The sequence below is a fragment of the Martes martes genome (assembly GCF_963455335.1).
Source record: "Martes martes genome assembly, chromosome: 5".
In the NCBI taxonomy this organism is placed as follows: Eukaryota; Metazoa; Chordata; class Mammalia; order Carnivora; family Mustelidae; genus Martes; species Martes martes.
This window is the reverse complement of record NC_137892.1, coordinates 117,892,327-118,180,684: the sequence shown is the minus strand read 5'-3', so window position 1 is coordinate 118,180,684 and position 288,358 is coordinate 117,892,327. Positions and strand designations below refer to the sequence as shown.

Genomic DNA, 288,358 nt, shown 5'->3' with positions numbered 1-288,358 from the left:
AGAGGAGAAATTGCTGACTCAGAGGGAAAGCAGCATCTTCCAGCTTTTGCTGTATTTTGTCAAAGTGGTCACATTGGTTTCAGCAGTTTACAAGTTTCATTTTTAAATTATCAAGTAATATTTATTGTAGAAAATTGGGAATATATGGAAAAGCACAGAAAATTTTTCTCCCTCACAGTCTTTCCATCCAGAGGTAACATTTTTAGCATTCTGATGTATTTTCCTGTACTTTTTCTGTGCTTACAAACGTTTTCAGCATATGCCATATGCATAAATTATGTGTGTAATTTTTATCGCATTTGATTAAACGTAGCGGGAGTGTTATGCTGCCACTAAGTGATGCAGTATGGATACCCTTGCATTTCTTACCCATTCCTCCACCTCTGGCTGCTTGGGTTGTTCCTGATCTCTCTCCCCAGCGGTAGCACAGAGGCGAGCGGCCTTCTGCATGTTCTTCTGACATGCCGCCTGCCCCTTTTGAGTCTTTCTTCCCCAAAGCCTCCCCTTTTGATGTTCTCCTGGTATTTTATTTTTCCTCCTCTCCTTCGTGCCACCCCCTCTACCCTAGGAATCCCAGCCCTCTTGGGTTCCCTTCTTTCTATGCCCATCGCACCTTGACAGTGTTTGCAGGACAGGGTAGCTCAGTGACTTGTTCACTTCAGCTTCCTCCGCACCATCAGAAATCCAGAGTGCCTCAGAGCCTAGTGGTCTCTCTCAGCCCCTTGCTGTGCCTCCCGGAATGGCTGCTGCCACACACCAGCTCACTAAATTCCAGCCCAGCAAGCACTCTGAGATGCTGCCAGCAGATTTTCTCTCGCCGGCTTTGACCGTCTCCGCACCTCTCCTTTCTAGCCCTGAGCTCTCCACCTCTCCCAGCCCAGGCTCTGGGTCTCGACGCTGGCTGTTCCCCCATTTTGCAGTTAGTGTTCGTGAACTCAGATGCCACCAGGGAGCCTCTCATCTAAGGTGGGAGAGTCTGGCACACACCCTGCAGAGCATGGGACTGAATGGGACAAAGAAGGGGGTGTGACCTTCACGGTCCTCTGGTCCAGGCCCTTACATGTCAAGGGTGACTTCCCCACAGTCACAGCAGCTGCAAGCCAGGAGAAGCTGCTTCTAGCCTAGCCGTTCAGGCCCTGCTCAGCTTTGCTGTGCATTTGATAAAAGGAGCAAAACATGGCAGCTTTCAAGAAGCTATTAAATGGACCGGTGTATCAAGAGTCAGCCTGGTGACCTGTTTATAGAGCGTTGTCAGGCAACAATGAAATGTGTTCTGAATGAAGTCACCAGCAGCTCCTTGGGAATCCGTGCATTGTTTTAGCTTCCTTGGGGAAAGAAGTGAATAGTTTTCACATTCATACAACACCGGGCAGGTATTCCCAAGTCCCTCTGATGGGCTAGCCCCCAACAAGCAGCGCTCAGTCCTGTCTTGCAGGAAGCCTCTACTTGAATAGAAGTTGTGGTCAGATCTGGCTTCAGACCCTGTCTCTGCAACCTATGAGCTGTGTGACCTTAGCAGGCTGGCCAACCTCTCTGTGTCTCTAATTCCTCGTCTGTAGAATAAGGTCACTGTGTAAACTTGACTCCTAAGGTGGCTGTGAGAATTGAGGAAAATATCCAGGGAAGCCCTACACACAGACTCCGGCCCCTAGTAAGGACTCAGCAAATGACCACAGTGATAACCTACTACAGGGTGGTCTGGATCTCTACACAGAAGTCCAAGTTTAGTTGAAATGAGATTTATGTCTCCTTTCTTCAGTTGAAGACACGTGGGTTTTGAAAGAGAAGGTATCCCTACAGGATGTGCATGTGTGCATGCACAGTCCTTTTTTTTTTTTTTTTTAAGCTTTTCCAATGGTCGTGATGGGCTTCTGTGCTCTGCCCCTTCTCACTCTAGGTAATGGGTTTTGGTCTCTACCTGATGGATGGAAACGTCAGTAACATTTACAAACTGGATGCCAAGAAGAGAATCAACCTCAGCAAAATTGATAAGTTCTTTAAGGTCAGCACCTGAGGGTGGGGCCGGGCCGCAGGGTGATCTCTCTGGGGAAAGGGAAGAAATCAGCTCCAAGCAGTGGGGCTTGTTGGTGGAGCAGGTAAAGGCCCCCAGGAGGAGGAGGAGGAGGATGGAATGAGAGGGCTTCCCGCTGCCCTCCATGTAGAAGCTCCTACACTATCCAAGTCTGCTCAGGGCTTGGCTGAGAGGCCTTACAGTTTTTCTGCTTATTGCCTTTGCTCTTTCCTGAAATCCCTTGCCAGCTAAAGAGGTGCCTCCAGAAGATAGCGCCTGCCTTAATTTCCCACATAAATCAGAGCTCACAGAAGCAGGAGGATTAAAAACTGGATTTTAAATTGATTCACATTTGCAAAGTCACAGCCTCTCCTGGTCCACGGGGGGCTCCCTTGGCTCGCCCCTGCCTCTGGGCACTAGGCCTCATTACCGTCCCTTATACACTCTCTCAGACCTTTGCAGTGCCTCAGATGTGTGATCTTATGGCCCCAAATTTCTAAAAATAAAACCTTGGGATTAAATGAAGCCTTTGAGGCTTTCATGAAGGGATTTCCTGCTTTGGAATTGAATTCCATGGTGTCAGTTGTACTGGCGTTGGGCACACCAGGTGGAGTGGAGCCTCAGAGGTCAGACATGGAAAAACCAGGCTTAACATTCAGAGTGGAACCCCTCAAAAGTGTGGCATGGGGGAATTTGGGCTGGGCCTGGGTCTCACTGACTCTTCCAGGTTAAGGGGGGAAATAAATCACCAAAAGGTATCCTATGGCTTTGCATCTTTTCAAGGCAGGAAATTTCACTTTTCTCTGGAGCTGCCCCAAATGAAAACAGGGCTCATCTCAGGAGACCTTGCAAAATCCGCCCCTGCCCTCAGTCAGCATGAATGAGGAATACAACTTTGCCACAGTCGGGCGTGGGTTTTAGTCTGGCTCTGCCATTCGATAGCTGGATAACTCCGGGGAAATCACTAAACCTTTCTGAAATGGAGTTCCCCAGTCTGGAAAATGTGAACACTAAGGGTATCTACTTTCTAGGGTTCCCTTGAAGATTCTGGAGGAAGGACATAAGTGGGTCAGAGCCCTGGATTATAGTCCTGGGTCCTTTGTGTAAAAATCACTCGAGTTACCTAAACCTGTTTTTTTCATCTGTGAATGGGGGATGATAATAGTACTGACCTCACAAAGTGTTTGTATGGATTGAAATACTGTTTTTTGTTTAATAGGCTATTTTTTAGAGCAGTTTATGTTCACAGCAAAATCGAGCAGAAAGGGCAGAGTTTTCCCATTTCCCCAGAGTCCCCCGCCATGAGCAGCCTCGCCCACTATCAAAATTCCCCACCAAAGTGTTGTGTTCTCTACAATCTGCAAACCTCCACTGACACATCATTATCACCCAGAGACCATAGCTTACATTAAGGATCGCTCTTGGCGTTTTACATTCTATGTGTTTTGACAAACACAGAATGATGTGTATCCACCACTATCCTAAGGATCTTAGGGTTTTGAAGAACTTGACAGGGTGCCTACCACCTAGAAGCCTGCAGTCCGCACCGGCCTCCTCTCCATTTGGGCTGGTCTTCATTTAGGACCCGTCTGCCTCACCCAGCTAGTGGCATCCAGGTACCCACTCCAGCATTCACAGCGGCAAGGACCCACTAATCCCAGGGAAGTTAGAGCAGAGAGAACCCTGCCCTGGGAGGCAGGGTCCTGGTCCTTTTCCTTCATCCATTCTGCCTGCTGTGTCACTTTGGACAAATCGCTATGCGCCTCTGAGCTCAGTTGCTGGAACATGGGTTGGCTGGAGGCAGAGGAGGCCCTGTATACTGTCTGGTGACCCAGGAGCATGATCAGAAGCAGAGCCTAGGGGTCGGCCCAGAGGTCCGTGGAGGAGGCCTGCTTTCCCCAGTGGAAGGCAGCCACCCGGCCCCTCCCTCAGCATCTCATGCCTTGTGTTTGCTTCCTTTGCAGCAGCTGCAAGTGGTGCCCCTTTTCGGCGACATGCAGATAGAGCTGGCCAGATACATTAAGACCAGTGCTCACTATGAAGAGAACAAGTCCAAGTGAGTGCCTGCCATAATGTCTCTCGGCTCCCGTGAGGACGCCCGGCCCGGGCAGGGGGCCGAGGGGCCACTTCAGCCCCTCCCCCCTCCCCAGAGCCCTGGGCAGGTGGATTCCATCGCCACACTGGCACCCAGCCGGCCGGAAGGGAACAGCGGAGGGTGCTCTGAGCCCTTTTGTATCTGCCCTTTGCCGCCAGGGTTCAAAAGCTCTCAGAGCACAGCCACGCCCCTTCTGTGTCCTGCCGTTGACCCATGCTGCCCGCAGTGGGACAGCAGGAGCCCCCCTTCCCTGGAGAAGGGGGAGGACTGGCTGGCCCTCAGTGGCCGGGCGGAGCAAGATGGCGTTCTTCAGCACGTTCATTCTCTCCTCCGATTTGTGTCCGTGCAGTAAGTATGTCATTGAGAATATGGTTTAGATGGTTCCACCTGTGAAGTGAGTCGATAGCTTCTCCTTGGATTGTTTTATAAGCCACTGTTCTAGGTCATCTGTGCTAGAACCCGGGGTGTCAGGGACTCATGGCAGGTGGGTGACACCCAGCTTTAGTCTCTTCATAACCTGCTTGCTGCTAGCGTGTGAGCAGGTTTTCTAGGAAGAGCACGGAACCGAGAAGGCTCAACTCCTTTCCTCGCATTTCCTGCGTGTATTGTGGGCCACCTGAAGTTGGGTGGGAGTGCTGATGTGGCCACAGAGGGGTGTCAGAGGTGTAAGTGATCGTGTCCCCATTCCTGTACAAGTAAGCAAAATAAAAGTCAAGCCAAAGTATAAGCATGAGAAAGTCTTTCCCCAGTCCAGGCACTCTTGTGGGAACCACTTCCGCTTCGAGGAGATCCTTTTGAGATACTAAATTTTTTCCAGAATGTTTATCTGTCTTGTTTGGTGCCCGTGCTTAGTCTGTCTCCTGGGTCACCCAGCACCAGATAACAGATAACAGTCTTTTTTTGGGGGTGGGGAGGAAGTAAAGTCTTTCATTTATTTCCTCTCCATTTTAGGATGGTTTTCCCAATGATATCTTTCCAAAGGAGAAAGGGGAGAGGCAAGGGGAGCAAGAAGGTGGTGGGGAGAGAGAGAGAAGGAAGGAGGGAGAGCATGCCAGCAATACCTCTCAGAACACATGTTATCCATCACCATGGAGTCCTTTTATGTTGCCCAATCACTGTTGAAACAAGAGGCAGGATCCCAGTGAGCCTCCCCAGTCCCATCCTAACGGCCCCAACAAAGCTAGCTTCAGTCTCAGGATGTCAGTGCTGACAGTCGGCAGGCAGGCCTGGGGAGGTTGCCTACCTTGCCTTTTCTTTGCTCGGTTTCCAGCTCTCTGTAGCCCTAGAGAGGCTCCTCATTCGTATAACTGGTAAGTACTGTGGACGCAAGTTACTTGGGAAACCTGTGACTGGGTTTTAGAGGAGGAAGATTATTCTGCTCAGCCTGTGGCAGGCTGTCTTCTGGTGACTGGGACACTTGCTAGGTCCACCCAGGGCAGCCAGCCACATCTGGCTGAGCACCAAGAACAACTAGTGAGTGCAAGGAGCCTATCCCACTGTGGCACGTCAGGCCAGGACCTTCTCCAACCGTGTGATTTTCTGCCCAGGTGGACGTGTACCCAGAGCAGCATCAGCCCCCAGTACAACATCTGTGAGCAGATGGTTCAGATCCGGGACGACCACATCCGCTTCATCTCCGAACTTGCTCGCTACAGCAACAGTGAGGTAAGCTCACCCTGCCTGCTGAGAGGGAGCCCAGTGGGGGCTCAGGGTGTGAAGGGGCAATGACTGGCCAGAAAGGAAATGATCCCAAGGATGAAGGAGAGCAGGAGTGAGGCCATACATATTGGAGGCAAGAGGGCAAAGGGGCCAAGGGCATGGGTTTTAGAGCTAGACAGAACTGGTTCCCACTGACCTCCACAAGTTATTCACAATCTCTGAACCTCAGTTTCCTTATCTGTAAAATGGGGTAATAGTGTCTGGAAAGGTTCACTGAGAGGCTAAAACAGTAGGATGCATGGAAAACACATCCTGCGCAGCAGATAACAGTGGCCCAGTAATGCGGTTCATCTGCACATGATCCCAGCCATTTCCACCCTGCATGGCAAGAGAAACAGCTCTGAACACTTGCTCAAAGCACGGAGTATTTTAAAACTACATAATAATTATGCTTGTAACACATCAGAAAATGCAATTAGGGACAGAAGAAGCCCGTAAAATCTCTTGTAATCCCACCAATTACATTTTTACTGGTGTTACGTTTTTCTTTCTTTTTTTTTTTTTTAATATGGAAATATAGTCAATGCACAAACCTCAGAAAAATTACAGATATGCAAAGAAGGGAAATCAACCATGTAAAATTTGACCAGCCAGAACCTACTGTGATTAATATTTGGGTTTATCTATCCTCCTAGACTCTTCCCATATATACGTTTCTATTAAATGTGTATGTTGGTTTGATAAACACGGTCCCTGATTTGAACCTGGATGACTGTGTACTATCCCATGTTTGCTCACTGCTTCCACCATGTGGCTGGCAGCCGTAGTGCGCATGCTTTCCAAACCCAAACTCTGAAAAGGTCTTTGATCAAAGGGCAGCGTATTTGAAATGAGGACAGTCAGACAAGTGCACACGGTGTGGTCATTAGACAGGTGGCCCATATTCTTATGAGGGCTCCTGGAAGACCGAGGTCAAGCCCCACCCTTCGGCTTTCTTGACCGTATGCCACAATCATCTGAATTAAAGCAATGGGAATAATTTCAAAGCCAGGCCTCCTTCATCCTTGTCAAGTATTGGTGTGATGTAAGAGCGAAGCTGACTTCAAGGTTATTTTTAAGTTGTACATTTTATACATGCGTATCCATAAACAAGTCTCGTTATTTGCAGTAATAATATTCTGAAAAGTGGGCATGAAGCCTGGATCAGCAAATACTGAAAAATTCCTCCCAAAGGAAGTACGGAGTTAAGTTCCTCTGGTCACGACATTTTCAGAGGCTGATGAATATATAACCTTGTTTTCTGTGCGTTTCTATTTAAAGGCGCCATATGTAATATATATTGTTGATTTATGGACATTAACTCACATGCAACAACACTATAATTTAACGTCCAAACAAAGTGTATCTGAAAGAGGTGCTTTTCCCCTAAGGCACGTCATAGCCTTCTTTGCAGTTAGGATTACTACACTGAACTTTAGTATTACACTTGGGGCCATTTTAAATAGTGAAATGACCAGTAAAAAGTACAACGTGGAAAACATGGCATTAAATGAACCATATATATACAGTAGTGTCACTGAAACGAGAAAGCACAGAGTTGCCGTGTTCAGCCTCCACTGTACATGACTCAGAATTGTCACCACTCTGCACATACCTGCAAATGACCAGTAAAGGGACTGCAAGTACTGACTTGGAGATTACAAATACATTTTAGGGAGTAGGCAAATTCACAACTACAGAGCTCAGCAATAACGAGGACTGACTCGATACGTGTATACAGATGTGCACGTACTTACACATACGCACCTGCATACATCCATATTGCCTTACGGAATAGTGCACAGCCAGATAGATGTTAGTCTTCAGCGCTTTTCAGCTGGTGGGTCGTATCTAATTAAGGAGTTGTGCAATTAATTCAGTGACTTATGATGGGCATTTTGTATGACATGGACTAGCCCATCAGAGGAATTCTCATGTGTTAAGAATAAAGTAGCTATATGAAAAGAGTTGGTATATTTATATTTATATTTATATTTAAGATCTCTAGGCGGGTATGTGTTCCTGAGTCACTATGTGGTGTGCACTTCCTACTGTATTTGCAGTTGAAAGAATTTGAAAGCTGCAGGCCTGCAGGGTAGTTTTGAGTGGGGCTGTGGTGTCACACCATCTGAGTTTAAGCCCTCAACCATGGACAAGCCATGTGGCCTTCAACAAAGAACTTGTCTGAACCTCAGTTTGTCTCTCCGGGGGGTATAACAATAGCACCTCCCTTATATCATTCTTGGGGGAATAACGTCTAAAAGGGCCAGGCGTGTCCATGGTGAGGGTGACGGCCCATGTTCCCAGGTGGTGACGGGCTCCGGACTGGACAGCCAGAAGTCAGACGAGGAATACCGCGAGCTCTTCGACCTGGCCCTGCGGGGCCTGCAGCTTTTATCCAAGTGGAGCGCCCATGTCATGGAGGTGGTAGGTGTCCTGCAGGCAGAGGGCCTGCCTTCCCCTAACCCCTCCAGCCTGACTTCTGTTCACAAGGACCCTTGTCTGCCCCTGCCTCATCCCAGCACTCTTCTTTTAACAGCCTTATTGAGATACAATTTGCACACCATACCATTCACTCATTGAAAATGTAGATTCATTGGTTTTTAGTATATTTGCAGAATTGTGCAACCATAGTCAAATTTAGAATCTTTTTATCAGTTCCAAAAGAAACCCTGTGCAATCAGCCCCCATTCCCAATCCCCACAGCCCTGAGCAATCTGTCTCTGTCTCTAAAGATTTCCGTCTTCTGGATGTTTCCCATAAGTAGGATTATATACTATGTGGCTATTTGCGTCTGGTTTCTTTCACTTCATGCCTTCAACCAGGATCCGTGTTAGAGCATGAATCAGAACTTCATTCCCTTTTATGACCGAGTTGTATTCCCCTGCATGGACACACCACGTTTGGTTTTTCCCTTCATCCGCTGAGGGAGTTTGTGTTTTCCTTCTCTCCCCAGTACTCCTGGAAGCTGGTTCACCCCACAGACAAGTTCTGCAACAAGGATTGCCCTGGCACGGCGGAAGAGTATGAGAGAGCCACACGCTACAACTATACCAGCGAGGAGAAGTTCGCCTTCGTCGAGGTGGGTCCCAACTCCCTGCCTTCCCCCCACCCCCTGCGTTCCCCCCACCCCTGCCCCCACCCTGAGGCTGCTGCTTGGTATCGATCCTGGTGGCTCCAGGAGTGCTTCTGAGCAGGGTGGCAGCCATGGTCCTCCCGTGTGCATACGCTTCCCTGTCCTCCCCCTCCCACCTGAATTCATCTCTTCAAAAGTGACCCTTCAGGGGTGCCTGAGTGTTGCAGTCGCTTGAGCAACCCGCTCTTGGTGTCGGCACAGGTCGTGACCTCTGGGTGGTGGGATGGAGCCCCACGTTGGGCTCCACGCTTAGGGCAGAGTCTGCTTGAGAGTCTCTCTCCCTCCCGCTCTCCTGCTCCTGCTTGTGCTCTCTTTCTCTTTAAAATAAATCAATTCTTTAAAAAAAAAACAAAAACTTCCATTCAAAAATGACTAGAAACTCATTCTGTTCCTAAGAATCCCAGGGAAAGCACTCATTCCACTAGAAAAATGGGCAAAAGGAAACCAACAGCAGAAAACAAGGACAAACCAATGGCTAAAAGAGATAAGAAAAATGCCCAGACTGATGAATGATCAAAGAACTACAGGTGGAAACCAAGACGAGATGAGCTATCACATGTTGGACCCCCAGGATTTAGAGTCTCATTTTCTTATCTTTTCTGTCTTATTGTCCATCGCTTATTTTTGTTCTGCTTTATGGGACGTTTCCTGAAGTTCCACTCTCTATTAGTATTTTCTATTGTGCCTATTATATTTTTAATGTCCAGAAGCTCTGTCTTGTTCTCTGAATGTTCCTTTTAGAAGACCTCATTCTTGTGCCATGTGTGCGAAAACTTCATGAGGATAGTATGGTATTTTTATTTTCTTTATTAGGGTATAATTTATGGTCAATAAATGTATCCACTTAAAGCGTATAATGCCAAGAGTTTTGACTGTTGTAGATGCACCTGTGAAACCACAAAGATTAGAGGCAGACCCTTCTGTGCTTGCTTTGACAGTATGGGTATTAAAATGGGAACAGCACAGAGAAGGCTAACGTGACCCCTCTGCAAGGATGACACACAAATTCACAGAGCATTCCCTTTAAAAAAAAAAAAAAAAAAAAGATGCAGAACATTTCCATCTCCCCTTAAAGACTTTGTGTCACTTACAGTCTATCCTCCCACCCTCCCTGGGCCTGATCACTTTCTTTTATTACCATATTTCTTATCCTTTTGTTTGGTTGGTATTTTTTTGTGTTTGGCTTCTTTTACTCACCACCATAATTTTGAGTTTTATCCTCGTTGTTCTGTGTATCAACAGTTTGTTTCTTTTTCTTGTTGAGTAGTATTCTGTTGTATGGATACATATTGTGATTTGCTTACCCATTCAGCTGTTGATAAACATCAGGTCATTTCCACCTTTGGGCCAGTATGACTGAAGTCACTTTAAGGATTTGAGCCGAAGTCTTTGTGTAGATGTAGGTTTTTCTTTCTCTCAGAATGGTCGTGTGGTTGGTGAATGCTTAACTTTTTAAGGAACTGCCAAATGGTTTTCCAAAACGCATGTGCCATTTTATGTTTCTGCCAACTGTATCTGAGAGCTCTTTTGCTCCACACCCTCCCAGTCCTTGACACGGTTAATTTGATTAACTTTAGTCATTGGAATGGCTGTTTAGTTGAGGCAAGTTGAACTTGCCTTTCCCTGAAGACCGATGCCATTGGGCATCTTTGCATGTGCTTATTGGCCACTCACCTGTCTTCCCTGTGAAATCCTGTCTTCTGAAATCTTTTGCCCATTTTTAAAATCAGGTTTCTGTCTTCTTTGTATTGAATTATGAGAATTCTTTGTTGTAGATACAAGTCTCTAGTCATATATATGTTGTAAATATTTTTTCTAATTGGTGACTTTGTCTTTTCATTTTCTTAGGGGTACCTTTTGAAGAACAGTTGTTTTTAATTTTGATAAAGTCCAACTTATCAGTTATTTTATGGTTCGTGATTTTTGTGTTCTAGCTAGGAAATCTCTGCCTAGCCCAGAGTTGCAAAGATTTTCCCTTAGGTGTAACAGATCTGCACACTCTGCTGTGTCTGGAATTATTCTGAAACATCTCCATTATCTCTTCCTTCCTTTGTCTCATTATTTCCTAGTTATGTCTCTAGCCAGAAACCCAGATGCTTTTGTGATGTAATGTTCCCTTAAGGCTTCTGTCCCATTATCTCTCTGCACTAAAGCTTCTTTCCAGCAAAACCACTATACTTGTTGTTCTAATGAAAATCCTCACCACCTGAACTTTGTTCTCACCCTTTCCTCTGACTCAGTTATATGTTCTATTATTCCTTTAAGGTTTAGAGGAAGAAAACTTCTTAGCATGTAAATTCATTCATTGCCTTATTCATTCCTTTTCAAAAAAATATTCAGATGGCTCACTACAGGCCCAAGTGGTGGGCGTAGGGCATGGAGAGCATCTCTGGGCCATGCTCCTGTGCACTTAGAGCCCAGAGCAGAGCCTGGGAGTCTGGGACATCATCATGAGGACATGCTGTCATGTCATCAGACCTGACCCATCACGTCAGGAGGCTGACGTGGCTTGCGCTATCCCCTCTGAATTCTGAATCACCCTAGATATTAACACTTGTGGCTGATAGGGGCCAAAGGCTCAGGCTTGTTGCTGGGGAAGCTAGACTAGGGATGTGGCTTGCACCCAAGGCCACCCAAGATTGTTATTCCTCCTCCACCCCATTAAACTTACCTACTGGGAAACTGATAAAGCAACAGCAGAAACACATGCCTCTCTTCTTCGGGACAGGGACGGAGGGGTAATTGCTCGAAGAAGAGAGGAACCCAGGAGAGAAGGTACATACCTCCAAGGCGGGCCAGGATACACTCATCCCAAATACGTGTCTCCCCGTGTCTGCAGCCAGGGGAGCGGGTGAAGGGACTAGGGAAGTGGCAAACAGAAGGGCAGAGGCTTCCCCTCACCCGAGACTTCTGTAGAGATTTTATGTCACAGGAGGAAGCTCTCTGGACTCAAGGAGCAAATTGCCAAGTTATTTCAAAGGCAAAGATTGTAAAAATTCTATAGAAAATGTTATGGTCAAACAAAGGTCTATTTGACACAGTCTGTGGGTGCATGGTAGGTAGAGAGGTCTCTGGAAATCAGAGAACTGCAAACTGGCTGCTGTTGGTCAGCCGTCGGCACTAAGATGGGGAGCTGGTACCAGAGTGGACATCAGCCGCATCGTGAAGGTCACGGTTCCATTTAGCTGACATCTCTGCTTGCAGCAGGACTTGCCTGATGCAGGAAGCAGAGCGCTCCTCTCCATTCTGGCACACGTCTCTCACCTCTCTGTGAACTGGCACTTTGAATGGCGCCGGCCTCTTGCTTCTGGGCATCTCATGCAGCACCCTTCCTGCACTGTGGTGGGGGGTGCTGGACGGATAGGTAAGCTGAGGCCCGGTGAGCCTGACCTTGATCTGTGCCCGGCCAGGTGATTGCCATGATCAAAGGCCTCCAGGTCCTCATGGGCAGGATGGAGAGCGTCTTCAACCAGGCCATCAGGAACACCATCTACGCGGCCCTGCAGGACTTTGCCCAGGTGACTCTGCGCGAGCCCCTGAGACAGGCGGTGCGGAAGAAGAAGAACGTCCTTATCAGGTGGGTCTTCAGATGGCCCTTTCCAGGGGTCACATCAAAAATCAGAGGTGCTAGGTCCAGACCACAGGGGAAGTTCCTGGCTGAGTTAGCTTGAGCACCACCTCTGCACACACACAGACCTTTCTAGCAAGTTCCAGCAAGTTCTAGGAGGCCTCCTTAGGAGATCAGACATTTGAAATGAATCAAGCCTCAATCTCTGGGGTTGAAGCCTGTACCCATCACTAGCTGTGTGCACTTAGTCAAGTAACATACTTCCTCTGAACTTCAGTTTTTCTCATTTGTGAAATGTGGAATATAATAGTACTTACTTCATTGGCTGTTGGGATGATAAATTGAGGTAATCATTGTGTTGACCTAAGCACACGGCAGCACGGAGTAAGTATGCAACAAATGTAAGCTATTATTAAAACTTCAAACATACGGAGATGTAATTGGACTAATGAAACTCCCCTGTAATGAGAAGGAAAAATAGCCAGTGGGCATCAGAGTCCCCTGTGGTGCTTATTGAAGAGCAGACTTGTGGACTGTGGCTCAAGCCTGGGAAACCACAACCTCTTGGGGGTGGGGTGGGGGGGCAGGAATGAGCGTACTTCCACAGTGCCCAGGATTTCTAAGATAGGGTATCCTGGGCCATCACAGACTCCAGAAACAGGCTTGCAGGGCCTCCTTCCAATGCTAAATCCAGGTCTGAGTATCGGTTCTTCCTTCTCAGTGTCCTGCAGGCAATTCGAAAAACCATCTGTGACTGGGAGGGGGGCCGAGAGCCCCCCAATGACCCGTGCTTGAGAGGGGAGAAGGATCCCAAGGGGGGATTTGACATCAAGGTGCCCCGGCGTGCTGTGGGGCCCTCCAGCACACAGGTAAGTGGCTCTGAGGCCAGCCAGGTTATGGTAGCTCAGGGGCAGGGGGGGCTTCAGGCAGGAGGGCAGGGTCCCCAGCAGCGCTAGTCTTACTCTGCCATCTTGTTTTAATACAGGAGGGAGGACTACCAGCTTAAGATTCAGGAGACCTGGATTCTAGTCCTAGAAACCCGTGTGACCTCAGGCACGCTGTACAGTCTCTTTGTGCCTCAGTTGTCTAATCTGGCAAATGGGGGTCATACCAGGACTGGCTATCTCCTAGCCCTGTGAAGTATAGTCTTCAAAGCATAGGAGGAGTTTGCAGTAGAATCTGTATGCTTCTATGCTGTCCCTCTTCAGTGAACCCGGGCCCCCTCACCCTGCATTGACATCCTAGCTTGGGAACTCAGGAGCTCAGCCTCTGACGTGCTGTGTGATCTTGGGCAAGCACCATGATCTCTCTGTACTGTGATTATCATCTCCATTTGGTGAAAAATTTGAAGGAGATCATGTTCCCGACCAAACACTATTACTATTATCCCCTCAAATGCACAAGTATCAGAACCCTGACCCCTTAGAGAAAGCCTGATAATCGGAGATATTCAGAGTGGCTAAGCAAAGCTTCTTTACACACACACACACACACACACACACACACACACACACACACACAGTAAAAAAGAATCTGGGCATCTTGGTTGAATCCTTGTCACTTCCCTAAGGATAAGCAATTCCTGGTAGGCTTTTTGAGGTATTAGAAAAAAAGCGTAAGGGTCCGTCAAACGTTCAGGGGTCTTACAGGAGCTCCCCCTTGACGTGACCTTTCAGCTGGCCTCAGCTCTGCAGCTGTGAATCTGAACCATCTGAGATGAGCTGTCTGAGCCCACCCCCCCTTTCTATGTGTGTGTGTGTGTGTGTGTGTGTGTGTGTCTGTGTCTGTGTCTGGGGAGGAGGGATGGGGCAGGACGGCTTCTCAGCACCGTAACTTCCCTTGGCTTCAGAGCCTGTGGGCCAGTGTGCACTAATCTTGCTGGTCTTGGAAATCCCAAGGAAGCTTCTATAAACACTTCTGTGTAATGTCCAGGACCAGAGGCCTTTCCAGCCTAGAATATCCTGGAGGGGCTAAGCTGGGCTTTTGGGTGTGTCTATAAGTCCCAGGACTTGAGTGAGGGAGACACGGACAAGGCAGAAGGGAAACAGGAAAGGAGGATGAGGCGAAGGGCCAAACAGGCAGAGAGGGAGGGAGAGAAGCAGAGGAGTGGAAGGAGTGTCTATACAGGTGGTCTGAGAGGGGAGTGTGACCAGGAGTTAACCCCCCACCACCGCCGAATCCTGTGAGGTGGCACGGGTGCATCGGGTAGACCCCAACAGTTGGAGTTGGAAGAGCCCTTAGATACAAGCGAGTCCCAGTGTCCTCCCTGTTTTACAGATGGGGAAACTGAGGTCCAGAGAGGGGAAGTGACTTGTCTAAGTCACAAGGCAAGTCACAGGTGGAGGTGGGACAAGAACCCAGGTCTCCTGACTCCCACCGCAGGTCTCTGTGAGGGCCTTCCGAGCACAGTAGACAGGGGCACCTAACCCTGCTGGGATGTTGGCTGACGCCCTGTTCAGTAGAAGTAGGTGGGGAGAGGATGGATTTTTCAAATAGAATTCGATACAAATCCATCAATCCCACATGGATTGTACTTGAGGAATCCTTTTCTGGATAACTCCCAAGGCCATCACAAGAACGGTGCTTCTCAGTGCTGAGGGATGATCAGGCCCACCCCTCCGTGGGGCTGGCGAGGGTGGACCGGCCACCGTGCTAGCTCGAGGACCGTCACGGGAAGTGCTGCTGTCGGGGCACTGCGCCCCTCCCCTCTGTGGCTGCACTGCCCAGCCAGGGGCCAGGCGCATGGTGGGGACGATTCTGGAGGAGATCCAGAGACAGCCAGGGCGGATGTGGTGGCAGAGGGAGGTTGGAGCTTCTGAGAGGTGGTCGTCAAGTGGCCCCTAGCACTCGCGGCGGCTTTCCCACCGTATACAATACCTCTTGCTTTTCTCTCTCTCTCTCTCTCTCTTCTCTCTCTCCCTCTTCCCTGTCTCTCCTGCCCTCCCATCCCCTCCTCCTTTCTCCTATCTATGTCTTAGGCCTGCCAGTGGTCCCCGCGGGCTTTGTTTCACCCCACTGGTGGCACACAGGGCCGAAGAGGCTGCCGATCCCTGGTATAACACCGCCTGGCTGGGTTGGTTGGGGTATACTTCTCCAGGAGGCAGCAGGAATGGACTAGCCTGGCTCCTCAAGGCCCCTTCCAGCCCTAAGATTCAAAGGCATATGATGTGGAAAGATCTAGATTAGCACTTGCACCCTTTGCACTTAAGGCCCTCTGTAAGTGGGAGTTGGTTGTCTAGTAGACCTCCTGTGTAAGTACCTGTCTTCACCCGCTTTCCACCCAGGATTTTGGTTGGCTGTGCGACGCAGCTGGCGCCACCAGAGGGCGCCATCCTCAGCAATGGATTCAAAGTGCTAAGGATCAGGAGCTTGAGGTGGTGGGGTGGGGGGCTTGCTCTGATCAAATGGCATTTCGCAGTTCCTCAAAATATTAGAGCTGGAAGGGACTGGTTTGAGAAAGCATCTGGTGCAACCCCTCATGTTAGCAGATAAGAAAACTGAGGCCCAAATTGGGACTTTGTTGCCCAAGATCACACAGCAAGACAGTAGCAGTGCCTGGCCCTAGACCCAAGTCCAGGGCTCTTCTCATGGTGCCACCCAGCCAACCAGTAACGCAGAGACTGACTCCAGAGTGATGTGAACTGGGGTTCTCCTCTGATGCCCATGCCCTTGGCCAAGCAGAACGGGCAAAAACCTGGGCCTTGAATGACTTAGTATCAGGCCCTGGGCAGACCTTCCTTCCTGGGCTGGCCAGTCTCCCTCCTGAGGGTTTACATGTTCCACATTCACTTCTCCAACCCTAAACTGGTGCTTCCTTAAGACAGTGCTTTTTAAGAGCAGACATCTGCAGAAAAAAAAGGAAAACATAAATACAGCACAGAGACCTTTACCCCAGGGTGGAGGGCCAGCCCCGGACCTTCTCGTCTTACTTTCTTTTTCAAGCTGTACATGGTGCGGACCATGCTCGAATCGCTCATCGCAGACAAAAGCGGCTCCAAGAAGACGCTGAGAAGCAGCCTTGATGGGCCCATTGTCCTCGCCATAGAGGACTTCCACAAGCAGTCCTTCTTCTTCACGCACCTGCTCAATATCAGTGGTGAGTCACCGTGTTCAGGCAGTGGGGAGAGGATGAGGGTCCCAGGTCCCAGACTCACTAAGGCTTTGGACCAAAAGTTGCAAAAGAAAACAAACAAACAACAACAACAACAACAAACCCAAAAAACGTGGTCATTGATCCAAGGAGGCACATTTTGCTACCGAGATAAAAAAAAAATGCACCCTTTCTGGTGGGCTTGGAAAGGCCAGACTCAGTCCAGCTCTTCTCACTCTGTTACATTTGTCTGGTCTTAGTCCCCTCTACTAAGGACTTTATTAAAATCAGCAGCACACCTACAGACATGACCAGGCATTCGGTCAGTCTTTTGTTTCTAAGCAGTAGCTTTGAGCTGATTAGTCTTGCTGCTTGTAGCAAAGGAGGCTTCTGGCTACACCCAGCCCTGTGTCCCCGTTTCCTGTGTCCCTGTTAGCAGGACGACTGTGCAGGTGGGACAGGGCAAGGGGGAGGGAGAGCGGCATCCAGGGACGTGGGAGGGATAATGCGTCTGTCGCTACTGAGAACTTCTCCATCAGAACGCAGACCAGGGCCCTCCAAGGCTCCTAAGCGGATAGAAGCCAGAATTACCGCGTACAAGGAGGCCTGACTGTGGGTTTTTAGGATGGCCTTGTAGGGGGATCATGGAGATTGCGGGCGCCTCTACATTTCTAAAACATCACTGCTCTCCTCCTGCCTGGGGCTGCTACCATGAGCTTAACAAATGCTGTTTTCTAAATAGATATTAGACTGACCTTCGGGTACAAGCGAGTGGGACCTACTGATCAAGTCGTACTTATGAGCACCTGCTCTGTAGTAGTATAGGGGTAAGAGCAAAAAAGCAGTAAGAACAAGTTAATAACAATAAGAGCAAAGATCTTCTGGTGCTTCTCATGTATAAGCCACGACTCTCTCCTTTATGCTTTCAGAAGCCCTGCAGCAGTGTTGTGACCTCTCTCAGCTCTGGTTCCGAGAATTCTTCCTGGAGTTAACCATGGGCCGGCGAATCCAGTTCCCAATTGAGATGTCCATGCCCTGGATTCTAACAGACCATATCCTGGAAACCAAAGAACCTTCCATGATGGAGTAAGAGGCAGGCTTGGGTCAGCAAGGAGGTTCCCAGGGTGACAATGGAGAGTAGTTTGCTACAGAGCTCTGTTCTTTCCAGAACTTTCCAGATCAGGCAGTGTGCCCTCCTAGGGAGAACGCTCGTCCCAAGGATCTGGTCACACCAGATTTGACTCAGCCTTGCAGATAGGCTCAGGATTCTACCAGCCCAGCTGCCCTTCCTGGGTTCTGTCAGTCTCAAAGCAGCTGTGCTTGGAAGATAGTCATCTCTGGGGACGAGGAAGCTAATGTCCTTAACTGCCACCTCATTTCTTTCGGTCCCAGACTCATTTTTTCAGGCCTTGGATTTATTAGCATCATAAATGTTCAGTTTCTACAGACAGACTGTAAAGTAAGGCATTCCTGAGGCAGCCTGGAAACATCTGAATGCTGGGAGGCTCTCTCTTCCCGAACCCGAGCTTGTTCCCGTGTTCACCCAACCCTTTGTGTTTCCCAAGCTGCATCAGTTGGCTTGCCTTTGGAGAGATTAGTAAGCTGCCGGCCTCTGCTTTTCTCTCTTCAGGTACGTCCTCTACCCCTTGGACCTGTACAATGACAGCGCCTACTATGCTCTGACCAAGTTTAAAAAGCAGTTCCTGTACGATGAGATTGAAGCTGAGGCAAGTGATATGCTTCTTTTGTTCCTGTAATCTTATTCCGAGAGTCCGGACTTTTAAAATCTGTAGCTATCAGCACAAAGTGGGCTGTCTTAGTCCACTCGAATGCTGCTGTTCCAAATTACCCCAGACCGAGTGGTTTATAAACAGCAGAAATGTGTTTCTCACTGTTGTGGAGGCTGGAAGTCTAGATCAGAGAGCCAGCACTGTTGGGTGAGGGCACCTTTCTGGGTCAGAGACTTCTCATAGTCCTTGCATAGTGGAAGGGAAGCAGGAGCAGGTGGTCTCACTCTCATTCTTCTTTTTTTTTTTTTTTTTAAAGATTTTTATTTATTTATTTGTTTATTTGACAGACAGAGATCACAAGTAGGCAGAGAGGCAGGCAGAGAGAGAGGAAGGGAAGCAGGCTCCCTGCTGAGCAGAGCCCAATGCAGGGCTCAATCCCAGGACCCTGGGATCATGACCTGAGCTGAAGGCAGAGGCTTTAACCCACTGAGCCACCCAGGCACCCTCACTCTCATTCTTTTTTTTTTTTTTTTTCATTCTTTTTTTAAATATTAGAGAGAGAGAAAGAGCGCATGCACACAACTGGAGGGAGGGGCCGAGGGAGAACATCTCGAGCAGACTCCACGCCAAGCGTAGAGCACAGTGTGGGGCTTGTTCTCACCACACCCGATCTCTTGGACACTTAACCGATGGAGCCACCCAGGTGCCCCCGGTCTCTCTCTTATAAAGCACTAATCCCATTCATGAAGGCTCTACCCTCATGACCTAATCACTTCGCAAAGGCTCCACCATCTAATACCCTCACTTTTGGGGATTAGAACCTCAACATATGAATTTGGGGGGAACACAGACATTCACACTGCAGCAGTGCGGGATCAGTGACTGGTTCTGGAGAGTGATCTCTTTTTATGACTTTTTTTTAAAGATTGCGGTACAGTTGACACCAAATGTTACATTAGTCTCAGGTGTACAATGCAGTGATTCTACAACTCTGTATTGTGCTGTGCTCACCACAGATGAGCTCCCGCCTGTCCCCACACAGAGCTATTATAAGATCACTCACTACATGGAGGGTGGTCTTTGCAAATCATGATCATCAAAAAGGACCCAGACCAGGAGGATGGTCTTTCTTTTTTCAAACGTATTAAGAGACAGCAGATGATGGAACTGCATGAGTAAAATTAATTTTCTAATAGGTCTTTTGTGGTTGAATTATTTGGCTACTACTAATAATAATTGCAGCAATATCATGTATCAGTTTTCATACATTTACAACTTGCCAGGCTCAGGGCTAACCATGGTAGAGAGAGACTTTTTCAATAACCTTTACAGCAATTTAAGGAGGTGTGTGCTATTATCTGTTTTACAGGTAATAAGTCTTAGACTTGAAGTGGTCAGTTATTGTTATGCCAAGGTCACACAGCTTAGGGTGTCAATTGTTAGTACTACTAGGACTGAAGAAACCATCCTTCCATCTATAAGCTGTTTATTAGAGAGTCACTCAGTGGCTCTATTTCTCTGACGGTCAGGATAAGCTAGGTTATGCTGCAGTAGCAAGTAATCACAAATTCTTGGTACCTTGAAATCAAAGTCTTATTTCTCCATTATGGGCTGGTTGGGGACTCTGGTCCACACAGTCTTCAAGTTGGGACTCTCGTGGAACATTCACTAATTGCCGTGGCAGGGGGAGGTGTTCGTGGTACTTCAAGCTTCCACCTGTAAATGACACGTGTCATTGGTCAAAGCGAGTCTCATGACCGTACCTCCTTTTCAGAGAGGAGCAAGGAAGTACAAACCTGCCACATGCACGGACCAGAAGCACAAGACCAATGGTAGTGATGGCTACCGAATTTTCTCTGTTTTGCCTTCTGGGAACTGGGATGGTTGTCTCAGTTCGGCTTAACTGCACGGGACTATATAAACACAGACTGAGGCCCATTAGGTGAAAATGTCATAGAAATATGACATTCTTTCTTTCTTTTTTTTTTTTAAATGAAGATTATTTATTTATTTGACAGACAGAGATCAGAAGTAGGCAGAGAGGCAGGCAGAGAGGGGGGGAAGCAGGCTCCTCACTGAGCAGAGAGCCCGATGTGGGGCTCGATCCCAGGACCCTGAGATCGTGACCTGAGCTGAAGGCAGAGTCTTAACCCACTGAGCCACCCAGGCACCCAACATTCTTATTTATAAAGGAAAGACATGAACGTTTCGCCACCAACTTAGTCTGACAGTTTATGTATCTCAAAGGAGATCTAGTAGAGAAGCTGCTTGCTTTCTCTAGCCTCCGATTTCTATGGGAGTTGAAGATCTTCATGGGCCCTGATATAGATCTCTTCGCCCAAGCACAGACTTGGGAAGAGAGATTCCAGACTAGTGAACGGGTTGCATCTCAGCTCTGACAACTCCATGTTCTGACACGATCTTATATACTTGTGTTCTCCAGCAGGTGAAAAACAAAACAGATCTAGAGTGTCATGTGGCCAAGTGAGATTTTTAAAATAAATGGAAAGAAAGCACACAACCAGGCCGTGGGTAATATTTCGAGGGCATGCGGCCAAAGTACACATTGAGACCCCCAACTTGTGGCCTGCCTCCTTTCTCTTTCTATCCCCCAACTCTGTTCTGCACGACAAAGGGCCTCGTGTGCATGTGTGTGGATAGTCAACCTGTGGCTGCCACCACTGCCCACAAACCGCGGCCCCTGAGCTAATTCCCGACACCTGCTGTGGGGTCCACCCTCACGGATGATCCCACGGAGAATAGCACACAGGCCTGGAAGGGGCTTGGGCTTCTGGGGCAAGGACACTCAAGGCTTAGGGTATGAATGGGCACCCCCACCTTGACTCTGTGGGCTCTTCAACTGGAGGATGGCCCAGTGGGGACCCTTGAAGCACAAAGTCCAGAGCAGAGGCCTTGGTTCCCTGCAGACGAGGGCAGAGCTGCACACAGCTCTGGGTTGCATGTTCAGAATAACATCTGGGGTATAAAATCAGAGATACGGGAGCTCCTCAGATCAAGAATTAACCTTCCGGAGCTGAGAATTTGGAAGACCAGTCACCTAAATAGGCTTCATTGGGCAGTCCCATGGTGCCCCGCCACACGCAGCCCTGGCTCATCGAAGCCCCACCCTTGGCTGCTTCTTGCCCTCTGTGGACGGTTTGGTTTTGATCCTGTGTCCGACATGAACGTCTCACCCAAGCCTCACGGTCTGCCACCGATGTGACGAGTTGGTGAAATGGCACAAGAATCCCATATTCATTAAGAACCAAAGGTTTTTAATGAAACTTTAAGTTTGGAAAAAAGAGATTTTTCAGTTTCCAAGGACCATCTGATTCTTCCTTGGTCAAGCAAGGGCAAATGGAGTGAAAGGGAAAGGCGAGGAAGTCCACAGGAGAGAGGATGCGTGCAACGATGTGAGCGATTACAGGGTATGAGGAGCTATCTTGCCTTCCCCGGGGAGGGCTGTTCCCCAACAGCTCTTTGAACTTTGCCTTCTCTGCCTAAGGGCCTTAAAAGTGAGGGACCAAACCTCTTAACTTACTTAACTCCAGAATCTTTTTTTTTTTTGCTATTCAAAGTGTCTTGCCTCACAGCACACAATACCACCCAGCTATCCCCTTGCGTCTCACGTATAATGTAAGTTGGACACACACAGCTGACGTTCCTGCTTCCCTGTCCCCAGGTGAACCTGTGCTTTGATCAGTTTGTCTACAAGCTGGCGGACCAGATCTTCGCCTACTACAAAGCCATGGCTGGCAGGTACGAGGGTCCCGGGTCTGTGAGCAACAAACGTTCTCAGCCGGCCACCCGTGAGACATGGTTTCCTGTCTTAAATCCTCTCTTCTTCTTTAGCCTTTGAGCAATCCTGTGGGCCTGGACTGGGTGCTAAAATATAGGCGAAAGGAAAATAGGCAGGTTTGGTGCTGCCCCTCATGGAGCTTACAGTCTAGGAGGGATATCAGACATTAATACAAACCAATGAGAGCACAAGGAAAGTGAGGTTGCGTGCTTCCCACGAAGGAAACATTCATGGCAATCCACAAATCTATGACAGTTAAACCAGAACTAGTCTTTGGGGTGAGGAACTGGAAAGGCTGTCCTGAGAAAGTAACACTTGAGTTCTTATCTGAAGTTATAGGCATTAAATAAAACTAAGGATGGGACAGGAAGTTGCAGGCAGAGGAACTGCTTGTGCAAAGTCCCTGTGGCAGAAATATTGTACTGACAGCATGCCCACTCCATAGGGCAGTTGAGACCATTACTGTGAGTTAGTTCCTGTAAATGTCTTGTCCACAGGCCACAAGAGGAGGCAAGCTGCACAATAAAGCTGTAGAGATAGGCCAGGCCTCTCGTGCTGAGGCTTGTAGGCATTTCTCTAGGAGGAATGGAATCTCCCAGGATGATTTCAAAAGAATGACAGGGACCAAACTCAATTTTTATTTTTAAAAATTTGCCCTTGAAAAAAACAAAAATGTGGAGAATGGATTGGTGGTGAGCAAGAATGGGTATATAAAGGCCAGATAGGAGACTGGTAAAGAAGGGGTAAGATGCTTTTCATGGGTTGGGAGGCTCGTTGGTAGTGCCAGTATGTGTGGATTGAGTGAATTCCTGGGTTTCAAGAACCCATAACTGTACCGGTCAAGAAGAACCTCAAAATAGGTATCTCCCTTCTTACTGGAAATCCAATGTACAAACCAGCTGCGTCGAGAGTAGTTCTCAACTGTCAAAAATTATTTTTCTTTCTACATGGGGCATTTGCTTCCTTTTGCTTTGACAGCTAGAGTTGGTCTGACATACTTCAGATAGGAGTTGATGTCAGAATACACCAGTTTCTGTTAACACAGACGTGCATTGAGTGAAGTGAACGGATCTTGACGATGGAAAGTACACAAAGCATGTACTTCCAGGGAAGACACAGGTTACACAGCCTCCTGAGAAGTAGTCACTTAGCACGTATCTGGGTTGAATGGGATGCAGTTACAACAGGGAGCTGGACTTCCAGTGTCTCTAAGATGATTCTCCTTTCAAATATGCTGTATACACAAACTCAGACTTGCCAAACCCTGGGTCTTTGCATACTGAGTTTACAGAATATTCTAATCTGAAAAATGCCCCTGAATCTGTACTATTCCCTGTAAGATCAATGGTTTCCAAAATTATGGGGGGCTGGGCGAGATTGAGAGAGGTGAGGAGAGTCCCAGAAAGCACGGCAGGGAAAGAATGATCCAGGTCAGTGCTGCCCATTAGAAATACAGTGGAACCACAAATGTGAGCCACAAGTGTCATTTTACATTTTTTAGTAGCTGTATTTTTAAAAGGAAAGAATAATAGGTGAAATTAATTTGAGTAATATATTTTATATAATCCAGTATATCTAAAATACAGGTTCAACATGAAATCAATATACAAATTATTAAAGAGCTAGTTTTCTTATTTTTTCCTAAGTCTTCAAAATCTAGTGTGTGCTTTATACTGCTAGCACATCTCCACCTGGACCCATCACATCGCAGGTGCCCGGTAAGCTCCCGTAGCTGGTGGCTGCTGTCTGTGCCTGATGGTGTAGACTCAGATGATGTCACTCTCCTACCTAAAGCCCTTCAATGGCTGCCAGTGACATCTAGAAAAATCTAACTTCTTTACTGTGGTTGACGTCCCATGTGATCCGGCCCCCAGGTTAACTTCATTTTTTTTTAAAGATTTTATTTATTTATTTGAGAGAGTGAGGGAGTGAAAAAGAGCACAAGCCAGGGAAGGGGCAGAGGGAGAGGAGGAGCAGACTCCCCACTGAGCAGGGAGCCCAATAAAGGGCTTGATCCCAGGACCCCAGGATCATGGCCTGAGCTGAAGGCAGATGCTTAATGATCAGAGCCACCTAGATGCCCCCCCAGGTTAATTTTATCAATTCATATTTGCATCATGGTCTCCAGCATGCCTGGTCCTTTATGCATGCTGACCAGCTTTTCTTTTCTCTGCCAGAAGCACTCTGCCCCCCAGATCTTAATATTTTTAGCATTCAGGAGTCCGTCCAGCCAGACTGCTTTAGAGAGACTTTCCCTGACCTCCAAATACCGAATGATCCTGTTTTATTAGTTTCAGGGCACTATTACTCTGCAGTCTGTATCTTGGTATGAAAAGTGATAATAGTACGTCTACAGAAAATTGTCATGAGATTAAAAATGACTGTGTACACACTGGTGTGCACCTGATAAGTCCTAAATGCCGTGCAGTTATTTCCTCTTCCCTGAAATTATTTTATTCCTCTTTTATCCAGTTACCAGTTTCTCTTCACTAGACATAAGCTCCGTGAGGACAGGAACTTTGTGTCCCTGGTACCAGAATGTTCCCTGGGATATGACAAGCATGCACTCGATTGCTTTTTTGGTAAATGAATAAAAGAGGGAAGTGGTTCCACTTCTGTGTTGCTTATCTTCAACTTAGAAATTGCGCTTCATGTTGAGCTTTTGTGGCTAAAAAGAAATCTGCATTTTGCTCTAAAGCAAAAAACAGTTGTAATTAAAATACATAAGCTAGTGCTTCCTAGAGTAGACCCTCTGATCGGAAATAGATGTGGCTGGGTGTCTGAAAACCATCCACGGTCATGTTTACTGGCCTTACGTAACTTTTCTCCCTTGCAGTGTCCTGTTGGATAAACGTTTTAGGGCCGAATGTAAGAATTATGGAGTCATCATTCCGTACCCACCGTCCAACCGCTACGAAACACTGCTAAAACAGAGACACGTGCAGGTACGGTGAAGGAAGCCAGAGGGCAAGTGGGACAGGCTAGAGAGTAGCCATGAAGTTAGTGGGGAGATTGGAGATCAGGACTGCATACTCTCCACCCTGCATGCCGCCTGTGTGGACTTCTGAGCATGGGTGTGGCACAGCCTCAGTCTTACAAGCGATGAAGAGGCGTTGACAACCTGTGGTTTAAGTTCTAGGCTTCTCAGTTCTGCAGCTCACCTCTGGGGAGTCGTGGCCACCAAAGCCTTTGTCTTCTTGTCATAAGCCATGGCTCACTTCTTTCCATGGGAGCTGCCGCTCAAAAACGGGTAAATCTCTTCCTGAGCAGGGCCCGCACGCTGGTCCAAGCGAAGGCAGGCTGCTTCAGGCTTTGAACTGAAGCTTGTCCACCAAACCCACGCTAGAAATCATTTTGTTTTTGTGGAGTTGCTTTCTGTTCACATTTGACCCCAGATGTAGAGGCAATAAATGCTGCCAGGAGCTCAGACATATATCCCTGCTTAAAAATGTTCACGTGAGGCAGGCAGGCAAAATACAAGATGTTCCCGCTGTCATCCACGTGGAGCTGGTAGGGCCTTGATGCCGTGACCACCGCGCTCAGGATGTGGGCCACGGTGTTTGTGGGGCAGACCCAGGTGAAGGGCCACAGCTGAGAAGTGCCCCAGGTACAGAGGAAGGGGTTACCCTGGAAACCCTGGGCATTTTCATTGCCGTAAGAAATCAAAGGGAAGTGGAGAATAATGAGAGAGAAAAGCACATCTTCACCTCTGTCAGCAGCAGGAGCTCAGTGCTTTCCCTCTGGCCTCTCAGGAAATTACAGCCATCAGTTACTGATTGCCAGAATTAGCCACAGAACACTAAGTACTGAGGGCTTCAGGTGTGCACAAGGTGCCTGCTGGGGGTCTTAGTCAGTTGGTAGAAAATCTCCCAAAAGGGAAATGGAAAAAAAAAAAGTAAAACAGTTAAGAATAAACCTTGGGCACCTAGCAAAGCGCAGTGCACACAGCGGGTACCGAGTAGATGTTTACTGCTATTTGCACAGCATCTGTGATGATGCCTACATGTGTGTGCCCTGGTGGGAATTAGCATAAGTTCCGTTTTCCATCCAGCCCTGCATTCTCATGCTTACTCATCCCCATAAAGGCCAGCAATAGGCCCTTGCTGAGGGAGCTGCTACTCTACGGTGATTGGGGAGGGGTACAGGACCGTTGTGGGAAGGACCTCATGGCTAAATTTAGGATGTCAACATTGCATGGGGTGCCGGAGCTTGTCCTGAGCCTTTTCCAACAGTCTGGAGGCACCCTATTTTTCCTCAACTTCTTATATTTCAAACTTACAGGAGTTGAAGGAAAAACACAATGAACATATATATATACACTCTACAGGCAGATTTGTGATCATTAATATTTTACCCAATTGGTTTACTTTCTCTTATGTACATATTTTTTTCTTTCTCGTGAATACAGTACAAAAAATAAAATAGTTAGGAATAATCCTTGGACACCTAGCCAAGAGCAGTATATGAATATGCATGTGTGTGTGTGTCTAAAATATAGGTAAATAGTATATAAATATATAAGCAGTATATAATATATATTATAAATATGACATATAATGAAATAGCATATAAATAGTAAATAAATATATAAGTAGTAAATATATGTAGTATATAAAGATATAATATATATAAGTAATTTAAAAGAATACATATATATGTAACATTAAATTATGTTTATGTCTTAAATATATGTACTCTATTTCTTAGCCATTTGAGAGTAAGTTGCAGATGACACTTTACCCATGAATACCTCAGCATGTATCTCCTAAGAAGGAGGGCATTATCTCATAACCAAGATAGAATGATCATACCCAGGAAATTTAACAATACTGTTTTCCGCATAGAGTCCCCATTTGTCCTAGTAATGTTCTTTATGCTTTTAATCCAGTTTCTTATGTTGCATTGCATTTAGTTGTCATGTGCCTGTGAGAACCTTAAGTAACTTCTCTCTCCGTCACTTCCATGCAGCTATTGGGTAGATCAATTGACTTGAACAGACTCATTACCCAGCGCATCTCTGCCGCCATGTATAAATCCTTGGACCAGGCCATCAGCCGCTTCGAGAGTGAGGACCTGACTTCCATCGTGGTAAGAGACCGGGGGCCCGTGGGAGTTCTGCTCTGGGATTCCTTAGACTTGAAGACTAGTTGGAGGTGTTGCTAGCCTAATGCTGAGCTAGTTAAAGAGAAGCAGTGAGTCTCTTTCCCAGCTGAATGGAACGGGGGCGGGGAGGCGGGGGTGGTGAGGGGGGAGACTTAAAAAGAATGAACGTGATCTTACCCTCCTGATTGCCTTGAGATCTCTGGCATGGCTAGCCCTGGGGCACAGTTGTTGTCCTTTGGATTTCTACAGAGCTGAACCTGTGCAGGGACGGTCCTGAGAAGCTAGGGAAGGTTGCACACAGGGTGGGCATCGTGGGTGTGCAGTATAGGGTCAGAAGGGCTCTCTACTGGGCTTACTGCTCTGCCATTGCCGTCTTGAAGTCCTTAATTTTTTAACAAGGGTCCCCACGTTTCCAGTTTGCACTGGGATCTGGAAACCTTGTCATTGATCCTGATGCACAAACAAGGAGCAGGCTCCCTTCATTGAGCCACTCTCTGCTCATTCTTCCTCTCCAAGAATTAGAATAAACTTGATCAGCCAGTCCGCATCAACAGAAGATTTTAATGCTTTCAAAAGCAGTTGAGTAGGAGGAATGAGAGAAACAGAAAATCACCATGAGAATGCTACAGTGACAGTTGTGGGCAAAATCCAGCAATGGATGCTAAAATTAGTAGGTGGGACTTTGAAAAGCACATTTTATGGTTCCTCTTGTTACGAGGTCCTTAGAGTCATCATATGCATAGAGACAGAAAGTGGGATGGTGATTACCGAGGACAAGGGTATTAGTGTAAGGAGTTTTGGTTGATGGAAATTAAGTTCTAGAGCTCAATGGTGGTATGGTGGCACAGTCATGTGAGTGAACTGAATGCCGCAGAACTATACACTCAAAAATGGTGTCAGTGGTAAGTTTTCTGTTACATATATTGTAGATATAAAGATATAAATATTTTTAAAAAATAAAAAATATAAAATAAAAATGGAATTTATATAAAACTAAAAAATAAAAATATAAATGTAAAACTGACCACAATTTTAAAAATTACTCAATTTAAAAATAAACAAACAAACAAAAACAAGAAGAAGCAGGATTCTTGCAGTCTCAAACTATCTCCTTCAAGATATTTATGAACTCCAAAAGGAAGATTAGTAATTTTACCGTGGAAACACCATCTTAACCAAGCATCAAAAGTCAACAACACTGGCAATAATCTACATTCATGTAACCCCTGCTGTGTATTCTTCTGTGGTATTCTTGCTGAAAGGCATCTTCTCAACCTAATCATGAGAAAATAACAGGTAAACCCCAATTAAATGGCATTTAAAAAATGAACAGCACTCTTCAAAAGCATCCAGATCATAAAAAGATGAAGACTGAAAAATGTCAGTGATTGAAAAAAGTCTAAGAAGACATGACAACCAGAAGCAGTGTGGGATTCCAAATTGAATCATAGAAAAAGGGACCCTCGTGGAGAATCTGGTGAAATCTGAGTAAGTTGTGTCATTTAGTTAATAGAATGGGACCAATGTCAATTTCCGACTTTAAATAATTATGCCAAGGTTATGTAAGCTGTTAACATTGGGGAAATTGGGTCAAGAATATGCAGGAACTCTGCTTTTTCATTCACAGAAAAGTGAGTCTAAAATTATTTCAAAATTTAGAAAGTTTTGTTTTTTAAATGGGCAAAGTGGTTTTAAAAAATAAAAAAGTGACTAGGGACTAGGGCTCTAGAGTCAAAAAGACCTGGGGTCCCAGTCCTGGACCTGCCACTTACTAGCTGGCAATTTTGGCCCGTTACTTAACCTCTACAGGCTCATTTCCCCATCTACATGATAACGAAATATTAAAATTCATCATATAGTTTTTATATGTAGTTTTTTATATATATAGTTTTTATATATAGTTTTTTTTTTAAGATTTTATTTATTTGCCATAGAGAGAGAGAGAGTACACACAAATAGGCAGAGACGCAGGCAGAGGCAGTGAGAGAAGCAGGCTCCCTGCCGAGCAAGGAACCCGATGTGGGACTCGATCCCAGGACCCTGGGATCATGACCTGAGCCGAAGGCAGCAGCTTAACCAACTGAGCCACCCAGGCATCCCATATATAGTTTTTTTAATAAGTTTTTTTTTATAGTTTTTTTAATAAGGACCCTTATAAGGATAAAGATAAGGGTTTTTTTATTTTTTATTTTATTTTTTTTTGTATTTTTTATTTTCTCTTTTCGTTGCATTTAATAAATAACAGCTTCTGAAAAAAAAGTGAGAAAAAGAAAAGGGGGAAAAAGATAGGAGCATAGAAAGTTGGGGCTACAATGAGACATTCTCAGGGTGAATTTTCAGCAGCATTTCCTACGAGGACTTGCCCCCATCTACCCACCTAAGTCCTGGGTCAGTTACTTTAGGAAACTTCCATACAACGCATGTTCTTCTGGGAGATTTATTTTAAGAAGTATATTTTTCTTGAAAGGAAGGAAGAAATGGGTTTTTCTTTGTTGATGCCAGAACGTCAGCAGTGATCATCTCCAAGGGATGGGATTTTTTGTTTTCATCTTTGTTGTTTATCTGTATCTTCTAGCTGTCCAGTAATGAATGGGCATATCTCATGAAAAAACTGGTTTGGGGTGTGTGTGGGTGTTCACGGCCTCTTCCCATCCCTTGAAAGGCACTGAATGTTCTTTTAGCTAAGAACAAAATCAAAACAAGCAGTGAAAGCCGTTGTTTATCAGGTGAGGGCATCAGCGCCCGGGGAGCAGCCACTCCCTGGGAAGACCAGGAAGAGGAGACCCCAGGGAGATGCTCTCTCCTGTGGGTTCGGGAGGCCCCTATTGGCCTTGGCTGAGAAGCTTCTGCCTCTTCTGAGAAACGGCCTGCGGAATCTGCTCCCTCAGCCCTTCCCTCCACCTTGGAAACTCCGTTCTGAGTTGGGAAGGCAGCTTGATGAGGCCAAGCTGGGCGGGTGACAGAGATTTCTTCAGTCACCGGTCCTCATCCCACGCAGTCGAGCAAATAGATTCCCGGAGAGATACGACGCTGAATCTGAGGGCTGGCAGCTTGCAGGCTGTGTTTTGTTTCGGCTGCAGAGCACATGTGAAATTTTGAGCCAACATTTAACATTTGGAAGAATCTGAATAAAAGTGCAGAAGCTTTGGCAACCTCACACCAGCCTTTCCAGATGGCAGCGATCATCTAGAAATGACTAGACGATCTCGTCAGCCGGGCTATGCTCTCTTCAGCTTGCGGCCAGCCCCGCGGGCGCGCCTCATTCCTGTGTAGGACCTTCCATGCCCTGCTGTACCTGACTTCGAGACCCCTGTTCTTCTCGCCTGCCTAGGGCCGCAGAGCTGGTCAGCGGTCCGGTGTGGCTGACACAGCTTTTCTGGTTCCTGTCCAAGAGCTCTCTCCAGCCTTCACAGAAGTTGCCCCAGTAGGTGTTTTATGTCCCCAGTTCTGCTTCTCTGTGTTGCCCCCAGTAAACCAGCTCTACTGCAGAAAACTGAGACCCTCTCAGAAGGCGGCTGAACCACTCATGAGGCCTTTTCAACCTTCTGCGCCAAGCTTGATGCCCTGAGCTCCACATCCCAGAGGCAAGTGCCCTCTTATGATTTAAAGGCCAGAAGAACACGGGTGAGGCCAACACAAGGCTTGGATGACCTACCAGAAACCTCGATAGGATCACTTATCAGAAACTGTTGTGTGGTGGGAGAAGTGGACCCGGGTTTCAAGCAGCCCCACATCAGCAGTGTTGAGAATTCCGTCCTACGGTCTCCCGTGTACATGCTGACAGGCATTTGTGAGACTTAAAATCACAGAACATTAGAGCAGAAACTGTTCCCTGGTTCTTCATTGGCAGTTATCTTCCTGGTAACACGGCCCCTCAGTGTGCACGGGACTCTGTAAAGTCACTGACGTTTACTCCATTTATTTTATATATTTCATTTTTTTACCCATCCAAAGCAAATGGGCACAAAGGGTCTGGCTGGGTAGGGCCCAAGAGACCGAAGCTGAGAGGTGATTCTGTGTCTCTGCCCTTCATCGACTTCACGGTGCACAAGGACTGGGAGCTTGCTCTTCTAGCTGCCATTCCAGAATTTTGAAATCTAGATTTTGACCTTCTTTTCAAAGACCGTGAGCACTGGCCTCACTGAGCCCATTCTGAGGAGGCAACAGCTCTGTGGAGTTAAGTAGCAGCTGCACACTTGTCTGGCCAGACATTTTGCCACAGACAGCAGCCCAGACCCTAGGAATCCCACCTGCCCCTGCCCGTCTCCCTTCTCTGAACTGGCTGGTTTCCACAGCTGTCGAAGTTTGCCAGCTTCTGTCCACTTCTACACCCCCCGTTTAGAGCCATAGCATCTGACTTTCAGAAGGACAAAGCTCCAAGGTTGGAAGCGTGTCTTGGGGCCTCCACCTGGCCACACTCGGGACCCCAGCCAGCATGGGGGTGCCTTGGGGCCGATGAGAACAAAACTGATTCCCTGGTGTGGGGCTGTGTCCTATAACCGACTGTAGGCACCTGAGCTCCTTATCCCAGCAACTGAAGCTGGCCCTGTGGCTGTCCCACCTCCTGGCCGCCCTCTGGTCCACTGCCCTTGCCAGTGTTCATGGAGTTTTTTTTTTTTTTTTTATTGTCAGACCATCTTTACTGTAATCATCATTACTTTTCCAAGGGCTTTCTTAGCAAATGGCTTCTTTATTCCAGGCAGCTCTGTCCTAGGGGCCCAGACACATGTGATCTGAAGGCAGAACACCCGGGATCACACACTAAACCATGGTCTGTGTTCTTTGTGTGACTTTGGGCAACTTACTTCACCCTCTGGGCCTCGTGTCCCCTCTATGAAACAGGAGCTGTGGTACCCGTCTCAAAAGAGGGCTTGACCACAACAATGTGGGGGTGTCCTAGAGCCTCACAAAGAGGGACGGCTTCTCTCTCTGCACAAGACTGTGCTTTGATTCTTTTTCATAGCAGCATGACAGGGGACTAAAGCCAGCCCAGAGGGTTTCACCCTCCTTATACTTGGCCAATGAATGCGGTGACCTGTTGTGTCTGCATATTGTCTGCTTTGCTCCCATTCTCTGCCTGAAGGCAGGGTTCCAAGCAGTCAGCCCACAGCTCGCGTGAGACCTCGGCCCACAGCTTTCAGCTGTACCTTTGCCAGCTCATAACCCACCCTGTGACCGGCAGACCCAGGAGGAATCCAAAGGAGGGGGCATTTTGCCCCCAGCTAGTTTTAAGAGTCCTGTAGTGTACAGTGTTTAAGGATATGGACTTCGGAGCCCAGCTTCCTGGATTTGGAGTCAAGTTTTTCAACTTCTCCAAGCCTCAGTTTCTCTAATGCATTAAGTAAGGGTTTTTTTTTAAGCATTAAATGAGTTAAGACACATTAAGTGCCAAGGATACTGTTCGGTGTATATAAAATTGGACCACACAAAACTACTCCTATTCGACGGTATTTAACCTAAAAAAACAGTAATTTCATGTGGTCTAACCAAGTAGTAAGAACGTAAGAGGTGGCAACTCTTCCAGTGGCTTTCTGCACAGCAGACATACAGCCCCTGGTGAATGCCAGGCCCACCTTCTTTTTGTTTCCTTGCAACGCTGAGAAGCAAGCTTTTTCCTCACCAGTGTGGAGACTGGAAGGCAAGTGGGCATGTCTCTACCCAAGGGGGTACAGACGGGAATCGTGCGTGGTCTGTGGCTCCCTTCCCAGGCCAGGCGGGCAGCTTTCCTGCGCACAGTCTGGGGATCCCTCCTCCGAAGAGGGGCACATGGTCGCATGTGGTCTCCCCGTCAGCCGTGGGGAGCTTGCCTGAGGGGCTCTCCCCTGTGGGAGAGGAAGCCGTGAGATGAAGCGGGCCGCGTGGGGAACATGTAGGGTGTGTGTGTACATCCTCAGCAGCCGTGGGCTCTCTCCCGTAGGAGCTGGAGTGGCTGCTGGAGATCAACCGGCTCACGCACCGGCTGCTCTGTAAGCACATGACCCTGGACAGCTTCGACGCCATGTTCCGGGAGGCCAACCACAACGTGTCTGCCCCCTACGGCCGCATCACCCTCCACGTCTTCTGGGAGCTGAACTTCGACTTCCTCCCCAACTATTGCTACAACGGGTCCACCAACCGGTAAGGGAGTCCCTGTGCACAGGGGGCCGGGGTGGGCTGGGGGGCGTGGAAGCAGTCCCTTCCTAGAACAGGCGTCTCGGGGAGTCCCTGTGTCCGCACAGTCTCTGTGCTGGGGGTGGGGAGGCCACAGGGAACAAGCCTGCCTCCGAGGGCCTTCAGGCAAGGAGGATGCAGGGAAAAAATGGGAAGAGTGAATCAAGAAATGGAGGAAAGCCCCAGTCATGAGAGAGAAAACACCGCCACCTGATCTGGCCTGGGAAGTGATGGGAACCCCAAGAGAAGCTTCCTCCTCTGACGAGTAATGCTTGAGTAGAGATGTGAAGCATAAGTAGGAGTAAATAAGGTGAAAAGACAGGAGAAGACTATTCCAGGCAAAGTCTCCAAGGAGCCAAGAGTGTGTGGTGGGAGTGGCGCCAGGGGGATGAGGCGGTGCCGCGGAAGTTAGCGCAGGACCCGGGAGGAAGCAGGAGCCGGGCCGTGCCTTACTCCACAACCCAGCCTAGGAGCAGGGATGGCGCTTTCTGAGCCGATGGTGCTTCGATGACGATATCCACATACGTGAATACGCTCGTGCAAAGTAGGCACACACAGCCCTGCGTCAGGCACCGAGGGGAGGACATGACCTAATCCCTTATCCTCACAGAGGTTCAAATCCTACCTGAAGCGGAGAGACGTGTTCACCCGCAGAACAAGTCCACGAGGCCCCACAAACATGTGTGTGTTTATAGGTCCTCTCGGTACCCTCAGGGCCTGGTTCACGGCCAGGATTCAATAAGTCTGTGCTGAGTGAAGAGGAGGTGCTGGGAGGGAACCCACAGATGAGCCTGAGCCCACACACTTAGCAAGCCAGACCTGTGGTTCTGTAACGATTTGGGACTTTGAATCCTCTCAAGCAGAGGTCTGCAAGCGATCGCCCACAAGCCACATCTTGCTGCCAACTGTTTCTGTACAACCTAGGAGCAAAGAATGTTATTGACATTTTTGAACAGTTGGGGAAAAGAATCCAAAGAATTATAGTTTGATGACAAGTGAAAAATCATTTGAAATTCATAAAGTTTGACTGGAACCCCGCCATGCTCATTCATCTATAGTTGTTTCTGGGTGCTTCACGCTACGAGCCACACTTGAGTAATGGTGACAGAGACCATCTGGCTTGCAAAGCTGAGAACACTTCCTATCTGGGCCTTTCCAGAAAGAGTTTGTGGAACCCTGCCCTGAGGAAGCCAACCCGGGGGTGGGGGGGAGGGATCAGAGCCCCAGAGAAGGCCATTTCCAGGCCCAGCCAGTTGTCCCTTTCTTGCCCGCTGTCCCTATGAGCAGCCATAGCCCAGAGGCTAGCCTGGGAGTCTGGACCACGATTTTCCCACCTATGCGAAGGAGACAGCAGGTGAATGAATGGGAGTGTGTCATAAGAATTTAGTCATTTCATAGACAGCCACCTAGAAACGCTGTGGTTGCACCCGGTCAGGAAGGGCTCTGGCTGGGTTGTGTCCCATGAAGAATACTCTCAGGACCCAGTTAACTCCCACCCCCTCTCTTTTCCTCTACTAGTTTTGTTCGAACTGCCATTCCTTTTACCCAAGAACCGCAAAGAGATAAACCCGCCAACGTCCAGCCTTATTACCTCTATGGATCCAAGGTGAGTAATCTTGCCTGTGTCCTCCTCCTCAGAAGACTAGTGAGCTTAAGCAAACACAAAAGTGTTCCCCAAATCAGAAAAAGTAGAAAGGTACAGAGCTAGAGAGGCAGAACCAACTGTAAGTATCCTCGTCTTTATTTGTGCACAGCTAGCAAGGCTGGGGGTAAAGCAGACTTGGCAGGGTGGTTGCTGGGTGAGAGTTATTTGGGGGGATTTCACGGAGGCGAGCAGGGAAGTAGGTGTGTGGGGCTTCTCGTCTTCATCCTGTGTCCTTCTGTTGCTCCGCTGATTCATTGCAGTGTGGTCGTGTGATTCTGGGATTTCATGCTCCAGAAAGGCAAGGGTTTTGCTGACAGGTAGCAATTGGGAAGGTAGAGTTTTGAAGAAAATCCCAGAGGGCTGGAGCTAGAGCCGGGAGACAGGTCTTCTCCCATCTCTCTGCTGCTTTGTTCACAATACACATCCTGACATTAACCAGGCCTCCCGAATGGTGCCCTGTTCTAGACCTTCAGTTCTTTGCCATTCATGAAGCAAACGTTTATTAAGCGCCCACAATAAGCCAGACATTGGACTAGATTCTGCATGCTGGGGATATATCAGAGATTAAAACAAACCTCATCTCTACCCTCCTCAAATTTCTACACCCGTGGTGGGGACAGGGGGCAGTGTTCACAGAGTCTCACCAACACTATGATAGAGGTAGGAGATCTGTTTCTTACCCTGTGGGCTTGAAGGGGAAGAATGCCACTGCAAGGGTGAAACATGTCCATGAAAACAAAGCCAACGTTTTCCTCTGTGATGGAATAGAAATGGCCACCTTTGACCCCATTTTCAAAAAGTAAGCCCAGATGGACCCAGAAGAACTGAATACATATACGACAAGGTCTCCTCTAGGTCAGGGAGCCCTTGATTGGGAAGTGTGGTGAACCCGAGTGCTCCCACCACTTAGGCCTACAGGCGGGCTTAGGCGTCTTGGGATGATGCTGGGACAGTGCATATGTCCTCTCCAGGACAACCAGTCTGGTCAAGGCAGCTTTCTCTAAATAAGGGACACTTTGAACCAGCATTTTGGATAGTTCACAGACATGTCATTGAATGACCCTGACTCACAAAGTAAGAACACCTCCCTTTCCAAATCTCTTTCCAACCTTGTGATTATAACAAGGAGAAAGACACATTTATGTTGATGCTTATATGTCTTTAATACTTTCTGCTTTCCAATTTCCCTTTATGTCGAAGCTAAGAGAGCAGACCTTAAGCTCAGAATCTTTAGTAGGCCATAGAATCTAAGTCAAACTTAATGTTATTTTGTTTCCATTATATTTATTCTTATAGCAGGAGGGTAGTGGTTTTTCGTTTATGGAGTCATATAAGTCTATCTTTTAAAATCAGTTTAAGTTTTAAAAATGAGTTGATTTAAAGAAAAATGTTGTTAATAATAGTAAAGATAGCCTATGGTTTAAACAAAATGGAGATGGGGTATGAGATGATATATGATTGCCTGAAAGCTGGAAAACACTGTAGAGCAAGGCTTCCCAGTCTTTCCAAAATCATCCCCCCAACAGCAGAGGGGACAGGATGTCTGTCTGCCTCCGCTGACTGAGAACATACCCCAAAGAGCCCATCTTCAACTCAAAAGTGTCCTCAAAGTACTGTGTCTTATCAAGTCATGCAAATTTTGCTTTCTGTGCCATAATGTATTCATGTCTGTTTAAGCGTTAAAATGCTGTTTTCCATTCCTAACGGGGGTCCCCTAAACGGACACTCCTGAGAGACGCCATGTTCTCCTTTGGCATACTCTGGGGGTATATGCTTTCCAGCTGAGAAGCTTTGTCATAGGGCATTCGTCCAACCCGCATGACCCACAAAAGCACTGACCCTGGACAGCTTTGACAAGAACGTTGAGGGGAGGCGGAAGGGTGGTCTAGGAACACCTGTTTACAAAAGATCTACTGTATGGAGGGCTTTAAGCTACAGGACGTGGGCTGCCTCCTCCCTAACCCTCACTCCCTAAAATGAGGCAGCATGGCAGGATGATCGCCCCCACCACCCTGCAGTAAGGCCCCCACGTCGGGGACATCCTGACTGGCGGCATCCTCATCAACCCCATCTTCCTGGTTGGCTTCCCCTTCGGCTTCTGGTTCTGCTTCTGCTCCGGAGTTCTTGCGCGGCATTTCCACCAGGGGGAGCCCCTGCAGGTCTTCCTCTCTCTGCCCAAGGGCGGGGGCCTCCTCTGGCCATCTCACCAGCCCATTGGCTTCCTCCATGTGGCCGGCTCTGTAAGACCATCGAGGCTCATGGCAACGGATGCACCAGAACTGGAGGCAGATGAAAGCTAAGACGGCTGTGAAGCAGGCCAGCAGAATGGCCATCAACACCCACAGGGAGATCTGGGGGTCCACCAGCGAGCTCCCAGCCGCCAGCGGACTCTTATCCAGGGTATGGAACATGGTGCAGTAGTGCCTATAGGGGAAGGCAGCCTTCTTGCAGCTGATGCAGAGGAAATAGAGAGTGGAAGGGGCGAGGTGTTCAAGCACCACGGAGCTGATGGTTCGAGGCACCTTCTCCTCGTGGTGGAAGCTGTAGCGAAGATAGCCGGAGAAGATGCTGTTCCAATTGGGCCTATACATAATATGGTAATAGTCCTCCAGGCAGGGCTCCGAGGATGACCAGGAAATGATGGCTCCTGTGTGAGAAACGTTCCCAACCTCGATGTTCATCCTGATTCTAGAACCAGAATCAAAGTGAAAAATGACATCCCCTCATTGAAGTATTTATGTATGATATTCATAACCACCATAGGTTGAGCATTCACGATGGGAACTAAGATTGTCCCTGTTTTACAAAGAAATGGGGATCAGGAGGTTACTTTACTCAGCGAAGGCGTAGCTAATAAATAAGAGATCAGAAGTTCACATTGGGGCTGTCTCATGTCAAAGCCCTGGCCTATAGGCCTGAAAAAGAGGCACCCACATCCCCCAGCCTCATCCCGCCCTGGCTCAGGTCCTTTAGATACAACATAGTTTCCAACCCTTTAAAAAACGAAGAAAGGCAACAAAAGAAATCAGACAACCCGATTAACGTGCCCTTGTTAGTCACCATGGCTCTGCGGCCTCCAAGTCAGACCATTCTATCACCTGCAATATCCCTTCTGGACCTTCTGCTTCTGCCTCCAGTGCTGTGAGGTCAGTCATCTAGAACATTCTGCCCACTGCTATTTTGGCCTCTCAATTCTGTTGCCCATGAGAGAGGAGATTTGCGTCATCACTCCTTGCCAGCTGATTTCTCCCCAAAGCCTCTGCTCATATTTTGTTTCTTTGTTTGTTTGTTCAAGGCCGGAGGTACCCAGGAAATTTGTTGTGTAGGTCAAGGCAGTCAGCTCCTAAGACTAGCATCAATGCTGCTGTTTCATACCTCTGGTCCTGTGAGTGTTAATAATGATAGTCATCACCAACAGTTAGTGAGTGATTGCTGGGTCACATCTAGCATGTGTCACGCTCGATGCTCACTTACTGTAATAAATTTCCCTTAATCTTCGTCACACCCTCTGGGCATTTCCAGAGGCAGGGCTGCTGGGTTTAGTTACAGATCGTCATTGCAAATTGAGGTGCTGGTACTAACACCCACTTGCTGTTTTTCCACAAATCAAAGGAGCCCTCTTCAGATCATCAGCCCTCCCGCTTTGGTAAGAGAGCACCATCTTCAAGCTTTTTAGTTTCTCTTAAATACTACCTCTTTGAGAGCGAGAGTGTCCCCTCCACTGAATTTCCCCTGATCGAAAATTCAGGGGCAGCCATATTCCTTCAGCCTGTGTGTGCTCACGTAAGGTCTCCCCCAGCCCTGTTCTCTCCCCTTCCTGTCTCACGTGAAAGTGAAATGCAGAAGCCTGCGGTTTAGATCTTAACGACCTAGTAAAAACCCATCAACCAGATTTTAACCTGAATTGGATGTAAAGCCAAACTGATTTCCGTGACAAGCTGTGCTCTCACCTCCCTGCCTCCCTCAGACCTTTTATTTCCATGCCCCTTTTACCTAGAGGAGGTGGGTTGCAGAAAAGCACAGCACTGAGTGATTTTTCAATCCTCGTTTTTCTTCTCTAAGGATGACAGTGAGCTGAAACGCTCGGGAAGGGAAAGAGTTCCCTTCTGTTTGGTTGGAAATTTCTTCCCAGAAACACCGGTAATGAAAAGGACAAGACAGGTGTGCTCAGATCCCTCCCGGGAAGGTCATTGCGAAGGAGACTGTTTGCGCTCTCTTCATCAGTCTCCCTTCTGGTGACCTCCCCCATCCTCTCCGCCCCACACATCCCTGTAAACACACTTCTGACCACAATGAAAAGATCTTAATTCATTGCTTATAATACAGAGGCAATGGCCTTTGTAAACCCCTTCCATCAGGGGTGATCAGGAATCCCGTGTTTTGTCATGAATCTTTTCGCCTGTTTGCTTCGCATCTGCTGCTGGCTGTCTTTACAGACTGAGTTCTCTACAGCAGACATTTTTAAGAGCTTTCTGGCAAGACACTGTAGCAGCATCTTCAGCTTTGGGGACCAGATGAGTCTCCCTTATTTGCTTTTCCTTTTCTGCTTCTGTTTCTAAATTCCCCCTATTTTTAGCTGTTCGTATTGCCATCGCCTGGCCCTCCGCCAAGCAGAGTGTGAAAGGAAAAACCATTTCCATTTCCAAGAAGAGCCATTTATGTCCCTTACCTGATGCTCGCGGTGGATCTGGTTAGAACGCAGCCTGCAGAGGCAGGGACAGAGTGGACCAAAGCTGAAGGGTTGGAGCCTTCTCCCCTCCTCTGCTCTGGGCTCTCCTTGATGCCTCTCTCGCCACTGTCTGAGTAATCCCACTGTCGCCCCCAACGCTCACATTATTCATTTCTTCGGATCAGCATCATTCACCATGGCAACCAGCAGGCATCTGTACGCACGATGCTTTCAGGGACCAGTCTGGAAAGGCTTTTGCCCACTGAGCGGAGCTCTCATTCCTTTGGCCAGAAAAAAAAAAAAGAAAGAAAAAGAAAAAAAAGGCAAACAGTCTCCTGCAAACTGATCCTCAGAATGGTACTAATTCTTCCAGGACTGCCAAATTTTCTCTCTAATTGGCTGGTGATCGTTTTTTGCCCCATCTAGACCCTCTTTGGACAATGGCTCAGTGTAAAGATGCCTGTCTCAGTTATCCAACAATTAAAATAGTAATTTTATCCCAAGCACTCCCACCTTTACCCTCCCTCTATATCACCTTCTTTCTTCATTCTTGTCTCCTGTGGCATTCTCCAATTATATGACCCTGGTCAAGAGTCTTTTATTCTCTGGGCCTCGATTCCATCCTCTGTAAAGCTCTGGGTTTGGGCTCGAGGGGGATGGCAGAGGGAAAGCAGGAGCACTACCCCTGCCCGGTCCGGAACCCTTGTCGGGCTTGCTGAACCATCCCAGCACTGGCACTGGGTTGATCTGAGTGTCCCATCCAAAATCTGGTCTACCCAGAACCCCAGAGTGTGACCTTATTTGGAAATAGGGTCTTTATCAATTGAATAAGTTAAAGATCTTGAAATGATATCATCCTAGATTTAAGGGGAGCCCTAAATCCAATGACTGGTGCCTTTATAAGAGAAAGGAGAAGGTGGTTTCCATGCAGAGGGACACAAAGGGAAGAAGCCACGTAGACACAGAGGCAGAGGTTGGAATAATGCTGTTGTAACTAACAAGCGCCAGCAGCACCTGGAGCTGGACAATGAAAAGAAGGGGTCTGCCCCAGGGCCTTCAGAGGGGGCCATGGCCCCACCAGCACCTGGAGCTGAGGCTTCGGCCTCCGGAACTGTGAGATACTCGGTGTTAAGACCGTAGTTTGTGGTGATTTGTTACAACGGCTTGGGGAAACTACTACAGCCCTCCTTCCAGTTGGGCTCAGAAACAGAAGCATCCCAAGAAACTGCCCACCAGCCAGTCACCTGGGGTTGACCCCGGAAATGGAAACTGCTTTCTATTCCTGGATTGGATGGTCCTCCAAGTTCCTCTTCCTTGAAGAATCCTGACTCTGCTTCCATTTCCCATGAAGGTGTGCCTGCCTCTGAGATTCCGTCCCTTCCTGGTCCCCTCAGCCTTGAAAGAATTTGTTGCCATCACTATTGGGGCAATCACAGAGCATGTCAGAAATACAGAGAGAATAAAGTTCTGTTATCTTCAGCCGCCAAATTTGTGGAAATTTGTCATAGCAGCTCCAGCCAGATTTAGACCTGAATTATTTTACACAAATTATGTGCTTTTAAAAGTCGGGTTTGGTTTCTTTTTTTTTTCCCTCTTCTTGGTTCTTGGCCAAAGTATCCAAGTGAACCCATGAAAGTCTCCTTGTGATTCACAGGAGTGATAATCAAAAAGTTAAGAAGAGTTTCCTGGGGAGCTGCAGACCCTCCCCTGGCCAAGGGTCTCTGTGAGGCCTGGCGTCTTGGGATGTGCCTTGATTAGACACTTGCTCTGTGGCTTCCCCATGGCATTAGGTCCTCCCGGGGGCCTGTCTAAACTCTGCTGTAATGTGTGCTAATGGCGACTCCCTGCAGAACATCAAAGTGTCCTCGCCACAGAAAGGCCAGTGTGGAAGTTTGCAGGTACCTTTTGAAAAGGTTATTTTGAGGGAAATAAAAATACCAGACTTAGGAGGCCTGTAGAGTGACGAGACAGAGCTCAAACCTTTGCCACAGAAAATGGAGATTTATTTTTAATGCTCCTGGATGCCATTTTTAACACTAAGCTCTTCGTTTGAGAAGTTGAGACACAGAGAATGGGAGTGAGGCCTTGAAGCCTCCCTGTTTCCCAGATCCCGAGAGAAGGATGGCATTCCTCGGGCCATACGACTGACTAGTGGCAAAGCCACAGGTGGAAACCAGGTCCCTGACTCGCAGTCCTGGGTGCGTCCTGCCCACTGTCCACCGGCAGCAGAGGAGCCAGGGCAGCCCTCAGGGTGTGAGATAAATCTTCCAGGGCACTTGCCTCAGGAGCTCACATCCCAGTCAGACCCCCTTTCTCTCCCCCTTCACAGAGGACCCGCCTGTAGTGTGTCCAAGTTGGAGCCTCTTGGGCAGGCAGCCTGGGAGGGCCCTGATTGACTCACACCTCTAGTAAATAACTGCCAGAGATCAGCCCTACAGGTGTCCCCGTGCCCTTCCTGGAGCTGGCAGCAAAGGGATGATGAGAGGGCATTCCTGGGCCAATCCCAAAGCCGAACGGCACCCAGGAGAAAGTAGTTGTTTAGAGTGCAGGCCCCAAAACCCCAAGGCTGGTAGCAAATCCTACCTATGTAGACTTGGCAGGTCCCCTCACTTTTCTATACCTTGGTTAACTCTTCTGTAAGATGGGCATATCAAGAATCTCTGTGTTAAGTGCTGGGCCACGAGATGAGCCTCTCCCCGTAAGTGCTGGGCCTAGGAACAGCCGTTACTCTCAGGAGATCAGCTCGTGGGCCAGAGCCATCTCCCGAGTTGACTGTAGCTTCATTCAGGAGTTGTCAAGGGCAACTACGCGATGCTTCCCTCCTTCCTTTTTTTTTTTTGCTTTCATAAAACAGCTTTATTATTTAGAAAAAAAAAAAAAAAGCTCATTGTATATAAATTACAGAATACAGAAAGCCCAAAGACAGCAGTCAAACCTGTACAACTCAGAAATAATCAGTGAGAACATTCTGGTACATCTTACCTGGGCTTTGTCACTTTACCCAGGAAACAACTCTTTGAGGTAGGCTTCTTCTTTTTTTTTTTTTTTTTTAAGATTTTATTTATTTATTTGACAGAGAGAGACAGTGAGAGAGGGAAGACAAGCAGGGGGAGTGGAAGAGGGAGAAGCAGGTTTCCTGCAAAGCAGGGAGCCTGATGCGGGGTTCGATCCCAGGACTCCAGGATCATGACCTGAGCCAAAGGCAGATGCTTAACACAACTGAGCCATCCAGGCGTCCCTGAGGAAGGCTTCTTATCACCGTTATGCAAAGGGAGAAACTGAGGCTCACGGCGGTTCATTACCTTGACCATCATCACTAAGTGGCGTTTGGCAGAGCCGTGCCACCTTCTGGTCTGTGGTCCCTAGAGCCGGAGCTCCTGGCCAGCCTCCCTGACACGCTGCTCCTCTCCACTGCCATTCTTCCGTCAACGGCTGTCCACAGGAACACTCACCTTCACTCAGCTTCTCTGGAGAAGTAGAGACAGGACTTCACAGTTTAGTGGATTCCGGAATGATGGGCGCAGACAAGGAACTAAAAGACCTCAGAGAGAACATCCAACCACCTGAATGCAGCCAGCAGAAGCAGGGAAACCATCGAATACACCTGGAGAAACGCATTCGGCGACTGTTTCTGCTCCCTGCTTTGGAGCCTAGAGTCCACGTACTCCTGACCAAGAGCTCTGTCACTTAGGGTGAGGGGGTGATCCTCAATGTCAAAAAACCTTTCACAACTGGTCCAGGAATGGAAAATAGTATAGGAGCCTAAGTTTTAAACATATAATTCTCTAAGTAAAGTGAATTATATAGAGTCTATCAAAATACAGCCTTCCAGGTGACATAGAGTGTCACATAAGGCAGCCCTTAAATGATACCAATAATTTCCCAACACTTTTTCAGTCTTTCGAAATTGTTGGTGTGACCTTGTGTTTGGCGTGGTCGTCACCCGCTAAATGATCCCTTCCTCCCCCCCCCCCCCCACCCCCGTCTAAGCCATGATTTGACCTCAGGGAAATTCATCCCACTCTTGGAGTGCGTTCTCCATGAAGTCATGGTCCTAGGACCTAAGGCCCAGTGCTTTGCTGCAGACAACTGAGTTCATCCCTTCTGGGTCCATGCCTTGCCACCGGCACTTCCCACCATTGCCTGCCCCAGGGAGTCTGCATCAGCCCCACTGACAAGACCAGCAGCCCCACCACTGGCTCTGCTGTGCGCCACCCCCTCCCCACTCTCATGTCTGCATGGCACCTCTCCCCAGCTACACAGCATCATTGATCCACCAGTCCAGAAGGCTTTTATTTTGGCATTTGGCATGCATGACAAAACAGCATTTTGTGTTTTTCTTCCCTTAGATTCTGCCTCTGCTAAATGGGGGTGACTGTACCTTGCCTTACCTGGTGTAGGAGGCTGGTAATGCCCCCAAAGATATCAGGTCCTGATCCTGTAACCTGGAAATACTACTTTATTTGAAATAGGGGCTTTGTCGATGTGAGTGAAGGACCATGATGAGATGGGAAGATTATCCTAATTATCAGGATGGGTCCTTAATGCTATCAGGGAGGCAGAGGGAGGTCACCCATGTACTGAGGAGGAGCCCACCTCTCAGGAGATCAGAGGGAGGTGGCCACAACCCAGCCACCAGGAGCTGGAAGAGGCAAGGGTTGGGTTCTCCCCTTCCAGCCTCTGGAGGGGGTGTGGCCCTGCTGACACCTGGATCTTAGCTCAGTCATACTGATTTTGGCCTATGGCTTCCAGAACTATGAGAGAATGTATTTCTGCTGTTTTACCAGATTTGTGATCATTTGTTAATAGCTGCCACAGAAAACAATACACCTGGGTGGTGATGACGGAATTATTCACAAGCCGAGACGCATTATACACTTATGTATGGGTACAGGTTATTTAAAAAGCGATGACATCGGTTTCTTCCAAAACTTTTAGCATCTCTAAGTATCATAGCACTGGTATGACACTGCTGAACAGATCTCCAGCTCCTGTTCTCCGTCTTTATTCATGAGACAAGAAAGGGAGGAGCATTAACACTTGAGGTCTCTAGAGCAGTTCCCTTGGATTTTTTAACCTCTGAGCTGAGAAGCCCAAGGAGGAACCCAGATGTTGGAGACCAAGCCTACGGCTCACTACATATCAAGAAGAGACAGACAGAAACATCAGCAAGCTGTCCTGATGCACTTGAACCTGTAACTCAGGGTGTATCAGTCCTTCAACCCATCTTAGCCTCTGGGGTCTCCCAACAAGGACGGCCTTGCAGTTTTACTCATCTCTCAGTCTTCTTGCCCTGCGGGTTTCAGAGAGCGGAGCTGCAGCCTGAATTCAGCCTGAATTGGGGGGCGGTGTTTGTGTCCCTGGGCTACTGGGATTCAGATTACTCAAGGAACATTGGAGACATTGTAACTAATGTAGGAAATTAGAAACAGTTTTAACTCCTCTTGGGATCTCGGAAAACAGGGATTGTGATTCCAGAAAGCAGAGATACAAGCTGCTTGCAGATTCAGTTTGCCAAGTCCATAGGCCTCACTGTCTGGAGGGGCTGGCTGTGCTTACTGTCAGTGAGCGGTAGAGGCCTTAGGACTTAAAAGCCCGTGTTCAACACTTAACAAATGACAAAGCTGGTAACTTTCATGTGATACATACATTACCACAGGTGTGTTTTTTTCTAATCCATATAATAATATATCACAGGGCCCAGGATCTGCCAGATCAAACTCACCTCATTGTCTCTCCTTAAAAGACTGTCCTGCCTTTTAAAAAAAAGTAACAAAATGAAAAGGCACATCGATGGCACGTTTTAAAAATATGGTTCTAGTTTCTGAATCAGGATTATTTCTTGAGATCTCACAAAGGTAGCTCTTTTGTGCCGTATGGATTCCAACAAGGTTGATTTGAAGTGAGACATCCTAACTCGGGGACATGATGAGTTCGTAAGGCAGGCCGTGGGTTGTTACCTGAGTCAGCGAAATTGGTTCAGTGTTAAGAGATGTGTGGCAAGTTTCCAATGTCTCAAGTCCTGTTGCCTTCCTGTTTTTCTCTGCCAAACCTCAGAAAATGGCCAGGCTCCCATATTCCCACATTTTCTCAATAGGGCCCAGCCTCCTACTGAGCCAGCAGGTCAGACGGGTGCCCTGTGGGGGTGTGGGTGTGTGTGTGTGTGTGTGCATGCACTTTGCAGCATGTGTGTGTGCTTCCTCTTGCATGGCTCAGGGGTTTGGAGGGCTGGGGGGGTCCGGTGAACTTATTCACTTAGGGGGACTTGGATTCTGCTCATTTCGTGCTGATCCTTCCTGAGCGTGGGCCATCAACGGAGGCCTAAATTTCTGGTCTCAACCAGAATCCAAGCCTGATGTCAGCTTCTCTACAAGAGGCCTCTTCTGTGCCCTGAGCGGGTCTGTAAGAGGAATTCTTTACACCCCTGTGTGTCGTAAAACGATCCCAAAATTATTCTCCTTCTCAGCCCAGAACTGGGGAAGCTGCCGAACAGTTTCCATCTACCGCAATGTTTTTATTTGCACTTGCCATGCGTGTTAAGGGAGACTTGGTCCTGGAAGCTCCTTGGGTGGGAGTGAAGATTAGGACTGCTAAGGACGGGCACTGGGGAAGCCAGCCCCACAGCCGGGAACTCTGATGGGGGAGCAACACATCTATCCAGCCCTGAGTGCAGGCCTGCGTCCCTTCTAGCAACAGCTTCTCAGCCTCCCTGAGACCCTGGCAGCCGTGAGAGCCTCTGCCCAACACAGTCTGTGCTTGGACACCTCCCACTTTTAGAGTATTGTCAGTATGGAGCTAATCCGTATCTCTGATGTCCCATCATCTAGTCCCAGCCCTTATGACCTCTGCCCCATCCCCACGGGGGATATACCATGTGTTGTGTAAAATTGTACCCCAGGTATGCACTCCCCTCTCCACGTTCAGGGGATTGTGACTATAGCTAACGCTGCTGGGGGCCATGTGACCAAGAATCTGTATTTTCTTCATCTTCACTTACCAAATTATCAGACGAAGGAATATTAACAGCAGTACTTGCCATGAGTGGGCCCAGTGTGTCAGGCACCACGCGTAGGGTGAAGTTTCTATGTGTTCTCTCATCTAAACTTCCAACACCCAGGGGCACCTGGGTGACTCAGCTAGTTATGCAGCCAACCCTTGAGCTCTGCTCAGGTCTTGATCTCAGGGTCATGAATTCAGGCCCCTCCTGGGGCTCCACACCGGACATGGAGCCTACTTAAAAAATAATAATAAATAAAAATAAACTTTCAACAACCCCACTGGAGTTCAAATTAGTATCTTTACTTAGGGAAAACCACGGCTTACACAGTTTAAGTAATTTGCTCAGAATCATCTAACTAGTAAATATGTGGACCTAGGATTCAAACTCAGGTATACCCACCCTAGAGTCGATCCTTAGAATCAGACAAAGCAAGACAAAAAAGAGAATCCAAAAAAAAAAAAGTAGTAGTTGATTATTTTTGTGCCCTTCAGGGGTATCCATTGGAAAGCTCCCTGCTGCTCAGAAATCCCTTTCGTAGGATATTTGAGAAGGGATGAAGGAGAAATGCTCTGAGCAGAGGTCCAGAGGGCCTGGTACATGTGGGAGGATGAGAAGATGGTTCTAGAAGTCAGTGAGCTCTGGCACATGCCCTTAGCACAGCCGAGTCATCATTCCCTTGTTGCAGCCCTTTTCAGGAGGAAATTCAAATCATGGTTTTGGTTTTTTTTAATCTTTGAAAACAAATGTTGGGAAGTAAATTAGACTATGGTATGGTCCAGTGGGTTTTATTCAGTTTACTTCTACACTGAGTTAGAATCATATACAGGAAGTTACACAGTCTTAATGATTTGAGGCTGCTCTAATAAGACTCTCATAGACTGGGTAACTTCCCCAACATTTATTTATTGCCTAGAGGCTGGGAAGTCTGAGACCATGCATTAGCAGATCAGGTGTCTGGCACAGACCCACTAGATGGTCTGCACATGCCTTCTCACTGGATCCCACGTGATGGAGAGCAGAAGGAGAACAAGCCCTTGCTTGTTTTCTTATAGGGCACTAATCCCATTCAGGAGGTCGCCACCCTCAAGGCTTAATTACCTCCCAAGGGTCCCACTCTTAATCCCATCACAGCAGGGGTTAGGATTTCAACACATGAATTTTGAGGGGATCCAACCATTCAGTCCCTACCGTACACAGTCATAAGTGCACATACAGTTTCATGAGTTTTGACAAGGGTATACATCTGTGTAGTCAACAACCCCCACACCAGGTGAGGCATTTCCATCCCCTAGACAATTCTCTCCTGCCCCTTTCTCCTCAGTCTCCTTCCCCAACCAGAAGTCGGCCACAGTGTTTGCTGTATACTCCTCATCCCTAGTGCTGGAAGCAGGAGAAGACAGAACAGGACTTTGATAATAGGGACAGAGCTAGGATGCACTCAGTTAGGAGAATGAGCATCTCACCACATGGTGTCCCAGCCCTGTTTGCTATGTGGCCTCTTACAGAGACACTGAAATTGTTTATTTTCATACACAGAGAGTGCCCAGCCTGGTTCCATGATTGGCTGAATCAAACTCAACAACTCATTCATATATTTCCAGGGTTTGTTGAACATGGACTTCAGTGAACTTTGTGCATTTCAATCCGTTATATTTCCCTCCCTACGTAAACCTGCCCTGCCTCACAACATTTAGAAATCTCTAGTAACTACGTAGAAGATATCCTCCTCCAAGTTCAAGTAGAATTCACTGTGATGGTACATCAGTGTCAAGTGCAGAATTCTGCCCCTTCTCATATCCAAGCCTTACCAGATGTAGGCATTCCCTTACCAAATGAGCTATTATTCAACCTGCTGGATGCAGGCATGTTCTGATTCCTCACAAGTTCTTATTATTAGTGGGTCCTCGAATTGTATTCTTCATGCATCCTTGTTATTAAAGAGTACTATGAATGTGATGCTTATGTTGTAAAGTTTAGAATTCATATATACTAGAACAGACTTACTACAAAGCCTAGACTGAACATAATTACATTTTCCTTCAATAGCTCCAAAGGGAATTGAGAATCTTATGTCCTCCAAAAGCATCATTACAGTTCGTATTTAATTCATGTAGAATTTCTAATTAGCCAACTAATAGAAAATTTCCCACTAATAAAACATCATATGTGGTCTTTACATATTTGCATGCTCCATGTATGAGATTTTTACAATTCCAGGTAGGAAACTACACTCAGAACTAAGCTTTGAAGTGACGCCTTATCTAAAAAACAGGGTATGGTCTCTAATAGAATTCAGCCTCCAAAGTCCACCATTATATATAGAGGTGAAGAATGTGGGCTTTGGAATCAGACTGCTCTGGATTCAAGTCAGGGCTCAAGTACCTAAGGACCGTGACCTTGAACAAGCTCTTTACCACCCTGAACCTCAGTCCCTTCATCTGTGAAATGGGGCGAAGAGGTGTCTGTGTGCATGTGTGTGTTGTGAGGATTGAACAAGAATGCACATGGAGGGCTTCACGAAGCCTGACATGAAGTGGTTCATAAGTAGTAGCATTTCAAAAATCAAGTCAACTGTAAGTCACCCACCAAGCGAGACCAACTCGGGGCCCTATGTTTTAGTCACATATTCCCAGACAGAAAAATCTTAAACAAATTCCACGAATTCGGTGAAGGTGTGTCATGGAGTCTAGAGGACAATGGAGGTGGCCGGTCAGTGGCCAGGGCCCTGGGCCCCCAAAGCCACCCTGCTTTGGTCTCTTTCACATCCCAGCTACATGATACATTTCATTGGACTACTTCTTGAAAAGTGATGAAAGCCCCTGATTTAACCCAACACCCTCATCTCATAGAAGGCTCGGAAGAGCGTTGGTGATTCGCAGGCACTCGGCACAGGTCTCCTGACTCCCAGTCCTATACGGGCCCGGGCCCCCACCCCGTTACAAATGGAGACAAGGAAAAGTAGAAGGAGACAGTGCTGAGTCAGCTACTGAGTTTCCACACGGTTCTTCCAGTCAGTTTCTGGTACCAAAGATGTCTCTAGAAAGACAGAATCATCTGTTTTACCTCCACCCTTGCCTCAATTTGTCAGAGTCCTGGTTTGTGGGGGGCAGGGGTGCTTGTAAAAAAGATACTTGCCTGGAGACCAGTCCTCCTCTTCTGCTGGGGACCGCTCTTCATGGAGTAGCCTTCACGCTACCCTGCGGTCACGGACCACACCTCTCTCCGTGACCATTTTCTTGCAAACGTAATTGTGGGGGTCCCCAGTGAGAGATTGCAGATGATGTCAGGTTTTCGTCCCTTTTAGCAGCCAAAAATCTCCCTCCAGGACTCGTGCCAGCATTCACTTCCCAGCCTCTTACTTTGCCGCAACCTTTGTCTTCCAGCCTCTCAACATTGCCTACAGCCACATCTACAGCTCATACAGGAACTTTGTGGGCCCCCCTCACTTCAAGACCATCTGCAGACTCCTGGGTTACCAGGGCATCGCGGTGGTCATGGAGGAACTCCTAAAGATCGTCAAGAGCCTGGTAAGGAAAAGCCCTCTCCATGAGGCCTGGGACATTCCTTCAGCTCTGTCCATAGGAATCAGCCTGGGAATCCTGTGTCCTTATCCCCGGGTTCCTCTTACCTAGCATTCTGTGACACTTCTGCGTACCTTCAGACCTTGTGGCTTTGCCTCTCCTTTTCTGACCCAGAGCTCACTCATTGTGCTTGATAACTGAACTCAGCAATCCTGATTTGGACCTTTAGGGCCTACTAATTACTGCTTATACTGTCCTCCTATGTAGTGTTTTCTAATTTGAGCATGGCAAATCCATGACACGCGTGCCACCATTTCCCCCCAACCCGTGCTCATGGCAGACATCTCTAATCAATCACCATGCCTCTCTCTCTTGGGATCTCTTGCTAAACACTTGCAGTACTGCACTGGCCTCAAGAGAGCTCTGTGTCCACCCCAAATATGATCATCAGAACCTTCATTTAGTTCCCTATGACACTCCGGAGTTTCCCAAAATTTGGAGATGACAAAACAAAAGTAAACAAAGTAATGAATAGCCATGCCGGAGGTGGGAAGGAGCATTCACCTGCTAACTCCCGCCCTCTGGGGACAGCTGTGTAGAGCCATGAGTTGTTACAGATTGTGGAGCTAAAGCCAGAGTAAAGCCCGAAAACGTAACGGATTAAAGGCGTATGCCTTGGACAGACCTATGGATTGTCTGTGTTTAAATTACCTAACGTGCCTCAGGCTCCACAGTTCCCCGGCCCATGACATTTTAGATCTTAGTATGGATCCTATGTAAGCACCTCGATGCCCAGGAAAGACCCTCTGCCCAGAAATTGCCCTCCTAGAAGTCTCTATGCCTAAGGGACTGAGACAGCTATCTCTTCTGTCTCATAAGGGCCCATTTTTCTGTATAAAGGAGGATAGGGCCCCAGCTGTGCCCCAGCTTTAGGAGGGAACCTCTTCCCCCCTCCCAAGGAGCAGTGCCTTCCTGTCTTTTGCAGCTCAGGCTGCTAGAACAGAATACCACAGACTGGGTGGCTTCACCAACAAATACTGATTTTTCACAGTGCTGGAGACTGGCTCTCCAAGATCAAGGTGTCAGTCTCAGGGGAGGTCTCCAGTGCAGACCCTCCTCCTGCTGTACAGATGCCTGCCTTCTCACCGTGTCCTCCCCTCTCTCTAATCTCTTCTCTCAAGGGTGCAAATTCCATCATGAGGCTTCATTCCTGTGTCTTAATTACCTCCCAAAGGCTTGGTCTCCACATGCCACCCCATTGGGGGTTGGAGTTTCAGTAAATGAATTTGGGGGGGGACACAAACATTATGTCCTTAGCACTGGCCCCCAGGCCGCAGCAGAACCCCGTACACCCCAGTAGCCCTGCCTTCAGTCCAGAGATGCACCTGTACAGGAACAGTGGTTACTCACACACATGGCCCTCTTCTCTTGTCAGCTCCAAGGAACCATTCTCCAGTACGTGAAAACACTGATCGAGGTGATGCCCAAGATTTGCCGCTTGCCCCGGCACGAGTATGGCTCCCCAGGTGGGTGAGGGGGCTCTGGGGGCAGAGGGTAGTGACAGGGAATCCTGCAGGTCCATCCCACGTTGGGGGCGAGGCGGGGGGAGGGCAGGGGGCCTGGTCCTCTCCCTGGGAATGTTCACCTCTCTAACATGCAGACAAGTTGGGCCCGCCCTGGGTTTGTGTCCTGCCCCTGCCACTAGCTACATAGCCTTGACCTACTTCTAACCCCTCTGGTCAGTCCTAACCACCTTCCCCGATGAATGTAAATGATGTGTCTGGACCCGCCTCACTGCTTCAGGGCTGGAGAGGACAGCAGGGGCAGGAGCGTTTACAGTCTGCTCATTAAGGTCTTTCCTAGCTCAGCCCCTCTAGGGTCCCTTTTCCGTTTGCCCACTTGTGGGAGGCAGGAGTTGCACAAGTGACATTTCCAAGGTGAGTCAGGAAACAGGAGTTTTTGCCACCCTGCCTCTGGGCAGGGGAATCATTCTTTCCTTCCTTAAGAATGAATGGCACAGGGACTGAATCTGGGGCCTGGGCGATGAGGAAAGATTGAGGCTGTGAGTTTGGCACCTGGTGTTTTTTTCCTAAAAACCAAGCTGTCTGTTGCTGAGTGGGTGTGATTCAGAAGAGAAAGGGGCTTGCACTCGAAAGCTCTGGTTTTTCAATCCCAGCTGCCCCACTTACTAGCTGTGTGACTGTGGGCATGCCACCTACCCTCTCTGAGCCTCATCTGAAAATGAATAAAAGTGCCCAGTTCATGTTATTCTTGTGAGTATTAAATGAGAGCTTGTAGAAAAGTGCTTAGCACAATACCTAACATTTATAAATAAATGTTCATTCATGCCATTATCAGGATCATTATCAGTGTTTGGAGGGACTGGGAGAGATCTAGGGATGCTTTATTTGTGTATGTCTCTTTTGCCCCAAAAAAGATTTGAGCCAGCCTCCTGAGCTTTCTTTAGTCCTGAGCCCTGAAAGAAATCTCACCCCTGGCCCAGATACGGAGAGACATGGGTTTGGTTTTCCGCTTTCCCACTCAGGCCTGGGACTGCTGCTCAGTCAGCACTTCCCATAATCCTGGCTGAGCAGGGATGGTTTCCCGCTAACCAGCTGCCTTTGTCCCCCAGGGATCCTGGAGTTCTTCCACCACCAGCTGAAGGACATCATTGAGTACGCAGAGCTCAAGACAGACGTGTTCCAGAGCCTGAGGGAGGTGGGCAATGCCATCCTCTTCTGCCTGCTCATAGAGCAAGCTCTGGTGAGTCCTGAGCCCAAAGGCACTGGGGACCCCCACCCACCAGCCAGATACTTGAGGCCCCTCTAGCACACCCTGCCTAGGAGGCCTGCAACATAGACTCGTGCTCTTCCCGTGCGGGGCACACCCAACATCTCGGTTCTGCCTTTACACAGCTCCGACCACTTGAACCCTGGGAGGAGGGCAGGCACGGGTGCTAGGCAGACCTGGGTTCCTGTCCCGGCCCCACCTTGGCCAGCTGCAGAATCTTGGCCACCCAGCCAGGCTTAGTTTTCCATCTTCTCATTAAATAATAACCACTTGGACGCCACAGGCCAGGCACTGCCCTGGGGGATGTAGTGGTGGCCGGTCCCTGCCCCGTGTCCTGGACAGTAGCAGGGAGACTCATGCTGAGCAAGTATTTACGCAGAGATGCTGTGTTCATGTTACCACAAGTGCTCGGAGGGAGGAGTGCAGGGTTTCATGGGAATATAAGCTAGAACCTGGTGTGGTCCTGGGGGAGAAGGAGGACTTCCCTGAGGAGGTGACCAGGAGAATGACCAGGAATTGGCCTGGTGAGGAACCAGGGGTGAAGGTCCAGGCTGAGGGAAGAGCTCGGAGCGCTTTCTTCATTGGTCGTGATGGGAGGTGGCCATTCTCACCCACAGGGTAGCTCAGAGGCCAAAGGAAAGAAAGCATGCAAAGTGCATACAGTAAGAACTAAATAACTGGTCGTAGTTATCACACTACACAGAGACTTGCCTCGCCATTCCCCAACCTCACAGGCCCACACAGAGTCCCCGACCTCACAGGCCCACACAGAACCAGCACACCCCTTCCCGCCTGACGGCTCATCTGCTCCCACCAGCCCTCATGGCTCGGGCACAGAGGCTGTCTTCCTCTCGTTCTCCCTAGTGCTCTGCGCTGCTTGCTCCCCTCCGTGTTGTGGGGTCCACAGCCCTCCAGCCCTGGGGGCACAGGTGCAGTGGAGCAGAGCATTGGAAGGAAAGGGAGAGGCCTAATCCCCAGGAGGCAGCGGGACCCTCTTTCAGCGCAAGGGGACCGAGAGCCCCCTCATTGCTAGTGCGGCGCTAGTTTGTGGGTGAACGTCTTCAGGTGAGGGAGACAAATTACACCGTTCTTAAGCTCCCGAGAGGAGCACGACTGGAGAAGTCAACAGCCGAACACTGGGAAGGCAGAGGGTGGGACGTGCTGTTGAAGAATGAAAAGCAAAGCAGGATAGTGAGTGCTGGGTGTTGGGAGGGATGTGCTGCTTTTGCAAAGGGTGGAGCCTGATGTCTTCAAGAAAGGAGGAACCGTGGAATGGCTGGAGTGGGGAGGCAAAGGGGATAAGATAGTCGCTGAGGAGGGAGAGGCAGGTAGCCGCGGGCCTGGGCGGGAAACCACTGGAGTCTCGGGAGATGAAGAATGAAGGGGTCGGTTTCTGTTGGTGAAAGGCCCTTTCGGCCTCTGGAGAAGCACTGACCATAAGCAGACCGAGGTTGTTTGCAGCCACCCAGGCCAGTATTCTGGAAGCAGGAGGTGCATGGAGAGGGCAGGAGGGAAGGAAGGAGCTGGGGAGGAGGCAGAACCCAGGTAGAGCCAGAGAAGGAAGCTCAGAATGAGAACCGAAGACTCCTGCTTCTCGTCCTCACCATCCTTCTCGTTGTCCTCACCGTCCGTGTGGGTGAGCCGGCTCACTCCACCCTGGGGTCCCCGCCTCTACAGGGGACGCGTCCCATCTGCTCCTGCAGACCCTTCCCCGCAGAAAGGCTCAGAGACGCACACGGTTTTGCTCCCCCTCCGTAAGGGGTAATTGCCTCTCTGTTCCCCTTTAAATAGACTCTTGAGACGGTTAAGTGTTCCTTTTACGGGAACAGGTTTTGAACACGGTTCAGTGGCCCGAGTTGCCATGGCAACTTAGCCTTCGGAAGTCACAGGGACAAGATGAGGAGGAAACATTGCTCTGTTCAAGGCTTCAGGAAGATGGGGAGAGGCTCCCGGGGCACCAGGAGGAAGGGAGCTGGGGGCGGGCTGGCCCCCGGAAACCCAGGGCCTATGTGTCTCCTGTTAGCACCTTCTCTCACGAGGAGCTGTGACCCGGGGAGCACCAATTAAGCCTCCCCTGTACAAGCCCCCAGAGGCAGACTATTTATTGATGGGGATGTGAGGAAAGGAAAATTTTTTCTCAGGCATCCCTGTCGGGGTGGTCACTTGCATGTATCACTGAAGACAAGAGGATACTCAGGATAAAAGTCCTGTAGAGCCGAGAGAGGCCCCAGCCTGTGGTCCCATCCCCTCCACTCATACATAAGGCAGTGGGAACCAGAGAGGGGAGCGCTCTCCTGGGGTCCCAGGCGCGTCAGCGGCAGGGGTGGAGGAAGGAAAGCCCCAGTTTCCAGGAATGATTCCAGGCCTGACAGAGGCCACATAGCAAGGGCTAGGGCTCCCCAGAGCTGTGCCCGTGCTTTCTACCTGACAACTGGGGGACCCCACAAACCAGACAGTGTTTCCTGAGATGAGAATGAGGCATGACATATGCACTGTTATAATTCAAGAGGGGTACTACCAGCACTCAAGGAAAGGGAGGGAGGGGCCTTCATGACCATCCTCAGAGGAGGGACTGTTTACACTGTGGAACATCTATTCATATGGAGGACTTGGAAGCAGTTAAAAAGAGTAAGGTGCCCAAGTAGCTTTGTGTATGCCCACATAGAAGATGCTGAAAGACATGGTACTGAGTGAAAAAAAACAAATCACAGGACAAAACACACTTTATGATGCCATACATACAAGATAAACAAGAAATAAAACCCACAAAATACCACTGCCTTGCAAAACAAAAATCTAGGGGGAAAAGTATACCAAATAGTTCATCTTTTTCTCTAGGTATCAGGGAGAAAACTGGGATTAGGGGTCGACAGGGACTTTAATTTTATCTGGAATGTCTAATATTTTACAAGGAAAGTATTTTCATGTATTATTATTGGACTAAAAGTTAATTCAAAAAATAGTAGTACCTAACATAAATTAATAATAACAGAAAAACTGGAAGAATACTGAAAAGTACAAACAGGAAGTTTTTTTTTTTCTTTTTTTTAAGATTTTATTTATTTTATTTATTTGAGAGAGAGAGAACACAAGCAGGTGGTGGGGGGCAGAGGGAGAGGGAGAAGCAGACTCCCCACTGAGCAGGGAGCCGGATGTGGAACTTGATCCCAGGACCCTGATATCACAACCTGAGCTGAAGGCAGTAGCTTAACAGCTGAGCCACCCAGGCGCCCCAAAATATGAAGTTTTTTGCTCATTCATCTCACATTGTCTTTTTCTAATAGATTTGTAGGATTTCTGATTGGGGATTCCATATTGGAATTTTTGCTGCAAATACCTTCTCTCGTTCTGTGGCTTGCCTTTTTTTTTTAACCAAGATGTTATTATATCATTAATTTGTAGGTAGGCAAAATATAAATTGAAAAGATTGATTACGTACACAATGGTATATTTTTTTCTCTTTAAGTTGGGTGCTTGTGAATATTTCTCAAAATCCAGGGGGTAGTATTAGTATGGAATCCTCTATACCTGTGAACAGGTTGTTTGCTTGGCGTATTTAATTATGGTCTATAACATACATAAATATATGGAATATGCAGTATTCTCACTGCATAGAGTAATCGAGTCATCCATGTTACTGTGGGTGGGCATTTGGGTTGTTTGCAGAGTGAATAGTGATGCTATTATGAACGAAGATGCCTTGAATGTTCTTGTCCGTTTCTTTTGGTAGATCTACGCTCTCATTTTTATTAGGTGAATTTACCGTGTCATAGAATGGCTAGGTCAGTGTGTGACTAGACACTGCCAAACAGTTTTACAAAGTATTTGTGCCAGTGTATTCGCTCATTCAGCAACGTGGGAGAGTTTTCATTTCTTCACATTCTCATGAACACTGGCTCTGTCTGTCTTTTCCGTCATCGCCATTCTGGTGGGTGTGTTGTGATATCTCATCATGGCTTTGATTTCCCTGATCACCATGGATACCGGGCCTCTTTTCATAGGGCACTGCTGTTGGGACAGCCTCTTTTGTGAAAGCCTGTTCAATATTTTTGCCTGTTTTTTTTTCTTAAAGATTTTATTATTCATTTGATGGAAATCACAAGTAGGCAGAGAGGCAGGCAGAGAGAGGAGGAAGCAGGCTCCCCGCTGAGCAGAGAGCCCAACGTAGGGCTTGATCCCAGGACCCCAGGAGCATGACCCAAGCCAAAGGCAGAGGCTTTAACCCACTGATCCACCCAGGCACCCCTTTTTGCCTGTTTTTAAATCAGGTCATCTTTTCCTTGTTGATTTATATGTATTCCTGATATATTGTGGGTACCTGAATTGTAAATATATTTCTGTGGCGTGTCTTTTGATAAACAGAAGCTCTTAACACTTGGTATAGTTATCATTTTCCCCCTATGTGGTTGGTGCTTTTGTGACTTGTTTTAAAAAAAATCTTTCCTACTCTAAAGTCATGAAGATGTGTTATCTTCTAAAAGTTTTAGAGTTTAACCTTTTGAGGCTTAAAAGACCTTTAAGTCTGTTATCCACTTGGAATTGATGTGTGTGTTTCATGGGAGGTAGAAACGCATTTTCCTTCCTTCCCCAGTTGTCCCAGCACAGGCGACTGGAAAGACCTCCTTCTCCCTGCCCCACGGTGGTGGTGGCCTATACGTCAATAATCAGGGGCCCACAAAGGGTCTAGCCGCTCTAACCTCTTAAATATTTGTTGGGTCTAGCCTGAAATGAATCAGCATTTGTTAGGTATCTATTTATAAGTCCTATTATGTTTTTAAAGGAAATTCAGTTATTAGCAACTTGTATTTCCTGTAGTATCCCCCAGCCTGAGAGATCGTAATGGTCAACAGGGAAATACTGCACAGTCACCGAGTCTTTGCTCAAATTTTGTGTGCTTTTTGAGCCACCGGTCCATTGTTCATTGTGCGGACACACACCAGAAGAGGGCCCTGTTTGTCTGCGTGAGCGAGGGAGGGCCCAGCCCTGGGAGGAAGACAGCCTGTCGGAGGGCCTGTCTGCCTTTGATGGCAGGACTTCCCCGGCAGGCCTCGAGATCGTGTTCCCTGCCTTGGGCCCTGTTGTTCATTCCTTCTCTCCTGTCGAGTGGGCCACAGCCAGAGCTGTGGCTGAGCTTGAGCGCACGGCTTCTCTTACAGGAGGCTCCAGGACAGGCTGGGCCCAAACTCACAGAACCGAGCGCGGTGGAAGCCAGGTTTCTCAACGTTGGCACCGCTCACAGTGTGGGCCAGATAACCCTTTGTTGTAGGGATCTGTCCTGTGCTTCATAGGATGTTGAGCAGCATCTCTGGGCTCCATCCTCTCTCTAGATGCTGGTAGCACCCTCCCCCATTGTGACAACCAGAAAAAGTCTCCAGATACTGCCTATTATTCCTCTAGAGGACAAAACAAACCTCCCCCTGTTGAGAACCACTGATCTAGTGCAATCCCACATTTTGTAGATAGGAAGCCGAGGCCCCAAGAGGAAGATGACTTTCCCAGGGTTACAGCTAGTGCAGGAGTTGGGGTGAGAAGCAAAGACGCTTACAGTCAGCGCACTCAGGGACAGTGGGCTGCTCGGCAGAGCCTTGCCCATGGCGTTGTTGGTTTCTGTTTTGGTTTTGGTTCCAGCTCCACATCTGACTCCTCTCTCTCCTGCTTCCACTTTATAGTCCTTTTCCTTTAATTTTTTTTTCTTATTGCATAACTGAAATGAAGTCGTGGCTAGAAAATCCAGAAAAGCAGAAAAAAGAAAACAGAAACCACATCACCACACGAAGATAGCCACTGTTCACATTCCAAAGGGTATCCTTGCATATTAATAGTGATATTAATATTATTAATTTTATTAATAATTAATTAATTAAAATTAATATTAATTTTATTAGTATTAATTTTTCTCTTTTTTTTACTTTGTTTAGTAAGAGTAATGTTCACTGAGCTAGGAAGGGTGGTTACCTGCATGGGGTGCGATGGGAGCAGGAGATAGGGGTCTCCCACTTTTCACTTTACACTCTTTATTATTATTTGAATTTTGTGCAATAAATATTTTTGCTTTCTTTTCCCTTAAGAGGAAGTACTCACACATTTAACAAATGTACACAATCCTGAGGCATGGGGAGTAAAACAGCAAAGCCCACCCTTCACTGTCCATCTCAGACCCTCACTCCATATCCCCACCTGCTCTTGACCCAGGGTTGTTTTTCCCATCACCCTGACAAAAGACCCCTCCAGCCACTGAGGAAGCACATTCTATCCCCACATCCAGGCACCACTAAGCAGCACCCCTCAGCCCACCTGCAAGCAGTATGTCTTCAGCCCAGACTTAGAGCCCAGTGATGTTCTAGATTGAACATGAGCCAGGCTTTGTGGAAAGGAGGCACCTTGATTCCCAGTAATACCTTTCTGGTACACCACTTTATAGTTTTTTTGTTTGTTTGTCTTTTAAGATTTATTTATTTATTTATTTGAGAGAGGGAGAGAATGAGTGAGAGTGCCAGGGGGGTAGACAGAAGGAGAAGGAGAGAGAATTCCAAGCAGACTCCCCACGGAGCTCAGGACCTGACTGGGGACTTGATCTCATGACCCATGATTACGGCCTGAGCTGAAACCAAGTGTCAGACACTCCACTGACTGCATCACTCAGATACCCCATTGCTTTATAGTTTTTAAGTATTTTGACATCCTTTCAGGTATGTCCCAATCTAGAAAACAAACCTGCTAGCTTCATCAGCACAGCAGGTACCTGGCAAACTTGGTCTGACTGGTGAGAGTCACGGATTCTACAGACATGACTGAGAGTCCCCCTCCCCCGCCGTGGGCCAGTCAGTGTGTGGGACTTCAGGACTCAGAGGTAACTGGACAGGATCCCTTCCCTGATGGCGCCGTTCCCAGTCAACACCTTCAGTCTATAGCATAGAAGGTTAGCTGTCCAGGGATGAGGCAAGATGATCGCAGCATTTTTAACCTGTTACTCAAAAAATAAGAAAGAAATTAAACCTTCCTATTTATTAACACACTGTTCAAAAATGACAGCTATCCAGAGTTGATCAAATAAATACATGTCAGTTGAGGTGTTTGCTCAGAATTTTACTGATGAAAGCTTGTGATTTAAAAAGTTTGGGACGCCTGGGTCGCTCAGTGGGTTAAGCCTCTGCCTTCGGCTCAGATCACGATCTCAGTGTCCTGGGATCGAATAGGGCTCGCTGCTCAGTGGGGAGCCTGCTTCCTCCTCTCTGCCTGCCACTCTGCCTGCTTGTGATCTCTCTCTCTCTCTCTCTCTCTCTCTCTCTGTCAAATAAGTAAATAAAATCTTTAAAAAAAAAATTGGGGGACCACCAGCCACGATCCATAACAAAAGAGTGATAAAGGTATAAAATGGTGGAAACAGGGAGGAGGAAATGATAGGACAGATTTCCTGTTTGAGGGCCATTTTCATATCCTCCATGCCTAACACAGGGCTCTTATGGCCTAAATGAGGGGCATTTTAGCTCTGTTCTAGCTGACAAGTAAAAACATCCCTGTTTATCTCCCAGTCTGTTCCACGATAACACTATTCTGTTTGAGACAGAGACTGCCAGTAACCTCAATCCAAAGCCACACCCTGTCCTTGAGACATGTCATGTTTGTTTCATTACTTGCCAGTAATTGCCAAGAAATTAGAGCCTTGGTTATGCAGTTCTGCACCGATGACTTTTCTGTGGGGAGCCCCCAAGGATAGAATGCCTACAAGCGAGGACTCAGGAGTCATAATGCAGTTTGCTCTCCGGAGAATTACTGGGGAGCAGATGTCTCCAAGCTTCCGGGAAAGGGTGTCTTGGTCTCAGCTGTGGCTACTCAGCACAATCGCTCGCAGAGCTCCTTCAGCATCCCCTGTACTGCATCCTGCCCCGAGGAGGCCCTGGCTGAAACACCAGGCCCAAATCTCCACGCCTGAGTCCAATGTGCAGCCAGGGTGGGGAACCCCTGGTCTAGGAGGAATCTTCTTAGCCAGGGTTTCCAGAGGTTAGCCATTGAGGTATTGTCACAATTCTTGCCATATCTACAGACTCCTAGTCCCCTTGTTTGCAAAGTATTTTTATTTAAATTTACTTTTTTTTTTAAGATTTTATTTATTTATTTGACAGAGAGAGAGAGAGATTACAAGCAGGCAGAGAGAGGGGGGGAAGCAGCTCCCTGCTGAGCAGAGCGCCCAATGCAGGGCTCGATCTCAGGACCCCGAGATCATGACCTGAGCTGAAGGCAGAGGCTTAACTCACTGAGCCACCCAGGCGCCCCTTAAATTAACTTTGTAACTTAAGTTTATTTTTTCATTAAAAAAAAAAAAAAAACCCAGCAACCATTATCTCTTGCCATCATTAGAAAGCAACCAGAGCAATAAATTCATTCAAAATAAAACAGAGTAATGTAATTCCATCTGCCCAGGCCTCTGAGCCTGAGGCCTGCTGTCTGTTAAAAATGGAGTAAGCAAATGTTAGGGAGGGGGTTAGATGTGCTGGGACCAAATGGAGACTTTCTCATTGCAGTTGTCAGAAATTGAGAAGGAAAGAACTTTCTCACCGTGACTCAGTGTTGTTAAATATCATTTCCCTGCATCTCCAATACCCACCTTTTAGGAAATGCCAGCTTTGGAAGACATGACATGCACTGGGGTCGGGGAGTGGTGGTGGGGAGCTACGTCTTAAGCGTTTCTTGGCTGTCGATCTTTCCCAGCTGACCAGACATGACTGATCCAGAATCATTATTCTTTTTCCCCTTGACCCTTCGGGGGCAGGGAGAAAGAGCAGAGGTGAGACATAGTAACATACAGCATTATTCGAGTGAGGGGCAGATTGGTGGGGAAAGACCCCCCCCCCCACACACACACACCCCCACAGATGCACAGAATCAGATATGATCACAGTTTTATTTGGCCAGATTTACAAAGAACTCCTGGAAGTGGGGGCCCCACAGAGCCGGAGCAGATGGACTGTATCACTGTCGAGCTTTCCCACTGCACCTGGAATCCCAGGCCAGGAGGGGCTAGAAGCTGGGGCTCATGCTTTCTGTGCAAAGCTGGGTGTGGGAAGCCTAATTTGTTGCTTGCTTCACGGGCCCTGTACCTTTAGGGCTTAACATCAGCATACAAGGAACACTTCACTAACCATCCATGTGTGTCCATATAAGGAAATGTTTAGAATGCTGGGCTCTCTGGTTAGGCCCTGTACACCCTCCCCGCCCTGCACACTCCTCCCACCAGAATACCAGAGTGGGGTTTCCTAGGGGGCGGGGGGTCCTCTGCCTCCAGTCCCCAGCTCATTTCTCCACATTCACTTGACAAAGACAAAAACATAAAATATTAGTGTTAGTGTAGCTGTCTTTTGGTTGTCTCAAAACTTAGAATATTAGGAAAATAGTGTTCTGAAATTGGTTTGATGATTCCCTTTAGGAGATGGGCTAAAACTGATACATAGTTTTTTCCACCCAGAAACTGGAGCCTAAAGGTAGCATCTGATGCTGTTGTATGTAAATCCGACAGGTGTAGGATCATTGACGCTTTTTTTTTTTTTTTTTTCTGGATATGTATCCTGAATCTGTAGGGTGTCCTTTACACAAGAGAAATCAAGTCTCCAGTTAGCCTCAGGCTGAGTGAGTTGGGAACCTGAGGTTTTGTGGTTTTTGGTGGAAATCCCTCACAGTCAGGGGTGCCTGGCTGGCTCAGTCAGTGGAGCATGTAACCCTTGATCTTGGGGTCGTGAGTTCAAGCCTCATGTTGGGCAAAGAGTTGACTTAAAAAATAAAAATTAAAATTAAAAAAAAAACTTAAATCAGTAGTTAAAAATATTTCCCCCCAAAAAATGAAACGAAGGAAAGAAATTCCTCATGGTCCATGAGTTTTCACAGCAAAGAAAAAATTTTAAAACTGAAGCTAATACAGAAAATAAAGTAGTCATCCATTGAAGAATTTGTATGAGGGTCCCTTACAATAAAATATGTTTGCGGCCCGATTCCAAAACATCTTCACTTGTACTCGCTCTGTTGACAGAGCACAATTTCACAGTAGCTTTTGGTTCTTATTAATCATCTCATGATCACTGCCCTCATAGCCGTATGGTGTTAGGAGTTGTCCTAAGCAGCAGGAATTATACGCATGAGCGTGGCACTCGCTAAGTCCAAAAGTGGCCTGATGGCAATGGTCACTCACTAGCTCCTTCCAGAAAGAGCCCCATGCAGAGAGCCCCATGTGGAAGCAGGAGCAGACAGCAGTTCCCCAGCAAGGAATTCATTGAATTCCTTTTGTGTGGAGCAGTCACACTTCTTCACACTTTAGAAAACCCATTATGGTTGGATCCTGGTTCCAAAAAAAGAAAGGGGGGGGCTATAAAAGGAACATCTGAGAGACAACTAAGGACATTGTAGTATCAGCTGCGTCTTATATGATTTCAAGAATATCTTTGAATGCCTGCGCTCACAGTACTGAGGATCCTCTCAGTTTTACTGCTGAAGTAGCGAAGACTGAGGAAAACAATGACTTCTACTTGCTGTCGGTGATTGAGTAAAATGCACCAAGTCAAAGCAGAAATGGGAAAAGAACGGGTCACTCTGACTATGTCAAGACTATAAGGATGGGCATTGTTCTTTTGGGTACTTTATAGATTCGGTGTTTTTCATAACAGGATTGAAGAGGGGGGAAGAAACTTCATTACGGAATCTGGGAAGTTAAGAAGAAAAAGGGTCACTTAAGCAGACAAGGTCACAGTGTATAAGGAGGAAGAAAAGTTATGAGGGTTTTTTGTTTTTTCCAGCTACTTCTGCTAGTGGGTGAGATTTATTTTGGGTAACATATGCTTAGGAGCTACTTCTGACCTCATTTGTTTTTAATTTATAGAGGCATCTGCCAGTGCTAAACTCAGCCAGGACTCTCCTGCTGCCCATCCATTTGATTTATAAGCAGGAAAGATCCGTGTAGAATCGTGGAAAGGCAGATGAAGCCAGGAAAGCTGTCTGGTCCAAATTAGAAAGAGACTGCACGGGATTGTGAATAGCCAGCGGGCCACGTCAGCTGCCCTCTCCCCTCCCCCCCCCCCCCAGCCACAGTGGGGAGGCTTTCCCTCTACCTCAGGGTCTTTTAGGGAAAAGAAAACAATAATACCTTCTCCCTAGGTGCCATTTAAGAGCAATGCCTCAAGCCCAGCTTTTTTGAGGGTTGCTGCCTTTCCATTCTTGTTAAGGGTGGAATTTACTAGTAGGTAAAGCATTAGGGAAGAAAATGGCAGAGCTGATTTTCCAGGTAGCAGCAAAAGCACCTTCATACAATTATAAATCAGATCATGTTACTCTCTGGCTTAAAACTGACAAGTGGCTTCTCTGCGTACTTAAAATTCTAGCTTCCAGCCGTGACCCACAAGACCCAGAAGATTCAGCCATGCCTACCCCCACCCTCATTCATCTCTTATGACACTCTCTCCCTGCAGCCTCACAGCAGACTTGGAAGGTCAGGGTACAGATAAGAAAACCAAGGAGCACTGAAGGTCTTGGTCAGAGTATGGTGAGATCCTACAACCTTGGCTTCTACCCTTATGCTTATTGACATTGACTTCCTTGGTGTTATAATTCAAGGGGCACCAAGAGGACTCCCCCTCCACCCTAGACAAAAGCATTCTTTCCCCTTTCCATCACTGTCTGAAATTCTATTAGAGACTTTTGATTTGAAAGGTTACCTGATCTTTAAAAGTGCCACTAAAAACACAAAGTCTGCTGAGATGGGTTTGGAGAAAGCCAGTACTTTAGTGGGTAATCATTTGTCGAATAATTTTGAGAAGTAGGGTGGTCACTCAGGCAAGGGTGTGGGGAAAGCATAGGACTCCTCCAGGCCAAAACAAAGACAAAGACAAAGACAAACATTAAAGGAGAAGCTCTGTAAGATGTTGATAATATATGCTAAGGGATGAAAAGAGATTACAGCAGAGTAGGTGCTTTATGCCCTATTATTTTATTTTTTTAAAGATCTTTATCTGAGAGAGAGAGAGAGAGAGAGAGAAAGAGAACATGAATGGGGAGGAGGGGAAGGGGGAGGGGAAGAAGCAGACTCCCTACTGAGCATGGAGCCCAATGCAGGGCTCTATCTCAGGACCCTGAGATCGTGACCTGAGCCGAAGGCAGAGGCTCAACCAACTGAGCCATACCTCATTATGTTAAAATACATACTTAAATGTTACATGTGTAGAAGAACCTGGCAGGATAAAGCCCAAAATTTATCAGTGATGACCCCTAGGTGGTAGGATTATAAATTTCTTCCTTTAAAAAAAAAAAAATGCATGGGCATTTTCTTTTCCTTCTTTCTTCTTTTTTTTCCCCACCCCAAATATGAGCATAAATACTTGAGCAGCAAAAAGAAAGGAGCTTAGAGTAGCAACTTTAAAAACATATCTGCGGAGATGTCCCATACAGCATGGTACCCAGAGTTAACAATACTGTGTCTCATACTTGAAAGCCACTGAGAGAGTAGAACTTATAGGATCTCCCCAGCACCACCACCGCAATACAAAAGGGTAATTGTATGAGGTGAAAGATGTGTTCTGGTAACAATTACCCAATCATCCAATCATCACAGGGACACCTGGGTGGCTCAGTCAGTTAAATGTCTGCCGTGGGCTCTAGTCAAGACCTTAGGGTCCTAGAATTGAGCCTCTCATGGGGCTCCCTGCTCAGCAGGGAGTCTGCTTCTTCCTCTCCCCCTCCTACTCCCCCTGCTCATGCTCACCCTCTCTCACACTCTCTTGCTTTCAAATAACTAAATAAAATCTTTAAAGAAAAAAAATCACATTGTGCACCTTAAAGTTACACAGTTTTGTATGTCAGTTATATCTTAGTAAAGCCTGGGGGAATATCTACCAAATTAACAGTTTTTCAGGGGACAGCCCTTGCCTGAATTAAATATTAGGTGAATTTTCAGAAGAAAATGACAAATATCAGCTCAATGAACACATAAAAAGTAACTAGAATGTTGGTGGGGGTGGGTGTTTTGAGAGATCAAAGATAACAAATTTGTATCTTCAGTGCCCTTGCTCCTCTGCTAGCTCAAGGCAGGCAGTCATAATCGATCCCGCTGAGCCTGAACGTGTTGTCAAAATCCTCTCCCAAGGCAGCCACTGTCTCAGTCAGGGGTGGGACTGGAGATGACCCCAGGGCCGATGCTTGCCTTATGCTGCCTGCCGCAAATCATGAGAAGGTCTCCTTCCTTGAGATGTTTCCCTTCTTTCTTTTGAAATATTACCATAATATATTGATTTTTAAAGAACCAAATACATCTACCAGAAAATGATCATTATAAATAGTCAGTCTCTGGTGTCTGTGGCGTGCATGGCGCCCGCTAGGCTGGGTGGACAGGATACTGTCTTCCTAAACCCCTCATAGCAATCCTGGGTGGTGCTTTTTGTCACCTCTGCTGGAAATCATTAGCCCCTTCCCCCAAAATAAACAAACCCTGACAAGATGACGTTATCCCCAAAGAAAGCAAAGTAGCCCAAGACCCCTGGAACCTGCTCAGGCGTCCTATCTTCTCGGCGCCAGAATGCATCCTGCTTTGGTATCTAGGAGGCAACCAAGATGCCCATGTCTTCTTGGTCAGATGCAAAGTCTAATATAGACAGCAAGGCAATATGGCAAAGCGTAGAACACGAGCTGGATATTATTAACCCGTCAGCTAGTTCTGTTTCAAGACAGCATGATTCAAGGAAGACCGTGGGTCTTTGTTCCAATGAAGACTCAGACTTAATTCCATTTTTTCCCAGTCCATGAATCTGCTGATTTCTCACTCCAGTGATTTGCAATGAACATCGTTTCCTGGGACCTTTGCTGTTGCATTGGCCACATTGCAAGGCCAGGCCCTCCCTCCTAACACCCAGCTTATAGCGTGTGCAGCTCAGTGATTGGGAAGGAGATGTCTTGTGGGGGTTGGTGCCCACTGGACCTAATAAGGAGTAAGGGAAACTCAGATGGTAAGAACATTTACCACCCAGTAGGTTCCAAACGGCCACTTGCAATTTAAAAAAAAAAAAAAAGTCAGAGTTCCCATTTGGAGACTTGCTACAGGCACTCGCTCTTCCTGCCTTTGTCCTCAGGAGAAGGATATGTGTCTCACTCTAGGCTGTAGAGCTTGGCAGTAGAGCCAAATGAAAGAACAGGGTAAGGCTGGTTTAGGAAGGTGGCCCAGTGGCCAGGCCCAGGTCAGCAAGAGAATTCTGAGAGATCTCAGCTCTTTTACGCTGCCCACATCCAGAAGAATACAGTGCCTTACAATTAAAGGAGTGTCACTAAGTCTGGAGACCGTTACACAGAATCAGACCAGAAATGCATCAAGAGCCCCAGGAAAAGGCAAAGCTGAGTTATATGGGTTTGTCCCAGCCTGATGTCAGCCTGACTCCCAGATGCATCTTTGGACTTAGAAATCCTTGGTTCAAGTTTTGCCTCTGTACATAACAGCTACGAGACTCCAAGGAAGAGATGAAATCCTCTCAGCCTTATTTTCCACACCCCCAAAATGCTGGGGCCAAGGGCAAGGATCCCCTGTCTTTGAAAGTTCACATTCTGCCACTTTGCTTTTACAATGGTATCTTACAGTGGTTCCTGTTTTCACTAACCACAAGAAATCCAAAGAGGATATTGCTTTCAGGGAAAGCAAGAGCAGCATTCAGCTGTTGTTTTGCAGCAAGTCTCTCTAGAGGCAGCACGAGTGCCCCCCGCCACCCCCCACCGAACTCTGCCCCAGGAACTATGCTCAGAACCTAGCATCAGCCCGCCAGCACTCTGCACTGTGCTCTGTCTGGGCTTCATCTTAATTTATTTTGCACATTCCCTAGAAAGATGTGTCCTGAGGTAGCGGAGAAGCCTAAGAGAGGTTGTTTTTAAGGTCTAGGAATGTTCGAATTTTTTCCATATAAATTAGGGATCATTGCTTTGCTTTCTGCCACTGGGGTTAGGAAAGGTTTCATTAGATCGCTCTACTTCTGCATAGCAGGGGAATACCTATTCTGATTTCATGATCTTTGTCTCAAGTGAGGTGATGAAGGTAAAGTCACCAGGGCTTCATAAGCAGGCCCACAGCTCCCGTGAGTCCCTTCTCTCCTGTTCCCAGAGCAAAGAGGCTTTGGCCCAGTCTTTTCTGCAAGTCCACAAGACCCAGAGCCTAACTCCTGACTGCCTGCAGCCCTGTCGGCCTGCCCTCCCTCAGGAGCCCCAGCAGATGGTTTCCTGCTCTCCTCACACTGGTCTGGATCTTGTCCCCCTCGGCCTCTGCCTGCGAGTGCACAGTTGCACCTTGCCTGTGGTTCGGGACCTGACTCATTCTCTCCACCCACCCAGGGCGCTCACCGGCTCTGTTCAGCGCACACCTTACCAAATGCCTATTCTCTGCCAGGAACCTGGTGTCATTGTCCCACCTCCCAGTCTTCGGAGCCCTTTGTCTCCCAGTCACAGGTGTCCTGAGCTCTTCCCCCACTACATCGGAAACTTCATTCAAATGTAGTTTTTCTGGTCTTCCCTGCCCTCAGAGTTTCCTGCAGCATCCAGGCCCCTCTGCACCCTGTGGAGGACCCCCATCCTCATCTCTATGCTCTTAGGCTGCGTGTCAGGTCACAGAGCAAGTGCTCGGAGGATGTTTGGTGAAGGGAGGAAGGGGCAGCACCAGGTGCATAGGAGTAACCTTCTTCCCTACACCTGGTTTGTCAGGTGGCCTGTCATCTGTCTTCAGGTGGACACCAAAGTGCCCAGAATTTATCAGTCCCACTTTGATTTCTTTGCTCCCTCTCTTTCTTTGGTCTCATAGAGTCCAAAGAGCTGAAGTATGTGTAAGGATCTGGTCACCTTGAGAAATGCCCACCCACACCTGCCCTTTCACTGATTTATTTCCCTCCCCTGGAGTCAGTTTTCATCCTCATGAAGATGATTCCCAAATTCAGATCCACTCCCCAGATTCTAGGGCCCCACACGTTACCTCTCGTTCCCCGTTAGACATCTTCTCTTGGATGTGCACAGACATCAGACATTCATCCTGCTCAGATCTGATCTCCGCTCCCTGCCGCCTGCAAACTCACTGTGGCCTCAGACCCTGTCAACAGGTGGGCGTGGGTGTCCTTTCCTTTTCTGCTCCTGTATCCCATCAGACAGCAGGTCTCTGACATCTGCCCCCTCCTCTCTGTCTCCTTTGCCACCACTCCCTACTCTTTCTTGCTCCGACTATCTCAACACCTCTTTCCTCCCCGTCCCCCACCACAATCCTTTCGCTCTCTTGCAGCCCGAAGGTGAAACTGCCAATTTCCCTGATGGAAACCAGCAAGGTGGCATTCGGATGCCTGAGTGGCCTTTTAAGATCCTTCCTGATCTGCCTCCTGCTTCCCCCTCCTTCCTCATCTCACACTACCTCCCCCAGCACCAGAAGCTTTCGTCTTCTTCAGCTGTCAGCCCCTTGCCCTATTGTTCCCTCTCGCTCCTAGGCCTTTGCAGAAAATGTTCCCCCTCACCTGTCCAACACTTACCGCTGGGTCGGGTCTCAGCTTAGTGTCCCCTTCTCCTGAAAGCCTACCTTATCATCCTCCCCAAAAACCTGGGTTGGTTGCCCCTCTTATGTATTGCTCTAGCCCCGTGCATGCCCCAACTGAAGCAATTCCCACAATTTTCCAACTACTTGTTTTCCTCATCATCTTGATAAGCACCATGCATCAGGTCTGCCCCACTCACCATTGTGTCTCCAGCATCTTGCCGAGAGACTTGTGTATAAAATACATGCCTACCATTTGTTGAAATGAATGATTTCTTTTCTGCTCAGGCTATATCCTAGTCCAAAAGGAAGTGTTCGATTTAGATCTTGCTTGATCTCTATTTGATAGACCCATGTTCTCTATATTCTTCTATTTGGCCTCTCAGGTCAGGTCAAATGTGGGTCTTGAATATAGCTGGTCCTTCCAAGAAGACACTCTCTCAGTCACTGTTTTCATGGGATGAATCACAGACTTTAGGGCCCTGGACTGGGGCTAGATTAGACCGTTCAGCCCACAGACAGCTTGGCGGGGGCCCTGATAAAGACTCCAGTAAGTTTTTAAAAAGAAAACCACTGTAGACTGGAGGGTCCTGGAAGACTCCTAGGAGGTAAAGCTTGAATGGGGCTCTGAGGGAAGGATAAGGATGAGTAGAGGTTGGGAGGCTGGAGAAAGAATTAATTTATAGGTGCAAATTGGCCACGTGAGCGGTCCTCTTGTTTACCGTAGTATCAAACCAGCAGATCTCTGAAAATTAGTGGCCTGCAAAGAAATTACTTACACAGATTCAGGTTGGGGTTTACCTCTGGGGATCGGAAAAGAGAGGTTTCAGTAATTCCCTGTTTCTTGGGCTGGAATGTGCCTCAAGACTCTTCATTCTTCAAACTGTCTGTATATGTCACAACTTTTTAAGTTTAAGGAACGTTAGTAGCGACAACTAAAAACCCAGTGAATACAGCAACAAATGATATGATCCTATCAGATATGAGTGAGGCTAAAAAGTTTCTCAGGTGATGAGGTTTTAAGTAATCTTCTCCTGTTTCTGTTTTTGATAATTTTACTTCTTTTTTCCAACATGTGTATGTATCATGAGGGGGTGAAATAATCCATATTTCCTCAGGCTTTGCCCACACGGGCTGCCATGGAGAAACCATGGGTATCAAAGTGAAGCGGCCTTTGCCCTTAATTCTGTCAGCCCTACTGCTTCTTGAACGCCACATGAGCCTGGGTAGGGAGCGTCACCTCCTCGAGAGTCTCAGTGCTTTGGCCTGAAGGATGGAGACTGTAAGTTTACCTCCTAGAATATTCTGAAGTGCAAAGCAGATGACGGGTACAAAGCACCTGGCACAGAGTTAGCGTTCAGTAAGTGCTCATTGCCTCTCCTTCCCCGAAGAACGAAGCAATTATGTTGGTATAGGTTCTCGCTTCTAGGGAAAGACCCTCAGAGACCATTTAATCCGACCTCTTCATTTTGTTCCATTTAAGCTGTTCTTAATTGCACATGATAAATCAAATAATACAGATGAGCTTATGATGAGAATCATCATTCTAAGCCCCATTGCACCTCTTCCCACCTGTATCCCAGCCCCCAAGGCAACTTGTTTTCATCATTTCTATTTCTAGCTCTTGTCATCGTTCTCTCCATGATACTTAATAATAGGAGGAGAGCTTCTGTTTCTTAATTGGCAGCTATAGACACGACTTACTGACTCCCTAGTTGGAAAGATGAGATTTCAGCTCATTTACACCTCTCCCCTCACTTCCTTCTAATATTTGATTGTTACTTATTACCTCTGATGCTTCTCTTGTAATCAGAGATAATATACTTACACCACCGTGGCTTCTTATTGTAACAGTATTTACTGTCTTGACTCCTGTCTGTACAAGATGAGGAAATTAACATCCCCAACTTCACTTCTGACACTTCCACAAACTCATACCCGGTGTCAGCTACACTTTTACTTCTCTGTGCTCAAAGCTGTATTTTTGTAACATTTGTATTTTCTTCTGCATCTGTAACTTATCCTTCAGTTTAGCTTAAAGAAAACAGAACAGGGGCACCTGGGTGGCTCAGTGGGTTAAAGCCTCTGCCTTCAGCTCAGGTCATGATCCCAGGGTCTTGGGATCGAGCCCCGCATCAGGCTCCCTGGGAGCCTGTTTCCTCCCCTCTCTCTGCCTACCTCTCTGCCTACTTGTGATCTCTGTCTGTCAAATAAATAAATAAAATCTTAAAAAAAAAAAAAAAAGAAAACAAAGCAAAAACATACACGATTTGCGTTGTTAAATCTATGCAGATATTTATTCCTTGCTAGACAATGTGGCATGCTAGGAGTTCATTTCATTCTCTCTAATGCCAGCTCAAAACCCCCAAAGCTCCCTATTTTAAAGTTAAAAAGTAGTTACTTTCAGAGTTTTTTCAAATCAATTTTTTAAAAGTAATATATGTTCAATGTAGAAAATTCAGTATATACATAAAAAGTAGGGGGAAAAAACAGGGAGAAAGAGAGGGATAGAAAATCAAGAACAGCTGCAAATCCCACCACTTGTAGCATTTCTTTAAAATGCTTCATATAGTTTACACAGGGTAATCAGTAAAACTGAAGAGAAGATACTTTCATTAGTAGTAAAGGGAAACGTGCAGGCCCACATAAGATGGGCCCACATCCTAGAACAAGAGAGATGCTGTCCTAAGTGTCAATTCCTTTATATGCTGCAGACATGAAGTTTTCATTGTGCATGTTTACTGGGCATTTGCCATCTAACTGACACTGGGCTCACTGTTGGGACTCAAATATGGTCAAAAATAGACAATATCCCTACCTGCGTGAAGGTTACATTCCAGTAGGGGGAGGTAGACGTTAATTGAACAGTCATGGATAAACAGTCATGGATAAAGTATTAAAAAAATTGAGTTCAAAAGTTGAAAAGAACTTGACTCTTTGAGAACACCTAAGGAACCCACCCAGGCTCAGCACTCCCCCCTTTTTTGAGGGGGTCAAGAAAGTCTCCCTTGAAGGAATGGTGGTTGACTTGAGATCTGAAAGAAGAGTGGGAATTTACTAAGCAAAGAGAGTGTGGGCAAGAGGTAGGTTTAGGAGACTTCCAGAGAGACGGTAAAAATTCTATGATGTGAGCACAGTTGGTACATTCAGATAACAAAAGCTGTTAGTTATGGCTGCAGCAGAAGGAGCCAGGGGCACGTGGGGAAGAAACCCACTCTCCGGTCACTTCACATGCCAAGGGCTGGATGGGTTCCTGGGCACAGTAGAAGGCCAAATGTGGATCCTTTGAGATAAAGATTAGGTAAGGAGGAGGTTGACCCGTTAGCGTAGATGCCCACGACAGAGGCTTGTTGGGCTCCCTGACCCAAGCCTTTGTGTGCTCTAAACTGGACATTTTTATCAGTTGCAATGGCCTCATCTAAGAAATGCCAAACAGATACCTTCCCTGAAAGGTGTTGCGGGGTTTGTAGCCACCTCATTATGCAAATGGCCACATAGCTCATCCTCTAGAACCTTTCAGGCAGATGCTTTCCCACCTCTATTAGGAAAGCACATTCTTCTGTCTTTCCTCACCTTCATTAACAAATTGCTTTAGGAAATAGAGAACACACAGGAAGTACATGCCAGAAGGAAGTTCCCCTTGCCCCAAAGAACCTCTGGTCCTACAGTTGTTAATTGGAGGACAGGGGGATATGCAGAGAGGGATAAATGGAATACTCTTGTCCCTCCCAAAGAAATCTGAAAGGGAAGCTCATCTTGTAAAATGAGTAAAGCAACAACTTTGCTCTTATTGTAGAGGACCCAGAACCTTCCTCCTTCCTCCATCCCCTAAGGTGGCACCCAACGTCAATTTTATTTACATTAATAAAATAGAAAGCTGATAGTTCATGCGATAGGCAACTTTTCTAGTAAGTTCATGCAATGGGTAGCTTTTCTAGTAAGAAATTTCTAGGGACAACTGAAATTTTTGGAAGAAAAGAGGAAACATAGGAAGACTTGTCAGCGGAGCTATCATAACCAATCCTCTGTTTAAAATACCTCCATGGTTTCTCACTGCACTTAAGATAAAATCCAGACTTCATACCATGCCTATGACCCCACATGATGTGGTCCCTCCCTATCATTAGGGCCTCAGTCTAGACCGTGATTCCCAGCATGGCATACTATGCTCTGGCTTACTTTCTGCCCCAGGGCCTTTGTACTGGAATGCTCTGATCTCATATCTGCATGGCTGGTTCCCTTGCTTCATTCCATCTTTCAAAAGTCTCTTCCTCCAAAGTTTTCTCCTAATCACCCTTCCTCAAACAGTCCCCTCTCCATTCCCAGTCCTCTCTAGCCTATTACCCTGTTTTCTTTCATTACTATCTGAACTTTTCTGATTTGTTTGCTTGCTTTTATCTGTCTATCAACTAGCACATAAATTCCCTGAGGGCAAAGATCCAGTCTAACGTGTTCAACATCATATCTGCAAAGCCTAGAACAGTGCCAGACACTCAACCAGTATTTGTTGGATGAATGGATGTAATGGTATTCTCATACTTGGAGGCTAAATATGTGGCTAAATGAATTTATTCATCTAAGAAAAATATGAGCTAAAATATGCATTCGTTAATCAATAATTATTGAGAAACTGTTACATCCTAGGGGATGTTAGAGGCAAAATTAGAGACAGCATCCCCACACGTAAAGGAGCTCAGAGTGTTATGGTGGCCAGCGGGAAGGAATGTGGAAAGAAGCCAGAGACAGGAGGATTTAATGGTCATGGGAAGTGAAGAAGAGAGAGGAAGTGAGCCCCAGGTTTTAGGCTTGGGAAGGTAAGGAGATGGTCATGTGATTCTGTGAGCAGAGGAACCCTAGGGAGCAAGGGGGGGAAGGGTCAACTTTGGAAATGAGGTGTTGAATATCCAAGTGGTGATATCCAGCGAGGAACTGGATAGCCACGTCTGGAGTTTGGGATTGGTGAAAGGAGCCATGTCCTTGATACATATAAACCCCCAAAACTCACTCGAGAAAAAAATTGGAATCCTGAATCGTCTATTAAAGAAATCTTATTTCTAACTTCAAAACAAAACAAAACAAAAAACAAAAAACAAAAAAAACTTCCAACAAAGAAAACTACACATGCAGATGGTTTCACTTGTGAATTCTCCCAAACATTTCAGGAAGAAATAATAACAATTCACAGTTTTTTCCAAAATACAGAAAAGAGGGGAACTCATCCTAATTTATCTTACAAGATCAGCATTATCCTATTATCAAGACCAAAGACATTTGAAAAGAAAACAGCAAATCAGTGCCCCTCATGAATATAGAGTAGATATCCTCAACAAAATATTAGCAAATCAATTACAACAGTATATTAAAAGCATCATGTATCACAACCACGTGAGGTTTATGCCCAGAATGCAAGGCTGGTTCGTCATTGAACATCAATCAGTGTAATTAGTAAATTAAAGAATATCGTGACCAATAAGCCAAGTTTTAGATTATATGATGAATCCAAGGGCCTATGTTTAGAAATAGCAATCAATACCAGGTTATTTGATTTAGTGGTTGCGAGAGACATAGCTTAAAAAAGAGGGAAAATTTCCCCTCTGGCTAGGAAATTAAGAATGACACTCAGGCAGGGCCCTTTGAAGGGTTCACTCGTTTTGTCCTCTGCTAGCCTCACTTCAAGGAGTGACCCAGAGTAAAAAAGGAGTTTGGAGGTTCCCCACCGTGAGCGGCCAGCCTTCCGGATTTCTAGGACGGCACGTTCCACCCATGTCTGGAGAAGGCAAGCCACGAGCACTCACAATCCTGATTTTCTCAGATGCTGAGGATCCAAGAGTGCCAGAGCTGAATGAAGTCTGGATCTTACCTAGTCCAAATCCCCACAGTTTAAGGAAGAGAAACCAAGAGTCCTGGAGGGTGGCTTCTCTAAGTCCCCTTACCCCATCCCCCGTTCTGAAATCTAGTGATCACAAACTGGCCCTGGGACAGCAAGCCCATTAGACTCTATCTCCCAGGCCTGTCCTTCCCAGATGTTTCCCTCTTTTCAAGTGGTCGTAAAGCTCACTTTATTTGCATAACAAGTCGCCATCAAAACCCATCTGTCCTGGGTTCTAGTTTCTCTTTTCTCAGTAGTTGGTTGTCGACATGGTGGGTTGGCAGATTGGCCCAGCCGCCTACTTGGAGCCTACAGGCTTCACAGCCCAGTCCGGGCTCATCAGCTCTGTTCCATTCCTCTGTCACGCACATGAAATCCTCCACAGACTCTTCATAAGATTCTAATGGAAGTGCATTGCACGCTCATTATGTGTCAGGGGTTATGCTAAAAGCTCATGCGTTCTCTCACTCAGTCTTTACAAAAACTCATTAAATAAGTACTATTCTGGTCCTCATCTTGCAGACAAATAGGCTCAAAGAGGTTAAGCAACTTTTCCAAGGTGCCACAGCTAGTAAGAGGAGAAGCCAGAATTCGAACCCTGGCTGACTCGGGTGCTCAAGGTTCTAGGAATGAAAATTCTTCATGGTTTAAAATTAGAATTGTTGGAGCACCTGGGTGGCTCAGTGGGTTAAATAAAGCCTCTGCCTTCTGCTCAGGCCATGATTCCAGGGTCCTGGGATCGAGCCCCACATCGGGCTCTCGGTTCAGCAGGGAGCCTGCTTCCTCCTCTTTCTGCCTGCCTCTCTGCCTACTTGTGATCTCTGTCTGTCAAATAAATAAACAAAATCTTTAAATAAATAAATAAAATAAAATGAGAATTGTTTTCCCTTTCTTTCCTTCCATCTCTGTTTGCAGTCTCAGGAGGAAGTCTGTGATTTGCTCCACGCTGCACCCTTCCAAAACATCTTGCCTAGAGTCTACATCAAAGGTAAGAAACCACTAACAACAGCTAAATAGCCAACTTGCATTTGAACTTGACATTCACTTAATCCCAATAAACTCAGATCTGCTGTCAGAAAGGGAGAAGGTTAAATAAAGCTTTGGGCAGCTATTCAGTATTCATAGAATCACAGAGTTGGAAGTGACATTTCAGGCCTTTTTCCTTGGTCCTTCTAGATCATTCCTAGTGCATTCCTGTCTAGCCTTGGTTTAACTCTTCTGAATGATGGGGGACTCACCACCCCACAAGGCTGATAATTCTGCCATTGGGCAGAGACACCAGAACGTTTTTCCTTGTAGTGAGTTCTGAATCACACTTTAGAACGAAGGAGAGCAGTTCTGCACAGGCCGTCCAAGTTTGGGAGCACAGATCGGTCGGTGGTCCTCTGAGAGTTTTCCCTTCCTCAGTTTCCCCTGGGTACCCTGAGTCTCATTTTCTGCTCTGCTGCTTCTTTTGCAGAAGGGGAGCGTCTGGAGGTCCGCATGAAACGCTTGGAAGCCAAGTATGCCCCGCTTCACCTGGTCCCTCTGATAGAGCGGCTGGGGACCCCCCAGGTAGGGCCCTTCTGCCCCAGATTCTGAGAACCAACAGGAACTTGAGAGGGAGAGCAGTTGATCCAACCTCCTCATTTTACAGACTGGGAAACTGAGGTCCAGAGAGAGGGTGGGGAAGCATGTCTACAAAGTCTGTTAGTGGCAGGGTCGGGTCTGGAAGGAGATTTGCTATTTCCCAGGCCTGAGTTCTTTCTTCTATGCCCTCTATCAGCTATTGTGTCAAGAAAGAAGGAAGTCAGACAAGCATCTGTTATGCTCCCGTTCGATATCAAGAATTCTGCTAAGTCAACTCCCAGAATTAAAACTCCACACGCCCTGAGAACCAGAAGCAGTTCACTTCTGGGTATCTTTGCTAGAAAAACATCTACAAGAACACAGATGTTTAGTGTAGCATTGTTCGTTAAAGCAAAAACTAGAGACAACCAGTAGAGGGTTGACTAAATAAAATGTGGTAAAGTTACCTAAACGTTGACTACTTGCTACGTAATAATGGAAAGGAAAGATGAGGTCTAGGTGCATCAGTGTGGACAGAGCATAAGCGTGTGGTTAGGAGAAAAAAGTATACAAAAACCCTACCAGTGAAACTGTTCCTAAAACATGATAATACTTATGGTTCCTCATGGTGGGACCCTCTGAAGAGAGATGAGAGAGACAGCGATGGGGTGATGATCTCCTGGGTCAGGAAACTTCAGCTTTCTCTGTAGTGTTCAAATATTTTCCAAAGTAAACAAGCTCATAGGTTAATTCTGTAATTAAAATTAAGTTTTACAGGGGCGCCTGGCTGGCTGAGTCTGTAAAGCACATGACTCTTCATCTCGGGGCTGTGAGTTTGAGCCCCACGTTGGGTGTAGAGATTACTTAAAATAAAATCTTGGAAAATAAACTTAATTTTTACAAACCAGTATTGCTCTGAACATGGAGACAAGTGGGGAAGGACCCCTGCCTCAGAGAACTCACAGACTGGCAGGAGTCAGGAAGGAAGAGAAAAGAGGAGGGAGGTGGCCAAAAGCATGTGCTGTGTCTCCGTTCCCACTGATTTGAGTAATCTGCCCATTTTAGGGAGGTGGGCAGGGGAGGAATTCCTGAGAAAGAGAAATGGGGCACAGTGGTGAGACAAGCTGGGGTGGTCTGTTTCCTGCCTTTGCCAACTGTGTAGAAGGGTTAGGATTCAAATCTGCCCTTGAACTTCCATTCTGGGTCTCCTCTCTGCTCTCATCACAAAAGCAGAGGAGCCTGAAGGGCTCAGATCCTCAGCAAGGGGCAGAAGGCAGCCTGTTCACTCAGAAATCAGGGCAAGTATCTGGAGCACATTGAGGACGAGATCCGCTCAGGTGTCCCCCGATCAGCAACCCTCGCCAGACAACCTGCGTGCCACCCACTTCCTCCTGCAAACAGTGACTAAATGTTCAGTGGTATTTGGGTTCTTTGAGTCACCACAGAGAGATTTCAGACCCTGCGGAGTGCATGCATTTTCTTTTTTGGCCTTCAGAGGCTGAACGGAGGAGTCCTTGAAAGATTTCCTTTTAGGGAGAAATCCCCCAAGCCAGCGACATAGAAATGTGTCTGCTCCGCTGTTGGTGTCATCCTACAAGAATCTGGCCTCTCGCACCCAGGGTTTGGCATGTGTTTCCACTTAGGAGACTGTGAATTCCTTCCCTGTTCTGGTGAACACGATTTCCTTGGGACGGATAGAAATCTCAATTTGTCAAATGCCGAGTCTTTGACAAACAAAAGCCTAGACGCTCTGCTGCAAAGGAAGTACCAGTTTTCTACTCACTGGCCCTCAAGGAAACTTAGTCGTTCCATAGACCAACGGAAAGTTAACAAAATATTACCTTCCAAGCTCGCTGGAGTGTAGGGGACTTACATAATATCTCTGTCCAAGATGGGGAGATTCTGCCACGTAGTTTAAAGTCAAGAGGTTTTAATGGTATTGCCCTATTTCCATTTATTTCTGGGACATACTAAGGTGCTCTCATGGAAAGCACACTCTGGCAGGAGGTCAGAAAACAGGGATTCTTGTCCCAGCTTCACACTTGAACTGATGCACAATCTGGGGCTAGCCACTTACTATCTCAGTCTTTGTCTCCCCACCTGTGAAATGGGCTATGAGCTGCTTTGCTGCCTTTGTTGCCTTTCATGAATATCATGATGAACAAAAATGAGTAAAAAAAAAACTTTCAAAAAACACAAGGGATTATAGAAAGGATTGTCGAGCTATCATTTTCCTCCAGAGGGTACTAAATGTAATCAAAGTATTCCACGCAGAAATGTATTTCCAAGTTTATTTTCACAGATGCTTTTTTCGTTCTCTTGTTAATTCAGAAAAGTATGGCAGAAAGAGAGAAAAATCCTTCACTGAGTAGAACAGAAAAGAAATGGATGAAATTTATGTGAAACACGCACAATATATGTGTATATAACACCAAGTCACAAAGTGGGGGCCTTTGCTGCAAACAGTTCAATGCACTTTTTCAAAGAAAGAGGGGAAGGATAGACCTACCCAAAGGAAAAAGAACATGGAAGAAAACTCACACCCTAAAAAACAGCAAAAGTGTTCAGCCTTACCAGCAATCACTGAAATGGAAATTAGAAGAAGGGGTATAATTTTTCATCCCTCAAGTTGGCAGAAAACTTTCCTTACTGGTAAGAGAGAGCTAGGGAAGGTATAAGAAGGGGGTGGTACAGAGTGGTTCAGCTTTCCTTCAGACTAGTTTGCTACTATGTTGCAAAAGCCTTTTAAAATATGTACCCACTTCAACTGCAGAATTCTATTTCTAGAATTTAATCCTAAGCAAATAATCAGAGACAAGCTTAAAAAGGGTTGCGTATGAGGACGGTTGCTTAAGAATTGTCTGTAATAATGAAAAATTATAAACACTTAAAAATAACCATTAAGCATAGAAGACTCGATAAATGGTGGCTCTATCAGTGGCCACTTTCTGTAGCCATTAAAATATTATGTTACTGAAAATATTGAAGGAAATGGCTTTGTAGATTGCTGCTATCTGAAGAGAAAAAAAAAGCAAGATAGTCTGATCCAAATTCTGTTAGCTGTAGATGTGTATGCACACTCACATACATTAACACAAATCATAGATCAGTATCCTAAGAAACTTCATTTCTAGGTAATGGGGTTTGTGGGAGATTTTTATTTTCTTAATGACTTTTTGGAAGTGTTTTTCCATATTGACCCAAGCTACTGTGTTACTTTTCCAGTTCCCAGGAGAAACTGAAGGGTGAACGCTTTTCTGAGGAAGGGCAAAGCCCCTGGACGTGTTCTGTTGGGGGCCCTTTTTGGTTGGCTTCGTGGGAGGTCACAAGAGTTCCAAGTCTATCTGCAGATTTATAAACCCCATGGCTAATTTTTAGTTCCCCACCACGACTGTCAGGCCTTGGGGATTGATTCCCACTAACTAGATGCACACGAGATTAATTCGTAAACCAGAAGTCTGTGTGTTAATTTATGAAGAAGAATATTCATGAATTGAGAACAAATATGGGTCCTTTATGTTTTTACTGACCATCTTCCTTGCACCTGGCACACTCTGAGTGGAGAGGCCTTTCAGGGTCCAGATACCAGCACAGAGCGTTGCCTGGTAAGAACAGAATCAAGCACTAGGCTCAGGATTTTGTTTTTTAAGATTTATTTATTTATTTATTTGACAGAGAGAGAGATCACAAGTAGGCAGAGAGGCAGGCAGAGAGAGAGAGGAGGAAGCAGGCTCCCTGCTGAGCAGAGAGCCCAATGTGGGGCTCGAGCCCAATGTGGGGCTCAATCCCAGGACCCTGGGATCATGACCTGAGCCGAAGGCAGAGGCTTTAACCCACTGAGACACCCAGGCTCCCCATGGCTCAGGATTTTTTAAAAGACCTATTTCTAGCCACCTGTGGCAACCTGAATGATCTCTTCTCTGCTCGGGAGCTTTCTCTGCCTAGGGAAGCAAGATGCATCACCATGAATCAGAGTTCCTTCTGCTTCATGCTTGAAACACATTGTCAAACTCATCTTCCCCAATTCACGGTTTTGTCCTGGACTTCTCTCAGTTTATAGTTGTCATGACAACTGAGCTCCTGGCCCATTTTCCTAACAGGCTCCCGCGTTGTGTTTCCTGATTTATTTCCCTCTGTGGATTAATTTAAAGGTTACCCTCCTGGGGGCTCCAGGGCAGGAACTCACAGGGAAAGTCAGGTGCCCCCCGCCAGGCACTCTGTAACATGAGCTCTCCGGGGAGACTTCTCTCTGGGGAGCTGACCCCCCCAGCGCCCCGTGGACCTCTCCATCTCCGAGGCCGGCCTTCTCTAGCTTTGTCCCTAGATTTGGAGACCTTCCTTTGACCTCAGATTTTAATATCTATCTACCATTTGCAGGTGGTTTTGAGACCTCTACCCCTAGGCATTTTTACTCATAATGCAGACAGTAATGTGTTTCGATGTGCCGGTCTAGCCATCTGATTATTAGAGATGCAATAACCAGGACCCAGATGTGAAACTAGTTTAAATTATTAATAGAGGTAGTTTATGATGGTCAGAGGACTTCTAATGGGAAGAAATGATGCTGTAAAATCAGTGGCAAATTTTAAGAGTAACATATGCTTACTGCAGAACATTCAACTGTGCTAAAGTATTTAAAGTAAAAAGTGAAAATCCTGCCTGTTTATCCAAGCCCATCTGCTCCCACAGTTGATATTTCCTTCTAAACGAGTTTAGACACACAGAAACACACACCTCACATATGGCTTTGTTTGTTTGTCTGTGTGATTGCATGTTGTTGGTGTCTCTGGTTTTTTTTATTTTATTTTTTTATGTTGTTGATATTTTTAATAGGACTGTAGTATACAAGCTTTTCTGAAATTTGCTCTATATTCACTTAAGAATTTAACCCGTACATCTAGACTATCAGGATTCAAATGCCAGCTTTTACCACTCAGTGGCTCCCTTTCTGAACCTCAGTCTCTTTATCTGTCAAATGGGGATAACAATGGCACCGATTTCATGGTGTCGATGTGAGGAATTTGGTCCTGATGTATTGTACACACACTTAGCGAGTGTGAACTAGTAGTAGTAGCATCTGTCTTTTCAGTAGGTATATGGCATTTTATTATGTGGTAGACTGAATTTTTTTTTAGTTTGACTCTTAATCCTTGATGCCACCTAGATTTCACTTGCCCCAAGTAAGTCTTACCACAAGATCCCTCTGTTGCACGAGGGCTTACAAAGTTAGTGCCCAGCTCTGGGCAAGATATCCACACTGGTGAGTGAATGCCAGATACAGCCAGCTCCGGGGTATGGGAATCTCTGGTGAGAGGTAGAAAGTGAGGTCGGGGGTGAGGATAAATGGTTTATGCACTTTTCTGTTCCCAGCAAATCGCCATCGCTCGGGAGGGTGACCTGCTGACCAAGGAGCGGCTATGCTGTGGCCTGTCCATGTTCGAGGTCATCTTGACACGCATTCGGAGCTACCTGCAAGACCCCATCTGGCGGGGTCCCCCACCCACCAACGGCGTCATGCACGTCGACGAGTGCGTGGAGTTCCACCGGCTCTGGAGTGCCATGCAGTTCGTCTACTGCATCCCCGTGGGGACCAACGAGTTCACAGCTGAGTGAGTACCCCCAGGGAAGGCTGGCTCAGCGCCCAGCTTGCATGTGTCCTCCCACCAAGAGTCTCCAGGCTACCAGGGCTCAACTAGAAAGGGGAGCAGGGGCGGGTTGCCCACCAGCTGTTTATGGAAGACCTACGACGTGCGAGGTGCCGGGCAGACACCAATGCTCAGACACCAGTCCTGCCATCCAGGAGCCAAGAGTTCTTGAGAACAAGCCAGTGAGGGCTAGAGAAGGCTTCCCTGAGGAAGTGGTTTCGGAGCTGGGCTGGACTGGGCCAGCTGTTTTCAGAGCAGCTGCTGGGCCTGTACTTCTAGCCAGAGTGATGGGGATGCAGGGAAACTTGCCTGCTGGGCTGCAGCTGCTGCTTGAGGATAAGAAAAACAGCAGAGAGATGACCCCACAGCCTCTGGACTTGCCCAGGATTCCGGTGAGAGCTGGCAGAGAGTCGGCCGAGCTCCGCCAGATCGAGAGCGCTCCCAGCCCCCACACCCCGGCACTCCACACCCTGTCCCCACCCTCTCAGCCTACACGGGCCACCTGGGCTTCTGGTTTCAGATGGTCCTTCCCTTCCCAAGCATTTGCTGGCTCCTTCACAGAGGCGAGACAGAGTCTCATCCGAATTCTAATCAGCCACAGAAATCTCAAGGACTGGTTGAATCTTTTCCCTGCAAAATTGTCTTCTTTTTCTTACATCAGTGGCTAACAGGCTGACACCTCTTTGTGGCTAGAGGGACTTATAACCGTGGTCCCTGGAACAAATGAACGTACACTCGCATCTTCCCTTGTACCCACTTTACAGATTAAGAGGATTGGCCCGGGGACTGGCTCGCTCCCTCTCTGTACTCCTGGCCCAAGATGAGGGCCCTCCCCAACCCTCCCGTGCCCATCACTCCAGCTGCTTCCTCTCCCTTCTCCCAGGCAATGTTTTGGTGACGGTTTGAACTGGGCCGGCTGCTCCATCATCGTCCTGCTGGGCCAGCAACGTCGCTTCGACCTGTTTGACTTCTGTTACCACCTGCTGAAAGTCCAGAGGCAGGACGGGAAGGATGAGGTCATTAAGAATGTGGTAAGCAGCCAAGGGCTGGGGCCTGGGAAGTAGGGCCAGGCCTGACAAGCAGGCTTTCATCGGAAAAGGAGGGCGAGCTGCTTATGGAGGCCGAGTCCCCACACCACGGGTAGGTACAAAGATGCTCAGCAGCCAGGGACCTTCTCGTCAGAAGCCTTGAGTCACTTGCTCATAACCTGCTGGGATGAATCAGGTCACCCTGCAGGGCTGGGCCGGGCTCCAGACCTGAGTTACCCCTTCGCTGTGCCGGTCAGACCGCCGATGCTGGCGCCTCGTGCACACAAACTCTCACTGAACACAGAAGTTGTGCAGGCACAGGGTTGGGAGGAGCGTTGCCACGGGGTAAGCGGGGCTGTTGTGGGGGCACTGAGAAGGGCGATCTACATTGGGCCGAGAGGACAGGTGGGGAGGGTGGCCAGAGAGGACCTTCCTGTGGAGGCAACACTTGGGCCGAGTCCAGAATGACCACCGGCCAATAACCAGCCAAAAATGGGGTGCAGGCTGGGGGGAGGAGGGCTCTTCCAGAGGGAACAGCTAGCTACTGCAAAGGCACAGGGACGTGAGGGGGAACGGCTGCCACAAAGAGTCGTCTCCGGGACCAGCTGAAAGGAGAAGGAAGCAGGAGCTACCTCTTAAGGGGGTGTTTTTTGTTTTGTTTTGTTTTGTTTTGTTGCTGTTGTGGTAGGACATACATAAACGTAAAAGTTGCCATTTTAACCATCATTACATGTACAGTGCAGTGTACGTGTACACCCCCCCATTCCCCTCCAGAACATTCTCAGCTTCCCGAATGGAAACGCTGCGCCCATAAACGCTAACTCCCCTCCCCCAGGCCTCCGGTAGGCATCTTCCGCTGTGTGTCTCTAGGATGTGACTACTCTAGGAACCTCAGATCAGAGGAGTCCTGCAGTCTTTATCCTTTCTTGGCTGGCTTGTTTCCCTAAGCACGACGAGCCCGAGGCCACCATGTGGTACTTTACGTCAGGATGTCTTCCTTTTGAAGGCTGAGTAATGTTCCATTATATGTCTCCACCACATGACACTGACCCACTCCTCCTTCAGTGAACACTTGAGCTGCTTCCACTTTTTGGCTCTTGTGAGTACGCTGCTAGGATCGTGGGCGCACAGGTGCTTGTTCAGGCCCCTGCGTTCATCGCTTCTGGGTATCTGCCTACGAGTGGACTTGCCGGATCACGTGCTAATTGCATTTCTCGTGTTTGAGGGACTGCCGTACTGTTTCCGCTTTACATTCCCGCCAGCAACGCACGCCGGCTCCACTTTCTCCATGGCCTTCCGAGCACTTGCTCTGGGGCTTGGGGTCCTCGCCGTCATCATGGATGTGAGGTGCTCTCGTTCTGGTTTTGATTCCCATTTCCCTAGGGACTAGTGACATGGAGCGTCTTTTCACCTGCTTATTGGCTATTTGTCTGTCTTCTTTGGAGACACGTCTGTTCAAGTCCTTTGTTTGCTTTGTAACTGGGTTGTTGTCGAGGTGTAGAAGTTTTTTATATATTCTGGATATGAATCCCTTATCCTATATTTGAGTTGCAGACATTTCCTCCCATCCCGTGCATTGCCCTTTCACTCTGTCGATAGTATCCTTTTTGCAGACAAGTCTTTAATTTTGATGTGGTCCAATTTATGTTTTCTTTTATCACTTGGGCTTTTAGTGTCATAGCTAAGAAATCATTGCCAAATTCAATGTCATGAAGATTTTCCTCTGTGTTTTCTTCTAAGAGTTTTATAGTTTAGATCCTATGTTTAGGTCTTTAAACCATTTTGAAGTTTGTTGTTGTTGTGGGGGATTTTTTGTATAATATATAAGGTAAGGATCCAGCTTCACTCTTTTGCACGTGGATATCCAGTTTTCCCAATGTTGGGGTTAATGTAGAGCATGTCATCATCCAGAATACCGGGCTTGCTGAAATGTAACACGAGGCCACTGTGTTACATGTAATGGAGGCCACTGGGGGCGCTGGAAGTTTTGGAGAAGGGTGTAGGCCTTTGGAATGCAGAGGCCTGCGTGACCAAGCAGTGGTAGGTAGGAATGCCGTGAGGAGTTGCCTTCCCCAAGCTTTCTTAGCCCAAACAGCCACCCTGTGATCTAAGAGATGTAGGCATTGTCCCCTAGGCTATGTTTAGCAGAGCTCGTAGAACAGGCAGATTAGCATACCGTATCTCTCCCGTAAACAGATCCTCCTAGAGCTTGCTGGCCATTCCTGCCCCCCTGGCACCAGTTATTGAGAACACCACCCCTTCTCCATTGAATGTTTGGGGCCCCCTTGTGAAAATTCATGTGACCATAAATGGAAGAGTTTATTTCTGGGCTGTCTATTCCATTGATCAATAGGCCTGTGTTCATGCCAGTGCCATACTGTTTTGATTATTGTAGCCTGGTAGTAAGTCTTGAAACTCACAAAGTAGTAAGTCTTGAAACTCACAAAGGGTTTTATGGCCAAGTTAACATTTGACTGCTAAGCCCTGGAAACCCACAGAAGGCCTGTAAGCAAGAGAGTGACATGATCATCAAAGCTTCGGGACCCTGGACCCCAACCTCACTGCATTTTCTTGCTCTTGCTTTTTATTTCTCTTTCCCCTCCTCCTGCCCCAAACCTGCACATCCCTGTCCTTCTGCAGCCCCTGAAGAAGATGGCAGACAGAATTAGGAAGTACCAGATCTTGAACAATGAGGTTTTTGCCATCCTGAACAAGTACATGAAGTCCGTGGAGACAGACAGTTCCACCGTAGAGCACGTCCGTTGCTTCCAGCCACCCATCCACCAGTCCCTGGCCACCACCTGCTAGGTGGAAGGGCCTGCAGACCCTTGACCTGGAGGAGGAGAAGAAGCAGGAGAGAGAAAGCCATGGCCAGCCTGCAGCAGGGTCCGGCTGGACAGCGTATGGGATCAGCCTGGAAGCAAATAAGAACCTCCCCAAACACATCTACGCCTCCCAAGGGCTGGGCCTGTGCATGCTGTCCCATGACATCTCCATGGTGGTTTTTCCATAGCGTCAATGAAAAAAAAAAAATGAAAAGAAACAGGGCAGTATGTGCTTTTCTTTTCTTTTTTCCCCTCAGCCGTGTTAAGAGCCCTAGTTTCACCCCTTCTCCATCTCACAGCCCCACCCCACATCCATGGTTGCTTCTCAAGACCTCCTCCCAGATGGTGACCTCCTTCCCAGGGCCCACGTGCGACCTCAGAGTGAAGTCTCAGAGATGGAGAAAAGAGCGTGGCCGTACCCCAAGATATCAGATATCAGCCCGACCTGACAGGCGTGTCTCCACTTCCTGGCTTCTTCATTTCCTGTGCCTCTTCCCCCAGCCCCCATTTTCCCAGGCGGCCTCTCCTCCTACTCTGGATGCTGAGGATTTGACCACCAACAGTACTTGTGGACCAGACGCTGAGAGCCACAGGAAACAGATAAGCTTCCTGGTACTGGCACTGTGATAGATGGTGTTGGCTCTGGCCTTCCCCGGACTCCCCCAAAACACACTGCCCTCTCGGGGTGCTCCTAGAGAGAACTCAGAAACACATTCACAACCGTGTCTCACTGACTGGAATTCGGGTAGAAAGGTGGTCCGGCCTGCTGAGCGGAAGCAGTGTTTATTGACATAGCCAGAAATTCCATAGCCCCAGACAGAAAGCTGTGGGACCATCTCAGCTTGATGATGAGGTGGTTCCTTTATTCATGAAGCAAATACTGTGAACAGCAAGGTGCCCAGGGCCACAGACAGTGGGAACACAGCCCTGGACAAGTCAGGCACGTGCTGCCCGCAGCAGCAGCCGGTGACCACATTCAGGACGGCTTCTCTGCACAGACTCTCTCATCAAGGAAAACTCCCACAAGAAAGAAAATATTAAGGGGTTATTTCAACAGCAGTCCAAAATGTATTGGGTCAGGGGGGTGAAGAATATAAATAGTCCTTGTCAATGAGTTTTTAATACCAGGATACGCTCCAGAAAAGGAGTCCTGTTTTAGTGAATCGGGACTTTCATTGTCCTAGAAGCTGAGAAATTCTTAGGATATTTTATCTTCTGCTCTCAACATCCCCAGTGTTCCTTAACCTAGATTTCGAGGCATACGCCTATCACAGGGGCCTGTCTACTTCCATTTCTCCAACGGAACCCAAAGTCTTTGCAGAATCTCCCACCGAGCAGGGGGAGACTGTTGAGAAGGATGGACGCCTTTGGGAATGAATGTCTCATTACAGAGCTCCTCTTCTTCAAAGGGAGCCTGTGACCCTGAGCTTGTGAGAAAATATAAAGTGAGACATTTGATATCTCTCCCCGAATCCACCGAGGAAAAGAAAAAAGAGAAAAGAGAACAACAATGATCCCTCCCTCAGGGCGGATGAATGGAAATGGTTACCATCAATCAGATGGCCCATTTTAACCCATGGAAAGGGCAGAAACAGTCTGTAGCAGGTTTGTGTGATACACTCTGCTCCCCAGGGAGGAGAGAGATGGGGCTCACCACGTGTGGCCCAAAGGCCTCCAGCAGGATGTCCTGAGGTTAGTGCATTTGGTGCGGATTTCCAGGCTCTCCCCCAAACCAGTTAAGTCTGCATCCCTGGGAGTCAGGTAGGGAAATCTGCACCTTCCACAAGCTTTCTGAGCTGTTCTGTTGCCCTCGGAAGTCTGAGGATGGCCACTGTGGAGGGTCTCTCCATCGAGAGCCTGGACCCTGAGCTCCCTCTGAGCCAGGAAAGAAAATATTGGTAGGGTAGGAGAACAATTCAGTGTGGGAACCGGCAGATCTCCCTGTCGAGAGATGTTGCTTCCTATTCTGATTTGTTGTTGTTGTTGTTTATTCCTCTTGATGACCATGGATATGTCCCAAAGGCAGAAGGGAGAGGCTACACCATATGGTAGAACGAACACACATTCCAAACCCAGGTAAGATCTTTAAGCTCCAGAGTCTTCCGAGCCTTTAGTCCTGTGTGCGGACAGTGGGTCTTTCAGATAGATGACCCACTAGTAAGTCCTTGAATTTCTTCCAAATCCTTGCCCACTGCTTTGGTGGAGATTTGGATCATCCATTTGATGGGATTGCTATTTCAACAACTTGCCCCGCCATCCTGCGTCTGTAACCCTGAATCTGACCCCTGGATAGAATCCTGTTATCTTAAAGAGACTTGACCCTGGTAATTTGAGGTCTTCACCTTAAGGAGAGACATTTCACTTCCCTAGCTCGCTGGCGCATTTATTTATGAATACCAAACAGGTTTAATATTCTTTCCTCCCTGGTATTCTTGCCTCCCTTTGATTTGATTTTTGTGTGTGTGTCTAAGAACCAGGAAAAAAAAAAATCTTAGGTTTTAAAAAGTTTTAAAAAAAAGTTCTGTTTCAGAAACTGTCAAATGTACCATATTTGTATTAAGAGTTGTTGGGGATTTTTGTACAATGAATTTACATTTATTTATGGTGACTTATATTTACGCTTGTGATCAAATAATGATGTTAAATTCTTAAATCATATTTGCTATGCAGCTGAAGATGATATTTTGCTTTGTATTTTGGGGTACCTGTGTTGAGTTGATAAACATTTCCATCTCCATTAAAACTGCTTCCAAACCAGCATCTTGGCCCTCATTCATGGTCCTACTTCAGGGTTCCTTGATCTGTGGAAGGTCGTGTGAACACCGGCGGGTAAGGAAACATCCTGAAGAGAAGGGAAGGAGATGGGGTACAGCGGGTCGGTGCTTTCTCGCTGGGGGCATTACCTTTACCGGTTGATTGACACTGGGCAAGATTCAAGCAGTAGTTCCTGCGCTTCAGGATTTCATAGTCTCACTGAGGGATCCCTAGTTTCAGAGGAAGGAAGGGAACCCATGTTTAATGAGGTCTGATGTGTGCAGGTCCCCAGGCTAAATCCCATTCCTCCCTCCTGTTGAATCAGCTGCAATCACTTTATCTGTTATTTCCCACCTTCTAGAGTGAGGCTCTGCGGCATATTTATTTTCACACAGTAAGTGATGATTCTGATTTGAACCCAGTTCCAAAGCCCTGAGCGTTTGCTCGCACACTATAATGAACCGATCAGCCAGACTTAGGGCCACTGGACTTTTCAGGGCTTTCGGTGAGCAAGATGTAGCAAGAAGTAGAGCCTGGGATCAGGAGAAGGCCCAGCATGGCAGTGGGGGAGTTCGTCTCCAGGCTGAAGGTACCTCTCACCTTCATCAGAAAGGATGACACCAGAAGAACTCTAGAAGGTTGTGTTTAAGACCAACACCGGTTCACGGAGTCTCACGTTTAACGCAACGGCAAGTTTCCAGAAGACCATCTACAAGGATGAGTCCTAGGGCATTAGTGACTCCCCCTTGGCTATGGCCTTGGACAGCCAACCCTATCGTGTCCCCAGGCCCTGGTTCCCTCTTCTTCAAGTTGGACAAAATAATCTGAGGTCTCTTCCAGCTCTACTGCCCTGATTTTCGGGAATGTCCCCGTGGGGTACTTAGAGGGGCCCAACTACTTCACAAACTTGAAGTCTTTTTCAGCCGTGTGTCTCCCCCTCCAAGGAGTCTCATCATTACGGGCTGCATATTTGAGCTGCTGTAGTTGGGGGGGCAGTTGGTATTTGTCCTGAGAGATGCTCAGTGAAAAGAGGGTTCTGTGGTCACATGGATTTGAGGAATGTCTCCTTCTCTTTCCCTCCTTGAAGATCTGCAGGGCCAGCCAGCCTGGAATGGCACCCCAGAGCCTAGTGGTTGTGACTTCAGAAACCCCCTTCTCAGCAGCACTAATGGGCTTCTCATGGGACATGCTTTGAAAAATACGGGATCGAGAACATAGAAATCCATGTTCGATGTATACAAACAAACAACAACAACAACAAAATTCCCACAGGAGAAGCACCACTGCCTCACAGGCAGTCGTAACACCTGGACACAATCAGGGAAGAGGGACCCAGCAATGTGTTGAAGGGTTTTAGATGGAAGGGGAAGCATTTTCACGATGGGAGAAAATAGGGTGGTGGAGCGTCTCCATTTGCCAGGGTTGCCATTACAAAATACCACGGACCGCATGGTCTAAAGAGCGGGAGCTTATTTTCCCACTGTTCTGGAAGCTAGAAATCCACGACTAAGGGTACGTCAGCGTTGGTTTCTTATGTGTCTCTTTTTGGCTTTTAGACGGTGTTTTCTCCCAGTGTCTTTGCGCGGTCTTCCCTCTGGTTGTGTCTGAGTCCTCATTTCCTCTTGTAGCAGGACCCCAGGTATATTGCATTCAGATGCATTCGTATGACCTCATTTTACCTAATGCACCTTGTTAAAGGCTTTGTTTCCAAATACAGCCCCGTTCTGAGGTACTGGACATTAGGATTTTAACATATGAGTTCTGGGGGGAGGGGATGGAGGACGACACAATTTGGTCCCTAACACTGGAGAAGAGAAAGGCTAGATCTGAAAAAGCCTCTGTCTCTGGGGGCCCTGAACTTGTTCGAAGGCTGGGAGACCATTGCTTTGAGAAATACATCTGGAATACTCACTGTTTGCAAGACTCTCTATAAGATTAAAAATTGATCATGGCCGCAGAACTAAAGGAACTCCTGGAGTTGAGGGAGGGATTTTTAAAAAATGCATATAGTGAATGAGAATGAAGGAGAGAATATGGTGATTCTAATGATCACTAGCAATTACCGGGCCTCCTCATGCCATTCATCAGAAAAAGGGCTGAAAATTCTTCACTTAAATGTCACAACTTATAGGAAGTGGGTGCTGTTGCTTACCCCCATTTTACAGATACAGATACTGAGGCCCAGAGCGCAAAGACGGGAAGGAAGGGAGCTAAAACTCAAAGTCCAGTAAGTCTGGATCCAGGACCAAGCTCTTAACCACCAAGCATATGACAGTATGTTAGCAGCACCTCTATCCTAAGGGATCCCTAGAGACAGACCAAGTGTTTTTCAAGATCAGAGGAAGGACAGTGTTTTTCCAACCGGGGTAGAATAGAGTGAGGACAATATCAAGGAAGGCTTCATGGAAGAGGTTCCATTTCAGCCTAAACTTGAAAAATGAGCATCTGAATGCAAGGAGATGCAGGCAGCAAGAGACTGAAGAGAAGGAGTCTTCCAGCATCAAATATTGGCCAAGAAAAGGCCCTGACTGGCTTAAATCAGATGCAACATGCTCCTGCCCCTAGCCCTACACTCTTCCAGGCCCTGAACATCACATTCCTACCTAAAAGTGCATTTATTAAATAGCGTTATGCAATTACGTCACTCCATGCTCAGCGCAGGGCCCAGCACAGCCTATAATCTTAAACATCCCCCCACCCCCACCCCGTGACCAATGCTGTTCAGGCCGACCCCCCCACCCCCCGAGAACTTTCTCCCTTATTTCTTGCCGAGGTCCTTGAGCGCAGTGACTTCCAGGTGTAATGAGGGTTCAGGCATCGTGCTGCCACGGATACCAGGGGTGCGTCCTGCTCGGAGAGTGTGGAATCTGGAGCTGCACATAGGTGAGGAACGAGGTCCAACCCACGAGAATGGCGACTTTAGCCAAAACTGCGGGAGCATCTTTGTGCCCCGTAATGCACCCAGCTTGAATTTGTTACTAGAAAACATGAGTGACAACTGTGCCTCTAATGATGTCACCGTTTTTGAAACAAACAAACAAAAAAAAGATTATATATGACAGTGTATAGAGCTGTTTGTTCAAAGATAGAATGTTTGATGAACCACATATCAGATTCCACACCATAACTACTTTCAGACACTCAATGGAACTGCTGGAAAATGCTGTTCAAGTAATTAGATTTAATTTAGATAAGATGAAAGATGCCCTAAAAATTTAAATAAAGGCACAGAAGATCCCCAAAAAAGTGAGAAGCAGTCTTAAGAGACAATGAAATTCATTTTCAATTTACACTATAGTCATTTGGTCTGCACTATTGCTCACTGTTATTAGCATTACCCCAAAAATCAATGGCATCTAGGTCTAATTTGCTCCAAGGGGACTCAAACGTTTTTACAAATTTTAGAGAAATTGACTTTCCTAAATGAACATGCATGTGAAGTATGCAACAAAGATGCCTTTCCAATGAAATAGAAATCGAAACAGTGAAACAAAATATTTTGCGTGACTAAGAAGATTCATATGCAAATAATGCCAAACTAACTTATTTACAAACTTTTTTTGCCCATGATTGGTCAAAGTATAGTCTTGAGGAAGACCAGAACAAACTGAGCCACAGGCCACTTTTAGGGAGGTTTCCTTCTAATATCTCAAAAATTGAAAAATTTGAAATAACACAAAATACTATATGTTCCAGATGCTGCTTTAAGAGACAGTGAAAATTCTATCATCAGGGATATTTATATAATAAAATGAAAATATTTCATAATATTTTCTGTTATAATAATTGTATGAGAGTGACCCCATTGCAGGAGTTGAATGTGCTATGTAAACTATCTTGCTTATTTTCTAATCTAAGTATTGCTTAAAAAGTCCTATCAACAATTTCAGGTGCCATCTTCTTATCAGAGCAGAATTTCTTCAAACTAAAATTAGTGAAAACCAGAGAGGAACAGTGACTCAAGAAAGGTTGTCTGATCTGGCGTAACTAACGGTAGAGCACGAAGGATAGGAAACGCCTGATGATACAGAGATTTTGAGTGTTCTCACCACACCAGAAATGGAAAGGTAATCTGTGACATGATGGCTGAGTTAATTAACTTGGTTGTGATGATCATTTCGCTGTGAACACACATATCCACCATCACTTCGTACTCCTTAGATATAATTTTTATTTCAATTATATCTCAATAAAGCCAGGGAATGGAAGGTCTTGATTATAACCTACAATGGGGCTGAAATGAAGGCAAGAGAGGTAAAACGTATAGTGTAAATGCATATTGATTTACAAATTTGATTTATGTCTCTGTTTTATCCATCCACACACCACCAGCCCAACAACAGAACACCCGGAAATATGCAATGGGAGTGAATTCAGTCCTCTTTGATATTTCTGCCAGCTTCCTGCCCTATAAAACCCTCAACGTGACGTGCACCTTCTTTTGTGTTGTAAAGGTGTATTTCATTGCCAGAAAGATCATATTTTCTAACCATTCAATAGTGTGGTTGAGAATTTTTATTTAGAGACATCTGGTATTTGGAACCTTTGACCCAGACCCTGCAGATGGTTGAAGGGCCCTGCTTCTGCCTCCAGTTCCCCTAATGTGAATAAAGCCGGAAGGGGAAAGAGACAAATACCCATTTGCTTCTAGGCAGGGAGGAGAGTAACCAGCCCCCCAAGCCAGCCCCCACGTCCCCATCTGGTTTGATTTACTCTGATCGCCTCAGTCCACTCCCTTCTCAGCCCACTCCTGCATTCCCAGATGCCGCACCGTCTCGCTAGCCCAGAGCTTCCGGCAGAATGGGGAGAGTGGAGGGTTTCCCTGGGAAAATATGCTGTGAGATGCTATCAGAGCTAAAAATACGTAGCCCCTGAGCTCCACCTTCATTCGTCAGACTAAAACCCAGGGATTTCTGCCTTCTGGAGTTTCAGACCAACAGGAAGAGGGGAAATCAGAGAGCCTCCTGGTTGGGGCTTTTCTAAAAACCTTTCTGGCGAGGAGCCAGGCCTTGAACTGGAGAGAGCTCATTGGCCTGATGAGCGGCTGCCACAGACAGGACAGCCTTGAGTCAGCCCAGCCATGGCTACCACCGAGTCTCATTTAACCAGCATCCCCATGTTCCACTTGAGGTCCTGACTCAGAAAACAGTAGAAGTTAAGCCACCACACCACTGGCCTTTTTCAGTTCATCCTGGACGCAGGCTTTCCCCTGTCCTCTCATATGCTCACATTGCCCTCCCCCCCACCCCCGGCAGCCAGGAACGCTTGTCCCCCCACCCCCACAAGCCATCTTCACAGATTAAGGTTTTCTGTCATCCTTCAAGTCTCACTTCAAATGCCCTTCTTCCTGGAAACCTCAGTCCCAGTCGCCCTGTTAAATACCCCGTGCATTCTGTACTTGTCGTTCATCGCAACTGTGGTTCAAGGTGAGCGGTGACCGCTGAGTGAATATAGTCCGTGAGGACGGGGACTGCATCTGTCTTGCTCACCATCCCCGGGGCTGTGGTTTTCACAGCAGATGACAGACATGTAAGTGTTCTGTTTATGTCTACTGACGAACTCAATGTGTCATTACATGACACCCTGTGTCGTGGTGTCATACTGCCCCCTGTGTCATTCCATGACACCATGTAATTGGTGTCAGCAAGCTAGCCTGCCTCAAAATGACAGCTATCACAGAAGAGAGAAAAGGACTAGTCGTCTGGTGTGGCCGGTAGGCCTTCGAGGTGTACCCTCCAGGGCTGTGGGGAGCCCTGTGGAGGTGCGCAAGAAGCAGGAGGGCAGGGACAAATACAGGAAAGAAAGAGAGTGGTGGAGGGGTGTTAGGCCTGGGGGATCACATGCAGGCAGAACCTGCTGGGAGCCGTTGGTGACGGTGATGGTGATTTCCTCCCTTTTGGGCCCCTCCTCCTCCAAGAATGGGGACGAAAGAGTTAACCAGTTAACTAGCTGAAAGCTCAGTTTCTGAAAACTCAGTTCTGCCAGAAACTAGCAAGTTCTTAATCTCTCTGAATGTCAGGTTCCTTATGGATAAGAATAGTAACAGTGATAATTCCTCCTTCTGGGGTTGTGGCAAGGATAGAATGATATTACAGTATCCCCCCCCCCCCTTACCGCCATTTCATTTTCCACGTTTTCATTTACTCAGGGTCAACCGTGCTGTGGAAGCAAATGGTCATCTTTCTGACGTCTTGTCAGAAGGCCAACAACAGTAGCCTAACACTACATCGCAAGGCCTACGTCATTGACCTCACTTCATCTCATTACGTAGACATGTTAACGTCTCACATCATCACGAGAAGAAGGCTGAGTACAGCGCAAGAAGACATTTTGAGAGAGAGACCACATTCACGTTTATTATGGTGTTTTCCTTTCATTGTCCTATTTTATTGTTGTTAATCTCTTACAGTTTAATTTATAAATTAAGCATGATCATAGCTATGTATGTGGGCATAATATATATAAAGGGTTCAGTACTATCCAGAGTTCCAGGCATCCACTGGGGGCCTTGAAACATATCCCTTGCGGTTAAGGGGGGACTGCTGTCTGCACAATTATCTTACCTTACGCCTCGCACATTGTCAGTGCCCGTTGACAGGAACTGATTCAGAAAAGGGGGTTCAGCCAGCCAGGGTCATTCATTTTTTTCCCTCTGCAGCTGGGGGCCCTATTTCCTTCTCTTCCACCGAAGTTTCCTCTCAGGACACCCCAGGGAAGGTCAAAGCATATCTTGGAAGATCTTATCACCGCTTCTCCCCATTCAGTCCAAAGCTGTTTTCCAACAGACTCAACCAGAAAGCTTAGAGGAGGGAGAAGAAACTGGTTGGAGGGTACTGTCCCCAAAATCAAGAAGCCAGGAAATCATATTGGGTTGTTCCTAAAAACCAGTGGGGGAAAGGCAGGGTCTATTTCCCCATCCCACCCCCTTTTTTGAGAGACCCTTGACTTCAAGAGAAACCCATAATGAATTCAGAGGACCTGGAGCCCGAGGCCAGAGGTCCCTGAACAGGCCTTCTATGGGAACATTCCCCACCCCAACAGAATGGAAGGGCAGCCTAGGGAGGCCTTTATGGTCTGTGGTTGATCGGTTAAGAAAACTGTCCTCACCTGTAACTTGAAGTGTTTCCAACACCCAGCTGAGCCCAGAAATACTTCCCTACTTCCTCCTCCCTTGCAGACAAATGGTATACAGACCAAAGAGTATCCAGGACCAGGAATCGTGAGATTTAGGTCTGGTCCTAGTTTTTCTACCTTGGGCCTCATTTTCTCCATCTCTAAAATGAGTGTGGTACACATGGCCTCCAAGGGGTCCTCCTGTACCAACAAGTGGCTAGTTCCCAACCAGAGACCACAGATACGAATCTCAGCCTGCCTTTGGGGAACTAGCGAGGGAAGAGGAAGCTGGGGCCCTACAAGGACAGCTCTAACCTTAGGAGTCCAGGGACAGGCTTCGGGGGGTCTGTGTTTTCTTGGAAATAGTAGACACATAAAGAGGTGCATTTTTTTCTTCCTTAGAGAGAGTGCCTCATAGATAGCCTCATACTCCTAAAGGAATCTAAACAGGTTAACAACTTCTGGTCGGAAGAGGATGCAGCCCTGTCATAGTCTCCGATTTATTGCTGCTTTAACAAGTTACTGTCGATTTCATGGCTTAAAGCAATACAAATTTGTTATCTTAAAATTATGGACATCCGAAGACCAAAGTCTTCCAATTTAGACACTAGGCTAAAAAAACTAACAATTTTTTTTTTTTTAGATTTTATTTATTTATTTCACAGACAGAAATCACAAGTAGGCAGAGAGGCAGGCAGAGAAAGAGGGGGAAGTAGGCTCCCTGCTGAGCAGAGAGCCCGATGTGGGTCCCAGGACGCTGAGACCGTGACCTGAGCTGAAGGCAGAGGCTTTAACCCACTGAGCCACCCAGGCGCCCCTTTTTGTTCTTTTTTAACAAAAAAAAATTTTTTTTTTAGATTTTACTTATTTGGACACTAGGCTAAAAATCTAGATGTCAGCGGACCTGGTTCCTCCGGCGTCTGCAGAGAACAACCTGTTCCTTGCCTCTTGGGGCTTCTAGAGGCTGCAGCTCAGAGCCACGTCCCTTCAGTCTCTGCTTCCATCTTCCCACGGCTCTCTCCCCTGACTCTACCCTCGCGCACTCTCCTGAAAGGACTCTACATTGGGCCCACCGAGACTACCCAGGATAACCTGCCCACCTCAAGATTCTTCAATTCCTCACATCTACAAAGTCCCTGTTGGGACGTGAGGTATCAAATTCACAGATTCCAGACATGTGGATGTGAATGGGGGCGGGGCCTGGCGCTGACTAGTATTCAGCCTACCACAGCCCTTTTGGGAGGAAACATTTAAAATAAGCAAACCCTTTACCCCAGCAATTTCACTTCCAGAGTTTCTCCTACAAGTGGAACTGCCGCATGTGTGAAGATAGATGTTCAAGAATGTCCCTTATAGCAGAGTTTATAATCCTAAAACCGGAAGACAACCTGCCTTACTGATCATCAGTAGAAATGTAGTTAAGTTATGAAATAGTCCCACATTGGGATATCCTAAAAAGCAGCATTCTAAATATAATGAAGTGTATTCATATATACTAATATGAAAAAGTCTGTAAGATACCTCAAGGTGAAAAAAGCAACTTGAAATACAATCTGTGTAATGTGATCCCATTTTTTAAAAGAATGCACATTTTTGTGGGTATGTGCACATCATTTCTAGATAGATACCAGAGAATCTGTTCCTGGTGGCGACAGTCTCTTGACTACGGATTAGCCGGTGGGCTTTTATCCTTTATTTGATACCCTCCTGAACTACAATTTTTTAAATTAAAAACTATTATGAGTTTTATAATTTAAAAACCATACATTAAGGGGTAGGGACGCCTGGCTGGCTCAGTGGGTAGGGCATGCAACTCTTGATCTTGGGGTTGTAAGTTCAAGCCCCATGTTGGGTGCAGAGATGACTTTAAAAAAAAAATCTTTCAAACTCCATACATTTCAACTGAAATTCAGCACTTTGAGCAAAAAAAGTGGTGGGAGCGGGGTCCCAGCTCTGAGGTTATCCTTAGGAAGCTCTGAGCAGGAGGCATGAGGGAGAGCAAGCATCTCCTCTTCCAAGCACCTGGGTGGCTCAGTTAAGCATCTGCCTTCTGCTCAGGTCATGATCCCAGGGTCCTGGGATGGAGCCCTGAATTGGGCCCCCTGCTCAACAGGGAGTCTGCTTCTCCCTCTTCCTCTGCCTGCCACTCTGCCTAATTGTGCTCCTTCTCTGTCAAATAAATAAACTCTTCCTGTAATTTCAGCTCCGATCCTCCTCCTTCCCCACTCCCCACCCCCCTCCTGCTACTGGAGCCAAGAAAAGAGGACAGTTAGCCTACAGTGGTGGCCCCGTGATGTCACATAGGCCCGGGATTGCATTCCAGTGTGACCACAGACCAGCTTTGTGGTCTTGGTCTTAACCTCAGTAAACCTTTGTGTGAAATGGTGGTAATACCGCTTGCCTTTGATGTGAGAGTTTAAGTTAGGCGTGTCATGGGCAGCACAGTGACTTATAGTTGTGATTACTAGTACTCCATGGTTTGTGGAATTAGCACTCAATGACTTGTAGTTGTGATTATTAGTAAGAGTGACTTAACCAGAGAAGGAACCTTCAAGGCTTACCATGCCAAGTGTGACGATCAGTGGATTTGTACGTGTGTGTAAAGCCTCGAACTACTATATGTCATCCAGATTCCATATAGAACACTCCCAACCTTCACTATTCTTTATGAAGCGTACATTCAAAAAGTTAGCATTTTTCCCCCTTTGGCCAAAAACCAAGGGTTATTAACCTGAGTCCCCCTGAAATTCAGTGAAGAGTATGTACAGATAGGTCGGTGTGTCTTCCTGGGGCAAGAGTTCACAATTTTTGTCAGAGTCTTAAAGGGATGTGGGGGCCTCTAAAAAAGTAAAAACCACCAGTCAGGCCCTTCCCTAAAATGAGGACCACTCACTCTTGGTTCTGCTTGGGTGTGACTAAATGTCAGACCCGTCGTACAGACCAGACTTTCTGGAAAGGCAGAGTGCAAGACGGAGAGGCACAAACATGTTTATTGGACTGGTAGCAAAACAAACATCTTCATTTTTCTTCGCAGAGCTAAATGCAGATAATTATCACCAGTTCATCTTAAGCTCAACTGAAAAAAAAAAAAAAGGAGGGGGCGTGGCTTTTTAATTGGCCCAGAGCCTTGGTCTGCGGCCAATCCGGAGGCTCGTGGCTCTGCCCACGCCCCCTCCTCCACATCCCCATCCCAGTCCCCTCGAGGCAGAGGTCCTCTGGTAGAGGGGCGGCGGCTGAGTGTCCTCTCCCACCTGACAAGCCGTGGAGAAACCTTAACCGACGCTCTGGATTCCTTTGGGGCTCCTTATCCAGTCCCGGCTCACAAACCAGAATTTCCAGTGTGACTGTGTTGGTATTCAGTTAACGAGCAACAGAGGAGGAGGCTTGCGTGCCCTCTGCACCCTCTGCAAGGGATCGGGTCTTTCTCTCCCAACAGAGACCGATGGGAGAGGTGCAGCTCAGAGAGTGGGGGCCAGCATTGAGCATGAAAGCCCTGAGGTGCATGAGCTGGAAACCCTTAAATATATTCATCACTTGCCTGTATTGAGTGCATGTTGGATGTACACCAGGCCTTGTGTTCTACACAAGCCTTACGTCAAAAAATGGGGCTTGAACGAGGCGGCTGAGGTGTGAATGCCACAGCTTGCCCAGTTTGTAGCTGTGTGGCCCTGGGCCAGGTGTGTATTTGTGTGTGTGTGTGTGTGTGTGTTAGGACCCTCTTCTCTAGTAATGGACAGACAGTAGTATCCACCCTAAACTCCTAAGCATAACCTGTAACCCAGCCCCTGCCTAGAATTCTGATTTTTTTGAAACTTGAGATACAATCCACTTACCATAAAGTTCATCCTTTACAAGTACACAATTTACCAGTTTCTCATATATTCAAAAAGTTGTACAACAATCACCATCATCTAATTCTAGAACATTTTAATCACCCCAAAAGAAACCTCATATCCATTAACAATCACTCCACATTTCTGCTCCCCATCTCTCCTCCAACCCGCACTCCAGCTCCTGAATACCATTAATCTACTTTTCGTTTCTAGAGATTAACCTATTCTCGACCTTTCATATGACATGTGACCTCTGTGTCTGACCTCTTCCACTGAGCATAATGTTTTCAAAGTTCACACATGTTGTAGCATGTATCGGGATCTCCGTCCTCCTTAGGGCCTAGTAATACTCCACTGAATGAATGTGCCAGACTTTGTCCATTCATCAGATGAACATTTGTGGTGCTTCCACTTTTTGGACATTGTGATTAACGCTGATAGGAACATTTGTGTACAAGTTTTCGTAGGACAAGTTTTGGTGTTTTTATTTCTCTTGGGTCTCTACTAGGAGTGGATGATTTTTGTCTTATACCTTTCTCCTCCTCCTTCATCAAAAGGGGTTTCCTTCTGCCCCTCAAACCAAGTTTGCTTGCCCCTCAGGGCCTTTGTGCTCGCTGTTCCCTCTCTCAGCAAGGCTCTTTCCCCACATCTTCTTAATGGTTCACTCCTTGTCAATCAGATCTCAGTTTAAATACCACCACCTCAGTGAGGCCTTCCCTGACCATTTTATCAGTCATTCTCTGCCCCTTATTCTATTTTATTTTCTCTGCATTAGTTACTATACTCTGATTTACTTTTAATTTGTTTGTTTGCTTGTTTGTATCCTGTATACCCCTTCTAGAATGTGAGCTCCATGAGAACAGGATCTTGTCTATTACGACATTAGCCATCCCGGGCTGCTAGAACTGACATACAGCAAGCACCTATGAGACATTACTTACTATGACTTGGTACCTCACAGCAAAGTTAGGACGTGGGTCCCACTAGTATCTCCATATTACAAACAAAGAAACTGAGACTGAGAGAAGTTAAGAGATCTGGCTAAAGTCACTAAAGTAGAAAGTGCCAGAGCCTAGCTCAGAAGGACCATCTGGCTCGAAAGCCAGTGTGTCCTGCATGAAGCTTCCTGCTTATCCCAGCTTTCCTTCCTGGGTCCATCTTAGCTTTGCAAAGTGATAATTCCAGCAGGGATTCCTCTGAGCTTGGACAAGAGACAGGGAGAGAAGGCAGCCATGTGGGCTGTTGGGTGTGGTACCACGAAGAGGCCTGGCCCCAGGGAAAGATGGGAAGAAGCACCCCTCCACACACACCTTCTGGAAACTTTGGCTGGAGAAGGGGCTCCCGAGAGCTGCTGGCAATCTGTGGCCTCCTTCCAGCAAGACCCTGGTAAGTCCTGGCTGCTGCCCCTGACCTCTAAAGTAACAATAGACTCCCCTCCAGGGCAACGGACACTCGGGTAACTTCACTTTATGCAAACTCTAGTAGGAAGAGTGATCCTTAACTAGTTATGCCAGATGCTGAGCTGACCACCTTTCTTGTATTAACTCACTGAGTCCCCCAGTTTGTCTGAGGAGGTGGATGCCATATTGTCCCCATGGAACTGATGAGGAAATTGATGCCCAGGGAGGTGAAGTAACCTGCTCAGAGACACTTGGCTAGGGAATGGTAGAGGAGGATGGAAACCCAGTCTGTCCAACTCCACGTTCTGCTTTTAACCACTACTCTGCCCTGCATGTGCCTCAGTAGTGAGTTTGAGTTTAGAGCTCCTACCCTTACAGTTGTATAACTTTGGATAATGCATGTAAGCTCTCTGGCCTTTAGTCACCTTATCTGCCCGAATGGGAAAGAATCAGCTTCCTTCCCAGGAGTGTTCTTTAGAACAGGATGTTAATAGGTGTTATGGTAATAAGATATTAGTGGGGTGAGGCATGGGAATCCCATGATCGCGGGGTTGGAACACTCTGGGTTAAACTCAATTGAGCAGGATTCTTTGCGGGTAGGACTTTTCTGTGCCTTTATCGTGCTAATATGCGATAAGCATCTCTGAGAGGAGAGTTGAGAATGTAGCATTTCCCAAACTTTACTGAACATGGGACACTGTGGAATGGTGTTGCATGGATCAGAGTTTGGGAAACAGTCATTAAAGAAGCATTTTTTTTTTGCAGGAGAAAGGTAATTTTTCTTGAGATCAGGTAAAATTCTCTTCCCTTCCCCTACTTTCACTTGCTGGGAAGAGACTTGTACATGGACATCCCCCATCAGGCTTGCGGGGGACCTTTGGGCATTTAGCAGAAGATGAGGAACCAGAACCCATTTACTGAACACCTACTACATGCCAGCTCTGTGATTATGATGTAGGTTGTCTATTGTGATTCCAAAAAGAGCCTTTTGAGGCAGGTTTAGTTTAAGAAGGTAGTATAATGTCACAGGTGAAAATGTTGACTTTGGAGTGAGAAAAACAAGAATTTACTTGCCACGTGCTAGCTGGAGCTGTGTGCCTTGGGAAAGCCACCTAACTTCTCTATGCCTCACTAACTTCTACATCTGTAAATGGGTCCTACAACACCTGCCTCATAAAGTTAACATGAGGATTCGCTGGGTTGTAACAGATGAGACGCACTTACACAGAATCTACAGAGCAGGTCTTCAGTGAGAGGTAACTTTATTACCATTGTTATCATCGTCATAATCCTCGTTTTACAGATGGGACAGGAAAGGTAAGTAACTTGCCTAAGGCCACACAGCCATTGTGTGTGGTGGAGGTGAGACCCATGCGCACCCCAAACCTGCTCTTCCTCCCCAAAAGCCCTAAAGGAGGCTGAGCTATTCACAGGCTGGCAAGTAAAACACATCTCCCAGCCCACTCCACCTACAGCGCTCTCAAATCCAATGCTGAATGCATCCAGAGTGTGTGGGAATTTCCTCCTGGGACTCAGACTGTACCACCCACACAGGGGGATTCAGACCCACCTGGCAACCGTGTGACTGTGTCTTGGGGCCTGGAGAACAAATGGGCCTAGAGAACTAAGGTCCTGAGCCCACAGACAACCCTTCAAGAGCCTCCCCGTGCAGGAAAGTCTCTGGCCGTTCTTCTGAACCCCAAACCGGCTCCGGGGAAGCATCCCGTAAGATGCAAACATTGTGTGCTCAGGAGGCCACACAGGCACCCCACAATCAACATAGCATCTTCCAAGTTCTAGCATGGGTGGGGGGTGTCAGCAGCAGGGGAGGGGCAGCCGGGAGACAACATGGAAGCCAAGGTGACAAGGTTCTAGGCTCTTCCCCCAACAGAATGAAAGTAGTGCCTCTTGAAGGACAGTTGTATGTTGTCCCTCCATTTAATGTTCTCCTTGGAAAAAAAAAAGTTCGGTATCTACCCCCATCTTATTAAAAAAAAAAAAAGCTTTAAAAACCACTATCTGGTCCTTCATTTTCGTTGCCCATATTAGGGAGACTGAGATCCGGATGGGAAGGACCTGCCCCTGGTCCCAGTATATTAGTGGCAGAATGGGGACTAGAACTCACACCCCCCAACCCTTTAATACCAACCTCTCAGATATCAAAGTCTAAGATGGGTTCATTTATTAAAACTCAAAAGGAAAAAAAAACAGAGCCCGAGTTCGTCCTTCCTTTTCAAGGTGACTCTTCCCACTTTAAAAACAGGCCTCCCTCTGGCCACAGAGCACACTTGTGCCCTTACCCTCTCTGTTCCCACAGACAAACAGGTGCGGGAGAGGAGCATCACTAAGGTCCCCCAGATCCCCCACCTTGAGTCGCCAGCCTGAGCAATGACTTGCATGAGCAAAAGGCAGGGAATGAGGAAGAGATTGAAGTAGAGCTTTGAGGACCTACTCAAATCTGGGCTTAGCCACTTCTTATCTGTGTGACCTTGAGCAAGTCACCAGCCTTCCTAGGCTCTTTCTGTCATCAGCTAACTGTAAAACTAGGATAACTCCATTGCCTCATGGGACTGCCATGAGGATCAGAGAACCTGCAACATAGACGATGCACTGCAATATTTCATTTCAGTAGGAAGTGGACCATAGCTAGTTTTCGATAATATCTGAAGCTCTTTTCCATGAATTAAGTGTGTCAGGCTCTCTGCACATCCACGCCAAGGCCAAGCAATGCAGCACTTCCACATACATTCCTCCCAGTGAGCTCTGCTCTCCGTAGGAATTTGAAATGTCTCCCACCTGTGGTCAGATCCTCTGACAGGGGATCCCCTAAAATGCAGTGAGATCAGCCCGAGGAATGTGGTCAAGAATGGCTCTAGGGGCGCCTGGATGGCTCAGTGGGTTAAGCCTCTGCCTTCGGCTCAGGTCATGATCCCAGAGTCCTGGGATCAAGCCCCGCATCTGGCTCTCTGCTCAGCAGGGAGCCTGCCTCCCCCACCCCCTTCTGCCTGCCTCTTTGCCTACTTGTGATTTCTGTCAAATAAATAAATAAAATCTTTAAAAAAAAAAGAGAGAGAGAATGGCTCTAGAATCTGCTGGTTTTCGTCTTGGCTGCAGTATTTAATAGCAGACAAGTTCCTTAGCCATTCCTAGTCTCAGTTTTCTTATCTCCAAAATGGGAATCATAGCAGCACCTGACTCGGGCTTATTGTGAGGAGTAAATGGGACCATGTGCGTGAAATCCTTAGTGCACTGGCTCATGCTTAAAAAGTGGCCAAAAATAATAACTCATTATTTGCCCTAAGGTCAATCTTTTCTGCTCATAACAAAAAGCGTCGTGGGATATGAAAGTGCTAGATCAGGGTTGAGGTGATTATCAGTAAATTCTGATTCTGCCATGAGTTAGCAGTGATGTTGGGTGTGACCCTTCCCCTCTCCGGGCCTCAGTTTCCCCATCTGTAGACTACGAGGGTTGATTACTTCAGCTCTAACTCTGAAGGTTGTGCGGCTCTCCATGTGGCTTCTGGATGGCCCCGGTCTCCCCAGCTACCCACAGACAGCAAGACCAGGAAGAGGTCTGAAAAGAAGCCTCTGATCTCCCAAAACCAGTGCCTTGGTTAGGAGAGCTGCTCTAGGGACACACAAGCCCAGCTGGAAGTTTTGTCTTTACCATTGCGTGTGACCTTGGTACAGTCACGTCACTTCTCTGAGCCTTTATTCCTCCATCTGTAAAATGGGACCTAAAATGGTATCCAGAGTAAGGGATTGCAATGACCATTTGAGCCAATGGCTGCAAAGCGCTTAACACAAAGAGGAAGAAGTCAGTAACAGTGTGTTGTTTTAATCATCATTATTGATGCCAGCTGCATGAGGACTCATCCCTAAGCATGGTGCTCTACTTAGAGTCAGTCTGAGTGCACTGTGACCATCCCAAGTATTATTTCTAGTGACAATAAAGCTTTTTATGAGAACAGCAGCCATCCCGGGGACCCACCTAAAGAAGAGGAGTTGGCCGGCTTCTGCATGCCAACGGGCAAGATTCCCATGATTCCAGGTCAGTCTGAAGGAAGTGATAGCCATCTGTCCCTCCCCTCCCTGCCCAGAAGACCAGCTCTGCAGGGTGGGAAAGGACCACAAGCTGCATCTTGTCCAGCCCTTGTACCTGGGGTAAGATGCCAGGAGGGGAAGTGACCTACCCAAGCCTCGTGGCATGTTATTAGACCTAGGACACTTAGTATGTGCATATCTGAAAAGTATGTGTGTGTTTGATTTTTGGCTTCTCTCCTTATAGGCTCAGTGACCTCCCTGGGCTTCATTCCTCATCTGGAAAATGGGGATAATAATAAAATCTGCTTCCCAGGATTGCTGCAAAGATGAAATGAGCATGCGTATACATATATACATGTAACTTACATGCATACAACATATAACAAGCCCTCTAAAATAGCAATGTCCAATAGAAATATAATGTGAGCCGCTATGTAATTTTAAATTGTTCTGTAGCCACTTTACAAAAAGTAAAAAGAAGTAGAGAAAATTAATTTGAATAATAAATTTCATTTAACCCATTGTATCCAAGATATTATCATTTCAACATGTGATCAATACTAAAAAGTTATTAATAGCTTACATTGTTTTTCTTATTAAGTCCTTGCAGTCTGCATGGGTTGAAACCTGGGAGATTTTGGCAACTGTCTGGAATGCTTTTGGCTGTCATAACCTGGGGAGCCTGGGAGTGGGAAGCAGTGTATGCACTGGTGTGAGACCAGGGACACTGCCAAAAATCCTACAGTGCTTAGGACAGCTCCCCACAGCAAACAACTATATGGCTCAAAATATTAATGGTGTCTGTTTTATGCACTAAGTATAGTTCACATTAGCTACTTTCCACATCCTGAATAGTCACACGGAACTGGTGGCTGCCATATTAACAGTTCAGTTCTAGAACATATAACTTTCAGACATGCACTTAGAAGGGTCACATTTTTGGGAGTTTGGGTTTCGGCAAATTAGTTTTCCTATTCATCAGAGATAACCGGCCACAGGAGATGTGACTGGTTCACCAGAGTCTGGCTGGCTAAGGACAGAGCCCATCTGTCTCTGACTGGTCAGACTCTTCCAAAGTCACCGCCCTCCCCTGGTCAACGAGCCTGGGACAGACAGTGAACCCTGTTGTTCTTTTTTGCGAAGACAATGCTACAGGCCCTGCTACCTGCCTGACAGTGCTATTGTGGCTCAGGGAGAAAAGGGCTTTGTCAGGACAGCAGGCGAGGAGACTGCGGTTCAATGGGGTTCATTATTTCTGTGCTCCCGGGATGCTGATGCCAGCCCTGGGGAAGCCCCGCCTCCTTCTAGAACAAACGGGGAGCCTGAGGCCCAGAGAGGGTGTGGAAGGCCCTTCAGCAGATCCCAGCTCCTTCCCCTCAGCCCACTGCCCTAAAACATGAAACTCACCGACCTCTGAGAAGCCTTATCTCAAAGCACAGGGTGAAAGCCCTTAACTCAGGACGAGGGAGCCTGTGCCCGGGATCCTAAAATGTAGCGACCCCACAAATCACAAACCCATCCACAAACATATATATTAAAGCACACAGGTGTGTATCTGGGCTCAGCTCTGGCATAACGTGACCATAAAATCCAAACATCCTCTCTTATGATTAAAAAAGCCCAGGCCAGAAAGAAAGACCATAGATCTCTTGTTCTGTGTCCTTGAAACAGGCCGAGTGTGCCAGCAGTGAGTGTTTGAGGGTGGTCCTCCTGCCAGGCTCAGAGATGGATGCTGTTTTGTAGTGCGTGTTAGATCTGAGCTGCAGAAATGCTTAGGTAAGAGAAAAGGCCAATTAAATTCTCATGTCCGATCCTCCTTCTCAGGCAGCTCGGAGGCTTCCGTAATGAACTATCATTTCCGATCACCCAGTTTCCGGCTGCTCTGTGCTCCAGCTCATACTGGACTCGAAGGTACTCACTTCCATGTGAACTCTGGTGCCACATCCCTCCAAAGTGAGGGGAAGGACTGGGAGCATTAAGGGCCCTTGAACTTTGAGGTGTAATGTTAGTAATAGCTGTGATTTTCCTTTTCCTTCTAAGCCCCCTTACCCACCTCACCCGCAACCCCATGGTCACATGCACACACACACACACACACACACACACACACACACGTGCACGCGCGCGCGCACACACACACACAGAGGAGCTCTTTTATTTGACAGATGAAGAAACTGTTTCTCCTGGACAGTACGTGACTTATTTAAAGTCACCCAGAAAGTTAGGGGAAGCCACATGCTGGGAGAGCCCATCTCTTGCGTCCCAGCTAAACGGCCACGAGTTGAGGGTGGAAAGTGAGGGCAGGGGGGACAGGCTGGTGGTTGGGGGCGGGGAGGGCAGAGCCTGTTTACTCCTGGTGCCCTCCCTCACTAGCTGTGGGACCTCCAGAGCAAGTTTCTCAGAGTATTTCAAATATGGGCTATTTCTATTCCTATACAAAATGTCAACATTAAGGGAACCTGGTAACACATATATGGGAACTTTGGGTACTATTTCTGTGACTCTCCTATAATTCTAAACTTATTTTATAACCAAAAGTTTTTTTTTTTAAAGTACAGCTTTCTCTCACCTGTACCATGGAGATGGTAATGGTACGTACCAAATGAGAGATCATGTCTGTATAGGGCTTAAAGATTTTATTTATTTATTTATTTGAAAAGGAGAGAGAGCACATGCAGGGGGTGGGGGGGGGAGGGGGAGGGAGAGGCAGAAAGAGAATCAAGCAGACTCTGCTCTGAGCAGGAAGCCTGAAGCAGGGCTCAGTCTCACAACCCTGAGATCATGACCTCAGCCAAAACCAGGAGCCGGACACTCAACCCACTCAGCCACCCAGGTGCCCCCTGTATAGGGTTTAGTACAGGGTCTGTCCCATAGTGAAGACTCGGTAGGTAACTATTTTTAAAAGCTGCCTCCTCCAGGAAGTCAGTGACCATGATTGCCAAATCCAGCCACTGTTTTTTTGGTGGTCCCATGTCTTCACTACTCAGGAGCACAAGTGTATTTTGGGCTAAAATGCCAGGCATATTAGTGTGGCCACGGGGAGCATGCTCTCCGTCTTCACTCTTCCGCTTCCTGGCTGGGAAACCTGGTAAGTTACCTGATCGCTCTGTGCCTCAGTTTCCCGAGTATATACTGTGTATGGTTGTCACGAGTATTAAACAAACAGGGATTTTTCAGCACTAATAACAGTGCCTGGCCTATAGCAAGCATTGCACAAATGTTTTTATGGTCCAGAATAGTGTTTCTCTAATTTATTTTTACTATTACCCATAGTAGCAAATATACTTCCCATAATAACAGTTGGATTTTTTGTTTTTGTTTTTGTTTTTGTTTGTTTGGTGATTTGGAAGACACCAGCTTCTAGATAATAAATCCCATTTTGTTTCTCTCATTAATATATAAAGTTCTCCAGGGACAGAGAATATGGCCAACTCATTTTGGTCTCCAGTCCCTCGGAAGAAGAAATATACTTCTCTCAAGCGTCTATCATCCATTCATTCCACGAAGACGTATTCACCATTTTGGGGGGCACTTACTCACTGTGTGCCTGTGGTGTGCTAGTGCCCAGCACAGATCAGACCTATGTTGAATGAATGAACAAGGCAGGGAGGCAGGGAAGTAGGAAGCCGGGAAGGCAGGCAGGAAGGAAAAAACCCAGGGTCTCGGACACCACCCCCTCCCCCTTCTGAGAGGGCTCCAACGGGCAGCAGTGCCTTTTCCAACTCCCACGTTCCCACTTCCACCTTGGCCAGGAAATCTCCCCTTCTCCCACCTCTGAGGACCCATCAACTCTGTCCCTGCCGAGGCAACTGGGTGCAGTCCGGGCGTCGCGGAGGGGCGGCGCCAGGGGACCCGCCCCCTTGTCTCCTGCAGGGGGGCGCAACCCGGCGACTCCCTCCCCGGGAGCCCGGCAACCTCCGCACCCCGGGAGGGCGCGGGCCCTTGTGCGGGCAGCCCGGGCGCTGGGCCCCCGACCCAGGGAGTTGCCCGAGACGCCCGGTGACTCCTCCCCGGGGACCGTCCCCCTCTGGGGCGCGTCATTCTCTCCACCCCTGGGCCCGACCCCAGCAGCTTCTCGCACGCCGGCCACGCCGGGACGAGTCTCGGCCACCTGCTCCGGAGCCGGGGAGCCCGGGGCGCCAGCGGCCCGCGCGTCCGTCGGCCGGTCCGTGCGCCCGGGGCCCATGGAGCTGCCAGCCAGCAACGCCAGCTGCCAGAACGGTGCGTGCGGGCCCCAGGGGACCCGGGAGCGGCGCGCGCTTCGCGCCTTCCCTTCCCCGATGCTCCTTTCCCTCGCGTGCTCTCCTGCGGCGGCCCAAACCGGGGAGGGCTGGATCAGCGTGACCTATGGTCTGGCCCGTCTTGGGCGGGGGGGAGGAGCAGGGTTCTGGCGGACTTCCCCACCTTCCGAGTTGGGGAGCTGAGAGGGGGAATGGGAGGAAAAGGGACGCGTGGGGCGGGAGGAGGCGGAGGCAGGCAGAATTGATTGGAGCTGGTCAGCCAGAGGTGGGGGGGGGGGGGGTTCACGGTGGTTTCTTATGTATAGTTGCTTCAGATTCTCTTACCTGCCCGGGTCTGCTTGCCTCCCTGGGGCCCACCAAAGACCGGGGAGAGGGGCGCAGACACTCACCACCGACAAACCCAAATGCACCTTGTAGGAAAATGAGGGAAAGAAAACCAAGAAGGGATAAGGAACGACCCTGCGCTGTGCGTTGAGCTCTTACCAGGAATGCGATGGTAGACTAGGCCCTTTACCTGCATTATCTCATTTAGTCCTTAACTCTAGAGGGCAAGTAGGTATTATTCCCTTGCTGTCTCCTTTCTGGAGAGAAAGAAACCGAGGCCCTGAAAAGCCTGCTAATTTGCCCAAAGGTCCTGCAGTTGGGGGAGTGGAATGTAAAATTAGAGCTCTTGGGTTCTCAAACCTGCACTCATGTGACTATACTCCTTTCTTGATGTGTCTCCACGTGCCTACCTCCGCTTGCTCTGGTAGCCTGTCGGATGACCCTGTTTCTCTAACTTCTCTTGCCCAGCGAAATGTTCAAAGCCAGCTCTGTGGGTGTTGGCTGGCTTTGGTTTCCTGACCAACAATGCAGTCCATTTTCGGCCTCACCTTCCCCTGGGGAAGAATATGTTCCCTGGTCCTAGCCTATTCTGGAAGAGAAGTGAGAATCATTTGTCTAATGAGCATCCTCCCCAGAGCTGGACTTCCTTTGGCCATCAACCCTCTCTCTCTTTTTCTTTCTGTCCTTATGGGAAAACTTAATTCAGTCCTTATGGGAAAACTAATTCAGTGGAGGCTGCTGAGCCCTTGGGTGCTTCAGGCTTCCCCAAAACAGGCAAGCTCACTGTTTGGCTCCACCTCCTGGAGATGCGCCTTCAGGAAGGCAGGTGAAGGGTGTGGGAATGGGATTGGCCTTCTTCTAGGGAGTCACCTTCCTTGGCCCGTATCCTGGCTCTGGCTCATTTCCTGCATTCAGGGAACTCCCCAGACTCGACCGTCTGAGCTGAGGAACAGGAGTGAGAGGTCAGACCAAATCTGAGTAGGGATGGAGATGGCTTCTTGTCATACCTTCTCTTGATTGTGACACAGGTGTTAGGAAGAGAGATCACCCATTGCAAAAGACACATGGATGTCCCCTGGTGGCTTCCAGGACCAGCTCTGCCACTAGGTTTTTGTGAGACTCAAGCAAGTCCTTCGCCTCCTCAGGGCCTCAGTTTTCCTGGCTGCAAGTAAGAGGGTTAGCCAGGCTGTCTTCTGGGGCTCTCCAGCACCATTGTTCTCTGCTTCTGCGCCATGGAAGAAAGGTCAACATTGCTCTTTCTTTATTCGACCAAGATACCACTCTGTGATCCAGATACCGCCAATGCCAGAGCTGCATGACCTTGGACTTTGAGGCCCATCTAGTGCCGGCCTGTAGTTCTCATTGCTCTGAGGAGAAGTGCCTGGCCCAGGCTTCCATCCTTGGCACAGGAGCCTGGAGTTTTGTGCCCCACAGTTTGAAAAAGACCTCTACCGCTGGCGGTCACAAATTCAGATGCCTACAGGGGCTGAGCACATAACCCAAATGACCGAAGGTCCAGCAGATACGGACCCCGGGGAATTGCATAGAACATGTCCTAAGGGGGCAGCCCCTCTCAGAGGCCGTCCGTGGTGGGCTCTGGGAAGGTGCGCTCCATAAGGTAAACAGAGTCAGATCAAAAGCTGGATTTTCGTGGGAAATCTGATTTTAAATGTAGGTAATGAATTCATAATTTAAAACAACCCTCTAGAGACGAAGCAAAGCCCCAGCCTGCCCTTGCTGCCTGCCCTGTGGGGCACAGGTAGCAGTTAAGAGCATGGCTTTGACATCACACAGAGAACAGCTTGGCTTCACTGTGTGCTGCCAGTGTCGTCTTACTCAGCTTACCAAACTTATCAGGGCCCCAGTTTCTTCCACTAAAACCCTGGACAGGATCCCTGTGGCATTTCCATGGTAAGAATGCTCATGGAACACTCCAGAGCAGAGGAGCATGTGGTCCTGGCACTGCGGGATTACTGGCTGTGATTTAGGTGGTTTTTCTGAACTTGGACAACTTAGCTTCCCTGACAGAGGGTGTGCCCCTCGGGCCCAAGTTTGTCCTATTGTCCTTAGTGTTTGTGCCAGAAAGGCAAGCAAGGGTTGGTAGGTTCTGGGACTTGAGGGCTGATTCAGGCTCTCAGGATCTCTAGGACTTGGAAGGCGAACTAAAGGGATGCTCCATGGGGGGACAGGGACAGCAATCCAACTGAGGCTAGAAGGAGGCCCCCGCCACTGACCACGGGCCCCAGAGGTCTTAAAATAAGGTCCAGGAATGATCAGTTGTAACCAACAGGCTGCTTATATTTAGTTATCCGCAGGCCCGGAAGGGGCTGTGGGTACTCTAGCCTCACTCCCTCATGTTAACTATCAGCAGTCTCAGTTGTGGCTGGAGGTGGGGATATGGCAGTGAAGAAGCCGCTTGGAGGGGAGACTCCCTGTGTGATCCTGAGCTGTCAGAGGTCCAGAGGCTGGGAGGGGATGCCTTGGGAGGGTGGGAGGTTGGAGTCAGTGATGCCTGAGACCTCGGAGGACCCTGCTTGGTGTATGGGGCATCAGAACACCTTAGTGGTCACGTGCTAGAGTTCTGGAGTCAGACAATCTGTGTTCTTAGGCAAGGTGCCTGACATCTCATAGCCTCTATTTCCCATCTGTGAAATGGGAACTCAAGGCAGCACTTATCTGACAGGTGGTCATAAACATTGGATGAGTTCCGCAAATAAAACCCCTAGCCGGGAGTAAGCACTCAGTGGATGCTATCTATTGTTGTTGGGTTGAAGCCCCTTGAGTGGATGGAGGCCCACTGCGGCTGAACTATGGAGTCTGAAACAGTAGCCAGTTCCAGGATTTTGAAAGCACACCAGTGTCCCCAGTGTGACTCTCTTATCGTGCTCTTCCCATCCAGGTTCCCTGATCAGCCTGTACTGCTCCTCCCACCAAGTCCTGTGCCAGATCGTCGGTGACCTCAGCCCCCAGGTGCCCAACAATGTCACCTCTCACAGCTGGAAGGAGAGGTTTAGGCAGAACTACGGCTTCTACGTTGGTTTGGGCCTGGCCTTCTTGTCCAGCTTCCTCATCGGCAGCAGCGTCATCCTCAAGAAGAAAGGCCTTCAGCGACTGGTGGCCTCCGGGGCCACACGGGCCGGTAGGGTCCTGGCAGAGAGGACGTGCGTGGGGTGCTAGGCAGCTGAGCCCCCAGCCAGCCCTGTGAACCTCCCTTCACGGGGGTCCCCTGCGGCAGTTGGCGAGCTTAGCCTCCATGGTCACAAAGGGTTCATTGTTAACCCTGCTGGGAATCCAGTCCACCCTCAGGAGACTTCCCTTTAAAAATCCAACATTTCTGGAGAACTTCAAGATAAGTTAATTGGGGTACAGATAAGGAAAAGTTTCAGGGCCAGGAACCCAAAACCCCAGATCGAGTCCAGGTTTATTTCTTACTAGCTCTGTCATCCTGGGCAGCCACGACTTCCCTGCCAAATGGGAATACAGATACCTCTGCCCAGAGCAGTGGCACACCCTCCAGTGGCCCCTCGGCCTCTCAGATGGAGCCCCTCACAGGCCACAAAAGAATGACTGAGGCTCTGTCCACCAAAGAGTTGTTTGCTTGGAAATAAGGTGTATATCTATGAACCCATTCCGGAGAAAAGGAATCACATGTAAAAGAATTCGTTCATTTAATTATCATTCACTGCACACCTGCTGTACCAGGTCCCACGCTGGACATGGGGACCCGGGACCCCATGGGGCATTGAGTCGAGAGGGGGACCCAGGCAACTGTTCCCCAGTGTGTGACGTGCTCTTTATCGTGGGGAAAATCCAGGACACTTAGGGGATATTTTGGAGGGGCGTGTAAAGCCCAGGCTGGGAGGGTTAGGGGAGGTTTTCTAAAAGAGGTGATCTGGAAGCTGGGACCTGAATGATGAGATGGCTAAGGGAAGGGGAAAAGAAGAGGTCGTGGTAGAAAGAACAGCGTGTGCAAAGGCTCCAAGGTGAGAGAACATGAGTGACGTTAGAAGCTGAAAGTAGCTCAGGAGGGCTGGGGAGGTGGTGGTCGGAGGAGTCAGAGATGGGGGAAGGGCCAGATGGCGAAGAGTCTTATAAACTGGGCCCCAGAGTTTGGGGCGCACTTGTAAGTGACAAAGGTTTTAGGCAGGGGACAGACATAGTTCAATTTACGATTTGAAGGAATTCCTGGTTGCTGCGTGGATAATGGATTAGGGGACAAGCATGGCATCTAGGAGATCAGTTAGGGGAGAGAGAGAGCACAGCTCGGACCAGGGGAATTGCGGTGGGAACGGAGACCATGGTGGAGTCCAGGGATAGCTTTCAAAGGCAGAACTTAGTGGGTTTGGTGTTGACTGGCTCCAAGGGGAGGGTAAAACAGAGTCGAGACTGACTCAGCTTTCTGACTTGAGCAACTGGGGAGACAAGGGCGCTGTTTTCTGAGATGGAGAATGCAGGATGAGCAGGTTTATGGCATCATGATGGTTCAAGTTTGGACGTGTTCAGTGTCATGTTCTGTGAGACACTGGTTTTGGAAGCAGACTCCTGAGGTTCCAATTCTAGCTCCAGTTCTAGCCCAAAACACAATTTTGGGTGTCATAGTGTCTTCATTTGAGTGGGGAAAAACGCCAGAAAAATAAATACATTAACTCGAATTATAGTACCGTGAAGGAGAAGAGCTGGGTGTGATGAAGAGAATCCCACGGGAGACATAACAGAGATAAGGGGTCAGGGAGGGCATCTTGGGGGAAGCAACATTCAAGCAAAGCCCTGAAGAGTGAGGGTAGAGATAAGCAAATGTCATTAAGAAGACTATTCCTGACATAGAAAAGCAAAGGTCTTAAGGCCAAAAAGAGCTCCTCATTTTAGAGGAACTAGAAGAAAGTCCAAGTGGCTAGACAATAGTAAGAAGAGTGGAGAGAGGTACCTTTGGAGATGTGAACATGGTCAAAACTATGAATTGGCTTGTTTAGGATTTTGGTCTTTTATAGAGTATTTGGAAGCCATTGGCCTGTTACAAGCTGAGGAGTGACAGTATGATTTACATCCTTAAAAGACCATTGGCTGCTCTGAGTGAATGGGTTATGAAGTGACACCAGAGGAACCTTGGGAGGCTGTGGCCTCACCCCAGGCCAGAGCGGGTAGCGCCTTGGAGTCGGGTGGTGGCAGTGGAGTGGACACATGTGAGATGCTCTTTGGAGAAGGAAACAGCAGGTTGGATGGAACGCAGAAAGTCGAGGGTGATTCCCTGGTTTCTGGCTTAAGCAGCTAGGTACATGGAGGTACCACTTACAGAGTTTCCTATGGTGGGTGGGTGGGTGGGGAGCACTTAAAATCAAGAGTTCTGTTTAGGACAGAGTTTGGGATGCCTGTGGGAGATCCAAGAGATATCAAGTAAGCAACTGGACATTCATCTAGGCTCCAGAGAAAGGCTCAGTACCCATCAATGAAATAAGGACGCCAGCATAAAGATGGTATGTGCAACTTTGGGAATGGATAAAGTCACTCAGGAGGGGACCCAGAGGCATGCCCAGAGGACTAAGCACAGGGAACATATATCGAACCCCTCAAGACTGGAGAGTTAAGGTAGAGATGAGAAAGGACCTGAGAAAGCACGGCCAAGTTCTGACTTTGTGTCCATTCCTTTCTACAGTGGACGGAGGGTATGGCTACCTGAAGGACGCCATGTGGTGGGCTGGATTTCTCACCAGTAAGTGGGCTCTTTCCTAACAACACTGACGCACTGATGGCAGAGGCGGACACGAAAGGAGGGGTGGTGGGGATATTTCTGTCTTTGTGCGAAGTGTGAATCTCAAAGGGAAAACCTTGGCAGTCGTTGCAGGTAGAACATCTTCCCTGTATTTCAGATCACATTCTCCACCCCAAGTCAGTCCCGCGTCCATGAAACTTGTATCCCCAAAGAGGCTTTGTAGAGAGCTGCTAATGAGAGAGGTGTCATTTCTCAACTTCCCTTGAAACGGAGAGACTCCAACTGCCGGTCGGAGTCTCTTGGGGTCCCTCAGCCAGGTTTTCCATTCCACAGGCAGTGTGTTGGCTGACGTAGTGCACGGCTGGTCTGCCACTTAAAGTTTGCCCAGATTTACACATTCACACATTACCCCCGCTTTCCACCCACCCTCGCTGGCTTTCAAATCCTAATTCTTTTGAATGGAAAATTAGCCAGCTTTCCATTTATAAGTCAGGTTTTGATCTCAGTCTTAGTCACGGCCATTGCATTCATCCTCTCCTTTCAAAGGGCAGACCCAGGTCATTCTCTACCAGCAGACACAGAAAATGCACTTGTAGTTGTCTGCAAACTAGAAACTCAAATGTGGAGGATAAATACATTCTATGCATCTCATCCGGGCTGTGGGGGGATGTCAGAATTTCTAACCACCTGCCCACAGTTCCTCTGGGACAGATGGCTCCATGACCAAGTGGTATCTGGAGAATCAATAACTGAATGTTTCTTTGGCAATTAACACTTCCTAGAATGCACCTTGTAGATACAGACCAAACATCGGAGGTCCCCGAGGCATACTTCATGGTGGCCTGGACTAGAAGCCAAGATGCCTCGGGAATAGGAAGGCATCTTTCCACCCACATGTCATGTGACCTTGGACTCTGGGCCTTGCTTGCCCCATCTTTAAAATGGAAGGATTTGATCAGGAGAGTCTGGGCCTGACATTCCAATCAGATTCCCTAGGGGCAAATGTAAGGACCAAGATTCTAGGGAATGCGGGCCCAGGATTCTGGGAATGGTTGATCACTGAATGAAACTGTCTCCACCCAGGTTACTTTGGGCTGGAGATGGGGCATCGAAGCCACACTACCCTGTTTTCTCCCTTCATTTCCTAGTGGCTGCTGGAGAAGTTGCCAACTTCGGGGCCTACGCATTTGCCCCTGCGACAGTCGTCACGCCTCTGGGAGCGCTGAGTGTCCTCATAAGGTTATCATCTCCTCTCTTGTTGTCTCCCCCTCCTTCCTATTTTCAGTTTGTTGAGGTCTGGAGCTGTAAGTGGGGTCACCTGCCGCTTGTAGTCAGGGACCTGGGTCGGTCCCAGCTCCCAGAAAGAGGCACTGTGCTGGTCCGAGCTCCGAGCCTTGGACTGTTGGCTGCTTCTTCTCTAGCGTCCCCTCAGAAGAATGGCGGCCAAGCCCAGAGCAGCTGGAAGGGCTTCCAGTGCCACCAAGCCGGACGTCTCATGTCAATGTCTTGGTGGGTCAGTAGGTGCAGCATTTAAGCTGGAAAGCAGGAGCTCGAGATAGGCTCTCCCTGAGCTCTGACCTTAAGCTCAGCCACTCAGTAACTACATTACCATGGGCCAGCCCCTTAACTCCCCTAAGCCTCTGTTTCTGCTCTGCACAGTGCGGATGCTAATAATCCCTAGGGCGTTGCTTCAAGGACTAACTCTGTGGGCTTCCCATGGCCACCGTCCTCTCGAACTATAAGCATAGTTCCTGGGGACAGAGGGAGGTCTTGGAGCCCCCTTTGACGCTGGCCGTGCTGGTTGGCTTTAACCTGGGTGCCTTGGTAAATCCCATCAAACCACACCCAGTACACACAGTTTCCTTTGTTTTGTTTTACCATCTTGATGACAATTTTGTAACATTGACACAATCAAGAATAAACAGAGGCATGACTCACATCACACAGCTGGCTGATGGAGCCATGATTACACTGTCGCCTATCTGATTACTGCACGAATTCCCACTCTCAGGAAGTTGGGAAAGGTAGGGAATTCTCCACTGTGTGACCTGCCTATGCAAATGCCCCCGGCCTCTCTTGAATGCCAGTGTTTTTGGTAGTTTTAGAGGAGAGATGGAAGACATTCAGAGGAGCTTGGACATCAATTCCCTCTCTCTTGGTACCTTAAACAGAACTTTGGGGAGTAATTCAGTCCTAGATCAGCCAACTGCCTTTTACCCTATGCTCATGTTACCTTCCTAAAGAAACAGAAAGCTGTCCTGCGATCACACCTGCCTCGTCCAGTTTCCCTCCCTTCCTCCCTCACCTCTGCCAGCTCATCTGAGGATGTGAGGGAACGAAAATCATATCACCAAGGAATAGCAAGAAACTGGAGGGGTTTTGCCCAGGCAAGAGAAAACCCAGGGAAGTCACAGGAATTCTCTTCAATGAGGTGTAGAGGAAAAATCATAGGATTTATTATTAGACGGAAACTTAGCTAAAATCCTGGCTCTGCTACTGACTAGTTGTACGACCTTGCCAAATTACTTTAACTTTTAGGAGACTCAGTCTTCTCATCTATAAAATGGGGGTAGTATATTTTGCTTCTCAAAGAGTTATAAGATGTTTATGGGATATAATAAGTAGAAAATTCCAGGTGCCTGGGGTGCTCAGTGGGTTAAGCCTCTGCCTTCGGCTCAGGTCATGATTTCAGGGTCCTGGGATCAAGCCCCACATCCGGCTCTCTCTGCTCAGCGGGGAGCCTGCTCCCCACCCCCTGCCTGCCTCTCTGCCTATTTGTGATCTCTGTCTGTCAAATAAATAAATAAAATCTTTAAAAAAAAATAAGTAGAAAATTCCAAGCATAATCCCTAGTACATAATATATACCCAAGACATAGTGCCTATAATTGTCATTGTGGTGGTTTATATTGGCATATACAAATGGAAGAAGGAACAGATCTGTTCTGTACGAACTCAAGGAACAGAAATAGGACATTGAATAGAGATTATCATATTTTTGGTAATTAGAATGAACCTATGATAGAATCATTTGCCTTGTGAAGTGGTGAGTTGCTTGCCATCAGAGGTATACAAGCCAAGCCTGAAACCATCTGTTCGTAATGTTAAGGGGAGATGTGCTCACTAGGTGGGGAGTTAGACAACAATGCCATGAGGGCTTTTGTGACTTCTCTGTTGGGGGATCCTTTTAGTCTCTGCAGTGAAAGAAATCCACATGTATGTCCATTCCTCCAGCACACACCAGAACCCTCCCATAAATAAGTATCTATTTCAAACGTTTTGGGGGGGAGAGTAGTGAGTCCTGATCTGTTCTTCTCCATGAATGCTTGCTCAGCCACCATTTTCCTTTAGGACGCTGGGACAGGCCCGGCTGCTAATCCCTCTCTCCCACGTCCACCCGCAGTGCCATCCTGTCCTCATACTTCCTGGGAGAGAGCCTGAATCTGCTGGGGAAGCTGGGCTGTGTGATCTGTGTGGCTGGCAGCACAGTGATGGTGATACACGCCCCCGAGGAAGAGAAGGTTGCCACCGTCGTGGAGATGGCTGCCAAGATGAAAGACACAGGTAGGACCCCGCCCCATCCCGCCCCGCCCCCGGACGCTGGAAAGCACAGGGGATGAACCCCAGGGAAGGTCTAACTGGGTGCTGACCATGCCAGGTGCTGCCACCTGGAGGAGAAGGAGGCTAAAGAAGGGAAGTCGAGGGTGGGGGGCGAGGGTTGGCTCACAGGCTTCCCAGCCTGATGTGTATTGATGTCATTTATTCTGTGTTTATTGTGTACCAGGCACGGTTCTAAATACATTCTATGCATTGTCCTGGTATGTTCAGGCCGCTGTAACAGGATGCCACAGACTGGGGGGCTTATAAACAACAGAAGTGTATTTCTTATACTTCTGGGAAGTCTGAGATCAAGGCCCTGGTTTGGGCCATAATTTGGTTCATAAATGGCCAACTTCTTTCTGTGTCCTCACATGGCGGAAGGGGTAGGGAGCTCTCTGGGGTCTCTTTTATAAGGACACTGATCCCATTCATGAGGGTGCCATCTCCAAAGGGTGCCACCTTCCAAAGGCCTCATGTCCAAATACCGTCACATTGGGCATTAATGGGGGTGGGGGGAACGACACAGTCTAATAGCACGCATTATCTCATTTAGTCCCATAAAAAAAGATCTATGAGAAAGGTCCTATTGTTAGCTCTATTTTACAAATAAGGAAATGGAGGTCTTGCGCTTTAATAATAACCTGTCCAAATTATTTAAAAGTTGTGATGTGGGGCTGGACCCTATGTCTGTCTGACTTTAGGGCTCAAATTTTTAGTGCTATCTCCCATGACCAGGGGTAGAAGGTTCTAGAAACTAAGCACCCCCTCTGCAGCTCAGTTATCTGTCTCCCACCCCTCCTGAAGGGTACATCGTGTTTGCTGTGCTTCTCCTGGTGTTCTGCCTCATCCTCATCTTCGTCGTCGCCCCACGATACGGACAAAGGAATATCCTTGTCTACATCATCATCTGCTCTGTGATCGGAGCCTTCTCTGTGTCCGCTGTCAAGGGCCTGGGCATCACCATCAAGAACTTCTTCCAAGGGATGCCAGTGGTGCGGCACCCCCTCCCCTACATCCTGTCCCTCATCCTGGCACTCTCTCTCAGCACTCAGGTCAACTTCCTCAACAGGGCGCTGGACATTTTTAATACCTCGCTGGTGTTCCCCATCTACTATGTGTTTTTCACCACGGTGGTGGTTACCTCCTCCGTCATCCTCTTCAAGGAATGGCACAGCATGTCTGCAGTGGACATTGTGGGCACCCTTTCTGGCTTTGTCACCATCATTCTGGGTGTGTTCATGCTTCATGCCTTCAAAGACCTGGACATCAGCCAGACCAGCTTGCCCCACATGCACAAAAACCCAACCCCCTCTCCCACCCCTGAGCCCACTGTCATCAGACTGGAAGATAAGAATGTCCTTGTGGACAATATAGAACTCTCCAGCACCCCATCACCAGAAGAGAAGCCCAGAGTATTTATAATTCATTCTTAAAACTTGGAATTGGTGAGTGAGAAGATGAGCTCTGTGGTATAGCCTGACCTCTCCATTTCAGAGGCTCCTGGTTATTTTCGCCGCCACTGTCACCAGTGGGCTCTCTTTTCTTGAGATGTTCATTTATACCTCATCACTGTTTCCAGAAGAAAGTTCCCTACCCAGTGAGTGGTGGTGGCAGAACTTCGTGGAAACAGCCTCAGCGACCAAATACATGGGTGCCAGCAGGTCCCTTGGACCTCCCTTCCCACTTGTGTCCTCAGTGCCATCGCTGCATTGTGGGGAAGAAGGGAGAATCTGACCCGTTGAATGTAGCACAGGCCAAGACCTTCCCTGAGATGCTGGTTATCGGGAAATCCTTAGCACTAGTTCTCCTGAGACTGAATCCCACTCCTCCGCCCCAAGGAGGAAGCAGTTTGCCAGAGGCCCAGACAGCAGCTCCTCACGCCTCCCCATCCAGGACTGACAACTAATGTGAGACATCCTACTGCTTTTGCCACTCGGGCTTTGGGGACAAAAGCATGACCTCAGCTGACCTTCTTACTGTGAAAACCACCTGATGCCTCAGGGACCATTTGCAGCAGCCCCATTCCCCGAGCACTCCAGCCTGGAGGTCCGCGTCTTAGTTTCCGTCTGTCCCCAGACCCGCCCCTTCTGTCTGTCTCTCTGTCCTAAGGAGTCGTCACTGAGACATTCGGGCAGTTACCTTAGGACTCTACACAAATGACAAGAACAACGGCACCAAAAGATCCTCCACAGCCACGCTGTGCTGGAGCAACTCAGTGTTTCGTTTCTCCTCGCTCCGGAAAGAGAACAGTGTTTGCGCTGATCTTAAAAGTAGTACGGCTGTCGTGATAGAATTGGGCAGAATACACTTTCCTTTTCCTCAAGGAGTCAACCAAGATATGATTTAGGGAGATGTGGAGAAGGAGGAGCAACATCAGGAATTGGCAGAAAGCAGCCGGAAGCCCTCTAGAAACCGGAGCCAACTTTTGTGTTGACTCGGGTGCCCAACCAAGAACCCAGGTGGGAGGGGCTCTGGGTAATTTCTGGGCTGTAGCCTTAGATGCCTGAGCGGTGGGATCCGCTTGGAACTTTAGTGACCTGTGGGGCTGTAAGCTTGGCATGGGGTGCATTCTGGCTGTTGATCTGATTGCCACCAAGTCCCCAGGGCCACTGATGAGCTCCCCGCCCTGGGAAAGAGCAGGTCATGACTGCTCCAACACCACCTGCTTTGGGGACCACCTTTAGTCCCCTCACATTTGACCAGAAGCATTCAATACCCAAGAGCAGCTGCAGAGAGTTTGCTTCCTGTCTTCCTTCTAGCTCCCGGCATTGATGGAAGAACCATTGAAGGGGCAGTGAGAGAGCCAGTATGTCTATAAAGAGGGAAGGCTTGATCCTCGGCCCCTGGGGTGGGGACCCAGAGCTCCCTGTATAACCCCGTACCTGTGTCCTGGGTTGACGTCCCCTCCCCTGAGCACAGCCAAGCCCGGGCTGGACCCTTGTTGGCCTTGAACCTCCACAGGCTCGGCTGACCAACAGACTGGCTTCCTGCACCTCCAGCCTCAAATCCCCGGTTTTTAATGAATGTGGATTTCTGTCTGTGGCTAAAATCAATGCAACATGTTGGATCTTGAGAATGGCAGTCATCGAAGGGCCCTGAGAGTGTGGTCTGTGGGGTTAAGAATAAAGATCCCGAGTATGTTTACTCAATACTTGTGTCTTGGCCTTCTTTGGACACGGAACAATTAAACTGGTTTGTCTGGGGCTGGGGGGCTGGTACCCAATCTTTGGAGGGTTGTGGCTGCCAAGTAAGTCCTTACAGTAGCTTTTGCAGCCACCCCCTCCCTGCAGTGGGAAAGACCGTTTTGGGAATAGTCTGTTGAAAATATACATCCCTTGTTAATGCCTGAGCCCGTACTGGGAACAGGGCACAGTACTAAGAGCTTCATGTGAATTCTTTTAAGTCCTCACAAATCCCCAAGGTAGATACATTTTTTTATCCCCGTTTTATATACAAGGAAAGGGTTACAGGGAGGTTAAGTAATCCCCCAAGGTCACGCAGTCAGGAAGATTCAAAGCTGATATCCGGCTCCAAGCTTAGAGTCTTAACCACCAGGCAGTACATCTCCCCAGAGGACTAAAGAAGGCTGGCACTACTTTTTTCTTTTCTTTTCTGTGATCTGTGCTGTTTCCCCTGTGTAGATGGAAGCCCCATGGGAGTTGGTCTTTATTTGCTGCTTATTCTCACTGCTCAACACATAGTTGGCACTCATAAAAACATTTATTGAATGTAGGGACAATCCTGTTCCAATAGTCCTTCTTTGCCCAAACGTTCAGGGGCCAGCTCTCAGTCTAGATCAGAATTAAATGAACCCCTGGCATGTCCAGAAGAGCAACTCTAAAACTGTCATAGCAGTTTCTGAGCACATGGCTTGTGCCGGGCACAGGTGGGTGCTATCACAGGGGGCACTCCCTGATGATCACGACACCTTTGAGGGAGGTGTTATTCCCACGGTTATCTCCCACAGTGTAGCAGAAAGAGGCTTAGGGTTCTGGAACTCATCCACTCTCTCGCATCTAGTAAGCAGCAGAGCTGGGACGCGGACCTCGATCTATCCATCCAGGTTTTGTGCATTTGTTGCTGGCCAATCTAGGACTGGCGGCTAGTTTAGATAAGGGGCTAATTTCATGAGCAGGCAGTAGTCAAAGCATTTGTGTTTGATGCCTTTGAAATCCTTAGGCAATCTCACAGCCCTGAGAAGTTAGAAAAATAGAATCAGATACCAAAGACCTCCCAGGGCTTTTGTAAGGATTAAATGAGATCATTCACATAAAGAAAGTAGGATACAATGCCAGCATATGCTCAAAACTCAGTGGATGTTAACCTGCTCTCGTGGTTATTATGTTCTTTCTTGGAGAACCTTAGACCTGAGGTGGGGATCAAATGAGAGAATAAGGGTGAGGTCCTTTTGCAGACTCGGAGGCACTACTGGATGTGAGCTGTTGTCACACAGGGATCTGGAGCCTGAAAGCCTACCCAACCCCAGTCTTCGCTCTGCACCTGCCCACCCAGCCCAACAGACCTTGAGCAAGTCTCCCCCTACTTTGATGTGCATCTTACCTATAGCAGTAAGATGAGGAGGCGAACACAGGATCTTGGCTGTCTCCTAAACACAATAGTGTAGCAAGACAAGAAACACAGCAGAGAATCCCAGGATCATTCATGCCTTTATGACCCAAGACCCAAGTAAACGAGACCAGCCTATGTCCAGGTACAGAGACAAACAGCCCCCTCGACTGGTCATGGGAAAACCCAGGGCTTTTCTGTGGCTTCAGGCCTGACAGGTGGACTCACGGTCTTTGTGGGAACTCTTCTGCCGCGTCCTCATGGGACGGATCCCACCCAGGCTGAGCAGGGGGAGATTAAAGCAAACAAAAAAGAACCGCCAAACCAGACAGCATTTCAAATGACAATTTATTTTAATTAAATACAAACAAGGAAAAAAGGCACCATGGCCTATTCAAGTATTTTGCATAGATGTACAAATATTGTAAACAATTAATAGGCGGACAAGAGAGAAGAGTATCTGTTTTCCGTGAACGATCTCCAAATAAAAAGAAAATTCACATTGCCCTAGATCCCAGACACATACGTACACACAGTGGATGGTGTGAGAGGCTGCACAGAAGGGTGACTTCGGGGACACTGGCTTGGATTCTACAGAACCCCTCTTAGCAAGCTTCCCTAGGGATGGGGCACCTTTCCAGTTGGCATTCCCTTGGGTGTCCAGCAGAGCTGTTATACACATATTTAACACAATCATGACTTTAGAACTGGTCCCCAATGTGAAATATGCAAGTCTTCCATACCCTTTGCCAAATAAGAACAAATTTGGACATAGGCGAGGGGAGGTTTTATTCAAAAGGATTATTGCAAGAGACAGCAAGGGGCTACTGCAGTGTGGAGAAGGGGCTCCCCCAATCCTGTAAGATCTGCAAGCATCTCAGAGCTGGGGCAGAAAAGGGCCTTTTAGGGAAAAGTTAATGAGGCTAAAAAGAATGGATGGCAAGTAGGTAGTTACAACTTGGAGCCAGGCACCTGGGATAAAATCTCCCAGAGACAGGGAGACAGGGAGACAGGGGTGCTAGCCCTTTGAGGTTTACATTTCAGAGATGGCTCCCCAGTTCTTAAGGAAAACATTTCCATTATAAAACTGGCAGTCTAAGTTAGTGTTTAAAAAGATTTCTATCCAGCTCCATCTGAACAAAAGGCAGGTTAACTCCACCAGGCTTTATTGGGCTCCTCTTCTCCCCACCTGAACTTGGACCCGCACTCAGTCTGAGCCAGCACCCAACACACAGCAGCCCCTTCCCGGGGAGGCTGAGCACAAGGACGGGCCCCATTGCGGTTCTCTCTGGCCAAGCCCACTCCATCGATCAAAGAAAAGGCCCCTTCATTCTGAGCTTTGAGATGCTAGTGGGATCTTGCAGGAGCTCCCCTGAACGGTCTCCCTACTGCTAGAGCCCATGCCCAGATCACAAGTTCCCTTTCCCCACCTTGCAGTAAGCCTTTCCAATAAAGTCCCTCTTAAGGCTGTATTTGGTTTTATTTGTCACCTCAAAGCAGCACTCGGGCACAGGAGGGCAAAGGGAGCTCGCAGGGGCCGCTCCTGCTCCCGGGCAGCCTCCCTGGCCTCCGCCAAAATGGCAACTCCTCGTCCCTGAACACAGCCAGAAGTGAAACTGTAAATAGAGCCCGCTGCCAAAAGTCTCCAACAAATTTTAAAAATCCAACCTTCTTCCAGTTCACAGTACAGTTTTATGGGTGGAGGTGGTATTAAAATAACGGAAGACAAAAACAGAAAAACGATAAAATACAACCCAGGGCTCTTTCCGGTTTGGATGCAGGGAGGGCGGATTTCAGGTTTGAAAGGCTTATGCAGCCACAGTGGCTGTGGCATTTTCACTTCAGAGCCTTCGACCTCCTTGTGTCTGGGAGAAAAGCTGGACATACCACAGGAATGTCTGGGAGGCATGCGGGTGGGTAGAAGTGTGATTTTTTTTTTTTTTTTTTTTGCCAAGGTGTTTTCACCTTTACTTTTGAGGGACCCAATGCTGAGGCCTGGGGTGCTTGAAGTTACACAATTACACAGAAGGCTGTCTCCTGACCTAATCAGGCAGCAAGGAAGGTGGAAACTGGCTCTGGGGATCAACCAGGGCCCAAGTCTGGGAGACGGAGGCATGAGTAAGTCTACCTGAGGGAAAAGAACCTCATTTTCCTGAGATCTTTCTAAATCCACCCCATGTGTGCTCCCGGGTGCGTATGCCAAATCTCCCACTTGTCTAAAACCCGAGAACATCTATTGAGCACCTGTTGTATGCAGAGAACTGTAAGGGGGCCCTGGGTTGGTGGTTGGGAGTGAAAGCTCAAGCTTCTTCCTTGCATTGAGGTTTTCAAGAGTGAACAACGGCTCACTGCAGGAGGTGGGGACAGCACAGCACCCTTCTGGGGGTGGGAGACCATCACCAGAGAACACCTCCAGTGACGCGTCGTCCACTTTAGCAGAGCACCACATAGCCTTCCTTCCCGGCGCCGGGGCTGGGGGGGTTGGTCGGGGGGTAGTACCCATTGGAGTGCCATTTCCCCAGCTGCTCCAAGTTCTTTCTGTAAAGGTCAGATAAGGGCAGTGCCCAGAGGAAAGAACACAAAGAAGTGGATGATAAAAATCCTGGTGTTCCCAGCTCAGATTCTGTCCCATCAAGACTGTTGGCTCCTTCTCTACAGATCTCTAGAGACAGGTCAGGTCTCTGCTCAGAGGGCAATGATCATGCCTCAAATAAATGACAAGGCCTAGGGACAGGCTGGGGCGCAGCCCCTTTGCTGCCATCCATCCCTGAGGACCTACCTTAGATTTCCACCAGGGAGTAGAGGGTAAGACCATCACCCTGCCGAGGCCACAAAACACAATGGCAAATAAAGTTTCGACACTCTGGAGACACGCTTGAGAACCACAGGCAAATCCAGTGGCCGACCCTTGAAGCAGGCTCCTCGCTTGTAGGTTGCGAGCACCAGGTCTCCAAGAGGCTGAAGTGCTGAAGGCCCACTCACCACACATTAGGTAGGTCAGAGCAGGGAAGAAATTTCTGGAGAAATCAAAAGTGCCGAGCACTTGGAAAGAGAAGAAAATAAAAGGCAACCAAGAATGATTCCGAGTTGAGAGCCACAACCTTTGGCATTGGCTCAGAGGAGGCCCAAGCCTGGTGCTCCCTCTGCTGTCTACACTGCCCACAAGTAGTACCTGTCAGAGTCAGGGGGACCCGTGTAAGTAAGGGGAGGTGGGGCTTTCGGGGAGAGGGGGAGGGGAGGGGACTTCTCTTGGTCACATGTGGCACAGACCCAGGAGTGGTGACCTCAACCAAGCCCTGGGCAGGGCCGCGGTGGAAGCTGGTTTGACCCCTCTCAATCTCAGAGCTAAAAGGGATGAGTAAACATCCGGCCTCTGTCTAACTTGGGACTTTCAAGGAAGACAGAAGCCGTGGAAAGCTCTGAGGCATATACCCTCCACCACAGGATGTGGATGGATGGCTTCTCCAACCCAAGCCCTGGGCTGAAGGGCTGAACAGGACCTTTCCCAGCTGGGCTTACCAGCTCAGACAGCCCAGACCATCCCCACTGGCACCTCTGAGGTGACGGGCCAGCAGGAGGGAGGTTGGAGAAGAAGCCGCCATTCATCCTCTTCCTCTTCCGTGCTCTCTCCTCCCTTCCCTAGGGCAGTATATTGCACAAAACAACACTTTGATGCCATTGGATAGTAGTCTCTCTGGGCCTCCCAGGAAGCCAAGGAGGCACTGAGTCAAGAAGGAGATTTTTGGAGATGCAGTGGTTCTGGGAGGAGGGAAAGAGGGGAGGAAGGACTTGGAGGTGGTCAGACATGCTTGTTCCAGACTCCATGGCCAGGATCCTCTGGGGGGTTCAGAGTCCTCAAGGAAAGGCAGAAGCTCCTTTAGAGGGGTCTACGTCTTCGAGCCAATCATCCCCCCAGCCCTCTGCGATCTGTATTCAGGAAACTGTGGAAAGACAGAGGAGAGAGCGAGAGAGAGATCAGCTAAATGCTGACCGGTAGAGTCGACGGGAGCTGTCCTCTTGCTTTCGGCCGGTCAGAAGGATAAACAGACCTTTGGGTAAGAATGGATTCCCGTAGAAGTCTGTCACCAGGTCTGTGTGTCCACTGTCAAGTCTCCAGCGAGAAGCCAGGTGGGGCCCCCAGCCTGAGCTGCAGGTCAGCCTGCAGATTTCCCAGGCCTGGTGGGAGCCCAGGGCAGTCAGCCAGTTTTCTCGCCTCCTCCCCTCTGCCCCGACCCCCGGACTGGCAGCCTGAAAATGTCAGCCCCAGGGAAGAGGTCAGGAGAGGGGGGCCATTTGTAAATAGCCTCCCATAGCCGGCAGTTTACAGAAACTAACTGCCTTGACCTTTACAGCAAGCAGCCTGACGGGGCTGACTACTGCTGCGGCTTGTTGCCTCTGTCCAGAGAAGGAAAGCGAGGCTCGAGATCGAGTTGCTCAGTCATTCAGCGGGAGAGTTGTAGACCCAGTCTGGTAGCCACCATAGTCCAGCCTCCTAAGCCTCACCTCTCATAGGAAACCAAAAAACTCTAGCCCTAACTTAAAGGACAGTCATACAGGCACCAAATAACACTAAGCTTTTGTCCTTGGCTTTTGTTCTGGAAAATTCACACCCCTGCTAAAAGAGGCAGGAATTGGTCTGTTTTCTCAACCACATTCTTGCCTCCTGGAGCCCCGTGGCCCCAACTTATGCCTTGAGGGCTTCCAAAGACTTCTAAAGACTCACCTTTGGGACAGGTGCTCCCAGAGGCCGGGGCTGAAGAGGGGTAGTGGCAGTGGGCTGCAGGATGGAGGCACCGCCTGGCCGAGGGAGGCTCTTGCGGCCGGGCACTGGGTTTGCTGGGAGGGCCTTCTGCGGAGGCCGCGGCCTGGAGAAATCCTGGGGAGAAAGCCACAAGCCTCACTCGAAGGCCAGAAGGGCCTGTTTGAAAGAAAATGCTCCCCAAATATTACTGATCCACATCAGAGGAGCAAAGAGATATACTGCATGGCCCTATTTAAAAACAAATTGTGGGGGCTCCTGGGTGGCTCAGTGGGTTAAAGCCTCTGCCTTCTGCTCAGGTCATGATCCCAGGGTCCTGGGATCGAGCCCCGCATCGGGCTCTCTGCTCAGCAGGGAGCCAGCCTCCCCCCTTCTCTCTGCCTGCCTCTCTGCCTACTTGTGATCTCCATCAAATAAATAAATAAAATCTTTAAAAAAAAAAAGAAATTGTGTGCATGTGTCTACAGTTTTAGGAAAAAGCCTTTTTGGACAGCAAGCTGGCATTATCTGTTAAAATGAGAAATGGTCATTCTCCAATCTGATCATTCTACTTCCTGCTATTTGCATAGGCACCCAAGAATGAAACTGCAAGGATGTCGCTTGCAACACTGTTTGTGACAGCAAAGGAAATCACAAATGTCTGCCAACAGACAAGTTAGTAAAGTTATATAGTGACAGATGAAGTGGTGTTTGAAAAGAGTAAAGTAGGGTGTACAGGCTGAGATGGAATGATGGTAGAGAGCCACTGCAAGCTGACATACAAGTTGGAGAGGACGGTTTATGTAAAATAAGTCACCACCTTGCCCCTCCATCACCCCCACCCCAATGTCAATGTAAATGTACAGAAGAAAGTCAGGATACAGACCAAACTGATAACAGAGGTTAGGGATGGGGTGTGAATGGGGACGTCAACCAGGGGAACATTCAATTATTTTTAACATGATCATTTATGTGTATTACTTGAGTAAATTAAAAAAAATTTTTTTTAAGAAGAAAACATATTTTCTGTACTGGTTTTCTGTGGGTGGTGCAATTAATGGGATTCTTCACTTTGCGCTTTTGTATTTGTTTTGTTACCTTCTCAATAAAGTCTTCCCTGACCACCTTACTTAAAATTACAACACCCTTCACCATAGCTTTCAGGATTCCCAGACCCTTTTATCCCAATCTCCTTTTTTTGGAGGGGGCGTATCTATCACTTATCCCTCCTCCAAAATACCATGCAACTTACTTATTTCTCCTTTTCTGCCTTTCCACGTGCCACAAGACCAGAAGCAGGGGCAGAGGTCCTTGTCTGTTTGGTTCACTGATCAGTGCCTAGTACACAGTAAGGACTCAACACATATTTGTTGAATAAATACATTTCTGAGGGGTGCCTGGCTGGCTCAGTTGATTAAGCATCTGCCTTCAGCTCAGGTCATGATCCCAGGGGTCCTGGGATCAAGCCCCACATCAGGCTCCCTCTCCCTCTGCACTTCCCCCTTGCTTGTGCTCTCTCTCTCTAATTAGTAAATAAAAAATATAAAAAATAAATTTCTGAGCTAGTCAAAAATTCTTCAAACATGTATTTTTTTCTGCAATCAAAAAAAATTTTTTTTTAAACAGGGCGAAGAATGGACCATACCACCACTCATAGATTCCTAAGACTGTGAGGTGTGAGACAGAAGCCAATTTCAGGCACTGGGAGTTCCAGGGCCCAAAGTCCTTGATTGTTCCCCTTCCTGAGGTCCCTAGCAGACCTAACAATGCCCAAAAGGCAAGCAAAGGGAGAGGGCAGGAGCAAATCAGAGAAGTGGGATTTTGGGAAAGAAGCTTTTCATCCGTCAGAAAACAGCAGACACTAAAGCTCAAAGAACAGAAGACTAGCAGATTCTTGCAACCCAAAAGCCATGCTGTGCAACTCCATCCCTTCTCCGGAGGACAATGCAATCCCCCGCCCTTCCAGCCCAGACAGCTGCCAAATGGTGGGGGCTGCTGGAGGCCGGGACAGAGGCCTTCTGAGGGAAGGCAACAGCTGCGAGCAGATGTCAGGCTGCTGTGGGAAATGCTGCGTTCCTGAGCTGCTCGCCGTGCAAAATGAGCAATCGTGGGGCAGGGCGGGTGTCTGGGCAGGAGCCATGCGGGCATGGCAACACCAGGCCTCCTGCAGCAGCATCCTGCCACAGGCCACATTGCAGACCCAGCTGGGCTCGACCAGGGACCTCAGCCAGCACTGCCAGAGGCAGAAACAGTCCTGAGACGCTCTGGCCCACTGCTCACTCAGGGGGGCAACACCTCCATCAGCCAAGCTGCGTGAACCAGACATGGGGGGCATCAGCAACTGTTCCCCAAGTCCCATCTGTTTTCTCTCCTACGCATCTCCCGTCAGCTTCAATCCAGCACTCCTTCCATCCCTGCTCCAGGCTACCGTCATCTCTCCTCTAGGAAGCATTTAAGCCTTCCGACTAGCATGTCCACACACCCAGTTGCAGCCCCTCGGATCAGCGATTTATACTGCAGCTGGAGGGAACCTTTCATTTTTTAAAACCAGTGTTTTAAAGTTGAACTGTCATGTGCATATAAAAATGTGAATCATAAATGTACAACTAGATGAATAATCATGAAGTGAACACACCTATGTAATCCCTACCCAGGGCACGACAGAAGATTAACAGCCCCAGGAGCAGCTGGGGGTCCCTCCCAGCCACTGCACCCTGCTCCTGCCTAAAAGGTAGCCCAAAGAGCAATCCTTATAAATGGAAAAGTGGATCATGTCACCATGCCCCACCACTGCCCCCTTCCCAAGGAATGTAGAGCAAAGCCCTGACTGGAGTTTGGCACAATCTCGCCCTTCCTGATTCTCCAGCCTCATCTCATAGCTGCTCAGGTCCAAAGGAGCTCCCCATCGGCAGGTCTCTGGACCAGGGAAAAGCTCTCCTTTAGATGTCACCTCCTCAGGGAAGCCTTCCTAGATTTCCCAGAATAGGTCAAGTCCCCCTATAACTCTCTGAGAACCCCGACCCTCTCCTTCTCAGTACTGATCCCCAATGTAACTATGCATATTGGGGTCTCTTGCCCAGTGGAATGTGAGCCCTGTGATGCTGAGCTGGCATCTGCTTTGCTCACTGCTGCCCAGTAGGGAATAGAAGAGCTAGCAAGCAGTAGAGCTGAGATCTAGACCGTGAGTGCCCCCAAGGCAGGGTGGTATCTCATTCAGCTGGGGGGACCCCACGGCCTAAATGAGGAGCTGGCATACAGGGTGGTAGAGTTTGGAGTCAGACTGGGATTAATACCAGCTCTTCCAATTCCTAGGTTGCAGCCCTAAGTCCGCGGACTTTGGAATGAGACTGTATTTGGAAACAGGGACTTTAACGAGACAATTACGTTTAATGAAGCCATGAGAGTGGGCCCTCATCCAGCCCGACTGCTATCATGAGAAGAGGGAATCTGGACACAGAGACATCGAGGCACAAAGGGAAGACTGACCGAAGACACAGGAGAAAGTGACCACCTGCGAGCCAGAAGAAACCAACCCTGCCGACAGCCCAGTCTTGGTTTCTAGCCTCCAGAACTGGGGGAAGACAACTTTCTGCTCTTTGAGCCCCTGGTCAGGGGGTCGGTGGGACTCAGTTAGGGCCCCCCAGCCAACTAATGTACTCTCTGCCTCCTCTCATTTCTGTCCTCTCGCTCTTTTCCCTTCTCCCCTCTCCTCTCTCCCTGCCAGGCCTTCCCCTCCCTTTCTGCATGACCATTTTCCATCCTATTCCTGCCTCAGAGGAGAAAAATGGGGGACCGGCAGCTTCACGTCGCAGAAGCAAACCTGACACGCTCGGCTCTGCCAAACTGCGGTGCGGCCCCGTGTCCCAGGGACCCTGCCAGAGCTGGGGCCAACCCTGCAGGGTCAGCCAGGCCCCAGTGGAGCCCCTGACCATGCCCAATAAAAGCTGTCCCAGGAGGAAAATAAACAAGTTGTCTGTCCCACTTGAGGGGTCACCCCCAGAACACATAGGATGGCTCCAGAAGGCACCAGGCTCGACCCCAGCCAGGGAAACGTGTGTGTCTCTGGTGCGGGAAATTCTGCAAGAAGATGCAGTGGGAGCCATCCGAGCACAGACAGGCCACATGAAGAGGCTGCTGGCAGGTGACTCGCATCTTCCAGGGGCCCCTGCCCCTTGACCTGCCCTTGAGTTAGCATCCCCGTTAGACTTCCCAGTTAGCGGGAGGTACAATTTGGTGGGACAAGCACTATGATGAGAGAAGTACCGGGGCACCAGACCCAGGCTTGAGGGGTCAGAGAGGGCTTCCTGGGGGAAGTGGCCTCTAGGAGGAGATCTGAGGATGGACGGGAGCTGGCCATGCAAAAGTGGGGGGAGGGGGGACCAGGCAGAAGACGAAGCATTTGCCAAGACCGAGAGGAGCACAGGGAACTGAGAGAAGTTCATTGTGGGAAGAAGGGAGGTAGTGGCCTGGTGTAAAAAGGCCAACCCAGAAGGAAATCCTCTGTAGTGTGGGGGCTGCCTGGGGAGTCCATTTCTCCATGCTCACCAGTCTCCCACTCTGGGTGCTCCCTGCGGTTCCCAGAATGCAGGGAAGGCGGTCCGCTCCCGTCTCAGAGTCCCATCCGCACAGCCTGCCACTCCCTATTGCTGGCGCCCCTGAAAGCACAGCCCTAGTCCAGGGCTGCTGGGAATCCACTTACCTGGGAGAGGATGCAGTTTGGGGCCGGGGGAACGGGCCGGCTTGGAGGAGGCCTCCTGGATGACTCCTTCCGCTCTACTTGAGACCCAGCCCCCGGGGAGCTCCTGGCGGTCCTGCTGAGGGGCGTCAGCAATGGCGCAGGTGGGGAGCCACCGTGCAGGTAGTCGGGAGGGGGCCGAGGAGGAGGCTGGGAGGGCTTCCGAGGGGTCTCGGGGGTGTTGGTCACCTGTATGCACGAGACAAGGGATTCACGAGAAACAGGAATCCTCAATATGCTGCAAAACTCAGAGAGCCCTTGCACGTCTCACCGGGATGGCCGGAGGCCAAAGGGAGGACGTGTCGACATGCCAAACCCCCAGGGGCCCAGGGGTCAGGTGCAATCTTTAAAGTCCTGAGGGGATGTGAGAACCAGCAGAATCTCTCTCCAGCCATGAAAGTGGCTTTTGTTACCAATCCCACAGGCCCACAGAAAGCCCTTAGGAAAATCCAGCAGGGTCCTGGGGGATAAAGGAAAAGCAGCGAAGTTCAGTGGCGCAAAGCCCTTACCTTTCGCTTGCCCTGGGGCGTCTGCAACTTAAACGTTGGGTTGGCGTGGCCAGCTCCGCTGTTCTGAGACATCCTGAAGGGACAACTAGTAACAAAGATGGGGGAGAAGGAAGAAGGGGAATATTCATCGAGGGTAAGTGTCTGAGCTCCCTCTGGCCCAGCACAGCCAGGAAGCAGCTAAATCCCATGTCTGCTCCGGACAACGTGGGATTAGTCCCCCTGAACCCCGGCTCCTCACGTGTGGAGGCACTGCGTGGCCAGTAGAGAACTCTCAAGGAGAGAGAGCCGACCTTTACAAAACAGAATTTTCCTTAACACCTTCTCTTTTCCCTTTTGTGAACTTTCTTGCTCAAGGAGACACAAGGATGTCACCAGCTATCCACCAGCTCCCTCAGGCATAGATCCAGGTAGGCGTGGGATTCAAAATCCTCTCCAGAACAAGTATAATTTAACAGGGAACTCAGAAACCACATACCCCCGGGACCCAAAGGAGTGAATTGCTAGAGGAAAAAAAAAAAGCCTTTGTCTTGAGTGGGTGTCCAGCCACCCCTGTGACTGACTTAGGCTGGCCAGTCCATCTGGGTTGCCTCAGTTTCCTGCTCTTTGAAATGGAAATCCAGACAAGTACGAAGAGGATGGCAAATAGATTTCATTTTGTATTCCAACTGGAATTGGTTAGAGGCATTCTGCTGATTCTGAAGTGAACACTAGTAAAGAGAACTTAAAGTAAGATCAACTGGTAACATTTGCGGTAGTGGTAGAGCAGGGGAGAAAGGAAGACGGCTGCGCGGACGTCTCACTTGCCTTCTCTGAATTAGACCCAATACCACAGGGTGTTTTTTGTTTTTTGGGTTTGGTTTTGTTTTGTTTTGCTTTGCTTTTACCACGTTCTACTTACAGAAAACTTTATTACCCACAAGTGGACCCAAGTCCTTTCTGGAACCCCATCATACCTGAACTGTTGCCTCAGTTTGGAAGGGAGGGCTAAGGGCTTGAGTTGGCCCAGTTTGTTGTTCTGTTTAGAGCAGTAGTAGACCAGCAAAAGGACCGCCAGCATGAACAAGGCTGTGAACACTCCGGCTATCACAGGACCAACACCTTCCAGAAACAGAACCCGAGTGAGAAATTCAGAAGCTGTTCAGGCTGCAGCAGTGGCCTGATTCTTCTTCAGATATTTGATTTACATTTAATTTGCGTTATTTATTTTAAATAAAGAAGTATAATGAAACACACATATTAGGTACCACTGGCAAACCATGAATATTGGCTTAAACAGTCAGGTCAACTGGCTTTGTGCAGACCTTATAATGAAGCTTCTCCAGTTCCTTCTGTTTAATTGGAGAGTTCCTTTTGAGACAAGGAGCTCAAGTTCTATTATTACTTGCCACTAGTTTTCAGCCCGAATATGACTTTTCTGGATGCAAAGCAACCAACCCAAAATGCTGAGAGGCTGAGGCTGATCGAAGACTAGAAGTCTCACAAATAATCCACAATTTCATATTTGGTTTCATCAAAGCTGCCTCAGTGCTCTCACAAATTACACATTTAAATGAACAAAATATATATACACCTGTGATATTACTACTTTTACCCATTTTATATATTGGGGTTTCTTCTCTAAAAGACTTCATTCAAATAAAAGTACTTTGCTCTTAAGAAAAGAAAGAAAAAAACACTTGGAAACCAAAAGGCTAGAATCTCTGTGATTTACCCTAAAAATTGTAAATTTTTCCACATGTCTGTTTCTCCATTTTAAGCTTGGTTCATCCAAGGACTCTGAACCACTACAATGTGCCCCAGGTTCATGATTCTTTTTATGTGGCCGAGAAGGACTGGTCACCAGCCCCATAGTCCAAAATGAGATGAGATTATTCAATAGCCCATGATCTCTCTTGATCTCTCCCTTGCTCAAGGAGTGTCACCCTCCTCAGCAGAAATAAGGGAAAGAACAGCCAAGATGAGCCCCACACCAGCCTGCCAGCCTCAGCCGCTCTCCCACTTAGCCCCCCTTTTTGTTCCCTCATCTACAAAGTCAGGACAATGGAGCAGACTCATTCTTTGTCTACATCATGCCACCCACCCCTCCTCACAGAAGTGGGCAGAGCCCCCTGTGCAGGCCAGATACTCACTGTCGGGGGGCATGGGCCCGCTGTCGATGCTACCCCCCTGGCCGGGCGTGTTGCAGAAGGGCGGGGCCCAGCCCCGGAAGCAGTGGCAGTTCTGGTTGTTGTTGCAGACCTGGAGCGAGGGAAAGGCACATGTGTCAGCACCCTGGAGGGCTCTGGTCCCCCACGGGGCCTGTCCCCCCGGCATTGCGCAAAGGAGCCCCAGAACCCTGGGCACACGTACCCCGTGGCCGTTGCACTTCTTCCCGCAGCCTTCCGTTTCAAAGAAGGAGGTGTTCCTGCACTGCCCCTCGAAGCAAATCTGTAGCGAGGAGGAAACCAAACTGTCAGTCCAATGGAAGGGATACTGGTTAGCCACCAGGAACCGGGGATTTTACACTTATAACATGTGGGACTCAAAAATGAACTCCGTTTTGAGTATTTATTACAGAGAAAAACTGAAAATGGCCTAAAAAAGGGGCACCTAGGTGGCTCAGTCATTAAGTGTCTGCCTTTGGGATTGAGCCCCACGTCGGGCTCCCTGCTCAGCGGGAAGCCTGTGTCTCCCTCTCCCACTCCCCCTGCTTGTGTTCTCTCTCTCTGTCTCTCTCTGTGTCAAATAAATAAATAAATAAACAAACAAAATCTTAAAAAAAAAAAAAAAAGAAAATGACCTGAAAAACCAGGACAACCTGATGGTTAACTAAATTCTGCTATTCCCTTTGTGACCGGGGAGAAAATAACAAACATTACATTTTAAAAACATTATGTTTAATATAATAAATATGTTCTTACATTCTACATTGATGTGTCAGTTATATGTCAGTTACTTCGTTATATACTAATATGCACTGATTTTAATATTATCCTTAAAAAAATAACAAAGGTGACAGCAGTCAGCTCTGTGAGTGCTTCACATTTTTTTATAATTTTGTTCTCAGTTAACTGCAAAATAGGTGCCCTTGTTTTCCCCAGGCTTCTGGACTAGAGTTTAGTCCATTCCATAAATCACATAATACTTAATGATGAGGACAAAAGTGATACTAGCTAGCCACTCTAAGTGGTTTACAGGGACCCTCTCATTTAATCCTAATGACAATTCTACGGGGCGGGTCATGCTATTGCTAACGTGCTTTATAAAGGAAGCCACTGAGGCTCGGGGAGGCTGGGAAGGTGGGATTGGAGCCCAGGCACCTTCCCTCCAGAGCTCACATTTCTCAGTCACTCCTCTCTCCCCTGAGTGAGGCAGGACTCACATGGTTGTAGCCACACTTGGTCCCAGTCATCACCAGCCCTGGGTCCAGCATGTCACCCTCCTCCTCGGGACCACGGTAGACATGGGTTCCCCGGCACCGGATCTGCCTCCCATTCAAGATGATGGTGGTGTCGATGGGCACTGCGTTAGACTCCAGCGGCCGGGCCTCAGAACTCTGACACTGGATCTTCCCACACTTGGCATCTCTGAGCCCGAGAGAGAGGGAGGGAGGGAAGGAGGTGGAATCAGAGGCAGGGGAAGAGCTGGGGCACAGAAGAGCTTTGGTCTTTCTCGACCAGGAGAGCAGCTCAGATAGGGGAGGAGCCAGGGAGCTGTGTTTGCTCTAGGAACCCAGCAGGAGAGATCTCACGGGAGCTTAGATTCAGGACAGGAAATGAGATCCTTGTCTGCAGGTAGATCTAGGCCAAAGAACGAGCCTGGGGAAGTCCTCTCGACTGCAAAGACAACTGTCTGACCTGAGCAACTGTCCACTTATCCTCCAGCCACCCCCTTGCACGTAGGGGCTGCAGCCAGAAGCCTGGTGTCAGCCCCAATGCCCCATTCTCTCTTGCTCCTGGGTTCAAGTGATTTTTGAGCCCTGTCAATCGTCCCTCATATATATTAACCCTAAATCACATCACCGTCCTTCTCTACCTGGACACCAGGGGTTGGATCTCCCTGCCTCCTGTCTTGCCTCCACTGGAGTCCAATTTCCGAACTCCTCTCAGCCAAAGTCCAAACTGCCCTAGTCACACCTTCATGGCTTTTCATGATCTGGTTCCTGCTCAGCCATCCAGGCTCATTTCTCAGCAGCACCCCCTCCTCTGTACCCCAACATCATACTTAACTCCATCAAACTGTTATCACCATTTCCTACCACCAGTTTTTCTCTACTCATCTATCTGCTCTCCCATGTGCCCGCACCATTCCCCATCCTGTTCAACTAGATAATTTCTCCAGATCTCAGTATAGGCGTACCTTCCCTTGGGACACCACCTTAACCTACGAAGACCAGGTTGGGTGGCTCTCTCCACAGTTCTGTTATCACCTGGTATTGTTAATTAAAAGTCCCACATATTCAGCATCATACCGGCACACGGCAAAAGCTCAACAGATGGGTGGATGGTTGGTTGGAATGAATGAATGAATGAACGAACGAACGAATGACAGGCTATTCAGAAGAAGGTATAATTAGCATCCCACAGAAATGACCCAAGAGGGCTGATTCTCTGCCCAACTATAAGGTCCCAAAAGGAAGCGTAGCCAGCTCTCTAGGAAGCACTGCCATCCACACTGTCGCTCTGACTTCCTTAGACTGAATGGTACACTGTCTAACAACGGGCCTGGAATAGGGGACTGACTGATAATTATCTAAAGGCCCAGGCTGCTGATCTGGGCAGGAGTGAGGACAGAGCAGAAATGGCCCTGTCACCCTTCATCTTCTGGAGTTAGCCCTAAGGTCATCACCTCATGTTGCACTTTCTGTGTTCCCCATTCATGTCCTTTCCACAGTTTCCAAAGGTGTCCCCTGCCACATTCACCTTCTCGAAGCAGAGATCAGGAGCAGGCCGGGCTCCTGGGTGGGCAAGAAACATTTATCAGCACACTAGCCAACTTTAGGTGAAGTCAGAAGCCCCCAAAGTACAAAGCTAGCCCTTGGTAAAGTCATGAGGTTAAGAACGTTTCTGGGGAGGGAATGGTCAGGTTCTTCCTCCTGTACCCCCATCGAGCTGTTCCACCCCCAACTTCTCATCAAGACCTATTCACAGAAAAAGGTTTTATATCAGTTCTTTATACCATATTGAGGTGTTAAATCTATGGGAGGTTTGTGTGCTAAGCCTTCTCTGTAATGAAAAAGCCATGTCCCATTTCGGATTTTAAATTAGGTAATAAATGCACAGAATTTTAAAGAAATAAAGTATGTATTTTTCTAAGTAGCCATTCCTGTTCCTACTTCCCCACAACCCGGAGAAGCAATCACAACTAACAGTGTATCTTCTGAAGATAACTGTCTCTCTCTTCTAGAAACAATTCTTATGTATCTTCTAGAGAGAATCTTTCGAATAAAGAATGGCAGCAATTCTAATCACTATTCTGCAACTTGCATTTTCCACTTAATTTATTGTAGGAGATGGTTTTATTCAGTACATACAGAGGGGTCCACGACATGGGTGTACCAGGATTAATTTAATTGGTCCCTACCGAAGGATATCTAGGGTCCTAGAGCTATCACTAACACTACCGCAGAATCCTTCTAAATCTATCTTCACATACATGGGCAAATAGAGGAGTAGGATACTCTCCTAAGTAGGGGAATGGACAGATCCAATGGGAAGCTCACAGGAATTCTGATATCTTCAAATTGCTTTCCATAGGGGTTGTACCTATAGGTCTCCTCACATTCTCCACACTACATTATTACCACTCTTATTACTATAGTTATGGTATTATAATGATTATTATATTACCGTTTCAGTCTTTGCCAGTCTGAGATATGAGAAATCCCATCTCATAGTTGTTATAATTTGTTTCCCCTTAATATAAGTGAGGTTAAATATCTTTTCACAGCTAAGGGTCATCGGAATTTCCTTTTCTGTCTCCATCCTCTGCCCATTTTTCTGTTGGGTTATTCTTATCCATTTACCCGCTCTGAGGATTTAAAGCATCAAGGAACTGGGAAGAATGCTGTTCACTGTCTCTCTGAAGGTCTACCCTGGGTCAAGGGGAAGTAGAAAGGGAGTATCTAGAGATGCCGCCTGGAAGCAGTGGGGTGGGAGGAGGGCTGCTCTGTGGGACGGTCCTTACCAGGCCCCCACAGCTGCTGGCACTGCTCCTGGTAGGTGAGGCACATGCCATTGTAGCAGTAGGCCTGGCCACCCTCACAGGGGGTGCCGTCCATCTGGTAGAAGTTGGTGGGGCAATGCGGAGACTTGCCCGTGCAGAATTCTGGGAGGTCGCACTGCCGTGCCTGCTCACGGCACAGAGTCCCAGGCGCCAGCAGCTGAACCGAGAGGAACAAGAGGGGAAAAAACAGTCAGTCTTCCGCATGTCCTCAACCCGACCAGCAAAGGACTCATGGGCATCCCTCTCGTGGAACAGAGTTTCCCTTTTCCATTATCCCAGGGACCGCTATTTCGCATGACCTCGTTAGCTTCAACCATCATCGGCCTTTTAAGATGAATCATGACTTAGAGGTTTTCAAGGTGTTTTCACAAATGCTAACTCATTTCCTCTTCTTAGCAGTTTTAAGAACTAGGTAAGAATAATACTTAGGCAACAATTTACAGTTTACTAAGTGCTTTAGTAAGAATGGTTACTTTTATGGAGCTCCCACTTAATGGCCAATACAAATATTACCTCATTTACTTTTCCTGAGAGTCCTGCATAACATAGAGTTATCCCTATTTTACAGATGATGAAAGCTGAGGCAGAAGAGGTTAAGCGAGGTATCGAAAAGTCTGCTGGTCAGTAAGTGGCTGAAGAGCCAGGCCCACTAATATATTCACATGAATGTGTGTGCACATACATATATACACACACACACACACACCATTCACACAACACCCCCGAGTTTACAAAGCACTTTAGCAGTAATATATCCCCATTACTGAGCCAAGGTCTCAGGCTCCAAGCCTCATGTTTCTACACACACTTCTCTCTAGAGAATCCTTTCTGAGAACCAAACTGAATGGGCATTGTCCATGCTTATTCTCCGGCCCTTGTCCGAGCCTCAAGGGACCCCACCCAGCACAACCTCCACGGGGAGATGCCAAGTCTACCCTGGAGTCAAAGCCAAGTCTACCCTGGAGTCAAACTAGACGGTGAGTTTCCCCAGGCCTATAGGAAAGCTACATCTGAGAAGAGGCCCTCCCTACTCCCAGGACACCCCACACCACCCACAAGGCCTTCCCAGGAGAGAAGGCAGAGAATGGCCCTGCTGAGCCGTCTGCTGAAAGCACGGAGCCTCGGCTGCCAAGGCGGACCCTGGCGATGCATGGAGGAGGAAGAGGCAGGATGCATCTCTACCACCAGAGCAGGAGGGAAGTGGGGAGGATGCACCTGGAGCCAGCCTGCCTGGCTTCAGATTGCCGCTCCTTAACCAGCAGTGGGGCCTGGGACAGCTGCTTAACCTCTCTGGGCTAGCACAGAGTCAACGGGGATAATAACCTTTTCATGGGATTGTTACAGGACTGCCTTCAAACAGAGCACTGGAACAGTATTTAGCACGTAACGAGCACTTGGCAAGTGGCAGATGGAAACCTAGGTCCAGAGTTCGTAGCCAAACTTCGGGGCCAGATGGGCTTCCGACTTTTCAGATTTCAGAAAGGAGACGTTACACACGTACACACATATGTACGTATATGCATTCACACAGTACATCCCCCCAGGAAGGCCCGGGGTTATACTTTATAATCGAACACATTGATTTTTCTGCAGCACAATAGAAATATTCACTTTGAGTGTGTCTTTCTTAAAAAAAAAGACTGTCCTTACGTCAATTCAGGTAAAATTTGCCACCAAATGTGTTAAGAAATTTTTTTCCTGGTTTTTAGAATTTTCTGAATTTCAGAATTACAGATAAGAGATTGTAAAGCGATAGTGGCAATGAGTAGTAAGACCTTCCACATCGATACTAGGCGTGTAGGCTCCAGAAGCAGGGAAGCATGGTTCGGCGCCTCCTGGCCATGTGACTGGGGGTCAGCCCCTTACTCCCTCTGAGCCCTAGTTTACTCATCTTAAAGTGAGGAGGAGGTTAATAGACGTCTCCTGGGACTTTTGTGAGAACTGAATGAGATAATATATATAATATATATCTCTGCATAGTGCCTGGCATCTAATAAGAAGCCCACTGATATTAATCAAAATTAGGTCGATTGTTATTATGAGCTCCAAATGAAATCAAGCCTACTCTCTCTGGACACTTATTTGAAGAGAAAAAAAAAAGTCTTCCTTCCATAAAACAAAGTCAGGGAGATAGACCATAAGAGACTCTAAACTCTAGGAAACAAACTGAGGGTTGCTGGAGGGAAGGGGGGTGGAATGGGGTAACTGGGTGACAGACATTAAGGAGGGCACGTGATGTAATGAGCACTGGGGGTCACAGACAACTGATGAGTCACTGAACTCTACCTCTGAAACTAATAATACACTATAGGTGAATTAGCTAAATTTAAACAAAATAAAGTTTTAATAAATGAATAAATAAAGTCAGTCTTCCATCTTCCAGGTAGCACAGCCCTCTGGGATGACTTGAAACCAGTGAAGTATGGTACAGGAAGTAGTAAACTTTATCCAGGGCGGGGTGGGCGGGGGGTCAGCCCAGCTGCGTGTTCCTGAAACTCGGCAGCCATCACTTCCCTGGGATGGAGGCTGAGTCCCAGCCATTAGCCCACAGCAGAGCACTGAGTTTTTGGATCAGAACCCTGGGGTTCTGGGGGCAGTGGGATGGGAAAAGGGCCTCTTACCTTACAGCGGTGACAGCAGGCACCGTGGGCACACTCAGCCCCTTCCCTCAGGGTGCAATTCGAGGCATTGCAGCACGGGTTTTTACATTCCTGCAGGGGCGGAGGGTATGGCCATGAGCCTCTGGGGCAGCTGAGCAGGGAGACGGGTGGGGTGAAGCCCTTCCCCCACCCCCCACACTTCCCCACCCCTGCCCCACATGCCCCTGGGGCCCAAGCTCCCTAGAAAATCTTTACCACAAAATTCGCTTTATAGGTTTATCATGAAGCTCATGTATATTAATCACAGAAAATATATAAATGCACACTCATCAGTAACATCACAACACAGACACACATTTTGCATGTGAATATTTACCCAGGTGTTTTTCCCTTTCACATAGATACATAGTTATTTTACAAAATCATAGTATCCATGCTGCTTTTTAATCTAATATGTACATTTCTCCCTGAAGTCCTGTATTCTTCAAAAACATGATGTTTAGCATAATATTACACTATAAAGGGATTCCGGGATTTGTTTTCTCATCCCCAGTAGAATGTCCAGAGACCACGTCTTCTACTCCTGCCCTCCCCACCCCCACACTCCTGGGCCTGTTATCCTCTAAGAAAGGCCACTGAAAGCAAAGGCTGGGCTGGAACAATCTGAAGTTTATGTCAGTCCTGAGGCCTGCCTCCCCAGACTGCTCTCACCACCTGCTGCTCTTCCTCACCCTTCACTGGCCTGGACCTTTCTGGAACAGAACGTCTTTATGGGTTCTTCCTTCTTGCCTTATGGGTCCTGACGTGCTGATGTACAGCATGAAATTTAGAAAGATGCTGAAACATCCCAACGACTCTGAGTGTCTTTATCACTCTCCTACTATATTCATAGGCCTATCCTAAGCCACCTGACAATGTGCCAGGCCCCCTAGGTCCACCACAGCACTGTGAGGCATGATTACTGCCATTTCACAGATGGGGAAATGGAGCTCAGACAAGTCCTATGCTGGCAGGCACACACCCACCAAGTGCTGAAGCTGAAGTTAAGCCACGTCTGCCTGCGGCGTGTCCCAAGCTTATGAATCATATCATAACCTTAACCGCCCAGGTCTGGCAAGGAGAGACACATCCCATGCCCAGCTACCATAGCCATCCACTTGTTTCCCCTAAGAGAAGGAAGAGGCCGCTTTCCTTCCATTAATCTCCCACTGTCCTGGGCTCCAGGCAGGGTTTGCTCTCATTTCAGGGCGGGGTTCCTCCTCTAGCTGAAGTGCGCTTTCTCTCCCTGTGCTCCTCAGGAACTCCTAACTTTGCCTTCAGATACGGGGTCAGAAGTCACACGCTTCTGTAGGGCAGCTGCTCTCACACTGCAGGTGCTCACAGCACAGACCACTGGCCCTCCTAAGCCTCTACCAGAGATGGTACTCAAATACTTTTGCATTATATGGTCAATGTATGTTTCCCCCACTAGATGATATGCTCCACAAGGACAGGAACCTGTCTGTTTTTGCTACCCATCCTGTCCCTAGCACCCAACATAGTGCCCCACGCTCAGTAAGTACTTGCTGAACATACACCAGCTGGCTGAGCCCACTCGCAGACTGCTCCTCAACTCCACTAGACCCTCCATGGTAAGAGGCCTGACTCCCTCCTTTCTGATGGGTCTGGATCGATCTCTCTGAACTGGTAGTGGTGGGAGTGGCAGAGCCTTTAACTAGTTTTTGTTTTATTAGGAAAGTTGTGTGCTGGCATTGGAGACAAAACTCAGGGGTGGCTGGATGGCTCAGTCAGTTGAGCGTCTGACTCTTGGTTTCAGCTCAGATCATGATCTCAGGGTCGTGAGATTGATTCCTGTGTCGGGCTCTGAACTGAGCGTGGAGCCTGGCTTAAGACTCTCTCTCCCTCTCCCCCACTCCACCCTTGCTTTCTCTCTCTCTCAAAATCAAAACAATACAAAAACCAAAAGTCAAACCATAGAGAAGGTTATAACATCAAACAGTCGTATACAAACCCTCAGTCTCCCCTTCATACAGTTGACTGTTTTGCATACGTTAATGTACATATTTCATCCTTCAGAAAATAGACATGAAACTGTCCAGTTCTGCTTTTTTGCAGAACAACACACATCTGGCAAAAATGACAGAGCTACGCTGCACGCCCACCACCCATTCTGAAGATCAGAAGGAAGTACAGAGCTTGAACACAAACAGTTCTGTTCCTTCTTCCTGCGGCAGCCCTTTCTAGACCTAACAGTACTTCCTACATCCTCTTTCAATCCTCTCTTCTCCAGCCCAAAGAGCACAAGTTTGTTATTTTAAGCCTCCTCAAGGCCCAGGTTCAAGTTCATGTATCCAACCGTGTGGCCTCTAGAATAAAGTCCGTGCAGCTGGAGGACCAAGAGGCCATCTGTAACCGCACTGGGGAGGAGACGATGGGTTTTGGTTAGACCAGACACTCACAAAGTGGACACCAGCGGGGCCAGCCTCAATCTGAGAGAGTCTGCACAAATGGTCCATATTGAAGTCTTACTTTCCACATCTGATTTGTGATGGGGTCCATGCGTATGTGGGAAATGCCTAAGACTAAGAAGTGGTCAGCTGCATTCTCTTTGACGCAAAGATTCGAAACCAGTGCACACTCTCCCCTTCCCACTAGCATTACCATGACACCTTACCTCTTCCTCCCCACAGTCACATTCTTCCCCATCTTCCAGGTACCCATTTCCACACCTCCGGCCTCCATACAGCGTCCTGGTGTCTGGCATATTGGAGAGACACATCCCACCGCCTGACTGCAGATACCTGTCCAGCTCCTTCCTGTTGCAGCCATTGAACACTCTTGGAAAGGGATGCCTGGCAGAGAGTAAGGCTGGAGTCAGCTGGGATCTGAGCCTCAGGCAGCCAGAACAGTCTCAGTCCTGCCGCCCACGAGGCTGATTCCACCTAATCTTAGACCCCCATAGTCCCAGGCACACACACTCTGTCGCCTTAGAACATCACCGATACATTATCTTACAATTGTTTCTCAGCACCCCATGACGTTCTTTTTCCCTCACTGTGCATAGAGGAGGTATGTGAAAATCAGAAGCAGCAATTTCTGCCCTTTGTAGGAAAGGGTGCCATAAATAAAGGGTAATTGAATATGTTATAATAGGTTTCCTGAGTTTTAGAGCTGAACAGAATACTAGCCAATCCAAACTTTCCTGAAGCTGTTATTAGATGGAGATTTTCTTGGAACAAAAGAACAGGCCAAAAAAAGCCAAGATCATGGGTTTAGTTTCTTCACTGGGGCCGGGGATCTTATGACCTCTATTCTAAGGATACAGGCAGCACTCCAAACTCAACCATCAATTCACAAATGCATAGTTTTATCACAAGATTGTGAAAGGTGCCAAGTCCTTTTATTGAAAAAAAAAAAAAAAAAAAAAAAGAATCAGAAGTCATACATTCTCTAGCAGCAGGTCAGTACCACAATTTAGGTCTGTAAAGGAAGAGTTATCCTGTCCGCAATGCACTAAACCAACTAAAAGTTAACCCCTTCCATTGTTCATTCTGTCATAAGACATTTGTGGCCAAAAATTTTTAAACTACTTTAGTAGTTTATATTTGCGTATAGTTTAAAACAAAATGGAGTAATAATTGATATCACTCCCAACCATATGACTATAAACACGCTTTTTAGATTGAAAGAGAAAGGGGTGGCCTTAACCGTGAGCTCTTAGGGATTTGAGCAAGACCCGTGGAGTTGTATTCTGCGCATCAACATCATCCTTTGTACGTCACAGCCAAGAAGTGACAGACAAACACCGGACACTGGAACTCCAAGAGAGTTGCATTTCCTCTTAGGGACACTGAAACACCATTCCCTAAGAAGCATAAGCAGGCTCTAATGGCTTGGGATAGAGGGAACACAGACTCCCACCATGATACCTTCCAAAGAGTGACTCAGGTCTTGGAAGAACCCAATGCCCTCTGCTGCATGAGTTCAGATACTAAATACTAAGAGTTGTAACTAAGAATGTGGGTGTTAACAGAATTCTTTCAAAAGCTCTGGTTAAAAAACCCCTCACAGCTACAGGGAGATGTAGCTGGCCTGCTCTTGTTCCTCATGGTAAATGCAACCTGTAAATTCCCTGAGAAGTCACTTATGTGGGCATGGATGTCCCCTGTCCTTTCCCTTATTGTGCAGGCTACATCAGAACTTTGAGTCAGCACTGACAAAGTTCCCTTGGGATGAAGGGACTTAAGGGTTGGGGCTGTTCAAAGTGAGTCCTCTTCAAAAATTCATGAAGTGAAAAGGATACATGGGGTCAGGCCAATTTTCTAGCTGAAGACACTAAGACAGAAATTAAGTATATCTAGGGTTCCACCAGCACCAAACCACCTGCTACAGACCTAGAGCTCCTTGCACACATTTGCTTTCTTGGTTCTCTTCCAATTTCTTTGTCGTCAACCACATGTCTCTCCAAAGCCCCCGAGAGAGCTGTAACAGAGGCTCCTAGGGCCCATGGGAGGAACACTTGGGTTGTACCATCCTCACACGCTCTGCTCTCCCCACCTTGCTGTTTGACTCACCCGGTGGCAGCCGCCATGATGCACCCGCCGTCAGCCGCGCTGGCCGAGCAGCAATCCGCAGAGTCATGGCTCATGCCAAAGTTGTGGCCCATCTCGTGGGCCATGGTGGCAGCCACGCCAATGGCATTCTCAGAGTGGTCCTGCCCAAGGAGAGAGTTCAGGTCAAGAAGACATCTCTCCCTACTCCCTGCTTCTGTCTTTTCTTAGCCAGGCCTCACAACTGCCCGCTGATTCCAGGATCAGCGTGTACAGACTCGGTGATGGAAGCCTGTGCTTTTAACTGTCATGCTACATCTGTGGGTAAAGGGGGGTGGACAGACAGATGGGAGAGCAGGCCTCCTTGACATCTACTTCACAGGTTAGAAACAAATCATCCAAACATCCACAGAGCCAGAGAGAATTTCAAAAGAAGGCTGGAATTTCCTAAACATGACTTTGAGACAAGCTCTTGTTTCATAATGATATGCATAAGAACATAAAACCTAGGATAAAGAATATTTTAAAATCTCTGTTATCTTACTATTCTCTAGTCCCTGGTTTGGAACACATGAGAGATCTAGCGACATCACTAGATGTAATGTAGGATTCTCCTGAGCTTGAAAATTGGGGATAAACTATAATAAAAGAAAATTACCCCTGGATACTTTCATCTCTAAGAATTTAGTTATTTCATTTTAAACAAATGCCCTACTTGATGTCAAGGTTTTTTTTCCCCTGCAATTATATACATACATATATATATTCCCCGCCCCCCCCCCCATCCGCCCCCGCCAACAAGACAACCTCCTGTCCTGTGAGGCAGTTTTCTGCCTTCTGCAGCATCAACATCCTGGCAGAGACTCACCATGTTGACTCCTCCAGACTGGTACACGGAGCACATGGCCATGAGGGGGGCCAGCCCGATGGTGGTGCCGTGGAAAGACATGCCCCTGCAGGAAGGAACAAGAGGTCATTCAGATGGCAGCTGTGAGGGCTGTTCCTCTGTGCCCGCGAGCAGGCGGCCATCATGGTGTTCCTTGGCCCCGCTGCCATTCCCAGATCGTTGCCAAGGAGAGACCCTTGTTCTAGGCCAGCTGGACAACTTCCAGGTCACCACACCTCTCACTTCCTCGCACCTACTCTCTCACTGTTCCAGAGAACTGGAAAGGGCAAAAGGCCACTTTTTCCCACAGTATGCCCAGAGCCCCATTCCCTGGAAGGAAATGGGCGGGGCTCATAAAGCTGCATCCCATTCCTGCTGCAGAGGAAAAGGTCAGAGGGAGGGGCTGAGCGAAGAGTGGCACAGGTTCTGACGCTGAAGTGACTCATGACCACTTCTGCCAGCTGCCACGGTCCCGTGCCATACCCTCGGCTCTGCGGTATGCGGGACAGGGTGGGGTGGAGGGATTGGGCAGCAGCTGTGGGGGCTGATGCTTCATTTCCACATCACTTTGGGGCCAAAGAAACAGATGTGTCCCATCAGGAGTCTCAGAAAGTGCAGCTGGGTGCAAAGATGAGCTGTTTCTGCCTTTGTTTTGCAATGGTGATGCAAACCTGCCAACAGCCAGTGACACTCCCCCGGCTCAATCCATCCCTCTCTCAGCTGTATCCATCCAGGGCAGGGGAGAGGGAATGAATAAAACACCAGTATTCTCATGCACGCCATAAACAGGGAATTTATTTAAACATGGAAGATCATTACGTGGTGCTCTCATAGCTCCCTGCTTGTCTTCTCATCTAGACCATGAGAACTTGAGAACCAAGATGGCCTTATTTCTTTGGGGGGATCACCAGAACTTAGCATAGAATCTGACACATAGGGGGCACTTAATAAGTGTTTGCTGAATTAAAGACAGATTCTTCTTCAGAGAAACAATTTGCAAGAAAACACATAAAATACAAGCAAATCTCTATGAAGCCCCAAAGGTTATTTTATAAACTTAGAAATGGCCTTAGGGAAGTCTTACTGGACACCTGGATTCAAGGTTTTGCCCAAAGTAGGGCACCAGGCTTCCAAAATTCAGGCAAAACCCCAAAATCTCCTAGGTGAATGTATCATTGTGAAATAACCATAGCCCAGATTTTTGGTACAGTTATTTCCCCAGTTCTTTTAAAGACTTTTTTTTTTTTTTTAATTTGACAGAGTGGGAGAGAGAAAGAGAGCACAGCATGGGGAGCTGCAGAGGGAGAGGGAGAAGCAGGCTCCTCGCTGAGCAGGGAGCAGGATGCAGGGCTCAACCCAGGACCCCCAGGAACATGACCTGAGCTGAAGGCAGATGCTTAACCCACTGAGCCACCCGGCTGCCCTCCCCATTTCTTTTCTTTTCTTTTCTTTTTTTTTTTTTAAAGATTTTTTTATTTATTTGACAGACAGAAATCACAAGTGGGCGGAGAGGCAGGCAGAGACAGAGGAGGAAGCAGGCTCCTTGCTTGAGCAGAGAGCCCGATGCAGGGCTCGATCCCAGGACCCTGAGATCATGACCTGAGCCAAAGGCAGAGGCTTTAACCCGCTGAGTCACCCAGGTGCTCCTCCCCATTTCTTTTAAAGAGGCAACAAATGTTTAAATGATTGTTGATTCAGAAAGATTTTTTAGGGAACAAAAGGAAATAGTTTTACTATGTATGTGCCTTTTGTTATAACTGTCTCAGAACACCTTTGGAAGTCAACACTAAAAATGCCAGATATTCGCCCCCCAACCCCTGGGGGACTTCAGGGGCCCTCATGACCCCCAACACTATCTATTCTTTTCTCTCCGGAATTGAAGAAGTTCCAGCACAACTCCCCCCATCCTCAATGTCTCCCTCCCCTCCAACGCACGGTTCCTGCACTATCTGCCTCTTGAAGCAGTTCCGGCTCAGCCCCTGGGAACAAAGTGAAGGGCAAGCTGAGGAAGCTACAGCTTTGGCAGATGAGTGTGCGTTCTACAAAGCATCACAAGGACCAAAAGGAGCCCCTTAGAGAGTCTGTTTGGAAGCAGCCCCCGACGGTCAGTCACTTCCCAAGTACACGTCCTGCTGTTTCAGATGGTCAACGGAATGTGTGTAAGTCTAAGCTTCTCACCTAGATCGTCAGCACTTCTTGGGGTTGTTCTGACTCTTAGGGTTTTAGTATTTTCCTGGGTGTCCTGGCGGCAGAGCCCATGTCTGAGAAATAAGGGATTGTTTGGACCAGAGTAGCAGGAAGGCTCGGACCACCCACACTGAGCACTGGGTGGGCGGGGGAGGGCGGGCACAGGGTACCCACCCTGCAGGCTGCGCTGTGCAGCCAGCCCCGAGGAAACACACATGCACGAAGGCCACGTACGTGATTAACTGGGCGTTGTCATGGTTCTTCTGGGTGAGCAGCTTGCGCCTCCAACTGAGAAATGACCAGAGAGTAGAGTAGGGGTTCTCCGAGACTTCACACATATTCCCATGCGTCCAGACTTCCAAGCCCACGAGCGCAATCCGGATGTTCAAGGATCGGTAAAACTGAAAACGCACACAGAGAGCCACAGCATCAGCTGTCGATACCACCCTGAGATTTACATGCTCCTTCCTAGCCTCAGCCCTCGGAGTGGATCCCAGATTTCTCTTTAGCACATGCCCCCCGGGCACTGGGGGGTGACAGGGGCTGCGAGTCACGTTTCTCAGGAGAGAGCAGTGAGACCCTGAGAAAGATGGCCAACGTTGTGCAGGCAGAGCTGGGGTCACTTAGCTTGGAGGAAGGATAGGACACAGGACACAGACTTGCTTCCGCACGTGGACAGGGTTGTCCTGTGTAGACAGCATCAATGCTGTCTCTAAACTGCTCCTAAAGTGGGGCGTGGCCAATAGGTATGACAGACAGGAAGACCCGTTTCATTTTAAAATAGGAAAAAAAAATCCTTGTAACTAAAGTTAGTCATAAGGAAGCTCAGAGCTAAGCTTTGCTGTTGTCTGTGATAAGTACCCTGGGCCCAGCGATCCAGTACAATCCTCTCTCCCAGTTCCTTACACAGTTATGTATATTTTTTATACATGTCTAAAAAGTTCTGTTATACAAAATTCCTCTTATATGTTGAGGTGTGACTTATATAACATAAAATCCACCCATTTAGGGGTGTACAGATCAGTATTTTTAGTATATTTACCAAGTTGTAAGATGATCACCACAATCAAATTAGAGACTATTTTCATCATACCAAGAAAGTCTCCCATGTTCATTTACAGTCTTTTCCCATTTTCATCCCCAGACCCAGATGATCACTAATCTGCTTTTTGCCTCGACAGATTTACCCTTTCTAGATGTTTCCTCTAACCAGAATGACCAGACCACACATGTGGTCTCTGTGTCTGGCTTCCCTCACTCAGCATGTTTTTGAGATTCATCTCTCTCATGGCCTATATATCACTTTGTCCTTCGTTTTATTGCTAAACAGTGTTTCACTGTATGGGTACGCCAGACTGTAGATGGATGCATTATTGTGTGGGGTCTCCTACACCTTGACAGATACGCTCATTCGCAAAAGTTTCCTTTCTCGTCCCTGGAGGTGTTTGGACTTTGTCACCAATGCCACAAACGGGTGGCCAGCATGAGGCTGCAAAGGTCCCAGATCACCTCTCGAGTTCTGTCCAGAGATCCTGAAATTCTAGAAATGAGACCTGACTCTCAGGTTCCTTCAGACCAGGGCAACACCTGAGCTTTGTGATGTGGTCTTTTTCATCTCCTACACATACACACAGGAAGAGGGTTCTCTGCAAGGTTAAGTTACCACCGGAAGGCACAGGTCCAAGGGATTCTTTGGCCTACCCTAGAGATTACTGAGGCAGTTACTCTGAAAACAAAATTGCACGGAAACCCAGGTCTTGTGAGCAGAAGGTACCATCTGAATCCAAAATTGGCAGGTAGTGCGGCAGCTAAAAACAACAATCGTCACATCGATGTTTATTGAGCACATTCTATGTCCCAAACACGGAAGCTTAGGGAAGTTCAGTGACTGGCCCAGAGTCTCAGCAGGAGGACTGCTGAGGCAGGATTAAGGTGGAGGCAGGATTAAGGCCCAGACGATGAGATCAGATCAGAGTCACTCAAGCCCCTCGCAGCTTCGGCTTCGGGGCCGGCGTATTCACACATCTAGAGAATCATCTTGCCCCCAAGAAGCTGCGGCCTAAGATGGGCTCCAGCTTTCGTGAAAGAGCAGTTGATTGCCAAGGAAATTCTGATTTTCCCGTTCTGTGCCGGGTCAATCGTTACAGAAAATAAAGGGTTTTATTTAGGATTCCAATTTGAACTTGCTTCATGAGGGAGCTTTTAAGGACTTAAACTTGGCTTTTTTCACAGTTAAGGAAAAACATTTTGGATTGGGTTCCTGATTCAGCAAATTTAGTGCAGTTCATTCCAGTTTTAGTTCAACAACAGTTCAGTTCAAGTAGCTGGGTCAGCAAGCCTCAGAAGCGCCTTCCTTCACCTCAGCCACAGTGACTAAAATCAGCTGCTCAGGAGAAAATCAAGCCCGCTCCCCAGAAGGGACCAGCTAAGCAAGGCTCGGGGCTTCACGTAAGGGCTGAGGCGTAGTGTCGCCTCTCTCCCACTTTTCAACAGCACCCTTGGTTCTAACCCCGCAGACCAGCTGGAGAGTTCACAAAGGGGAGACCCAGCCAAGCTTCCCACCTGCTGGGTCTCCAGAACAATAGACACCACGTGGGTGAGAACAGGGTCTGCCTCTTGTCTACCCCCCAGGAAATGAGCTTCTCTTGTTTTCCCAGATGTTGAGTGTTTGGGATGTAGGATCATTTAAATGTTATTGTTGAGTGAACTGAGAGCTAGAGAGAGGACTGAGCTGTGTCCCTGGAGGCCTTCCTTCCAGGAAATGCTCATGACTTTCACCTGTCACCAGTGTTTCCAGAGCCATCTAGGGTGAAACAAAAACACAGACCACAGACTCTCCCGCCTGATGACTTCAGAGTGCTACCACATTTGCGTGTAGATCCGTTAAAAAAAAAAAAAATTTAAGTTCTCTTCTTGATCTTCTAATGTTTAGAAAAAAATAATTTCCCCTTTGGACCTGGGCTCCATGAATCCCGAACAGGCCCAGAGCTGCAGAAGCACTGCGAGTGCACTGAAATTGTACGGTAAATGTTTTCAGATTCTTAGAGACCTGTGACCTTGAACATATTAAAATCTATTTTTTTTTTTTAAAGATTTTATTTATTTGTCAGAGAGAGAGTACACACAAGCAAGCAGAGAGGCAGGCAGAGAGAGAGAGGAGGGGGAAGCAGGCTCCCTGCCGAGCAAGGAGCCCGATGCGGGACTCGATCCCAGGACTCCAGGATCATGACCTGAGCCGAAGGCAGCGGCTTAACCAACTGAGCCACCCAGGCGTCCCTTAAAATCTATTTTTAAAAACTATTTACTACTAGCCTGTCAAGAGCGTACTGTAATTTAAGGTTATCTATTCTACTGCATTTTGCAGTATAACAAATGCCCTTTTTTATATAAACAGAGTATTTCCAAGTCCCAGACCAGACTATTCTAGTAAAATTCAAGAATTTGGGTATTTCCTACGGGCATGTTTTAAAAGGGCCTGGTCTAGGAAAGTTAACCATTCACATTGTGTTTCTGAGAGAGAAATAATTTTAGAACCATTTTATAGATGAAGGCCACACAGTCTTCATGATACATGAAGTGTATAGATGAAGACTATATACTCAATTTTTAAAGCCCTGTACCTTTCCCATGCTCACCTACCTCAATTCTCCCCTAACTCAGGAAACTTCTGGGCTTTATGCCTGGAAGGAACCTTAGAGAACCTTAAAGCTTTCTTCAGCTGGGCTCTTCCATGTCTTAGGTTGCCTGGCAGCCATTTGCAGGGGTGAGGGGAACGAGCAAGAGGACCGCACTCTGGATGCTCACCGCTGCTTTGAGAGTCTGTTTTTATCTTTTATATTAGACACGGCATAAGACTTCATTGAAAAGAAGAGTTCCACCAGAAAAACAAAAATTTTGAAAGCCACTGATTCAAGCCAGCCCCTCTACTTTGTAAATTTAAACGTAACACAAAACTGCATCCCAAAGAAGATAAGTTCCCTGGCTAAGGTCATACATAGCTGAGAGCTTTGTCATGACCACCCTGAGCCTCTATGGCATGGCTAGTCCATCTCAGAGATTGGCTGGGGTGACCAATCCCTGAGGCAGCTCAGGTGCCATGCCATCTCCTGTCCTGTGGCCCCTCTGAGGTGCTGGCACCTTTCCCACAAAGTACACACCTGGTCTCACCTTATCAACGTAATTGGCGATCTCCATCAGCTTGTGTTTGGTGGCGTCCTGGTCTCGTCGATTCTTCTGAAACTAAATGGAGCAAGCAGAGCTAGGTGAGGCCCTAGAATCCCTTCCTGGAACCTTCCTGTGCCCCATTTCTTGCCTTTCAATTTGCTTTTATTTTCTCCAGGCTTCTATCAGAGCAGTTATTTTTATACAATTTCCTCTTTCCTCATACCCTCCCTACAGTCAGCTCAGGGAGGGCAGAACCTGGGTCACAGTCATCTTGGTACCCCAGCTGCCAGCTCAGTGCCAGGCACACAGTAGACATGTCATAGTTGTAGAGTAAATTGAATTCTCTTCCTGCAGGCCTTGAAGTCAAACCTGTTCTCCTGTCCTCCAAATTACCAGGTCTCCTGCAAACTCTCACTGGGGCTTAGAAGTGGGACCAATCTGATCCTTGCATTGGTCATCGCTCCCACATGAAGCCATCATCATAGGGATCTCACGAGGCCTCCCTACGTGTGATCAATCAACACTGGTCAAATTGCTGCTAAAAGTCTGCCATGTGCAAGGCATTATGCTTGGCACTAGATAGGACATGGTGTGAGATCCTGGTACTGGTCCAGAGGACCCTGCATTAAAACAGAAAGAGAAGGGCACCTGGGGGCCTCAGTCAGTTGAGTGTCTGACTCTTGGTTTCCACTCAGGTCATGACCTCAGGGCTGTGAGATCAAGTCCTGCATCAGGCTCTGCACTCAACAGGGAGTCTGCTGGGAATTCTCTCCCACTACCTCTCCCTCCCCCCTTCCTCCTGCTTGCTCACTTGCTCTTTCTCTCTAAAATAATCTTAAGAAAGAAAGAAAGCCCAAAATAACAACAATGGCAGAATCTGTATTTAAGAAATACACAATTAAAATGGGCACATAAATAACGGCAATGGGAAGCCACGTGAATGACACACTTGGGGGCTGGCAACCAGGACCGTAAGACCTCGGCACACAGGATTCGTCTGACATGTCACTTGGATCGACTGGCAGGGCCTTCTACGGTGAGAAGAATTCTGAGACGGCATGGGGTTCAGCAGGAAAGAGTGTTGTGCTCGATTACAAATGTCTGCCATGGGAACCAGTAGGGAGACATTTCAGTAGGCAACCTCACATTTATCATTCCTGCCTGAAAGGGAATAGATCTCCTTCAGCTGCAGTGATGAAGGAAAGCTTCACAGTGTAAAGAGAAAATCTGCTACAACTGTAACCTAAATTTGCAAATGATAGGCATGTCCTGTACGCTGCCATTGTCACGGAGAATCTGGGAGCCTATCTGATCTACCTTTCACACACTGTATACGGTAACTTCAATTCCAACACTTCGCATCCTTCCTCCATCCCATCCCAGAAAAACATTCAAGCAAGAATCACAAAGAACAGCCAGATAAAACACCCTGGGATATCTGTTGGGACGAGGGTGTGTCTGGCCATGAGCCGGGGAGAAAGCCACTGTTTCTATTCTCCCACTGCTTGTGGACTTTCCTGGGCTTCTTTGGAACTGTGGCTCACCAGAACTGTCATTCCTCTCACTTGACCCTTGCATTTTAGAGTGCAATTCGATGCGAAGCCCTATGACTTGGACCTATGACTTGTGAATCCTGAAGTTTCTCGGTCATCCCGTTTCTAAATTGGTCTCACTGCAGAGAAAGGGTTGCAACATTTACTGAATATTTATTAGAACATGAGAGTCAGAGTTCATGGTTTTTCAAATATATTAACCCTGTCTTTCAACAACTGCCTGATAATACCACCGTAGTTGAAGACATGTACCATGTTGTCCAGAAGAGAAGACTCAAGCAAGAGTCACAAACTTTCTATAAACGGCGAGTCTGTAAATACTGGAGGCTCTGCGGACACGCTGTGTCCCTTCTATCCCACTCTGCCACTGCAGCTCAAAGCAGCCACGGACAACACATACAAGCAGGAAGCATTTCTGCCAGTAGGACTCAATTTACAAAAACATGTGGTGGGCTGGCTTGGCTATAGGCTAGAGTTTGCGGACCTCTGATGAAAGAAAGAAGTATCTCAATTTTATACTTTCTAGGGTGACAAAGGAAGTAAAATGTGGCACATCACCTGGCCTTTGCCAGCTACCCCACTTTCTGTCCGGAGCATGACAGCAGTCTGCAGGCCTGTTTGTACAACCATCCCACATCCTCCTGCCACAGCCTATGTTGCTCCTTCCCTGCCCAGATTTCCCATTTCCCCTGCGGAATGAATAAATGGAGACCGGCCCCAGGCCGTCCCACCTAGGCCCAGGGACTGAGCAGCTGCTTGGTCATTTTTACTGCACTCTCTGGGTGGCTCTGCACCCTGTGCCAAATTCAGAGCCCAGAGAAGGAGCCTGGCCTGTCTCAGCACCAGACTGTAAATCACAGATAAGGCAGCCCTCCTCTACCCTGTCTTCCTCACCTCTCAGATTAACTAACTGTCAGGAATTCACTTCTGCCACTTGGAGAGGGATTCTGGGAGAGGTGTTGTAGGAGGTAGGGATTTGTGAGCCTGTGAACCTAGCCTGGCTGATTACAACCCCTTCCAGTGAATCATTCCAAGCCCAGGACCCTGAGCAATGAGCACATGCCTGACCCACAGGCTGCACGAGTCACTCCCTGTAGTCAATGCCTATGGGGCTGGCGCTGGAGGCTCTCTCCTCTGGAACAAGATGGCCCTAGACCACACCACAGTCCTAGAGGCACCTTGGGGGCCACTCTTCCTCTTTGGGCTCTGCCACGAGACCGAAGATGCTCAATCCCTAACCCACCCCCACAACTTCAGTTTCCCGTTTCACACTCAGTAGGTTTTAGAACCCTCCAGCCAGATGCCACTGGGCCAAGTGCAGGGTTGAAGGGGAGGATCATCCCACCTTCACATTAGAGCAGGAGCTTTGGGGGGCCTAGGAGCTTTATCTGAACAAATGATTCTGTGGCTAAAATACATATATATAAAAGAAAGTTTCAAGACCACTATGAGATGATCTTAGATCATCTAACAAAAGCTTAAATGGAAAAATGTCCTAGAGTCAGAGGAGCTCAGTTTTTTTCCAGCAGCCCTCTCACTGCAAGGCAGTCCTGCCGGGCAGGGCCAGTGTCATTACCTCTCCCCATGACCGTGGAGCCTCGGCTTTTAAATCAACTTTAGATTTTGCTCCCTCACACTACTCCCCCATCCTACACACACACACCAGCCTTTGGAAAGGAAAACAAAAGAGAAAAAAAAAAAAAAAGGAAAGGGTGCTGGAAAAACCAATACCTACATCAGTTACAAAGCTAAATTCTTCTCAAAGCAGAACATGATGTTCCCTCGGCCTGAAATGCCCTTCACCCCCACCTTTCTGTCCAGTTAACACCCCCTTGTCCTTTAAGGCAGCTCAAGGCCACCTGCTCCTGCCACTAGTGTTCTTAAAGGCAGCTCTTCAGGCCTGAAGCCTAGTTTCTTTCCATGAGCTGTACTGCACCAGGACCCGTGCTTTGGGAGTGTGGACTAGATAAAGATGCCTTGGGAAGAGGTCTTTTTGGGGAGCTGGTAACTACAGCATCTGGATGGGGCACGAGACAGATGGAGCTCTGATGAGTTCTGTCCTAGGGGAGCCCCAGGCAAGGCTGTGGCATTAGATCATGGTGAGTGCTCAGCTCATTGTGACTGTCCCTGCCCAGATGTGTTTAGCTGTGGCTGAGTCACTACATAAAGTGAGAATTGGAGGTGAAATATGGCTAGTTTAGGCAAATACATGCTCTGGAGCCTGAACCTTCTCTTATGTGTCAGCTTCAACATCTTCCCCTTGGAGCTTTCCCCAATTCCCAAAACCATGCCAGACCTTTCTTGATCTTCGCTCTAATCCTCTATAACGATCAATCTTGGCAGTCACCACACTTGAGTTTTTGTGCTGCTACTGTAAACTCTGATGTCAGGGACAGGTCTGTCTTAATCTCCTGGGGCCAAACACTATGTTTGACACATTTGAGAAAATCAAGATATCGCTGATGAACAGATGAAATGAAAGAGTGAGAGAGATGAGTGTTTGTCAACTTTGAGGAGCCAAGGCCCGTGAGAAGCTGGCTGATTTGAGAAATACAGAATTAAAGGGTAAACAGCTATTCCTTAGGTCAGTAGTTGTCAAACTTGCTTGTGTCCAGAATCACCCAGAAGGCTTGTTAAAATAGGGATTCTTGGACGCCAGCCCCACAGATTAGGACTCAGCAGGTCTGGGGTGGGGCCCAAGAATTTGCACTCAAAAGTTCCCAGGTTCTGCTGATGCTTTGGGAATCATGGTTCTAATTTGGCACCAAGGGGATTATAAAAATGGACCCACACATGGGTAGGAAAATTGTATTCAGTAAGATGACTGATTATCCTTACTATCTTTGCAAAATTTTTTTTGGCAATTTCTATAGAGAATTTACGGGCTCTCTAAGAATAAGCACCAGAACCAAAAGGTCTTAAGACTCAGTTTAAGAAATGTTAATCCAGGGGCACCTGGGTGGCTCAGTGGGTTGGGTCTCTGCCTTCAGCTCAGGTCATGATCTCAGGGTCCTGGGATCCAGCCCCGCATCGGGCTCTCTGCTCAGCGGGGAGCCTGCTTCCTCCTCTCTCTCTGCTTGCCTCTCTGCCTACTTGTGATTTCTCTCTATCAAAAAAATAAATAAAATCTTAAAAAAAAAGAAATGTTAATCCAGATAACGTTAGTTGCTGATCTTCTATTTGATTAATGTACTGAGCCAGAAGAGATTCTTTCTTTTTTTTTTTTTTCCCCCAACTATATTTAAAATAGCTAGAAGAGCCCTTGGTCAGATTTAAGGCCAAAATCACATGACATACTGGAGAAAGAGGAATGTTTCAGCATTTCCCCAAAGTGGTTGGAAGCCTGAAATGGAAACTATCAACAGAGTAGCTTTTTAGCTAAAACCCACTGCCTCCCCCTTACCTCTGCATAATCAGCCACAAGGTAAAGCTCCACATACTTCATGGAGTGTAAATCTTCCCTTTTCATCTAAGAAAGAGATATGAGCATATCAGAGCTGTAGAAGTGGTGGGTGTGGCCTCATTTTGAAACAAACTGCTTAGAAATGGTACTGGTTAATAAGCAGTGCTGCCCACCCCCCCACCTTACTGACTTCACACTTGATGGTGGCCACAGTCCCCACCACCGTCACGACACCTTCCGCCTGCCATCCTGGTTATTGCTGGGGCTGCTCTGGGACTATGGGTCCAGTCCTTCATACTCAAAAACTAATGAGCTGGGCTGGCAAGTACAGGGGCCACCAAACTGTGAGGGAACATGCTGACAACCAAGTTCCCAAAAAGCACTGAAACCACATACCTCTATTTCCAGTACACATAAATACAAGTATTCTGTGCATATGGTTAAGCGGTTATTCCAAAAGGAGAGGCATATTTTTTTTCTCACATTTTAAAGTTTCTGAAATCAGCATCTCAGGGTGTTTTAAATGTCATAGCGTTTTTCCCCAAAACAGTTATTCCATCCAATACAAGTGTATCTCACACAAGTGAACAAAATAGTGACTTAGAATTTTTATTCTAAGAGAAAGGTTATTTTTTCCTCCCTGGCCATCTCCTTTAATTTGGAAATACTCCTGGATCCAAAGTAAGGATCCTCAGAGGGGACAAACCTACCCCCAAGTTGATTCCTGCACTGAGACTCACCCTGCGAGGTCGTTTCTTGGTCTGGTTGGTAAAATGAAGGACCCAGTCCCTGCTGGTGGACTTGGAGTGCTCGGCCCCACAGTTCCCCAGTGGTAGCTTGAGATGTTCAGATCTGTAAATAAGGTGGTGGCCCTCGCTGTCAGGCAGGGGCTCGATGATGTAGCTGAGGTTACTGCTCACCACAATCAGTCCTCTGTCAACGGGAGAAACAGAATCTCTGGTCAAAGATTACAGTCTTGGAAAAGTCTCTTGCTCAGGCCTCAGGTTTTCCATATGCAAAGTGACATGGTTGGCTTTGATCGTTGGTTCTTAACTTTACCATGGGGTCATGCACCTTTTGGTAAGAATCTGACGCCAACTCGGACTTCCTCTCCAGGGAAATCTGTACATGTATAGGAAAGGTGGTACACAATTTCAGGTACTGAAAGCTGGTTACAAAGGAGCTGAAAGGGTCTAAAAAGGCTCACCAGGGACAGTTAATATATAAAGGATGGTAAGACAAGGATTCCAAAAAGCCTCCCAACTCAAACATGGCATATGACAAATCAAAAGTTGAAACTTACAGACTCAGAAAATGATGATCTGGTGACTGGAAAGGAAAACAGTGGCCTGGGGGTGGGGAGTCCAAGTTCTGGTATTCACCTCAACATTAAGCTGTCAAAGGGTCTTCAATAAAACTTAAAAAAAAAAATCGCTCACTTTTCCCATGTGTAAATGCAAATGATAATTAACTAATTTAACGGGACTCTAGATGATTAAATGGAAAGATTTTTGTGTACAGAAGAAACCAAAGCTAGAGGTGTCACCAGTGTCATTGCTACTGGTCCTACTGAGGTCGCTCTTCAGTGAAGTTATGTCCACAACCAAGGATGTGAGACTACTCTTGGCTCCTGGTTATAGACACAAGCACTGAACTCAGAATAAGGACATGCGTTCATTCATTTTATTCTTTCACTCATTGAACTTTTCATCTGTACTAGATGTGATCTAGATATAATCCCTGTCCTCAAGTCATTCTCAGTTTCATTGGAGGACGGTCATTCATTCCACAAGTGTTTTCTGAGCTCCTGCTATGTGCCAGGCATCGAGCCAGATGAGAATGGAGATGTGAACAAGACAGACAGAGCCCCAGCTCCCATGAAGCTTAGACTCTGAACCTGGGAATGAATCACTAGAGTACAGGACAGAGAATATAACAGAGCACAAAGGTTTCATCGCCCCTAACAAAAATGGATTGGACACAGCTGCCTGGGAGCATCACATCAATGAGGCTTCCAAGGCCATGACCTATTCCTGACCACTACCACACATAATCCATGGAAGGGTGAGTACAGGCCCATGCAGCAGGCGACTACCTTCCTTGATGTGGTGAGATGAATACTGTAGCAAAGGAATGCACTCAGTCAGGGCTCTGCGGGAGGAAGAAGCCCAGTAATAAGTCCCAGGGCACCAGTAACATTTCATGGGCTCCAAAACCTCGGGCTCTCATCAGTCCAGAAATTTCAAAAGCTAAGGTATCTCCAAGTCGGTCTTGGCCTCTCCAAACTGGCAGGACCTCTCTCTGGCTGCCCCAGCTTCCACCTCCACCCCTATCCCTTGACTCCCCACCCAGGTTTTCCCCTTTGGGAAGAGCCTGTGATGCTTGCCGGACAGAGAGCGCCAGGCAGATCAGCAGCAGCCTTCCTGGAACCCATCCCTGGCTGACATCATTCCGGTGCCAGGGAGCCTGACGACTTCCCGGCTGCCTCACCCAGGCTGACACAGCAATCCCTTCGGAAGGACACCCAAGGTGCTCCCTGAACAGCTGGAGGTGGGAGTGGGTGAACAGCCAGGGTCACATCCGCTCTCGAGTCCAGACAGGAAAGGGCAGAGGGCAGAGCCACTGTGGGCATCCTGTTCCCAAGCTTTCTTCTCATCTCGGCTGACCAAGGCCCCTCCCATGACCTCAGTTTCCCCCAGTGACTCCAAACATTGGAAACAGAGGGCTTGACAGCAAGTCAGATGATGGTTTTATACCCACCAGGTTGTGGCTGTGAAGATAACACCCAGTGAGTGGAAAGTTCCGCACAGGAACCAGTGAAGCTTCCCGTGTGGCTGACCAGGCATCGCTTGAACATGCCTCTGGGTCAAACAGAGCAGAGATCAAGCCAAAGTTTGGTCGATGGTGAATAATATTAATCATGGTGGCTATGTGGAGGTTTTGCTATGGTCCAGGCACTGTGTTGAGTATTTCCTTCTTCACCCTAACATTTCTGACCCCCATTGTGCAAACAAGAGCACTAAGGCTAGGTGAGGTTAATAAATTGCCCCCAAGTCACACAGGTAGTCAGAACACAAGCAGTCTGGTCCCAGGTCTCACAACCTTAACCACGCTGTCACACTACCTCTGTCACATAGTCCTGTAGAGTGGGGCAGAAAGATATTCCCGGTTTACAGATGGCTACAACTAACAGGCATGAGTAACTCTCCACAGAGGTGAGATCGGCCTGTCAGAAGCAAGATACCAGTCTGCCGGGAGATAAGAAGACAAAGGAGGCATTTAGCCCATTTTCCTTGTTAGAGGCCATTTTTTTGAGAGTTAACCATAGGCCAGGCTCTGAGCTTATAATCATCATTCTTTTTTTCTTTTTAAGCGTTATAAGGCATCATCATGAGTCCCATTTTATAGATGAGGAAACTGAGCCCCAGAGAGGTTGCATAACAAGGTCTGATGGGTATCTGGAGCCAAAGATTTAAGGTCTGGCAGCCTCTGGGCCATCTGCCTCCATCAGTGAGTTGCAAACTGAGGGGTCATAGATCTCCAGGATCTGAGCCTCCAGAGCTACCTATTAGACTGTTCCGCGGTGTACATTAACGTGACAGATGTCGGAGACTCTGATTCTGGGGCTGGAGCATCTGCAGCGTAAACAAGTCGAGCGGTAATTCCCGGTGCAGGCACACTCAGGAAGTCTGGCCTGCAGCCCAGGCTTGGTGGCAGAAGCCTGTCCTTTCACAAAGGCCCAGACAATTCTGCTTCGGAGAGTGGCAGATACTAGGTCTCAGAAGGACACTGAGAACTCGTGGCCACTCCCCCCCCTCCCCCTACTGTGGTCCCTGGTAACGGCCCCGTGGCACAGCTGCAGTCCTCCCCGACTGCCTGGTTTGGAGGAGAAGCTGGCATGAGCCCCAGCACTTCACAGTGAGCACCAGCTCCCACGATGGTCAGGGAATTTCTTAGACTCCACTTCCCGTGGCCCCCCCCATCACCACCCCCAAATCTTGCTAGCTGCTCTCCCCTGAGCACCCACAGGTCATTTATCTTTCCAGGAGCCTCAGTTGATCTAATTTGCTAAATGTAAGCACTGGCAGAGCTCAGTCAGGGGGCACAGGAGGGGGGCGCAGGAGGCTGGGAGGCTGGGACCTCATGCGCTATTCTCCAGTCCACTCTCCACCTTATTGCTCATTGTTAAGAGCTTGATATAAATGAAATTATCCAGAGGGACCTTGGCAGGGAAGGGCAGGCAGGCAGTGGCGGATGATTCGTGCTTCACTCCTGAATGACCACGGGACTCACCCAAATGCACCCTTGAACAACCTAGGCAAGAAGTGCCTCCTAGGAATGAGTCCCTTCAGAGCTAAACCTAAGGGGACACATCCCAGGTCCCTACATCCAGAGCTGCCCTAAGAGGTAACCACCCTGTTCCCCTTCTTTCCCTCCCCTCCCTGCCCCAGCCCCCATCGGCATCCAATGAGAAAAAGGTATTGCGAGCATCAAAAGCAGCACGGAAGGAAGACGGCACAGAGGTGATGTGCTCCCTTGGGAATGGGGTGGCAAGGCACAAGGGGAGAGCGTAAGCTCAGGAGGGCACACACCTGGGCTCAAATTCTGGCTGCTGTCTACTAGAATTGTGCTAAGTCCACAGTGCTGGTCGGCTCACACCGTGGCTGTGATAACTGACTGGAGTACAGGGAGCCGTTCCCTAGCCACTCAATACATACACATATACACACGTATACGGAACCTACGACGTGCCAGGGACTGTTTAGGCACCGGGGAGGCAACAGGACTGAAAGGAGTCCCTGCTCTCAAGGAGACCGCCCTCATCCCCTAAAGTAAATCCACCGAAGATGTCACGAATGTTCTCATTTTATCGACGAGAAAACCGATGCTGGGGAATTAGGTTCTAGACGGAGACTGGTTCGACTCCAGGATCTACACACGTCATGGCTTACTCTGCGGGACACAGAGGCAGCGTTTACCATGTGTTCTTCAGAAGCCGGGCCAGGTTTTCAAAGGCAGAAGGCCATGCCCCTCCCCGGGAGAGGGGCTGTCGGGGCTGGCTTGCTGCGGGGCATGGGAGCCACCCCCTCCTGCCCCAGGCACCCGCCTCCCTGGGACCACGCACTCTCTGTAGTGCAGAACTTCCAACGTTCAACAGTCCTTTGTGTGATCTGATCTGTTTCCTTTTTCAGATGAGAGGAACCAAAGCCCAGGGAAAAAGGAACGTGCACGGTTACCCAGTGAGTCAGTGTTAGAGCTGGGGCAGATCCCAGCTTTCTGGTGAACAGGCTCCTCATTCCCCAGGGGGGCCCTGACCCCAGTCCCCGGACGCCAGACCCACGGCCCCCTTCCAGCCTCTGCCCCATAAGCACCATCCACGACGAAGGCCCACGGGACACGCCAGTCCAGCCAAGGCAAAGACAAGCAGAGAATGATTCGGGAAAGGCAAAACTCAGAGACCCCATCTCCAGGAGGTGTGGAGTCTCAAAGGTGGGTCCCTTGACTCTAAATTCTGAGCTCCTTCCAGGCCATCATGCACACATTCTTACACATTCTCTCGCATTTTCGATCTCATGTTCTCTCTCCCGCCCTCTCTCACAGACCTGGATCCTGGGGCGAAGGGTCAGTATAACCACAGTGGAAGTGGGGCCCAGGGATTTGAGGACAGAGCTGCTATCAGATTTACTGTATATCCTTGAAAGACCTTCAATGTAATTAAACTTGCCCGACATTCATAAAGACACTATGTAGCCATTCAAAGAATGAGCTAGATCTATGTGTGCCTAAGACATAATGTTAAGTGAGAAAAACATTTCAGAGTGTTATGTATAGGGTTATCTTATTTGGATTAAGTGACACCATGTATACACAACTTATGGCTTTCAGTTATATATATCCCCAACAGCAACTGGTTGGAACGGTGGGAGGGGATAAGGAACTTCCACTTCTTTTAACTTGACACTAGATTATTTGAATGGTTAACACGTCAGTTATGCAATAATAACTTTTAAACAGCATTTTGTTTAAAAATAAGCAACTTACCAATGAGGTTAAAAAAAAGTTTTACTGCAATCAATACCTCTCTTGCTGGCAGAGAGCAAGCTAGGGACACATACACACGCATATACACACACAGCATGTCTCCTAGAACCCACAGGTTCACTCATGGTCACTTCATCCCGGTACTGTCTGGATTCCTTCACAGATAACCATCCCTCCTTACATTGATCCTACGTGCTCCTCTACAAAGCGTTTGTGCATGCAAGAAGTCAGGTGGACATTTAAAGGATGAGTTGTTGATCAGAGACGGGCTGGGGGGCCTGGACACCCAACATCCCTACTGAAATGGTATGCCTATCTTTCTGCTGGTGTTTTTTGTAAGGATCCATAGCTGTCACACAATTCTCAAAGGTGTCAGCAGCCTAAATACGATTATAAAACAGGATATGACCTACCAATGTTCTTTTTTCACAAGAAATATTTCTAAAAGGATACACAAGAAACTGCTAACAACGGCTGCCTCTGGTGGAGGGGGGCCTGGAAATCCCGGGTGAAAAAGACCCTATCTTTCATTGTACCCTCTCTTTCGTACACTTGAATTTGTTTTTACCATGATCATGTATCGCTGCTCCAATTAAAGTCACTCACACATTGCTTTAGAGAGAAGAGGGGGGCCCACAACAATCTTGAAACTCTGGAAACTCAGGGGAACTCCTCTGTATTTGTATTACCAGCCAAAGATTCCATTTGGTATAAATCCTACCTATTTTCTCTAATCAAAGGAGCACGTTCCCAGGAGAGAAGCGCCGTCACTATGGAGGCCCCTCCACGAAGCACGGCTTTATGAGCCGTGGGGAGGGACTTGAGGGTTACATGGGTCTGAAGTCTGCTGCTGCTGCGGCTGTTCCTTCTCTAGGGTCTGAATGAGACATCTGGTATACGTCTCCGGCTCTTAAGCCAGCCGGGCCCACAGATGCCCTTCAGTTCTTAAGGTGTGCAGTGAGAAGGCTGGGAAAGTAAGATGGGTGACTGCGGCAGAGGGAAGCGCGCGGAACACAAACACATGGGCGGCTCACCCAGTTTCCCCCTGTCAGCACGGCTGCGGGAATGATTTGTGAGAACCTGAGCCAAGTTCCCACTGCTCCAGACCGTGGACACAGAGGAAGAGGCAGGGAGAAGAGAGTCACACCTGCATGTTCCCCTTTCTTCCTTCTTGGGACAGACATTGTTTACTTGCAGACTGCAGGTGGTGGCAGCTGGGCCTGTAAACACCACTGGAGACCAGTTGGCTTGGTTCAACCGGGTCATCTGAGCAGAGGATTGGGAGCCACGGTTATGGTCTTCCAGCCAAAGCTTATTTCCTGCCTAATTCCCTCCGGCAGACGCACCGAGAAGCCTTACAGAGGAGACATGGCCCAGTTTATAAACAAACACACGGGATCTGCAGCACGAGGGGGCTTGCGCTTGCACGTGAGCCTGGGTGAAGTCTCAGCACAGGGCTTCACTGGAGAGGGCTGCAGCTAACGAAGATTCTCTGCCTCGCCTGTCATCCTGAAAATCACCTAGCTTCCCCCTTCTCTTCCTCCCTCCTCGTCTCCTAAATGCCTGGTTCCTTTTTCATCTCCTGCTAGTTCTGAGACCAGCAAAGAGCAAAGGAGAAGTGGGAATAAGCGCTCACACTCATTTCAAGTGTATGAACCATGACTTCTAATTTCTCTATTATGATGCTTTGACAGCTGGGGCCTTGCCCTTCTCAGGATTAGCCAATTCCTAGGGATGGTAAACAACTTTGAGACGCAGGCTCTCACCCTCTCGGCCAGTCCCCCTGCCCAGATTACCCCGGGGGGCAGGTGCCACCCTATCAGCCAGTCCCCCTGCCCTGATCACCCTGGGAGCTGGTGCCAGACAACTAGGAACAGCCCTTTTGCCCCAGATCCCACTTCAAAGTGGCCAGTCCAAAGCCAGCCTACCCTGCCGTGCCGGTTTCTTCCTGTAGAAACCAAAGCGAAGACTCCTCCCCCATCCCCTCACCTCCCACAACCTGGCCCCTGACTGATCCCTGTGCTTCCCTATGTGGTGTGCCCCTCCTCTTGGGATCCTGTGTACAGCCAACTTTTTTTCAGTGGTAGTCATCTCCTGACCTGCTGGCCTCCCCATGCCTAAATAACAAAGAAACCTCAAGTTCCTTAAGAAAGAGGTAGCTCAAGCCCAGTGAATCTGTAGATTATCCGGGACTTTCCTTGTTGCTCCGAAGCTCAGCCCTTCTGAGAACTGGCTTGCGTACCCTCTCAGTGGACAGCCTCTCAAGGTCCCTGCCCAAGGCCAGCCCTGCTTGTCCTAAAAATTCCACGTGTGCGGGGAGTGCCAGGCGCCCCCCCCCATCGCTGCCAGGGCCTCTTACCTCATTCCCCGGCATGTGCTGAGTGTCACACTGGACTGCTCGGCCTTCCTCACCGTCCCATGGTAAAAGCAGTGGTCCTAGCGAGGAGAAGAGGGGGCTGGTCAGGCGAAAGGACACTGATAAGCATGGCAACGTTCATGTCCCGTGAAGGTCAGGGACGATTATGCATGCCCTAACTTATAGTCTGCAAAGAGCCTCCTAAACCACCCTTTTCTTTGATCCTTGTAATAGTCCTGGGACAGAGCAGATGTCATCATTCCCAGTGAACAGATGAACAACCGAGATTCAGAGAAGCAGAAAGATTTGCTGAAGGTCTCCCTGTTCGAGAAGCCAGGACTTCAGGTCTAGCTTAGGGCTCTTGCCATGACACGTGGCCACAGGCCACAGTGGCTTCTGAAGAGCCTGCCTCCCCGCTTGAGTCACCTCCGTGACCCCCTGCGGAGGTCAGATGCGTGTCCTCCCAGAACCTCAGAATGTGACCTTCTTTGGGACAGGGTCTTTGCAGATGGCATTAAGTTCAGATGAAGTCATACTGGATTGATGTCCTTAGAAAAAGAGGGGAGGACACAGAGAGCCCGAGGGAGAGAGAAGAGGCCATCTGAAGTCGGCTGCAGAGATTAGGGTGATCCAGCTGCAAGTCAAGGAGCACCATGGACTGACGGGGGCCGCCAGAAGCTGAAGGAGGCAAGGAAGCATCCTTCCCTAGAGACCACGGAGGAAGCCTGGCCTTGCTGACACCGTGATTTTGGACTTCCAGCCTCCGGAACTGTGTTTTGCACCTCTGACAGTGCTTTGCCACAGCAGCCCCGGGAGACGGAGAGCTCCCTCACCTCCCCACCTCCCTGAATCCCTGTGCGCCTGGATCAGACCCGATTTGGCACCTGCACCCACAGACGCATGGAGGCCTGATGCTGCTCTCACATCGGCGTGTCTCACAGCCATCTGGTCCTCCCGACCTGGCTGGACTCCCTTTGACTACAAGCAGCTGCCGAATGCTGCTCCGGGCCAGGCCTCCGGCTACGTACGGGAGACACAACAAGGAGAGACCACGCACGTCTCCAGCCTTCCTGGGACTTAGCGTCCTGCGAGAGCTGATCTTAATTAAAAAGCCATACAGAGATTTAATTACAAACTCTGAAGAGAGGCTTGAAATCAAAGTTGGAGGTGCCAGCAGAGTGTATTATAAGTAGGGGAACCAGAGCATCTAAGAGGCCGCCCGGGACACAGCTGGGAGCAGCGAAGCACCAAACAGACCGATGGGCGCAGCCCACAACTGTCCCCAGCACACACAGGGGCACACTCCTATAAAATTCTTCCCACATAGTTCAAGGGAGCTCAACTGCTCAGAACAGAGAGAAGGAAAAACCCCCAGGGCAGAGCCAGGTTTTGCAAAGGTGTTAGGAAGGGTCTGAGCTATACAGCTGCAGACACGGGAGTTTTCTCTTTCCCCACAGTGCCCGGGCAGGTCCAATCAGAAATCTCGGGCATCTGCCTACGGATCTGCCCAGTGATCCCTCACTAGGACCACACTTGTTGTGGTTGTTCCTCGGTCCAAAGCCGGCAGGGACAGGACCCCGGAGGCCGCAAACCCATTCGTTTGCAAACCCATTTGTCTGTACTCTCTGGCCCCACCTCCCGCCCAGCTCTGGCCTGATGATTAAATGCAGGCACGCTGGTGCGGCCAGGCTAATCTACATGCAAGCGCCCACACCTGCCCACGGTGGAAACAGTTCCACAACCTCCCTCCGACCTCCAGTGTCTTTGGTCTCTACCTCATGAGGTGCTTGTGAGAAAACTCTCCATTGAGGACCTGCGGCGGGCGATAAACCTTAGTGATCGTGATACAGGCCTTAAAGTCTCGTCGTCAAAGGTGGGATGTGGCCACGAGGGAGCCGGAAGCCCACCAAGGGCCTGAAACCTCAGTGGTCCCACACCAATTCTGGGTCATACACAGCCGAGCCACATGCCAGGTCACAGGCTATGGGCCAGGCCGGAACTCAGCTCAGGGGCAGGGTCCAGAGCACTGGTGTCCTTTCTCATGGCGACAACCCGCTGGCTGGCAGTGTGGCTCGGCTGCTCCACCCGTTCTAGCTCAGGACAAGAGATAGGCAGTGGCTTCTCTCTTTGCATCAAACTCTCCTGGACTTCCAACGCGCCAGATGCCGGCATTCAGAGGAACACTGAGGAAAGGCACTGTGCCGGCACCTGTGAAGGAAGGTGAGGCAGGCATAACGCTCCTTCCAGCCAGGATTCCACCCGCTTGCAGATGCCAGCCTGTCACACGGTTCTCCCCTTCCCGCCAGACTCCAAGACCTGGAGACACATCATCAAACTCACAGCTTCTCAACCGATCCTTAGAACTCAGCCATGGGGCCATGAACTCCACAGCCTGGATCATTCACCAGTGGAAGACGGGGCCAGGCCCATATAGGGTCAGTGGGGTTTGCAGATGTTGAAATGATGGAGAGTCAAAAAGTTCAGAAATGAGGATCAGCTACAGTTTCAAAAATCCGGGTCCCGGGGCACCTGGGTGGCTCAGTGGATTAAAGCCTCTGCCTTCGGCTCAGGTCATGGTCCCAGGGTCCTGGGATCGAGCCCCGCATCGGGCTCCCTGCTCAGTGGGGAGCCTGCCTCCTCCTCTCTCTCTCTCTCTGCCTGCCTCTCTGCCTACTTGTAATCTGTCTGTCAAACAAATAAATAAATTAAAAAAAAAAAAAAAACCCAGGTCCCTCTACAAATCAAGAGAATTCAAATCCAGGGATTTGTCCACGAAGAATCCCCGGGCCTCTTCCCATCTTTGAGATGATGCTATCAGTGTTCACTGAGGTGCCCTCTCAAACAGCATAACAGCGGACTTTGGTAACATGCTTTAGATCGACCAAGCGCTTTCACACACATCATCACGCATGCTAATGATACCTGCCATTTCTGTTGTAAACCATGAGGCTAACATCCATCCAGTCCTGGAGACTGGAAAAAAAACTAATGGAGATTTTTTTTTCCTTTAATTCTGACAACCTCACAGCCTTATGAGGTAGGTATTTTAACTCCCATTTTTTAAAAGGGGAAATTAAAGGTGGGAGAGGTTTCCTGTGGCTCACAAGGTCACACAGCCAGGGGAAGACTGGAACCACGGCAGCCTAACTCGAGACTCACCAGCCTCTCTGAGCAAAAGCAGCCCCATGAAAGTGTGCAGGAATGAACTGGTCACAGCTCTACTCTCTTCTAGCCCCACCAGGGACTTAATTCTAGTCTAAGCCTTGCCACTCGCTGGTTATCTGAACATAAACATGTTACTTTCTCTCTTCTCAATTTCCTCATGAGTAAAATGTGGCGCTGGCAAAAATGTTTACAAATTCCCACAAAATCGGTGACTCATCTTACCCTTCTATAGCTCTGAGAGTCAGATCTTAATATATCCAATTTTCTGATGAAGAAACTCAACACCAGTGTGGACAAAAGCATTGGTTAAGGTCACAGAGCTGGTTAAAGGCAAGTCTACATGCCTGGCCTCAGACCCCAATTCTGGAACTCCTGCTGGCCTGAAGGATGAGTCTGACAGTTCCCAGGGCTCTTAGTAGCCCAGGCCAAGGCTGGTCACAGGGCGTAGCCCTCCATGTTTGGGTCAGGCACAGCTAAATGGTGTATTCTATTCTCATTTCTCTTTGAAGTCCTCAGCTCCCAGGTAAGAAAGCGGAGTAGGAGTTCCATGGGGCTGGATGGGAGCTTTGCCAGAGTCCAGTAGGAGGGATGTACGAAAATAATGGGTTGTCCCACACTGCAGCTAGCATGTGCTTCGGTCAACGGGACCTTCAGGAAGGAGGGGTGTTCTGGGGGTGAGGGGAAGTTCTCTTCCACTCCTTAGTTTCTGAAAGGCCCTCACAGTGTCTCTCAGCCTGACGCTGAGCGCACAAAAAACAAGCAAATGAACAGTCATGAAGTCACCGCATTCCTTCTCAGCTTCTCGGCCTGAGGGGGCCACCCAAGGGGGCTTTCACAGCAGGAAGTATGAGCTCATGGCAAACTTGTGCACTGAGACCCATTCTTGAGCTGCGGGTGGAGAAGTGCCAAAGCCAAACTCAGAGGACAGTGCTTGGTGAGGTCCTGGGGCTTTCGAGGCATGCCTGCTTCCTCCCTGTCTCCCTGGAGGCAGAGAGCGGAGGTCTCCATAATGGAGGGACTTTCGACCAAGGGGCACTGAAGAAGGTGAGAAGCCACGCCTGGGGGGCCTCCCCAGAGATGAGAAGACAAGGCCAACTTGCCTGCCCTGGGTACTGGCCACACTGCCAACTCCTCCTCCCTCCAGAAAGGTCTTGGTGAAGAAGACAGCATTGATGGAACACAGCTCCTCAGCTACCTGCTCGCTATGCTGCCAGCCTCTCAGATCTGTCAAAACTTAGCAGTCCTGGGTCCCTTTCCCCATTCAAGGCTAATCTGATAAACTAATCTGAGCTTTTACTGACGGAGAGTGGCTGTCATTGTCTTCTGGACATCTGTGCTCCAGCAGAGATATTTTAAATATGGGCCATGGAGAAACCTCTGATTCCACGAGAAGCTTCCAGAAGAACACTGAGGCTAAGGGGCCTATCCTGTTGCCCTATACGCCACACTCCGCATCTGCATGACACCAACGTCCATGATGTCCTGCCCCAAAGGCAAAGACCACTGCTGCTCCTGCTGGACTCCATCTTCCCTCCCTCACCCTATCTCATCTGCACATACTGAGAAAGTTCACTCTAATCCAGAGTTTCTCATCTTGGGCACTGTTGACATTTGGGGCCGCATAACTCTCTGTTGTGGAGGGGCCACCTTATGCATTATAGGACACTTAGTGGCTTTTCTGGCTTCTATCCACCAGATGCCAGTAGCATCCACCTCCCAGTTGTGATAGTCAAAACCGTCTCCAGACACCGCCAAGTGTCCCCTCCTTTGCTGGCTGAAATGGTCAACCAAACAAATAGAATATTTTTTGGTAACTGCATCTGGTTAAAATTCACCTAGTCGGGGCGCCTGGGTGGCTCAGTGGGTTAAAGCCGCTGCCTTCGGCTCAGGTCATGATCCCAGCATCCTGGGATCGAGCCCCGCATCGGGCTCTCTGCTCAGTGGGGAGCCTGCTTCCTCCCTTCTCTCTCTGCCTGCCTCTCTGCCTACTTGTGATCTGTCTGTCAAATAAATAAATAAAATCTTTAAAAAAAAAAATTCACCTAGTCAACATGAAACCTATTTTCTTTGCATTATGGTCGTTACCCACACGTTAACAAAAGTTTAAGTAAAAGAGATGATTTAGGCAAAATTACTCCTAGCTAAGAACCACTGCTCCAATTCCGCCAACACTAACGGTTCCCTGGTAGGAAAAGTCAGCAAACCATGAAATGGGTACAGTTCACTACCTTAAATGCCCACCAGTGGGGTGCGGTGAAGCACACTAAAATGCATCCATCTGACAAACGATTTGACAGACTTTTTTTTTTTTTTTTAACAGATTTTACTTATTTATTTATTTGAGAGAGTCCAGCAGGAGGAGGGAGAAGGACAAGCAGACTCCAAGTTGAGTGCGGAGCCCAACTCGGGGCTCAATCCCAGGACCCTGAGATCATGACCTGAGCTGAAATCAAGAGTTGGATGCTTAACCAACTGAGCCACCCAGGCGCCCCTGAAAGACCGTTTTTTAAGTGGCAAATCTTTGTGCAAATATCTGAACTCAATAACACCTTTGAGAGAAAAAAAAAAATCCAATATGAACGTGGCAGTGAAACAAGAAACTCTGCATAACCTGAAATCACACTGAGAAAGCAGACTACAAAACCTTATCCATCCATATGGGAAAGGATCAATTAAACATCTAATGAAGTGACACGGCAGGATCCCTGGTAACTCATTTCTTTCACTTACACTTTTGTTAATATGTGGGTGATTAACACCCAACAAAGAAAATGTATGCTTCGTAATGATTTATACCAATTTTAATCAGACACAATTGCCTAAACTATTGTTCGTCTGACCATTTTAGCCAGCAGAGAAGAGGGCGGCCTTATGAGACAATAAATTCACAGAATGCTTCTCCTGCTCACGCCCTTGGTCTTAGGTCAGGGCAAAGAAACCCTTCAGAGGGGGATCTGTCTCCACCATGCATCTCCTCACTCCCCAGGGGTGGGACGAGGATAGGCCAACTGCAGATCTCTGTTGACCTGAACTTACCTCAGATTTCAGCCTGGTGGTCTGAGGGCTGCCACTTGGAGTGTAATGGGTTTCCGTGTAGGCTGGAGCAAAAAGGTACCTGCAAAGAATAAACACAGACTTTTGTCTCTTTAGGTGATGGCCTCTGCCCTCCTGGAAACAGCGGCCAGCCATTCTCAATGACCCAGGAAGAACCACCCAAGCTTCTCCTAGCACAAGAAAATAAGCCGCCATAAGGGCCTCAGGAACAAAAAGAAAACCAGGAGGAAGGGGATTAGTTTGTATTCAGTGGGTTCATCACCTAGTTTGGACACAACCAGATGAAGCAGACAAAGCTAAAGCGGCATTGCAACTTTCTCTGCAACCTAGAATATACACACGCGATCACATCCTCAGAACTTCCCAAGGTCCGTGGACTCGGATCTGGGATCTACATTGGTAATGTTAGCACGGCACCCACCAGCTTTCAGTGTCAGCATGCCAGTTTTTCTTTCAGGGAAACTCTTTCCTGTTGCATGTTTTAGTGTCCCACCTGGCCCTGGCCAACGGTGGCCCATGATCCAAGCTAAGCCAATGGAATGACGTTGCAAAAACCAACCAGATGGGAGTCATTTATCTGTTCCTTTGTTCCCGCTGCGTGACTTTCCAGCACGGCCTTTGCCTGCCTTTTCTGAGACCTAGTGGCTCAGATTTCTTGAGACCTGCTTCTTCTGTGCATTACCCTTACAGACAATTCTGGTTTTTTTTCCTTTTCTTTTCTAAAATTGGACATTGGTTTCTCCCTTGCCACAGACCCCTTGAGGCTGAGGCTAAGAATCTCTCAGCAAAGGCAAGGCAACACCAAACAAGGTTCCTAGAATTTCTCTAAAAGTTTAAAGAAAAATAAAAGAGCCAAGTGGAGGTTTCAACTAGCTCAGCCACATTAAAAGCAAAATGCATCTATAGAAAGTTGAAGTCCAGGGGCAAAGAGGTGTCTAAGGTCCCTAAGAGAAGAGAAATTGGGAGTCTAACAAAAAAAAGAATTAAGTGAAAATGTGTGAAGAGAGCTTAATGGCAAGCCTAGACTCACAGAATGAGCTCAGTAAAGGTCAGCAATCATCATCATTGCTTCCACCAGGACTAATGACAGAAGAACCCAGAAAAACAGATGGAATGTACCTCTTTCCCCCTAACTGTCCCCAGCCATTAATCCTCCAGCTGATCACTTGAGAGAGGTGAAAAAGCAATTAGCTCATTCTCACAACCCCATTTCCCAGGTCTGCTTTCACAGACAGCATTATGGACAGCTAGTCATGGGTTCAGAGTTTAATGGTCTATCCCAGTGCCAGTGGGAGATCTGAATTTTCTCACAGGAAATGCACTCCTGGCAAATACATTTTTAACCTCTTTTTGAGTCTTAGGACGGGAGAATCATTGATTCAGTCACATGAAGATGCTCCGAAGAGAACATTCCAGATTGAACCTCAGAGATGGCCACATTCTTGTCAGTCCCTGGCCATGTCTTCAGCAGGGTAAGCATCGTTCTGTAGCTTCTTATTCTGAGGATCTCATCATAGGACTCTCAGAGCCTCAGGGTTAAAAGGGGCTTTTGTAATCATTTAGCCAAACTCATTGGACTGTGGGTTCCCTGAGAACAAGGGTACAGGTGCTTTGTTCAAGGCTTCTCCCCACCTCCCAGCACCTCCCAGCAGGCAATACAAGTTTACTCTGTGAATTAGTGGATGAATGGATGAATGAACCTTCTACTTGGGTGGGAATCTGCCAGATGGCCATTCACTACTGGACATCTCCAGCGACACGGAGCTCATGAGAGCCCCCACTCCATTTCGGAACCCATTTAGCAGTCAGAGAAAGTTCTTACATAGAATCTCTCTGTAACTGGCGCCCACTGGCCTCATTCTGTCTTCTGAATCCACATGGAATGATCTGCTTCTTTTTCTGCCTAACAGCCGTTTCAGGACCAGCAGTGGCAGCATTGTCTAGGAATTAGTTAAAAATGTAGATTGCGGGGTGCCTGGGTGGCTCAGTGGGTTAAGCCTCTGCCTTCGACTTGGGTCGTGATCTCAGGGTCCTGGGATCGAGCCCCACATTGGGCTCTCTGCTCAGCGGGGAGCCTGCTTTTCTCCCTCTCTCTCTGCCTGCTGCTCTGCCTACTTGTGATTCTATCTCTCTCTCTGTCAAATAAATAAAGTCTTTAAAAAAATGTCTGTCACTGTTAAAAAAAAAAAAAAGATTTCATGTGCATGTCCAAGGATATGATCAGAAATGTTTAAAAATAAAATAAAATAAAATAAAAAAATGTAGATTGCTAGGCCCCACCGGATGTACTGGGGCAGACAGAAACTCAGCCATCCTTTGTAATAACGCCTGAAGTGTTTTTGATGCAGAAGCACCACCCTAGACCAGAAGTTAGTGAGTTAACTTTTAAGGTAGGCACACCTTAGAAATATCAAAGTGTCTCACTCCCCAAACCCCCATCATCTTCCTGCCTCTACCACATCCTGGATCATTCTGAACCTGAAAAACCTAGAAAAGTTCCATCAAAACAGTTCACACATATTTAAGTGTTAAACCATTGAACACACCCACGTATAATAGACCCCTGAGGTAGGTCCTAATCCTTTCCCCACTGGGTGACTGAGCACCCTGGAAACTCCACACTTAACTTGTCCAAGTTCTCCCGGCACAATGTCAGGGCCAGGTTTCAGGCCCAGGGCTGTTGGCCCTGACCATACTTTTTAAGCACTTTTCTGCTCTGTTTTTTCTTAGAAAGTGGAAGCATAAAACTAAAACACTTCCAGGAACCAGTGTCCAGACCACAATTTGATGATAACGCTAGCAGCCTTGAGGACATACGGGATGTCACAAAAATGTCATGAGCGATTGGATGTGCATATATGCAGAGAAAAACATGGGTAAGCAAAGCACGGGGCAGGAGAAAGAGGATGAATACATAAGGACTTCAAAGCCAGTTTTTTGAAACAACAACCCCTCCCCCAAATGGGATTGCCAGTGTTGGCCAAGGTCCTTCTTTCCAGAAGCAAAAGGGTCACGTTTCATCACCACCATCCATGCAATTTTACTGAGAGACAAAACACCACTTTCATATCCTCCCCACAGCCCTAGCCAGGCCCGCCTATGCCTGTGTGTCCAGGTGGTACCCTGGCAGTGCTCTTGGGACTCAGAGAGGGGGCTAGGGAGCCAATGAGCAGCCCAGCTTGGCCCATCTGCCCCTTCTTCGGCCACATCTTGTTCTCATCTCCTCCCTGACAAGGGGCTGGCTCAGCAGCTCAGCAGGAAGCCATCTCTCACCACTGGAGTGTATTAGGATTTTCAGGAAACAAGTTGTGAGTGAAGTGCGTCCAGGAAGGGAGAAGGACTGTCCAAGATTTCCCACCCCACCCCCTCCTTTTTCTGGCTTTGATGGAAAAGCAGTTTCTATGACATGCTCCCCCCACCCCCTTCCCGCTGCATACACACACCCTCCAGGCTCACAAGCCCACAAGGCAGGCAGAGATGGTATCCTAGTGCTAAGAGAAGCCACCACGGAAATGCTCACTTGGGGCAAAAACCAAACTGCTCGGATCCTATGTCCTCCAGCAAAACCTGCATCTTCCGAATCCCACCTGGGAAAAGAAGCTGCCCCCCAAATACTAGACATAAGATTGTTCTCCAGGGAAAGACAACAGAGCTGTCTGGAGGCGGCCGGAGCCTTATGCGGAGGCATAGCCAGACCCCAAAAGTACACTGCAGTCTGAAACAGCCCTGACCCCTCTCCCCAGAGGCTCAGCACCTTCAAAACCAGAACAATCCCTTTAACGAAGATTCTATTCGCTATCAGACACATTTCAAAGGCCTCTCCCAACTTCAATCTCTAAAACTCCCTCTGGGGAGAGAGGCAGCAGGGCTCAAAAAAACAGCTTCTCAGAGCTCAACCCTCCTTCCTCTGCTTGAGATAAGCACGCGGTGAAGACAAAGTGATAACAACCTATGCAGTCTTGCTCGGCACAGGTCAACATTACTTAGCTCATCCCACAGTGGTTAGTTTCATGGACACCTCATGCCCCCAGAGCGTGCTCCTTCTAGGTCTGTCAAGAGTATCCTGGCGCTTAAACACTGGGGAGGTACAGCCTTGCTGGCCTCTCATTTGCCCTGAAGGATCCTCACACTGTCCACCCATATGCTGATGGTAATGCAAGCCTCTGTCATTCCTCGCTCACACTCTCAATGCTGTTGTCAGGGGACTTAGACCAGGAACTGCACAACACCCGGAAGCACTGTGAAAAACTATAAAATCCCAGGCCCCATACCGGCCCCACTGAGAATTATATTCTCCAGAGAAGAACTGAGAAATCTGCATTTGTAATAGTTTTTCCAGGTGATGCATTTCCAGGCTCTGAGAATTCTCCTGCTCCACTGGATCCATGTTAACATTTTAAACTCTTTTTCCCATTTTTAGGCTCTTGATCACCCCTCCAAACCAGAAGATGATACCAGCCCAGCACAGAGGGCAAGTCTAGGCTCCGAAAGCTTTGGTTTAAGCACCAGCAGCACTGCTCTCTAGATGACTGTCCTTTGAAACCCTAAAAATGAGGCCAAAGATGACCACAGTTGCTTTCAATTTCGTGGAGCTGAAAGGCTCAGAGAGGCCAGGCTAAGGGTCTTCAGACTCCATGGGAGGGAGGGGGTACTTAGCTTTGAAAGACTAGTTAATTAAGGCTGCTCTCCTACAGCTCTTTAAGAAGAGATGTTAACTTCTCAAAGGCTAATAAGGTACGATAGAGATGCAAATAATTTCCACCCAGTAGAAAAGATGACTCCAAAGGTTGTGGTTACATTTCCGTAAAATGGTATTGATGAGGGAGCGGGAGGCTGGCTGAGGACAAAGCAAAAGCTGGCACCTTGCACCCCCTCTCCATCCGCTCCCCTCGGTGATGTGTGTGGCATTCCTCAGGTACCCCTGACTGCCAAAACAAATAGTTAACTTGCTGAGATCACAATCCCACAAGAGAGGAGTCTCCCTTGGTTTAACAAAGAAGTTACATTATCAATAGCACAATTTCCAGAGGCAAATGACTCAGTTCCTCAAGCCTTAATGTTACCCTCCCCTCCATAAACAAAACTGAAGGAGGCTGGGGTAGAAGGAAGTTAAGTTTCTTCTATACCTAAATCTCACTAACAAAGATGCTTGATAGCAGGATTATGACATTACACCAGGAATCTCCCAACAATCTGGATGTTAATGGCTTGCCAAAAGACAACATTGATCAAGCCTCTGGTATCCCTGTGCCTTGGAGGCCTCCTTTAGCATATGAAAGCTCCGTTGAAACCTCCATTTCCCTCACCTTCCCCCAACCGCAGGGTACATAACCTGCCATCCCTCACAACCCGGGGCAGCAGCTCTTCCTGCCCACGGGTCCTGTCCCCGTGCTTTAATAAACCACCATTTTGCACCAAAGATGTCTCAAGAATTCTTTCTTGGTCATCGGCTCCGGACCTCAGCCCACCGAACCTCACGCAGGTTCTAGAACTTCATCAGTATTAACCAGTTTTAGATCTAACTTAGCGATCTTATCTCAACATTCATTTTTTCACTATTAAAAAAAAAACATGACTATGTATATATTACCCTTATCCAACTTTTAAACCAGTTTTAACATCTTTCTGGCTCCCCATGAATGAGATAAATCAAACTTTGACAAGTGTTAATCAGCATTTTAACTGTCATTGACCAAAGGAACTTGAGCCATCTAAACCACCTCTGTGGTTTAGCTGACCAAAATCCAACCAAAAAGAACAGAGTAATAATTACTACCTCACAGCATCGCTGAAAGGATCAAGTGAGAAAATGACATTTGAGCACTAGCTCTGACACTTCAAGTTCGGGGGAGCTTGGACAAGTCAGTTAACCTCTCTGTGCCTCTGTTCTCATCTATAAAATAGGAAGAATTTTAGAGTCTACTTAACAGGGTTGCTGTCAAAAGCCTATGAAATTTTGTCAAGTAAAATCAACAACTATGAAAGAACTCTTTGTAAAGCATAAAGTATTTCTGTTCTACAAATCATTGTTATAATTTTCTCCAGGAATAGCTAGGTGCACATGTGGCAAGACCTTGATAATTGGTAAATCCAGAAAATGGGTATCTGAGGGTTCATAATACTAGTCTCTTTCTTTATGGGGCTTAATTTTTTTTTTTTTTTTAAGTAGGCTCCATGCCAACACAGGGCTTGAACTCACAACCCTGAGATCAAGACCTGAGCTGAGATCAAAAGTCAGATGCTCAACCAACTAAGCCACCAAGGCACCCCTGGGTGTTAAAATTTTTTAACTAGCTAGGGGACATTATGCCTATCACAAGCTACTCGGCCTTAGTTCCCCCTTTCAATCAAGCAGAAATAGTCCAGGACAGGGAGGCACTGGAAGGATTTTTGAAAAGCAGAGAGCTATTCTAATGTAGTGGCCAATGTTTGCCCATATTTGGAACAAAAAACAAATTCAGTAAGTATTGTTTTCTTTTGTTTTCGAAGGAGAAAGTAAAGGGGAGAAGAGACAGCAGTTTCAGAACCAAGATTTCCAAACCAATGCTCATTCCACCTCTGACTCCAGAGGAATGGAAACAAACCAACAAGCCAAAGGCATGGATGGCCCTAACTCCAAATAAGGATGGACAAGCCCAGGGGCCCCCAGGCAGAAGCGTTCCTTTTGGAGGGAACAGAAAGACCAAGGAAAGAGGAACTTTAAACATTGGTCCTAATCTAAAGAGTGGGGATCTCCTCCTATCCCAAGGACTTCCTTGAACAAGTATCATTCCTGCCAGAAGACCAGCCCCAGAAGCAACACTTTGAGGCAAGATGGCGCCACCCATAACCCTGGCAAGAGGCCGAAGCTACATGGCATGTTTTCTTTAACCTTTTATTAAGGAAGTTTCCAAACAATGCATTAAGTCAACACTCCTTTTCACCAACTGCTTCTCATTACATCTTCTCCCAGTCCGCACAAGACCTGGCATCCTTCCGACCAGCTCCTGGTCCTATGTTTTGCTTTTATATACCAGAGGATGTTTAGACGAGCACTGTTTACTCCTTTGACCAGCAGGGTCTTTACTTAATCCTCTTCATGCCTCTCTCCTGGCTAACTCCACAAAAATGAGTAACCTCTCTGTGCAAACAGGGCTGATTTCTTGGGATCGGGGAGCTTAACTGTCAGGAACCTGAGGTAAGGGACCTCAAAATGGCTCACCCAAGAGTTTACAAATTTGTTCTACAGTGTGCTGAAAAGCCCATTATGAGTATTTATTGGACTGTTAAAGAAAGAAAAAGAAGGAGGAGGAGAAGGTGAAGGAAAAGAGGAAGAAGAAGAGGAACCACCACCACCACCACCACCACCACCACCATTAAAGGAAATGGGGCACTATCACTATTTCTTAGAAAAATCTAAAAATGAAAACATTGTAAGATAGCTGCCTCTCTAACAACCAAAATTTTTAAAAGATTTTATTTATTTATTTGCGAGAGCGAGCGAGCGAGTGAGTATGAGCACAAGCAGAGGGAGCAGCAGGCAGAGGGAGAAGCTGCCTTCCTGCTGAGCAGAGAGCCCAATGAGGGATTCAATCCCAGCACCCTGGGATCATGACCTGAGCTGAAGGCAGACGCTTAACCCACTGAGGCACCCGTGCATCCCTAAATACCAAATTTTGATAAATAACCATAGTGCCCATTTAACAGATCAACCTGAAGGGCGAGGCCAAAGAGTTGCATACTCTACAGTATGCAACAGGCATACTGTAGAGATATACTTTGTGATTAAGACAAAACGTTAAGTGAAGAAAAGGAACCTCTAAGATCACTGGGCCTCTGAGAATATGCTAGGAAAAAGGGAGATAGGGGACCATCCTACAAAAAACAAACAAACAAACAAAAAGCACATGGGTGAAGACCACAAACCAACCTGCCCTAAATGTGTGCTTGGTCCCTTTCAGACCCTGACTGAATATCCCAGTAACTTTGAAAAACCTCATCCCGTGTTTCCTAGTCTCCTAAATCACAGCTCTGGCACAGTCAAGAAGGTCAGATGTTGGAAAGCCCTCGATCACAGCAGACAGCTATCATCCCAGCCTCCAGCATCCCTGCCACCTTCTTGGCAGAAGATTGCCCTGATCTGCCTTGAGACAAGTGTTCTCCTCTCACTGCATACTGACCGCACCTGGGGTCAATAGTGACAAGCCAGTACAATCAGGTCTTACTTCACCGAATTCCATGGTGGGTGACATCTGGTGAAAATGGCTGGAGCAGAGTCACCCCAGTGGTGGAACCTGAAAAGGCTGCCTATGAATTCCTAGACCCTGTCCTTTTTGAGTCCTAGTTCTTCAGATTCTTTTCCCAACACATTCTCTATGGTTTCCATAAAGTATCTGGGGTGTGGGGGGGGGTGGGTGGGGAGAATCAGGATACAAATGGCAGAGTTGACTGCAACAAAAGCATTTTATTTGGCATCCTCTCTGTCTAATACTTCCCCTCAATCCACTTTTATAGAAGTTGAGAATGAGCAAAAGCAGCTCACCCAACATCACATAGTTGTATTTCGCTTCTGAACCCATCAGTCTCAATAAACAAAAGCAAGCTAAAGTCCAGTGGCAGGTAATCCTAAAGTTGGTCGTTCAGACACTCCCAGGAGGTAGAGAGGAAGGAAGGAAGGACGTTTGTGTAGGCTCATCATTAACTGTTTATTGAACAGCATCATACCGTGAAAACTGCAGGGCACCCAGCCCCAGCAAGACCCAATTCCTCCGCACTTGAATTCATTCTGTATTTGCTCTGGGTCATCCGCCAAGCGGCAGAACCTCTTCTGAGCCTCAGGCTCTGCATCTGTAAACCCATTTACTCATTCCACAAATATTGACTGAGGCCAGTGGTGTGCTGAGCACTGGGCCAGGAGACTAGGGGATGTGAGTGAAGCAAGCACAGGTTTTCTGTCCTCCACCCAGCACCTGCATCTCCCATCACGAAGATCAGAGGAGGCAGAAGTGGGGCAGAATGGGCCACTCAACAAATATGCCACTTTAGCACAAGGATTGGTTTGCACTGAAGGTGACTGAGAAGAAGCAGATACAAAACAAAAACAAAAACAAACAAACAAAAAACCAAAATCAATCCAACCAAACAAAAACACAAAACCTCTCTGTCCTCCTCCTATTTCCCTAAAAGTAGGACAAAACTTCAAAGGCGTCCCTCCTCCCCTCTCTACCAGGAAGGACAAAAGTTAATCACCAGAGACAACTTCAGCTTTTTTACTGACTAGCTTCTTCTGCCTCCCATTAGTTCCCCATATATCTACCTCTCCACATTTTACCATCTTTGGGAGCCTAACTGCTTTCCTCTGTCCTGTCATTTCTCTACAGATTTATTGTTCTTTGGGAAAGATGCTACATAAGCCTGAATTCTAACTCTTGGAGTTACTGCTCTTTTTTCCCTGGGTATCTCTTATGTACACATGTTAATAAACTTCTGTTTGTTTTTCTCGTTAATCTGTCTTTTGTTACAGGGTTCCCAGCCAAGAACTTAGAAAGGTAGAGGGAAAATGATTTTTCCTTTCCTACAAGGTCAGCTATGAAAGCACTTGGCAAACACGAACAGACCACACAGAAGGTGGGTATGACCATCTGGTCGCTGGAGGCCAAGTCACTGTTAAACAGCCTATCTTCCTTCCTTCCTGGAATTGCTGCAAAGCCATTAGGCAACCAGCTTCCAAGTACCCCTAACAAGCTGCCTACACATCTATGGAGGAAGGGTGCTTATGCAACTGTGTGTGTGTGTGTGTGTGTGTGTGTGTGTGTGTCGGTGTGTCTGTGTGTCTGTGTATGCACATGTGTGTGTCTGTCCGTCCACGTGCGTGAGTGAGTGTGTGTTGAGGACAGAGAGGAAGAGTGGAGTAAAGGAATAGGAACTAAGGGTCCTTATTCAACATTTCTGCTTTCCCGACCCCAGCCGTATTCCCCCCACCACATAATTGAAAGGCCAGTTCAGTCTTTGCACCCTTACCCAAGCCCCAAATTTAGCACCAAGAACTCAAGAGATAAAGAGCTTCTAGAATACAAGAAGCCTGCTATCTCTCCCAACACTTAGATCACCTCTTTCCCTAGCATTCCAGCCTCCCTTCCAAAAGAATCCCTTCCCATGACTTGCCTTTCTTTTCAGGGGAGGAGGGGGCTTGGAAAAAGAACCATGCCTGATATAATGCAGCCATTATAGCCCCTTTGGCCCATGTGGACCTCTCTCCGGGGAGACTGATGCAAGAGGAGAAAATGTGGAGGCTGCCAGTTTTCCACAAATCTGTAACCTCAGGGAGAAAGAAGGAAAGGGGGCAGTGGGGCACATGGGAGCTATGGAAAGGACTGGAAAAGAGCCATAAGTACAGAAGTCATAAAGACCCTATTTCTCCTTAAACCGGCTGAGGAAAGCCTGGCCCAGCTCCACCCACTCAATGATATCATTGTTTTCAACAAAAGCGGGTTTGAGAACCCCCAGAAAGGCCCCCAGTTAGGCCTCAGCTGCTAGAATAGGCAGAGGTCTCACCAGTTCCTGGGTGATTAAGTGCTTAGAATTAAGATAAGGGGGGAAAACTATGTAAAAGCCCAAATTACAAAGATAACCAGGGCAAGGACAGACGTTGCTTCTGCCCAGCCTTTTACGGTCATGGAAAGAGAACAGGACACTACTTTACACTTAGATTTTATTTGCGGATCCCCACCATGATCCCACAAGGTTGGTGACTGGGGCTTATTGTTTTCATCTAATGAGAAAACTAAAAACCTGAAAAAAAGAAGTGGCTTGTCTGAGGTCCCAGCACAAGCTAAGGACAAACCCAGGGACTGGCAGCCTTGTCCTGCTACCTACTCAGGCAGGACACTCAGATTGGCCCTGGAATCCATCCCCTCCCTCAGCCCAGAGTCAACGCATTTCCCAGTCTCCATGACTCCCCTCTGTAAACACCTCTGTAATGCATCCCCTTCTCTCCACATCAGCTACCTCTTCCCTAAATTCGACCACCATAATTTCTCACTCAGATGATAATAAAACTTTTGAATGTGTCTTAGAACTTCCCTCGTCTTGCCCCTTCGAATCCCTCCTACACTTCAGCTGAAGTAATCCTTCTCAAATGCATTTTGGATGCTATTACTACCTACGTTTCAAAATACTCTATAGTTCCCCGTTGCCCTTAAGAAGCCTTTGAGGCCCTGCAAGGATTCACCCTTATCTACCTAACCAACGTCTTCCCTCACCGCCTCCTCCAGTCCCCTCCCTCTCTGCTCTAACCACAAAGAACTTCTTTACATCTCCACATGGTAATCTTGCTGTTGGACCTTTGTTTCTGCCACTTGTGCAGTTTGACTATGCCAACTCTATCACACCCTCCTCCCCCCAACCCTACTTCTTCCTTACTTCACTTCCTCCCAGAAGCCATCCCTTCTCCCCAGTTCACAGTATGTTTGTTCCCCTTCCCCAGGTCCCACAGTGCCCTCCACTTCCTCCACGACAGCCCTACCTTGTTCTGTAATAATTTGATTCCCTATTTCCTCCACTAAGCTCTAAGCCCCGTGATAGCAGAGACTGTGTTTTGCTTACCACTGCTCTCCTGGGAACACCCACGACCTAGCCTAACACCTGCCACATGGCTGGCACTCACAATATTTGTTAAATGAAGGAAGAGAAGGAAGGAAAGACAAGAAATTAAGAGCTCCCAGTGAGTAGCCTAGAGCTCAAGCCCAGTACAATAGAAACTCTCATCAGAAAAGCCAATGATTTGGGGTGCCTGGTTGGCTCAGTTGGTAGAGCTTGCAATTCTTGATCTCAGGGTCACGAGTTCAAGCCCCATGTTGGGCACGGAGCTTACTTAAAAAAAAAAAAGAAAAGAAAAAAAAAAGAGCCAGGGATTCCCTGACCTAAAGTCTCCCCTTAGCTGAATCTGAGCAAGACCTACAACCTGCGCCACAGTGCCCAAGGGCCCATTTATTTAGTATTAAGGTGTCAGCTAAAGGTCCGTGTATGGCACTAAGTTCCACACAGAGAAAGAGTAAGCTCATTGTCTTAAAATCAAAGTATTTCCTGGGTGAAGTGTAAATGCAATTTCATTCTCAGGACAGAACCCATCCAGAGGCTCCAGTATTGACCCCCTCTTCCCTTAGATTTTTCTTGGGATACTCATGCTTCATTGCCCAAGCACAAAGGCTGGGGAGTGGAAATATCCTCCAACTTCTAGAGAGTCTAGATGAAGAGCCTAGATGCATCCTGGAAGCTAGGGAGAAAATAGAAGTCTTGAAAGTGGAACTTCCACACTTATCCCAAGTCCAAAATACATCCTCACATCCATCTGCATCCCGCCCACCATGCCCCATTTCTTAAGAGGCTTTCCCCCATCCCTATGTTGGGAAGAAGCCACTTCTGTCTTAGGCTCAGCCCCTCAGTCCATGGCTCCATCCACTAGGTATAGCTCTATCTACTTGACTCAACCTGATTTTCCTTCATTGGAGAGGCCTAGGGGAAAAGCTTCTTCTCATCCCATGTGTGAAAAAAATACAGCCTAACTTAAGAGTGTACCTCAAACATCTTTCCTGTAAGTACCCCACCTACCTCCCTGATCACATGGTTTTACCTGAGGGAAGAAAGCCCTACTCAAAGTCAACAATAAGAGAGACTAAAAAATTGAGCTTCAAGGCACGGAAATCTTTGGGTAGCAAGATGTGGAAGGAAAAATAAAGCCCTTCCCTATTCCCTACATAATACCCTTCTGAATTAAAATGATTTGGCTAGTTGGAATACTGAATTCCTAAGAGATTATTAGCAGTACAGCTTTGGCTCCCCTTGATCCAGACCAAATATTTATATATTAATTTCTCAGTTTGAATTCCTTTCTCATTCTTCCACTCACCTCTCCTCCCTCCCTCATCCAAAGCTTCCCTTCCTTTGGACAAACCTAGAAGGTAAAATGCTAAGTGAAATAAGTCAAACAGAGAAAGACAAATAACGTGTGACTTCACTTTCATGTGGAACCTAAAAGCGAAAAAAAGAAATAGATTCATAGATAACAGGAAACAAACTTGGTTATTGGAGGGAGGGGGGCTTGAAATAGGCGAAGGGGATGAAGAGGTATAAACTTTCAGTTATAAAATAAGTCACGGGGTTGTCATGCACAGCATAGGGAATATAGTCAACGATACTATAATAACTTTGCATGGTGAGAGATAGTAACTAAATTTATCCTGGGGATCATTTCATAATGTATAAAAATATCAGATCATGTACCCCTGAAACTAATAGGCTATTGTACATCAATTATACTTCAATATAAAAGACAAAAAACAGCCTCCCCACCTTGCTCCTGCAAGACAGAGCTCCAAGTGACTGTCCTTAGGGAAGCTTTCTCTATCCCCAACCAGAAAGTCTCTATTCCCACCTGCCTCCTCAGCCCTGTACTTTCAACTCTGTTATTAAATTTGTAATTTGCCTTGAGTTATGCTGCTCGCATGTTTTCCGTCTCACAGAGAGCAAACTGCCAGAGGGCAAGGATGGTGCGTTTGAATGTACTTCCTACAGCACACAGCGTAGGAGTTTACAGCTATGTGCTCAACTAGCGTTTGCTGAAATCAACCTTGGGGAATGGATCCAAGTTAGCTCTGGCTTAGTAGGCAGCAGATCCATCAACTGGTGAATGAATGAACAAAATGTGGTATATCCATACAATGGGACAATATATAACAACAGGAAATGAAGTGCTTATATATGCTATTCAGCATGGACACAACTCACAAACATTACCATAAGTGAAGAAGCCCAGTGACACACACACACACACACACACACACACACACACACACACATATTATATAATCTCTTTTATATGAAATATCCCAAATCGGCAAATCTCGACATTAGTAGGTCAGTGGTTGCCTATTGCTGATGGGTGTGTGGGAGAATGAAGAGTGCCTGCTCATATTAGTTTGTCAGGGTTGCCTACATGACCACAAACTGAATGGTTTAAAAAACAGATTGATTATCTCACAGTTCTGGAGGCTAGACGTCTAAGATCAAGGGGCTGGTGAACCATGCTTCCTCTGAAAGCACCAGGGAAGGATTTGCTCCAGGCCTCTCTCCCAGCTTCTGAGAGTCCTTGGCTTGTGGCAGCATGACCTCAATCTTCACACAGCCTTCTTCCTGTGCACATGTCTGTGGCCAAATCTCCCCCTTTTATAAGGACACCAGCCATGTTGGATTAGGGGCCCACCTTTCTCCAGCATGATTTCATCTTAACTGATTAAATCCACAATGATTCTATTTTCAAATAAGGTCATTCTGAGGTCCTGGGGTTAGGGCTTCAACATACCTGTTCGGGGGATACATTGAACCCATAAAACGGCTAATGGCTTCTTTTTTGGAGTGATACAATGTTCAAAAACTAGAACATGTGGAGTTACACAACTCTATAAAACACTCAATTGTATACTTTGAGTGGATAATCTATCTGGCATATGAGTTATAGATCAATAAAGCTGTTTTTAAAAATGGCAGGAGAGCTGGGTTTAAAGAGTGTCCCCAAGCTCAAAAATCAACTCATTGATCAACCCATTGACGAAAGTGTATGAAAACAAGTTCTCTCCACAAGGCTAGAGGATGTAACTTGGAGAGAAGCCAAAGTAAATGTGCCTTTATCCATGTGTTCCATGTAAAGTCCCCTGATCCAGGGATTGAAACCTAGAAGGTGATCCTCTAGAAGTACCTTCCAAAGAATACAAGGGTGTTCACTTTGACACTGTTTGTTAAAAATGGAGGAGGAGAAGAAGAAGAAGAAGATGATGAAGGAGGAGGAGGAGGAGGAGGAGGAGGGGAGGAAAAGAAATAGCCTGAATGCTCATCAATATGGGGTAATTACATTAATGGTGACATCTTTATTATTACTGAATCTGGAGGGTGGATATATGGGGATTCACTATTTTATTCTACTTCTGTGTGCATTTGATAATTTTTCATTGTAAGAAATTTTCAAAGTTAATTATGGCATACACATACAATGTACCATCAAACAGCTATTAAGAATTGTTGCATAAAAAATCATCTGTAAATTTACAGGGATATGTGTCTATCATGAGCTCTCAGATTCTGCTCTCTGACTGCAAAACGGTACAGCCTTTCGGGGGTAGATGCTGTGGAGTGAGAGGTACAACTGATGCAAATTTAAACCATTTTCAACATATATGCTAAATGACCTTGCAACTCTATCTGTAGGTATCCATCCTACAGAGATGTCTGCAAGTGTTCTCAAAGACAATGTGTCAGCTGATTACTGCAGCATTATTTGTAATAGCAAGAAATTAGAAACCTAACTGTGCATTAATAGGGAAATTAATAAATTTCGATCCATCCATATAGTGGCATCTTATGGCACCATTAAAAAGAATGAGACAGACCTATAAATATGCTAATATGGAAAGATATCAAAGATAAATAATAAAAAAGCCAACTACGGCAGAGCATATAGAGCATAACCTCGTTTATTTTGAAACTCTCTTATGTGTGTAATTTTTTTCCTAGTATTTTATTATCAAACTTTTCACACACTCCAAAAATTTCTGGTGTAAAATTTTTTAAATGATTTGACACCTGTCTGTGCTCTATTTCTAAGTGAAAGAAATACACACATAAAACTGAGGATACAGTATAACCCCATTTGAGTAAATTTACATGGAAACTTACAAAGGGTTAAAAAAAAAGTAACCTACGTAAAATGGCAAGTTCGGGGTAAATGCTCCCACACCGGAAGCCCGTGATCGTTGTTATCTTAAGGTAAACAACCTGATGGCAAAGGGATCCTCAAACTTAAGAAATCAATCCTGACTTCCTCCAAGGGCACTGCTTCCCTTTGCTCTGACCATGGTCCATCTAAGGCCAGCTGACAGCTTCCTCCCATTCATTTCACCCCGTGCTCCTGCTGCAGGGCCGCCAGGAGAAATAAGCTCGAGACAAAAGAAAGCCATGGACATCCTTCCTGGCTACACAGGCGGCCCTGGCTGTGGGTCCCTGGAAGGAGAGAGAGCCGGAACCAGCGAACACATCCTGGTCTCCTTATCGCACAGTTCAGGGCCTTGCCAAGGGAGTAGATGGGCACTGAGTCCACAGGCACAGAAAAGACGTACAGTTTGGCTGGCCGGAGAGCCTTACAAAGCTGTGTTCGTGAGATACAGTGAGGTCAAACTGGCCGTAGCTGGAGAGCAGGAGTGACTTTCCTCTCTCAGGCCATGGGTTTTAAGGTCAACCCTTCCAAATTACATTTGGAAACCAACTCAGGGGAATTCCCTCTTACTTCATTCTTAACTGTTTTTCCGACCCTGCAACATACAAATAATAGCGACTATTTATTGCACTTTCATGGTGCACCAGGCACTGTGCACATCCTTTAGCAGCATTGCGTTATCGAATTCACACAATATCCAGCGAGGTGGCCACTATTACTAGACCCACCGAGTGGATGAGGAAACAGATTCACAGAGGTGAAGCGACTTGCCAAAGTTTACATTGCCAGTGGATGCAAGGAGCCAGGCTCTGAGTGCATACTACCCAGAGGACACTACTATCCCACACTGAAGTCCGGATACTAATCAGGGCCTAGGACAGTTAGAAAGAAAGGGAAGCGGGAGGGTAGGATGGGGAAGTGATGGCAGCTCTAACAAGACAGAGCCTACTAAGCAAGAATAAGGCATCTGAAGGCATCTGCCTGTTCACAGCCCCAGCTAAGAGCCTGGACTTCAGAGTCAAACAGATCTAGCTTCACATCCTGGCTCTCCCCTTCCCATGCAGGGGCCCCTGAGCAAGTCACACTGCTCCATAACTCAAGGTCCTCATCCTCTACATAAGGCTGATACAAGTACCTCCGCCTCAGAGTTGTGGTGAGGATTCACTTAGATGAACCATCTATGGACCTCAGAACAGTTCCTGCTACATAGGCAACTTCTACATGGTAATAGCTACGATTACCATAATTGTTGACATCGTTATTAATATGTGACCATCATCCTCAGCCAGAAACTACCTGAAGGCAGATGGAGTATCCGAGAACATGACCGGAACTTAGGAAATGCTGATGAGTGATAACCACACATGCTATTTCTCAATATGTTTTTCTCTCGTCACCTCATACTTGAAGATATAGCCACAGGGGCCACATGCAATGCTATGCATCACCAAGACATTTCAGAAAATACTTGTTTTTGCTTTTGCATTAATAAAAGTTAACATGTATTGAAACCTGCTTGTTATGTGCTGGGCATTGTACCGAGCACATCCTGAGACATTACCACTAAACCTCATGAGGTGTACTTGTTTTCTGTGGCTGCTGTCTATTAACATAAACTTAGTGGCTTTAAACAACAGGAAATCCTGGTTCTGGCAGCCAGAAAAATGACAATAGTCCTACCCAAATCACCATGTCAGCAAGACTGCATGCCCTCTGGGAGGTGTCATTCCTTGCCTCAGCAGGCTCCCAGTGGCTGCCTGCATTCCCTGGCTTGTAGCCACATCAGTCCAGTCTCTGCCTCAATGGTCGCACTGCCTCCTCCTGTCTACGATCAAGTATCCCTCTGCTCCCTCTTACAAATATAACTGTGATTTCACCGAAGACCCATGTAGATAATTCAGGGTAATCTCTTCTCAAGATCTTTAACTTAATCACACTCACAAAGACTGCTTTTTGTCATATAAGGTAACCTATTCTCCCATCCCAGTGATTAGAATGTGAATATCTTGGGGAGGGCGGCCTTTTCCAACTTAGCCCACTCTGCAATGAAGGTATTAATATCTAATTTCTATGCATGTGGTAGAAGATAGTAAGAGACGGGTAGATCTGAGTTTGACTCCTGGCTCTGGCTGACATTGGGTAAATTACTTAAACTCCTTCCATTTGAGTGTCCTCGTTTATAAAATGTGAATAATAATAACACCTCTTCGAAGGGTTGCCATGAGGATTACCTAGAACAGTACTGACGGGCCTCTGCAGTGACTGGCTCTCAGTACATGCTCACTAAGGAGTGAGTATTATTATGAATACAGATGAAGAAATATTCACAAGGCAGGTGACTGCCAAAGGACACCTACCCAGGAAGTGTCAGTGCCTGGAACTAAATCTGGGTCTCTCTGGCACCAAAGCCTGAACCTGTTCTACCCTATGGATTATGGAATTTCGGGCTTACATGCTCCTGGCCTTCAGAGTCAACACATTTGGGTTATTTCAATTCTAGACCCTCCCTCATACTCTCGTCTGGCAAACGTATGGCCACGTCCCTTCAGAGCAGCACTCTCAATTACCGAAACTGAATTTTTGCAATGGCCCCTAAGACAGCAATAGCATGTCTCCAGTGATTTGGAAATAATAAAGACCTGCTTATGAGAGAATTCGGCTTGCAAAAAGATCATCTTCGATTGGCTGGCAGTCCATATGGTCTTCAACTCCAGGGGTTCTGGCAACACGGGGAGTGCAGATGAAATCAATCTCAGCCTACAAAGCTACAATTGGAAACTACATCTCAAACAGGACCACGAGGTGTCTCTGGGGCAAGGTGCCTAGCGTAGTGCTTGGAATTTGTATTCACTTACGCATTCCCTGCCTCAGAGTCAACACAGCAGGGTTAACTCAGTTCCCCATGCTTGAGAAAACGTTTGAAGTAAATTTCAGGCACTCAGAGGCAGCTCTCATCAAATTCTGGTGTCCCCACCCATCCACTCAACCATTTCCTCGGCACCAGGTTCCCTGGGTTACATGATCTCCACTGCAGGGAATGGGGAGCCCAGCTGCGTGCCGAGTTTGGAAAAACATTTTGAATGCTTTAGATCTGCCAAATACTCAGTTAAGGAATGATATCCTCTAATTTCTTAAGCCATGTGTATTTTAAGTGAAATGTAATCCATATGTCTGTTGACTCATTTCAATGAGACTCGGTGAAGCATGGTTTACCAAGAGCATTGGGATAGCGTCTAAGCCTTTCTTAAGCTTCTCTTTGATCCAGGAAATTGAATTTTGCCAACAACAAATGAAGCTCCTGACAAGAGAGGGTCAAACAGAGCAGTCCTTTATCCTAGATAAAGATAAGATGTTAAAGCCTACTCCCACCTCAAGAGGAAGCTGGGGAGGTGGATGCAGCAGAGAGCGCCATGGCCTGCGTGCATTTGGGATTTTACTCTGGATCAGCTACGTATTTCCACCAGGCTTCCTTGCAAGAGAAGTGGGACACTGAGAGGTGGTAACTAATCCAGCCTGTGTCTTGCTGAAAACTCCTTTTCTGCCTGATCTTCTCTCCTTCTCCAATCCTCCAGTATTATACAACTCAAATAGAATTGGGGGGGGAAAGGAGAAAATGAGGGCTCTAGATCACTCCATTAGCAGTGAATGAATGTTGATTTTCCAAGTTGTCTCTTGACTTCTAGGACAACAAAAGCAGTCTGCTTCACAGTGAATCTCTGAGGGACTAATGAGAAATTAGAGAGATGAGGAGAGATAAACGTCAGAAGTAATGGTGGACACTACAATCACTGAGCCTCTAAAGGCCCCAATTCTGCCTCGACAGTTACTGTTCTCCATGAGGTCTGGAGGTAGACATACACACACAAAAAAACAAATGTCCATTCTTATTAGCTAGACTCGTGCAAACAGGATCTCCCTTTCGCTAGCGGGGCTGGAGCACAGTGAGTGGAACGGGACCAAAAGATATCTCTCTCTTTCCCAAGCCAAAATCTGAATCTTATCATCATTTGGACTCGAGGAAGGACAGTATACCAAGGAAATTGAGAGTTCCAGAATGTGCTCAAGAGACCAGCAAAGAAAAGTGCATGGCCAAAGGTCCTCTGGGCAGAGTGCCCACTAGTTGAGCTGCTCACGTGCATTTGAAGGTGACCTTGTAACCTAGTGATCCTGCCCTTGAGTAATGCAGTCCAATGAGCATCCTGCAAGCTGATTCAACAGTTCAGTGGGCCCTCCTTGGAAAAAAAGTACATAAAGGAGAAAGGAGAGAGCCAGAGCCTACATTTCCTGGAGGTGTTCATCTCCCTAGATGCTTATAGCTAAGGAAGATTCCATTTCACTCCAGCAAACAAATTTTTGTTCAGTACAGCTTCTGGGTTGATGAGGCAGTCCTCAGGGCATGGGGGAAATTATAAGCAGAAACAATATTTGTGGCTTGTGGAAATAGCAGCCTATAATTTCTTCCCTGTCATTTCCTTTCTTGTGTTTATGTTGCCTAAGCGGTGAATCCTGAGCTAGGAGTTCATCCTCAACCTCAAGGCCCATGGTTTTGCGGCATTCGCCTTTATCCCAGTGCCCTAGTTTCAAGGATGTCTCTAAACTGAATGTCTCTAAACTAAATGAAAAGCAAACTCCCTGAGGTCAGGAGTTCTGTTCCATTATTCTACTGAGACCATGTCCTTTAAATAGGTATGTAAGAAAAATCTCTTAGAGCCCAACCGGGACAAAATCCCCATTTTACAGATGAAGAACATTGAGATCCAGGAGAGCCAGCTGGCATGTTGATCATCATCATCTGTCTCTGAGTTCAGTCCTCACTCCACAAACCACACTGCCTCAATCACAAGTAAGGCTCTCCTAATAACAGCTCTGCACCAACCTTTGCAAATTATGTGTATGCGTGTTGAGTGAAGCAACATAATACATACTTTTATTAGAGTAGAATACTACCTTCAGATGAACCGTTGAGTCTAAAAAAACAAGTATGGAACAAGATACATAGTATAATTTCGTTTCTCCTCCTCCCTCCCCGACAAAAATAGCTGCCAGTTATGGGATTGTGTTTACGAGTATCTGTGTGCATGTTCTCACACACGCAGACAAGGTCCAGGGTATCCCCACCAAACTGCTAACAATGGATTTTTCTTGAGGGTGGGAGACTTTCACTCTTTTACTTACCATATTTTGGTATTGCTACATGTTTTACGACAAGCATGTATTACTTTACGACAAGCATGTATTACTTCCGCAGTTAAAAAATCATGAGCAAGAAATAAAAGTAGCTGTCATTTATTGAGTAGGACTAGAAGCCAGGCAGCGTGCTGGCTTTCCACACACCATCTCATTTCATCCCCCCATGGCTCATGGCACGGACTATCTTTATATCCCAGATAGGGAAACTGAGACTTAAAGATCATACACAGCTAGTAAGTTGCAGAGCTAGAGTCTGAACCTAGGACTGTCAGACATGAAAGCCATATTAAGATTAGCCCTAGAACGCCACTCCTTTTCGTCTGCCCTCAATAAAGCGTGTGTGTCTCCCATGCGGACGCCATCCACTTATCCTGAGTTGCTTCACAGAAAGAAAAGGCTGCTGGTCGTCATGTTATCGAATTAAGACAATGTGGGGTGTCTGCTTCCTGAGCTGAGGGCCCGTTTGCTATGTGCCTGCTCTCCTGGCCCACCCCCCCGCTCCTCCGTCCTCACCATTCTTGGCAATCTCTTCAAGTGCGAATTCCATTAAAGGCCTGCTCACTGCTATTTTGGGCCACACATTAGCACGCCGGCTCTGACTTGATGGGAGAAGGCCAGACACCTCGGGATGATGAAAAATAAATTAGAAATGTCCTCTCCCTTCCCTCACAAGTCCCAGAAGCAGTTGCCCACAGCCGTTGCCTTGAGAGGCCTGAGAATCCAATATATGGGGAAAGGCATGGGGTGGGGTGGGGGTTGGTGAGCTGCGGAGAAAGGGAACCTTCATAACCTATCAGGGGCTTTGAACCTGTCTGTTGCCTCTCCTTGGAATTGTCATCTCTTAGTCTTCCACATGCTCACTTCCTCACCTCTTTCAGGTCTTGACTCCAATACCAATTCACCACCAAGGCCTTTCCTGACCACTGTGTTGAAAAGGCCCTCCCTCCTGACCTGTCCCCCCACCCCCACTGTGGTCTTGGGGCATCGCACAGTTCCCTTCGTTCTTTTGTTTACTGTTCCTGCCACTAGAGTACAAGCTCCACAAGGGCAGAACTGTTCTGCTTACAGCCAGGTCCCCAGTAGGGACTCGGGGCCAGCAATGCTATAGATGCGTAGTGGACGAATAACAATGAATGAATCTGTTGAGGAAATTCAGAACCAGAGCTTGAGAAGTCACCTGGCACAGGGCCTAGCTTCCCCTCAAGTATCATGGGATTACAAAAACTTTAACGCAGCACGTTGAAAAAAATCAGAAAAGCCTCGCTCCCCGACCCCTCCCCACCCCTGAGCTGTTTTGACTCTGGACTCACAAGCACCATGAATGAACAGGCTTGGGGAAATAAACACACTAGGAAGTCGTGTGCAGTTAGAGTTCCGCTTGCTAACACATGTTCAAAAACAAAAAGCCCAATTTAGACAAAAATAGCAGGAAGCCGTCCCCCAGGGATACCTGGTGAGGTCATACTGCTTGGCTCGGCTGCTTCCATTTTTGTCAAGTCTCCTGCCTTCTGCCGGCTCAAGGAGGCCAGGAATCCTATCCAGCTCCCCGCTGCTCGCTGGGAAACCAAAGGGCTGCGTGGAGCAGCAGACAGTAGAGCTACAGGAGGGCTCTGCTCCAGAAGCTGTCAGTGTGGGACCGTAAAACTCAGCACCCTGCTGCTCACTCACCAGGCTCTCTCTTGAGCACACTGCCTCATTCACAAACACCCTATATAGGCGGTAGCTTACTACCCTCGTTTTATAGATGAGGACACTAAGCTGACATGCATCTTAGCAAGTCGATCCAGGTTACACAGCTAGGAACTAAACTGGTGTTTTTTCCAGACCCAAGCCAAGAACACAAATGATCCTAGTCTCACCTCTCTCACTTACTTGCTGTGCAACCTTAGACAAGTGCCTGCCTATCTCTCTCTGATTCAAAGTTTCTACGACTATCATACAAATGGCCAACAGCATAAGACCGTCACGCCCGGTGTTTTCTAAGACATCTTCTTCCTCAACTTTCCTGTGGCCTCTTGCACAGGTTCCAAAATGAAGAATGAGGGAAGAATGAGTCCCTGGATCCCATTTGCCCACGACATCCCCCCCATCCCTTGGACCGTCCAGAGGAAGCTGAAGGGTCAAGGGGTCCACTTGAGGCCAAATAGGTCATATTAGCTGCGGGTGGCAAGAGGGACATTCAGCCTGGAGCTAAAGGGCTGGAGTCGCAAGAAACGAAAGCAGGCTCCCGAGAAATCGACAAGAAGAGACAAGAAGAGGTCCTCCCCTGCAGGACCAGGGGAAGACAACACAAGGAGAAATCCCAGGCAGGCAGAGTCGACACCTTCTGGGGACATAGCCAGCCAATTCTGTTCCACGCAAATGGGACAAAAGGAAGCCATTCTTGGGGTGGTTTCACTGTTAGGAGGAAAGCAGCAAAAATGATGGAGATGCCCACCTTTCCAGCCTCCTGGAGGCCACCATATTCTGGAGGCAGAGGAAAGATGTGGATGAAGCCAATTCCTGTACATGCTGCTTAAGGCATGCTTTTACCACACTACCAACACTACTCACCCTCCTTTGCAAGTATCCCAAAGCCCAAATTTGGAATAATTTATGTTCTTGCCTCCCATCCGAGCTTAGCAGCCATTCCCATCCTTCTGGATACGGGAAGGTCCCTATCCATCCCTTTCTTGGCAGTGATGTGTCTGATTACTCATCTGCTTCCAGGGGACTCCAGAGGCTGCCAAGAGGAGGCAGGCAGTTCTCTGAGCCATGCAGTCTTATCTGGGAGGTCTGCGGGGCAGAACTAGTTAGTGGGAAAATACCAGAGTCCTCAGCATCCCCCAGCCAAGGAAGGAGAGTGCTCGGGTGGCCAGGCAGATTGGGAATGGCCGCCGAGCAGCCATGCATTATGTCTACTCACCTGCTCGATAACATGGATCAAGATACAACTGCGCTCGATAGCAAATCAATGTGGAAATATTTCTGAGCCAGGCAGCCACCCGAGATGAATGAGGTTAGGAAGATGGAGGAATCAGCCTGACGAAGCCAGGAGACTGCTGACCGGCTCTTAGTGGCAGAAGCTCAGACTTATCTGACCCAAAACACATGAGCAGCCCGTGTTCGAGGCATCAAATCCCACAACACTCTACCCTGCCTCTCTCTCTGCTTTCTGCTGTTTTCCTTTAATCTTCACTTCCTGCCATGCGCTGTGCCGGAGCTAGTAAGTCAGCTGCCAAAGTCCTCCATTCCATCCCTCCCTTCGTCACACACACACACACACACACACACACACACACACACCCACCCCTGTGTGCCTGCAGTGAACTCTAGGAGGCTCCGGAAATACAGTCAGAGGAAATTCAAGGAAGACGTTAAACAGTCCAGTAATTTCACAGCATGTCAAGAGATTGTGGATATGCTGTCTTTGCAAGATACTCCCCGCAAAGGAACCACAGATTGAGGGCTTGGTGATTTCACAAACCGTTTCCTTCCAAAACAGTGGCACCTGCATCCGGCATTGACATGGAAGTGAATTGTTTCATTATGGATAAATGAGGAGTCCACTTACTCATTCTTCTCGAGGTCCAAGATGAATTCTCGCCCCTCGGCCTTTATCCTGAGCTCAGCTCTGTGTGGATGCTGAAAGCAACAACAAAAGAATGTCAGCTCCTAAAAGCAGGGGACGAGGCTCCCGGGAACAGGCACAGGATCCAGCACAGTGCTCTGACATTGATCCACAGGAAGTGAACGAAAAAGGGTCAATTGCATTTCCAGCCCAAACATGAAATGACTTCAACCCCCAAAGGACCCGGTTCCCCTCCCCCATCTGCCTCCTCCTCACACACAAAGGAAAGGAACTCCAGATTGAACTATGATGTAAGTGCTTCCATGCAGGTCTGGTCAAGGCACACACTCGACGATCTTGGACGGTCAATTTTCTGTGCAGTCAGATCTGGATTCCAGGGCTGGCTTTCACACTCCAGTTACATGAAGCTGGGCATGCTACTGAACCACCCTACCGCTCAGCTTCCTTATTTGTAAAACAGATAATAACAGTCAGCCTTATGGGAATCTTGTACCAACTAAGCGACATAGCAAATGTAAATAATTAGTCACAGAGCTGATGCAGAGAAAACCACTGATACTTGTTGGGTATTATCAAAAATACCAGGAGAACACTCTTCCGAGTGAGATCGTATTTTATTTCATTTTGGCTCTCAGTTTCATTTTGGGTCTCAGTTTCCCAACCATTTCAGAGAAGACAGCTGGGAGAAGATACATTTTACACATGAGAAAAACTTATCGATGGCCAAAGAGCAGCACACCCAGAAGAGATCACATAAGATATCATACAGATGGCCCATAAGCACGAAAAACATGTTCAACATCAGTGGTAACTGCTCCCCACCAAAAAGGAAAAATTTTTAAAGATACCTTAAAAAAAAAAACAAAACACAGTGACAGAGATTTTTAAAAACCCATAAATCACAGTGAGCACACTGAAAAATAGGCACTCTCATACCCTACCAGTAAGAACTTAAATTGATACCAACTCAGTGTTAAATAATTTGACAGATGGACAAGAGTTTTTAAATGTTTAGACAAAACTCTGTCCGAAGAGAACAAACGGAAACAGGCAAAGGTTTATACACAGGGATGCTCATTACTTATAATAATGGCTAATGAAGTATAATTTGAATGTCCAAAAATAGGAGACTAGTTATGTAAATGATGACCAATCATATGACAAAGCACTCAACAGTCATTAAAAACAATGACTTGAAATAATTTTTAAACTATCAAGAAAGTAGACATGATAATTATTAAGCACACAGAGGCTCAAAACAACATATATATTTTATTTAAATATACTTTTGTAGAATGAAATAATCAAAAGGTTACCATAGTGACCTCTCAGCAGTAGTACCATGGGTTAATTTTATTTTCTTTGTGGATCTTTCCATGTTTTTAGAATTGCTTTGATATTTTAAGTAAGGGACTTTTCATCTCTTTTTACCTTACTATTGTGGAAAATTATATAACGAATGAATTGTTGAACACTACAACAAAAACTTATGATGTACTATATGCTGGCTAACTGAACATAAAAAAATAAAAAATTTTAAAAATGTTTAAAAATTTAAAAAAAGGAAAAAAATTTCAAGTCATAATAAACTTCCATGCTTCGACAGTTCAGCTTGAGGTGGTTGAGCTTATTTTGAAGGTAAAGTTATTTATTTAAAATGAAATACTTACATTTTTAAGCATATTAAAAACAGGCTCAATTCTTTGGTGTGTTTTAAATACATGTTCGCTAACTTGAGACCAAGGAACTAATAAATTCCTGAAGTTGACCCCAAAGCTTAGTTTCAGCATCGGAGAAAGTGGGTCCGCTGCTTTGCCACCCCTGGTTGGGGGCCTTCCTCTTCCAAGCACACTCCTCTTTTTATTTACCCCAAATTGCACTTCCTTTTAGGGTCCTAGGCACTGGGCATCCCTGAAACATTCAGGCCACCAAGGGCTCCAACGAGAACATTCTGATCCAGGAAGCTTGGGCAACTCTGTCCTTTACTATTTTTGTATGAATTCATCCTATTGACTTCTCTTTAAAAAGGACATTTCAAAACCATGGGGAGAGGAAGTTAGGTGGTTGTTTGCCCAATAACTTTCACTAAGGGATCCACATCCCTGTCTCTAACACCCTGATTCAGCTCTGATAACTCCTATTCTGGTTGCTGAGGCTTTGCCACTTTAAGCCGGATATTCCAGAAGACGGACCCCGTCCAGTCACATTAAGCATCAGGGACACAGTCGCAAGTGGGCATCTGAGGAAGAGTACACAGCAACAGAGCTGTAGCAATTCCCTTATTTCAAGCAGCAGATGTCCACGTGACAGTCCACACAAAAAAGGAAAGTTGACATCAAATCAAACACTGTCACCTCTCCTCCAAAGAGACACAAGCTGCAACATGAGTACAAATGCCTACAAGTGGGTAATCCAAAAATATTTCTCTCTGGTGTGGAAGATGCTCAGACAGTGATATTTAAAATATGTTGTCCCTTGTTTCCAAGGGACATTTCAAGCAAAACAATGAAACAGTTCTATCAGGATCTATGGATCTCCCCCCTGCTGAGCTTTTCCCTTGCAATTCCACTCAGTGCTAGGAAGAAGCAAGCTCACCTCTCCTAGGAGGTGGAGGGAGCTGACCTGCTGGTTATACGTCCCCACGGGGAAAGGTTAAAATTCCTTTCTCTTTAGGGGTAGATTAAATAGATCTTCAGCTTCACAGGGTATTAGAAACCTGTCCCGTGTATGTGCACCTGCCACTTAAGATCTAGTACAATACTTACTATACAGTGAGTGTTCAATTAATGTTTGGTGAATGAATTAATTACAGAAATGAGAATAAGAGGCCTGACCGAAATCTACCTTCTACACTCTCTCTGACATTCATTCATTCGCTCATTCAACAAGTACTTCTGGCACCAGGCACTGTGCTGACTATTCCTATAAAATACAGTGACCCAGATTCTGGGCAGACAATGGCTAGGAATAAAGACAGGATCTGGAGCTCCACTTTGTTTCTCGGGCCCTTCCTGAGGATGCCAGGCATCCCACATCTGGAAGGAACAAAGAACCTCTACAGAAAGTATTGGATCCATTCCTCAAGCAATAAGAGATATGTTGGACTATCCAAGATCCTAATTTTTAAAAATAACCTGCTCTAGGAAGGCCATCCATCAATCTGTCTAGATTTTTCCTGAAGCTATTTTCAGCCTTTCCTACTATTGGATGAAATGAGGTCCACGCATTTATTGTCTTTAGGATAAAATGTTACTTTCATTTCTCCCAAATTTTTTGCTGGAAATTCCCTTAATAAATTCAAATGGAAGCATTTTGGACATGTGTGTATTACCCTAGCCATAACTTCAAGGATTCCAGGCATTTCTCCTCTCCATTTCTGACATTTTCCTGACACAGTTCTCTCTCCATTCTCTTCTACTATAATCTTGCTTTTTTATGTGCTGCCCAATAAATCATGGACCTTTTGAGCCCCAAAGGACCTTATTAACTATTGCTTCTCCCCAGCCCTCTTTACTGCTATCCCCTAGAATCCCTATTTTATAAATGAGGAATCTGAAGTTCAGAAAGGGGAAGATCCCATAGCTGGTTACTGGCACACAGCAATTGTCCTCCTTTCTAGCTCTTTCATGTCTCACTTGAACTGTAAAGACCAGAACCACAAAGAATATCCTGGATGGACAGGTCCTCTTTGCATAACAGGTTAATGTTTTCTGTCTTGTTCCCAATCCCCATGATAAAGCCTGTGCATTTTCCTGGTGTCACAGCCCAAGGAGACTATTGCATTTTAAGATATATCCCCCAGTATGAGATTCCTCCCTTGTCTCTTAAAAATAGCTTGAATTATTATTTTTCTCTCCAAGGACATTATCTCATCAATAAGGTGAAGCATGTATTATATAAAGCAAAGATAACAGTGACAATATTTAATCAATTCCATTTGAGAGCTGGTGATTTTTGTGACACGTATTTGCACTTAGCTTGTGTCAGCATTAATAATTTTCATTTCCTCAACTAATAGCATTTGGAAGTGTTCTAGAAGTTTGTCACACAATGAAGGAAAGTCCCATCTGGGATTTTCAAAACCAATGCACAGAGAGGACAGAGTAGGCCTGAAACAGAACTAATAGCAATGACCGGACTTCCAGGAAAGTTGAGAAGGAGGCCCCGCAGGTCACAGAATGGACTTGTCAGCTCCTGCCTCTGAAAACGAGATATTTTGTGTCTTACCTTTTCTTTGGTGGGGCTTTCTGCAGTCTTCCACTGAGGTATTATTCGTTCATGCTGTAGCTGGGGGCTGCCTTCCCCATTTCCTCCTGCCAAAACAGGATGCACAAGCATTGGAATTTCAGAATTCTGCACCCCAGCTAAGCTAAGCATGCACTGCCAACTGGAACAACCTCCTTCCTGGGTCATTAGACTACCTGCTGGATGCCAGGCTCTTGGCACTTACTGTAAGTCAGGCACTGTTAGCTGTTGGCCATATAGTGGTAAATAAGGAAAACAAGGTCTCTGTAGTCCTCACAGTTTACCTTCTAGAGGTGGGAGATGCACGATACACATATATTCTCAAATGGCCAGTAGGGTCATGGAATAAAGAGACACCGAAGAGGAGGTGCCTATTTTAGACTGGATGGTGAGCAAAGATGGCATTTGAGACCTGAGAGACCGGAAGAAGGCAGCCATGAAAAGACCTGGGGGAAGAGTGCCCCCAGGGAGAATGACCAGCAAGGGCAATGGTCCTGCCTGAGCGGAAGGTGACTTGGCCCGTTTAAGGAACATGCAGAAGGCAGAGCTAGCTAGAATCTAGTAAGTGAACAGGGAAGCTGATAGGAGACACGGTCAGCAAAACAGCCATGGTTCTGAGATCCCAGAGGCCATGGCAAGTGTCTGGATTTTATTATAAATAGTCTTGGAAGGCACTGGAGGGTTTAGACACAGAGCAATATGATCTGTATTCAGGTTTTTAAAAGATCATTTGGCCTGCTGGGTGGAGATGGGGGGGTCCACTGGGGGAGGGGTGGGCATAAGAATAGAAGCAAGAAGGCAAGTCTGGGGACCTGGTGAGAGATGACGGTGGCTCAGACTAAAATGAGCTCAGTAAAGAGGAATGAAGTGGTCAGATTCTGGGTATGTTCTGGAAATCAGGTCCATGGGTTTTTCCCCCTGAGCTGCAGTTTGCTCATCTGTCATATGAAGACAGTGACACCAGCCTGCCTATTCACAGCAGTACTGGACAGAGTCACCACGAAACTGCTCCCACATCCACAAAGCATCATCACACTACCCTGAGCTTCCTAACGGCAAGTCTGCTTTTGTGGATCACTTCCTACTTTCTTAATCACTATCAATCAACCCTTGTCATCCTCAAGACAAGGCAGGTAGCAGGACTTCTATTTTCCAAGAAAGGTGAGCTGAAACTTGTTTGGGGAAAGACTTGTTCTACATACTGCCGACCTCAAAATACTTTTTGCAGATAACCTTAATAAAGCGGTAATTCCCCAAGACCTAGACAAATTAGTCTCCACAAGAAGGGACCAAATCCATAGGACTCCTGGGGTGGGAGTGAGGATTTCAAAATCTGTTCTTTTTTTCTTTTTTTAATTTTTTTAAATTAACATGTAATGTATTATTAGCCCCAGGGGTACAGGTCTGTGAATCACCAGGTTTACACACTTCACAGCACTCACCATAGCACATACCTTCCCCAATGCAAAATCTATTCTCTCTAAATCAACCACATTGATCACATAGAATACAATAAATGGCATGAAAGCTGGCCACAGTTGTGCTGGTAAAATGGCAGGATTATGAGTGATTAATGTTCCTTTCAGATTACTGATAGGATGTATTCTCAGTCAAAATACATCTGAAAAATAATCCCATTAGACAAGCATTAGTTTCATCGTACTAGTAAAAATCAGAAGCAATGCATTCATTTATTCATAATGTGTTTTCTGAATGCTTAACTAGCTACCAAGTACTACGCTTGATATTCATGGGGGAACCAGAGAGGCATATTCCTGCTCTGGTGGTTCTGGTAAGTCTAGATTCTTTACAATAAAAAGGAATTATATGATATTTAATGGAATGTTTAAAGGAATGAAATTATCTTTATGATTGCCAAAAAAGTATGGAGAGCAAGGCCAAATAATAGAAGCACACAGTACATCTTAAGAAAAATTGTTCAAAACTAGCAAATGAGGCAAAAAGCAAGCAGGATGTCCTTCCAATGTCACATTGGAGCACTGTTGAAGAGGCCCTCCCACTGATCACCACATTTTTCTAGGGGAATGCCCCTTGGTTTGACTTTTTAAATTTACAACAAATCAAAAAACCATACTCTGTGAAGTTACATGTTAACTGTAGATTTTTGTCTGGTAGAGATGCAAATGACTTTCATATTATAGAAAGAGAACTAAGAATTAAGGTTCCTTCACCCTATGGGGGCATTGACCACTTTGTATCTGGACCAGCACGCGACTTCAACCTTTTCTCAGATGCTTGTACCGCTCATTCCTCTTGTGCTTTGCAGCAGCTTCACCATTCTACTCACCACCTCATTAATGAAATGAAGCAATGTCCCCCTCCCTCTCCCACTCATCCTATATTTGTATGTTATGTTTTCAACTTTTTGAAAATTACACTTCTGCGATTTCTTGATGTAATCTACAGTCATTAAAATCATGTTTTTGGAGACTGTAACGATGTGGGCTCATAATGTGAAATGGAGAATGCAAGGCACAAAACTGTACATATGGTATGGTTCCAATTTTATCAATATATATTTATAGGAACACACACATCAAGACTGGAGAGGAGAGACTAAGAAAGCAGCGGAAAGAGAAGCCAAAAGCAGAAAAACAGTGAAAACAGAGAAAAGCAAGCCAGGGAGGGGACCGGCTGTTTTCTGCTTGCTCTGGGTCTCCCGGACCCCCACCACCTCCCGGGGCGCACAACGTGGGAACAAAGCCCGGACTCCCAGGCTGCGCGACCGGGGGGAAGGAGCCTCGCGGAGTTGCACGGGGCGACTCCCAGGTCCTCGGGCCCCCCAGCCCACCCGCCTTCATCCTCCCCCAGACCCCCTCCCGGTACCCCGCCACTTACTTCTGGTCCACCCCTGCAGGGCGAGCGCCAGCAGGCAGAGCCGGACGGCGCCCACGCCCCCGGGCATGGTGGCAGCGGCCCCTCGCGCGCTCCGTGTTCACAAGCACGCGGCCATGCCAGCCCCCCGGCCAGGCGGCGGCGCGTCTGGAGCCCACTGCTCGCCCAGCGCCTCCCAGCCCGGCTCCCAGCCATCGGCAGCGACGCTCCGCCCTCAGCTCCGCAAGGCTCCGCCGCGGGGTGGAGGAGGGGACGCGCCCGCCAAGATGGGGGCGGGAGGGACCGCCGGGAAGGAGCCCGGGGGACCCCTGGGAGCCGGGTCGACTCAGGTGATGGGGAGCAGCGGAGGGAGGGTCCGAGCCCCCGGAGGGGCAGGCTTCACGGTGGGCGCGGCCTGGGGAGGGTCGGAGGCTCGGGCTTCTAGGAGTTAAACTGGACCCCTCTCTGCACTGGGGGCCGTTTCCTCTGTCCCGCACTGTGCTAGACGTCTTGGGTGACACCCAGACGCTGCTCACCCAGCACCCAGTGCCTCAGAGGCCGCTACTCTTGGAGGCTGGCTCTGAAAGAGTTAACCGAACCACCAGGCACAAAGAGCTAAGTGCTATATGGAGTTGTTTTCTTAGCAAGACACAAATCAAGGAGCCAGTCCTCTGACTGGGAGGAGGAGGGTAGTGGAGAGAGGATTCCCAGTGGAGAAGACAGCTGCGCTCTGGAGGAAAAGAAATGGAGCATCAGGCAGACAAAACGGAATAGACAAATATACTAGGGCAGCAAAGCCTAGGGGCTGTATTGGGGGGAAAAACAAAATTAGGTAAAGTTAGAATTTAGGGCTTTGGAGGGAAATGAAGGGAGATGAAGCCTGAAAATAATAATAAGGATCTTACTTGCTGAGGACTTAACTATCTGCTAGAATAAGGGGCAGGGGGGGAGGCAACTAAGATGGATACAGCCTTTTCTAAGTGCCAGAAACTGTCCTTGGCACTTTGCATACATTAACTTAATTAAGTAATGAATCTAGGAAAATACCTACCTTTATTGTCCTTTAAAATGTGCTGGGGACTCCGGATACATCATCTCTTAATTAACCCAGTAATCCCTGGGGTAGGTACTATTATTCTGTTTTAGAGATGAGAAAACCAAACTTGTGCAAGGTCACGCAACTAATGTCAGAGTCTAGATTTGAGGCCACATCTGTATAACTTCAGAGCCTGATGCAGCACACTTTATTTTACAGATGGATAATGATAATCAGAGAGAAGTGGCTTGCCTAAGATCCCTTAGCAAGTTTTGGCCAAGCCTGGTTCTAGAAACCAAGCTTCAGACCTCTTGTCATCTGTTCCTTTCACTGAGCCTCTTTCTTCAAACCGAGGTTTGCACAAGTCAACAAAATGCTGTGTATTGGGACGGGCAAGACACTCCTGAAGATGATGACTAGGTAGGTGGGTCTGTCAAAACCACTGGGCACCCATGGGATAAATAAAAGATATGGTCTTGCCATTGATGTATTTAGAGGCCGTATTGGTCGGCTTGAGCTGCCGTAACAAAATACCACAGACTGGGGGGCTTAAACAACCGAACTTATTTTTGCACAGTTCCGGAAAGCTAGAAGTTCAAGATTCAGGTGCTAGCTCTTCTCTCTGCCTCTTCTTAGAAGGGCACTAATTCCATCAAGTCAGAGCCCCACCCTTATGATCTCATTTAATCTTTATTACCTCTGTATAGGCCCCATTGCCAAAAACAGTCACCGTGGGGGTTAGGGCTCCAACATGTGAATTTGAGGGAGACCCAGTCCATAACATTTTCCTTTGACCCCACCCCCTAAAATTCATGTGCTCATTGTATAGAAAATACATTTACGCTATCCCAACAGCCCCAAAAGTCTGAGCCCATTCTAGCATGAATTCCAAGTCCAAAGTCTCATCTAAATATCACCAAAATCAGATATGGATGAAATTCCAAGCATGATTTATCCTGAGGCAAAATGCCTCTCTACCTGGACACCAGATAACTTATGTGCTTCCAAAATATAGGTATAAGATAGACATTCCCATTCCAAGAGGGAGAAATCAGAAAGAGGGAAGGGGTGACAGGTCCCAGACAAATCCCCCAAAACCTAGCAAGGCAAATTCCACCAGATCTTAAACCTCTAGAATAATACTTTAGCTGAATTTTCTGCCACCTGGACCCACTGGGGCAGTACTGTCATCCCTCTGCCCTAGGCAGTAGCCCCACTACCTGGACTCTGGGCAGCAACCCCATCCCTGTGACTTTTTGGTGCAGCCCTGCATCTGAAGCACATGGCAGGGATGGCCCAACTCCCTGAAACCAAGAGTAGGCCTTACCCTCTGAACCTGAGAAGGATATAGCCTTGCCCTCTGGGCTGAGTGCCCCAGGCATATAGTGGGAATGGCAGCCCTGATGATCTCTGAATCACCTTCAAGCTCATTCATCCCGTCTCTTGAAGAATAAAGCATATTCACTGCCAAATAGCTCAGCCATCCTGTACTGTAGAATCCTGGAAGTCCAACAGCCTTCTTTATTTTGTCCCTTCTTTGTTCCCTTTGGTCCAAAGTGGCAGTGTCTCTTGCTGGTATACCTCTCATCTCTATTACCGGTTTCTGCTGAGATGTCTGATGAACTGCGTGGGGGACCTCCTTCTAGAGTTGTTGGCCAGGCACACCCTTGGTGTCCTCCCTAAGACATGCATTCTTGGTTGTTTTTGTTTGTCTGTTTGTTTTGGGTTTTTGTTGTTGTTGTTGTTGTTTGGTTTTTGCCACATGGGTGGGCTGAGAATTTTCCAAATCTTCAAATTCTGGTTCCTTTTTTGCTTAGCAGTCCCTTCCATTTATCCCTCTCCTCTCATGTTTCATTATAAACCACAAGGAGAAATCAGGCCACACCTTCAACACTTCGCTTAGAAATCTCTTTAGCTAAATATCTGAGTTCATACTTGCAATTTCCACTTTCCATAAAACACTGCAACATGGTTCAGCCAAGTTCTTTGCCACTTTGCGGTTAGGATCACCTTTCTGCCAGTTTCCATTTCCATGTTCTGCATTTCCATGTGACACCTCACCAGAATCACCTTTAAGGTTCACAGTTCTACCAACATTCTGTCCATGATGATGTGTGTCTTCTCTAAAATAATAGATGCTTTCTTTAATAGCTCTTCTCTTTTCTTCCTTAGCCCTAACCAGAACTATCTTTAACACTTGGTTTCTAGGGGCACCTGGGTGGCTCAGTGGGTTAAAGCCTCTGCCTTCGGCTCAGGTCATGATCCCAGGGTCCTGGGATCGAGCCCCACATCGGGCTCTCTGCTCAGCAGGGAGCCTGCTTCCTCCTCTCTCCTCTCTCTGCCTGCCTCACTGCCTACTTGTGATCTCTGTCTGTCACATAAATAATAAAAAATAAAATCTTTAAAAAAAAAAAAAAAAAACTTGATTTCTACCAACAGTCCCTTTAAGGCCACCTAGGTGTTTTTCCTAACATGTACCCCAAATCTTATCCAGCCTCTGCCTATTACCCAGTTCCAAAAACACTTCCACATTTTTAGGCATTTGTTACAGCAACAACCACACCCCACACCCCAACGTCTTGGTACCAAAATCTGTATTAGTCTGCTAAGGCTGCCATAACAGAAAATCACAGACTGGGTGCTTAAACAACAGAAATGTATTTTCTCACAGTTCTGGAGGCTGAAATTCCGAGATCTAGGTGTCAGCAGGGTTGATTTCTAATGAGGCCTCTCTTCCTGGCTTGTAGAGAGCCACCTTCTGCTGTGTCCTCTTGTGGCCTCTTCTCTGTGTGTGTGCAGAAAGAGAGAGAGCGAGCTCTGGTCTTCCTCTTCTTATAAGGACACTAATCCTACCAGATCAGGGCCCCATCCTATGACTTCATTTAATCTTTTTTACCTCCTTATAGGCCCTGTCTCCAAATATAGTCACATTGCAGGTTAGGGCTTCAACATATGGATGGGGCATGGGGGGTGGTGTGTGGATACATAATTCACTCCATAACAGGGGCTTTTACCTTAGAACCATGAGATGAGAATACTAGCCCCAGCTCTCTCCAACAAGCTCTGTGACTTTGGGTAAGTCACTTCTTTCTGGGCCTGAGTTTCTAACCAATGACCTGGGAATGGTAATGGTTGTCCCAACCCATTTCATCCAGAAGCTGTGAGAAGATATTGAGGTAATTAATGCAGTGAAAGTGCTCTGCCTGGTGAAAAACATAGGTGCCAAGTCTCACTGATTCTATGGACAATATACTTGCAAAAGGCATACAAACTCTGTACCTGAAATTTGCTTCCATTTGGTGGCATTCAGGGAACAATATTTAATCAGCATGTGCCCCTGAAAATTGGGCAGTAGCTCACAAGAGAAAAGGTCACGTGGTTACTGCACTGACCAAGTACTGAGAGAGTTCCCAGTTCTGTCTCTCATCTACCCCCCTCCATACTTACACAGACACAAACATACAAACAACTTTTGACCCCATAGAAGACTTTCCATTTTTTTGTAAAGAATATATTTGTTGTTTTTAAAGAATACTACATCTCTGTGTAATCTTTAAAATACTCTTGACATTTAACCTAGTAATTACATTTCTGGGAAACTATCCTAAAAAAACAATCTACAAGATTTATGGACCAGAATGTTAATAGTGGTGTTATTTATAATAGTGAAAATATTGGAAACGACCTAAATATGCAACTGTGAAGGAGCAGTTAATAAATTGTAGAATATCTATATGATGGATTGTTATATACCGATTTAAAATAATGTTTATGAAGAGTTCATGCTCTGATTTTAAGTGAAAAAAAAGCAGGGTCCAAAATTACATTTATGTATGATCTCAGCTATATAAATAAAAGACATTTTTTTAAAAAAGACTAGAAGGAAATGTGCCAAAATGTTAGCAATATTTACCTCTGGGTGGTGAGACTATGAATGGATGAAGCTTTTTTTGTTTAAGTTGGTTTCTTGGGTTTTGTTTGTCTTTTTTTTTTTTTTTGCCTCTTCCATTTTTTATAATAATTCCATATTACTTTATTAATGGGAGAGTGTGGGCAAATAGCAAGCATAGGAAAGGATCCCAAGAGGAATCACGGTTTACCCTGGTGTCTTACACAGAGTTTTGCATGCTTGACTCTCTCCTCTGATGTTAGGGAAACTGAGATAGAGTTAAAACAACCAGTTCCAAATTTAGGGAGTTCAGGTGACCAGGTCACTGTTCCTCTCTAGCTCCAGTATTTGGTCACGGTTAGGAGAGATGGCCATCACACCAGCGTTTAATTCCCTTTGCTATTCTTTACAGTTGAGTGACCAGGGGTAAATAAACTTTTCTATAACGGCTCCTAGCTCACAGGGCTTTTGTGAGGTTTAAATGGGTGCTTAGAATAACACCTCTCACAAAGTAAGTAGTCCATTAAATACTAGCTTTTGTTATCCTCATTCTACTGCTATTATGTACAGGGATAAGGAGTGTATTCCTAATGCTTAGCTTGTCCTTTTAATTGTGTAATTTGTGAAAAGCCTAATTATATGCTTGTTCTTTAATTATTATCAAAGATAATGATCATGTTATACCATAATTTTCTTTTTCTTACCCCACTCCCACTATGTTGTGAATCCTTTGTGAATAGGAGATGCCCTGACTCTTTTCTCATCCCCCTAGCATTTGGAAAGCACAATAAATGTTTAATTAAATAAATTATAAGTTAAATAATTAATAATTATTATTTCATTCTGGCTCAGAACTCTTCCAAGTTGCTCTTAGGAGAATTGTCTCCATTGGCCCTTACTATGGTAATAATGTTGACCGAGTGATAGCTTTGCTTTGTAAACCATTTCCTCGGCAACTAGCTCTTTTTTTAAAGTGTGGTTTATTTGAGTATATTTTACATATGTTAACATTCTCCATTTTTTTAGTGTACACGACTATGAGTTTTGACAAATACATACAATTAAATCACCACTTCCACAATAAGGATCTCCAAAAACTTCCCTCCGGTTTCCTGTCACTCCCAATCACTAACAGTTACTGATCTGCTTTATGCCCTTATAGCATTGCCTTTTCCAGAATATTATATAAATGGAACTATTCAGAATTTAGCTTGAGTCTGGCTTCTTTCATTCATTAAAACGTATTTAAGATTCATCCATGTTGTTGCATGTATCAGTAGTTCCCATCTTCTTATTATTCAGTAGTATTCCCTTGTGTGAATGTACCACATTTCCTTTCGCCATTCACCAGTTGAAGGACATTGGATGTTTCTAGTTCTTGACAACTGTGAATAAAATCACTAGAAATACTCAAATTTTATGTGAACGTAAGTTTTCATTTCTCTAGGGTAAATAATTAGGGGTGAATGTGCTAGGTCTTTTCGTTAAATATATGTTTTGTTTCGTAAGAAACTACACAAAATATTTTTCAAAGTGATTGTACAGTTTTGCATTCTCACCAGAAATATAAGAGAGTTCCAGGTGCTCTGCATCCTCATCAGAACTTTTATCATCACTTCTTTCAATTTTAGCCATTTTAGTAGATGTGTATTTTCCCAGCAACACTCTTGCAATTCAAATACTCTGTGACGGAACAAGGTTAGGATTCTTGGATCCATTCTGACAGAATGAATTAAAGCCTAAAGAGGTCTTTTACTCAGTTCCCTTGGTTATGTTCAAAGTTTTAGTCTTTAATTCCTTTTTTTGACCCCAGTAATCCACAAGAGAAGCAAAGCCTCCCAACCCCTAGGAAACCTATAAAACTCTTGGAATCACTCATTCAGTAGCATTTCTTGAGCACTTATTACGTGCTAGCATTTGCCAAAATCTACAAATACAAAGATTTCTAAGACAAGGTCTCCACTATAATAATTAGGGTAGGGAGAGGTCAGGGAAAAGAGTGGTGGGAGTAGGAACTGGGTAGTAAATGAAATGACAGTTACAGAGAATGATCGAGTTTCTTAATGTATGTCTTGGGTTCTTTGATTTCTCAACAATAGGTGCTGTCCCCAGGATTATGGATAATAATAATAATAATCATGATCATGTATTGAGCACCTCAAATGGTAGCAAGCTCAGTGCCTATATTATCTCCTTGAGTGATAATAGTCCCATAAGAGATATAAGGTCAAACCATATGGAATTGTTGATTTTGTAGGTCAGAATGGGTCGAACTTTGGCAATGTAATATGTCCACCTAATAATAATAGTTATGATCGATTGCACAAGGCCTACCATGTGCCGGGTACATTATCGCATTTTATCCTTGGGACAACCCTTCACCATAAGTACAATTGATGTTCGTACTTTGAAGCTAGAGGTGGGTGGCAATGGAAGCCATGTTCATGCACTTACTAGATTGGAGACAAAACCTAAATTCAAATTGAAATATGAGGAGCTTCAGAGCCCCTGAAGCCATTATAGTCTGTAACCACTATGCTGCTGTGGTATTATTACAGATGAGCATACTGCGGCTTGACAAAGTGAAGTTTCCTGAAGTAGCTGTGGGATCTACCCTGCCCGAGTTCACAGGGCACCCCAGCTTCAAACTCCTGGCAGAATTGACTCTTTTTCTCATCTCCTCCTTGTCGCTCTGGAAACTGGGCTGAATTCAGGCCCTTCTGAGAAGCACGGGGTGGTGGTAACTCCACAGCTGACAGAACAGCCAGGAAAAAGGTTTTGATATTTGTTTGGTTCCACAGGACCCTAAACGAAATGTATTTTTTGAATTAACAAACTTTATTTTTCGGAGAAGTTTTAGGTTCACAACAAAATTGAACAGAAAGCATAAAGAATTCACTATACTTCCCTTCCCCCCCAACACAACCTGTGCCACTATTGACATCCCCCCACCAGAGTAGTACATTTGTTATGATTGATGAAATGAGCTACACTGATAACATCATTATCTACCAAAAGTACCTGGTTTACATTAGGATTCACTCTTGGTGTTACACACTTTATGGGTTTTGGCAAATGTGTAATGATGTGTATCTACCATTATAAATATCACACAGAGTAGTTTTGCTACCTTAAAAATCCCCTGTGATCTGCCTATTCATCTCTCACCCCAAAGCCCAAACTGCCTGTCACAGATCTTTTTACTGTCTCTCTAGTTCTGCCTTTTCTGGAGTGTCGAATAGTTGGAATCATACCATATGTGGCCTTTTTAGATTGGCTTCTTTCACATGGCACTACCCAGTTAAGGTCCCTTCATGTCTTTTCATAGCTTGTTAGCTCCTTTCTTTTTATCACCGAACAATATTCTGTGTTGTTTTGATATACCAGAGTTTATTTACCTGAAGGACATCTTGGTTGCTTTCCAGTTCAGGGCAATTTTGAATAAATATGCTATATATAACATGTGCAGGTTTTTGTGTGGTTATAAGTTTGCAATTCATTTCCAGGAGCACAATTGTTAGATTGTATGTTAAGACTATGTTTAGTTTTAAAAATAAAAATAAATAAAAAATAAAAGAGTATGTTTAGTTTTGTAAGAAACTGTCAAACTGTCTTTCAAAGTGGTGGTACCATTTTACATTCTTAGCAGTAATGAATGAGAGTCCCTGTTTCTCCATACTATTGTCACCCTTGGTGCTCAGTGTTTTGGATTTTAGCCATTCTAAGAGGTGTGTAGTGATATCTCATTTTAATTTGTGATTTCCTAATAAAATATGATGTCAAATTAGCCATCTGTATATCTTCTTTAATGAGGTAATCTGTTAAAAATTTGGCCCATTTTTAAATCAAGCTGTTTGTTTTCTTATTGTTGAATTTTAAGTGTTCTTTGTATACTTTGTTTAAAAAAAATTTTTTTTTTCATTTGAGAGCGAGAGATATAGCATGAGCAGCAGGGGGAGAAGCAGAGGGAAAGGCAGGGAGAGAAGGAGAAGCAGAATCCCCACTGAGTGGGAAGCCTGACATGAGGCTCGATCCCAGGATTCTGAGATCATGACTTGAGCCGAAAGCAGATGCTTAGCCAACTGAGTCACTCAGGCACTTCTGTTTTGGATAATAGTCTATTACCAAATGTCTTTTGCAAATATTGTCTGTGGCTTATCTTTACATTCTAATGATATTGTCTTTCACAGAGGGGAAGTTTTTCATTTTAATGAGGTCCAGCTTATCCATTATTTTTTTCATGGATTGTGCCTTTGGTGTTATATTTAAAAAGTCACTGCATACCCAAGGACATCTAGGTTTTTTCCTATCTTACCTTCCAGTCTGTGATCCATTTTTAGCTAATATTTGTGAAGAATGTAAGGCTTTTGTCTAGAGTCCTTTTTTGTTTTTTTTTTGTATATTGTTGTCCATTTGTTCCAGTGTCATTTGTGGAAAGGAAAAATCTTTGCTCCATTGTATTGCACTTTGTTCTTTCTCAAAGATTATTAATTATATTTATGTGGGTTCTTTCTCAAAGATTATTAATTATATTTATGTTAATTATATTTATGTGGGTCTATTTCTGGGAACTTTATTCTGTTCCATTGGTCTATTTGTCTATTCCTTTGCCAATACCATACTGTCTTGATTAGTGTAGCTTTATAGTAAGTCTTGAAGTTCAGTAATATCCAACTTTGTTCTCCTTCAATAGTGTGTTGGCTATGCTAGGTATTTTGCCTCTTTATGTAAACTTTAGAATGACTTTGTCAATATCCATAACATGCCAAGATTTTGATAAGGATTGCACTGAATCTGTAGATTAAGTTGGGAAGAACTGATATCTTGACAATAATGAATTTTCTATCCATGAACTTGGAATATCTCTCCATTTATGTAGTTCTTTGATTGCATTCATCAAAGTTTATAGTTTTCCTTATGTAGATCTTATACATATTTTGTTAAATTTATGCCTAAGCATTTCACTTTAGGGGGTGCCAATATAAATGATGTTGCATTTTTAATTTCAAATTCCACTTGTTCATTGCTGGTATATAGGAAAGTGATTGACTTTTGTGTATTAACCCTGTATATCTTGCAACCTGGAAAAAATTACCTCTTAGTTCCAGGAGGTTTTTTTGGTCAATCTTTCAGATTTTTTACATAAATGGTTATATTATCTGCAATTGAAAATAACTATTTTTTCCTTCCCAGTTTGTACATCTTTTATTTTCTTTTCCTATTACATTAGCTAGACCTTCCAGTATGATGTTGCAAAGGAGTGGTGAGGTGCATCCTTGCCTTTACATCATCTTATTGGAAAATGTTCCATTTCTCACCATTAAGTACAATGTTAGCTGTAGGTTTGTTATCAATAGCTTTTATCAAGTTAAGGAAATTCTCTTCTACCTCTAGTTTACTGAGAGTTTTTATCATGAATGGGTTTTGGATTTTGTCAAATGCTTTTACTGTATCTATTGATATGATTATGTGATTTTTCTTTTTTAGCCTGTTGATGTGACAGATTATATTAATGGATTTTTGAGTGTTGAGCCAGTCTTGCATACTTGAGACAAACCCCACTTGATCACTGTATACAATTCTTTTTGTACATTATTGGATTTAATCTGCTAAAATTTTATTGAGAATTTTTGCATCAATGTTCATGAGAGATTTTGATCTGTAGTTTTCTTTTCTTGTAATGTCTTTACCTGATTTGGTATAAGGGTAATGCTGGCCTCATATAATGAGTTAGGAAGTGTTCCTTCTGCTTCTGTTCTCTGAAACAGATTGTAGAAAACTGGTATAATTTCATCTTTATTGTGTTTAGTAAAATTTACTGGTGAATCCATGAGTCTGGTGCTTTCTGTTTTGGAAAATTATTAATTATTGATTCAATTTCTTTAATGGATATAGGCCTATTCACTGTGTTTATTTGTTCTTGTGTCAGTTTTGGCAAATTGGGTCTTTCAAGGAACTAGTCCATTTCATCTAGGTTCTCCAATGCATGAGTATAGAGTTGTTCATAGTTTTCCTTTACTATCTTTTTAATATCCATGGGATCTGTACTGATGTCCCCTCTTTCATTTCTGATATTGGTAATCTGTGTCTTCTGTCTTCTTTTCATAGTTAACCTAGGAGGCTTATCAATTTATTGATCTTTTCAAAGAACCAGCTTTTGGTTTAATTGACTTTCTATATTGATTTGTTGTTTTCAGTTTCACTGATTTCTGCTCTAATTTTTGTTATTTATTTTCTTCAGCTTACTTTGAATTTAATTTACTCTTCTAGTTTCATAAGATGGAAGCTTAAGGTATTAATTTTTGATTTTTCATCCTTCTAATATATACATTCTATAAATTATCTTTTAATCACTATGTTCACTGTATCTCAAAAATTTGATGAGCTGTTTTTCATTTTCATTTAACCCAAAATAATTTTAAATTCTTCTTGAGATTTCTTCTTTGACCCATGTGTTACTTAGAAGTGTACGATTTAATCTTCATGTACTTTGAAATTTTCCATTTATCCTTTTGTTATTACCTTCTAGTTTAATTTCACTGTGGTCTGAGCATTGACTTAGTATGATTTTTATTCTTTTTAATCTGTTAAGATGTGTTTTATTGCTCTGAATGTGGTCTATGGTGAAGAATGTTCTATATGATCTTGAGGAAAATATGTATTCAGCTATTATTGGATTAGCTAGTCTATAGGTGTCCATTACATCTAGTTGATTGATGGTGTTGTTGAGTGAACTATGTCCCTACTGATTGTCTGCCTGCTAACCTTGTCCATTTGTGATAGAGGGGTGTTGAAGTCTCCAACTATGATAGTGGTTCATCTATTTCTCTTTGAAATTCTATTAGTTTTTACCTCACATACCTTGATGCTCTATTTTTAGGCACAAACACATTAAGGATTGTTATGTCTTCTTGGATATTGACCCCTTTATCATTATGTAATGCTGTGTTTTATCCCTAATAATTTTCCTTGTTTTGATATCTGCTCTCTCTGAACTTAATATAGATGCTCTTATTTTTATTTGAATAGTGTTGACATGGTATATTTTTCTGCATCCATTAACTTTCAATGTATACATGTCTTTATATTTAAAGTGGGTTTCTTGTATACACCATATAATTGGATCTTTTTATTCACTCTGACAGTCTCTCTCTCTCTCTTTTTAATCTCTCTTTTTTTAATTGGTTCACTTAGACTATTGATATTCCAAGAGCTTATTGATATAGTTGGATTAATATCTGTCATATTTGTTATGTTTTCTATTTGTTGTCCTTGTTCTTTGATCTTATTTTTGTCTTCCACTCTTTTTCACCTTTTTGTGGGTTTTTTGAACATCTTATATGACTCCATTTTCTTTCTTCGTGTATTGATTGTATTTCAATACTTGAAAAAAATTGTTTTAGTGGTTGTTCTAGAGTTTGCAATATGTATTTACAACTAATCCAAGTCCACTTTCAAATAACACTATACCACATCAAGGGTAGTGTGAATACCTTATAATAACAAAATAACCTCAATTCTTCCCTTCTGTCTCTTGTATCATTGCTTTTATTCATATCACTTATATATAAGCATATATATACTAATTCTTTGTTCTCAGGTAATGCTGATATTGTTGATTAGAATGCATATTTTGAGAACCACTGTTCTTGGGTGCCATTAAAAGAAATTGTAATTATCCTTTTGCCTCATTGACAAATTTTAGATAATTTTTGTCAACAGTTACCAACATTTAAAAAAAAAAAACAAAACTCAGGAGTTGTTTTTGTTTTGTTTTGTTTTGAATCCTGATCCTGGTTTCTTTTGAAACATTAAAAGGTTGGATAATAATAAACCTAAATTCTCCCATGGTGAAAACTGGCAGATAATATTAGCTGCTCCTTTTAGGAAGAACATTTGTTCTCCATTTTGTCACAGTCACCACCAACCCCAGCCCACATCACTCTTTAATTTATAGATATTTGATTTTGCTACCCCTCCAAAAGATGGCAGAGATATATAATGCAGAATTTTGAGGAGGGTCATCAGCATAGCTGGTTAATCCTATCAAATTAATTCAGACATCCATGGCTGGCTTCACAGAAGTGGAACCCAGGCTGATGCACAAGACACCACTCTCAGAAGGGCCCTATACTTGGCCTAACGCTTTGCTGTTGCTATCTTGAAATTCTTAATAATTTTGGACATTTTGTATGGGAATCCACAAATTAAGTGGCTGGTCCTACATCCACCTCACACTTAATGATAACCTTCTCATCACCAGATTGCTAAGGAGGGGAGAAAAATAATTCTGGGATCTGATATCTGAGGGGACACTTTAGAAATCATCTTATTCAGCAGATGGGGTAATTATTTCATTTTATAGCTAGAGCTACCAAGGTCCAGAAAGAGGGAATTGACTTCCTCAAGGTCATGGACAAACCCTGAAAAAGGAGCCAAATTGGAAGTCTAAAGTGATGAGTCTGCAAGGCAATGAATACTAAGGCTGCCAGTGAGTTTATGTATCTGATGTACTTCTGCATACCAATGAGAAAATTCCTATTTGTCACTTAGCTCAGTCAACTTTAGGTTGATCTGATTGAAGCAGGTGAAGGAGGTGGATAAAACAGAAGGGTGGGAGCATGAGATTTAAACAGATTAAGAAAACTGTATAAACAGACTTAGTTTAGGATAAGGATTGGGAAGGAGGAACATGTTATACATGAACTCCACACCTGTATTTGTTACAAAGGGCGGACCTCCACCTAAATCCCAAATAAATTGCAAAGGGCGAAGGCATTCAGGGAATGCCAATATACTGCCTGAATAAAAACGGCAATCAAGGTTCAGGGAAGCACTTAATTTTAGCTGGCCTCACTTAGCTGGAAAATAGTTCAATTACTTGTAGGTCTCAGCTGCCTGGTTTAGGTTAATGGCTGCATATGCCCAGTGAGAGAGCTGAGTCCCTGCATCTCATCAAGTGGTAAGTAGGACTGGGAGTTAGGCAAGTAATTAGCCCCAGGTGGTCTTGCACTTGTGCACATCTATGCTTGTGGTTTGGATGGGGTAGAGCCTCCTCTCCCACCCATCCACCCACTCAGAGACAGTCAAGGAACCAAGGCCTGGGTGTAGAACTCCATCCCCATACCCACTATGCTTGGCTCAGTAATGGGTATATGGCTCTGAGCTGGCACAATGAACATCCTCCCCAAGATTCTTGACAACCCTATCAAAAAGTTGCTTCCTTTTCTTCTGAGCTGGTTAGCAGTGTAAGCTTGGGACTGTGTGGGTAGTTCTTTTGCGCCTGTGTCAGAAAACAACCTGTCTTAAATGAAGTCAAATAGTGGCAAGAAATAGAAAGAGACAAGAGCCTAATAATATTATTTGAACTTGTGGATCCAGTCACGTCTGAAGGAAACCTACCCCCTGAATTTCTCAATTACATGAGTCAAAAAAAATTTTTTTTTGTTTAAGTCTGAGTCCATCTGAGCCACCCTTGTGGTTGAAAATGTCTCATTAACATAAAGGCTCTCTCCTTCCTAAGCAGTGTGCTAGGTGTGTGCTGGGGTTAAAATAGTGGACAAGAGGGGCACCTGGGTGGCTCAGTGGGTTAAAGCCTCTGCCTTCAGCTCAGGTCTTGATCTCAGGGTCCTGGGATAGAGCCCCGAATCTGGCTCTCTGCTCAGCGGGGGGCCTGCTTCCTCCTCTCTCTGTCTGCCTCTCTGCCTACTTGTGATCTCTGTCTGTCAAATAAATAAATAAAATCTTTAAAAAATAATAGTGGACAAGACATACATCATTCCTATCTTCAGTGGTACTTAGAGTCCGGTGGGAGGATGGTAACAAGCAAGCAACTACACAAATAAATCAAATATAATAATTTTGCATTGGGATTTGTAAACAAGAGAAGCTAAGACAGAGAATAAGAGGAGGAGTACTTTAGACAGCATGGGTGGGGAAGGCTCTCAGTTGAGTATTTTTAAAGCTGGGAGTTAGCAGTACGAAGAACAGGGGAATGAGATTTCTGGGCAGAGCAAACAGGACCTGCTCTTAGGCTTGAAAAAACCGAATTGATTCAAGGAATTGAAAGAAGGCCCTCATTGATTCATCTCTTGACCCATTCAAATGTCAATAAGTCAGTGGCATGGTGCTAAGCACAGGGAGACAGAGATAAATAAAAGCAGTTCCTGACAAGTTGGCAAGATAGATTGTAAATTGTAAAAATGTTCAAACCATTTGATTTAGCAATCCCACTTCTAGGAATTTAGTCAAAAGAGAAAAAAAAACAACAGGTATATCTGCAAAAATACAGCTATAAAGATGTTCATTGCAGCATTTCTTCAGCTTTGTATTGATGTATGACATACATGTGTGTATTGAGTAAACATATAATAAAGTGTACTGCTCACCTGTTCCATAACCTAAACACAGCCATGATTGGTCCCAGGTCAAGAAAGAAGACATGCCCAGCCCTCCAGAAGCCCTCTTTTGCCCCTTTCTACTCACAGATGGCCTTCCCACTAAGGGGAACTATTAACAACTTCTAACAGTAAAGATTAATTTCACTCTTTTTGTACTTTATGTAAGTGGAATCACACAGTATGTGGTTTACATTGCACGGAGTTGGGGGAGAAGGAAGAAGGTTGGGGTGCCCTGGCTTCTTTTACTTAACACTATGTTTGTGAGATTCCACTATACTGTTTATGTAGTTATAAGTTGCTTGTTTTGTATAGTAGTCCATTACTGGAATATACCACAAGTTATTTACCTATTCTATTTTTGGACATTTGGGTAGTTTCCAGGCTACAAGACTGTTGTAAACAGTGCTGTTGTCAACGTATTGTGGTTAAGATATATCTGCATTTCTTTGGAGTATATACCTGGGAGTGACAATGCTGGGTAATCACATATGATCCACTTTAGTAGATAGTGCTACGTAGTTGAACAAAATGATTGCACCTGTTCGCACCCCCACTAACTTTGTAAGAGAGTTCTGGTTTTTTCACATCCCTGATGAAACTTTAAAAAATTTTTAGCCATCTGGTGGGTGTGTCAGTATCGAGGTGTGGTTTCAATTTTCATTTCCTGATGATTAATGAAGTTGATAACTTCCTAGAATTATTGGTCACTAGATATCCTCTTTTCTGAAAAGTCTGTTCAAATCTATTTCCCTTTTTAAGGTGACTTTTTACTCACATTTGATTGAAAAAAATTCTTAATATTGTCAAATTTATCAATTTTTTTATGTTTAGTACATTTTTGAATCCTATCCAAGAGACTGTGCACTAGCTTAGGATCGGAAAAATGTTCTTCCTCTAAAAGCTTTACTGTTTTTGTTTTACCTTTACATAAGCAATCTATCAGAAATTGATTTTGTTTACGGTATGAAGTAAAGGTCTAGGAAATTTTTCCATATGGCCATGGCTCCCAAACTATGTACCAAGTCACCATTGGAAGCCATAGTGAATTCACATGGTGCTGGAAGATATTTTACATTTTTGAGAGAAGCACAGTGACACCTGTTGGATGCCACACAAACTATTAACTTGGAGTAGTTCACAGTTTAACATTGAATCATACTACATTCTCTTCAATGATATCATATTTTTGCAAAGCTGGGTTTTTTGAAGTTGCTGTGGTAAAAGTAAATACCCCTTGAAATCAGGAGGTATGAAATGGTGTTCAGTATGATTCAAGGCCCAAGAAGCCCTACAGTGCCCAACAGGAGTGTAAATCCATTAGCAAATATTGTGATTGCTTAAAAGTTAAATAAAATATTATTTTTCTTTCAAATTATATGTACTGTTTTTTCAAATGATTATGAAATTGTTAGGATATAAATATTTACTAAATTGTTTGGATCTAACTACTTAATAAAAAAAAATGTTAGGTATTTTTTGTGGGCTAGAGGTGCCATGAAAAAAGTTACTGAGACATTACAGGTGCCATGTATCAAGCAAGTTTGGGAAACTCACTGAGGCAGAGTCTAGGGCAGCTGCTATGATTCCCACACTGGTGCTTATGTTCTAGTGTGATCCCTTCCTCATGAGTGTGGGTGGGATCTGTGTATTGTCTCTTACTCATAAAATATAGCAAAGGTGACAGGATGTGTGTGATTATGTTACTTAAAATTGTAGCACCCAATTAGGGAGGAGTCTCTCTCTGAGCTACTCCATGGAAAGAGGCATGCAGCAAGGAGGTTAAGGATGGCCTCAAGCCAAGAGTCAGCAGAAAACTGAAGGTCTTGGGGAGCCTCAGTGGTTCAGTTGGTTAAGGATCCAACTCTTGATATTGGCTCAGGTCATGATCTCAGGGTTGTGGGATAGAGCCCTGCTTCAGGGCCCTATGCTCAGTGGGGAGTCTGCTTGACTCTGCCCCTTCCCTCACCCTACTCTCTCTCTGTCTAAAATAAATAAATAAATCTTAAAAACAAACAAACAAACAAACCGAGGATCTCATTTTGACAGCCTGCAAAGAACTGGATTCTCACAATAACTGCATGAATTTGATTGCAGATCCTTCCCCAGTTGAACCTCCAACAATACTGCAACCTAGCCAACACCTTGATTGCAGCTTTGTGAGACCCTGAAGCAGGGGGCCTGGTTAAGCCATTCTAAATTCTTGGCTACAGAAACTTTGAAATAACATATTACATTGCATTAAAGTACAAGTTTGTGGTAATATTGTGACATAGCAATAGATAACAATACACCTGCCACATGGGTATCTCATTGATCAGCATCATTCAATGAAAAGACCATTCTTTGCAGCGTCATCTTTGGCAGAAATCACTGTTTTTTTTATAATAATGAGAAGTAAAAACCACTAAATTTCCAATAGAGGTTTTTTTTTTTAATTATTAACATATAATGTATTATTAACCCCAGGGGTACAGGTCTGTGAATCGCCAGGTTTACACTTCACAGCACTCACCATAGCACATACCTTCCCCAATGTCCATAACCCAACCACCCTCTCCATAACCCCCTCCCTCCAGCAACCCTCAGTTTGTTTTGTGAGATTAAGAGTCTCTTATGGTTTGTCTCCCTCCCTATCCCATCTTGTTTCATTTATTCCTTTCCTACCCCCCAAACACCCCATGTTGCCTCTCAACGTCCTCATACCAGGGAGATCATAGGATAATTGTCTTTCTCTGATTGACTTATTTTGCTAAGCATAGTACCCTCTAGTTTCATCCACGTCATTGCAAATGGCAAGATTTCACTTCTTTTGATAGCTGAATAGTATTCCATTGCGTATATATACCACATTTTCTTTGTACATTCATCTGTTGATGGACATCTATGTTCTTTCCATAGTTTGGCTATTGTGGACATTGCTGCTATAAACATTCAGGTGCACATGCCCCTTCGGAGCACTACATTTGTATCTTTAGGGTAAATACCCAGTAGTGCGATTGCTGGGTTGTAGGGTAGCTCTATTTTCAACTTTTTGAGGAACCTCCATGCTGTTCTCCAGAGTTGTTGCACCAGCTTGCATTCCCACCAACACTGTAGGAGGGTTCCCCTTTCCCCGCACATCGCCAACATCTGTCATTCCCTGACTTGTTAATTTTAGCCATTCTGACTGGTGTGAGTTGGTGTCTCATTATGGTTTTGATTTGTATTTCCCTGGTGCCGAGTGATGTGGAGCACTTTTTCATGTGTCTGTTGGCCATCTGGATGTCTTCTTTGCAGAAATGTCTGTTCATGTCCTCTGCCCATTTCTTGACTGGATTATTTATTCTTTGGGTGTTGACTTTGCTAAGTTCTTTATAGATTTTGGATACTGGCCCTTTATCTGATATGTCATTTGCAAATATCTTCTCCCATTCTGTCAGTTGTCTTTTGGTTTTGTTAACTGTTTTCCTTTGCTGTGCAAAAGCTTTTGATCTTGATGAAGTCCCAATACTTCATTTTTGCCCTTGCTTCCCTTGCCTTTGGCAATGTTCCTAGGAAGAAGTTGCTGTGGCTGAGGTCGAAGAGGTTGCTGCCTGTGTTCTCCTCAAGGATTTTGATGGATTCCTTTCTCACATTGAGCACCTTCATCTATTTTGAGTCTATTTTCGTGTGTGGTGTAAGGAAATGGTCCAGTTTCATTTTTCTGCATGTGGCTGCCCAATTTTCCCAACACCATTTATTGAAGAGACTGTCTTTTTTCCATTGGACATTCTTTCCTGCTTTGTCAAAGATTAGTTGACCATAGAGTTGAGGGTCTATTTCTGGGCTTTCTATTCTGTTCCACTGATCTATGTGTCTGTTTTTGTGCCAGTACCATACTCTCTTGATGATGACAGCTTTGTAATAGAGCTTGAAGTCTGGAATTGTGATGCCACCAACTTTGGCTTTCTTTTTCAACATCCCTCTGGCTATTCGAGGTCTTTTCTGGTTCCATATAAATTTTAGGATTATTTGTTCCATTTCTTTGAAAAAAATGGATGGGATTTTGATAGGGATTGCATTAAACGTGTAGATTGCTTTAGGTAGCATCGACATTTTCACAATATTTGTTCTTCCAATCCATGAGCATGGAACATTCTTCCATTTCTTTGTGTCTTCCTCAATCTCTTTCATGAGTACTTTATAGTTTTCTGAGTATAAATTCTTGGCCTCTTTGGTTAGGTTTATTCCTAGGTATCTTATGGTTTTGGGTGCAGTTGTAAATGGGATTGACTCCTTAATTTCTCTTTCTTCTGTCTTGTTGGTGGTGTATAGAAATGCAACTGACTTCTGTGCATTGATTTTATATCCTGACACTTTGCTCGATTCCTGTACAAGTTCTAGCAGGTTTGGAGTGGAGTCTTTTGGGTTTTCCACGTATAGTACCATAGCATCTGCAAAGAGTGATAGTTTGACTTCTTCTTTGCCAATTTGGATGCCTTTAATCTCTTTTTGTTGTCTGATTGCTGAGCCTAGGACTTCTGGTAATATGTTGAATAGTGGTGGTGATAATGGACATCAGTGCCATGTTCCTGACCTTAGCAGAAAAGCTCTCAGTTTTTCTCCATTGAGAATGATATTCACTATGGGTTTTTCACAGATGGCTTTGATGATGTTGAGCTATGTACCCTCTATCCCTACACTTTGAAGAGTTGTGATCAAGAAAGGATGGTGTACTTTGTCAAATGCTTTTTCAGCATCTATTGAGAGGATCATATGGTTCTTGTTCTTTCTTTTGTTAGTGTATTGTATCACATTGATTGATTTGTGGATGTTGAACCAACCTTGCAGCCCTAGAATGAATCCCACTTGGTTGTGGTGAATAATCCTTTTAATGTACTGTTGGATCCTATTGACTAGTATTTTGGTGAGAATTTTCACATATGTGTTCATCAAGGATATTGGTCTGTAATTCTCTTTTTTGATGGGATCTTTTTCTGGTTTTGGGATCAAGATAATGCTGACCTCATAAAATAGTTTGGAAGTTTTCCTTCCATTTCTACTTTCTGGAGCAGTTTCAGGAGAATAGGAGTTAGTTCTTCTTTAAATGTTTGGTAGAATTCCCCTGGGAAGCTGTCTGGCCCTGGGCTCTTGTTTGTTGGGAGATTTTTGATGACTGCTTCAATCTCCTTACTGGTTATGGGTCTGTTCAGGTTTTCTATTTCTTCCTGGTTCAGTTGTGGTAGTTTATATGTCTCTAGAAATGTACCCATTTCTTCCAGATTGTCGAATTTGTTGGCGTAGAGTTGCTCGTAGTATGTTCTTATAATTGTTTGTATTTCTTTGGTGTTGGTTGTGATCTCTCCTCTTTCATTCATGATTTTATTTATTTGCGTCCTTTCTCTTTTCTTTTTGATAAGTCTGACCAGGGGTTTATCAATCTTATTAATTCTTTCAAAGAATCAGCTCCTAGTTTCATTGATTTGTTCTACTGTTTTTTTGGTTTCTATTTCATTGATTTCTGCTGTGATCTTTATTATGTCTCTTCTCCTGCTAGGTTTAGGCTTTCTTTGTTGTTCTTTCTCCAGCTCGTTTAGGTGTAGGGTTAGGTTGTGTATTTGAGACCTTTCTTGTTTCTTGAGAAAGTCTTGTATCACTATATATTTTCCTCTCAGGACTGCCTTTGCTGTGTCCCAAAGATTTCGAACTGTTGTGTTTTCCTTTTCATTTGTTTCCATGAATTTTTTCAGTTCTTCTTTAATTTCCTGGTTGACCTTTTCATACTTTAGTAGGATGCTCTTTAGCCTCCATGTATTTGGGTTCTTTCCAAATTTCCTCTTGTGATTGAGTTCTAGCTTCAGAGCATTGTGATCTGAAAATATGCAGGGAATGATCCCAATCTTTTGGTACCGGTTGAGACCTGCTTTGTGACCCAGGATGTGATCTATTCTGGAGAATGTTCCTTGTGCACTAAAGAATGTGTATTCTGTTGCTTTGGGATGGAATGTTCTGAATATATCTGTGATGTCCATCTGGTCCAGTGTATCATTTAAGGCCTTTATTTCCTTGTTGATCTTTTGCTTGGATGATCTGTCCATTTCAGTGAGGGGGGTGTTAAAGTGTTTCTTTGATTTTCTTATTAATTGATTTATATAGTTGGCTGCTCCCATGTTAGGGGCATAGATATTTAAAATTGTTAGATCTTCTTGTTGGACAGACCCTTTAAGTATGATATAGTGTCCTTTCTCATCTCTTATTATAGTCTTTGGCTTAAAATCTAATAGATCTGATATAAGGATTGCCACCCCAGCTTTCTTTTGATGTCAATTAGCATGGTAAATTGTTTTCCACCCCCTCACTTTAAATCTGGAGGTGTCTTTGGGTCTAAAATGAGTTTCTTGTAGATAGCATATTGATGGGCTTTGTTTTTTTATCCATTCTGATACCCTGTGTCTTTTGATTGGGGCATTGAGCCCATTTACATTCTGGGTAGCTATTGAGAGATATGAATTTAGTGCCATTGTATTGCCTGTAAGGTGACTGTTACTCTATATTGTCTCTGTTCCTTTCTGGTCTACTACTTTTATGCTCTCTTTTTGCTTAGAGGACACCTTTCAATATTTCCTGTAGAGCTGGTTTGGTGTTTACAAATTCTTTTAGTTTTTTGTTTGTTTGTTTGTTTGTTGTTTGTTTTTTTTTTGTTGTCCTGGAAGCTTTTTATCTTTCCTTCTATTTTCAATGATAACCTAGCTGGATATAGTATTCTTGGCTGCATGTTTTTCTCATTTAGTGCTCTGAATATATCATGCCAGTTCTTTCTGGCCTTCCTGGTCTCTGTGGATAAGTCTGCTGCCAATCTAATATTTTTACGATTGTATGTTACAGACTTCTTGTCCCGGGCTTCTTTCAGGATTTTCTCTTTGTCACTAAGACTTGTAAGTTTTACTATTAGATGACAGGGTGTGGACCTATTCTTATTGATTTTGAGGGGGGTTCTCTGCACCTCCTGGATTTTGATGCTTATTCCCTTTGCCATATTAGGGAAATTCTCTATAATAATTTCTTCCAATATACCTTCTGCTCCCCTCTCTCTTTCTTCTTCTTCTGAAATCCCAATTATTCTAATGTTGTTTGGTCTTATGGTATCACGTATATCTTGAATTCTCCCCTCGTGGTCCAGTAGTTGTTTGTCTCTCTTTTGCTTATCTTCTTTATTCTCTGTCATTTGGTCTTCTCTATCACTAATTCTCTCTTCTATCTCATTTATTCTAGCAGTAAGGGCCTCCATTTTTTATTGCATCTCATTAATAGCTTTTTTCATTTCAACTTGGTTAGATTTTAGTTCTTTTATTTCTCCAGAAAGGGCTTTTATTTCTCCAGACAGGAATTCTCTAATATCTTCCATGCATTTTTTGAGCCCAGCTAGCACCTTGAGAGTCGTCATTCTGAACTCTAGATCTGACATATTACCAATGTCTGTATTGATTAGGTCCCTAGCCTTTGGTACTGCCTCTTTTTTTTTTTTTTTTTTTTTTTTTTTTGTGGTGAGTTTTAACGCCTTGTCATTTTATCCAGATAAGAATATATGAAGGAGAGAATAAAATACTAAAAGTGTGGGAAAGGCCCCAGAAAAATGTGAGTTAACCGAATCAGAAGAGACCCCAAATTGTGGAGAGGAGAAAGGGGGTAAAAAGAAGTTAAAAAAATTTTTTTAATTAAAAAAAGAAAGAAAATATAGATATTAGCCTGGTGAATAGAACAGAGCCACCCACTTAATTTTGGGAGTACTTTGGTCTCTAGAAGAAACTACCTTCCAAAAAGGAAAAAAAAAAAAAAAAATATATATATATATATATATATATATACACACACACACACACACACACAAATAAGTGTAAACACAATGAAGGGATGGAATATGACTGTAAAGATGAAAATTTTTTAAAAATTCTAAAAAGGGAGTTGATAAGTTGGTTGGAAAAAGAAAGTGGAGAGAATTTGCTCAGGCTGGAGACTAGAACAAAGCCCTGTGCTAGATTAGGGTATATTGTGATCTATTAGAATAAGTTGTATCCCAAAACTTTTTAGAAGAAAAGACCCTATGTGTATACAAAAAATAAAGTTAGATACAATGAGGGATAAAATATGACTATAATAATGAAAGTTCAAAAAAAATTTTATGAAAGGTATTGTTAAGATAAACTAGTTAAAAAATGTTAAAAGAGGAAAGAGTAAAATTTTAAAAATTAGAATAAGAAAAAAATAAAATAAAATAAAAATTAGTTAACTTTGCCAAACTAAAGAATCATGGAGAGAAAGCCATGAATTCCATGCTTTGCTTTCTCTGGAATTTCTCTGAAATTCCTCTGTTCTCCTTGATAAATGAGTTTGGTCTGGGCGGTATTTCTTGCTGATCTTCTGGGGGACGGGCCTGTTGTAGTGTTTCTCAAGTGTCTTTGCCCGAGATGGAATTGCACCACCCTTGCCAGGGCCGGGTCTAAGTAATCTGCTCGGGTTCACTCTTGGGAGCTTTTGTTCCCTAAACGTTTTCTGTAGAGCTCTGGAGGATGGGAATGAAAATGGCAGCCTCCCAATCCCGGAGGAGACGAGAGCTCAGGGTCCCACTCCTCAGTGTGCCCTCGGAGAAAAGGGCTCAATCACTCCCATCTCCCTGGCCTCCGGCTATGTGCCGAGCTCACCCGGCCTGCGACCGAGTGTCTCTGTCTCTGGCACACAGCCCCGCCTGGAGTCTCCAAACCCAGCAGATCACTGCTGCTTTTCCAGGGAGGTGTCCCTGGATCTGCCACTTGTGGGGTCCCTGCTCAAAAAGCAGTGTCCTGAATGTGCCACAGATCATGTTTAAGGTAACCCCGAGCTGAGAGCTCACTCCTCGGCTCCATCTCTGTAGCCAGCTTCCCTGCTCTAATACCTGTAAGCTCTGTGATATTCAGACACCCCCGATCCTTTGGTGAACCCACAGGACCGAAGACCATGCTGTCCCCGCGAGGGCTCCAGCCCCACTTAGCCTTAGAGCAATGTCCCTCTGTGCAGCAGACTTTTAAAAGTTCTGATTTTGTGCTCTGTTGCTCCGTTGCTTGCTGGGAGCCAGTCCCTCCCCCTGCAGTCTATCTTCCCATCACTTTGGATTCATTTCTTCACAGGTCCTACCTTTCAGAAAGTGGTCGATTTTCTGTTTCTAGAATTGCTGTCTTCTTCTCTTCGATCTCCTGTTGGATTTGTAGGTGTTTGGAATGGCTTGATAAGCTATCTGGCTGATCTCCTACTACATGATGTCATCTTAGCCTGCTACTCCTCCGCCATCTTGACTCCTCCCCCTCCAACAGAGTTTTGATGAATTGCCCTTGATATATTTTCTACCTGACTAAGAATAATAAATGGCCAAGAAAAATCATGAGGAAAAACAGCTAATTAGATGGGAGAGTTTTCACAGTGTATCACATAAGTGAAAAAATGGAGTTATAAAGTCATATGTTCAATTATATTCTACTTATGCAAAATGTGAGTTTTGTGTGTATCTGCATTATAAAAAGACTGTTAAAATGTCTTTGGCAGGGGCCCCTGGGTGGCTCAGTCAGTTAAGCATCCAACTCTCGGATGATCTCAGGGTCATGGATCGAGGCCCACATTGAGCTCCACACTTGGTGCAGAGTCAATTCAAATTCTTTCTCCCTCTCCTTCCCCATCTGCCCCTTCTCTCTCTCTTTCTGTCTGTCTAAAATAAATAAATAAATAATCTTTTAAAGAATGTCTTTGGGAGAGAGAGGATTACAGGTGTTTAACAATGTTTTTGTGTGTTTTAAAATTTTTCTATAGCAAATTATCCACCACTTTTCTATACAAAGAGAATATATTACTTTTATACACACACACAAAGCCATACACACATATTTTTTAAATCAAAGAGCAGTCTCTGCTTGAGGGAATTTACAGTACAGTAGGAGATATGCTATAGACAAATAAGGGTGCTATAAAGTTAGACATTGTATATTCATGACCATTTGGGGACCCAACTTCAACTCTCTTAACACAAAAGGCTCACAGACTGTGACTGGCCTTGCTTGGATTGTTTGCCATCCTTGAACCAATTGCAATATCCAGAACATGGGGTTCCAGGTCTGGATCATGAGACCACCCGATGAGCCCTGCCTATCATCAGCACCTCACTGAGTGTGGTGGTGGTGGGGTGGAGGGGACTTCCTAATGAAAAAAGAGTGCCATAATCAGAAGAAATAAGGAGATGTGACAGTGAAAGACCAAACAAGAAGCAAAGGCACAGAGGAAGTGACACTTAACCTGAGTGTTCAGAGGTGAGGAGGTATTTCCAGGCAGCTGGGATCAGGAGGGCATTTGAGAAGGATGAAGGTAAATAGTATGAACAGTGGGAAAGGGAGAAAGAGAGAGAGAGTTACAAGATCCTCTAGGCTAAGATGTTGAGCCTTCATCCTGAGGGTAATGGGGAGCCCCAAAAGGATTGAAGGCTAGAACAGATATGTTTGATAACCTTTGTTTTCCCTGCAAGGTACAATGTCTGATCAATATTATTACAAGTAAGAATAGTAATAATATTTTCTGTCTCCTGCATGAGACTCCATGAACTCTCCAGTGACTGTGAGGAGGATAGTTAGAGGAATCTTTGAGAATACCCTCCACTAAACCAGTGTGTTTCTGTGTTTTTGGCCATGATCCTCAGTAAGAAATACCTTTTATACAATACAATTCAACTGAATTTCACTGAATCATTTAAACAAACAAACAAACAAACAAACAAAACTCTGTCCTGGACTACCTACTCCATGATGGCAGTGACCATGACTGTATGACTCTTTTGATTATCACTATACCTTCTATGTCTGGCACAATGTTTGTCCCATGGTGGGCCCATAATATTACTATTATTACCAAGTACATTTTCAATGAATAAATGCCTGGGTGGATTGATAAATGATTCAAAATGCCTTGCTAACTACAAAGAGTTATACAGATGCCAATAGTTGGTCTTAGCAACCAACTCAGAGCTATGTTTATGAGACTGTGTGGTAGACAAATCACCAGAGCAGGCAGTGGGAGGGGATGCTGAGGGCAGGGCAGAGTTGGAATTTAATGCCAACAAGGGGTGGTGCCCCATGTACCACATTGGAGTGATTCATACCACTTCCTGGGCCACAGTCCTTGTCCATAGCCCTGCTTCTTCTTTTACAGACTGAGTAATTTTAGTGGTATATGGGTACCATGAGTCAGAGAATGGAGATGAGAGAGTTTCCTTTGCTGGCCCAAAGATTCCATCTCAGAGATTGCAACAAATGCACAAGTTAATTTTTTCTCTGAATACGGACCTGGGTTTAAAAAGACATTGTTTTACATATCTTGAAAGTGCATTTGGCTCAAGAGGGTCACCAGGGGCCACTTAAGCCTGTCATTTCCTCCCTGCCTCTTGAAGCTTATTGATCAGTATCAGTGGCAAAACCCTTCCCATGCATTCTCTGTAACCAAGTTCTTTACACAGAAAGCCAAGTCAAGGAAATGACTTTAAAAGAAGCAGTTTGCCCAAAGATTAGCAGTGCTAACTGGGGCTGAGCAATGACTTCCTCCCAGTGTCAATATTCCTGCAGGTTTGAGGATTAAGATCCCATTTGAAGAAGGGCTTGTCAGAAGAAATAATGATTTTCTGTCTTTTAAAGAACTAGAAACCTTCATGATAGACAAAGTCATCATTAAAGATCTTTAGTTCAGGACTGCACTAACAGCTTAATAGTTACAGATGACTGGGAAGAGGTTGGGGGAGGATTTCCAATACCAATCACAGGGAGCCTTTTTCATTCAACAAGCAAGTCAAGAGTTGAAACCATGTTCTTAAAGTGGTCTTGAGCTTCAAGATTAAGGGACTTTGGGAACCAGCAGATCTTTGTTGGGTTTGTCTTTCCCCTGTTTGTGTCTTCTAAGTAAACACTTTGGTCAAGTTAAAGAATACACCTTCCCTGAGCCTCAAATGCCTCAGCTATAAAATTTCAAAGGCCTTTGAGGATTAGAAAAAAAAAAGTATAGAAAAGCATCTAGTACTGTAGCTAGCATGTAATTGTTAAACATAGTTCTCATGGTGGTGATGACGGTAATGGTGATGGTGGTGATGATGGTAATTCTTCTTCTTATTATTATCATTTTGTTTTAAAGTAATGTTAAGAAATAGAATATCAAGCCCATATTCAGAATTCAGTTGGGAAGGTGAGTTGGATTTCCAAATAAACATAGTGCCAAGCAGTTTTTGAGAATAGCCATTTCTATCTTCTGTCTTTACACTGTTTCATCTACTGGAAAAGACTTCACAAACCATGTTCACCTATTCGAACAGAGCCAGACTTCATTTCAAATGCTTTAATATAGAATAAAAGAGAGGGCTGTCCTTGGTCACTCAAGTCAAGCAAGCTGTTCTCCAAGCTCCCCTGTTTCTCTTACCCTTCACTTGTGTGATTGTCCCCCTGTAGCCTTTCAGTTAACACTGCCCTCTACTTGAACTAAGTTGAGTGAGTTTCTGTTTTTGCAACCAAAGAGCTTTGATTAGGATACCACCAATGAGTGTGGTTTTAAACATTTTAGGGTGAGGGTGTTGGGAACAGGAGGACTGAAGCAAGCCAAACAGAAGGTGGGATGTGGAAGTCATGGGTTGATCATCAAAGGTCTTTAGAACCCCTGAGATCTCTGTGGAGGGAAAGAGAGATGATAGAAAAGACTAGAAACATGACTGACTTCAAGAAGAGCTTAGATAAATTTTTGTCCCACTAATTGAAATCACAGTATCTAGCGTGTGTAGCCAGCACAATCTAGGCATTGGGGAGAATGCAAAGAAGAATAAACACAACCTCTGCCCTTCAGGAAGCCACAGTTCTACCTAAAACTTCTACTGAGTACAGATGAAGTGTAAAGATGACCCTCTAGAAGTTTTCTTAGGAGTCTTAAAGACTGATATGGAGGAAAAGTGGGCTTTATAAATGGAAAATAGCTTTGTAAATATAATGGATGTTAGTATTCAGGCCAGGAATAATAACAGTTCACAGTTATGATCTACTGTGCCAAGCACAATTACAAATCTTTTATATATACTATTTGAAGGAAAATAAAGTGCCCTGCAAGTAGGTACAATTATCCCATTTTACAGATAAAGAAATGGAGCCTCAGAGAGATTAAGTCTTTGTCCAAGGTCACAGCCAGTGAGTAGCAGGACTAGAAGTCAACTCACATTTATGTAACAACTGGATATCTGTATAAAAAAAAAAAAAGGAATTTTGGCTTTTACCTCACGTTATATACAAATATTACTTCAAAATAAATCATAGAGCTAAAAGCAAAAGCTAAAACTACAAACTTCTGGAAGAAATCATAGGAGAAAATATTCACAACCTTGAGGTAAGCAAAGATTTCATGGACAAGACACAAAAGTTTAAACCATAAAAGGAAAAACTGACTAATTAGACTTCACCAAATAAAACACTACTGCACTTTGAAAGACACCACTATGAAACTGAAGTGGCAAGCCACAATATGGGGGAAATATTTGCAATGCAAATATCAGATAAAGGACTTGTAACCAGAATATAAAAAGAACTCTGGAAAGTCAATAAAGAGAGGTAGTTCAATTAAAGAAAAACGGACAGAAGATTTTAACAAACCCTTCAAAAAAAGGTGACATATGAATAGCCAATAAGCACATGAAGAAATATTCAACATGATTAGTTAGAAGGGAAGTGAAAATTAAAAGCACTATGAGATGCTATTTGATACCACTGAGAGTGACTAAACTTAGAGGGATAGCCAAAACCAAATATTGGTGAGGGTGTGAAGCAACTGGAACTTTCAGTTACTCCACTTTGGAAAACTGTTTGGCAGGTTTTTATTAAGTTAAACACACACTTATTTTATGACCCAGCAATTCCACTCCAAGATATTTGCCCAAGAGAAATGAATGCACATATCCACAAAAAGATTTTTACATGAATGTATATAACAACTTCATTCATGATAATCAAAAGAAGCAAACTCAAATGGCTAGACAGATTGTGATATATCCATGCAATAGTATATTACTCAGCAATGCAAAAGAACTGTTGATATATGCAATAACACTGATGAATCTCAAAAATGTTATGTCTAGTGAAGGAAGTCATGACCAAGATAGTACATACTTTATGATCCAACTTATGTGAAATTCTGGAAATGGCAAAACTAAGTTGCAGTGATAGAAAGTAGATCAGTGGTGGCCTAGAGTGGGGGGTGGGGGTAGGGGACTGGCTGAAAGGAGCAGGTAAGAATTTTTTTGAGGTGATGGGGTCATGGTGGTTATATGGGTGCCCACATTCATCAGAATTTATCTAGTGTATGTGCACTTAAAATGAGTACATATTATTGTATGTAAATTATATCTCCAAAAATAATTTTTTCAAAAGGAGAGAACCTTTAAACATGGAAAATTGTTCCACAGGTGCTGTGGCAGGGAGAGGGCCTCCACCAGCAGACATGTTGTGGAAGATGTTGAAGTAGACGACAGCTGGAAACCTTCAGAGAACTTTTGGTTTATAAAATCACTCTCTGCTTTGCCAAGACCTTTCGTTCTCTAAGAGGTGACAATCCCTTCTCAGATTCTATCAGACACCAAGTGCTGGCCTGACAAGAACAGGACTGTCCAGAGGACAACAAAAGGGAGAAAGGGGCCCGGTTTTCTTACTCGGCTCCCTGGAATCCAAGAAGATAACCTGATTTATTCTGAGTTCTCTGTAAAAACCCTCATGCCTCTCTCCTCCTCTTATGTCACATCCCCTCTCACTTCCTTAGGAGCCCCTCTCTGGCTCTCACTCACAAGATCCCTGAGGCAGCACAGAGACTGTACATAGCCACCAACTCCCAAGCCCTTTGCTTTCTCCAGAGAAATCACAGGAAACACTGGATGGAATAAATCCCTCCAGTCACAATTATTCAGACATTCTTATAAGTACTGTTCTTTTAAAAAGCTGGAAAGTTGGGTTGAGGAGTTTGGGGCTATTATTAGCACCAAACACTATAAAAAGGAAATACCACTGATAAACTTGGGTAGCTATATTTTTATATGGGATAATTCAAGTTTCCTTCTTTGAGTTCCCAGTCATAAGAAATCCTTAATAAAAATACTACCTCAGGTCATACCCTCAAACCCAGCTTAAACATTGCTGAAATCCGCTGGGGCTATTCCAGTCAGGACTAACTAGGAGAACTAAGATTGTGTTTTTAGCCTATTTTTATGGCTGCTCCCTTCTGAGTTGCTCAGGTCTGTCCTACCAAAGGAAAATAATCCATCAGCCCACATACAAATATTTACTTGTAGTGACTATGTGGAGGCAGCATGGCAAAGGGGTTGGTATGCAGGTCAGACTTAAACAAGCTTGGTCCCATGGAGCATCAGGCAAGTTACTCAACCCTTTCGAACTTTCCCTACAAGATGGGTTGTTGTCAACCCTATGAGTTAATGCCTGACACCTGACACTTGGTTAATTTTCAGTTAATGTTAATTCATTATTATGTGTTCAGTCATGTCTCTTACCCTAGGAACTGCAAAAATGTGGTTTTACCTTTGGAAATTCTACACTCTTTCTTGATACACAAAGCATACCAACAGGAGAACAAAAGAACAACAGAAATAATGAGATCTTGTGTGGGTAAAGTTGCTAAAAAACATACTTCAGAGACCCTGCTAGCCTCCTGCTTCCAGCTCTATTGGAGAGCAATTTGTCAGTGTGTGTCAAGAGCCTTTAAAATATGTTTGCCCTAAAGAAAACAATTAAGCTTGTGAGCAAAAATTTAGAGTGGATATTAGAGTAACAAAAAACTGGTAATAGTCTAAGTGTCTAACAGAATTTCCATGAATATTTAGACATTACAATTGAACATTTACTCAAACCAGGTCACAAAACAATATGTACACTATGGGTCCAATCAAGAGTATGAACTGAAGCATTGCTTTCATTAAGAATTTCTTGTGACCAGGAGCTCTAAAAAGAAAAGTTGATTTACTCCCATATAAAAATATAGATATGTGGGTAAATGTATACACACATGTAGGAAAGGTCTATAGACCATGGCTTAACACAGTAGTTTCATGTGTGGGTGCTGCTTTTGAGCGGGTTTTTTGTTTTGTTTATTTGTATTTCTATAGAGATACATTGCTTTTATATTAGGGAAAAAAGCCCTCAAAATTTAGAGAAACAGTTCAATGAATCTAGGAAAACAGAACAAATACAACACAATAGGTAAATAAGCAGTGGCCTATATTTTGCTTGACATTTCTAAGAATTCTATGCCCTTTATTTAGCTTTCCACAAATAACACCGATTCACTGTGTGACTGGGCAGATTTTCCCCCTCTCTGACCCTCAGTTTTCCATGTGTAAAATGCATGAGTTAGACTAGATTGGGGATGGCAAATGAGTTTACCTTGAGTGTCAGTGCTGTATCATTGCTAGAGACTGCCTGGACCACCTCTGTGATGAGAATGAATGTTTGAAAGTGGGCTAGAGCTCTGTGACTAACAATGTGTGTCATGGACGTAAGCATGTGGAATGACACAGGAGGACCATGCAGTTCCTATATGTAGACTAGATAACTTTAAGTTTTCTTGAAACACTATGAGCCTGGGGCATCTTCCAGCAAAAATATTAATCTGAATTTGAAAAGTCACAGGGGTTGGGGGAAGCTAACTCCATGTAGTCACTTTCCATTTTATTTTATGGGACCCAAGACATAATTTGGGGCTTATTGAAGAAGAAAATAGTCATGGCCTTTGTGTCTCCATCATATCTGCCTCCATCACCTCCCATCCCCAGAACAAGGAATAAATGTGCAGCTGCTGTTTCAACTTCTTCAATCTGAAAGAATTTGAAAGCCACAGCTGTTAGAGGCATAAACCTGACTCTAGATCTGTTCTTGGTCCATGTCTCATGTTTCATGGAATTCTCTAAAAGCCACACCTCTGGGAGTCAAGTCAAGGAAGGCCGCTTCTGTCAATCACTACACTCCCAGGATCAGAAGTGCTGAGTGCTCATTCCCAAGGGGACTTTCTTATATGAAGCAGCGCCTGTTCCTGTCCAGATTTAGTGGAACTGAGCTCCTGAGAGGGGTGCTGATGTTCCTAAGGTCATATGATGAGTTCAACTACAACCCAGCTTTTCCCATTTGCAAGCAGACATGGATAATTGGGCAAACATCAGCATCTGGCTGCCAGCAGGTTGGCTATTTGGAGGAGGGGCAGGCTGGAGGGCTTTACTGCATCTCAAGTTAACCACACTAATCTACCCTAGCTTCCACAGAGAACAGCAGGCTATATTCAGGGATCTCAGCAACAGCTGTACCTTCCAAACCAAGATGCTGTTCAGAAAGATGATCCGAATGTAGGCTATGTGTTTCAGCAGGAGGTGGTGGGATTTTCCTGCTCAAACGGCCCTTTGTGTGCTTCTAGAAGATGGGGCATTAACCTCACACGTGGCTAACCCATGATGGATGACTTGGCATTCTCAATTTACATTTGGCTGGTGGTCAGAACTGAACTGTCAAAATGCCTGGGTATCTGAAGCACACAGTGCCTGACTTGTTCAGACTTGTTTCTGATGAAGTGGGTGGATCCTGGGGCTTTTGCTTTAGCCAGATTTGATAAGCTAAACAAGGCTGGACTGTTACAAAGGTTGGCTCCAATGTTCCCCTCAGGGCAGCAGAAATCAGTATTCTGAATCGGTGACCTCTACTATCAACTTCATTTATATTCAGCATCTTTATCTATTTCTGAGTGTTCCCTGACATTTACCCACTTGTTGCAAGTGTGGTTCTGCCCAAGACTGGGGTATCAGGAGCACAGGGCCTGTACTCAGGTTGCTTCTACTTAGCACCATAAAGTCATCTGCTGGGTCTTCTTGCCTTTGTAGTCAGACACTTTGCAAGTACAAAGTGCTTCTGGATTCATCAGTGCTCTGAATTGCCTTCTCAGGGCAAGGGGAGTCAGAAGTTGGCCTGCTGTACCCCTACTTGTCATGGGCCTGCACCATTATATGAGAAAGTTCAACACTTCCAGGATGGAGCTAGGAGGGGTTTCTCCACCTCCCTTCTCCTTCAAACTAGAATAGAGATAGACCTACTAAAGATTTCAGAATGATTCAAACATCTTGACTCCCAACAAAAGTTGTGAAGGAAACTCAGGCCAGCCTGGTACACTGACTCCTTGAGTACAACAAGGGTATCACATGGGAGGAGCTCAGCTAAGTACAAGTCTCACAAGAAGTTATAAACCCAGAATCAAGGCATTATAGTCCTAACAAAGGATCCAAGGAAATGATCCCAGACAATCTCCTCTGACCTGGCAGCCCTTTACTCCATGTGGGTGCTGAGGCCAATGTGTGGGCAGCTCCCCCACAAAGAAGGGGTGCCTAGGGTGAGGGTAGAGGTTAGCTACATCTGCCATCATGGATCCCAGATTGATAGGCAGTCTTTGCACTAGTCACTGGTTTAGGCCACGGTAAAGCAAAGTAAGAGCAACCTCACTAGAGTGTGATGTACTTCCACTTACCCTTAAACCCAGCCAGCCTTTATGCCGTGGCCTAGTTCGGAGTTATCAAGAGAGCCACTTAGAAAGTTTAACTCCTTGGAACCTTCTCAAAGGTCATATATTTTGAGCGCTGGCTCTGCATTTACTTATAGGAATCTAGTCTAAAGAAAGGAATTTGTTTTGGCCAAAAGGCTTTTGTATAAGTGCTGGTAATCACAATACATGTAAGAAACAATTTAAATTCCAATAGTAAGTGATTGGTTAAAGAAATTATAGTCTATCTATATGAATCAACCGTTAAAAGTTATGTTCTAGACTGGTACCTCCTGGTGTAAATACAACCCACCACCTAAGAAATATTCTGATCAAAATTCTAGATCTAACTACTAATTGTTAGAAAATTTAGGGGACAAAGGAACATGTTAAATGACATCAAGAGGATACGATCAGCAAAATTCAGAATGTAAGCACTCTATGAAACAAACCTAGCTTCTTCTTTAACAAAACAAAACAAAACGAAATTAGGCATACATAAAGAAAAAGAGACTTAGGAAATATCTGAATCAAATGCAGTAAGTAGACCTTGCTTAAATCCTGTTTGAAACATATAATTATTTTTTTTTAAAGTCATTTATGAGACAATTGGGAAAGTTGAACACTGGATATTGGATGGTACTAATGAATGATTGCAATTAGTTAAAAGAGTTCTAATCTTGGAGCACCTGGGTGGCACAGTTGGGTGAGCATCCAACTCTTGGTTTTGGCTCAGGTTGTGAACTCAGGGTTCTGAGATTGAGCCCCATATCAGGTTCTGAGCTCAGGATGGAGTCTGCTTTGGATTCTTTCTCTCTGTGTCCCTCCCACTTGTGATCTTTTCTCAAATAAATAAATCTTTTTTTTTTTTTTTTTAAGAGTCCTATCTATGAAAAACTCACAATGAATATCATTCTCAATGGGGAAAAGCTGACAGCCTTCCCTTTGAGATCAGGACCAGGACAAGGATGTCCACTCTCTCCACTGTTGTTCAATATAGTCCTAGAAGTCCTAGCAACAGCAATCAGACAACAAAAAGAAATAAAAAGTATTCAAATTGGCAATGAAGAAGTCAAAAAAGGAGTCCTAATCTTTTAGAGATATATACTGAATATTTATGGATAAAATAATATAATATTTGCAATTTGCTTTTTTAAAACTTTTCTTCAGTGTTCCAAAATTCATTGTTTATGCATCACACCCAGTGCTTCATGCAATACATGCCCTTCATAATACCCACCACCAAATCCATTGCATAAAGTGTGTAGGGGGTATATAATTGGTAGCTGCTGAATGTGGGTAACAGGTACAGGAAGTTTATTACAATGCTTATGCTATTTTGTATAGTTTGAAATTATCATAACAAAAAGTTTTAGAAAACATAGTGTAGAGGAAAATCTGTGTCACAGGTAAGTGTTTATGTCATATTACATGAAAAGAGAGAGAGTCTATAAGGGGTTGTATCTTAAGTTCCATCTTGTGTTTGTAACTGTGTGAGTATATGTGTGAAAGAATCTGCTGAAATACGTGAACCAAAATGATTAATGAACTATAATTAATTATGAATGCCTGGATTACAGTAATTTTTAATTTTTGTGGCATTTACTACTCTGAGTTTTATCCAATAATCATTGTTACTCTTATAAACAGAAAATAACAATAAATCTATTTATAATTAGAAAAAATACATGCATAACTATATTTTCACAGAAGAAGTTACAGAAAGAGAGTACTTATGGAAGAATTTGGGACTTTTCTGTGTTTTCCTAATTCATGCAAAGAGTACAGTTTGTTTGTACAAATAAGTTTAGAACAAGTACACCTCAGCTTTATATTAAGGCATTTTAAGAAAATGTCTGAATATTTCATAACTAGCGTCTAATGATGCTACGTCTGTACAAAGTTGAACTTCTCCCTGGCAGACCTGAGTTCTGCTCTTCCAACAAGGAGGAACTGTTTGATGTGAGACAAGTCAATGGCTGTTCTCTGGGTCTCCGTTTCTTCACCCTGTGTTTTTCATGAAACTCATTTCATGAAAGCAAATTGTTCTGGTTGGCTTTATACAAGTGTCAGGAGGTGGTAGTGGCTAGTACTCTCCCAACAATTATACCATCACATCTTAAGGAGGAAAAAAAGCCAACACTGGGGCAGGTAAACACCTGAGTAAGACAAATTTATTTCCCTCCCAATCATGTTCTCAGGGTTGGCCTTGTTCTAGCAACCTGGAGGTGTCCCAGAGACATTATAAAACAGAGTGGGGAGGGGGATGCTGTGTGCTGTCACTGAAAGGGAAGAAGGAAACACCAGGACACAACTACTGCTCATAATATGTCCCCAACGTTGTGCACAATCATTAATCCTCCAAAAAATCCTGTGAGATATGTATAATTATAATTCTTATTGTTCAGAAAATGGGTTTAGAGAGCTGAAGTTACTTGCCCTATGTCACACAGTTCCAGAATGATGGAGCAGGACTCTTTTCTAATTATGTCTGATCCCAAAACTTGCAGAAATTCTTAAACATTATTCTATACAGTATCACTAGAGGTAAAAAATGCACATTGTAAGGGATATTCAGAGTTTCAAGATGGTGACTGGCTCCTTGCACCACATGAAGGAGACTTTTTATATGTCCTTGTGATTGTCAAGACTAATATGCAAGAAATAAAAACCTACCACCATTGAGGAAAAAATGCTTGAACTAGCTAACTGGCTCGAGAACCAGTATAGGCAGTTATGAAGCAAAGCTCTGTGGTGACTGGAACCAAAGACTCTGGATTCTCTCTCTGTCTTCCTTCCTCTGCTTCTGTGTTGGTGTCACCCGCTCCTACCAGAGATGTGCCTTACCCCAGAGAGAGGAAACATGGCCATGGACGTCTCCAAAGTCACTTCTTAGAGAATCATTTTTGATGAGGGAAGGAAAGCTGTCCCACCATGTCCACTTAGAAAAATCCGTGTGAAGGCTCTGACTGGCCTGTTGACTAGCGCAACCAGTCCGGGACCCAACTCTGCATCCAATGCACTACTGTGATTGCCTGCACCAGAGAAAGCCACTTGGCTTCAAAGGATCTCCATAAGAACGGGTGGGGAGTGATAGTCCCAAGAGGGAAAATGTGGAAGTCCACCATTGTGCTCTGGAAGGTGGTGACAAAATTAGGGATGAGTTGATGACCCCTTTAATCTTGCAGCTTCCTTTCATTTTTCCTTTTACCCTAAGCTAAGTCAGGCTTCCACATCTGGTGGAAGAGAGTTCCATCAATTTGCGAGTTCCAGCTGAGGTAGATTTTATTCTAGAATTATTTGTCAGCAAGGGAAACATGGTAAAGCAGGATGAGTGTTGAGTTTGGAGACAGAGAGATTTGAGTTCAACTGTCAATTCTTTTGCTAACTTCCTGGGTTGCCTTGGATAAGTTACTTCACTTCTTTAAGTCTCCAGATTTTTCACTGGTTAAATAAAGATGATAACACCTATTTACAAGGTTCTCATGAGGATTCAATGAGATAATCATATAAAATACCAGATACAGTGGCACATAGCAGGTGCTCAACAAAGTGTAACTTTTATTTAATTAATTCAACAAATACTTAGTGAGCATGGACTACATTGCAAAACACAGTGTTGGGCATCAGGCATCATGAATCAAGAAAGAAAGACAAGGTTTCTATTCTCCTGGAGCTTCTCACAGCAGGGGTTTGGTGAGGAGAAAATAAACAAGGAAATAAACAAGATAGTTACAGATGGTGATAACTACTTTGGAAAAAAATGAAATTGTTTCCATACTTATAACTGATATAAAACCCTCCTGTTCAATCTCTCTCTCCACCCTTTTATCTATGTGTTGGGAGCCATTCTCAAGGAGTTCAGCATTTACAGTAAGCTTGAGCTTGGAAAGGCATTAAACCATGGGCTCCTAAGGGACATGAAGAGGAAAGGAAAATGGATTGTCGATAGGAGGAAAATCCTGACACTCTTCTACAGGATGTCCAAGTGCCATTTTGTCAACCTTTGCCTGGTAGGGTCCAGAATCACCTGGGGGAGCCTTTAAAAGATAGTTCCCAGTTCCCATCCCCAAATGTTTAAATTATGGTGGTCTAGGGTGTTTTTTTAAGCTTTCTTTCTTTCTTTTTTTTTTTTTTAATGGGTAATCAGATGAGAAGCATTCTTGCCAGCCAGTCTATGAATTCCATTAGTCACCAAGGCTGAGAATACAGAGCTGTGTCTATTGCTCTGCTTACTACCATATGTTTATGTTTCTAGTTTCTAGGATATTTGTACCTATTGGGCCTCAAGGGGTTCAGAATCTAGCAGGAGATATGAACAAAGGTGTTGTGGGAATATAAAGCAGGAACAACTTAGTCTGTGAGGGTTGAAGAAAACTTTACGGAAGAGAAGAATCCTGGGTAAGTTAGAATTTGGTTCAGCTGCACATGACAGAAAACACAAAATTATAGTGGATTAAACTAGATAGAAATTTCTTTTTCTGTCACATAAAGGTCTTGAGGAAAGTAATCCTTTATGCTGGTATGGTGTTTTAGATTCCTCTCTTGTTTTTTCCTCATTCTCAGCATGAGGCCTAAATGGTCCAAGATGATTGCTCAGATTCCAGCCCTCACTTCTGTATTCCCTCCAGCAAGAAGAACAAAGGAGCAAAGAAAGGCATAACCTCTCCATTTAAGGGTACATTCTGGGGGTACCTGGGTGGCTCAGTCGTTAAGCGTCTGCCTTCAGCTCAGGTCATGATCCCAGGGTCCTGGGATCGAGCCCCACATTGGGCTCCTTGCTCAGCGGGAACCCTGCTTCTCCCTCTCCCAATTCCCCTGCTTGTGTTCCCTCTCTCACTCTGTTTCTCTCTGTCAAATAATAAATAAAAAACCTTTAAAAAAAATTTTTTAAATAGGGTACATTCTGGAAGTTGCACATGAAAATTCCTTTGACATCTTATAGTCCAGAACTTAGTTACATTCAAGAAATGAAGCATAGCTAAAATATTAAGTTCTATTACCAAAAAAGAAAAGGAAAGCATTGGGAGACAACGAAGATCTCTTAGCTGAGATATTAAAAATGTTTAGCCATTAGGGAGGGTAAATCACAGAGTAGACTCAAGAAGAGCGTACTAGTGTGTCTCCATTAGCAGGATGGGACATCATGCCACACTTTTCTTTCCACATGCTCTGTTCATCATCCTTCATATTGGGACTTGAAGCCCCCCTAGAATGAGGGGGCTATCTACCCTGGCCATTCAGTGCTCAGTTCTAATTTGACCTCTTAAATGATATCAAAACCCCTCATGTCACTGGAATAATGGTTGCTTAAAGGTACCCCCACTCCTTCTGGTCTGTGAGAGAGCTCACTTTGAAATCACATCATTGAAATTACCAGGACAAATTACTGAAACCAATTTGGAAAAAACTATAATCCTAACTCTTTCATGTGGTTAATTATGGCACATCTGCCTGAAGCAGTGTTATGCAAGCATGAAAGGTAATCAATTATAAAGTCAAAGAACATGAAAAATAGCTCATGATAAAATACTGAGAAGTACACATAGTGTGTGCATATGTTGTGATTCTAATTATGTGAAAGAACGTGTATATGGACAAATATTAGAAAGAACATCATAAAACAAAAGCAATTGTTGGGTGGATGAAAGGTTTTTCTTTTCTAAAAACCAATGTGGTTACATTACCTTTATGGCAGATACAATTTGAAGTAAGTCTCACAAATTTTACATGCTGTCAAATGTAGGTGTGCTGAAGAATTACCTGAGGAGCTTATTAAAACTGCAGATTTCTATATTCTAGCCAGAGAGACTGCGATTCTATAGGTCTGGGGAATGACTGCATTCTTACCAAGCATCCCAGATCATGCTGTGGGAAATGATGCACTGACCACATTTGAAAAACTGTCCTAGTTAGAGTTTCAGAGAATGTAAAAAAGTAGTATAGAGGTGAGACGTTATCTGTGCTAAAGTAGCCCAGCATTGTGTTGTTTATTGTCTAAGTGAGCTCCAGTGAGCTCAGGCCCCACAAACAGTGTCTCGGGGAACACAGGCAAATGCTTAGAGTTTTGAAGATATTCCCTTGAAAAAGAATACATGTAAGATGCTATTCATTATTTTTAGAAATAAAAATTTTCCTGGTTTCAGAAAAGGAGCCAGAGATATAAGGGTCTAGCAAGCAGAACCCCCAACTTCTCTGAGTATTCAACACTTGGTGAAAAGTTTACTAAGATTTGTGTATGTAAAAATTATCAGAAGGGGCGCCTGGGTGGCTCAGTAGGTTAAGCCTCTGCCTTCAGCTCAGGTCATGATCTCAGGGTCCTGGGATTGAGTCCCGCATGGGGCTCTCTGTTTGGCGGGGAGCCTGCTTCCTCCTCTCTCTCTCTGCCTGCCTCTCTGCCTACTTGTGATCTCTCTCTGTCAAATAAACAAACAAATTCTTAAAAAAAAAAATTATCAGAAAAGAGACAGGAGATAGGTAACATTGCATCAAGTAGTTAGAATGCAGAATGTAGAGACAAAGGGTACATATCTGTCCAGAGGATGTGGAATTTTTCATCAAGAAGAATTAGAATGTAACTCCTTATACACTTGTTTTTAGAAAGCTGATTTTATTATGAAGCCTTTGGAATTCCTCTAAAATTCAAAAAGTTTAAATGATTCAGAAAGCTAAAAATATGATGTGCCTCAGCAATCTGTTCTAAAATGTAGGCCAGAAATTTTTCAGAATTACCCTGCCCACATCAAAATTATACTGCTTTAAAATAGTGCATGTAGTTCATAGAATCCCCAGAATTTCAACTTCTGTTCTAAACGACAACTTTCAAATGTAGCTATAATTTTTTTGGCTCAGGAACAATCCTACTGACAGCTGGTTTGCACTGTGGAAAATATACTTGTATGGGAATTTAGCACATTTGCCCACTTGAATTCTTGGACGCAATATCAACTTCCATTAAAGAGTCAGTTTAGTAGAGAAAGGCAACTCACAACTATAAGTTTCAGTTCTTTACCTTTTTAAGATCAAATAGTGCAAAAACAAAACAAAACAAAAACAAAAACCAGTTTATTTAGCTACTAACACAGGAAACCATATGCGAAGTTTACAATTGAAAACCGAAGCCACCAGCTATAATTGTATTATCAATTTCCAAAGTGGATTCTATGAGATGTTAGCAGACATCGATAAAACAAAAAAGGGAGTCTCAAGCCAGTAAGTTTGGGTAGCACTGAGATAAACTGTTAAACATGATTCTTCACTGCAAAACTTTTGACAACCTTTACAATGATAATGGGCATTCACAATCTCCAAGGTGGGGAAATAGCATGTGTTTCCCAAACTTAAATATTGTCAGAATCTCTAAAACGCTTGGGTTCCAACTAACATATTTAAAGAAACACTGCTCTTGCCTTTCTAAATTTGATAACTAAGCTGTTGAAAATTGGGATTATATTTATTTTTGTTTTATTTTCACAGAGAGCAGTTTTCTTAATTTGCAACTAGCCAGAGCAGTTTTGTCCAAAGCATAGAAAAGTTTGGCATTTTAAACATATTGTCATTTCAACACACTTTTAAAGAAGGCTAGTCTTATTACAAATATAACCTCTGATTTATAAGGGCAAACAAGGCAATGAATCCTATTAGAATGTGCTCATGGCTCTAAGCTTAGAGAATTTCACTCTGACGACTTGGAGAGGCAGATGAATTAGTGTTAATGGGGCAGGGCTTTGTTTAGTCTGTAGATCTCTAGTCTGAGCCAACTGTGATTTAAAGAGCTAGAAATGAGCAGATAGGGGCATTTGTAGCTAGGCAGGCTTATTTGCAATTAGGTGACTTTTCTACATAAGAGCTGTCCATATTTTCTAGCCCAAATTATATTGTGGATCTGTACAGAATCTAAGCTCCTGACTTCTGATCCCAGTACTGTTGCTCATCCTCAAACAGCCGTTAAGGAGAAGGAAGGAAGGAATTAGTGGTGCCGGGCTAGTCTGAAGACAGGTAGTTAGGAAACACTAAACAATGCCCTATAACATTCAGCTGTCTTACAAAGGGATTCCTCCAACCAATTTGTCTATAAGAATAAGGTCTGTCATCAAAACCCAGTTTAGGGGCACCTGGGTGGCTCAGTGGGTTAAGCCGCTGCCTTCGGCTCAGGTCATGATCTCAGGGTCCTGGGATCGAGTCCCGCATCGGGCTCTCTGCTCAGCAGGGAGCCTGCTTCCCTCTCTCCCTCTCTCTCTGCCTGCCTCTCTGTTTACTGTGATCTCTCTCTGTCAAATAAATAAATAAAAATCTTTAATAAAAAAAAAAAAAAAAAAAACCCAGTTTAGTCACTATGCTGTCATTAAAATGAGATGGGGTGGGGGCACCTGGGTGGCTCAGTGGGTTAAAGCCTCTGCCTTCAGCTCAGGTCATGATCCCAGGGTCCTGGGATGGAGCCCCACATCGGGCTCTCTACTCAGTGGGGAGCCCCACATCTGCCTCTCTGCCTACTTGTGATCTCTGTCTGTCAAATAAATAAATAAAATCTTTAAATAAAATGAGATGGGATAAAATGGGTCAAACTGTCACACACATTTTTTTCCTTCATCAATTGTGAAGACAACCAGGTGTTGCTTTAGTTCCTACGTGAGGTTATAGGTTTGCTCTCTCCACCAAGATATTCGTTTTGCTCTTTAACCACATTGAAGTGACATTGCACAGAGTGATAAAGAATATAAAACATGAGAATAAAATTTTTATTGGGTAGAGGAAATCTTAGATACAATTAAGTATAAGGCTGATGAAATGTATTAACCACCTTTCCTTAACGAACAAATGCAAACTTAGTAAAGGAAGAAGTTGGAAGCTTAGAACAGCTTTCCATACAAAATTTCCAAGTAGTTTTAGTAACAAAATCTCAATTTGCATAAATTATACAGATCGTTGAAGGAAAAGTATATTGGTTTGTGGCTACTTCTGATCCTCAGTTCAGGTGCCTTGTAGATCTCTTCTACCATGATCCCAATTCTGGTGGTCCTGATCCTGTTCTAAATAGGTTCTTTCCATCCATAGTGGACACTCACCATGAGGACACATCACAAGAAGGATTTTTATTGCTCACCGTGAATTAAACAAATTCCATGTGCTCTTACACATGAACTCCATGGTTTCAGAGACAGTTGCTTGCACCAAATCTGGAGAAGCTCTTCCATTTGTGGGGGTGCTTAAGTCACACGTACAACACATGTAAAGAGTTTGGAAATGGCATCAGAGTATGTGCACAACATCTTTGCTGAAAAAGTTTCAAGTCGCATGTAAGCTAACAGGATCTGTGCAATTCTGGAGACTATTAAGTAAAAATAAATTATCTGAACGTGGTATGGAAACCATCCTCATTTGAACAGTACTCGTTCTGCTTATTTCTATCCCCCAAACAGAAAACATCCAACAAGAACAATTTTATCTATGTTTATTTAATTATAACAAAAGTAGAACAATGCATATACCAAATGGAAAAAGAAATCCAAAAAAGATGATGAAAATGTTTAGGAACAGAAATGACTAATTTAGCTGAAGGAATTACTCAAGTGCCATGAAAACATACTTGAAACTTATAATTGGTTATTAAAGTAAATTTAGTAACTGAGTCTCAATTCACTACTAAAAATTATCAAAATATTTTCAAACTGTTACATAAAAACAGACAATATCCATAAGTATTACATAAACACCAAACAAAAAATCATATGAGAAAAAGAAATAAATGTATCCTGAGACAAAATACAAATCACACTTGTCATGCCAGATATATACTCCCTATCCCCTCAATAAAATTTTGAGGATTCAGTATTTTGCACATTCTAAGATAAAGTAATGATAATATGTGTTGATACAAATTTCAGACACAAAAATAAATTACTTCATATCTTAAATATTCCTACGATGAAACATCAGGACTCCAGTTTCACTATTCAAAACTTTATGAAGGTAAAAATTATGTTTGCGTTGACTCCTCAAATCATGGCTGACAACTCTCAGCAAAGCATTCTAGGCTTTTTTTTTCTCACATCAACTGACCCAGAATATATTTTAAGAAATGTTTATTTTCTGTGCATATTTGTTTTAAAATTATAAATTCCTGAGCACTTTTTCTTCTTCCTCCTCATCACTGTCAGTGACATTGACTTGCTGGATGCTAGAGGGAGTTGATGTTGGGGCTGTGAAGACGTTCTCCAAGGCTCCAATGTCCAGCTGAGGCATGGGATTTAAGTATTCTTCCCCACTGTGGCTATGACTGTTATAGTAAGAGGTCCCATCCATGCTCTCACAACTTCGAGAATCTTCGCTATGTGTACGTTCATCTGGATAGTCTCTAAAAGGATAGTCTCTATTTAAAGCTGAAAACATAGCCTCATGTTTTTGGTACCTGTCTTCATAATAACCAAGGCATTCTGGCATTGAACTTGGAAAATTTCCATAGCCAAAGGGAGGCCGACTATAAGGGCAGGTGCTGTAGCAGAAAGATAAAAAAGGAATTAGATCATACCTTGCTCCCATGCTGACTTGCATACAGACTAATTGAGCAAGTTTAACTGCACCCTCTTCGGGGCCTGGAAAGTGCCCAAGATAACCTTCTGCAACCACTTCATGTATTCATCTGCACTTTTACTACTACCAAGTCCCAACATAAAGTAAATGGCAAAGTAAGCCTGTGATTCACCAGAGCTAGTATCTAGTATCAGCCTTGAGCTTCTTACCTTTGACAACCCTGACAAAGAAAAATTGCTAATCTGGGCTTTTCTCTCATGACACCATGTAAGATATTGGAAATGTAGGCTTGTGTTATATTGTGCTAAAAATCATTGCTTAGTAAGTAGTGCAACAATTGTTTTTACTAGTATTTGAAACAAAACTTATGGGGTGGGGAGACATATAATTGAGTTGGAATCAATACTCATCAACTGCATTTTTCACAAAACTAGAATAAGTAATTCCTAAAATCTGAGTGGAATCATAAAAGATCCTGAATAGCTAACACAATTTTGAGAAAAATAAAAAGCTGGCAATATCACAATTCCATATTTCAAGACATATTACAAAGCTACAGTAATCAAAACAGTATTTTACTGGTACAAAAAATAGACATATAGATCAATAGAACAGAATAGAGAACCCAGAAATAAATCCATGATTATATGGTCAATTAATTTTCCCCAACAATGGGGAGAAGACTGTCTTCAGTAAATGGTGCTAGGAAAACTGAACAGCTACATGTAAAGAGAATGAAACTTGGCCACCTTTGAATACCATATACAAAAATAAACTCGAAAAGGATTAAAGACCTAAATGTGAGGCCTGAAACCATAAAAATCCTTAACACAGGCAATAATTTCTTTAACATTAGTCATAACAACATTTTTCTAGATATGTTTCCTAAGACAAGAGAAACTTAAGCAAAAATGAACGATTGAGACTATATCAAAAAAAAAAGCTTCTGCACAGCAAAGGAAACAATCAACAAAACTAAAAGACAGCCTACTAAATGGGAGAAAATATTTGCAAATGACATATCCAATAGTATCCAAAATATAAAAAGAACTTCGACAATTCAACACCAAAAAACAGTCTTGTTAAAAAATGGGCAGAGGACCTGAATAGGCATTTTTCCAAAGAAGATATACAGATGGTCAACAGGCACATGAAAAGATGCTCAACATTCTCATCACCAGGGAAATTCAAAGTAAAACCACAATGAGATATCATCTTACACTTGTGAGAATGGCTGAAGTCAAAAAGACAAAAAAATAACAGGTGTTGGGGCGCCTGGGTGGCTCAGTGGGTTAAAGCCTCTGCCTTCGGCTCGGGTCATGATCCCAGGGTCCTGGGATCGAGCCCCGCATCGGGCTCTCTGCTCCGCAGAGAGCCTGCTTCCTCCTCTCTCTCTGCCTGCCTCTCTGCCTACTTGTGATCTCTGTCTGTCAAATAAATAAATAAAAATCTTAAAAAAAAATTAAAAAAAAAATAACAGGTGTTGGCAAGGATGTGGAGAAAAGGGAACCTCATATACTGTTGGTGGGGATGTAAACTTGTACAGCCACCATGGAAAACAGCATGGAGATTCCTCAAAAAATTAAAAATAGAAATACCATATGATCCAATAATTCCACTATGGGGTATTTACCCAAAGAAAATGAAGACACCAATTCAAAAAGATATACTCTCCCCTATGTTTACTTTAGTATTATTTATAAAAGCTAAGAAATGGAAACAACCTAAGAGTCCATCAAGAGATGAATGGATAAAGGAGATGTGTTTTATCATGAATGAAAGAGGAGAGATCACAATCAACACTGGCTAAATACAAACAATTATAAGAACATATTATAAGCAACTACATGCCAACAAATTAGGCAGTCTGAAAGAAATGGATGCATTCCTAGAAATGTATAAACTACCAAAACTGAAACTGGAAGAAACAGAAAACCTGAACAGACCCATAACCAGCAAGGACTCTGAAGCAATAATCAAAAGTCTTCCAACGAACAAGAGTCCAGGATCAGATGACTTCCCAGGGAAATTCTACCAAACATTTAAAGAAGAATTCATACCGATTCTTCTGAAGCTGTTTTCAAAAATAGAAATGGAAGGAAAACTTCCTAACTCTTTCTTTAAGGCCAGCATTACCTTGCTCCCAAACCCAGACAAAGACCCCACCAAAAAGGAGAATTACAGACCAATATCCCTGATGAACATGGGTGCAAAAATTCTCACCAAGATACTAGCCAATAGGATCCAACAGTACATCAAAAGGATTATTCACCATGACCAAGTGGGATTTATGCCTGAGCTGCAAAGGTGGCTCAACATCCACAAATCAATGTGATATACTACATTAATAAAAGAAAGGACAAGGACCATATGATCCTTTTGATAGATGCAGAAAAAGCATTTGACAAAGTATAGCATGCTTTCTTGATTAAAACTCTTCACAGTATAGGGATAGAAGAAACATACCTCAATATCATAAAAGCCATATATGAAAAGCCCACAGCAAATATCATTCTCAATGGGGAAAAGACAGAGATTTTCCAATAAGGTCAGGTACACAACAGGGAGGTCCACTGTCACCACTATTGTTCAACATAGTACTAGAAGTCCTAACCTCAGCAATCAGACAATAAAAGAAATAAAAGTCATCTGAATTGGCAAAAAAGAAGTCAAACTCTCACTCTTTGCAGATGACATGATACTCTATGTGGAAAACCCAAAAGGCTCCATCCCAAAATTGTAAAACTCATACAGGAATTCAGCAATGTGGCAGGATATAAAATCAATGCACAGAAAGGAGTGACATTTCTACACACTAACAATGAGACAGAAGAAAAAGAAAGTAAGGGGTCAATCCCATTTATAATTGAATGCAGAACCATAAGATACTTAGGAATAAACCTAACCAAAGAAGCAAAGGATCTGTACTCAGAAAACTATAGAACACTCATAAAAGAAATTGAGGAAGACAAAAAGAAATGGAAAAACGTTCCACGCTCATGGATTGGAAGAACAAATATTGTGAAAATGTCTGTGCTACCTAGAGCAATCTATACATTCAATGCAATCCCTATCAAAATGTCATCAATCTTTTTCACAGAGCTGAAACAAATAGTCCTAACAGTTGTATGGAACAAGAAAAGCCCAAATAGCCAAAGGAATTTTTAAAGAGAAAACCAAAGCTGGTGGCATCACAATGCTGGACTTCAAGCTATGTTACAAAGCTATAATCATCAAGACAGTATGGTACTGACACAAAAACAGACATCTATTCAATAGAACAGAATAGAGAACCCAGAAATGGACCCCCAACTTCATGGTTAACGAGTCCTCAACAAAGCAGGAAAGAATATCCAATGGAAAATGGACAGTCTCTTCAACATATGGTGTTGGGATAATTGGACAGCCACATGCAGAAGAATGAAACTGGACCATTTCCTTACAACACACACAAAAATAGACTCAAAATGGATGAGAGACCTAAATGTCAGACAGGAATCCATCAAAATCCTAGAGGAGAACACAGGCAGCAATGTCTGTGACCTCAGCCACAGAAACTTCTTGCTAGACATGTCTCCAAAGGCAAGGGGTGCAAAATGAACTATTGCGACTTCATCAAGATAAAAAGCTTTTGCACAGCAAAGGAAACAGTCAAAAACAAACAAACAAAAAAAGGCAAACCAAAGACAACTGATAGAATGGAAAAAGATATTTGCAAATGTCTTATCAAATAAAGGGCTAGTATCTAAAATTTATAAAGAACTTACCAAACTCAACACCCAAAGAACAAATAATCCAATCAAGAAATGGGCAGAGGACATGAACAGACATTTCTCCAAAGAAGACATCCAAATGGCCAACAGACACTTGAAAAAATGCTCAACATCACTTGGCATCAGGGAAATACAAATCAAAGTCACCATGAGATACTACCTCACACCAGTCAGAATAGCTAAAATTAACAAGTCAGGAAATGACAAATTTTGGTGAGGATGTGGCAAAAGGGGAACCCTCCTACTGTTGGTGGGTGAAAGCTGGTGCAGCCACTCTGGAAAACAGTATGGAAGTTCTTCAAAAAGTTTAAAATAGAGCTACCCTATGACCCAGAAATTGCACTACTAAGTATTTACACCAAAGATAAACAAATTTAGTGATCTGAAGGGGCACATGCACTCTGATGTTTATAGCAGCAATGTCCACAATAGCCAAACTATGGAAGGAGCCTAGATATCCATCAACAGATGAATGGATAAAGCAGATCTGGTGTATATATACATATACAATGGAATATTACTTAGCCATCAAAAAATGGAATCTTATCATTTGCAATGACATGGATGGGACTAGAGGGTACTATGCTAAGTGAAATATGTCAATCAGAGAAAGAAAATTATCATATGATCTCACTGATGCATGGAATTTAAGAAACAAAACAGAGGACCATAGGGAAAAATAAAACAAGATGAAACCAGAGAGGGAGAAAAACCAGAAGAGACTCTATCATAGGAAACAAACAGGGTTGCTGGAGGGGAGAGGAGTGGAAGGATGGGGTAACTGCATAATAGACATTAAGGAGTACATGTGATGTAATGAGCACTGGGTACTATATTAGACTGTGATGAATCACAGACCTGTACCTCTGAAACCAGTAATACATTATATGTTAATTTAAAAAAAATATGTGTTTTACACACACATACACACACACACACAGACACACACACACAGGAATATTATGTGGTCATAAAAAAGGATGAGACTTGCCATTTGTGACAACATAAATAGACCTAGAGGGCATCTATACTAAGTGAAATAAGTCAGACTGAGAAAGACAAATACTATATGATTTCACTTGTAAGTGATATCTTAAAAAGTAAATAAATAAACAAAAAGCAGAATCAGAACTGTAAATACAGAGAACAAACTGATGGTTACCTCAGAATGGGAGGTTGCACAAAATGAGTAAAGGGGAGTGGAGATACAGTCTCCTAGTTATAAAGTAAATAAGTCATAGGAACAAAAGGTATAGCATAAGCAACACAGTCAATGATATTATAATAGCAATGTTTGGGCTCAGATGGCAGCTATACTTATGATGAACATAGCATAATGTATAAACTCATCAAGTCACTATGTTGTACATCTGAAACTAATATAAAATTGTGTGTCAACTATATTAAGAAAAAAAAAAGAGAGAGTTCCTGGGCAGGGGGGCCGTGACCCTGGAACAGAGGATAACAACCAAACTTTTTAATTGAATCTCCATAATAAGTTAAATTAAAAATATTGTTCCTATTGGAGAGATTTAGAATGGATATTAAACTGTGGTTTTAAAGATCTTTTCCAAATAAAATTTTTGTAAAGTGAACAACCGAAAAGATTATTTTGCTGTTTAACAAACTGCTTTTTAAAGGCAAATCTAAAAATTCTGCCATCCCAATCTGTTTGCTAATTTTTTTTTTTTTTTTTAAAGAATATTCTCTCTTTCAAAGGTACAGAATGGGAATTATAGGAAGGGGTATACAAATGTCCAAGTGAGAGTTCCTTGGACTCATGGACTCCATTATAGTGACAGAATAACATAAACATAATAATCACACTTGGCAAAACCCACAAGTTGAGGGTTTCACTTCATGCGCCCACATTTTTTTTTAAAAAGGTCAACTTAGTTTTCTTCCCTTTAAAAAATAAGTACAATTGACAAACTAGACTATTATCTCAAACTCTTTGAAAATATGGGGTATCTTGAGTGGTTTGGTATCCCACCCCCAAATCTCCCAAGTGCTGGGTGCCTTGCCCCTGTTAAATATCACAATAATGAAGCTAAAGTTCCAAAATGTTTCAGGTTTCCTTTCCTACCGCCAGATCTTCCTTCAGGCATTTTTAATATAACACATAGTCCTGAACACATTATCCTTTTAGCTAGTATGACTTTGCTTCTGTAGCTCTTCTACCCTCAGCCCTCCATCCACTGAATTACACAGATACCTCTCCCTCCATAAAGCACTCACTTCAGCTAGAAACAATTTACCCACTATTTGTTTTCAGGACTCAATGTAAGCAAGATATTACATAAGACTTGGTGGAGAATTTAATTTTAAAAGAAGATCTAGAATCTAGGTATATACTAGACATGTGCTAAAGTCTATAATGCAAACTCAAACATTACATGGCCATACAGATATGTTAAAAACACATTATATTCAGAAAACAGATCAATTAAGATAAGAGTAATCCTAGAAGTTTGCATGGATGAAAAATAAGTTTAGAAGCACTGTGGTGTAGTGGGAAAAGCATCAATTAGAATTATTAGAATGGTAATATTAGCCAACATGTTATCCAAAAATAAGCATTTAGTAGGTTCTCTAGGCATAAGCTAAGGAGTTTATGTGTTATCTCAATTATTCTTTAGAACAACATACTGTATATCTGTATAGACGTATATAGTATCTGTAGAGACAGATACTATATCTCCATTTTACAGCTGGGAGTAGAGAACCTTAAGGAGATTGAGTAACTTGCTCAAAGTCATATAATTAGTGAGTAGTGAAACCGAATCAGGCAAGCTAACTCTAGAACTTGTCCTCCTAACTACTGCGCCACACTACATGGGTACTTGCTCTACTCTGCCACTTAAAAACCTGGTAACCTTAAGTAAACCTAAGTTTTTCTGAGCCTTGGACCCCTTATATAAAACAGAGATAATATCACCTGTTCTGCCAACTTAAAAGCTCTGTCAGGAGGAACCTGAGAGAGGATATCTACGCATACTTTAGAAACAAAAAACACTTTTAATGTATTATTATTTAATTTTACAAGAAGTTACAGGTAATAATATATTCATAAACACAGACACTTACATGTGTGTTTAACATTGATTTTCAAAAAGAAAGAATGCAAAGATAGAACTAACTGAAATGCTGGCATGTAGGAGGCAAGATAGAAGTGGCAAAGAAATAGGCAAAGAAGCTAGACTTCTGAGATTGGACTTTGCCTTATGGTTTTGACTTTGAAACCACATAATTACTTTACATAATTTTAAAACAAATGTGGTATTTTAAAAAGTAATCCCTAAAAATTAAAAGCAAATGAAAACAGATGAACCCCAGTTATATCAAGTTGTAGTTGCCTTAACTACACAAACATTATATCAAGATAATTTAAATCTGATTATTTTTATTGTGTCTTCCTGGTAAGGTTCTCTACACCCTAAAGAGAAAAGAATCACAACAAATCTTACACTGCATTTGGTAATTTTATTGTTTGTGGTATTGCTGCTTTGAAACTATTAATATAATTGTTTTGAAGTTATTCTCTCTCTATAAATATACATACATATAAAGACACATCAGAAAAAAAACCATGTTTGGTAGGATAAAGCAAATATGTTATTACCATTAGGAAACAAGATTTTTAGGGGGAAAGATACTAGCACATAAGATCAAAGCACCTCATTTGAAACTACAATATTAAATTTATTTTGGAAATATCAACATATACTCATGAATTATTTTTCTCATTCAAAAAAATATATATTTTCTCATATTCTCCACTGCAAATCCCTAGATACTTTTTAAATTCAGTAGCAATGAGCATCCTTATTGCCCACATTGTGATTTCAGTAAAAGGAATCTGGATTTCTGGGTAAAATGGCTGATTCCAGGTCTGGTGTGTACAAAATGTACAAGATAAGCCTAGGACTTATTGTGCCAGAGAACAAAAAAGCTATCAAAGATTAAAGACACAGGATATAACTGGTAGACAACTGGACAAATCAAAGATAAATAAATGGATAATTTGAGCATCAAAAGATATAATAATGACTGCAATGTATCAAAACATACCAAATATACAAAAATCTACTTGTTCATGATGGTGTTCCTAAAACAAAACAAGACTCAGTGATATGAGGGGTAAAAATCAAGAATTTATCCTACCTTTCTGTATTTCTGAGTAACCAATTGATGAGGGTAAGTTTTTCTTCAAAAAAGCATTCTAGCTAATGAGTGAAGGAATACTGAATCAAAAAAATCACCATTTTGCAATCTCATGGTTCTAGGCAATGATCCCCATAGGCACTAAAATCATTACACTGGTATTTCTCAACCTTAGCTGACCATTACAATCACCTGGAGAAACTTTTAAAGAATTCTGCTGCCCAGGTCCCCCACACACAAAAAGTCCAATTTATTTGATCTGAATTCTTCAAGTGATGCTACTGTACATCCAAGAATTGAGAAGCATCCCTTACCTATCATGATAATACCTGAACCTACAGATCATTCTTAACATCACTATTAGAATAAAACAAACGTTATGTACCTCTTGATGCGATACACTACAAATTACACAGCACCACCCATGAGGTATCATTGACAAAAAAAGAGGAGAGAGAAAAGAAAAAGGAAGAGAAAGGGGGAGAATAAAAGAAAAAAAACCTGAAACTGAATCAAATCAAGTTGCAAGAGCTATCATTTCAAAGGGGGGAAAAGGGTAACAAGGTAACATGTAAATAATATGCAAGGATAAAATAAGCAAAATCCAGGATGAGGATAACATGTTTCTTCAATAAATACAAGGCATTAAAAAACAATAAAAGAGGATAGAGTACTGTTCTAGCATGAAAGAAGCTTAAAAAACATAATCACATCCAATACGTATATCTTGTTTCGATCCTGTTTATATTCCACTGTTTACACATACCATAGTTTATCTATTCACCTACTGAAACACATCTTGCTTTGTTCTGTTTTGGCAACTATGAATAAAACTGCTATAAGCATCTGTGTGCAGATTTACACATTTGTGTAGACACAATTTTCTTTTTCTTTTTTCTTTTTCTTTCTTTCTTTCTTTTTTTTTTTTTTTTGTGGTAAATACCAAGGAGTGTGATTGCTGGATCATATGGTAAGAGTATTTTTAGCTTTATAAGGAACTGCCAAACTGTCTTCCAAAGTGGCTATACCATTACGCATTTCTACTAGCAATAAATTAGAATTTCCTTTGCTCCACATCCTGACCAGTATTTGGTGTTCAGTATTTGGTGTTGTCCATATTTTGGATTTTGGCAATTCTGATAGATTTGTAGTGATATCCCATTTAAATTTTTAATTTCCTAAAGATACATAATGTGAAGCATCTTTTCACGTGCTTAAATGCCATCTGTATATGTTCTTTGGTGAGGTGTCTGTTCAGGTTTTTTGTCCATTTTTAATAGACTGTTTTCTTTTTGTTGAGTTTTAAGAATTCAATATTTTGCACATTTTGTATAACATTCCTTAATCAGATACATCTTTTGCAAAAATTTTCTCCCAGTCTGTGACTTGTCTTTCATTCTCTTGATACCACGTTATTTGATATAGTAGCTTTGTATAATAAGTTTGAAGTCAGGAATTGTGGTCCTCCAAATTTGTTCCCCCTTCTCAGGATTGTTTTAAAACTATTCCGGGTCACTTACAATTCCATATAAACTTTAGGGTCAGTTTTTCCATTTCTGTAAAAATAAGTCATTGGGATTTTTGAGAGGGATTGTATTGATTCTGCAAATCACATCGGGAAGTACTGTCTTCTTAACAATAGTAAGCCTTCTAAGCATGAACATAAATACTTTGCATTTATTTAGATCTCTAATTTCTTTCAGTATTGATTTGTAGTTTTCAGTTTATAAGTCTTGTACCTCTCCCTCATTAGATTTATTCCTAGGTGTTTTAGTCTTTTTGATGCTACTTTAAATAGAATTGTTTTCTTAATTTCCTTTTTGGATTGCACATTCCTAGTGTATAGAAAATTCAAGTGATTTATGTATATTGATCTTATACCCTGCAACTTATCATTAGCTCTAATAAACTTATGCAGATTCTTTTTTTTTTTTTTTTTTTTTTTTTTTTTTTTAAGATTTTATTTATTTATTTGACAGATAGAGATCACAAGCAGGCAGAGAGTCAGGCAGAGAGAGAGGGAGGGGGAAGCAGGTTCCCTGCTGAGCAGAGAGCCCGATGCGGGGCTCGATCCCAGGACCCTGGGATCATGACCTGAGCCGAAGGCAGAGGCTTTAACCCACTGAGCCACCCAGGCGCCCCACTTATGCAGATTCTTTAGGATTTTCTTTATATAGGATTTTCCATACATAGAATCATGTGCAAAAAGAGATAATTTTATTTCTTTTCTTTTGGGTGTCTTTTTTTAAATATTTATTTATTTATTTATTTATTTATTTATTTAAAAGATTTTATCTATCCATTTGACAGACAGAGATCACAAGCAGGCAGAGAAGCAGGCAGAGAGAGAGGAGGAAGCAGGCTCCCCGCTGAGCAGACAGCCCGATGCAGGGCTTGATCCCAGGACCCTGGGACCATGACCTGAGCCGAAGGCAGAGGCTTTAACCCACCGAGCCACCCAGGTGCCCCTAATTTTTATTTATTTTTTAAATTTCTTTCCAGTGTTCCAGAATTCATTGTTTATGCACCATACCCAGTGTTCCATGTAATACGTGCTCTCCATAATACCCACCACCAGGCTCACCCAACCTCCCACCCAACCTCCCAGCCCCTGCCCCTCCAAAACCCTCAGATTGTTTTTCAGAGTCCACAGTCTCTCATGGTTCATCTCCCCCTCCAATTTCCCCCAACTCCCTTCTCGATGTCTTTTTTTTTTTTCTTGCTTAATTTCTCTGGCTAGAACTTCTAGTACAATGTTGAATAGCAAATGTGAAAGCAGACATCCTTTTCTGGTTCCCAGTCTCAGGAGGACAGCTTTTGGTCCATCATCAATGAAGAAGATATTAACCTTGGGTTTTTTTCAATGTTAAGTAAGTTCTTTTCATGTTGAGGAAGTTCTCTTCTCTTCCTAGTCTGATGATTCAGTTTGGAAATCAGGAATTGTTTTTTATAACAAAAAAGATGTTGGATTTTATCAAATGCTTTTTTTTCTGCATCAATTGAGATGATCAGGTGGTTTTGTTCCTTCATTCTATTTATAAGATATATTACACTGGTTTCAGATGTTGAACCACACGTACATGCTAGGGTAAATTTCACTTGGTCTTGGTATATCATCCTCTTAATATCCTGCTGGACTCAGTTTGCTAGTATTTTATTGAGCATATTTTATAACTATATTCACAAGATATATTGGTCTGTAATATGTGGTATCTTTGTCTGGCTTTGGTAGCAGAGTAATGTTGGTCCTAGAAGTGTCCCCTCATATTTTTTGGAAGAATTTGAGAATTGGTGTTAATTCCTCTTTAAATGTTTGGTAGAATTGACCAATGAAGCTATCTAGCCCAGGGCTTTTCTTTGCTGGGAGGTTTTTGATTACTGATTCAATCTCTTTTTTTAAAATTAACATATAAAGTATTATTTGTTTCAGGGGTACAAGTTGGTGATTCATCAGTCTTACACAATTCACAGTACTCACTATAGCATATACCCTCCCCAGTGTCCATTACCCAGCCACCCCATCCTTCCCCCCTCCCCTCCAGCAAACCTCGGTTTGTTTCCTGAGATTAAGAGACTCATAGTTTATCTCCCTCGCTGGTTTCATCTTGTTTCCTTTTTTCCCTCCCTTCCCCTATAATCCCGTCTTGTTTCTCAAATTCCTCATAACTGATTCAACCTCTTAATATAGGTCTGTTCAGATTTGCGTTTTCTTCTTGAGTCAGTTTTGATAATTCACTTATTTGTCCACTTTATCTAGGTATCTAACTGGTTGGTGTACAATTTATTCACTGTATTCTCCTATAGTCATTTTTGTTTCTGTAAAGTTGGTAGCAATGTACCCAATTTCACATCTCATTTTAGTAATTTATGTCTTCTCTTTTTTTCTTAGTCTAGCTAAAGTTTCACCAATTCAATTGATCTTTTTAAAAAGCTAACTTTTGTTGATTTTCTTTTATTTCATTAAACTCTTTTTTCCCTTCTTTACTTTTCTCTAATCATTCCTTTCCTTCTGCAAGCTTTAGGTTTTGTTTGCTCTTCTTTTAGAAGAGAAGGTTTTGTTTGCTCTAGTTAGGTTGTAACGTTCTTGTTGATTTGAGATCTTCTTGTTGAATGTAGGTCATCGCAGCTATAATTTTTCTGTTATTCTATCATGGTTAAAAAGAAACTTTGTATGATTTAAATCTTTTTAAGTACTTTTGAGACTTTCTTTGTGATCTAACATATGGTCTATCCTATGTGCAATTGTGTGCCATTATGAAGAATCTATATTCGAACATTGGGTGAAACATTATATATGCCTGTTATGTAGTTGTTCTTTCCAGTATTGTATAGTATTCTATTTCCTTATAATCTTCATTCATTTTGAAGGAATGATCTACCCATTATTTAAAGTATTCATAGCTAACATCATACTCAATGGTGAAAAGCTGAAAGCTTTTTCTCTAAGATTAAGTTTAGGAGGGGTGCTGGGTGACTCAGTCGGTTAAGCAACCAACTCTTGATTCCTGCTCAGGACATGATCTCAGGGTCGTGGGATTGAGCCCTGCGTCAGACTCCATGCTGAGCAAGGAGCCTTCTTAAGAGTCTTTCTCTACCTCTCCTTCTGTCCTCCCCTTTTTACGCTCTCTCTATGAATAAATAAGATCTTAAAAAAAGAAGAGAGTAAGACAAGGATGCTCACACCTGCCACTTCTATTCAACATAGTATTGGAACTCCAAGCCAGAGATATCAGGCAAGAAAAGGATATAAAAGGCACCCAAACTGGAAAAGAAGAAGTAAAACTGTCTCTATTTGCACTGACATATTATACTTAGAAAACCCTAAAGATTCCATTGAAAAAAAAAGTTAGAACTAATCAACAAATTCAGTAAAGTTTGAGGATACAAAATGAATAAACAAAAATCATCTGCATTTCTATACACTAAAAACAAACTATTATAAAAAGGAATTAAGAAAACAATCCCATTTACAACTGCTTCAAGAAGAATAAAATACCTAAAAATAAATTTGACCGGAGAGTTGAAAGACTTGTATGCTGAAAATAATAAGACGTTGGTGAAAGAAACTGAAGAAAACATAAATAAACGGAAAGATATTCTGTGCTCATGGATCAAAAGACGTATTGCTAAAATGTCTATACTGCCCAAAGGAATCTATAGATTCAATGCAACCCCTATCAAAATTCCAATGGAATTTTTCACAGAAATAGAACAAACAATCCTAAAATTTGTATGGAACCACAAAAGACCCCAAAGTCAAAGCAATCTTGAGAAAGAACAAAGCTAGGGCATTATACTCCCTGATTTCAAACTCTATTATAAAGCTATAATAAAACAACATGGTATTTACATAAAACCAGACACAGATCAATGGAAAAGAATAGAGAGACCAGAAATAAACTCACACATACATGGTCAATTAATTTACAAAGGAGTCAAGAATATACTATCAGGAAAGGATAGTCTCTTCAATAAATGGTGTTAAGAAAACTGAACAGTCACATGGAAATAATGAAACCCCTATTTTACACCATGTAAAAATCACCCCAAAAATTAAAGACTAAAGACTTGAACATAAGACCCCATATCATAAAATTCCTAGAAGAAAACATAGGCAGTAAGCTCCTTGACATTGGTCTTGCTGATGATGTTTTGGGCTTGATATCATAAGACAATAAAAACAGAAATAAACAAGTGGGACCACATCAAAATAAAAAGCTTCTCCACAGCAAAGAAAACCAGTAACAAAATGAAACAGCAAGCTACAAAATAGGAGAAAATATTTGCAACCCATATATCTGATAAGGCCTTAATATCCAAAATCTATAAAGAACTCATAAAAGTCAATAGCAACAAAACAACAATACAATTAAAAAATAGGCACAGGATCTAAATAGACATTTTTCCAAAGAAGGCATACAGATGGCCAACAGGTACATGATAAGGTACTCAACATCACTAATCATCAGGGAAATGCACATAAGAAACCACAATGAGACATTACCTTACACCTGTTAAAACGGTTTTATAAAAAAGACAAGGACTAACAAGTGTTGGTGAGGATGTGGAGAAAAGGGAACCCTTGTGTACTATTGGTGGTAAAGTAAATTGGTATAGCCACTATGAGAAATAGTATGAACATTCCTCAAAAAATTAAAAATAGAACTGTCTTATGATCCAGCAATTCCACTTCTGGGTATTTATTTGAAGGAAATGAAGACACTAACTTGAAAAAATAACTGTACCCCCATGTACATGTACAGAAGAAGTTCCATACATACAATGGAAAATTATTCAGCTGTATAAAAGGGAAGAAATCCTGTACTAATATGGATGAATCTTGAGGACATTATGCTAAGTAAAATAAGTCACAGAAAGACAGGTATGGTATGATCTCACTTATACGTGGAAGTTGAAAAAACATGAATTCATAGAGAACAGATTGGTGGTTGCCAGAGGGGGTATGGGGTCGGAAATGGGCAAAAAAGGGTGAAGGTGGTCTAAAGTTACAAACTTCCAGTTATAAGATAAATAAATCCTGGAGACATAATGTACAGCATTAATAATACCATGTTGTATATTTGAAAGTTGCTGAGAGACTAAATCTTAAAAGTTCTCATAACAAGCAAAAAAAAAAATGTATGTTGTACACATGAAACTAATGGTATATATCAGTTATATCTCAAAAAAATATTTAAGGGGCGCCTGGGTGGCTCAGTGGGTTAAAGCCTCTGCCTTCGGCTCAGGTCATGATCTCAGGGTCCTGGGATCGAGCCCCACATCGGGCTCTCTGCTCAGCAGGGAGCCTGCTTCCTCCTCTCTCTCTGCCTGCCTCTCTGCCTGCTTGTGATCTCTGTCAAATAAATAAATAAAATATTTTAAAAAAAAATATTTAAGACATCAACTGTCATTGTTAAGTTTATCTATTTCTCTTTTTAATTCTGCCAATTTTGGCTTCATATGTTTTAGGGCCCTTTGTTGCATATGTATATGGTTATAATCACTATATCTTTTTAATGTATTAACTTTTTAATCAATATGTAATGTCCTTCTTTGTCTACTGTAACAATTTTTGACATAAAATCTATTTTGCCTAATATTATTATAGAAGCCCATCTCTTTTTGGTTACTATTTGCATGGAATATCTTCTTTTATTTTTTCCCCTTTCAACCTATTTGTGTCTTTGGATTTAAAGTGAATCTTTTGCAGATAGGATGTATTTTGATACTATTTAATACATTCTGCCAATTTCTGCTTTTAATTAGAGAGTTTAATCCACTTACACTTAAATTGATTACTAGTAAGGAAGAACTTATTTTGCCATTTTGCCATTTTGCTTTATATATGTCATTTTTTTTGTTTTTCTTCAGTTTTTACATTAAGGTCTTCTTCTATACTTAATGGATTTTTCTAGAGGGCTACTGTGTTCCCTTGGTTTGTTTTTTTTTTTTTTTTTTGCATATTTCTAGTTATTTTCTTAAATGGTTGCCTTGGAGATTACAATTAAAATCCTAAATGTATAACAATCTAATTTAAACTGATATTTACCTTCATTGGCATATGAAAACTCTGTATAAAACACCATTCCCACCTTATATTGTCATAAATTATATATATATATACTTTATTTATCCATTGACATAGATTTATAATAATTGCTTATGCATTTACATTTTAAATAATACAGGGAAAAAAAAAGAAGTTACTAACCGAAAATGCAGTAACACTGGGTTTTATATCTACCTATACAGTAACTTTTACCAGTGTTCTTTATTTCTTTGTTTGGCTTTGAGTTACTGTCTAGTGGCTTTTCATTTCAGCCTGAAGCAGTCCCTTCAGCATTTCCTGTAGGACATGTCTACTAGTTCTGAAATTCCTCAACTTTTGTTATCTGGCAGGCTTTTATTTCTCCTTTATTTTTGAAGGATACTTTGTCAATTATAGAATTCTTGGTTGATGGCTTTTTTCTTTCAGCACTATGTTTCCCACTGCCTTCTGTCCTCCATGGTTTCTGATGTGAAATTGGCTGTTAGCTTTATTGAGAATCTCCTGTACAAGATAAGTCATTTTCTTCTAGCTGCACTCAAGATTCTTTCTTCATCTTTGATATTTAATAGTTTGATTATAATGTATCTCAGTGTGGATCTCTTCAAATTTATCCTAGTTAGTATTCATTGAACTTCTTGGATTCACATCTTTCTTCAAATTTGGATCATTTTGGGGCACTATCTCTTTAAATATTCTTTCTGCCCTTTCCTTTTTCACTTTTCTCCAGGAACTCTGATGATTATGTTGGTAGATCTGATGGTGTCCCACAGGTCCCTTAGATTCTGTTTACTCTTTTTTTTTTAAATTTCTTTTCAGCGTAACAGTATTCATTTGTTTTTGCATCACACCCAATGCTCCATGCAATACGTGCCCTCCCCAATACCCACCACCTGGTTCCCCCAACCTCCCACCCCCCACCCCTTCAAAACCCTCAGGTTGTTTTTCAGTGTCCATAGTCTCTCATGGCTCACCTCCCCTTCCAATTTCCCTCAACTCTCTTCTCCTCTCCATCTCCCCATATCCTCCATGTTATTTGTTATGCTCCACAAATAAGTGAAAGCATATGATAATTTGCTCTCACTGATTGACTTATTTCACTCAGCATAATCTCTTCCAGTCCCGTCCATGTCACTACAAAAGTTGGGTATTCATCCTTTCTGATGGAGGCATAATACTCCATAGTGTATATGGACCACATCTTCCTTATCCATTCGTCTGCTGAAGGGCATCTTGGTTCTTTCCACAGTTTGGCGACTGTGGACTTTGCTGCTATAAACATTGGGGTACAGATGGCCCTTCTTTTCACTACATCTGTATCTTTGGGGTAAATACCCAGTAGTGCAATTGCAGGGTCATAGGGAAGCTCTATTTTTAATTTCTTGAGGAATCTCCACACTGTTCTCCAAAGTGGCTGCACCAACTTGCATTCCCACCAACAGTGTAAGAGGGTTCCCCTTTCTCCACATCCTCTCCAACACACGTTGTTTCCTGTCTTGCTAATTTTGGCCATTCTAACTGGTGTAAGGTGGTATCTCAATGTGGCTTTAATTTGAATCTCCCTAATGGCTAGTGATGATGAACATTTTTTCATGTGTCTGACAGCCATTTGTATGTCTTCATTGGAGAAGTGTCTGTTCATATCTTCTGCCCATTTTTTGATATGATTATCAGTTTTGTGTGTGTTGAGTTTGAAAAGTTCTTTATAGATCCTGGATTATCAACCTTTTGTCTGTACTGTCATTTGCAAATATCTTCTCTCATTCCGTGGGTTGCCTCTTTGTTTTGTTGACTGTTTCCTTTGCTGTGCAGAAGCTTTTGATCTTGATGAAGTCCCAAAAGTTCATTTTTGCTTTTGTTTCCTTTGCCTTTGGAGACATATCTTGAAATATGTAGAAGAATGAAACTCGACCATTCTCTTACACCATACACAAAGATAAACTCAAAATGGATAAAAGACCTCAACGTGAGACAGGAATCCAACAGAATCCTAGAGGAGAACTTAGGCAGTAACCTCTTCGATATCAGCCACAGCAACTTCTTTCAAGATATGTCTCCAAAGGCAAAGGAAACAAAAGCGGAAATGAACTTTTGGGACTTCATCAAGATCAAAAGATTCTGTTTACTCTTAACTATTTTTTCTTCTGCCTCTTAGATTGGATGATTGCAATTGACCTATCTTTATATTCACTAATTATATTTTTATATTTATCTTTATATTCACTAATTCTTTAACTTTTATTCACTAATTCTAATCACTTTAATTTTTTTTAAGATTTTATTTATTTATTTGACAGATAGAGATCACAAGTAGGCAGAGAGGCAGGCAGAGAGAGAGGAGGAAGCAGGCTCCCTGCCGAGCAGAGAGCCTGATGTGGGGCTTGATCCCAGGACCCTGGGATCATGACCCGAGCCGAGCCGAAGGCAGAGGCCTTAACCCACTGAGCCACCCAGGCGCCCCTCTAATCACTTTATATTTACTAATTCTTCTGTGTGCTCAAACATGCTGCTGGGTCTCCATAGTGATTTTTCATTTCAGTTACTGTATTTTTAAGACCCAAGATTTCTATTTGCTTCCTTTTTATAATTTCTGTATTTTTATTGATGTTTTTCTCTATTTGGTGGTACTCTGTTCTCCTTGTTTCATTTAGTTCTCTGTCCATAGTTTCTTTTATTTCCCTTTAGCTCAAGACAGTTGATTTAAAGTCTTTGTCTACTAAATATAATGTTTGGGCTTCCTCGGGGATAGTTTCTGTTAATTTTTTCCTTGTAAATACCATACCTTCTTGTTTCCTTACATGTATAGGAATTTTTTGTTGAAAACTGGACATTTTTAGTATTATAATACAGTATTTCTAAAAATCAGATTTCTGCCCCTCCCCAGGTATGATGCTGTTGTTTCTTTTGAGTTGTACTTGCGTGTTTCATTGGTGACTTTTCTAGACTATTTTTGTAAAGACTTCATTCTCTGTCTTTTGTGATTATTTAAGTCTCTGTTCCATTAACTTAATGATTTGGCAGAGCTGTCCTTAAACATGTAGAGCCAGACAAAGCAAAACAGAGCAAAAAACACCCTCCCAGTCTATGCGAATTGTTTCTGAGTTGGGGTACTCCTTCAGTGCTTGTCCAGGTGTTTACAGTTCTTTCTTTCTTTCTTTTTTTTTTTTTTTTTAAGATTTTATTTATTTATTTGACAGAGATCACAAGCAGGCAGAGAGAGAGGAGAAAGCAGGCTCCCTGCGGAGCAGAGAGCCCGATGTGGGGCTTGATCCCAGGACCCTGGGATCATGACCTGAGCCGAAGGCAAAGGCTTTAATCTGCTGAGCCACCCAGGCGCCCCTACAGTTCTTTCTTAGACTCAATTTTCTACTTACACAGAGCCTAAAGATCAGTCAGAGGTGAAAGCTTACAGTCTTCTCAGGTGTTTGCTGAATCTGTGTCTAGCCCTGGACGTGTGTGCGCCATTCTGGATTTCTCAGTATACATGGGAGCTTTTCAAAGCTCTTATTCCCCATGTACCTCCTTTCCCAGCCTCTTCTAGGATTTTCAGTGTGCCTCCTGCTTGCCCCAACTGTTGTCCCTTACCCCCAGAAAGCTGAAGTAGCATATGCCTTTGAATATTTTTTATAAACACCATTTGAAAGACAACTCAAACCCTGAGTGTGTTTTGAGGTGCATGAAACAAAGGCAAGCCCTTGAACCAATTCTTCAAGAAGCCACTAAATAAGTCAAAACGCACAACCATAATGCTTTGAGAAAAAAGGTCTATATTGCTTCCTCTAACAGCAAAAAGTTGTACCAGAACATGAGTTACTGACCCCTCGACCACCACTAAACCATAAAATGGGGAATAGTTTTGGCAAACTGAGCTAAGGCCTTGAAAACAAAGAATCTTATTATGAATTGGAGTAACATAATATATACCTGCAAAGTTCTTTGAGCTATTGGTATGCCTAAGTGGGAAGTAATTTTACTTTCCTAAATAAGTAACAATAGAAGATTGGTACCGAACATGTAACATTCTAATCTCGGTAGAAACTATCTGCTTATGCACTTAACAATTGAAAAGTAGAACTTTTACTATATTAGAATATTTGCAAGGAAGCTAAATTCTATCACTCCAAAATGAAAAATTATAAATTTGTTTTCCCTAGATGCTTCCCTATAAAAATCAGTTCTTTCACTGATAATTTATATGGGAATTTTTTAGGTTAAAAAGACCACTGTGTAACTTTGAACAAGTCACTAAACCTCCCAGACCAAGCACTTTCCTCTATAGTGTTGCTATTCAAAGTTTGGTCTACAAACCAACAGAACTGGCATCACTTGGGAACCTGTTAGAGATGCAGAATATCAGGCCTACTATACCCTGGTATAGGATACTGCTCTACCCCAGACCTACTGACTCAGAATCTTCATTGTAACAAGATCACCTAGGAATGATACACAAAAAGTAAGTCTGAGAGGCACAACTCTATGAATAATGTATGGGGGGAGTAAGTAAATGATCTTAAGGACCCTTATAACTTTCAAAAAATCAGATCTGACAACATTGGAGCCTGTATTATCTTGTGGTGACCATCAGCTACAGCTGAGTAGCAGCTACCCCATTAGATGGGGCATGAACTCTCTTTGGCCTCCTAGTCTTCATCTAGCCTCCTTCATGTATTTATGTTAACTGCTCAGCCCCTGTTCAGCCTCTAATAAAAAACTAGATTCCAAGCAGAATTGAGGTAGTCCCTTTCTAAATAAGGGGTACCTTCAGAGGTAAAAATTCATTAGCTGTATGTGTCTTTAGGTGAAAGAAAAAAAATGTTCATTTACCTTGATGGGAAGTAGTGAGGTCCAGGTAGGAAGTAAGGGTGATGAAAAGAAAATCGTGGTGGTGTCCCAAACAACGTGGCTGGATGGCCAAGGGGAGGAGCTTGGTAGACATGTGAGTGTGGAATAGGAGGAGCCTGGGGGATTGGAGCACTTCTGGGACAAGTGGAAACGCTGGGATACTCCTTGGGAGGTTGGATGGTTGAGGTCGCAAATCTGGCATGGGCAGTACTTGCACTAGTTGGAATCCTGTTGGTGTTCTCCAGAGAGACGGGAGTAGGTCTCTTCACAGAGCGACTGGCTCCGGAGTGCAGCCGATGAGTGTCTGTTTGGGAGGGCCCAGCAAAGTGCTGGGGTGGGAGTGCTGGTCGGAGAGGCAGACTTGGAGCCTGGACGCCCACCTGGGCAGTACTGGAGACGCTGGGCTGGAAAAGTGAGATGGGGCTTGGGCGCTGGACTGCAGGTGTGGGCAGTTGGATGGCAGGTGGGGCATCACCTTCAGAAATAAAAACAGCATAGGTCTGACATTGAGTTGCTCCATGTTTTTCTTTATCCAGAATTTAATAAACTGTACAACCAAAAGTCCTCACTAACCACCTCACCTAATAACATTACCACATCACACCACTCTATTTCCTTTACAGAATTTGAAGAAATTGAAATAATTCTGTTTACCTATTTTACATTTTTTCGTCTCTCTTTCCCATCTAGATTCTAAGTGACATGAGAGGAGAGACCAGTTTTGTTTTGCTCCCTGCTGTATATCCAGGGCTCAAAAGTCTGTATGGCCTTCAACAAATATTTCTGAATGGATAAATAAATGACTAAAGTTGAGTGATTGAGTGAAAGATGAAAACATACAAATGCTAATGTGTATATATAAATGTTTATTTAAAAAAATAATATGAAACTACTGACAGTGGTTACTTTTAAAGAACAATCATCTGGGAGAAGGGACAGGACAATGGGGCAGCTAGACTTTTATTATATATCTATTGATACTGTTTGAATTTTCTATTGTGTAAATATATTAACCTTACTTTGAATATTGAGATTTCAGGGTAGTATGTGGGTCATTTTTCTACTATTTCTTATACTTCCCTATATTAAATTGACATTAGAATGACATTTAATTTTTTAATTGAAAAAATAAATAATCAGTAAAATTATTTTGCTTTATTGCATTCAATGTCAATGCGATTACAAAAGGAAATTCCCAGGTGAGAAGAGGACTTGCCACAGGTCAGCAATTTGTGACAGATATGAAAACAGTATTATTGCAGCAAGGCATAACAAATATGGCAGAATTTTATAGGTAGGTGAAACAGTCATGTTCTTGAACAAGAGAGGACTACTAATTGAGTTACCAAGTTATTCAAATAACACATTTAGCCTAAACTTAATTAAACTTTTCCAAAGAAATATAGAGAGAAGCCACAGCAATAGAGTCATGATCTGGTTTATTCCAGTGCAGTTAGATCTCCAGTGCAGTCCAAGAACAGACTCTATGATTAGAAATATGTCTCTGCAAGAGGCTGAAAGAAATGTAGATCTTTTCTTAGCGTTGCCCAGGGAAGGCCTTTCCTTCCTTCTTTCTCTCCAGAAAAGGAATATAATGCTCCTCTTAAACCTACAAGTAGGTAATTAAGGGATCTATCTATCTGTTTCAAAGATGGCCCCTGACCCAGTCAAGCACAGACAACACAGGGTCAGGGTGTGAGTGAAGCTGTCCTGATTCATAGTTGTTAAGGTTACATGCCCCCCACCGACCCCCGTGAGGCACAGGCCTTAGACCTTTCCTGATTGATCAAGCATAAAATAATTTCCCTCTTCCATGTTCCCTTAGAACATGTAAGTCTATAAGTTATCACAAAATATTATAAAATCTCTGTTACTTGCTTCTCTGCCACTCCTACCCACAATCACAAAACTGGAAGCTTGAGAGCAGGAGCACTTTCATTCATACCTGCATCCCAGTTTTTGGCATGGAACTTGGCTAATAATAGTTAAGAAAGCTGTGACTAGATGGGGGGAAAAGAAACCCTAACAAATAAATCTATACCTGACAGCACTTCTACCACTGATCTGATATAAGGAGAACTCCCTTATCCAACAACAATGAAGCCAGAATGACTTGTAATTGAATTATCACTGTACTCAAGACATCTGCTCCTAAAAGCTAGACCTCTGACCCAGGTTTCTCCTCCCTATAGCTAGTACAAAAAGCTCTTAGTCCTCAGTAAAGAATGTATGATCTTCCTAGGCAAAGTAAAGTTATATAGACGAACTGGTATTATTTTAGTTACTGAAGAAAGAAGGAACTCATTTTTTAGCTGAAATGAAATGTTCTTTTTTACCAAAGATATTTCTATAAAAAAGCAGTACGAGGCATGAGATGATAAATCATGCATCCTTTAACTCAATATTCACCAAGTAACTAACATATGTCAGGCACTGTTTTGGTCTGAGGTTAAAAATAAAATAGATGCATAGAGAGTTATATAGAAGTATAAGGAAGATGTCCTAAATGTTGAAATTCTGGTTGCTAAGCAGGAAGTTAACGTCTGCAACACCCAGTCATCTCCATAAACTGTCAGTGAAGAGAGAAGACTTGTGGGAAGGCAGAGCTCTAATGTATCAAACTTTAGATAAGGGATTGAAAAGACTAGCCAGTCATCCATTTTCTCTTCTTCTAGCACATAGTTAAATTACCTTTCCCAGCCTCCCTTGCAGTCAGAGGAGTTGCCATGTGGCCAAGAGCTACCTAATGGAAGGCAGAAGAGATGTGCACCACTTCTGAGCCTGGTCCCTGAAAACCTTTCAGGCATTATCTTCCATGCTCTTTCCTGTTCTGTAGATTCATGCACACTAGTCCAGTGGCCTTGGATGCCACATATTAAAGATGGCAGTGCCACAGCGTAGAAGTAGTTTGTGCCCAGGAGTCACTCCTTCAAAGACAGCCATACACTGACTAGAAATACCTATTTTAGACTTTAAATGGATAAAAATAAACCATAATTCTGTTTAAACCATTATGTTTAGGTGCTTATAAAGCAGCTAACATTATCTAATCATTACATGAGATAAAGAGCAGAATTCTAGATCTATGATATAATACAATAGGAACAAAAGAAGTTATTAATTTTCAATACTCCCCCACCATCTCTCTGAAGGGGAAAGAATCCACTGTACTGACTGGACAGAGGATGCACTGAGGCTGTTGTTGTGTGACTGGGATAAATAGTGAAGGAATGAAGAATGGCAGAAACTGAGAACAGACCAAATTTCTCTACAAGAAAAAGTTATATGGAGGTAGTATGGAGAGAAGGACCAGCATGTGGCTGAACAATGAGAAAAAGAGGCAGAGAGAGAAGGAGAGGGGAGAGAAATAGAGTAACAGGCAGAGACACAGAGACAGAGATGGGAAATGGAGAATTGGGATAAACATGGAACTGATTTAAAAAAAAAAAAAAGTGGGACTTTGTAAAGAGACAATGGTAATGAGGAGACCCAAGATGACTTACAGTATGTTGAACCATGTGTTTCTTCCTTCCCTGCCCCCCTCAAGAAAACCTACAATAAAGAACTACATCACTTTTCAAGGAATTTTTGAGCCAGATTTGTGTTTCTCATGGACATGATACTTTGCTGGAATGGATCTTAAGGCAAAGAGAAGACCAGATTTTTTTGGATTATAACAGTATCAGAATAATGGAGGTTTTTTGGTTTGTTTCAGTTAAATAAGAAGAGGTGGGTAAACTGAGAAGGCACCATATATCTACTACCAAACAACTGAAATAGTAGTAAATTTTTTAAATAAAAAATTTAGAGAAAATGCATAAATTCAGAAGAGTGAAAGATGTCAACTGACAATATAATAAGGCAAGTCAATTTTGGGCTTTAGAAATAAAATGTAGAGAACAAAATAATTCACCAGAAAATTCATATATGTATAAAGTGACATTTAAAAGCCAGCCTAAAATAAATACAGCCTTCCACCAGAGTTCTAGAAGACTTTAAAATAAACAAATTTGATATTTAATATAAAATGAGAATGCCGGCATAACCTGCATCAAAGACATTTGATAAAAGAAAGATATCTAAAAAGAATTCTGGATTATCATGCTGTAATCATTTTCGGAAATGAGAAATAGAAGAGCTTGGGATATGGCATTAAATCAGAAAGACAGGGTGCCTGGGTGGCTCAGTTGGTTGAGCGACTGCCTTCGGCTCAGGTCATGATCCCAGACTTCCAGGATCGAGTCCCACATCGGGCTCCCAGCTCCTTGGGAAGTCTGCTTCTCCCTCTGACCTTCTCCTCTCTCATGCTTTCTCTCACTCATTCTCTCTCAAATAAATAAATAAAATCTTTTAAAAAAAAGAAATCTGAAAGACACAGTGGACACAATGCATTGGTCATAGAAATAATAACAGATAAGGTGCTATAGATGCCATCAAAGAAATAGTGAAATTACTTGTATTGTTATCTCTTCTTTCTACAACTACCCTATAAGCTCTTCAATAGGAGACTATCAAGATACCTTTGTATTCTATCTCAAACACAGAGTTTGACCTATATTTAGTACTTAATAAAAATTATGTAATGGGGGATAGGTAGGCAGGCATGCAAATATTACAGTGGAATATACTACAGACTGAGAAACATCTGAGATGGAAATATTTACCAAAACAAGGGAGAATACCAAATTACATTGCTAGATTTCAAATAGATTGACTTAATGAGATAAAAATATACTAAGATGCATGCATCTTACGTATTATAGTACATAACACATAGTTGCTTATTAGAACAAATAGGTTTAGTAGAATACACAGTAAAATGAGATAACCTTGATTGAGAACCAAATAATGGATAAAGACTAATATAAAGTGCATGAATTCTGTATATGAAATATACAGGCTGTAGTGATCACAACATACTTATATTAAGATCCTAACAACAAGAAAAGACAAAAAAGTCCATCCTGGGGATATTAGATTTTTGGAAATACAGGTGTCAGTTAGGGGGAAATAAAGCAAACTAAATTTAAGAGTTCATTAAAAAATGAAGGCTATTTTATATGATAATGCTAAAAACCCAGAAGGAAAAATTGTGCCTCAAATAAATCAGAAAGTTGTTAATGGTTAACTGAGCAAATCAGAGAACCCATCAAAAAGGAAAGACATCTTTTAAAGATGAAAAGCTTGTCCAAATGTGTAAAATAAGAAGTCCAAGTGTGTAAGTGCAAATAAAAATTAGGCAGTCCAAAGGAAAATTGAAGGAGTCACATCTGAGGGACCTCAAAGTCAATGCTAAGTGACTAAGTGACTCTATCACAGAAAGAAGAAACCCAGTGGAATCAATGGAATAGTCATTACAGTATAAAAGGCAACTGAAAGAACAGAGAGGAGAACAGAAAGACTCAATAAACCCCTTCTGACACAAAAGACTGTAAGATGTCTGAACCCCAATTCATTTTCATAGCAGATATGTTAAGAATATATACACTACTGTGGTATAATGGCAAGTTCACAGAGTGTTCTAATTCAGATTGACAAAGTTGATAGAAGTGCTCTTAGGTGAATGCCACCTAAGATCTGTAGAGAAACTCCAAGTCAGAACTGAGAAAATATTAGCTGAAGTAAACACAAATGGTCTCATAAGGCATTTAACTGTGGATAGAAGCAGATAAAAGAGAGGTCTTAGAAAAAGGAATAAAGAGAAAACATAGATTATGTTCATAGATTATAGAATCTATAGATTATAGATTAGAACCTATAATTCATAGACTATGAAAGTAGAAATCATAAATAACATAGCAGACAAAACAAAGTAAATTAAGAAAAGAATAATTAAGCCTAGGTTGAAATACAGAATTAAAGGAGATACTGCCAAATAGTGAAGTATGGAAGTGCTTGACTATGCTGGAAGAGAATAGGGCAATAGAATGAGCTTTCTGCATCTTTCTCTTGAGACTAGACATCTTGACTCCGGCTTTGTTGCCGTCAATTGCTATAATGATACATAGAGGAAAAAAAACATTAAAAATGTGTAATAGTCTAAGAAGTCTATTTTTAAGATATCTAAACCTCTCAGCACATAGGGGTGGCTTTATTACCAAAAGGATCTGAGCAGGTGGAAACTGGAAAGAGCAGTAGTTTTAGTCCAAGTAATAATAAGTAGTGAATGTATAAAGCTCTGCCTAAGAGGTAGTTAAAATAGATTCTGGAAGAACAAACCCATGATGGGACAGCCCTACAACAAGTTCCTAAGATACTAGTTTTTCAACTTTAGGTTATTAAAAGGAACGAACAGGAATGTTATAAAGAAGTGATAATAGAAGAGAAATTTAGGTAAAGACAATATAGAGAACCAAATATTTGGTAGAAAATAGATTATTCTACTGCTTGTCTAGAGCAGCAAGAGAATGGTCTTAACAGATCAGTCATCATTGCTAAATTCCAGAACAGGATGCTCTGTACCCCATTAGCAAGGCATTCTTTTATGCTAATAGTAAAAAGATACTCCTATTTCCTATTGAATTACCTCATCATTTCCTGCATTATCTGCCTAATCTATGGGCTTATCCAATTTAGTTAAATAGTCTGAGGTTTTACACACAGAACATTTGCTACTCTGGCAAACTCAAATGCTTTCATATCTACTGAAATTTTTCTTTCTCCAATTTCATGTTTTTACTTTCCTCTTGATTTTTTTCCCTTAATACTATTGTTCTAAAAATTCTTAAGTTAACAGAAACAAAATTTCAACTTAAGGTAAAATTTTCACACAACTATTAACAATTCATAATCTACTGGGGCGCCTGGGTGGCTCGGTGGTTTGAAGCCTCTGCCTTCGGCTCGGGTCATGATCGCAGGTCCTGGGATCGAGCCCCGCATCGGGCTCTCTGCTCAACGGGGAGCCTGCTTCCCTTCCCCTCTCTCTGCCTGCCTCTCTGCCTACTTGTGATCTCTGTCAAATAAATAAATAAAATCTTTAAAAAATTCATAATCTACAATAAACTCACCAACTGGATGAGTGATGGTGTTCTGTAGGCTGGGAATTACCACAGAGTAGGTAGGTGAGCGATAAGGATATATTGTTGTAGGATTTGTAGAGATGATATTCTGTGTGGTACCAGAAAATACATTGGAAACACTTAGAGGGAAGCGTTTTCGCTTCCCTGGACGAGGCTGATAAACCCAACCTATAGAAGAAGATAAGCAATTTTTAATTTGAACATAAGGACCCTATTTAGCCTTTAAATAGTTCTTTTCACAAAAAAAATTCTTAAAAAACAAATTATTGTAAAAGTAAAATGTCTTTTCCAACTTTATTATGCAATTTCTGTGCATTTTAATGTCTATATTGTTCCCAACTAGTGGTCAATATTGTAACACATAATTCAAAGGAAGAGTGAGATCAAATGTTTTATATCCAAAGAATCCACAGTAAAATCAACATTAAAGACACTGAGTTTGAATCCTAAAGCTTTTCCTTTACCTATAAAATAATGCCCCTGTAAGATATTCATTTCCTCCTTTTCCCTCACTTTTTATGAGATATAATTGTCTATATCTTACAATGGAATGGTCATTAATGACCAGTCACTATTTTTATACGTAGCTTAGGAAGAGTCACTCTCCTAAACTTGGCAGTCTCAAGTCCACAAACAACACAGTTTCCTTCCAAAGTCAGAAGAGTGGAGTTTAACAGCTTGCAGTCATTGGATAAACAGAATAACTGGTTCTCTGTAACTGTTGCCTCTGACACCCAAAACCTTTCTGCTCATATTTTAGAAAAAAATAATTATTTTCTCATCATGCATGATCATGTTGGCCATACACTTTGCCTTTACCCAAGCTTAATAGAAATGCCCTCGTGGCTGGGGAGTAAATCAGAAATTGTTTCAAACTACATCATGATGAGGATAAATTTGGCAATTAGAAGACATAACTGTATTCTGATAACCATATAACATCAAAATGGAGCATGGTGCCAATCCCTGCATTCTCATTGTCTTTAAGTGTATGATGCGTATTTGTTTCTGTTACTATGATTTTAACTCTTCATTTTCTAGTATATTTGCAAAATTGCAGACTTACATTCTGGAGTTTTACCTTCATTAAATTCATATCTGTATATTTAATCAAAACCACAGTAAAAGGGGCACCTGGGTGGCTCATTGAATTAAAGCCTGCGCCTTCGGCTCAGGTCATGATCCCAGGGTCCTGGGATCGAGCCCCACATCGGGCTCTCTGCTCAGCAGGGAGCCTGCTTCCCCTCCAACCCACCCGCCTGCCTCTCTGCCTACTTGTGATCTTTGTCTGTCAGGTAGATAAATAAAATCTTTAAAAAAAAAAAACACAGCAAAATTATGTCCCCTGGTTTGTTATTAGTTGGCAAATATGAGACCAGATAGTCCTCTACTTGCTTCTATTTAAGAAAATGTATGCTCTGTGTCAATTCCATCATTACTATACTATTAGCCTTTACTCTCTTTATTTTACATATCAGATTAGAAAAAATATGCATTTTTGTCTAATCTTTACCTAAATCAATTTAAAAGAAATTCGAAAGAAGTTTCATTTGATTACCAGGAAATTCCTCTCTGTGCTTTTCTTTAATCTTTTGTGCTTCATCATAATAGGGTTTCTTTTGTTCTTCACTAAGTTTGTTCCACTCTAACCCGAGCTGGACACTGATTTCTGCATTGTTGGCTGCTGGGTTAGCTTTGGCTAGTGCTGGCCGGTGTATCCTTGCCCAAACCATAAATGCATTCATGGGTCGCTTCACATGACCATTTCTGTCCTTACTGAAGGGAGTATCTGGTATTCCTACATGACAAAAATTAAAAGACTGAATTAATGTGCCATACACACAGACGCAAACACAATGTTAAAATGAAGTGCACCTTCATCTGTATTTATTTTTAACTGGAGGAATACAAAGAACTGCCAGTATTCCAGAATGCCTCATAACCCCTGAACTCAGCATTCTAAACTATAGCTTAGAATTACTCTTCTTTTCCTCAAAAAAATAATATTGTTGAAGATATTGTAGGAGTGATAATGTTGAAGACACAGTAAACTGTTGGCTTATTACTTCCTTGGGCTTTGGTAATACCTCTACCAATAGTTAACATTTAGTTTCTTTCCCATTTAAAATCTTCTATTACTGGGGAACAGGAACTAGGACTTATTCATAACTATAATCTTAGCACCAGCTAGGTGCTCCCTAAATGTTTAAAGGAACTCATTTATATGCCCCTGTAGTGTCCGTTAAGTAAAAATATTTGTAATATAATATAATATAATAAATATAATATAATATAAAAAATAATATATTCTATTTCATTATGAAGGTGAAACTCTTGCCAAAGTGGGTGATTGACACTAATCCTATGACCTGGGAGAAAAAATAAAAGAAAAATAATAAAAGAAAAAAAATAAAAGAAAAATAATAAAAGTGACTTTTAGAGAGTCATAGAACCAGTTGAAATTACAATAAAGGAAGGTGGCTAAATTCACATCTCTCACCTAATTCATCAAAAACAACTGTCTATAAACTTCTTATATTGTCTCTCTTTATTTTAGTTACTTATTATACAAAATTTTTTAAGATGCACAAAGGATTAAATAAGTATTATAAAGAAATCTTTCCCTTTCTCTCCTTTAGAAAATGAAGTTTATAAAAGCAAGAGGGTGACATGGAAAGGATCAGTAAGGAAAATAAGAAAACAGCAAATATTAAAGTGAATAAAAATATGAACTGATGGTATGATTTTCCATGACAGTCATTGGCATAAAATTATCTGAATTAAATCTTAAGAATTTCCTAACTATATATTGTAAATAATGAGTAGTGACAAAATACCTATTTGTAGTTGTTACTACTAACTATAGTCATTTTTGAAAACGATTTCTAGCTTATTCTATCTTCATTTTCTGTATTTCTTTACATTCTTAGCTTTTAGAATACTAAAGTATTACATTAATCATGTACTCTTTTCTCTTAGAAAAATGGTTACTATTCATTTTTAAAGAAGACAAATCACCTCCAAATTCAGTATAAACCTTCCTATTTGATTATAAACATTTTTTCATTAAACACTATTTAAAATTTTCTTCTTGGGGTGCCTGGGGGGCTCAGACTATTAAGCATCTGCCTTTGGCTCAGATCAGGATCCCAGGGTCCTGGGATGGAGCCTCAGGTCCTGCTTCCTGCTCAGTGGGAAGTCAGCTCTCCCTCTCCCTTTGCCCCTCCCCTCGTTTGTGCTTTCTCTCTCTCTCACTCACTCACTCTCTCAAATAAAATGTTTTTAAAAAATAAAATTTTCTTCTTGATACACGTAAAAATATTGAACTATTACAATACAATAAAGCGTAGCTTAGAAACTGAGGGCTGAAATAACGGTGTTTATGGTGAGGATATTCTTATTTTGTGTTATAAACATTAGTCACCTCTAAATCTCATCATTCACTGGGCCTTAAAACAGATTTTTAGAAATGTTTGGGAATCTTGGAACATTTTAGTGTATTTTACTGGTATGTGTACAAGTCAATTGGAAGTGATACCTGTGCAGACTTTGCCCTGTAATGAATCAGTTCCATGATTTCATTTTTCTAGTTTAGGCTTCTGAACTGCTGACATGTCAGCTATGGGGCAACATAGACGAAGTTTGAAAACCAGATTCCCCTGCCGCCTAATACCTGCATCTGAGGGAAGCACGGTGAGCGGGACATCTTTGGTTTCAATTTTTACAGAAGGCTCCAGTAAGGATTGCATTTTAATAGGCACTGGTGTCAGGGGGACCTTGGTCAACCGTATCAGCTCTGAAGGCGGAGGTCCCTGAAATTGGATTCGGGCCCCAGGGGGGACCGTGTGGAGAGTCAAAGGGATCCTGAGGTCTTGCTGGTGTGGCCCAAAGGCACTGGATGGCTGGGCTAGGATGACTTCTTTGCTGCCGTGGACCAGGCCATTGGACGCGGGCTCCGTGCCCAGCCTGCAGTCCTCGCGGAGTCTCTCGGGCTCCTCCGTTTTGATGACTCCTTCTCTGATGGTCGCCAGGTTTTTGCCTTCCCCGCCTTTCACCACGTCCCTCATGACCTCCTCCCCCTCCAGCTTGGCCTTCTTCTCGTCCCCTCGGTGGCAGTCGACAGCTGGCCCCGGGCCTTCTACCTTGGCCGCCCTGGAGGCCCTAGGGCCTGCCTCCACAGGCCTTCGCGTCCCCGCCGACGGATCCGAGTCGGGCCCCTGCTCCTGCTTCTCGGCCTTGACGTGCAGCGCCCGGGGCTGCACCGGTTGCAACTCCGGCCGGCAGGGGGCGCCGTCGGACGCGGGCGGAGGCGGTGGCAGCAGCAGCACCTCGGGCCTCAGCTGCAGCAGCCGTGCTTGCGCCGGTGAGGCGACGACGCCTTCGTCCCGGGCCTGAGCCAGCGGTGGCCCCGGCGGCAGCAGCAACACCTGCTCCGGCTTCACCTGCAGCCTACACCGCGCCGCGGGCTGTACACCCGACGCCTGGGCCTCCCCGCACGACGAGGCCACGGTCGCAATGGCGGACGCGCACGGGGTGGGCGGCGATGGGGGGAGCTCCGCGGCTGCAGTCCTAAAGGAGGCGCCTTCGACCGGCAGCTGCGGGGGAGCAGGGCGGAGCGGGCGCGCCGGGGTCGCCCGCGGCAGTTGGCGCGGCTGAGGTTGCGGCTCCGGCCTGGCTCTCTCCATGGGGGGAGGGGGCCGCCCCGGCCTGCTCCCGGCCGGGATTGTGAGCTCAGCCGTTTGTTGGCGACCTTCTCCCTCCCCCTTTCGGTTAAGACCCTTCCAAGGGCCTTGCTACCCAGAACCCTACGCGGTTCAAAAAGCGGCCCTCCGTCTCGGCCTCGCCCAATCACAAGCGTCCCGATACCCCCGGCCCTCCAATCACAGGCGCATTCTGCGGCCCTTCCGGCCCTCGGCTCTCTCCTCGTGCTGGGCCCTCGAATCACCCGCGATGGCCTGGGCTGTGGCACGTGCTGTCCATTTTCCCCCTCTGACTTTGCCTCTCTTCCGGAGTTCTCATCCGGCCGTTGTCCTTAGTTACCCCTCCCCCGCCCGGAGAGCCCGACAATGGTGTTGCCCAGGAGACGGTGCGGTTCCACGCCACTGACCTCCGGAGGATAAAGTCCGGTGAGTCCCCTCCGCGGCGTGGGGTACCTGGCCTTGTATGTGCGATTTGCTCTGCCGAATACACGGAAGGCGCCGGGCATCACCGGGGGCCTTTGGATCCATACCAAGGGGGAAAGGGGTAGGCTTTGCAACTCCCCCTTTTGTACAATAACTATACTATTAAACTTTGAATTAATCATAAGGTTCTTTGGGCCCTACTTGCAGAAACACATGCCAAATCCGTCTCCTTCTATGGCCTTCCACTGCCATTACTCTGTTCCAAGCTTCCATCATCTTTCGCCTGGATACTGCTGTGTGAATAGTCTCCATTTTCACCCTTGTCCCACTATGTTCCAGCTGCCAGAGATCTTTTTTAAAGTGCAAATATAGTTCTGTTCTGTCACACCTCGCGCTCCTAAATATTCCCATGGCTCCCCACTGACCGCATGATAATGGTCTAATATACTTGCAAAGCATATAAAGCCCCAAATGGCTCTGGCTCTGTGGACTCCAGCCACCCTGGCCTCTCATCATTCTACCTTAAGGGGCTTTGAACGCTGTTCCTCTCTTGTGTCTCCTTGCCTCCTGCTGCGCATTTTAAAAATTGCAGTCCAAATGTCACTTTCTCAGAGAATTCTTATTATCTGATTCTGAAAATCAGGTCAGATCTCCTTTATGCACTCATATGTCCATCACTTCTTTTAAAACTTTTCCCACAATTCGTAATTATGTATTCCTTTATGTCATCATTCTACTGACTCCACTACTTGACTATAAACTCCTTGGGGACAGGCAGTGTTTTGAATCCTCAGTGCTGACCCATAGAGCCTGGCTTTAGTAGGCATTCAATAAACACTTGTTAGGTAAATAAGGACTGCCATAGTCTAATAATAACAAAGTAATTACTACCTATTTTAAGAGTTTACTCTTACCCTAGGCGCTGCTCCAAGTCCTTTCCATGATTATGCTTCTCCTTTTCTAGGACTGTGCCTATTTTCATCAAGAAAAAGAAACCTTGGATTAACATTTGCTACATTTCTAAATGATGTCCTGACTAAAAGCTATAGATTTATCTTGAGGCAGATGATTTTTGCAACCAAGACAAGTTATCTTTCAAAGAAGATCTGCCCAGTTCTCTAATGCCCTGTTGTCCAATGTGACAAACAGGAGTTCTTATATCTGGAAGGTAGACAGGGCAGTGGCTCTCCTACTTTATTATCTTGGAACCGTTTACACCCACAAAAATGATTGAAGATTCCAAACAGCTTTTTATTTATCAATATTTGTAGTTTTATCTGTTAATATGGTTTTACTTATAAATACTTGACATATTATAAATAAAAACTAAGGACTTTAAAAATGGTTATCAATTCATTTAAAATATCAATAATAAACCTAGTATATATTAACATAACACAATTTTATGCTAAAACTATGTTTTCCTCAAAATTAGAAGAGTGGCATTTAAATCTAGTGTCTGGCTTAATTTAAAAAAAAAAAAAGAAAAGAAAACAGTTGTATTGTCTTGTCTGCTTCGTGCAGCCTGTTGTGATTTACATGTCATATGGAATGCTTCACTATGCATTCAGGAGGGAAGAAGTGATAAAGGCAAATGTTGTCTTAGAACCTACCAGACTCAGAAAGAATTGATCCCTGAATCACCCCCTGAGAACTGCTGAACTAGGGTTTAAATAGAAGAGCCAACTATGTGACAAAGAATGATAAAAGAGGCAGAGAAATAAATCAAGTCAGTGTTGATTTTGTGCATGAATAGTTCATATTCCAATCTGAGTTAGTAATCTAAAAAGCTGATATGACAGTCCTGTGTAACAGCAATGTAAATAGTATACAGGGAATATATTTTAAGCAGAAAGTAGTCTTTTTTTTTAACAAAAAATAGCTCCTTTGACGTTTGATTTCTATAAGTTTACAATTAAATTTACAATTTGATGAGTTTTAGTGAATTTATAAAGTTGTATAACCATCACTACAATCTCATTTGAGAACATTTCCATCAACTCAAAAAAGGTCAAAAGTGAAACCCAAAAAGCTTTCACTTCCATTTGCAGTAAATTCTGCCCCCACCTCCAACCCAGGTGCTTTCTGTCACTGTAATTTTCTCTTTTCTAGAAATTTCATTTAAACAGAATCATGTGTAAGCTTAACTGTTGGCTTCTTTAACTTAGCATAATTTTTTTGAAGTTCATCCAAGTTGAGTGTATTTGTAATTCATTCTTTTTTTTACTACAGAGTAGTATCCCTTTGTATGGAAATACCAAATTGTACATAGATATTTTGTTGTAAGACGTCTCTCATTGATCTGGTTTATCTATTCACTAGCTGATGGGTATTTGGATTATTCCTAGGTTTTGGCTGCTGTGAATATAATGTCCATTCATACACAAAATTTGTGGCATCTAGGAACAGAATTGCTAGGTTATATGATAAATATATGTATAACATTTTATAAAACTGTCAAAGTGCTTTGTATAATGTATGTACCATTTTACATTTTCCACTCACAATATATGAGGGTCCCAGCTTCCCTGCTTCTTTCTAACATTTGGTATCATAAGTCATTTAAATTCTAGCCATTCCAGTGGGTATGTAGTCTAGGTAGTAGTAAATAATTGTGATTTAAAGTAAAATCATATTTTCACAGGGTGGCTTAGTTGGTTAAGCATCTGCCTTTGGCTCAGGTCTTAATCCCTGGGTGCTGGGATTGAGCCCCATTTCGGGCTCCCTGCCTAGCATGGAGTATGCTTCTCCTTTTGCTTATGCCCCTTCCCCAGCTTATGTTGCTGTCTGCTCTCTCTCTCTCTCTCACATAAATAAATAATTTTAAAAATAAATTAAGTTACATTTTCACAATAAGTAATTGTTACAGTGTTACAATAGGCAACACTGAGTGTTTTTTCATATGTTTAATTGCTATTCATATATATTCATTGCCTAGTGTCTATTAAACTTTTTGCCCATTTTTTTTAGATCAGGTTTTTGGTTTTCTTAATTTTGATTTTTAATGTTTTTTTTTTCCAAAGATTTTATTTACTTGACAGAGAGATACACAGCGAGAGAGAGAACACAAGCAGAGGGAATGAGAGAGGGAGAAGCAGGCTTCCTGCCGAGCAGGGCGCCCCATGCGGGGCTCGATCCCAGGACCCCGGGATCATGACCTGAGCCAAAGGCAGACACTTAACAACTGAGCCACCCAGGCGTCCCAAGGGATTATTTTTATTTTAGGGTTTCTTAACATGTTCTGGATACACAGATACACATTTGCAAATATTTTCTTCCAGTCTGTGGCTTCTTTTCATTCTTTTTATTTTTCATTCTTAATGATGCCTTTTGAAGAGCAGAAGCTTTTAACTTTAATGGAGTCTAATTTATCAATATGCCTGTCATCATATCTAAGAAATCTTTGCCTAACCTAAGGTTAAAAAGGTTTTTCTCTGAAAGTGTTCTATCATACTGTCTTGATTACTACAGCTTTATGGTAAATTTTGAAATTAGGGGGCGCCTGGGTGGCTCAGTGGGTTAAGCCTCTGCCTTCGGCTCAGGTCATGATCCCAGGGTCCTGGGATCAAGCCGCACATCGGGTTCCCTGCCTGGCAGGGAGCCTTCTTCCCCCTCACTCTCTCTGCCTGCCTCTCTGCCTACTTGTGATCTCTGCCTGTCAAATAAATAAATAAATAAATAATCTTTAAAAAAAAAAAAAAGAAATTTTGAAATTAGGTCAAATAAGTCCTCAAACTTAGTTCTTTCTCAAAATCCTATTAGCTGTGTTTGGTCTTTTGGATTTCCATATAAATTTTAGCATTAGCTTACCAATTTTCACCCCCCCCCAAAAAAACTTATTGGTATTTACATAAGAATTGCATTGAATCTGTGGATCAACTTTGAGAAAAGAGATTATCTTAACAATATTGAGTCTCCTGATTCCCAGACTTAAGGCATATCTGCATTTATTTTGGTCTTTAGTTTTTCTTGATAATGTCCTGTAATTTTGGTGTACAGTCTGCACTTCTTTTGTTAAATTTATTTCTGAATATTTTTATACACTTATGAATGTAATTTTTCTTAATTTCATTTCTACTTGGTTGTATATTGATATTATATTCATATTTTCTTGTCTGTTGCACTGGCTGGAAGCTCCAATCCAATGTTGAATAGAAGTGACAAGAGTGGATAGCCTTTTTTTATACTTAATATTGAGGGAAAGCAAAGCATTGTCTTTCATCTTTAAGCATGATGTTAGTTGTAGGTTTTATATAGTTGCATTTCATCAAATTAAAGAAGTTCTATTCTTAGTTTGTTGAGAGCTTTATTATGTCTATTGGATTTTATCAAATGCATTTTCTACATCTATTGAAATGATCATGTGACTTTATCCTTTATTCCAGGGGTCAGCAACATTTTTCAGAAAGGATCATATAGTAAATATTTTTGGTTTTGTGAGCTATATGATCTCTGTTGCAATCAATCAACTCTGCTCTTGTAGGATGAAGGTAATTTTAGACAACATATGAATGAATGGGTGTAATTGTATTCCAATAAAACTTTATTTACAGAAACAAAAGACATACCAAATTTGGTCTGTGGGCCATAGTTTGTTGACTCCTGCTTTATTCTATTAATATATGCACTGAATTAAGTGATATTGAGATGTTAAGTTAATCCGGGTAAACCTTACTTGGTCAAAATATATAATCCTTTTTATACATTACTGGATCCAAATACTATTCTTTTTAGAATTTTAACATGTATATTCATGAAGGGTATTGGTGTGTACTTTTCTTTTGACATATTTGCAGCTTTGATGTCAGGATAAAATGCACTAGAAAGTATTCCCTTCTCTTCGTTTTTTTAAAGGGTTTATATTTAATTGTTATTATTAATTCCTTAAATGTTGATAGAATTTACCAGTAAAGGGGCATGTGGGTGGCTCAGTCAGCTGGGTGTCCAACTCTTGGTTTCAACTGAGGTCATGGTCTCAGGTTCCTGGGATTGGGCCCCACATTAGGCTCAGCACTCAGATGGGAGTCTGCCTGAGGATTTGTCTCCCTCTCCCTCTGCTCCTCTCCCTGTGCACTCCTCTCTCTCTCTCTCTCTCTCTCTCACTCTCTCTTTCTTTCTCAAGTAAATAAATGAATCTTTAAAAAAAAAAAAAGAATTCACCAATAAAGAAAGCCTCTGGGCCTCAACTTGCCTTTATTTTTCAGTAACTCAAGTAAATAATTTAATGTCTTTACTTATATTGGCCCATTCAGATTTTGTATTTCATCTTGAGTCAATTTGGTCATTTCTGTTTGCAAATTTGCCTATTTCAACTAAGTTGTAAAATTATTGGCATAAGGTTGTTTATAATATTCCTTTATAATTTTTTAAACTTCTGTAGGGTTCAGAAAGTCTTCTCTTTCATTTCTAATTTTGGTAATTTATACCTTTTTTTCTTGGTGTTTTACTAAAATTTTATCAATTCCATAGGTCTTTTCAAAGAACTGTCATTTTCATTGATTTTGTCTATTATTTTTCTGTTTTTTAAAAAATTGATTTCTGCTATGATTTTAATTATTTCCTCCATTCTACTTACTTTGGGTTTGCTTTGTTCTTCTAATTCTTAAGTTGAGAGATTAGTTAATTGGATTTTTTTTAGGTTATTGATTTTAAATCTTGTTTCCTTTCTAACACAAGCATTTAAGGCTATAGATTTCCTTCTGTGTACTGCTTTACCTGTATGCCATAAGTTT

The 288,358-nt window shown here is 44.9% G+C and overlaps 5 protein-coding genes and 1 long non-coding RNA gene across 8 annotated transcripts in view; 3 read left to right on the top strand and 3 right to left on the bottom strand.

The window, feature by feature from the left end:
• Nucleotides 1-89,192, top strand: part of CYFIP2 (cytoplasmic FMR1 interacting protein 2) — a 104,905-nt gene extending 15,713 nt beyond the window's left edge. The window contains exons 8-31 of one of the 2 annotated variants that reach the window (XM_080804179.1): nucleotides 1,898-2,002; nucleotides 3,976-4,067; nucleotides 5,654-5,771; nucleotides 8,112-8,231; nucleotides 8,761-8,886; nucleotides 12,351-12,517; nucleotides 13,230-13,377; nucleotides 15,487-15,561; nucleotides 16,451-16,604; nucleotides 17,528-17,684; nucleotides 18,229-18,325; nucleotides 22,011-22,087; nucleotides 24,964-25,072; nucleotides 27,096-27,215; nucleotides 33,148-33,347; nucleotides 34,899-34,986; nucleotides 50,078-50,221; nucleotides 51,651-51,741; nucleotides 52,848-52,978; nucleotides 76,303-76,375; nucleotides 76,847-76,941; nucleotides 82,306-82,544; nucleotides 83,464-83,611; nucleotides 86,249-89,192. In XM_080804179.1, coding sequence (XP_080660305.1) covers nucleotides 1,898-2,002; nucleotides 3,976-4,067; nucleotides 5,654-5,771; nucleotides 8,112-8,231; nucleotides 8,761-8,886; nucleotides 12,351-12,517; nucleotides 13,230-13,377; nucleotides 15,487-15,561; nucleotides 16,451-16,604; nucleotides 17,528-17,684; nucleotides 18,229-18,325; nucleotides 22,011-22,087; nucleotides 24,964-25,072; nucleotides 27,096-27,215; nucleotides 33,148-33,347; nucleotides 34,899-34,986; nucleotides 50,078-50,221; nucleotides 51,651-51,741; nucleotides 52,848-52,978; nucleotides 76,303-76,375; nucleotides 76,847-76,941; nucleotides 82,306-82,544; nucleotides 83,464-83,611; nucleotides 86,249-86,416 — 3,042 coding nt within the window. In that variant the 3' untranslated portion in view covers nucleotides 86,417-89,192. The remainder of the gene's footprint in view (nucleotides 1-1,897; nucleotides 2,003-3,975; nucleotides 4,068-5,653; nucleotides 5,772-8,111; nucleotides 8,232-8,760; nucleotides 8,887-12,350; nucleotides 12,518-13,229; nucleotides 13,378-15,486; nucleotides 15,562-16,450; nucleotides 16,605-17,527; nucleotides 17,685-18,228; nucleotides 18,326-22,010; nucleotides 22,088-24,963; nucleotides 25,073-27,095; nucleotides 27,216-33,147; nucleotides 33,348-34,898; nucleotides 34,987-50,077; nucleotides 50,222-51,650; nucleotides 51,742-52,847; nucleotides 52,979-76,302; nucleotides 76,376-76,846; nucleotides 76,942-82,305; nucleotides 82,545-83,463; nucleotides 83,612-86,248) is intronic. The other variant, XM_080804178.1, reaches the window with a different exon arrangement.
• On the bottom strand, nucleotides 36,466-39,979 carry FNDC9 (fibronectin type III domain containing 9). The gene has a single exon (XM_080804180.1). The coding sequence runs from the start codon at nucleotides 37,704-37,706 to the stop codon at nucleotides 36,990-36,992; it is 717 nt and encodes a 238-aa protein (XP_080660306.1). The 5' UTR covers nucleotides 37,707-39,979; the 3' UTR covers nucleotides 36,466-36,989.
• Nucleotides 89,193-108,153: 18,961 nt separating the features above from the next.
• NIPAL4 (NIPA like domain containing 4) lies at nucleotides 108,154-122,595 on the top strand (the record flags this gene model as incomplete). Its single annotated transcript, XM_080804369.1, is given in 10 exon segments — nucleotides 108,154-108,168; nucleotides 109,451-109,606; nucleotides 109,608-109,668; nucleotides 109,671-109,754; nucleotides 109,757-109,798; nucleotides 113,042-113,281; nucleotides 115,793-115,849; nucleotides 116,998-117,088; nucleotides 119,252-119,412; nucleotides 120,253-122,595. Coding segments are annotated over 10 exon segments (1,536 nt in total). The 3' UTR covers nucleotides 120,882-122,595.
• A 3,368-nt stretch (nucleotides 122,596-125,963) lies between these two features.
• On the bottom strand, nucleotides 125,964-205,931 carry ADAM19 (ADAM metallopeptidase domain 19). Its single transcript, XM_080803770.1, has 23 exons — nucleotides 205,768-205,931; nucleotides 202,891-202,976; nucleotides 198,646-198,716; nucleotides 174,143-174,221; nucleotides 167,945-168,021; nucleotides 160,284-160,476; nucleotides 159,544-159,609; nucleotides 154,591-154,662; nucleotides 150,658-150,824; nucleotides 148,219-148,303; nucleotides 147,375-147,514; nucleotides 145,475-145,652; nucleotides 142,822-142,911; nucleotides 140,162-140,357; nucleotides 138,824-138,932; nucleotides 137,358-137,562; nucleotides 136,346-136,423; nucleotides 136,126-136,234; nucleotides 134,950-135,094; nucleotides 133,997-134,081; nucleotides 133,452-133,676; nucleotides 128,738-128,890; nucleotides 125,964-127,955 (listed from the first exon to the last, which is right to left on the bottom strand). Exons 1-23 carry the CDS (start codon nucleotides 205,832-205,834, stop codon nucleotides 127,902-127,904), a joined length of 2,730 nt encoding a protein of 909 aa, XP_080659896.1. The 5' UTR covers nucleotides 205,835-205,931; the 3' UTR covers nucleotides 125,964-127,901.
• Nucleotides 205,932-205,993: 62 nt separating this feature from the next.
• LOC308342987 lies at nucleotides 205,994-237,965 on the top strand. The gene is made up of 3 exons (XR_013966835.1): nucleotides 205,994-206,093; nucleotides 206,999-207,199; nucleotides 235,518-237,965. It is a non-coding gene; the product is annotated as an uncharacterized lncRNA (long non-coding RNA).
• An 11,774-nt stretch (nucleotides 237,966-249,739) lies between these two features.
• Nucleotides 249,740-282,188, bottom strand: SOX30 (SRY-box transcription factor 30; the record flags this gene model as incomplete). Of its 2 annotated transcripts, XM_080804970.1 has the most annotated exons (5): nucleotides 249,740-250,121; nucleotides 270,467-270,959; nucleotides 277,492-277,671; nucleotides 279,062-279,301; nucleotides 281,177-282,188. In XM_080804970.1, 5 exons carry the CDS (start codon nucleotides 282,186-282,188, stop codon nucleotides 249,740-249,742), a joined length of 2,307 nt encoding a protein of 768 aa, XP_080661096.1. The 2 variants fall into 2 exon arrangements, with proteins under 2 accessions (XP_080661096.1, XP_080661097.1); XM_080804971.1 differs by lacking the exon at nucleotides 270,467-270,959 and having other exon boundaries at nucleotides 250,003-250,121.
• Nucleotides 282,189-288,358: the final 6,170 nt, after the last annotated feature.

What these genes read in the sequence shown, in the direction of transcription:
- FNDC9 (XM_080804180.1), bottom strand. Translation starts at nt 37,706, where the DNA reads ATGAACATCGAGGTTGGGAACGTTTCTCACACAGGAGCCATCATTTCC.
- ADAM19 (XM_080803770.1), bottom strand. Translation starts at nt 205,834, where the DNA reads ATGCCCGGGGGCGTGGGCGCCGTCCGGCTCTGCCTGCTGGCGCTCGCC. An exon ending in AGTCTGGAGGAGTCAACATG is followed by an intron (nt 147,515 to 148,218) that starts GTGAGTCTCTGC and finishes CTCCTTGGGCAG; the next exon opens with GACCACTCTGAGAATGCCAT. An exon ending in CCAAGTGTGGCTACAACCAT is followed by an intron (nt 136,424 to 137,357) that starts GTGAGTCCTGCC and finishes TCCTCGCTACAG; the next exon opens with ATTTGCTTCGAGGGGCAGTG.